Source organism: Pristis pectinata, chromosome 8, assembly GCF_009764475.1.
Source record: "Pristis pectinata isolate sPriPec2 chromosome 8, sPriPec2.1.pri, whole genome shotgun sequence".
Lineage (NCBI taxonomy): Eukaryota > Metazoa > Chordata > Chondrichthyes > Rhinopristiformes > Pristidae > Pristis > Pristis pectinata.
This window is the reverse complement of record NC_067412.1, coordinates 534,209-821,623: the sequence shown is the minus strand read 5'-3', so window position 1 is coordinate 821,623 and position 287,415 is coordinate 534,209. Positions and strand designations below refer to the sequence as shown.

Genomic DNA, 287,415 nt, shown 5'->3' with positions numbered 1-287,415 from the left:
CAGCCTCGAGGTTCTCAATCCCATCCCCAATCCTCCCCCTCCACTGTGAGTGGTTGTGGGCCAGTAATTCCCAGGAACCAGTGGGGATGTTGCGTTTCTTCAAGGAGAGAACATCCTGGAACCTTCTCCTCTGTTCTCCTGATGATCTCCTCCTGTGGCTGAGCTCAGGATAGACGGTCTGTTTTGGGGGTCTGGTGTTGAGTGTGTCAGTGAGGCCTGGTCTAGTTTCAAACATGTGGAAGAACTTGTCACAAGGGAAAGGTATTGGTGAAACTAATGGACCAAAGGCAGACAAGTCACCAGGTCCCGATGCCCTGCACCCGAGGGGTTTATAGGAAGCAGCTGCAGACACTGTGAAGCCATTGGTTGATGTTTTTCGAAACTGCCTAAGTCCTGGGAAGGTCCCAGCGGATCAGAAAACCACAAATGTGACTCCCTTGTTCAAGGAGGGAGGGAGACACACAGTGAGGAGCGATAGGTCTGTTATCTTAACATCTGGTGTTGGCAAGGTGCCTGAGTCTGTGATCATGGGAGAAATAGCTGGTCATTTGGAGAAGCTTCACATAACCAAACCAAGTCAACGTGGCTTCATGGAAAAGAAATCATGTTTGACTCATTTACCTGAGTTCTTTGCAGCCGAGACGGGGAGAGTTGACAGAGGGGACTGGTAGATGTGTACGTGGATTGCCAGGCCTGTGACAGGGTGCCACATAAAGGCTGGTGCACAAGGTGAGGGCTCACAGTACTGGGGGGAGTGTGTTGCACAGATGGGTCATCACGTGGAAGCCAGGGTCGGAAAAAACGGGTCTTTCTTGGGCTGGGAGGATGTAACGGGGGGAGTGCCCAGGGATGGGTCCCCAGCCCTCAGTTGTCCACCAGGTACATGAATGACCAGAGGGAGAGTGGTGTGAGGTACCCACGTTTGGATGGACATGTTGTGCTGAGGACCTTGTGATTCTGTGACGGTACAGTGAGTGGGTGGCAACTGGTGGGTGGGGTTTAGCGTGAGGGGTACTGGTGGGTGGGGTTTAGTGTGGGGGGGGTGAGGGGTACTGGTGGGTGGGGTTTAGCGTGAGGGGTACTGGTGGGTGGGGTTTAGTGTGGGGGGGTGAGGGGTACTGGTGGGTGGGGTTTAGTGTGGGGGGGTGAGGGGTACTGGTGGGTGGGGTTTAGTGTGGGGGGGGTGAGGGGTACTGGTGGGTGGGGTTTAGTGTGGGGGGGTGAGGGGTACTGGTGGGTGGGGTTTAGTGTGGGGGGTGAGGGGTACTGGTGGGTGGGGTTTAGTGTGGGGGGGGTGAGGGGTACTGGTGGGTGGGGTTTAGTGTGGGGGGGTGAGGGGTACTGGTGGGTGGGGTTTAGTGTGGGGGGGATGAGGGGTACTGGTGGGTGGGGTTTAGTGTGGGGGGGGTGAGGGGTACTGGTGGGTGGGGTTTAGTGTGGGGGGGTGAGGGGTACTGGTGGGTGGGGTTTAGTGTGAGGGGTACTGGTGGGTGGGGTTTAGTGTGGGGGGGATGAGGGGTACTGGTGGGTGGGGTTTAGTGTGGGGGGGGTGAGGGGTACTGGTGGGTGGGGTTTAGTGTGGGGGGTGAGGGGTACTGGTGGGTGGGGTTTAGTGTGGGGGGTGAGGGGTACTGGTGGGTGGGGTTTAGTGTGGGGGGGGTGAGGGGTACTGGTGGGTGGGGTTTAGTGTGGGGGGGGTGAGGGGTACTGGTGGGTGGGGTTTAGTGTGGGGGGATGAGGGGTACTGGTGGGTGGGGTTTAGTGTGGGGGGGGTGAGGGGTACTGGTGGGTGGGGTTTAGTGTGGGGGGGGTGAGGGGTACTGGTGGGTGGGATCGGGAGGTGAACTATTGTTTACATGGAGAGAGACCTGCAAGTACAGATATCCTGGGGCCCTGAACCATGGAATGTCAGCAGGCAGTGGTTGGTGGGGGTGCGGGAGGTGGGGTGGGTGGGGCGAGTGGGCAGCTTGGCCTTTATTGTGAGAGGGTTGGAGAACGAGGGAGGTGAGCAGGGTCTTGGTGTGGCCGCCCCTGGTTTGGTCCCGTTCACTGTGTCAGTCCTGCCCTGGTTTAACTTCCCAAAATGCAACACCTCGCACTTGTCTGAGTTAAATTCCATCCGCCGTTCCTTGGCCCACTTTAATAGTTATTCTAGATCCTGTTGTAATCTTAAACAACCTTCTTCACCGTCCACCACACCACCAATTTTGTTGTCATCCACAAACTAACTAACCACACCACCTACATTCTCATCCAAATCGTGAATACAGATGACAAACAACAGTGGACCCAGCATCGATCCCTGGTGCACCACTGGTCACAGGCCTCCAACTTGGAAAACAGCCCTCTGACTCCTTCCACCAAGGGCCAGCTCACCCTGGATCCCATGTGATCTAACGTGATCAAACCTTCCAGACCAGCCTACCACGTGGGACCTTACTGAAGGCCTTGCTAAAGTCCATGTAAACAACATCGACTGCCCTGCCCTTGTCAATCCTGTTGGTCACCTCTGCAAAAAAAAATTAAATTGGTGAGATATGATCTCCCACGCACAGATCCATGCTGGCTGTGCCTTTCCAAATTCAGGTAGACCCTGTCTCAGAATCCCCTCCTGTTCCAGGATGTAACGTTCTCAGGAGTGTGGCAGGAGGAATATTGAGATGTTTCCATGAGAGGGAGCATCACAAATGTGGGACATGGTAACGAGATTAGGGGCGATCGTTTCCGTGGAGACACCAGAGACTACAGACGCTGGAATCTGGAGCAACACACAGAGTGCTGGAGGAACTCAGCGGGTCAGGCAGCCTCTGTGTGTGGGTGGGGGGGGGGGGGGGGGGAGAGGGAGGTGGGGGTCGTTTAAAGCTGAAGTGTGTAGGGCAGTAGAATTGAACGTAGAACACTACAGCACAGTACAGGCCCTTCGGCCCACAATGTTGTGCCGACAGTTTATCCTCCTCTAAGATCTATCAAACCCTTCCCTCCCACATAGCTCCCCCTTCGTCTATCATTCATGTGTCTATCTAAGGGTCTCTTAAATGTCTCTAATGTATCTGCCTCCACAACCTCTGCTGGCAGTGCGTTCCAAACACCCACCACTCTGTGTAAAAAAAACTTACCTCTGACATCCCCCTTATACCTTCCTCCAATCACCTTAAAATTACGTCCCCTCGTGTTAGCCATTGTCACCCTGGGGGAAAATGTCTCTGTCCACTTGATCTATGCCTCTTATCATCTTGTACACCTCTATCAAGTCCCCTCTCATCCTCCTCCTCTCCAGAGAGAAAAGCCCTAGCTCGCTCAACCTATCCTCATAAGACATGCTCTCCAATCCAGGCACCATCCTAATAAATCTCATCTGCACCCTCTCTAAAGCTTCCACATCCTTCCTATAATGAGGCGACCAGAACTGAACACAATAGTCCAAGTGTGGTCTGACCAGAGTTTGATAGAGCTGCAACATTACCTTGTGGCTCTTGAACTCAATCCCCCGACTAATGAAGGCCAACACTCCATACACCTTCTTAACAACCCTATCGACCTGCTTGGCAACCTTGAGGGATCTATGGACGTGGACTCCAAGATCCCTCTGTTCCTCCACACCGCTAAGAGTCCTGCCATTAACCTTGTATTCTGCCTTTGAATTCGATCTTCCAAAGTGTATCACTTTGCACTTATCCGGGTTGAACTCCATCTGCCACTTCTCAGCCCAGCTCTGCATTCTATCAATATCCTGCTGTAATCCACAGCAACCTTCTACACTATCCACAACACCACCGACCTTTGTATCATCAGCAAACTTACTAACCCACCCTTCCACATCCTCATCCAAGTCATTTATAAAAATCACAAAGAGCAGGGGTCCCAGAACAGATCCTTGCGGAACACCACTGGTCACCGTCCTCCAGGCAGAATATGCACCATCTACCACCACCCTCTGTCTCCTATGGGGGAGCCTGGGGTGGGGGAGGGGGGGAGGTGCAGCTTGTGGTCTCAGTCACTGAGTGGACTCTGGATAGAGACATTTATCATTACATTGAGAACAAGAGGGTAACCAGAAAAGACTGGGGCCCATAGTGACCAAAGTGGCAATCCTTGTGTGTTGAATGAATAGGTCGTCTGTATTCACTGACGATAACGATAATGTGGTTGGAGATTTCAGTTGGAGCGGTGAAACTTGAGAGCTTGGTTAACATTAAAAAAGGAGGCTTCAGCTGTGGTGTAGGGCAGACAGGTGGGTAATTCCCCAGGGTCTGAGGAGATGCACCCAGCTCCCTGGGAGGAGATAGCTGGGGCCCTGGTGGAGAGACAACTCTATGCTGGTAAGGTGACAGGGCAGCAACGGTGCTTCACTTATTCACGGAGGTCAGCAGCAAGAAGCCGGGTAATCCCAGGCCAGGTGAGCAGGTGAGTCGAGTGTCAGTGGTGGGGAAATTGTTGCAAATCTGCAGCAGCAATGTTTGACCTGCAGTTGGAAAGGCAGAGAGTGATCAGGGATGGTCAGCTCGGATCGGTGGCTGGGAGGTCCCGTCTGACTAAATGGAGGTTTTTGAAGAGGTAACTAAGTATAGAGATGAGGGCAGTGTGGTTGATGTGGTTTACATGGACTTGAGTAAAGCCTTTGACAAAGTCCCTCAGTATCGCCCCTTTTAAAATTATGAAGATACAAAAGTTTATTTGCTAAAAACACTACAAATGACAGACAGTGTCAAAAACTACAGTGACTATTGCAAGAAAAAGAACAATGCAGATGGAGAACTACATCAGATAATGCTAACTAAACTACTGCAAGATGCACTACTTCAGATCAGGGTACCATTAACACCGCCCCCCCACTGTGCGGCCGCTCCCACTTGTCTGGGACGACCGTTGGGGGTTGAGCGGAGGGATCGGGGTGGTGTGAGGCTGTATGTGCTGGGTGGGCAAGGGTGGGGTCCTCCTGCCTGTCCGTGGGAGGGGGGTTCAACAGCTGCCCCTCAGGCTGGAAACTCAGGGACTGCGCGGGGGCAGTAGCCCCTGTCCTACCCACCAGGTGGCAGCGTGGAGCTGTGTGTGGGGAGTGCGGCTTGACAGAAGCTGCAGGAGGGTCACTGATGGCCACAGCTGCAGCCCAACCCTGCAGCAGTGCAGCCCACCCTCGCAGCAGCCCAACCCTGCAGCAGTGCAGCCCACCCTCGCAGCAGCCCAACCCTGCAGCGGTGCAGCCCACCCTCGCAGCAGCCCAACCCTGCAGCGGTGCAGCCCACCCTCACAGCAACCCAACCCTGCAGCAGCACAGCCCACCCTCGCAGAAACTCAACCCTGCAGCGATGCAGCCCACCCTTGCAGTAACCCAACCCTGCAGCAGCGTAGCCCACCCTCGCAGAAGTCCAACCCTGCAGCAGCACAACCCACCCTCGCAGCAGCTGACAAACCCCTCCCAGAGAAGTACAGCATGAAAAGGCCCTCCGGCCCACCGAGTCTGTGCTGACCAACAACCATCCATCCTCACCTATCCCATTCCACTCTCCCTACACTCCCACCAACTCCCCCCACATCCCACCCCTCACCCTCACACTGGGGACATCTACAGTGGCCAATTAACCCACCAACCCCGCGCGTTTTTGGGACGTGGGGGGAAACCGGAGCACCCGGGGGAAACCCACGGTCACGGAGAACGTGCAAACTCCACACAGACAGTATCAGAGGTCGGGATCGAACCCGGGTCTCTCGGGCTGCACCACCATCCCCCAACAGGTCAATGGAGTATCAGGGCAATGGCACCCAGGGGGGTCAGTGGGGGGGTTGGGGGTCAGTGAGAGGAATCAGTGGGGTCAGTAATGGGGGTCATTGTCAGTGGGGGGGGGGGTCAGTGAAGGGGAGGTCAGTGAGGGGTCAATGGGGGGGGTCAGTTGGGGGTGGTCAGTCCCCAGGGCGGATGTCTCCCTGTACATGTCACATGAGCCCTGGACCCTCAGCTCCGGGGCCAGAATCCTGCCCTGTTTTCCTCTTGATCAAAGCTACGTTTTAAAGGCCAGCGTTTACCCCCCGACCCTACCTGCTCCCGAGAAGGACGGGATGAGCCACCCCCTTGAACCGCCGCAGTCCGTGTGGGGAAGGGACTCCCACGGTGCTGTTGGGGAGGGAGCTCCAGGGTTTAGACCCAGTGACGGTGAAGGAATGGCGAAATATTTCCCAGTCAGGGTGGGGTGTGACTGGGAGGGGAACCTGCGGGTGGTGGTGTCCCCCTGCACCCACTGCCCTTCTCCTGGGTGGGAGAGATGGTGGGTTTGGGAGGTGCTGTTGGAGGAGCCTGGGTGAGTAACCGCGGAGCGTTGTGTAGACGGTGCACCCTGCAGCCACTGTGCGCTGGTGGTGGAGGGAGGGGGTGTTTAGGGGGGTGGATGGGGTGCCGATCGAGTGGCTGCTTTGTCCTGGACGGTGTCGAGCTCCTCGAGAGTTGTTGGAGCCACACTCACCCAGGACCGTGGGGAGTGCCCCGTCACACTCTGGACCGTGCACTGTAGATGGGGGCAAGGTCCTGGGTGTTGGGAGGTGAGTCCCTCACCGCAGGTTCCCCAGCCTCTGACCTGCTCCGGTAGCCACGGGCTTTGTGTGGTGATCCAGCGGGAAGGTGTTGGTGGCAGGAGGCTCAGCGATGGTATCGGATGTCAGGGGTGGATGGTCAGGCTCTCTCCTGTCAGAGATGGCCATTGCCTGGCATGGACGTTACTTGTCACTTCTCAGCCCATGCCCGATGTTGTCCAGGACTTGCTGCACGCAGACATGGGCTGCTTCACCTGCTGAGAGGTTGTGACAGGAACTGGTCATTGTGCATCAACAGTGGACATCGCCACTTCTGACAGAAGGAAGGTCACTGATGGAGCAGCTGGAGATGGCTGGACCCAGGAGATGGCCCTCAGGACCTCCCCCAGTGACCTCCCACTTGCTCTGTGTGAGGACGGACTCCAGCCACTGGTGTGTTTAGCCAGTGATACCCACTGACCCGTGTTACCAGGGCTCCTTGGTACCATGTCAATGTTCCCCTGACATCAGGGCAGTCAGTCTCAGCTCACTCTGGGATTCAGCCCTTTGGAAGTGGAATTGGTTTATTATTGTCACTTGTACCGAGGTACAGTGAAAAACTTGTCTTGTGTACCGATCATACTGATCAATTCATCACACGGCGCATTGAGGCAGTACAGGGTAAAGCAATAACAGAATGCAGAGTAAAGTGTCACAGCTACAGAGAAAGTGCAGTGCAGGCAGACAATAAGGTGCAAGGCCACAACGAGGTAGATTGTGCGGTCAAGAGTCCATCTTATCGTACTAGGGGACTGTTCAATAGTCTTATAACAGCGAGGTAGAAGCTGTCCTTGAGCCTGGTGGTACGTGCTTTCAGGCTTTTGTATCTTCTGCCCGATGGGAGAGGGGAGAAGAGGGAATGTCTGGCATGGGTGGGGTCTTTGATTATGTCGGCTGCTTTACCGAGGCAGCGGGAAGTATAGACAGAGTTCATGGAGGGGAAGCTGGTTTCCGTGACGCGCTGGGCTGTGTCCACAACTCTCTGCAGTTTCTTGCAGTCCCAGGCAAAGCAGGTGCCGTACCAAGCCGTGATGCATCCAGATAGGATGCTTTCTGTGGGGCATTGATAAAAATTGGTGAGGGTCAAAGGGGACATGCCGAATTTCTTTAGCATCCTGAGGAAGTAGAGGTGCTGGTGAGCTTTCTTGGCTGTGGTGTCTACGTGGTTGGACCAGGACAGGCTGTTGGTGATGGATAGCCCTTTGTCCATATTTGAACCTGTGCTGTGATGGGGTGTGGAGCTGAGTAGTTGCTGGTGAACAGGTTACAGAGCTGCTCGGTTACACCATGGATGGCAGCTTCCCACCGATGACCGAGGTTAGACCCTGGGATGGGGGTGACCAGTCTCGGCTGCTGACAGTGGTGTTGCCCCAGAGAATGGTGAGGGTCAGGGGTGGTGGGGTCACTCCCCAGTCACTGGACGATACACCAGCCGCTCGTCGCCCACACTGAGAGCCAGCGGTGCAATGGGGAGGGGTGGCTGGGATTGGGCAGCCCTGGAGCCAGCCAGTTGGCTGGGTCAGAACCCTGGTGTGACCCCCAGTCCACCGGCTGGGTACGTAGGGCAAGGGGTGGAGGATTGGAACCTGATTCCGTGGAACCTCTGTCCTCACAGGGACCCTGGCTCACTCACAGGATGCCTCTCCCACACCCCTCCCCAGGAACATGCTCCCCTCCTCCCCCACCCTCCCATCTGCTGCCTACCCCCACCCTGACCAATGGCTGCAGCCTCCAACCCACAGTCAATACCCCCCCACCGATATCCACCACCCCCCCAAACTCACCTCCCCAGCCCCCCCAGCCCCAGACTTTGGGAATGAAGCTTCCCAGATACCCTTGGTGAGGACCCCCACCCACAGAATGGTGATGGTTGAGCAGAGACTCCTTGTCCACAGGAAACTGCAGAGAGTTGTGGACACAGCTCAGCACGTCGCGGAAACCAGCCTCCCCTCCACGGACTCTGTCTACACTTCTCGCTGCCTCGGTAAAGCAGCCGACATAATCAAAGACCCCACCCACCCCGGACATTCTCTCTTCTCCCCCCTCCCATCAGGCAGAAGATACAAAAGCCTGAAAGCACGTACCACCAGGCTCAAGGACAGCTTCTATCCTGCTGTTATAAGACTATTGAATTGTTCCCTAGTACGATAAGCTGGACTCTTGACCTCACAACCTACTTCATTGTGACCTTGCACCTTACTGTCTGCCTGCACTGCACTTTCTTTGTAACTGTCACACTTTATTCTGCATTCTGTATTGTTTTACCCTGTACAACCTCAATGCACTGTGTAATGAATTGACCTGTACGAACGGTATGCAAGGCAAGTTTTTCACTGGACCTTGGTACCAGTGACAATAATGAACCAATAGCAATACCAATGCCCTGCAGAATGCAGAAGGTCCCTGCCCCTGGTCACAGCCGTACATCCCATCAGCATCTGATGGAAAATCGGCGTCAGGTTGGGGAGTGGGAGATCCGACAGAGCCCCCACCTTGTGGGGCTGAGCTGTGATGCCCTCAGGGTGGAAGAGCTGCCAACGATTCCCTGGGGGTTGTGCTATGCACTGGAGCTGGGCCTGATGCTGCCTGATTCCTGAGCCAGCAGTACACTGTCTCCATGTTCAAGAATTTAAAAACAACTCCCTGAAACCCTGCAGGGAACAGTGGAGCACAGTGCTTTTACCAGATATCACCAGAAATTGCCCTTGGATTTTTAATGAATAGCAAATTCTGTTAGTGCTCCAAAAAAGTAATTTTTTTGAAATAACTGATTTCATGTTGAGTGTTGGCAAGCTGCAGCTTTTAGTGAAGGAGGTGTCGGTGGCCTGGGACGGCACCAAGGACGGTCCACCCGTCTCCCTCTGCCCTGCCTCTGGGCTCAGGAGTTCTCAGCCGAGGGAGCTTGCGCTCCTCAACCATCGGCAGTCGACTCGGCTGAGACAGCAGGAACTGATGGGCGGAGTGGCCTCCTGTGTGCTGGGGGGCCAAACCAGTCCAGGGCCTTCTGACAAGGTCAGCATTGGCCATTTTATTCCCAGAACTCCGGTCTTCAGGCTCCGAAGCCGGGATTAATCAGTCCAAAGTGTCCTGATGCAGGAGGAGTTTTGTAGCTGCTTCCAGCGACTGACTCCGAGCTTGGTGTTGGCTCTGAGGATTCGGCCCACCATCGATCCCCCAGTTTCTCCTCCCTTCTCATCACTGCCACACGGATGGATTCTAGTTGTCACTGGAGCGTGAGGCCAGCCCAGTCCAGGGAGAACACAGCCGTGCCTCTCCTGCACTGTTCCTGTGCCCTCAGAGTGTCCCTCACACCGTGGCTATGTCTGGGCCCAGCATGGGGAGAAGGTGCTGGGGATCCTGCTGCCCTTCCTCAGCCTGCCCATCTGTGTGGACCTCCTGTTGCGCCACTGCCAGGGCACGGGGGACCCTCTGGGTACAAACTCACCCACAGCCAGGGCGGGAGCTGAAGGAGGCAGGTGGGTGTTCTTGTCCTCATCAGCTGGGGCACAGAATGTGGAGGTTGGCAGGTTATGTTGCACCTTGAGAGCCGTCCGCACTTGGAGCAGGGCATGCAGTTCTGGTCACCACACTACAGGAAGGAGGTGAGAGCGCTGGCGAGGGTGCAGAGGAGATTCCCCAGAGTGGTGCCAGGATTGGGGGTCTTCAGTTATGGGGAGAGGCCGGACAGGCTGGGACTATTTTCCCCGGAGCGAAGGAGGCTGAGGGGGAACCTGAGAGGAGTGATAACATTTTCAGAGGTATGGGTAAGGCGTCAAGGTTCACGGTGAGAGGGGGGAGGTTCACAGGGGACTGAGGGGTGAGTTCTTTACTCAGAGAGCGGTTGGTATCCCGACCTCGCTGCCCAAGGAGGTGGCAGAATCTGGTGGGGTCAGTAGGATTAACAGGCATTTAGACAGGCACTTGAATAGACAAGGTACAATGTGGGCAATGGTGTAGCTGGGCAGAGGGACGGCATGGACACAATGGGCTGAAGGGCATCTTTCTGTGTTGTACAACTGTGACTGCTCCAACCTGATTGGCTGAGCTCTGCTCAGCTGAGATGTGACCCACCAGACAACCGCCGGCCGGGTCAGCTCGGAGTCACGGGCACAGGACCCACACCCGCCCAACACCCCTCCACAACATCTGCCCAACATCACACCCGCCCCACACCCCAACATCACACCTGCACGACACCCCTCCATCACACCCGCCCAACATCCCTACACAACACCCGCCCAACGTCCCTCCATCAGGTTGAGGGGGAGTGGTTGGGGAGGAGGGCAGGGACTGGATTTGGAGGAGTTGGTGGGAGCAAAGACTGGGGGTGGGGAATGGACAGGGATGGGGTTGGGTTTGGGGGTGAGGGATGGGATTGGGGGGTGGAGGTTGGACATGGGCAGGGGATGGGGTTGGGGCGGGGGAAGGACGGGGGCGGGGGGATGGGGTTGGGGGCGGGGAATGGACGGGCGGGGGATGGATTTGGGAGCGGGGGTTGGGGAGGGGACTGGGGGTTCAGGAGATGGGTGGGTCAGAGAGTTGGGAGACCACATGGATGGGGAAGGGATTCAGGGGATCGGAGGGATTGGCAGACGGGAGAGTTGGGAGGGTGGTGCTGGAAGTCGGAGAGGCTCGGAATGCTGGGATCATCTGCTCCTGGGCTCCCTCGTGCATTACCCCTGAACACAGTGACTTCACCCACTGACCCACTGACCCACTGCCAGCCAAGGTGTGGCTGAGGTCCCGTCACTCCCTACCTCACCCCCCCTCCCCCCCGCCTCCCCGCCTCCCCCCCCAACCTGCCTCCCCCTCCCCCCCTCCTCGCCTCCCCCCCTCCCCCCCTGCCTCCCCCCCCTGCCTCCCCCCCCGCCTCTCCTCCCCCCCCTCCCCACCCTGCCTCCCCCCCCTCCCTGCCTCCTTGCTCTACCTAACCCAGAGCATGGCCACTTTCTGGGGTCCCTGCTCCCACTTTCTGCCCCTGAAGGTGTGTGCAGAGTGTCAGGGACACTCACCGTTGAGCTCAGACAAAGAATCACAGATGGCAAATAGGAAAAATGATCTTTCCCGGCGTCTCGCTCAGAGCTTCCAAGTAAATGGTGAAGGGTAAAGGGTGGCTTGTTCAGGAGGCTAAATATAAATCGCTGGGGAACAATGGGGCCTTTCAGCCTCAGCTGGTCACCCATCAGGCCAGTCAATATTCTGCACCAACTACCAGTGCGCACCCTGCTCTGACTGTCTGTCAGCAAAGGGCACCATTTATTTGACAGTAACCCTTTCTGCTTTACATTCAACCTTCAGAATTCTTTTAAAACAGTGCCACTGCAAGGAGAAAGCAGTATTCCACAGCTGTGGTGTGGGCAGCCTGGGTCGCGGAGTGGGCGTAGGAGCTGTTGATGTGGTGACCGCCTGTTCAGTGCATGGAATCGGACAGCGTGCCGGGACCGGAGAATCTCCCTCGTTACTCCTTTGTCCTCTCAATGCACAAACCCAGGCTCGAGTTGAATTGACACTCGCAGCTTCAGGCGGGCAGGGGACTGACGGGTGGTGACCAGGACACCAGGTGAAGGTGTGTTGCGGGGGTGGGGAGCATCCCCATGCTGAGAGTGGCTGTGGTTGGGGACACAGGGCACGAGTCGGGGGAGAGAGCGGGAACGTTCCAGAGGGAATGGGAGAAAGATCAGCAGGGCTGTGGGATCGAGCAGGAGGAGAGAGGTAAGGAAAGAGTCTGGCATCTGTAGAATGGGCCCAGTGGCCAGCGGTGGATGCTCTGTGGCCAGTGGCCAATGACCAGTGGTGGATGGTCTGTGGCCAATGATCAATGGCCAGTGGTGGATGGTCTGTGGCCAGTGGCTGCAGTGGCCAGTGTTGGATGGTCTGTGGCCAGTGTTGGATGGTCTGTAGCCAGTGGCTACAGTGGCCAGTGGTGGATGGTCTGTGGCCAGTGGCCGCAGTGGTCAGTTGTGGATTGTCTGTGGCCAGTGGTCAAGGGTCAGTGTTGGATGGTCTGACGTAACAGGTTAGGAAGGTGTATAAAAGGCAAGGCCAAATGTTATTGTCAGAACTCAGAGCAGCACTGAACCGGTTCTCCCTGGGTTGTCAGTCTGTGCCCAGTGGGTACGGCAGGGATTGGGCCCCAGTCTGTGCCCAGTGGGTACGGCAGGGATCGGGCCCCAGTCTGTGACCAGTGGGTACGGCAGGGATCGGGCCCCAGTCTGTGACCAGTGGGTACGGCAGGGATCGGGCCCCAGTCTGTGACCAGTGGGTACCACAGGGATCGGTAATGGGTCTCCAGTCTGTGGGCGGGGGGAGGGTGGGTGAGTGGGCAACAACGGGGCAGTGTTTGTCTCAGTGGGTCAGGCAGCATCTGTGGAGAGGACGAACACTTGTGTTTCGGGCTGGGACCCTGCAGCAGGACTGAGGGTTGAGAGATGGAGGGGCTGGTATGAAGCAGATGTTGAGGAGGTGGAGCAGATGTTGGGGAGGTGGGTGTAGGTGAGGAAGGGGTGTTGGCAGCATACTGTGGTGGTAGGGCAGAATGTGTGTTCCGGCCGGTTCCTCCCGGGGCCCCCCACCCACGGCATCAGTGTCATACACTGCCGCCTCAGGGAACCCCCCCCACCCCCATGTTCCTTCCCTTCCCCCCCACCCCTTTTTTCCTTCCCCTTCCCCCCCCCCCCCCCCCCCCCACTGCCTGTGTTGCTTCCCAGCACCCACACACCTAGCTCTCTTCTCCCTTGGTGCATCTTTCCAATCCCCTCCCACACCTGCCCATTGATGCCCCCATCTGGTCCCCTCCCATCCCATCCCGTCTCCCCCCCTCCCATCCCATCCCATCTCCCCCTCTCCCCTCACCTCTTCACACTGGATGTCTCCCCTCCACATGCTCAGACCTGGTGCAGGGTCCTGACCCACAGAGCCGACCACGCCTCCATCTCGACAGCCGCTGCCTGACTCCTGAGCTCCTGCAGCTCCTTGCTCTGGATCCCAGACTGTGTCCTGCAGCTGGAGACACTCAGGGACCCGTTACTGTCTCCAGACACACCGTGCAGGTTGAGGGACACTCTCCTATTTCCCACACTAAATGTCTGACGGAATCTCCGAGTGAGTTTGGGAATCTGCTGCCAATTAGTTCCGGTGTAGAGGATTTCAGGGTCCATCCCACGGGGAGAACTATCGAGATGGCCAACGCTGAGAGACCCTCATGGGGCGGACAGGATAATCTGACTGTGTCGATCCGGGCTGGTTTTAAGAAGTCTGTGTGTGTGAAGAATGGAGTTTTTGAAGCAGTTAATGTAATCATGTTGAGAGCCACCAGCGCCAGCAGAGCTGCTTGGCCTTTGTGCACGGCCCCACGAGGACCTCCCGTGGCTCCCCAACCACAGAGGAGAGTTTGCTCCCAGAACACGTGTGTCAGTGTCTCCGAGACAGAATTCACACGTCGGCTGTGTGCTGCCCAGTGATAATGCACGCGAACCAACAGGCAGGATAAACATGGGACGGGAACCAGACGGCGGTTTGCCTTCAGGAAGAGCCAGAGCTCAGATAGGTTTAGAGGAGATGTGAAGGTTAACAGGAGGGTGAGAATCACGCTGTGTGCCACAGTGTGTGGAGGAGACAGCGGTAGGAGTGGGTCTTCACGTCCTTCAAACCTGCCCCACCATTCACAGTGACAGTGGCCCCGACTGTGCCCATTCCCCACAACCCTCAGTTTCTCGATCTAAAAAATATTTATCCATCTCCACTTTAAGTACTTCCTATGATCCGGCCCCCACCACCTGCTGGGGGCAGAGAACTCCAGAGATTCACCACCCTCACAAAACAAGCAGTTTCTACACACCTCAGTTTTAACTGACTGGCCCCTATCTTGTAGTTATGTTTCACAGGAGAAAATTTGTGCAGTCTGCCTGTAGTTGGTGGGTGTGTTTGGGCGGTCTGCCTGTAGTTGGTGGGTGTGTTTGTGCAGTCTGCCTGCAGTTGGCGGGTGCATTTCGGTGGTCTGCCTGTAGTTGGTGGGTGTGTTTGGGCGGTCTGCCTGTAGTTGGTGGGTGTGTTTGGGTGGTCTGCCTGTAGTTGGTGGGTGTGTTTGGGTGGTCTGCCTGTAGTTGGTGGGTGTGTTTGGGCGGTCTGCCTGTAGTTGGTGGGTGTGTTTGTGCAGTCTGCCTGCAGTTGGCGGGTGCATTTCGGTGGTCTGCCTGTAGTTGGTGGGTGTGTTTGGGCGGTCTGCCTGTAGTTGGTGGGTGTGTTTGGGTGGTCTGCCTGTAGTTGGTGGGTGTGTTTGGGCGGTCTGCCTGTAGTTGGTGGGTGTGTTTGGGTGGTCTGCCTGTAGCTTCCAGTGCAAACTGTGGAAGGGTAGAAATTGGAAGTGTTTATCCGGAGTGCCTGCCGTTGACCATGGAACGTTGTGGATTGCTGCATTCCCAGTGTTTGCGGTTGTCCCTGGCCTGCGTTCCCACACCGACTGTAGTGGTTAGATCGTTGAAGTGTTGCCTGAATGTTTGGAGCACACCAACCCCCAATGACATGGACAGGAAACCACCGGCAGGCAGCTTGCACCCAACAGTCGGCCCAGATTCCTTGGACAGGCTGAGGATCAGCCGCCCTCCAACACTGACACAGCGTGGGCTCCCGTCCAGCTGCAGCTTCCTGTCTTGTCTCAAAGTGACCCGGGGAGGGTGGTGTGCTCCCCAGGGAGGGGGGTCTGTGATCCAGGGAGGGTGGTGTGCTCCCCGGGGAGAGTGGTGTGCTCCCCAGGGAGGGGGGTCTGTGATCCAGGGAGGGTGGTGTGCTCCCTGGGGAGAGTGGTGTGTGATCCGGGGAGGGGGGTGTCTGACCCAGGGAGGAGGGTGTGCTGTCTGACCCGGGGAGGGGGGTGTGTGACCCGGGGAGAGTGGTGTGTGATCCGGGGAGGGGGTGTGTGACCCGGGCAGAGTGGTGTGACCTGGGGAGGGGGGTGTGTGACCCGGGCAGAGTGGTGTGACCTGGGGAGGGGGGTGTGTGCTGCCCAGGCAGGTAACAGCACAGGGCGCTCAGGGGGAAACGTGGCACAGGTCTGCTGTCAGCTGGGAGGGGGAGGGAGAGGGAGAGAGGGAGAGGGGGAGGGGGGAGGGAGAATATATTTGTTCTCTGAGCTAAGGAGAAGCACGTAAGGAAGGTCCCAGCAGGAGGTCTGTGGCAGGTTGTCCTGTGGAATCTCCTCAACTCCCATCTGAGTGTGTTCAGGCTGAGGTCCCACCCACACCCACACCCACACCCACACCCACACCCCCACCTCTGCGCACACACACCCACCCTCACCCACACCCCCACCCCTGCACACACACCCACCCTCACCCACACCCCAACAACGTGCAGGGTCGGTGGGTTAATTGGTCCCCAGTGTGTGGGTGGTGAAGAGGGGTGGGGGGGAAGAATCTGAGGGGAGTTGGTGGGAATGTGGGGAGAATTAAATGGGATCGGTGTGAGTGGGTACTCAATGCTGGCACGGACTCGATGGGCTGAAGGGCCTGTTGGTGTAACTGACGTCTCCACAGTGAAAGCAGAGGTTACACGTTAACGACGAGTTGTTGTTCCCGTTGGTACAATTCCGAAAGCTGTGTCCTGGGTTTGTGTCCGTACAAATTCCTTCCTGTGACTGACTGCTTGTGGGCAGCTGGACTCCGGAATGTCTTTGATCTGTCACCGGACAGCAGCCGGCACTGGGAACGGGAACGTTCCTGCCGCAGGGGCTGTGGGAACGTTGGGACACGGGGAAGCTGCTGCTCTGTCCCTGCCTGAATATTCCTTCCTTCCTTCCCCAGCCTACTCCCGAGAACTCGGAGTCTGGGAATCCCTCCTATCTCAGTCCGCGTCCCATCCCTCCACCCTGCTCCAAGCACTGCAGGCCCAGGGGTGTGTGGGGGTGGGGGGAGCATGGGGGAAGGTGAGGAGAGGGGGATGGGGTGTAGGATTGGAGAGAGGGACGGGAGGGAGATAAGGGCCAGAGAAGGGAGGGGGTGACGGATGATGAGAGGAGAGGGGAGGGATCGGAGAGGGGAGGGTGCAGAGAGGGGAACACAAGAACATAAGAAACAGGAGCAGGAGGAGGTCATCTGGCCCGTCGAGCCTGCTCCGCCATTCAATAAAACCATGGCTGATCTGGCCGTGGACTCAGAGCCACCTACCTGCCTTTTCCCCATAGCCCTTAATTCCCCTACTGTGTAAAAATCTATCTAACTGTGTCTTAAATATATTTAATGAGGCAGCCTCTATTGGTATTGGTTTATTATTGTCACTTGTACCGAGGTATAGTGAAAAACTTGTCTTGCAAACCGATCGTACAGGTCAATTCATTACACAGTGCAGTTACATTGGGTTAGTACAGAGTGCATTGATGTAGTACAGGTAAAAACAATAACAGTACAGAGTAAAGTGTCACAGCTACAGAGAAAGTGCAGTGCAATAAGGTGCAAGGTCACAACAAGGTAGATCGTGAAGTCATAGTCCATCTCATTGTATAAGGGAACCATACAATAATCTTATCACAGTGGGGTAGAAGCTGTCCTTAAGTCTGGTGGTACGTGCCCTCAGGCTCCTGTATCTTCTACCCGATGGAAGAGGAGAGAAGAGAGAATGACCTGGGTGGGTGGGGTCTTTGATTATGCTGGCTGCTTTGCCAAGGCAGCGAGAGGTCAAGACAGTGTCCAAGGAGGGGAGGCTGGTGTCTGTGATGTGCTGCGCTGTGTCCACAACTCTCCGCAGTTTCTTGCAGTCCTGGGCAGAGCAGTTGATGTTCCAAGCTGTGATGCATCCGAATAGGATGCTTTCTATGGTGCATCAGTAAAAGCTGGTGAGTGCCTTCCCTGCGCAGAGAATTCCACAGATTCACTACTCTCTGGGAAAAGCAGTTTCTCCTCATCTCCATCCTAAATCTACTCCCCCAAATCTTGAGGCTATGTCCCCTAGTTCTAGTCTCACCTACCAGTGGAAGCAACCTTCCTGCCTCTATCTTATCTATCCCTTTCATAATTTTATATGTTTCTATAAGATCCCCTCTCATTCTTCTGAATTCCAGCGAGTATAGTCCCAGGCAACTCAATCTCTCCTCATAGGCTAACCCCCTCATCTCCAGAATCAACCTGGTGAACCTCCTCTGCACTGCCTCCAAAGCCAGTATATCCTTCCTCAATAAGGAGACCAGAACTGCACGCAGTACTCCAGGTGTGGCCTCACCAGTACCCTGTACAGTTGCAGCATAACCTCCCTGCTCTTAAATTCAATCCCTCCAGCAATGAAGACCAATGTTCCATTTGCCTTCTTGATAACTTGTTGCACCTGCAAACCAACCTTTTGCAATTCATGCACAAGCCCTCCCAAGTCCCTCTGCGCAACAGCATGTTGCAATCTTTCACCATTTAAATAATAATCTGATCTTCTATTCTTCCTTCCAAACTGGATGTCCTCGCATTTACCAACATTGTACTCCATCTGCCAGACCCTTGCCCACTCACTTCACCTATCTATATCTCTCTGCAGACTCTCTGCATCCTCTGCACAATTTGCTTTTCCACTCAATTTAGTGTCATCAGCTAACTTAGATACGCTGCACTCGGTCCCCTCTTCCAAATCATTAATGTATATCGTGAACAGTCGGGCCCAGCACCGATCCCTGCGGCGCCCGCTCACCACTGACTGCCAACCAGAGAAACACCCACTTATCCCAACTCTCTGCCTTCTGTTGGTTAACCAATCCTCTCTCCATGCTAATACATCACCCCCAACTCCACGCATCCTTATCTTATGGAACAGTCTTTTATGTGGCAACTTATCGAACACCTTCTGGAAATCCAAGTATACAACATCCACCTGTTCCCCTCTGTCCACTGCACTCATTATATCCCCAAAGAACTCCAGTAAATTTGTCAAACAGGACCTGCCCTTCCTGAGTCCATGCTGTGTCTGCCTGATGGAACCACTTCTATCCAGATGTCTCATGATTTCTTCTTTAATGATAGCTTCAAGCATTTTCCTGACTACAGATGTTAAGCTAACTGGCCTATAGTTACCCGCCTTTTGCCTACATCCTTTATTAAACAGTGGCGTGACATTCGCTGTCTTCCAATCTGCCGGGACCTGCCCAGAGTGCAGAGAATTTTGGTAAATTATCACAAACGTCTCTATATAACTTCTGCCATTTCTTTCAGTACCCTGGGATGCATCCCATCAGGACCAGGGGACTTGTCTACCTTTAGGCCCACTAGTTTGCTCATCACTACCTCTTTAGTGACAGCGATTGTATCGGGGTCCTCACCTCCCATCGCATCCATAACATCTCTCTTTGGCATGTTAAACGTTTTCTCCACCGTGAAGACCGACACAAAATAGTTGTTCAAGGCCTCAGTCATTTCCACATTACCCAATGTTAATTCCCCCTTCTCATCTTCCAAAGGACCTACGTTCACTTTAGCCGCCTGTTTCCACTTTATATAATTGTAAAAACTTTTACTATCTGTTTTTATATTTTGTGCTAGTTTACTTTCATAATCTATCCTCCCTTTCCTTATTGCTTGCTTAGTGGTTCTTTAACAAAGTTTTCCCAATCTTCCAGTTTCCCACTACTCTTGGTGACTTCGTACACATGAGCTTTTAGTTTGATGCCTTCATTTATTTCCTCAGTTATCCAAGGCTGGCTCTCCCCACCCTTACTGACCTTGCTCTTAACTGGAATATATGTCTGTTGAGCATCGTGAAAATTTTCTTTGAAAGTCTTCCCCGTTCCTCAACTGTCCCACCATACAGCCTGTGTCTCCAGTCTACACTAGCCAACTCCTCCCTCATCCCATTGTCGTCTCCCTTGTTTAGGCATATAATGTGCTGGTTTTAGGTAGAACTGTTGCACCCTGAATGAATATTCTCTGAGTGAAACCTCTTCCTGGTTTGAAGGGGCAGTTTGGGAATTATCAGAGAGGGAAGGGGGTGCCTGTGGGCTTCACCAGCAAGGCAGCGCTGAGGGGTGTGTGTGAGTGCCTCTCCTGGGCAGGCTGTGTTCCCAAGCAGTGCTGGTGTGAAACCAGTGCTGAGGTGGCTGCCCACCCAGGTGTGAGGGCACTGTTGTCGGGGTCCTTGCCTGGTTCACCAGGAGAGCAGAGGTTGAGCACTTGTGGTCACCCCCACCCCCAGCACTGGCTGCTGTCACGTACACTCCACCACTGGCACACATTGGAGACAACACTGCCCCTCCTGCTCACAGCACAAGACTGACACAGCTGACCCCACTGTCACTCCCACCAAACCCCATTCTCTTTCACTGCCATCATTCAAGGGGGCAGTGGGTTGACGTGTGTGGTGGGTTCCACTGGGGAGTGGTGGGGCCGAGGTCCCTGCTGACATTGCCGAGGGAGTGAGCAACAGAGGTGTCCTGGAAATATCACTGCTCAGTCCTCAGGTCCTCTGGTCTGTGTGCTGGTTGACATCACTCCCTATTTCTGGGGCAGACTTCCATCTTCCGCCTGACCTACAGGATGTGTGTGGTTAGGGACAAGTTGTAGTGAGTGAAGCAGCACTGCTTCTCCACGGGGCCACCCTCCGATAAAGGGAGAGCGGTGACCAGGGTGAGGCACCTGTTGTCAGAGGGACAGAGACCAGCCTCTGACCCTGGACACCACAAACACCAGCTCCAGCCCTTGGCCAAGTGGCCATGGAGGTCGATGTGGCTGTGGCTGAGATGGTGCACTGCTGATGGTTGGTGTGGTGAGCCTGAGACGTGTAACACATCTGTAACACTTAAAGGGAGGAGCTCTGTGTCGGTGGATGTTGGGGTTTGCAATGGGTTTGTGTGTGCTGCTCACCGTGGACTGTTCAATATGTCACAGGTGTGAAGGGAAAAGATTTAAAGGGGACCTGAGGGGCAACTTTTCACACAAGTGGTTGGGGGGTGTGTGGGACGAGCTGCCAGAGGAAGTGGTGGAGGTGGGTACAGTTACAATGTTTAAAGGACATTTAGACAAGCCCAGGGACAGGAAAGGTTGAGAGGGATATGGGCCAAATGTAAATGAAACTAGCTTGGGTCTACACATGGTCAGCACGGACAAGTTGGGCCGAAGGGCCTGTTTCCATGCTCTATAACTCTGTGACTCTAATGACCTGGACTGTGGTATCAGAGATAAAGTGTACAGGTTTGTTGTTGGTACCAAAGTGCGGAGTGGAACAATGGCCCAGCGTGTGATGGGTACGCAGGTCTTGAGGTGACGTGGATGGTCCATGAAGCTGTCAGGACAATGCCGAACCACAGTGAGAGAAGGCAGCAGAGGGAAGGGAGGAGGAGGAAGGTTGGGGGGGTGTGGGGGGAGAGCAGGGTGAGCACCCTCTGTGCAGGTGCCCATGGCAGTGCTGGAGGTGTGGAGGTCAAGGTCATACAGTCCTAGAGTCATAGACAAGGTGAGCAAACTACTGTGAGTGAATGAAGTCAGGTACAGTTGAGGAAGCTGACTTCTGTTGGACAGATGTTTGGTGACGGTGGTACTGAGGTTCTGTTGGACAGATGTTTGGTGACGGTGGTTCTGAGGTTCTGTTGGACAGATGTTTGGTGACGGTGGTACTGAAGGTCTGTTGGACAGATGTTTGGTGACTGTGGTCATGAGGTTCTGTTGGACAGATGTTTGGTGACTGTGGTCATGAGGTTCTGTTGGACAGATGTTTGGTGACAGTGGTACTGAAGGTCTGTTGGACAGATGTTTGGTGACTGTGGTCATGAGGTTCTGTTGGACAGATGTTTGGTTACTTTGGTGTTCTTGGATCCCTCTCACCGCCATCCAAGTGAGGTCTGGTGATGAGGCATTCTGCCAGATGGTTTGGACAATCTGCTGGAGGAACCATCCTGCTGGATGCACCGCGTCCTTCTCCCACAGGGCCTGCAGGACGTTCCGTGCTAACCACTGCCTGCCAGGCTTGTGGCCAAAGGTGCTGCCCTGAAGGACGGGTTGTGCGGCAAAGACCAACAGAACGGTGTGGCGGTGAGTCTAGGCCCGTCCTTCGCCATGCCAGGGACAGGGAGAACCTCAGCACGCAGTGACACTTGCTGCCTGCGTACTTTGGATCCGCGCACAGCCTGACACAGCCATACACACAGCTGGCTGTGGGGACAAGGGTGACGTTGGGTATGACTGAGTGAACCCCTCCCTGGTTAGGCTGCTGTGACCAACACTTCCATCCGTGGCGGCAGGAAACACTTGGCCATGGGGAAGGTTGCAGGCAGACCTGCAGCATGGCCGTGGTTAGCTGAGGTGGCCTCGGTCAAGGAGATCCAGTGGGTGGTGGGTGCACATACCCTGTCCAAATGTCCTGTCCCAGCATGTGGGACAGGAACGTCTGAAGACTAGGTGTGAGCTGCGTACAATTTCAACATTTGAAAGGTGTTTGGATGAGAAAGGCTGGAGGGATCCGGGTCTAATGAAGGCAGTTAGGATCATGTAGATAGACATTGCGGTCAGCATGGACCAAGTGGGCTGAAGGGCCAGTTTCTGTGGGTACAGTTCTGGGACTCTTAAGCTGCAGAAGGGATGGTTCAGGCACAAACAGGACCACCTCAGGGAAGGGGTACAGGTCTGCCGTCTCCCTGAGGCCTCGGGTACAACTGTCAAAGCAGCAGTGCAATGTTCACGGGAGTGGGAGCTGGTGCTGACAGGATCACAGCCCCTCTCTGTCAAAACAACTTCTCTGGAAAAGTTGTTGATAAGGACTAATTAAAATGAGCGATTTCACAGATGTACACCGTTCAATCAAATGTCAAAATCACCGTGAGTGTGATCGTATTACAGCAAGGGCACTTCATAACATAAACAGATAGAAGCATGGTTCAGGGAAACCTCCTGTGACCCCCTTCCCCCTCCTAGTGGGCAGGGGGAGGGGGTGTGGGGACTGCAGGAGGGGCCAGCTTTCTGGTCTGCCACTGCCCAGCATTGTAGTGAAGTACACGGGGCTAGGACTGGATTGTACCTGGGACAGAGTCTGGGACAAGGTCAGGGAGTCACAGGTAGACAGGGTGGTGAAGGTGGCCTTTGGCACACTGACCATCATCAGTCATGACAATGAGTACAGAAGCTGGGAGGTTGTGTTGCTGTTGTACAGGACATTGGTGAGGCTGCACTTGGAGTACTTTGTTCAGTCCTGGTCACCCTGTTATAGGAAAGATGCCATTACGCTGGAAAGAGTGCAGAGGAGATTTACGAGGATGTTGCCAGAACTTGAGGGACTGAGTTATAGGGAGAGGTTGGGACTTAATTCCAGAGCATAGGAGACTGAAGGGTGACCTTATAGAGGTGTATAAAATCAACAGGACTATGGGTAGGGTGAATCTGCAGTCTTTTCCCCAGGGAAAGGGAACCAAAAACTAGAGGGCACAGGTCTGAGGTGAGAGGGGAAAGGTTTAAAAGGGACTTTAGGTGCAACTTCTTCACCCAGAGGGTGGTGCGTACATGGAACGAGCTGCCAGAGCAAGTGGGTGAGGCAGATACAACATCTAAAAGACACTTGGACAGGAAAGGTTGAGAGGATCTGGGCCAAACGTGGGCAAATGGGACTGGCTTAGACGGGAACCTTGGTTGGCATGGATGAGTTGGGCCGAAGGGCCTGTTTCCGTGCTGTAGGACTCTGACTTTCTCAGTGTGGGGGGCAGGAGCAGTGCGGTGCTCCTGAGAGAGGGCGAGAGGGCCTGTTGACTTGAGTCCTGTCCCTGGCTGCGTCTCAGTGGTGGGGGAGCTCGGTGCCTGGTCGGGCCCATCTCTGACTCCCTCGCACTCTGGAATCCTTCAGAGAATTGGTTGGCAGTCGGGAATGCAGATTATGGATCTGCAGGTAAATGGGGAAGCTGGTAGGTGTGGAATGGGAAGTCGCCCCAAGTGCAGGGATGGGGTAGAGTGTGTGACCACGTGGACAACCTGTACACCAACACACAGTACCAGGAGCGGAGGAAACCGCAGACACTTTGGGTTGGACAAGGTGGTGGTGGCCATTACTGGGATGGGTCTGTCAGGCAGACACTTGGACATGGGAGGGAATGTGGAACCATTGAAAACCAGGAGCAGGAGTTGTCCACTCACGCCTGCCTCTCCGCCCGGTGTGGTCAGGGCTGACCCTTTAATGGCACATGGCCGTCCCCTCGCTCCCCAGATCCGTCACACCACTTGTGTCTGACCAGCCACCCATCTCCCCCAATGCATTCAGTGACCTGCTGGCTCAGTTTTCTGGGCAGCGTGTTTGGAGTGACGAGGGCCTCTCAGGATGGGTACCGGGGATAGTCTGACTGAGAGCTGCAGCTCGACCCGTGTCCTGCAGGTTCCAGCGTTGGCACTCTCCTGTCTCTCCAGTAGGAGTGGTGCCCCTGCTGACGCATCACTTTGTGTGGGAGGGAGGGAACGTCCTGGGGCAGGTCGAGGGGGTGTGACCCAACTGTGCCTCGGAGGTGGCACCTGCCAACGGTAATGGAATCTGGTTAACAGTCACCGTCTCCATCCCAGAGTCTCAATGTCTTTAGTCCTTGGAATGTAGGAATGTTTAAAATTATGAGAGGCATAGATAAGGTGGATGGTAACAGTCTTTTCCCCAGGGTAGGGGTGTCCAAAACTAGGGGCCGTAGGTTTGGGGTGAGAGGGGAAAGATTTAAAAGGGACCTGAGGGGCAACTTTTTCACGCAGAGCGTGGTGAGTGTATGGAACGAGCTGCCAGAGGCAGTGGGTGAGGCAGGTGCAACAGTGTCATTTAAGAAGCACTTGGATAGGTACATGGAGGGGCGGGGCTTGGAGGCTTAGGGGCCAAACTCAGGGAATTGGGACTAGCTGGGTGGGCACCGTGGTTGGCATGGACTGGTTGGGCCGAAGGGCCTGTATCTGTGCTGTATTGCTCTGTGACTCTAAAACTTAGCAGAAGTGGGTGAGGATATTGCCCCGACTATAACCTCACAAGATTCATACAGTCATTGATCACACAGCATGGAAACAGGCCCTTTGGGCATCGGTACTAACCCTCCAGCACCCACTTACACCAATCCGTCACGACCCTTTCATTCTGCCCGTGTTCCCATCCAGTTCTCCCGGTTCAGGAACCAGCCCCGTTGATGGAATCTTCTGCCTGCACCATGTGGGGAGAGTGAGAGGGGGAAGCACATCACCTCACACTCGTCTGGATTACATTCCATCTAACAACACTCCACCCAACTTTCTGTCTGATCCATATCCTGCTGTATCCTTAGAGAACCTTCCTCACCACCCACAGCACCAACAACTTTTGGGCCACGCACAAGCCCATCATCATACCTCTGACATTCACATCCATGTTGTTAACATACATCCCAAACCACAAGGGTGCCAGCATCAACCAGTGCGGTACACCTCTGGTCATAGACGTCCCTCCACCTCCAGCCTCCACGTGCTGTCACCTGCCCTGTATCCCACGTGACTAACCCCCGGACCAGCGACCACGCGGGACCTTGTCGGCCGCCTCACCAATCAGGAGAGTTTGCCAGGGCTCCGTGATTCAAGAACGGTTAAGGGAATGATGACCTTGGGGGTGAAGCTGCTGAGTTAACAGCCGAAGACTTGGACCACCGGAGGCAGTTTGAATCCCACCACGGCAGATGGGGAATTTAAATTCAATCGTGAAGTCAAGTTTCAGTGATGATGACAGTGAAACTGGTTCACGTCCCCACGGAGAAATCCGCCATCCTTACCTGGTCATGTGACTCCGGGCCCACCAATGACGTGGGCTCCTGAGCTGCCCCCGCAATGTCCCAGTGAGCCCCTCAGTACAGCGGCCCCTCAGCAATGGGGGGGGTCCACATCCGGTGGAGGGTTAAATGTCAGAGGGAAGGGGTTGGAAGCTCAGCGTGTTTGACCAGAGGTAGGCCCAGGAATGGCTGCTGTCCCTATGGGGGGAACGATTAGCCTCCCAGGGAATGCAGTGGAATGTACCGGATTGCACACGTCACATGCGTGTTCCTCCAAACTCAGATGAAGGGGTGATATGATGGGCGTTTCTTGGTTACCTGTACTGTTCCCAGGGTGGGGAATGGACACAGATCCCGGTGTTCACACAGGGATGGGATTTGGGAACTTTGCAAAAGGCAGTTGGTGCCGTGTTGACGGTTAGTTTGGAATTTGTGATGCCAGATCTTTACGGATGGGGTCACTCGGGGAGATGGGGCAGATCTGTTGGGGTTCGGAGTTCAGCTTGGCCAGAAAGCTCTCTTAGGACAAGCTTTGGCCTTGGCATGGGAGGGCAGCTGAGGTACCATAAGTTCCCATGCCAAGGGAACGTTTGCCAACGAAAGCACTGGAATATCTGAAAGCAGTAAGTTTAACAAATCAACACCCCTCCAGGTTGGGTAAAGTTTACAACATCAACCAGTGGCTTCCAGTGAGTTATTTTTGGTGTTTGATGTCCAAGCCCGGGTGCACTGTGTCTGACTTAGAGAGTTGCTGTGGCAAGGCGAGGAAAATAAAAGCATTTTAATTATTTTGGACTGAAAGATGACGCTCGAGTATGGAAAAGCTCTGGGGCACTCAGCTGTTTGCTCCCTGATGATAGGTTCTGTATTTTCCAAAACAGAAGCATCAAATCCATCTTCTCAGCCCAGACAAGACTTGAGATCGCTGCCATGTGTTTGGGAAAGCATCTACTAAATGTCATTAACTCTGTAACCCCCAGGATCTGGGCAGGGTGTGACCCATCCCTGACTGCCCCTGAGGAGGTAGGGGTGACCCGTCTCCTTGCATGGCTGTGGTCCGTGTGGGGAAGGTATTCCCCTTCCGGCTGGGAGGGAGTTCCAGGATTTAGACTCAGTGACAATGCAGGATGGTCAATAAATTTCTGGGGGGGGGGGGGTAACTACACCCATTACCTGCTGTGGGGGTAATTACACCTGTTACCCTGTGGGGGTAACAACTACACCCATTACCCCTGTGGGGTAACTACTGCTCCCATTACCCCTGTGCGAGTAACTATAGAACCATAGAACACTACAGCACAATACAGGCCCTTCGGCCCACCATGTTGTGCCAACCTTTGAACCTCGCCTAAGACTATCTAACCCCTTCCTCCCACATATCCCTCTATCTTAAATTCCTCCATATGCTTATCTAACAATCTCTTGAACTTGCCCAACGTATCAGCCTCCACCACCCCCCCAGGCAGCGCATTCCATGCACCAACCACTCTCTGGGTGAAAAACCTCCCTCTGACATCTCCCTTGAACTTCCCACCCATTACCTTAAAGCCATGTCCTCTTGCATTGAGCATTGGTGCCTTGGGAAAGAGGCACTGGCTATCCACTCTATCTATTCCTCTTAATATTTTGTACACCTCTATCATGTCTCCTCTCATCCTCCTTCTCTCCAAAGAGCAAAACCCTAGCTCCCTTAGCCTCTCCTCATAATCCATACTCTCTAATCCAGGCCGAATCTCCTCTGCACCCTTTCCAATGCCTCCACATCCTTCCTATAATGAAGCGACCAGAACTGGACACAGTACTCCAAGTGTAGTCTAACCAGAGTTTTGTAAAGCTGCATCATTACTTTGCGGCTCTTAAACTCGATCCCATGGTTTATGAAAGCTAACATCCCATAAGCTTTCTTAACTACCCTATCCACCTGTGAGGCGACTTTCAGTGATCTGTGGATATGAACCCCCAGATCCCTCTTCTCCTCTACACTGCCCAGAATCTTGCCATTTACCTTGTACTCTGCCTTGGAGTTAGTCCTTCCAAAGTGTAGCACCTCACACTTCTCCGGATTGAACTCCATCTGCCACTTCTCAGCCCATCAATATCCTATCAATGTCCCTCTGTAAGCTTCGACAGCCCTCCACACTATCCACAACACCACCGATCTTTGTGTCGTCTGCAAACTTGCTAACCCAGCCTTCCACCCCCTCATCCAAATCATTAATAAATATCACGAAAAGTAGAGGTCCCAGAACCGATCCCTGTGGGACACCACTAGTCACAGCCCTCCAATCTGAATGCACTCCCTCCACCACCACCTTCCGCTTTCTACAGGCAAGACAATTCTGAATCCACTGCACCCATTACTGCTCCCATTACCACTGTGGGGGTAACTACGCCCATTACCCCTGTGGGGGGTAACTACTACACCCAGTACTTCATGTGGGGGTAACTACTACACCCATTACTGCTTCCATTACTCCTGTGGGGGTGTAACTACTGTTCCCATTACCCCTGTGGGGGTAACTACACCCATTACCCCTGTGGGGGGCAACTACTACACCAAGTACTTCATGTGGGGGCAACTACTACACCCAGTACTTCATGTGGGGGTATCTATACCCATTACCCCTGTGGGGGCAACTATGTCTCACATTACCCCTGTGGGGGTAACTACTGCTCCCATTACATAATTTCATTGGTTTCTGCCCCTGTGGACCTCAGTACTAATGCTTTTTGCCCCTATTGAACAATTATTTTTGTCTTTTGCCCCTTTGTGGGTAACTGCTATGTTCATTGCCTCTGTAGGGGTAAACAGCCTTTCTGTTACTGATGTGGGACTAAATACTGTTGCAGCTTGCCCCGTGGCTGTCATGCTATTACCACTGCCCTCTGAGGGGTATTTGTCCTGAGTGGTCATAGCCATCTGGACAAGCAGCAAGGACTAAGGCAGGGGGCTGGAGGGGTGTCGGTGAGCTGGATCTGGCATTGTCCTGGGGAGAGGAGGCAGAGGGTGAGGGCTGTTCCTCTGGAGATCTGTAACCAGTGGTGTACCACGGGATCGGTGCTGGGGCCCCTGTGGTGTGTGGGAATACATTGGAGGAGAATGCAGGCACTCTGATTAGTAAGGGTGCAGACAACACCAACACTGGTGGAGCTGGAAGTAGTGAAGATAGTTGTCTGAGTCTGAGAAACACGATGATGCTGGAGGAACTCAGCAGGCCAGGCAGCCTCCATGGAGAAAAGTAGGTTGTCAACGTTTCGGGTCAGGACCCTTCTTCAGGACTGAAGATAGGAAAAGGGGAAGCCCAATATATAGGTGGACAAAAGAGGGGAGGTGGGGTGGGCACAGGGTGGTGATAGGTAGATGCAGGTAAGAGATAGTGATGGGCAGGTGTGGGGGAGGAGGGCAGAGCAGATCCACTGGGGGATGGGTCAAAGGTAAGGAGGGAAAAAAGTAGAAAAAAGAGAGATGGGCTGGGAGAGGGAAGAAACGAAGAGGCGTGGTGGGGTGAGGGCGGGGGGGGGGATTACTTAAAGTGGGAGAATTCAATGTTTGTGCCGTTAGGCTGCAAGGTTCCAAGATGGAAAATGAGGTGCTGTTCCTCCAGTTTGTGCTTGGAATTTTCCTGGCAGTGGAGGAGGCCGAGGACTGACATATCAGTGATAGTGTGGGGTGGGGTGGGGTGGGGGAGTTGAAGTGACCGGCAATGGGGAGATGCAGATCATGGTTATGGACAGAGCACAGCTGTTCTGCAAGACAGTCACCTAGTCTGCATTAGAACATAGAACCTAGAACATTACAGCACAGTACAGGCCCTTCGGCCCATGATGTTGTGCCGACATTTTATCCTGCTCTAAGATCGATCTAACCCTTCCCTCCCACATAGCCCTCCAATTCTCTATCATTCATGTGTCTATTTAAGAGTCTCTTAAATGTCCCTAATGTATCTGCCCCCACAACCTCTGCAGGCAGTGCGTTCCACACACCCACCACTCTCTGTGTAAAAACCTTACCCCTGACATCCCCCTTATACCTTCCTCCAATCACCTTAAAATTATGCCCCCTCATGTTTGGTCTCACCAGTGTAGAGGAGGTCACACTTGGAGTACTGAATGCAGTAGAGGATATTAAGGGAGGTGCAGGTGAATCTCTGTCTCACCTGAAAGGACTGTTTGGGTCCCTGGGTGGAGGTGGTGTAGGGGCAGGTGTTGCACCTATGGTGGGGGCAGTGGGAAGTTCCTGGGGTGGGAGCGGGATGGGTGAGGGGGGAGGAGTGAACTAGGGAGTCGCGGAGAGAGTGGTCCCTGTATAAGGCAGAAAGGGGTGGGGAGGGGGAGATACGTTTGGTGGCAGGGTCCCGTTGGAGATGGCGGAAGTGGCGGAGAATGGTGTGTTGGATACATAGGCTGGTGGGGTGGTCTGAGTATCTGTTGGTCCATGGATCAGATGGAAGTTGGGCGGAACGGTGGCAGATGGACATTAATCCTGACAATGTGAGGTGGTGCACTTTGGGAGGTCAAATCCTGGTCAGACACATACAATAAATGGCAGGGACATTGGGAGCGTTGATGTATAGAGAGACCTCGGGACAGGACCATAGCTCCCTGAAAGTGGTCACACAGGTGGTAATGAAGAAGGCATTTGGTGTGCTTAGGCTGAGGCCTCAAGTGTAAGGGATGGGACATCATGTCGCAGCTGTACAAAACATCCGTTGGACCGCACTTGGAGTATTGTGTGCAGTCCTGTTCACCTCACTGCAGGATGGATGTGGGAGCAATGGAGGGAGTGCAGAGGTGATTCACCAGGATGTTGCCTGGAATGGAGGGTGGGGGTTACTGTGAGGTTGGGCAGGCCGGGCTTGTCCTCACTGGAGTGCAGGAGGCTGAGGGGTGACCGTGTCCTCACTGGAGTGTAGGAGTGTTGTGGGAAAAGGTTCTTTGGGTTCTCAAAACTGGAGGACTCTGGACACAGTCTTTGGATTTTAAAAAAGGATTTATTTACAAAGACAAATGCGGGAACGAAATGAATGGGAACGGATGCGCACACATGCACGCACACACACGCACACGCACACACAGACACACATGCACACACACATACACACAGACACATACACACAGACACGCACACACACACAGAGACACACACACACACACGCACACACGCACACACACACAGAGACACGCACACACACACACACACAGACACACAGACACACACAGAGACACACAGAGACACACACACACACATGCACACACACAGACACACACACGCACACACGCACACACACGCACACACAGAGACACACACACACACACACATGCACACACACACACAGACACACACACGCACACACAGAGACACACACACACACACAGACACACACTCAGAGAGAGAGAGACACACACACGGCTGATTGCGAAACATGCGGGGAGTCTCAACAGGGGTGAAGTGTGCGTACACACACACACACATAGTGAACTAGTTACAAACCATCAGGGAAAACGCAATATGGTGCCTGAACCCCCGACTCTGGACAAGCATCAGCTCTACGCTACCAGGAATCTACTTAGGATTCTCCTAAACCCCTGTGGAAGCGCACACTCTTACCAGTGGTCCCTCAGCGTGGTTTCGACTTCGGCAGCAATCAAAAAGAGGAAGCGCCATGCACGTGTGGCATCATTTACAGTGCTGGGGAGCTGGGTGGAGCCATCTCAGGTAATTCAACAGGTTCAATAGGTCATGGCCAGGTTCAAGAGGTGTGCGCTGGAACCAATAGTCAAGAGTGTGTGCTAATGAGTGGGTGGAGCCAGACCTTGATTGACAGTGGGATTGGTATTGGTTTATTACTGTCACTTGTACCGAGGTCCAGTGAAAAACTTGTCTTGCAAACAGGTCGTACAGATCAATTCATTACACAGTGCAGTTACATTGGGTTAGTATAGAGTGCATTGAGGTAGTGCAGGTAAAAACAATAACAGTACAGAGTAAAGTGTTACAGCTACAGAGAAAGTGCAGTGCAATAAGGTGCAAGGTCACAACAAGGTAGATCGTGAAGTCAGAGTCCATCTCATTGTGTAAGGGAACCGTTCAATAGTCTTATCACAGTGGGGTAGAAGCTGTCCTTAAGTTTCGCTTTCGACCAGTACTCAATGGTGTCACATGAAAGCCATGACCTTTCACACTACAAGGAGGCTGAGGGGTAACCTTGTTCCTGGAGTGTAGGATACTGAGGGTTGACCTTGTTTGTGGAGTGCAGAATGCTGAGGGGTGACCTTACAGAGGTTATAAAATGATGAGGGATACAGATGGAACAGAGACTTTCCCCAGCGGAGGGGAGTGTAAAACTCGAGGGCACAGGTGTAAGGTGAGGGGGCAGAGATTTAAAGGGGACCTGAGGGGTAGGTCCTCCACGCAGAGGGTGGTGGGTGTGTGGAACGAGCTGCCATTGGAGGTGTTGGGTTCGGGTACGATGATGTTACAACAGAGGGTGTTGGGACAAGTGGATGGAATGGGACAGAGTGGGGGGATTGGATCACGGGCCTGGTGTGGTGTATGGGCCCAGTGTAGACAGGCAACTCTGTGACTCTCCCTCCCCCTGTGGACAAGCACAGCAGGGACCCCAAAAACACAACAAGCAATTGAATCTTGGAGCCAATGATTTGAGGGAACTCAAGGCAGTGTTGTAGGACTGGGAGACGCAAATGTTGGAGTATGGGAGGCTCTTCCTCCCATCGAGCCCATCCTATCTCTGAGCGGCCTATACATCACCGAGTGGATTAGTTCCTCTGGGCACTGACTGACACACAGATACACAGGGAGAGCCTCTGCCTCCCAGCCCCAGAGACCCGGGCTCGATCCTGACCCCCGGTGCTGTCTGTGTGGAGTTTGCACGTTCTCCCTGTGACCGCAGGATTCCCCTGGGTGCTCCGGTTTCCCCGCACATCCCGAAGGCTTGGTAGGTTAATTGCCTGCTTGTGTTACCCCTGGTGTGTGTGTGGGTGGTGAACAGCTGGGAAGGTATGTGGTGTTCACAGGGCCATTGAGAGGGGCCAATGGGATTATTGAGATTACTCTGTAAACTGGCACAGTCTGGATGGGTAGAGTGGCCTGCTGTGCGGTAGGACAGTACGATGGGAGTGACTGTGCCTTCGGGAAGGCTTGTTCCCGCTGCTCAGTGACAGACCCAGCAAGGAGCACCACCACCCCGAGCTTCCCCTCCACATCCCGCACCATCCGAGTTGGAAATGTATCACTCTCCTTGGTCATGGCTGGTGCCAAGCGCTCGGATCCACTGTCCAACGCCTTCCCCACGGACCGCTGCGGTTTAGGGAGGCTGCTCACGCCCATTCTCTCGGGGCAGTCAGGGATGGGCCTTGCCCCTGGACCTGAGGAGGTGGAGGAGGAGCAAGTTGTGCAGGGGTCTGGGGTGTGAACGTGAGGTTGGGGGCCGTGTGTTCAGCAGGTAGCTCAGCCCCTCTTGGGGGTGAGGGTCCAGCTGAGGAGATGCCTGCTGATGTTGGTTCTCCCTGACACTCATCAGGACAGACTGCACTGTGTGGAAGGTTTGCTTTGGTTCTGAGACAGTGAAGAATATATTTGATTTTCACTTTGTTACCTGGCTTGTGGCATTGGGAATGTGCAGAGAGTCGAACAAAGCAGTCAGGCCAGACTCAGGAGCGACAGCTCATTCTGCTGCTTTTGGTTTCCGTTGCCATTGGTAACTGCCGTAACCAGTGCTCATTTAGAGTCTGTCCTTGGCTTTTTTTGTCAGTAATGCTCTTTATTTCCTTGGGAAAAAAAACTTTTGTAAAAGGAAAGTCTTGAGAAGCCAGGAGCCGGTCGTTCAGCTGCTATTGCTGGAGGTGAAAGCTACTTAGGAGAACTCTGCAGGCAGTAAAGAGGCCTATTATCAGCCTGGCTCCTTCCTCTTCCCTCCCCCACAACCCTGCACCAGCCAGCTTATTAATTCACCTTCGACTATAGTGAAATCAGAAGTGCACCAGAAGAGCTTTCTCTTTTAAAAGAACGTACAATGTCCTCCTGCCCTTCCTCCAGCTTGTCATTTGTGAATTGTTGAAAGTTCACCAGCGTGACGCTCCCCATTCAAGTCAAATTAGCAAGATATTAGTTAATAGGCAGGAGCACTAATTCCAACAGAATCCCCCCCTGTGCCGAGCAGCCAATTAAAAGTTCAGACCATTGGCTCCAAAGAACGTTGCTTGAAAATAGCTTTGATTGGAGGGAAATTTCTGGATAATGACTTTTCGTGGTTTTTGTAGACCTTTAAGACTTGAACTGCATTTGTCAATGTCTGCATCTTGCTGGCAGTGTGCTAATCACAGGGAAGTTGATGGGCTTTGGATTTGTCTGACAGAGAGTGACGGTGGGGTAGGGCAGTGGGACTGATGCTGGGAGTTGGGCTGACAGCCTGGACAAACAGTGGCACCTGAGAAAGGCAGCTTCACAGCACCTTCTCTCAGTTGTATTATTTTTGGTATTGGTATTGGTTTATTACTGTCACTTGTACCGAGGTAAAGTGAAAAACTTGTCTTGCAAACCGATCGTACAGGTCAATTCATTACACAGTGCAGTTACATTGAGTTAGGACAGAGTGCATTGATGTAGTACAGGTAAAAACAGTAACAGTACAGAGTAAAGTGTCACAGCTACAGAGAAAGTGCAGTGCAATAAGCTGCAAGGTCACAATAAGGTAGATCGTGAGGTCAGAGTCCATCTCATCGTATAAGGGAACCGTTCAATAGTCTTATCACAATGGGATAAAAGCTGTCCTTGAGCCTGGTGGGACGTGCCCTCAGGGTCCTGTATCTTCTACCCGATGGAAGAGGAGAGAAGGGAGAATGACTCGGGTGGGTGGGGTCTTTGATTATGCCGGCTGCTTCACCAGGGCAGCGAGAGGTAAAGACAGAGTCCAAGGAGGGGAGGCTGGTGTCCATGATGCGCTGGGCTGTGTCCACAACTCTCTGCAGTTTGTTGCGGTCCTGGGCAGAGCAGTTGCCGTACGAAGCCGTGATGCATCCAGATAGGATGCTTTCTGTGGTGCATCGGTAAAAGTTGGTGAGAGTCAAAGGGGACATTTTGCCTTCCATCTGGGCATCGCTGGCACATCCAGCATTTATTGCCCATTAGTAACTGCCCCTGAGGAGGGGTGGATCCGTGGCAGTCCGTGTGGGGAGGACTCCCACAGTGCTGATGTGGAGGGAGTTCCAAGGGACAGGGCTGCCATAGGAAGGGAAGCTGCAAGTGGTGGCATTCACCTGTGTCTGCTGCCCCGCTGGTCGGTGTCTACACTGCGTTGTGGGGACAGGAGCTCTCACACAACCACAGAGAGTTGAAGCAATAAAACCGAGAATGTTGCAGTTACTCGGCAGGTCAGGCAGCGTCTGTGGAGAGGGGGCTGCAGTCAACGTTCCTGCTCCGTCATCTGCTTTATTTCAGAATTCCTGCACCTGCAGCATTTTGTTGGGGTTTGGTGATGGGGGTCGGCCCCGGGGTTAACAGTGAGGGACATAGAGGGGGTGTGTGTGCCACTGGCCGAGGTTGTGTACGGCAGCTGCAGACAGGGAACGTTGTCAGCCGCAGCCCGAGGGAGAGAACGAGGGAGACACACGGCCCCAGTCACTGCCGAGGAAGGAATTGTTCCTTACTCATCTGGAATTTTCTGGAACCTCCTTCCCCACATCACGTCCTACAATAACCTCTGCTCCTCCAGACCTGGTCACCCCTCTCCTCCATCCTCCACCCCCTCCCCCTCCCCCTCATGCCTCACCCCTCCCTCCTCAACCCCTCATCCCTCACCTCCTCCCTCCCTCCCCCTCATCCCTCACCCCTTCCCTCCTCAACCCCCTCAACCATCACCCCTCACCCCACTCCAGTCCCTCCTCAACTCTCCCTCCACTCCCACCCCTCCCTCCCTCCCTCCCTCCCTCCACCCCCACTCTGCACTCTCTCCCTCACCACCCTGTAACTGGCTGGTCAGCACGAGGAAGCCCTCACTGCCTTCAGGTGAGGAGATGGTCTGGGAAAGGCCTCGTGGACGTGCCGTGTGTGGGGTAGGGAGGTGCGAGCGGATGGCTGGAGACTTGCTTGGTGTGGGTGTGGGAGGGTGTGGCAGCTGCCTTGGTGGGAGTGTCAGTGTGATCACTGCCAGGTCTGGGGTCACCCCGCTGCCCGACCCAGGGACAGCTGACCTGACGGTGAGAGTTCACCGGCCGTGGACCCCGCAGGTGGGGGCGCTGGGTTGGTTCAGGCTGCAGTCGGGGTCAGCACGTGGAGAGCAGGAATCCGGGAGTGGAGGCTGGAGGGGTCTCGGAGAGATGTCAGAGTGGAGGTCGGGGGGCAGAGGTCACAATGGGTAAGGTGGAGAGTTGTCAGAGCAGAGCTCGGGGGGCAGAGGTCACGATGGGTAATGTGGAGAAGTTAGAACTGAGCTGCCCCTTCACTGGGACTGGATCAGGTGTGCAGGGAGCAAGCCTGCAGGCGGACGGAGATCGGCCCGCGTTTGGATGTCACGGGGGCCGATGGAATCAGATCAGTGCCAAACTCCATCTCCCTGGAGTCTGCAGCACAGGGCATGTCCGAGCTCCCTGCTGACTGTTCTGTTGGGTGTGGGAACAGGCTGAGCCTGTGGGAGGTGTGGGATAGCCACCAGTGGACCAGGAGCCTCCACTCGCTGCTTCTCTCCCTGGAAAGGTCCCACAGATGGAAGAGGACGAGGCTCGTGAGGGCGTGATCTTCCCGTGAATCCTAGGCTGTACCTTCCCGGGTGTAACATTGAGCCAAGCCTGTGGCATGGTTCATCCCAGGATGGGAGACGTTCTGCCCACCCGCACGGAACCCATACCAACAATGGCTTGTGAGCTTCCAAAGCCAGTTGGTTTCTGCGAGCTTGGTCGATGCCACGTCTGCTGGGTCCCGAGACGGGACAAAGCTTGGTCCAGGCCTGGATGGAGGTGGAACTGAATCGTCTGCAGCTCCTCCCAGGGATTCAGTGAAGGCAGCAGCAGTCAGGTCTGAGGAGCCGTCAACACCAGAGCCCACGGCGAGACCGGCCGTGACCGGCCGTGGGTGCCAGACCCCCAGTGCGGTGCTCAGTGTGCGGACCCTGACACATTATGTAGCACAGGAAGCAGCTGTGGTCTGACCCAGGGCTCCCAGTGACCCCTGGGTGAGACAGCAGTATCACCGTGACAACTGCCCCTGGATTGGCCCAGGGCTCAAACCTGCCCATCCCTCACTTTTTTTATTGACGTTTGGAAGTTCTCTTTGAACTCGATTGGTTATTGGCATCGAGCTCAGTTCCTGCAGGCTGGTCTCAGGGTGTGAATGTGCTGGTGAGGAGCAGACGTTCCCCACCAATCCGGTCAGCTGCTGGGGGGCAGGGACATCTCCCTCACGTCCATCCTTTGTTTCACAAGAAGGCAACTTCTCTCTCCATGAAGTGGTCCTTCCTGCTGCCTGCCTCGTGCTGCTCCCCCAGGCTTTCTTCTTCCACTCTCCTCCGCTGAGGTTCTTCATTCACCTCCCCCTCTCCCGCTCTCCCTGAGGGGGTATCCCCTCTGGTCAGTCCCTCCCCTCTCCCTGAGGGGGGTATCCCCTGTGTTCTGTCCTTCTCCCTGAGGGGGGTATCCCCTGTGGTCTGTCCCTCTCCTGCTCTCCCTGAGGGGGTATCCCCTGTGGTCTGTCCCTCTCCTCTCCCTGAGGGGGTATCCCCTCTGGTCTGTCTCTCCCCTCTCCCTGAGGGGGGTATCCCCTCTGGTCTGCCCCTCTCCCTGAGGGGGGTATCCCCTCTGGTCTGCCCCTCTCCCTGAGGGGGTATCCCCTGTGGTCTGTCCCTCTCCCTGAGGGGGTATCCCCTGTGGTCTGCCCCTCTCCCTGAGGGGGTATCCCCTGTGGTCTGTCCCTCTCCCTGAGGGGGTATCCCCTCTGGTCTGCCCCTCTCCCTGAGGGGGCATCCCCTGTGGTCTGTCCCTCTCCTCTCCCTGAGGGGGTATCCCCTCTGGTCTGTCCCTCTCCCTGAGGGGGGTATCCCCTCTGGTCTGTCCCTCTCCCTGAGGGGGTATCCCCTGTGGTCTGTCCCTCTCCTCTCCCTGAGGGGGTATCCCCTGTGGTCTGTCCCTCTCCTCTCCCTGAGGGGGTATCCCCTCTGGTCTGTCCCTCTCCCTGAGGGGGTATCCCCTGTGGTCTGTCCCTCTCCTCTCCCTGAGGGGGTATCCCCTGTGGTCTCTCCCTCTCCCGCTCTCCCTGTCTTCTGTCCCTGGTCTACCTCGTTCACCCACATTGTGATTGGTCTCCCAGCCCCTCTGGACCAGACTTCCCTCCACTGCCCTTCCTCCCCTCATCTGTGGGGTATCCCCTGAGGTGTGCCCCTGTGTGGCTCTTTACCCAGACTCTGGGCGCTGCGGATTTCTAAGATGAGTGTTCAGGGTGAGTGGAGTGACCACAGTGAGTGACGGTAGAGTGAGGCGAGTCACCTGGCTCTCCGAGTGAGGGGAAAGGGCCGTGGTGCTGGGGGAGACGGACGCCTGCACGTCTGGGCAGCAGCTGGGTGTCGCCAGCAGGTGCTCCCACTTTGGAAGCCTCATGTCTTCCTCGCAAGTAGTTACTTCGGGAAAAGATTACGGACTGTGGGCTCAGCCTGCGTCAAAATCCAAAACTGTTGGGCAGCTAAAAGCCACAAGAATTATCAAGTGTACCATCAAGGTATGGAGGTGGCAAATGGGGGTTAGCAGTTTGTATTTTTATTGGCTTGTTTGTTCGTCTGACCACACACGGGTCTCCTGTACCTGGTGAAGGGGTCACATGGATCTCCTGTACCTGGTGACGGGTACACATGGGTCTCCTGTACCTGGTGACGGGGTCACACGGATCTCCTGTACCTGGTGACAGGGTCACACGGGTCTCCTGTACCTGGTGACGGGGACACAGGGGTCTCCTGTACCTGGTGACGGGGTCACACAGGTCTCCTGTACCTGGTGACGGGGACACAGGGGTCTCCTGTACCTGGTGACGGGGTCACACGGGTCTCCTGTACCTGGTGACGGGTACACACGGGTCTCCTGTACCTGGTGACGGGGACACACGGGTCTCCTGTACCTGGTGACGGGGTCACATGGGTCTCCTGTACCTGGTGACGGGGACATAGGGGTCTCCTGTACCTGGTGACGGGGACACACGGGTCTCCATCAGCTGGTGACGCTGAGGGAGGGCTCCAGAAACTGCCCCCTCCTGCCTCACCCGGCTCTGCCCCAAGGGAGAGAGAATGGCTGCAGAAAGGGTGGTGGTGCAGAATTCGCTGCCTGTGCCTGTGTCTCTGGGGAAGGGGCTTTCTCTGTGTATAGAAGCTCAGTTCACTCAGTCGCTGTGGAATCGCCTTCAGCACCAGAGCGGCAGGAAATTGAGATTGATGGAGGTGCTGGGGAGAATTGTCCCACTTCACCGCGCCCCCGCGCCCTACTGTTGAAACACCCGGCTTGCTGCGAAAGAGCACACAGTGTTCTACTCTCATTAACTGGGCCTGATATTGCAAAGCCAAGAAAAAAGTTAGACTGGGTGGAAAATACAACTGAATTTTATTGTTCCTGTGCATTCTCATCTGGTCACTGCTTTCCTGTTAATATACAACAGCATTTCAGTGGGATGGAGCTCCTGGGACCACCCGGAGGTTCACCCTCACCCTCTGGGGCACTCACTACCCTGGTCACAGGTGGGCAGAGGAGCTCATTCGGCCCATTGTATCCATGCTGGTCCATGGAGTTGGTGTACACGAGGCTCCAAGATGTCTGGTTGGAACAGAGAACAAAGATGGACGAGTTAAAGCCAACTGAGGTTTTCACAGTGAACACAGAACAGTCCAGGACGGGAACAGCCCACCGTGTCTGTGCTGAACACAATGTCAAATTAAACGAAGTCCCTTCTGCATGTACGCAATCCACATCCCTCTGTCCCCGGCACACCCCTGTGCCTGTCTAACACCCTCGTAAACCCCTCTACCGTATCTGCCCCCACTCCCGGCAGCCCGTTCCAGGCACCCACCGCTCTCTGTATAAAAAAACCTGCCCTGCACATCCCCTTCGAACTTTCCCCTTTCACCCTCAATGCCTGTCCCCTGGAACTCGTACCCTGGGAGGAGGACTCTGGCTGTGTCCCTCCCCGCGCCCAACATCACTTCAGAGCTGATGAAGGAAGTCAGCCGATTGATGTGTTGGTCACCGAGAAGGGTTCAGTGTCCAGGGACAGTGTGAGCAGATGCCAGAACCACAGCAAGTGGTGGCTGGGGTGGTGCTCTGGGTGGGGTGGTGTGGGTGGGGTTGGTGATGTGGGTGTAGGGAACGTGGAGAAGGGACACGGATCAGTTTGCGTGATGCGGAGGGAGAGCTTTCCGGGGTAGAAGTGGTGCCACAGGCTGGTGTCCAATGTCAGACGTACGGGGTATGTGCTGTGGCTCGGACTGGGATCACACCAACAACCAGCAAGGATGTGTCTGACTGTGTACAGTCTGACTGTGAACAGCCTGTGGTGAAGCGTCAGGCGGACAGCTCCAATGTCTGTGTTGCTGCCCATCTCCCAGACAGCAGCTGGAGCTGTGGGGCGTGTGTGTGGCCCCCAGCTCCCGAGGAAGCCCCACCAGACTCAGTCTGTCCACCAGCCCCTCTGACGTACGTGAGGTCCTGGGCCCCAGTGCTCAGGGAGGGGCTGCAGGTGACATTCATGGTCAGCGGCCCTCAGCAGGAACCTGTCACTGCTGGGGACACCAGGCAACACAGGCAGGAGGTCAGCAGGTATCGACAGGCAGCATGGCAGGTGCCCCCTGACATTCCTGGGCTTCAGACCCCAGTCCTAGTGCCACAGCCCCGGCTCCTGCTGTCTTCTCCTGAGCCGTCTCCCCCCCCAACAGTATCCAAAACAGTCCAATTGTTTTCGAGTGGGGTGGCACGGGGGATCCTGCGCTCTCTGCCTGCTCCCTTGCCCTTTCCTGGTGGTCACCCAACTACTTTCTGCCTGCCCCTCAGTGTGGGTGACCACCCCACTAAAATTCCGATCCATGGTGCTGTTCACATCCTGCACGGTCCTGAGTCCAGCTCCAAACACGGCTCCCTCCTGCGGTCATTCTGGTGCTGGGTCAGTGAGGGTCAATGGGGCAGTGAGGATCAGTGGGGGTAATTGGGTCAGTGAGTGCCAGTGGGGCAGTTAGGTTCAGTGGGGGCAGTGAGGATCAATGGGGGTGTGGGTCAGTTAAGGTCAGTGGGGGCAGTGGGGGTCAGTGCGGGGCAGTGAGGGTCAGTGGGGCAATGGGGGTCAGTGAGGGTCATTGGAGGTCAGAGCAGTGAGGCAGTGAGGGCCAGTGGGGCAGTGGGGATTAGTGAGGGTCAGTGGGGCAGTGAGGATCAGTGGGGTCAGTGGGGTTCCGTGGGGCAGTGAGGGTCAGTAGGTCAGTGGGGCAGTGGGGTTGTCAGTGGGGCATTGAGGGTCAGTGGGGAATCAGTGAGGGTCAGTGGGGCAGGGAGGGTCAGTGGAGCAGTGAGTCTGACCCACCCAGGAACATTAGTGGTGACTAACACCCACCCAGGGACACCTCTGGTGATCCTGACCCACCCTGGGACACCTGTGGTGACTGACATCCACCCAGGGACACCTGTGGTGACCCTGACCCACCCAGGGACACCTGTGGTGATCCTGACCCACCCTGGGACACCTGTGGTGACTGACATCCACCCAGGGACACCTGTGGTAACCCTGACCCACCCAGGAACATTAGTGGTGACTCTGACCCACCCAGGGACACCTGTGGTGACCCTGACCCACCCAGGGACACCTGTGGTAACCCTGACCCACCCAGGGACACCTGTGGTGACTCTGACCCACCCAGGGACACCTGTGGTGACCCTGACCCACCCAGGGACACCTGTGGTGACCCTGACCCACCCAGGGACACCTGTGACTTGCCTGTCCAGTGGGGTGAGATTCCTTCCTGACTGCAGCAGCTCTTCAGGTGAAGGCGCCCCCACAGTGCTGTTGGGGAGGGAGGTCGTTGCACCCAGTGATGAAGGAATAGGATGGTGTGTGATTGGGAGGGGAACCTGCAGGTGGTGGTGCCCATGTACCTGCTGCCCTTGGCCTTGCTGGTGGGAGAGGTCAGGGGTTTGGGAGGTGCTGTTGGTGTAGCCTGGGTGAGTAACTGCGGTTCATTTTGTAGACGATGCACAGTGCAGTCTGTGTGCCGCTGATGGAGGGAGGGAGGGAGTGAGTGAGGGAGGGAGCGTTTGGAGGGTGCGTAGAATGCCGATAGAGTGGGGCTGCTTTGCCCTGGGTGGTTTGAGAGTCATTGGGGCTGCCCTCAGCCAGGAGACGGAGAGCGTTCCGTCACACCCCTGCCCGGTGGACAGGTGTCGGGGTGTCAGGAGGTGAGTCACTCACCACCACAACCTGTCATGTTTACCTGCTGTAACCACAGCTGGGACGTCTGGCATCAGAGCCTGTGCTGTATCTGTGATCTCAGCTGTGTCTTGGCATCACATGGAGTGACCGGAACTGGCCGGAGTGAAGGGGGAGATGCCGGGGGAAGCTGATGCGTCATCCACTCACCACTTCTGGCTGAATGTGGAGTCCTGCCCTGCACCAGTGAGGGTGAGTTGTGGCTGTACCTGACTGCAGGGCGCCGATCACCTTCCTGCCCTGAGTGTGGCTGCACCGTGCAGTGAGACACCTTCACCAGGCCCAACCTCAGCCCTAGGGGCTGGCGGTTCCCACCACAAGCTGGGCTCTCGCTGAAGCTGCTGGATTCCCTGGTGAAGGGAGGGATGTGGTGACCGGTTACCGTGGGGTGACCCAAGCTGAATTTGATAATATTCACACAAGTTAACTGTGCTGATTGTAGGTAGTAAAACACGGCCCAGATTTGGATTTGGTTCGGTGGGCTGAATGGCCTTCCTGTGCTGTGTCAGTCTTTGCAATCACAGCATGCAACTGGCCAGTGTCCCCAGCAATGACTGGGCTGTGTAACACCACATGACCAGTACAACTAGCCCCATGCACTCAGCTGCCTCCCCTATCCTCAACTCCTCTCCTCCCACCACCTCCCCCTTCCCGGTCTTTGATGTCACTGAAGAAAGCTGCGGAAACCCCCTTACTTCCGAGCAACATGTCGCCCTTTGGAGGTTCTGGTTTTGATCTTTGCGGAGCTCAGCTGTGTTGTTGTGGGTCCTGAGTGGTTAAGATGTGTGTAGTGGTGTGTGGGCAGTCAGTGTGTGTGGGGAGCTGTGACAGGATCAATGCCTGGACAGTTTGCGATATCAGTCACTGAGGCACTGCTTTCTGTGTCTGTAAGGCAAAGGTATTTGAAGTATTTGGAATGGAATTACTAACTGGAATAAGTGTTGTCAGTGCTTAATTGCCTTTCCCGCCAGGTGCCGCCTGCCAAGTAACTCTCTGATATCACTGTTTGGGGGAAGCTTTGCTTTACAATCAGGGCCTACTTTTTTGTTAACTCTTGATGACTGGATGAAAATGCTCGGGGAGAAATTGGAACAAGTGATGCTGCTGTATACAAATGTCTTTTGAAAGTTTGCTGGTACGACACTGCCCACACTGCCAGGAACTGTCGGTGGTCGGGAGACCTGGACCAGTGTCCAGTTGCGTCAATCTCCACCCAACCTCGGAGTGGGGGGGGGGGGGGTGTTCATTTAATTAGTGAAATAAAGCTGGAGTTTAAAGTATTACTGGTCCTGGGAAAGGATGCCGTGACACCCAAGGGTCTACTAATGTGGGTCAGGGAAGGAAATCTGCCTCCACAGCCACTGGATGTGATCCACACCCACAGTAATGTGTTAACCTGGTCAGGAGCAACCAGCTCCAGGCCAAAGGGGGATTGGCAAGAGCTGCTGGTCCGGCCAGCAGGATGAATCGTCGGCCCCACTGGTAACGACAAACCGTCACCCTGTGAAGGAATTCTTTGAACAAAGCCACACCCACTGTTCGTTAACCCATTGTTCTCCAAACACGAGTTCATTCTGTCCTTGACAGCGGCGTCTTGCACCTGTCTGCCCGACTGTGGTCACCACACTGACTCCCACCCCCACTGGTTCTGGACGTTGAGGGAATCGAGAGGGGAGGGGATAGGGCAGGACGTCCTCCACGGTCACATTGAGTGGCCAGCAGACTGGAGGGGCTGTGCAGTGAGACATCTTCACCAGGCCCAACCTCAGCCCCAGGGGCTGGTGGTTCCCTGGTGGGTGTGTTTGTATGTCTCGGGTAACAGACTTCCATGTGGAACTGAAAGCATTCTGTATGCCGAGAGATGCGGTTTGAGAGCTCATCGAATCGTAGAGTCATCCAGCCAAGAAGCAGACCCATCTGCCCACCCTCTGCATTCTAACCCATCTGCAATGATCCCATTGGCCAGCACGGTCTGTAGTCCTGTCTGGCTTTGCCATTCACCTGCTGGTCTACATGGTCCTGATGGGAACTCAGGGACAGCAGCTGAGCTCGGACTGACCCCGGCTCTGGGGTTAGGTATAACAACTCTCCCACTGCACCGAACCACCTGCAGCTTCAGCTGAGAGACTGCTGGGAACAGGAGACGTGAGTGCCAGTCCCCAGTCCTCAGTTCACACTGACCCTCACCCACCGAGTTACTGGGGACCCTGTGCAGAAACCCTCGGAGTATTCAGAACCTATTCTGCATTTCTGGGCTGTTAGTGGTCCTGGTGGGACCCACTCTGATTCTGAAGGTGGGCTTCAACCACTGTAGGTGGTGGCTACACTCGGACAGGCCACACCACCCCCATCCTCTGCACCAGAACCCTGCCCACGCCAAGTCTGATATAGGAAGAGATTACCATCCAGCTAGAGGGAGATTCAAGGAGGTCTTGGAATGTCTCTGTCAAGGAGGAAGGATTCTCACTATCTCGGCCCCTCGTAATTTTGTACACCTCTGTCAGATCCTCCCTCAGCCTCCGATGCTCCAAAGAAAACATTCCCAGTGTCTCCCGTCTCTCCCCATAGCTGGAGCACTGCAGGGGGAGCTTTGCCTGTTCTCTGTGGATGCTGCAGTTCAGCAGGTACAACGTTAACTGGCTAACGGTCAGGGGCTCAGTGTGTCACACAGATGGCAATGGCTTCACCTCCACTGGCTTCCCATCGCAAGATGCACGAATATTGGTGGAGCTTGGAATTGTGTCCGGTGGCTGTGGTTCTGGTGTTGAAAGGCTTCTCCGCTCTGGATCTGAGGACCTTATCTCTTCCGGAGACTTGCCGAATTCTCAGCAAAACCACACACCGAAACAAAAGCAAACACTGAGGGGGTTTCTCAGGAGACACTGTGGCCGTGGCTGAGCTTTGTGGGAGAGGGTGGTGAATGTGTGGTAGATCCCTGGGCTCCCGTCTGGGCTACTGAATCCCGGAGAGTTGTGGAGGTGGCAGGTACGTGTAGCTGTGTGCCGACCACAGAGATGCAGGGGCAGAGGGGGCACATTACCAGGAGAGGATCCTCTGCAGAGCAGGGCAGTGTTTGCTGTGGAAAGAGTTAATGTGGAAGGTGCTGCCTTCACTCGCAGAGTTAGCTGCATCTCGAGCAACCCTTCCCTGGACACCTTTCTCCAGACAGCAGCTTGGGGTCAGGCCAAAGCGAAGGAGCCGACTTCACGCAGAAGGTTTTGTGCTGGTGGTAAAATTTGAATCCATGATGTTGACAGCTGGCATGCTGCTTAGGCTTGGCTGTCAGAGGGAGCTCCGAATTAAAGCAACACGAAAAACAAACAAAAATAGACCAGGAAATATAAACCATGAGTAAGGGACGTAAAATAGCAACAATCTCGTTGGACCGGCAGCTCAAACAAGGCTTTGAGGCCACTTTTTCCAGAAATCCCTGGAACTCAAAATGACATTAATTAATGCTGACTTGATGGAAGGAAAAAAAAAGTGTGTTTGAAATGAATTTGGTTAATCTCCACAATGAGATGAATGACACCCTGCCCCAGCTGAGGGAACAAGAACCTTGTTGTAGTGAGAGAACTCTCCTCTCTGTCTAGAAGGCGTCCACACTCCACTCCACCAGAGCTCGGTGCGCAGGGATATGGTGGTGCCTTGGCCGTGTCTCCAGAATTAATTCTGCTGAATTGGGATTGTAGCCAGGAGAGTCACGGGGGGGGGGGGGGGACATTTCAGAGGTGGTGACCGTAACTCTTTGAGGGACACGAGAGAATGCAGGTGCTGAAATCTGGAGCAAAAAGTGATCTGCAGAAGGAGCTCAGTGGGTCGAGCAGCGTCTGTAGAGGCAGAGGGATTTTTATAAATATTAAAAATAAGCTTTATTCATAAAAATATACAGGCTGTCTCCGGTCAGGGTCAGAGTCCTGATGCAGGGTCTCAACCCAAAATGTTGACCATCCCTTTGCCTCCACAGATGCTGCCTGACCTGCTGAGTTCCTCCAGCAGTTTGATGGCTCTGTAAGTTCCAAGGCTGCGGTGGAGAAGGACAAGGAGAGAGTCCAGCAGTTAATGTGCTGAACTGGGATTTCAATTTGACGATTGAGGATCTGCTAAAGGTCCTGGCAGCTGTTCCTAGCAGGAGGTCTGCAGGTGACCAGTGGGAGGCATTCAGAATGAAATAGAGTTCAGGCCCAACCTGTTCCCATTAAAATGAAGGATAAACTCTAAGGGTCCAAGGAACCCACGATGTGAAGGGATATTGAGGGGTGGATATTAATGGCAGGTTAAGAAGCAGAAGACACAAGAGGCTCTACAGGAGTATAAAATGTGCAGGGGATATTTGGAAAAAGTCATTAGGAGGGAGAAGGGGAGGCACAAAATAGTACTGGTGGGCAAGATCAAGGAAAATCCCAAAGCATTGTATGTCCGTTGAGGGCAAGAGGTTAACCAGGGAGAGTAAGCCCATCGGGACTAAAGTGGCGATCTGTGCATGGAGGAGCAAGTCTGACATGAATGTTGCTCATCTGTAGTCACCAAGGAGAAGGAGATCATAGGTGGAGAATTCAGGGAGTGGTGCCGTGACATCCTAGAACAAATCACAGTCAAAAAAGGAGGAAGGGGATGTCTTAGCAGGTTGAGAGGAGGTTTAATCCCCAGGACCTGGTGAGATTTATCCCAGGCAGCTATGGGAGGTGAAGGAGGAGACTGCTGGGGCCCTGACAGAGACTTTAAACCTCCACTGGCCACAGGTGAGGTGCCAGACAACTGGAGGCAGCAAATGTGGGTCTTTTGTTCCAGAAGGGCAGCAGGGATTAGCCAAGTAATCATTGGCTGGTGGGTCTTATGACAGTGGCAGGGAAATGACTGGAGGGATTCAGAGGGACAGGATTAAACTACACTTTGAAGATGGAGATGAATCAAAGCTAGAATGGCACTGAAATGGCGAGATCCAGTTTGAACAATTGGAATGCGTTTTTCAAAGGGGTTACAAAGTGGTCTGATGTGGCCAATGTAGTTGACAAGGTCCCTGTGGGAGACTGATTCAAGATGGGATCCAAGCGAGTTGGTTTGGTGCAGAGTGTAATGGGATCGGAAGCCTGTGACCAGGTACCACAGGGGTCAGTGCTGGGACCTTTGCTTTTTGTCATGAGCATTACTGACCTGGATGTGAAAGTAGGTGATGTGCTTTGGGAGGAAGACTTCTCGGAGGAACACAATGAGTGGTGGGGCCTCAAGGATATGGGGAACAGAGGAACCGTGGGTGAACGTGTCCAAGGATCCCCGAAGGTGGCAGCACAGGCAGATAAGGTGGTTAAGGAGGCCTGTAGGATGCCGGCTCCCTCAGCTAGGTGTGGAGTAGAAGGTCATGTTACACCTGTGCAAAACATTGGCTTGGCCACAGCTGGAGTGGTGTGCTGCATCACAGGAGAGAAGTGGTTGCACAGGAGGGAGTGCCAAGGAGATTCACCAGGATGTTGGTAAGGGGTAGGAGATGTGGCCGAGGGGTTGGAACCTGGAACACACTGCCTGAGGGGGTGGTGGAGGCAGAGACTCTCTCAGCATTGAAGGAGTATGTAGACCAGATCCTGAGTCACTGAGGCAGAGAAAGTGCAGACCCGAGTGTGGGGAAATGGGACTGGTATTTTGTGGCTGGCAGGGAGCTGGTGAGCTGGTGGGCCTGGTTCTGTGCACTGTGGTTCCCAGTCACACAACCTGATGAAAGGTGCAGTGCTGGCGGGGGCAATGGGACCCTGGGGTCACAGGGAGATCAGCCCCATGAAAGATGAAGGTGATCAGACTTCAGGAATTACAATATTTGTTACATTTTCATCTGAAAGGTTGTCAAATTTCGTCAAATTTATGCGATAAATCTGCCATCTGCTGATAGGTTGAGCAACTAAAGAGCAAATTTATAAAATATTACTGTTGCCACGTTGTTCGCTTCTCATGGGTTTCACCCACATCGGAACCAGCTGCCCCTCACACACTGACTCCACCCTCCCTGCCAACCTTGGCACTCACTTCTTCTGTTTCCTCCTCCATGGGTGATCCTCAGGCGCTGAGTCAGGGAAACTAACTGCAGGAATGTGGGAGCTGCAATGTGTGGGAGCAGATGTCCGCAGGGGGACTGGGGGAGTGGTGGGGAACAGTGACATTCACCTGTAGATCCAAACGGAGTGAACTGTACAGACCCCCTCATGAAATATACACCCCTCCCTGAACTATACAGTCCCCACACTGAAATATACACCCCAGCCTGAAATATACAGCCCACACCCTGAAATATACAGTCCCCACACTGCAATATACACCCCAGCCTGAAATATACAGCCCACACCCTGAAATATACAGTCCCCACACTGAAATATACAGCCCACACCCTGAAATATACAGTCCCCACACTGCAATATACACCCCAGCCTGAAATATACAGCCCACACCCTGAAATATACAGTCCCCACAGAAAGATACTGCACCCCACACGGTGAAATACTACACCCCTACAGTGAAATACAACACCCCACAATGAAGTACTACACCCCAACAGTGATATACTGCTCCCCCAGAGTGAAATATGATACCCCACACAGTGAAACACTACACCCCCGGAGTGAAACACTGTACCCCCGCAATGAAATAATCCGCCCTTCACAGTGAAATACTAGATCACACTGTGAAATACCACACCCCACAGTGATACACTACACCCCACGCAGTGACATACCACACCCCACAGTGAGACACTACAACCCACGCAGTGACATACCACACCCCACACCCACCACCCGGGCATGTCATGCAGTCCGTTGGTTTCAGAGTTGCCGTATGGTCTGAAAGGTCCCGCTCGATTCACCCACTGCTCCCCACTCTCACCCCTTGTGAGGAAGTGGTCTTTGAAACTTGCACTGAAGCTGTGAGCTTTGAACCCCACCTCTCTCCCCATCTGGAGACTGGATAACGATGGGCAATGAGCTGATCTTCCTTCCCTCGGTCTGGGGCCGGGAGTCAGGGTCTCCTGCGATGGACAGACTGATTACTCTGAAGCTGGTTTAATCCCACACAGCTCTTACTATTTCTGAACTTGCGGCTGGGTTATTTTTCTTAGGACTGGCAGTTTTAGTTGGATATTATATGAACTCAGAGCCACAAGTAAATAGAGATTTAAAAATATTTTGTAAGGATTTCTACAACCCTCAAAAATGCCCAAAAATATTCCGAAAACAAATAATTTTATCCACATGTAACTTGATGTCAGAAGCGATAATATCATTTTTTTAACTAATTAGGCAGAATAATTTACTGAAAAATGGAGAGTGTTTCTGTACAAACAGTGTGCCACATGTCTAGACTGCGGCTTTATATCGTTTTTTTATCTCCGTCTTATCTGAATGCCAGTCTCCCTGTCTTCACCACTCACAAAGTGCATTCAGTTGCTGGTATTGCCTCTTTACTCTGACATCCATTCACAGGAGGTTTTGTCTCTTACAGTTTAATTCAGAGCCCAACCTTGTGGCAGGCACCCAGCAACAATGAATAATGCAGGCTTCATCTGCATCCTCCCTCCGATGGAAAACACGACTGGCAAGACCACAAGCAATTTCACCCAGACTCTAGACACTCCAGCGACAACTTTGGGAGCCGTGGGGGAGGGGAGGGGCAGCCTGGGGGCTGCTCCGTATTTCTCTCAGCCCTGAGCACGAGTTGCTCGCACCGCCCCACCCTGCTGCAGCTCCTGGGTTTCAGTATTTCAGCCTGTGTTTGGGGGGAGCCAGCACTTTGTGCAAGAGAGGGGCTCACAGACTTTGTAAATTCCACAACATCAAAAAAATTGGCTTTTATTTTTCTCTCTGCAAGCCAGACAAAATAAATTTAAACCAGATACTGGATATTTATCGCTGTGCTTCAGCCAGGAGACAGAACTAGTTATGTTCTGGATTGTTTCAGTTTTACCCAGGACATTCAATGTTACTACAAGTGGGCAGGGTTCTGGGATCAGGACCAAAGATGATGTCCTGACCACTACCTCGTCAGAAGCAAAATGCTGCAGATGCAGGGAACCAGCGATCGTGGTAGAAAGTGCCAGAAACACTCGGCAGGTCAGGCAGTGTCTGTGGAGACAGAAGCAGAGTCAAGGTCTCACCAGATCTGGAGCAGGTTCTCCCATTGTCCATAAGAATCTCAGCCAAGATCCAAGGCCACTTCCTGGTCGTACAAAGAGGAGTTTGTTGCCGTTTACGCCAAGGTTTACTTCAAGAGAAGGGGTGAATCTACTCACATGTGTCTGGAGGGAATACAAAGGAGTTTTCCAAATTACACTCTGACCAGAGTCCATCTGATGCGTCAGACGACAGGAATAGTTCACACCAAGGAGGGTGTCAGGATTGGAGCCAACTAGAATATTTGGTGGTTCACAAGGAGAGGGAAGTGGGGATGATGGGATTGTTCCCCTGGGGGTCAGCACGGAGGTGATGGACCAAATGGCCTCCTCCTGTGTGAGGTTAGGTTTCTGTCGATGTCCCGGAGTGAGTTACAGGCCAGGTGGTGTCTCTGAACTCTGGGAGCTTGGGTGCTGGGAGTACACGGGGTGGGCTGTGAGGACAGCTGAGCTCGGGGGTCAGTTGGTGTCACATGATGCCCGCAGTCATGGCCCAGTGTAACGGGAGCTGTTATGATGCATCTGACGTCAGGCACCTCCATCCTTCATTCAAAAATCCTTTTGTGAAAACAGCTATTTTAATCTTCTTGTTCGGACAGATTGAAGCCTTGCTCTGTGCTTTGGTGTCGTCCTGTGGCTGAGGTGATCTGTGTTCACCTGATCACTCTTTCCATGGTTCTAACCCCTGCCCAACACTCACTTCAACATTCGGCTCAGACCTTGGACAAAGCTGGTGTCATCTGACTCCCCCGCTCCACCCAGTTCCCAGACTGCGACACTGTTGGCAGGGAGAAGGCAGAAATGGCAGGCGCCAATCCTGTGTGACCAACATCCTTCATTTGGAGAACCTTCCTGATTTCTCCTTTCACGACTCCAGCACCCTGATTGTCATCTGCACCTTTCCACACTTTGCCAGACCTTTCCCTTCTGACTGCACAGAACAGTTTACCACACCTACTGATTTACTCCTGTTCCCAACATACGAGAGCTGTCGTTTTCTGGATTAAACTCTTCCAATTGATTCATGGCTGGTGTTGCTGCCAAGGCCGACATTATTCCCACCCCTGACGCCACCTGTCCTGATCTCTGACTTCCCAACTCTGCCTGATGGTCAATAACTTCTCCATCAGTGCAGAATTTAGTCTGCAGGTACCTTCAGCTCAGGATCCAAGCTGGACCTGGGAGGGACTTGATCTTCCATCTTCAATCACTTGCCTGCTCAAACACAGGACGGTGTCCGAGGTGCAGCTGTCGAGGTTGGGGCTCGGAGCACTGTTGGTCCCGTTTGAGTGTGACTTCGCTCCACCGGCTGCTGTCCAGCCCATTGATTGGCAAAGGTCATCGATGCAGGGGACGGACAGGGAGTGGGGAAGGTGGGAGGGGGTTGGGAGCAGCGGGTGGGCGGCTGTGGTATTGGCCAGGTGCAGTTTCATTTCATGGATGTTGTTTGTGGTTTTGGCATGGTGTAGGCTGGGCACTAAGCTCAGTGGATGACCTGAGGGAGAGCTCTGGCCCACTGAGTGGTCTCACCACCCTCCTGAAGGAGTGACAGCCGGATGTCCCCCTCTCCAGTTCTGCCTTGGTTTCCCTGATTTGTTCCTCTCTGTTCTCCGTTTGGGATGTCTGTGAACAATGTCTGGAGCTCACAACAGTGAGCAAGATGTAGTGCAGGATGTCGGTGAGAACCAAGTAGGAGAGGAGTTGACCGCAGAATGATTTGGTGTGATTGGTTTGATGAGGGAGTGTGAATGAACAGACGTTGGGACAGGTAGCGACAGACAGCTGTAACAGAAAGGGCTGTGACTGACAGATGGTCCATGGGAAAAGTGCTTGGCTGGGATCACCAGTCACACTGTAACCTGGCTATCAGTATCGATCAGGGAGCTGACAGACCATCACTGAGACCAACACTGTACACATTGTAGATCTAGGCCAAGGCCGTGAAGATTCACCTGCCTCGGACATGGGACATCACAGACAGTTCAGGGAAAACCGACAAGGATTTCTCCCAAACCAAGCTGTTGGCAGCACTTGTGTGGGGCAAGACATTCCCAAAGTGAGGGTGAATGTGCTGTTTCTTGTTGGCTCAGTGGGTGCAGGGAATGTCCAGTGGGTGCAGGGAATGTCCCGTGGTCACAGGGAATGTCCAGTGGGTGCAGAGAATGTCCCGTGGTCGCAGGGAATGTCCAGTGGGTGCATGGAATGTTCAGTGGTCATGGGGAATGTCCAGTAGGTGCAGGGAATGTCCCGTGGTCACAGGGAATGCCAGTGGTCTCAGGGAATGTCCAGTGGGTGCAGGGAATGTCTAGTGGTCACGGGGACCATCCAGTGGGTGCAGAGAATGTACTGTGGTTGCAGGGAATGTCCAGTGGTCGCAGGGAATGTCCAGTGGGTGCAGGGAATGTCCCGTGGGTGCAGGGAATGTCCCGTGGTCGCAGGGAATGTGCAGTGGGTGCAGGGAACGTCCCGTGGTCGCAGGGAATGTCCAGTGGTTGCAGGGAATGCCCAGTGGGTGCAGGGAATGTCCAGTGGTTGCAGGGAATGCCCAGTGGGTGCAGGGAATGTCCAGTGGTTGCAGGGAATGCCCAGTGGGTGCAGGGAATGTCCAGTGGTTGCAGGGAATGCCCAGTGGGTGCAGGGAATGTCCAGTGCTCACAGGGAATGCCCGTGGTCACCAGGAATGCCCGTGGTCTGTGTGTGTGCGTGTGTGTGTGTGTGTGCGCGCGTGCGTGGAGGGGAGCACCGTGACCGTTATTGTTGCCGGTCTCCTGGTGAGACCTCAGACCAGCCGCCTGCAGGAAGCCTCTCGGGGAGGAGGGAAATCCTGGAGCTGTCCCAGTCTTGAAGGGGAATGGAATAAATAGCTGAAAGCAGGAGCCATGATCCAGAGGGTGTGTGTAATTTACAAGTGTGGGGGCAGCGTTAGAGGAGAGACGTCAGGCCAGTCATGTCAGCCTCTGATTTACTGCCGAGTTTCCGAGGATGCTCATTCCCTTCGTGCCTCTATCTCCAGGAACACTCCTGGGGCAGATACCCAGACAGAATCCCCACAGCCCCAGCCTCACCCACAGCCCCAGCCTCACCCACAGACACACAGTGCAGAGCTCGATGCCAGGCTCAGATGGTAGTGTGAACGCTCCTGCCTGTTGCGTGAGGCAAGCTGCCCATTGTTAGTGTCAGCCGAAGGGCAACAGGGGGCAGGTTTCAGGGGGTTTCATCTCTTCCAAGGTTCCGTTACCCAGTCTAAGGACCCCTTTTGAGTTTTATTATGAAGGTTCAGTGATTCAAGCAGGAATACAAAAGTTTGTGAGTGTGGCGGGTCGCATTTCCTGGATCGATGCTGATAACACAAAGTTGCAGGCACCATGCGCAGTTTGCAGCCACGTTGCTACAGCACAGTCAGCTGCAGCTTTGCTGATTTCCCATCAGCATCGACAATGTGTCCGGCAGGCTGCAGAGCCGATGAGGAGCCTGCAGGTACCGCCGGCCTCTGTCCAATGCAGACCGTGTCAGACACAGTGGGCAGGGCCAGTCAGTGTGTCGGTGCCCAAGCTCCCCACAGGCTGACTGACCGACGAATGTGTTCCCCCTGCCCCCACCCCTGCCCCCAACCCACCTCCACCCCCAACCCCACTCCCACTCCCACCCCCGTCCCCACCCCTGCCCCCACCCCTGCCCCCAACCCACCTCCACCCCCAACCCCACTCCCACTCCCACCCCCGTCCCCACCCCTGCCCCCACCCCGAACACCAACTCCCTCCCCCACCCCCACTCCCATCCCCACCCTCACCCCCTCCCCCGCCCCACCCCAGTGTTGTGGTATTAGATCACTGCTGGGGCATTTGTGCAGAGCACTGGGGTATTAGTTCACTACTGGGGCATTTGTCCAGAGCACTGGGGTATTAATTCACTGCTGGGGCATTTGTCCAGAGCACTGGGGTATTAGTTCACTACTGGGGCATTTGTCCAGTGTGCTGGGGTATTAGTTCACTGCTGGGGCATTTGTGCAGAGCACTGGGGTATTAGTTCACTTCTGGGGTAATTGCAGGTGGAGTTTTCTGCTCTGCAGGGACAGGTCACCACACACTAGAGGATGGACTCGGATTGCCGCTGGATTTATCTCATTTGTAGTTAGGATGTTTCTAGTTCCCGGGAAGATCCGTCCTGAGTTCCTAGGGATTTGTTTGGCCTACACTGGCTTTGACCAGTGTGGTCTGGTGTCGAATTTGTTGGCAGGACGATGTCTGCCGTTGGAGTTGGGAGTCACAGAGTCACAGAACATTACAGCACGGATACAGGCCCTTCGGCCCAACCAGTCTATGCCAACCACGGCGCCCACCCAGCTAGTCCCAATTCCCTGCGTTCGGCCCATATCCCACCAAACCCCTCCCCTCCATGTACCTGTCCAAGTGCTTCTTAAATTACACTATTGTACCTGCCTCACCGGCTTCCTCTGGCAGCTCGTTCCATAAACTCACCACCCTCTGGGTGAAAAAGTTGCCCCTCAGGTTCCTCTTAAATCCTTCCCCTTCTACCCTGAACCAAGCCCCCTGGTTTCAGACTCCTGGCGAAGAACAGGGAGACACAGCATGTGCGCTCGGGCAGTCTGATTTGTTATAGACTGTACGTTTCCAGTACTTGTCCTGCCTTGTCCAGGGATTTGCTTGTCAGCAGTTGGAATTCCCTCCCTCAGAGTAGGGTATGTCCACTCTACACTTGGGCTTTTCCCAATTGGATGGTGATTAACATAATTCCCAGAGGGACGTGTCCGGGTGCAGAGGGGTGTGTCCAGGTGCAGAGGGATGTCCGGGAGCAGAGGGACGTGTCCGGGTGAAGAGGGACGTGTCCGGGTGAAGAGGGACGTGTCCGGGTGCAGAGGGACATGTCTGGGGCAGAGGGACGTGTCTGGGGCAGGGGGACGTGTCCAGGTGCAGAGGGACGTGTCCGGGTGCAGACGGACGTGTCTGGGGCAGGGGGACGTGTCCAGGAGCAGTGGGATGTGTCCGGGTGCAGAGGGACGTGTCTGGGTGCAGGGGGACGTGTCCGGGTGCAGGGGGACGTGTCTGGGGCAGAGGGACGTGTCCGGGTGCAGAGGGACGTGTCTGGGGCAGAGGGACGTGTCTGGGTGCAGAGGGACGTGTCTGGGTGCAGGGGGACGTGTCCGGGTGCAGAGGGACGTGTCTGGGGCAGAGGGACGTGTCTGGGTACAGAGGGACGTGTCCGGGTGCAGAGGGACGTGTCCAGGTGCAGAGGGGTGTGTCCAGGAGCAGTGGGATGTGTCCGGGTGCAGAGGGACGTGTCCGGGTGCAGAGGGACGTGTCCAGGGCAGAGGGACGTGTCTGGGTACAGAGGGATATGTCTGTGTGTATATTTATCCATTGTGGCATCATATTTGCACTCTGTGGGGTATTTACTCAGTCTGAGGGTATTTCCCCAGTGTGGGTTATTTACTGAGTGTGAGGTATTTATCCAATGTGGGTATTTGCCCAGCGTGGGGTATTTCCCCAGTGTGGTGTATTTATTCAGTGTGGATATATCCTGTGAGGGTATTTATGCAGTGTGGGGTATTTATCGTGTGTCGGGTATTTATTCCATGTTATGTATTTTCCCAGTGTCGTGTATTTCCCCAGTGTGGAGTATTCATCCATTGTGGGGTATTTACCCAGTGTAGGGTTTTACCCAGTGGTTATTTACCCAGTCTGGGGTATTTACCTAGTGTGGGGTATTTATCCAATGTGGGGTACTTCCACAATGTGGGATATTTACCTGGTGTGCTACTTACTCCATGTGTGTATTTCCTACTGTGGGGTATTTACCCAGTGTGTGGTATTTACCCAGTGTGTGGTATTTCCCTTCTGCGGGGTATTTACCCTGTGTCGGATATATACCCAGTTTGGGGGTATTTCCCAGTGTGGGATATTTATCCAGTATGGGGCATGTCACCAGTGGGGTATTTATGTGTGGAGTATTTCCCCAGTGCAGGTATTTACACAATGTTAGTTACCCAGTGTGGGGTGTTTAATGAGTTTTGGGTATTCTCCCAGAGATTGCATTTACCCAAAGTGGTATTTACCCAGTGTGGGGTTATTTTTCCAGTGTGGGGTATTTACCCCGTATGTGTATTCACATAGTGTGGTGTATTTTCCCAATGTGTGTATTTACCCAGTGGAGTCATTTACCCAGTTTGGGTATTTATCCAGTGTGGGGTATTTCCCCAGTGAGGATATTTACCCAGTGTGTGAGGTATTTACCCATTGTGGGGTATTTTCCCAGAGTGTATATTTCCCCAGTGTGCAGTACTTACTCAGTGGGGGTATTTTCCAGTATGGGGTTCTCTGTAATGTGGGGCATTTACCAGTAAGGGTACTTACCCCATGGGGGTATTTCCCCAGTGTGGATATTTACTCATTTGGGAGTATTTACTCAGTGTGAGGTATTTACCCTCTGTGCCATCATATTTGCACTGTATGGGGTATTTACTTAGCCTGAGAGTATTTCCCCAGTGTGGGTATTTACCAAGTGTGGGGTATTTACTGAGTGTGGGGTATTTACCCAGTGCTGGGCATTTCCCCAGTGTGGGTATTTACCGAGTGTGGGGTATTTACTGAGTGTGGGGTATTTACCCAGTGCTGGGCATTTCCCCAGTGTGGGTATTTCACCAATGTGGGGTATTTACCCAGTATGGGGTATTTACCCAGTGTGCATATTTCCCCAGTGGGGAATTTCCCCAGTGTGTTGTATTTCACCAGTGTGGGGTATTTATCCAGTGTGGTTATTTCCCCAGTGTGGGGTATTGATCCAGTGTGGGTACTTCCCCAGTGAGGGCATCTCCCCACTGTGTGTTATTTACCCAGTGTGGGTATTTCCCCTGTGTAGGATATTTACCCAGTGTGGGGCATTTACCCAGTATGTGGTATATCTCCAGTGTGAGATATTTAACCAGTGTGGGGTATTTACCCAGTGTGGGGTATTTCACCCATGTGGGGTTTTTACCCATTGTGGGGTATTTCCCCAGTGTGGGGTATTTATCCTGTGTGGGGTATTTCACCCGTGTGGGTATTTGCCCATTGTGGGGTGTTTATCCTGTGTGGGGTATTTCCCCAGTCTGGGTCCCTTCCCACTGTCCCCACTTTCCCAGTGCTCCCTCTGTCCCCTCCCACTGTTCTGCACGTTGATCTCAGCCCCCTGAGCTCCTCCGCCCTGGCACTGCCTTCAGCAGTCCACCTGCTCATCCAGAGGTTCCTCCCTCAGTCGGCCTGGCCTCCCCCGAACAGAACCTTGTTCAGTCTCTGCTGCCCCAGTTTTGCATCAATCCTGCCCGCAGCTCTCCATAATCCACAAGGCCGCGTACCCCCGGTTTATTCCTGCCGCCCTTTCCAACTGGGACCTCACTGCCCTGTGGCACCTTTACCTGATGTGACATTCTCTCGGGCCCTAGCACTCTCCTGTCTCTCCTCCCTGGGTACCCTGGCCCTGGCAGTCATCCACTCTACACTTAACACTCCACCTTTTGAACTTGAACCCCCTCCCTGAATTCTCCATTGGGAATGTTTCCTCTTCAGTGAGTGCAGACGACAAGTCTTTATTGAACATTGTCTGGCTCCACACACAGATCGCTCCTTGGGATGGGCCCCTTCTTGCCTTGGGACTTTCCTTACTCCAGTGTGCTGTATACAGCAGGGATTTGGTGCTGGTCACATAGGAGGCTGGTGGGCTGGTGACTGCCCTGGGGCCGGGGCCAGGTCCAGTCCGTTGTCTTTCTGCCCAACCATTCCCACTGACTCTGGCCCGCTGTGGGCAGCCTGCTGCTCCCCTTGGCACTGTGTGTTCCCAGTGTTAACACAGTGCCCCCCTCCTCGCCCATCCGGTGTGGGGTCACCCCAGCAGTCCTGGGCTCCCCAGACTCCTGGGGCTGGGCTGCCCCCGTGAGGTCTTGGTGGTACATGGGCATACACGGGTGTCTGACACAGGCGTCTCTGACAGCTGAGATGACTAGTTCCACCTGCTCACTCATCTCTCTCTGTCTGAATAACTTGCCAGGCCATCTTATCTTACTTTCCTCCTTGTTGAGGGATTAGCTTCTGTCCTTTAACGTGAAAGCAACGTTAACTTCTTGGAGTCACAGTAACCTTTTGGCACCATTTCTGCAGACTAATTGGAGAGATGTGGTTTGGATCGGTTCGAAGGGCACATGTCGTATTGGATATACTACTTGACTAGCAGGTGGCCACAGGAGGGAGTTGGATTGCAAACACTGTGCAGATTCTGATACCCTGGCCAATCTTCCTGTGGAGAAAGTTGTCACACAGAGGGAAAACCCAACCACAGAGTAGGAGAGTGCAGCTCTCTGCACAGAGGGCCGTCGGAACACAAGATGCTTTCTGTTAGGGACACTCCAGAGCATGGTGCTGGAGTTACCTGGGCTGAGAACTGGCAAGCAGTGTGATCTCCCAGTGTTGTACCTACACCAGAGGTGATCCGAGAGATGGGCTCAGCATCCTGACAGACCACCAGCAGTCGGATGCTGCAGAGATACCCAGGAACGGGGTGGATGTTACCGGGAACTGCAGACTGCAGTCACCGGGCTGTGGTAAAGATAATGAGGGATTAGGAACCATCTGCCTCAGTAACGAGGGTCTGGAGAGCAAGAGCTCTCCCCTTGACTGAGGACAAATCATTGGTCCCAGGGACGCAGGGCAGACATCCTGTGGAGAATGCCATTCATTGGGGAGGGCTGAGAATGTGGGACAGGAGAGGGACACAGAACAGCGCAGGAACAGGCCCTTCGGCCCATCATGTCTGTGCCAACCATGAAGCCGGTCTAAACTAATCCGGTCTGCCTGCACAGGGTCCCTGTCCGGTGCTGGTCTAAATGCCCCTTCAATGTTGTGTTGCACCTGCCTCCACCACCTCCCCTGGCAGCCCGTTCCAGGCACCCACCGCTCCCTGTGTGAAAAACATGCCCCACACATCTCCTTTAAACACTTCCCTCTCACCTTAAACCTCTGGCCTCTGGTGTTTGCAGGGGCAAGAGGCTGAGAGCACATTGAAATGGGTTCCCTAACACATGTACAGTGGGCACCGAGTGTCCAGCAGTTGTACCGACCCTGGAACGGACACAGTCTTCAGGTTACAGTAGACTTGAGCAAGACACAGGAGAAGGCAGGAGCTGGAATCTGGAGCAACAAATAACCTGCTGGAGAAACTCAGCGGGTCCAGCAGCGTCTGTGGAGGGAAAGGAATTGTTGACGTTTTGGATCAAAACCCTGCAGTAGATTTGATGGTTTCTGACCTTGGTCAGCCCGTACCCTCAGTCTGTACCCTCTACCTGTACCATCTGCCTGTACCATGTCTGTACCCTCAGTCTGTACTCTCTACCTGTACCATCTGCCTGTACCCTCAATCTGTACCCTCTGCCTATACCTTCAGTCTGTACCCTCAGAGTGTACCCTCTGCCTGTACTCTCAGTCTGTACCCTCAATCTGTACCATCTGCTTGTGCCCTCTGCCTGTACCTTCTGCTTGTACTCTCTGCCTGTACCCTCTGCTGACCATTTCCCACCTGAAGGTGGAGACTTGCCCTCTGTATGTGGAGTGATTAACTTGGCACAGACAACCAAGGCAGGGGCCCTGGCAGATGGTTGTCTGGGGTCCACAGTGGTTGACCTTGCATTTCCAATCGCACATTCTGTAGAAGGACTCTGCCAGAACAACAGACCTGCTCAAAGACACAGTAACAAATGTTGAGCAATAGTTTTATTGACCTCACTGCTGCTGTCTCCACACCAGTGGTTGCAATCGTCCCATCATGAGGCGTTCGCAGACTGTCGTACGTTGAGTTGTACCCTTCATCCTGTTAGTTTGCTTCGGGTTGTCACAGTTCTGGCTGAACTACAGTTAATGAGTGGGGTGTGAAGCAGAAGAGACAATGGACGGCTGCATCTGGATGAAGAGCATGTCTCCTGCTCCCTCTCCGGTTTGTTCTAATGGACGTCATTATACTGGTGACCGCGTATAATTGGTTTACACTGAGGTGCAGACAGCAGGTATCCGGTACATTGTTGTGGAACTCATGGGTAACCAGGAACCTGTTGATTATCAGACTCAAACTTTCACATTGAAGAAACAACCTGTAGACCCATATACTGCCTAAAATTTGGACAAATACATCAATCTGAGGGATCAAAAGATATCTCTGACCTTACTTGTAATGCTTTGACTGGTGGGTAATGACAAATGGTAATGCAGATGAAAAAAAGACAAATATATTCCTCATTGTTTTGGGCCACAGAGATTTTGGATTTCTCAAAAGTCTAGTTGCACCAAGGAAATTGGTGTTTTATCTTATATGGAACTACGGAATTGATAAATTGGTAAATTAGTTTATTATCGTCACATGTAATGAGGTACAGTAAAAAGCTTCTTGCATACCCTTCATACAGATCAATTCATCATATCAGTGCATTGAGGCAGTACAGGGTAAAACAATAACAGAATGCAGAATAAAGTGTCACAGTTACAGAGAAAGTGCAGTGCAGGCAGACAATAAGGTGCAAGGCCATAAAGAGGTAGATTGTGAGGTCAAGGGTCCATCTTATCGTACTAGGGAACTGTTCAATAGTCTTATAACGGCGGATAGAAGCTGTCCTTGAGCCTGGTGGTACGTGCTTTCAGGCTTTTGTATCTTCTGCCCGATGGGAGGGGGGAGAAGAGAGAATGTCCAGGGTGGGTGGGGTCTTTGATTATGTCGGCTGCTTTCCTGAGGCAGCGGGAAGTGTAGACAGAATCCGTGGAACGGAGACTGGTTTCCGTGACGCGCTGGGCTGTGTCCACAACTCTCTGCAGTTTCTTGCGGTCCCGGGCAGAGCAGTTGCCGTACCAAGCCGTGATGCATCCAGATAGGATGATTTCTGTGGTGCATCGGTAAAACGAGGAAATGTTTCTTTAGAATGTTAGAGGACCGAGGATGCTATTTGGCCGATCACGTCTATGCTGGCTCTCTACCAGAGCAATTCTCGAGTTTCACCCTCCAAAACTTTCCCCAAAGCCTCGTGAATTTACCCCCACTGTGTATTTCTCCAATTCCCCCTTAAAAGCAGGGTCCCAGATTCCAGCCAATCATGTTGGCCTTTGCTCTCCTCCTTTGTTACTTTATTCCTGTGACCTCAAGTCCTCAACCTCCATCAACATGAACACCCTCCCATTGTCCAGTCAGACCAGACCCCTCAACACTCTGGACACGTCCATCGAATCTCCCCCCAGCCTCTTTCCTTGTAACTGTGGTCCCTCACCCCAGGAGCACGGTGACACCCTCTAACACCTGCACACTTTTCCCACAGTGAGGTGACCAGAGCTGAACACAATCCTCCAGCTGAGGGCAGGCAAAGATTCACCATGACTTTGATGACACTTTGTGCCACTGTTGATAAAGCCCAGAACTGTATTCACCTCATTAACCACATCCCAATGTGCCCTGCCACTTTCAATGACTCACGCACCCGTTCCCCAGCTCCCTCTGCTCCGGCATCCTTTAGAACAGTGTCCTTTATTCTGTAAACTTCCCACCAATACACACCACCTCACACTTTCTACTGAGACACTGTCAAAACATTTCAAGCCCGAGCTCGTTCCCACACCGAACGTGCAGGAATTCAGTGTGGGCACCAGGAGGAAGGAGGGACCTGTTGCTGACGGTGTCACTTACTGAAGCATGGGGTAATGTCCAGAAGGGAACGTGAGAAGAGTTCCTCCGACAAGCACGGGGCCTCGGTCTCCCACCCCACACAATCCAAGCTGGCCCGGCATTGCCCTGGGGGAGACCAGCCTGTAGGCTTTATCAGGGGAGGGGGTACTTTGTGATTACTGATGGAGAGAGGCAGGAGTGCACAGGGTGTGATGGACAGCAGGTGTATACCGAACCAGAGCCAGAGCGGTTTGGGTTATTGACCAAAGACGCAAGAAACTGCTGGAGGCTGGAGCAATAGGGAACAGCATCTGTGGAGGCAGGGGGACAGTGACCTGTGTCCTGCTGCAGGGTCCTGACAGGAAACACCGACCATCCCTCTGCCTCCACAGATGCTGCCTGACCCGCTGAGTTCCTCCAGCAGTTTATTAACTATCTGCGTACTCCCAGGAGTGGAGAAGCAGCCCACCTCCTGGTGGAGCTGGCAGTCATACCGGTGAGCGTGCAGTCTGTGTCACTTGGGCCAGAGACAGGGATGGGGGAAGGTGACCTGCCTCTTGCAGACACCACACATTTACCTCTGGTCACACACAGGAGACGGCTGCCTCATGTGGAACAGATTCAGGTTCCAGTGCGGTATGGGGCAGTGGCTGTATTCTGGCTCTGGTGAAGGGGAACAGCCCTGCGTTACTGGGAGAAAGTGACTGAAACAAATCACATTGAACTGGAAAAAGATCTTCAGCTTACGAAGTAAAGCAAGTGTCCCATCTCGTGCACTGCAGGGGGTGTTGGACAGATGTGCTCTGTCTTTAAGGAGGCCTATGGGAAGATTATGGCTTTCAAGGTGAAGATCCGTGTGGAAACAGAAGCCATTCTCATTGTCCGTAACCTCCACCTGTGCCCTTGGCCTTGAAGGACACAGTTGGGAATGGAAGGGGTTGTGTGTAGAGACACGACATCATGTCCCCTGGAGGAGGAGTGACGGGGCAGTTTCCACTGCCTTCACAACAGGACAAGGAAAGACCAGGAGCTACTACCTGTTGTGTTCTTTGTTAATTAGTAGTTGTGACCTGTGCCCTCTGGTTAACAGAAGTTTAATCCAAGGTGGAGGAGTGTGGTATATTGAGCTGTTACAGAACTGACACAGAAACAGGCCAGTTTGGATTTGTTCATGTGTACTGGGGTAAGGTTAACAAAAGATGCGAGCACCAGTGGAATTCCAGATACAGCCTGAAGGTGGACACTCAGGGTTTGTACCATTGCCCTCAACTGAAACACTAGTACAAGTACACTAGTATAAAGTAACAAACAGTGTGCTGGAGGGACTCAGAGGCTCGAGCAGCATTTGGTGGGGGAGAGGAAATGTCTACATTTCAGGTCGAAACCCTGCATCAGGTCCTGTAGGTGTGGGGTATTTGGACTTCCAGAAGATATTTGACAAGGCATTTGGGAATTGGGAATTGGTTTATTATTGTCACATGTACCGAGATACAGTGAAAAACTTTTGTCTGCCTGCCATCCAGACAGATCTTTCCGTACATAGGTACATCGAGGCAGTACAAAAGGGAGAAAAAAACAGACTTCAGAATAAAGTGTTACAGTTACAGAGAAAGTGCAGTGCAGGCAGACAATAAGGTGCAAGGTCATAACGAGGTAGACTGTGAGGTCAAGAGTCCATCTTATTTTACTAGGGAACTGTTCAGTAGTCTTATAACAGCGGGATAGAAGCTGTCCTTGAGCTTGGTGGTACGTGCTTTCAGGCTTTTGTATCTCCTGCCCGATGGGAGGGGGAGAAGAGGGAATGTCCGGGGTGGGTGGGGCCTTTGATTGTGTCGGCTGCTTTACCGAGGCAGCGGGAAGTGAGGGCGATGGGGAACTGGCACAGAGGAGGGGATGAGACCTGGGGCAGATCAGCCATGTTGAATAGTGGGTCTATTCCTCATGGTCTAACCACAGGAGAAGAGAACTAATGATAACTGCGCCTCGATGGACAGCACGTCTGTGTCTCGGTCTCTGTATCGTTACAACAAAAGTTGTTACATTCACAAAGGGATGCAGCAAAACGTGGCGATGGGCCACAGTGTGGCTCACTGACAGCTTGTCCCCCTGGTGGGAAGAGCATCATCAGGTTTGTGAACGGTCAATGAACCATGAACATCTCCGTGTTATTCTTTTTTATTGCACTATTTGTTTATTTTTGTAACTTGTAGTGATTTTATGTGTTTGCACTGTACTGCTGCCACAAAACAAAACATTTCATGTCATCTCAGTCGCTGATAATAAACCTGATTCTGATTCTGAGTGGAGAAAGTGTGGCTTAACTGGATAGTCTGCAGGGTGCTGGGCACCGGGCTCCTGGTAACCTTGGACATGGAACAGGAGGTTAGTGGGAGGCACGGCCATGGATCAGCGAGGCAGATGGAACGTCAGTGTTTACTGCAAGGATAAAAATGCTGGAAACACTCCGCAGGTCAGGCAGTGTCTGTGGAGAGAGAAACAGAATGTTTCAGGTCTGGCTCTGACAAAGGGCACCAGACCTGCAACGTTAATGGTTTCTGTCCATGTAACGGTTTCCTCACATGTGGAGAGTTTCCAGCTTTGTCTGGTTTTACTACAAATGTGGGGAAGTCTTGCTGCAGCAGGGAATGGTTTTGGAATCTTTGTTTAAGGACCTTTGGATAGGTTAATTCCTGATTGAAGGGGACGTTTTCTGAGGAGGCTGGATCTGGGGGTGTTGGACTTTAGGAGATCCGTGGCTGTACTGGTGGTGCGGGGAGTGAGGAGCCTTTGGCTACAGAAGTCCATCAGTTAGTAAAGGGGCAGAGCAATGGAAGGTAGGACGTAACCCTGGAAAATGTGAGGTGGGAATCTTCAGCAGGAGGAGAAGGCTGGGGGTACACAAGGGGCGGTCGGACCCTGGGGAGTACTGAGGGGCTGAGGGGCTGAGGGACAATGATGTACAACCCCCAAGGAGCCCTGAGTACAGAGGTACTGGTGGATAGATGGTGAAGAAGCCCACCAGATACTTGCCTCCATTTCTTGGATACTTCTGCTGCGATGGCGATGTTGTTGAAGTAGAATCTCGGAGAGATACAGCACAGAAACAGGCCATTCAGCCCACTTAGTCCATGCTAACCAAAAACCACCCATTTTTTATATTCCCCCTACACTCCCCCCGGGTTCTACCCCTCACCCACACACTGGGGCTGGTTTACAGCGACCCACTGGATGTGGAAGGAAACCGGAGCACCCGGGGGAAACACGCGGTCACAGAGAGAACGTGCAAACTCCACACAGTCAGCGCCGGAGGTCGGGATTGGGCCCGGGTGTCTGGGGCTGGGAGGAAGCAGCACTGCCCACCGCACCGCGGTTCCCTGGTGACGCCCATTATGTGCCTTTGATGGGAATGTCATGAGGTTCCGCCAACGCTCTGGAGTCACAGAGTGACACAGCACCTAACCAGGCCCTTCGGCCCTCCGACCCACCTCCACTAATCCCACCCAGCACGGCCTGTACCTGCTGCACCTTGACCACTCAACTGCTGGTGTGGCCTCTGTCTCCACCCCCACCCCCCCACCCAGTCCATTCCAGATTCCAGCCCCTCTCTGGGGAAACAAATTCTTCTTCAGGTCCCCTCGAAACACTTAAACCGGTGCCCCACCTTCGACACGTTAAACCCGTGCCCCCCCCTTCAGACACATTAAACCTGTGCCCTCCCTTCGACACGTTAAACCCGTGCCCTCCCTGTGACATGTTAAACCCGTGCCCTCCATTCGACATGTTAAACCCATGCTCTCCCTTCGACACGTTAAACCCGTGCCCTCCCTGTGACATGTTAAACCCGTGCCCTCCATTCGACATGTTAAACCCATGCTCTTCCTTCGACACGTTAAACCTGTGCCCTCCCCTCAGACACGTTAAACCCGTGCTCTCCCTCCTATCACGTTAAACACGTGCTCTCCCTTCGACACGTTAAACCCGTGCCCTCCCTTCGACACGTTAAACACGTGCCCTCCCCTCAGACTCGTTAAACCCGTGCCCTCCCTTCAGACTCGTTAAACCCGTGCCCTCCCTTCAGACATGTTAAACCCGTGCCCTCCCTTCAGACACGTTAAACCCGTGCCCTCCCTTCAGACACGTTAAACCCGTGCTCTCCCTTCGACACGTTAAACCCGTGCCCTCCCCTCAGACTCGTTAAACCCGTGCCCTCCCCTCAGACACGTTAAACCCGTGCCCTCCCCTCAGACTCGTTAAACCTGTGCCCTCCCCTCAGACTCGTTAAACCCGTGCCCTCCCCTCAGACACGTTAAACCCGTGCCCTCCCCTCAGACACGTTAAACCCGTGCCCTCCCCTCAGACTCGTTAAACCCGTGCCCTCCCCTGACACGTTAAACCCGTGCCCTCCCCTCAGACTCGTTAAACCCGTGCCCTCCCCTCAGACTCGTTAAACCCGTGCCCTCCCCTCAGACTCGTTAAACCCGTGCCCTCCCCTCAGACACGTTAAACCCGTGCCCTCCCCTCAGACTCGTTAAACCCGTGCCCTCCCCTCAGACACGTTAAACCCGTGCCCTCCCTTCAGACACGTTAAACCCGTGCCCTCCCCTCAGACTCGTTAAACCCGTGCCCTCCCCTCAGACACGTTAAACCCGTGCCCTCCCTTCAGACACGTTAAACCCGTGCTCTCCCCTCAGACACGTTAAACCCGTGCCCTCCCCTCAGACTCGTTAAACCCGTGCCCTCCCCTCAGACACGTTAAACCCGTGCCCTCCCCTCAGACTCGTTAAACCCGTGCCCTCCCCTCAGACACGTTAAACCCGTGCCCTCCCCTCAGACTCGTTAAACCCGTGCCCTCCCCTCAGACACGTTAAACCCGTGCCCTCCCCTCAGACACGTTAAACCCGTGCCCTCCCCTCAGACTCGTTAAACCCGTGCCCTCCCCTCAGACACGTTAAACCCGTGCCCTCCCCTCAGACACGTTAAACCCGTGCCCTCCCTCAGACACGTTAAACCCGTGCCCTCCCCTCAGACACGTTAAACCCGTGCCCTCCCCTCAGACACGTTAAACCCGTGCCCTCCCCTCAGACTCGTTAAACCCGTGCCCTCCCCTCAGACGCGTTAAACCCGTGCCCTCCCCCCAGACGCGTTAAACCCGTGCCCTCCCCTCAGACGCGTTAAACCCGTGCCCTCCCCTCAGACTCGTTAAACCCGTGCCCTCCCCTCAGACTCGTTAAACCCGTGCCCTCCCCTCAGACACGTTAAACCCGTGCCCTCCCCTCAGACACGTTAAACCCGTGCCCTCCCCTCAGACTCGTTAAACCCGTGCCCTCCCTCAGACACGTTAAACCCGTGCCCTCCCCTCAGACTCGTTAAATCCGTGCCCTCCCCTCAGACTCGTTAAACCCGTGCCCTCCCTCAGACACGTTAAACCCGTGCCCTCCCCTCAGACACGTTAAACCCGTGCCCTCCCCTCAGACTCGTTAAACCCGTGCCCTCCCCTCAGACACGTTAAACCCGTGCCCTCCCCTCAGACACGTTAAACCCGTGCCCTCCCCTCAGACACGTTAAACCCGTGCCCTCCCTTCAGACACGTTAAACCCGTGCCCTCCCCTCAGACACGTTAAACCCGTGCCCTCCCCTCAGACTCGTTAAACCCGTGCCCTCCCCTCAGACTCGTTAAACCCGTGCCCTCCCCTCAGACTCGTTAAACCCGTGCCCTCCCCTCAGACACGTTAAACCCGTGCCCTCCCCTCAGACTCGTTAAACCCGTGCCCTCCCCTCAGACTCGTTAAACCCGTGCCCTCCCTCAGACACGTTAAACCCGTGCCCTCCCCTCAGACACGTTAAACCCGTGCCCTCCCCTCAGACACGTTAAACCCGTGCCCTCCCTTCAGACACGTTAAACCCGTGCCCTCCCCTCAGACACGTTAAACCCGTGCCCTCCCTCAGACACGTTAAACCCGTGCCCTCCCCTCAGACACGTTAAACCCGTGCCCTCCCCTCAGACACGTTAAACCCGTGCCCTCCCCTCAGACACGTTAAACCCGTGCCCTCCCCTCAGACTCGTTAAACCCGTGCCCTCCCTCAGACACGTTAAACCCGTGCCCTCCCCTCAGACTCGTTAAATCCGTGCCCTCCCCTCAGACACGTTAAACCCGTGCCCTCCCCTCAGACTCGTTAAACCCGTGCCCTCCCCTCAGACTCGTTAAACCCGTGCCCTCCCCTCAGACTCGTTAAACCCGTGCCCTCCCCTCAGACACGTTAAACCCGTGCCCTCCCCTCAGACACGTTAAACCCGTGCCCTCCCCTCAGACACGTTAAACCCGTGCCCTCCCCTCAGACTCGTTAAACCCGTGCCCTCCCCTCAGACTCGTTAAACCCGTGCCCTCCCCTCAGACACGTTAAACCCGTGCCCTCCCCTCAGACACCTCTGCGTTGAGCAGACGTTTCCTGCTGTACCCTGTCTATGCTCCTCACATTTCTGTCCACCTGCATCAGGTACCCCCTCAGCCCCTCCGCTGCAGAGAGAACAGCCCCAGCCTCTCCCGTCTCTCCTGATGACCAATCCGCTCCGTCCCAGGCCCCACCCTGGGGAACCTCCTCTGCCCCCTCTCCAGTGTGATCACATCCTTCCTGCAGTGAGGCCAGAACTGTGCCCAGAACTCCAGCTGTGACCTAACCGGTGCCTTATAAAGCTGTCAGCTTCCTGCTCACGTCCTACGCCCTGGCTGTAGGACGATGTGATAGTGCTGTAGAAGGTGGAGAGTTTCACCAGGAACCTTCCCCAACTGTGGCCCTCGTTCCACCGGACGTCCTCAGCTCCCATTGACTGCTCCGTCACAGTGGTGGAGACCAGCAGGGCACTGGCCTTCCGATCCGGAGTGGGCAGGATCCCGCACAGGCCCGCCCGCTGCTGATCTGTGTGGGATCACAGCCCTGGTCTCCCCCCGGTTCCGTGCACGGACACTGCCACTGCTCCAGGCTGCATACACTTAAACCAATGACATTCCCGAATAAGCTGTCAAATTAAGCAGACTCGTGACCCCAACGAATCCAGGTTCCAGCTGTCAGAGGCACGTTACCACCAATAGGATGAGGGCAGCCGGCGCAGGGGACACCACCACCTGCAGGTTCCCCTCGCAGTCACTCCCCACCTGCCCTGGGATACTGCGGTTCCTTCGTCCTCACTGGGTCTCAGTCCTGGAAATCCATCCCCAACAGTACCTTCCCCACATGGGCTGCAGTGGCTCCCACCCTCCTTCTCAGCGGCCGCTGGGGATGGGCAATTAATGCTGTTCTGGCCGGTGACCCCTGTCCTTGGAAAATGACCCACAAATCGGGCTCTGGTCGGAATGAGGGGCCGTTCTCCAGTCACATTCCGGGGGCAGGGAGGGAAACACCTGAATTGTCCTGACAGGACCGGTCTGGGGTCCATCCCGTGCCTGCAGAATCGGCATGGGGGCCCCGCTGCACTGCCACACCATTGCAGTGCGTGCAGGGACCAGAGGCTCCAGAGCGATGCATGTGTTGTCTGCAGGTCACAGTGAGGTCAGGGCTGATCTGGGATGGGGTGTGGGGGTGTGGGGGGTGTGGTGGGGACGGATGGGTGGATGGGAATGGACAGGGTGGAGGGGTGCTTGAACGGGGTGGGTGGGGACAGGGTGTATTGGGACGGGTGGGGACAGATGGGGCAGGTGAGGGTGGGGGACGGGGTGGGTGGGGACAGGGTAGGTGGGGGTGTCACATGCTGCCGCCATGACAACAAAGACCCGTGGGGTGGTCCCACCCAGCGTTTGTTCATTTGAGGGATCACTCCCCCTGGCACCCCCTCCGCTCACTCTCAACGGCTCAGTCCCTCCCTCAGGAGCAATCCCCTCAGTCCCACTGGGACCACTCACCAACCCCACCTGCCCACCCCTCCCTCACTGGCCCTCACCGCCCCTCCCTCACTGCCCCTCCCTCACCGGCCCTCCCTCACCGGCCCTCACTGGTCCCTCCCTCACTGCCCCTCCCTCACTGCCCCTCCCTCACTGGCCCTCACTGGAGAACACTCTGTCCAGGGAACAATGAACCTACAGGAACGTACCCGTGAACATGCCCGTGAACGTGTCTGTGAACGTGCCCGTGAACGTGCTTGTCCCGGGTAACGAATGGGTTTTGTTTTTACAGACGTCCAGAAGTTGAAAAGTGCAGAAAGATGATTCGATGCAGTCGCCACACCCCACAGGATGGTGGGGAATGGCATCAGAACACAGAGGGCTGATCAGATAGAACAATTCCTGAAAGTGGGGAGAGAGAGCGAACGAGTTCTGCCCTTCAGTGGAACAAACACACGTACCTATGTCGGACTTGTGAATTTAATTATGTTATGGGAGCCGGTTCGTGTGTAGAGGGTGTCTGAAACTTGGGTGTTTGTAACCCAGGGACTGACTGTATCAAAAAATACACCTCCTGTACCCCTCCCCTACACCTGTACACTGCCTGTACCCTTCCTGAACCCCTGCCCCACACCTCCTGTACACTCGCTGTACTCCTGTACCCCTCTCCCTACCTCTCCCACTGCTTCCCCCAACACCCTCCCCCCACACACACTCCACACATTCCCCCACACACTCCCTTACACACCGACTGTCAGTCTGTGGTGTCAGCCCACCCCGGCACAGTGGGCATCACAGAACAAGCTTTAGCTGTCCTGCTCTGTCCTGTCTTTACCAGTGGGAGCATTTCCTGCAAATGCACTTTGATAACATGTCACTGGGATTTGAAGAACCCTGCCTCTACGTTCGCCAGACACAGCTGTCACTTTTAAAATAACAGCCCAGGGACCTGCAAAAATAGAGCTGGTGACGGTAAACCCATGAATATTGTCATAATTTACTGGCAATCAGAAAATAGTTCTGACTTCTGGCAGAGAAATTACCTCTCTCCCAAATTTAGATTGTCCTTAAGCTCTGACCCGAACCTCAGTGTCCAACAATTCTTCCTGTAGCTCAGGCTGGTTGAAGAGTGGCCATGACATGCCGGGACCCCAGCCTCACCACTGTGCGAGCTGCCGTTTGCTTGTTAAGTCCTGGTTGTACGGAACCTGCTGAGGTTGGAGAGGGTGGATGCACCATGTTTTCAGGAGCAGGGGCAAAGTTGTAGCAAGGAACTTGCAGAATAGAAGTTAGAAACGCTGAATCCCGGATGAATGCGCAGCTGCAGCAGGTAGTGCTGTTGCCTCACAGCCCATTGAGCCGGGTTCGATCCCAAACTCCGGTGCTGTCTGTGTGGAGTTTGCACGTACTCCTGGGTGCTCCAGTTTCCTCCCACATCTCAAAGACTTGCGGGGAGATTATTTGGGTGTTGTAAACTGGCCCTCAGGGAGGTAAGGGAGTTGGAGAGGGTTTAAATTAATATGGCAGGGGGATGGGAATCCATGCAGAAAGACAGAGGGAAGCAAAGCAGAGACCAGAGCAAAAGTTAGAAAAGTCAAACACAAAGGACACAAAAGTTCCCATATTCTAAAAGGACAATGAGTGTGAGGGCACTTTATCTGAATGCCCGTAGTATTCGAAACAAGGTCAGTGAACTTGTGGCACAAATCAGTACAAAGGGGTGTGATTTAGTGGCCATTACAGAAATGTGGTTGCAGAGTGGAGATGAGTGGGAATTAAATATCCAAGGGTATCAGGTAATATGGAAGGATAGGCAGGAAGGTAAGGGAGGTGGAGTAGTGCTCTTAATTAAGGATGAGATCAGGGTGATAGTGAGAGACGATATAAGATCTAAGGAGCAGAATGTTGAGTCCATCTGGGTAGAGGTTAGAAACAGTAAAGGGAAAAAGATCACTGGTGGGAGTTGTCTCGAGGTCACTGACTAATAACATTACAGTGACACAGGCAATAAACCAAGAAATACTTGATGCTTGTAAGAATGGAACAGCCGTTGTCACGGGGGACCTTAACTTCCACATAGCTTGGGCGAATCAAGTTGGTCGAGGCAGTCTTGAGGAGGACTTCACAGAATGGATCCGTGATAGCTTTCTTGAACAGCGTGTTAGTGAACCTACAAGGGAAATGGTGTCTTAGTTCTGGTCCTGTGCAATGAGACAGGTAAAATTAACAAACCTGTAGTTGGGGATCCTCTTGGAAAGAGTGATCACAATATGATTGAATTTCTCATAAAAATGGAGGGTGAAATAGTTTGATCTAAAACCGGTGTATTGTGCCTAAACAAGAGAGAATTTATTCTGCATTCTGTATTGTTTTACCCTGAACTACCTCAATGCACTGTGTAATGAATTGATCTGCACGAACAGTATGCAAGACAAGTTTTTCACTGGACCTTGGTACATGTGACAATAATAAACCAATTTACCAACTTAATTTACCAATTTTCATCTGCCACCTCCTTATTTTCCACAGCTCATTCCCCAGACTCACCATGGGGCCTCTGCTCACTGTGTTAACCCTTTAACTACCCTGTTCGACAACCCTTGCCACACTTCTGCCTTTGTCAGCACTCTGTTCCTTCCTCAGTCACCTGGTCAGTGTGTGTGTGTGTGTGTGTGTGTGTGTGTGTGTGTGTGTGTGTGTGCGTGCGCGTGCGTGCGTGTGTGTGTGTGAGTGTGTGTGTATGACTGTGTTTGTGAGAGTGAGTGTGTGAGAGTCCGTGTGTGAGAGTGAGGGTGAGTGAGTGTGTGTGTGTGTGTGTGTGGTAGAGTGTGTGTGTGGTAGAGTGTGTGAGTGTGTGTGACAGAGTATGTGTGAGTGTGTGTGTCAGAGGGTTGGTGGGTCAGTGGGTCAGTCAATGGGTCAGTGGGTCGGTGGGTTAGCGGGTTGGTAGGTCAGTGGGTTGGTGGGTCAGTAAGTCAGTGGGTCAGTGGGTCGGTAGGTCAGTGGGTCGGTGGGTCAGTAAGTCCGTGGGTCAGTAGGGATTACAGCCCAGCATGTAACCCACTCTCAGACACCAGTTACTCCGTGCGTACCTCCCCGAGCCCCCGGTTGGACTCCTGCCTGTAACTCCCTCAACGTTTGGCCTCCGTACCCACTTACCACGGAGGGAGCGCAGTGTTGGTTTCCCCCCACTGTTCCCAATCCTGGGACTATGGCCTGCCCTCTGAGGAGAGTCAAGGTTCACCAGGCTGCGTTGACTGGGGTGCAGGAGAATGTGAGGGGATCTGATGAAGCTCAGATTGGGTGAGACAGACGGGGTGCAGGGAGGATGTTGCTCTCACCAGCACTGTAGAACCTGGAGTCATCATCTCAGACTTCAATGCAAGAGATGGAAGACTGAGATGAAGAGAATCACCTTGACTCAGAAGGAGGTGACCTGTCGAGTTCTCTGGCACACCAGGTGTGGAGGCCAAGGTACAGGTGGTGTTCCTACCTGACAGCTCCGGAGACCACGGTTCGACTCTGACCGCCAGAGCTGTCAGTGTGGAGTCTGCCGGTTCTTCCCCTGATCCCATGGGGTCCCTCTGAGGTTCCACACCCCTGAGCCATACTGCGAGGTGACCTGGCTGCAGTACATTGTCCCTGTGGAGGGGTGACAGGGCAGTCAAGGTGGAGATGGCTCTGTGACAGAGGATGACAGGGAACCTTTGGGGGTCAGGTGTTAGGGGAATGGACTGAGGACGTGGTATTGGTTATGGTCCCCAGTCCTGATGGAGGGTCTCGGTCCGAAACCTCAGCTGTTCATTTCCCTCCATGGATGCTGCCTGACCCGCTGAGTTCCTCCAGCACCGTGTGTGTTGTTGTTGGTTCATTGTTATTGTTGATGTACTGAGATTCAGAACTTGTAAAGGCTCAAGTTGGCCAAATGGCCGCCTTCTGTGTGCAAGAAAGCAGGAGAGTATGTCGTGTTCTGCGCACAGAAGGTTCAGAGGGTCAGTTGGTAAATCGGTTTATTATTGTCACATGTACCGAGGTACAGGGAAAAACTTTGTTTTGCATGTCATCCAAACAGATCATTTCATCACATCAGTGCATTGAGGTAGTACAAGGGAAAACAATAACAGAATGCAGAATAAAGTGTTACAGTTACAGAGAAAGTGCAGTGCAGGCAGACAATAAGGTGCAAGGTCATAACGAGGTAGGTGGTGAGGTCAAGACTCCATCTTTTCGTACTAGGGAACTGTTCAATAGACTTATAACAGTGGGATAGAAGCTGTCCTTGAACCTGATGGTACGTGCTTTCAGGGCTTTTGTATCTTCTGCCTGATGGGAGAGGGGGGAAGAGAGAATGTCCGGGGTGGGTGGGGTCTTTGATTATGTCGGCTGCTTTACCAAGGCAATGAGAAGTGTAGACAGAGTCCGTAGAGGGGAGGCTGGTACAGGGAGCGAGCAGGAGAATGGATCGAGACAGAGGGTCAGCTGTGATCACTGATCTGTGCAGCAGGTTTGGGCTGAATGTCCTCCTCCTGCTCCTGCTTCAATGTTCGGTGTTTTTCAGAATCAGAATCAGGTTTATTATCACTGACGTATGTTGTGAAATGTGTTGTTTTGTGGCAGCCGTACAGTGCAAGACATAAAGACATAAAAATGACTGTAAGTTACAGAAATAAATAGTGCAAAAGTGGAATAACGAGGTAGTGTTCATGGGTTCATGGACCGTTCAGAAATCTGATGGCGGAGGGGAAGAAGCTGCTCCTGAATCATTGAGTGTGGGTCTTCAGGCTCCTGTACCTCCTCCCTGATGGTTGTGCCTGTGATGGAGCTGGCTGAGTCTACAACCCTCTGCAGCCTCTTTTGATCCTGTGCATTGGAGTCTCCAGACCAGGCGGTGATGCAACCAGTCAGAATGCTCTCCACCATACATCTGTAGAAATTTGCAAGAGTCTGTTTTATCCTGTCTTTTTAGCCTGTGTTTTTACCCTCCATATTGGACGTGTCTGACATTAACCCACACTGACCTGACAATACACGTCCTGATTTCTAAGTGGCCCGTTACTGATGATGGATTCCAGCACTTTGCTAACAGGCAACGTTGGACGAGCTGGTTCATAGTTCCCTCTCATCCCTCACCCGTCTTCTGCAGAAGTACCGTTACGTTTGCTGCTTCCAGTCCACTGGGACCATTTCACATTCGAGACAGTTCATTCCAGCTTCTGGATTGGATTTCAATTTGTATTCAAGTAACTTGGTGCAATCAGCCCAGTTCCCAGGGGCAGGGACGAGTGGACTGCAGTTGCAGGGAGATGTGACACGGCAGAAGATGTTTTTACATACTTACATACAGAGCACATGTCAGGAGGAAGTCGCTTTGCTCCTTGATCCCACTGCATCAGGTAACAAGATTGTAGTCAATCCAATCGCAACTCTGCATGCTGACCCCCGGTAACTTTTCACCTTTTGCTTATCAAAACTCTCCCTAACTCTGTGCTAAAAATTCATCGCCCACTGGTAGATCAGACTTCACCTCAGCTCTGACTTGAATGGGTGGCCCCCTTGATTTAGACAACAATCCCAGTTCGAGATTCTCCACATCTACCTGCTGGACTCCTCAGGATCTCGAATGTCTCAAACAGGTCCTCTCTCACTCTTCCAAACTCCAGTGAACACCAGCCTGGCCTGTCCAACCTTCCTCCTAATCTGTCCTGCCCATCCCAGGTATAAATCAGTGTACCATCTCTGCCCTGCTGCCAATGCACTCATGGCATGGGGAGAGCGATAGTTGACTCTGTATTCCAGGTGTGCTCACCAAAGGCCCATGTGAAGCAGAGGTTCCCTGCTTTTGTATCCAATCCACTGAATGGTTAACAATAATATCTGTTAGCTTTCTGAATTACTTGCTGTACCTTGGTGCCAGCCTTTAGTGGTTCATGGACTGGGATACCCAGATCCCCCTGATGCTCAGCTCTCTCACACATAATGTATACCACTTTCATTTTTCCCTCCCTTTGGACAATTTCACATTTCCCACATTGTGCCAGACCTCTGCCCTCTCACTCAACCTATCCACAACCCTCTGTCACCTCCTTACATCCTCTTCACCACCCCCCCTCCTCTCCGTGTGTCCTCAGCAGTGTCAGTAACTGTACCCTCACTGCCCCAACTGTACAAAGTAGGGCCTCAGCACCGACCCGGTGGTGGGTCAGGCATTTCTACGGAGGGAAATGAATAGTCGATGTCAAATACCCATTGAAGTCTTGACCTGAAACATCAACTGTCCATCTCCCTCCACAGATGCTGACTGACCCATTGAGTTCCTCCAGCACTTTGTGTGAGCTCCAGATTCCAACATCTGCAGTCTCCTGTGTTTCCGGCCCTGTGGTACCCACTCCTTCCTGCTGACCAACCAGAAAAAGACCCATTCCCGCCGACTCCATTCCCTGTCCACCAGCCAACCTCCTGTCCGTCAGATTTCAGGTCCCCCTGGAAATCCAGGTACAGTTCACCCACCGGTTCCCTTCATCCACACCACTTGTCACTGCTCCAAACAACTCCGATAACTTGCTCAAAGCTGATTTCTCTTTCACAAAACCTTGTTGAGTTTGCCTTGAGTAGAGAGTCTGTCTAAGTGCCCTGTTACATGGCCTCCAGTCACAGCTTCTAACATCTCCCTGCCACAGGAGTTCAGTGCACTGGCCTGTGGCCGCCCTTCTGTCTCCCTCCCCATTTCAGTCAAGGACTCACAGTTACTATTTCCCAGTTGAATGGAACCATCCCTGAACAGAACATTTCCCAACCATTAAAACCAACCCATCCTGATGCAGGGGTTTTGACCTGAAACGTCGACAATTCCTTTCCCTCCACAGATGCTGCTCGACCCGCTGAGTCCCTCCAGCAGATTGTTTGTTGCATCAACAATCTCCCTCCCTGCATCTGTTCAGACCCCAGGATGAGGGCCATCAGGACCCGGGGACACCAGCCACAGCTTCAATGATCTATCGGTGTCACTGCCCCAGAGACTGGAATTTACCTCAGTGCCTCCGCCCCTCCCCAGCCCTGATTCACAGATAACTTTTGGGATGTTACTTCTCTGTTGTGAAGACTGACACAAAACGGCTGTTTAATCTGCCTGCCATCCCCTTGATCCCTGTGTTTGTCCCCACGCCTCACCCTCCACAGGACCAGTGCTCACATCACTAACTCCTTGTTGACCACCTGTAGAAGCCCCCACTGTCTGTGTTTACATTTCTAGCCACCTCTGTCTTTACTCTGATCGCTCACAGATCACAGAAGGATAGAGCGCAGGAACAGGCCCTTCAGCCCACGTGTCTCTGCTGACCATAATGCCAAGTTAAACAAGCCCCATCAGCCCGCACACGATCCGTGTCCCTCTGTTCCCTGCACGCTCGTGTACCTGTCTAAGAGAGATGCCATTGTCATGTCTGCTTCCACCACCCCCCACCCCACGGCAGCACATCCCAGCCACCCACCACACTCTGTGTCAGGAACTTAGCCCGCACATCTCCCTTCAGCTCCCCCTCTCACCTGAAGCTAGGTCTTGTACGATTTAACATTTCTACCCTGGAAAAAAGACCGTGACCATTCACCTTACCTACACCCCTCAGGATTTTATAACCCTGCAGAAGGTCACCCCTCAGCCTCCTTCGCTCTGGGGAAATCCTCCCTGGCCCATCCAGTGTCTCACAGTCCCCACACAGACACCTCCAGCCCATTCTCCTCACCCTCAGGCTGAAGAAACACATTCCTCCTGTTATCGCTGCCAGTCCAGTGAGGGTGGGGAGGGTGAGTGGGGGGGGTGAGGAGGTGAAGGGGGGTGGGGAGGGTGTGGGGTGGGTGAGTGGGGGGTGGGGAGGGTGAGTGGGGTGGGGGGGGTGGGGAGGGTGAGTGGGGTGGGGAGGGTGGGGAGGGTGGGTGGGGGGTGGGAGGGTGAGTGGGGGTGGGGAGGGTGAGTGGGGTGGAGAGGGTGGGGAGGGTGGGTGGGGGGTGGGAGGGTGAGTGGGGGTGGGGAGGGTGGGGAGGGTGGGTGGGGGGTGGGGAGGGTGAAGGGGGTGGGGAGGGTGAGTGGGGTGGAGAGGGTGGGGAGGGTGAGTGGGGGGTGGGAGGGTGAAGGGGGTGGGGAGGGTGATTGGGGGTGGGGAGGGTGGGGAGGGTGGGTGGGGGGTGGGAGGGTGAGTGGGGGTGGGGAGGGTGGGGAGGGTGGGTGGGGGGTGGGAGGGTGAGTGGGGGTGGGGAGGGTGGGGAGGGTGGGTGGGGGGTGGGAGGGTGAGTGGGGTGGAGAGGGTGGGGAGGGTGAGTGGGGTGGGGAGTTCATTCCTTTATGCCCTACCATTCATTGCACATGTCTGACCCTTATTTGCTTTGCATCACCCGACAGGTCAGGACTAACGCCCACACTCTGCCCGACTCTCCACCTGATCCCTATCCTGCCATCGTGTCCTCGGACACCTCTCTTCGCTACCCACAGCACCACCAGTTTCTGCACCATCCGCAAACTTACTCATCAAACCTTCCACGTTCACATCCAGGCCGCTACCGCACATCATGAACAACAGCACCGGTTCCTGTGGTACACCACTGGTCAGGGACCTCCAGTCAGCAAAGCATCCTTCCACCACAACTCTCTGCCTCCTATCACCAGGCCAGGTTTGGATCCAATTAGTCAGCTCACCTTGGATCTCTGTGTCTTCACCTTCTGGACCGGCCCACCATGAAGATCCTTGTCAGCGGCCTTAGTGAAGTCCATACAGACGAGGTCTGCTGTCCTGCCTTTGCCAATCTTCCGTGTTACCTCCTCAAAAACTCAGTCCAATGTATGAAGTCAGACTTCCCCATCACAAGGCCATGCTGACCGTCCCTGATCACTCCCTGCCCTTCAAATGTACCTGAATCCTGACCCTGCCCCTGATGGAAGGCTGATTGACCTGCAGTTACCTGGCTTACCCCTGCTGCCCTTGAATAAAGGACTGGCATGAGCTGTCCACTCATACCTCACCCATGGCTAACAAAGATGGAAAAATCCCCATCAGTGCCCCACTTAGCTGCTCCCTTCCCTTCCACAGCGTCCTGGATTCCAGTGTCATCCCAGTTGCAGATGTTGGGCTGACACCAGAAACCGCAGATGCTGGAATCTGGAACAAAAATCGAGCATCCTGAGGACTGAGTCAGGACCATCCCTCTCCCCCCACAGACGCTGCCTGACCCGCTGAGTTCCTCCAGCACTTTGTGGTTTGCTCAGGTTTCCCGCTTTCTATCTGTTTCCTATCCCAGGTAATGGTGGCTCAGCCACCTCATTGTCTACCTGCACCACGTTCTCTGAAACACTTTATTCTGCAATTCTGCTGTCACTTTTGCCTTTGTACCACCCCAATGTACTGATGTTTGGAATGATCTGTATGGATGGCATGCAGAACAAAGTTTTTCACTGTACCTCGGCACGTGACAATAATAAACCAAGTACCAATGCTTGCTAGAATCCAGGGACTTTACGTAGGTTGAACCATTACGTCCACTCTCTCTGCAGACACTTCCTCCATGACCCTGAAAGGTGGTATTCAGTGTGTGGAGGCTTGGCTTCAGGCTAGTGTAACCGACTGTAGCCCGTGAGCACTGATCCTCAGGCAGAGACACGACACCCATGGCTGAGGCAGGGTGTGCACGCACCATCTCACTTTCAGTGTGATGTAACTGGGGCAAGGTGGTGGGATCTTCCAGTGCCCAGAGGACACCAGGACTCTCACAACACGGGTGGGGACAGCGAGGTCTACCCCTGAATCTAAGTGTTTACACCATTCACACCTGGTGACACCATGGCATTCTGTAACCTTGTGACTCACTGACGTACCATTGGTAAATACACCAGGTGGACAATGTTCCATCGAATTCCTCAGAACATTTTTACCAAGATGACAAGTCACTCCCTCCTATTTATGGCCAGTTTCCATGCTCTGTGTGCGTGAACTCACTGTGTGTCACACCATGCATCAGTGAACGTTATTTGATGGGAACTTTGGCCAAAGTTGATAACTAACAGGCTCCACAGCTGAAGGCTGTGTAACCTGCCGGCTGAGCTCCCCTCTCTCCCCCCTCCACCCAGCGAGGCGTTAGTCTGCTGAGGTCCGGTTCCTTGGATAGGAGTGGCCAGTGATACAGCCCGCTCCTACCCAGTCCTGCTGCCCTGGCCGCACCCTGAGCAGTGAACTGAAGGCAGAACGGGAGTGTCAGAGCCCAGGGCTGGGATCACCGTAACCCAACACACAGGCCTCCTACCGCAGAGGCTGGGCTGATGCTGGCCCTGCCAATGTATTGCTGGTGGGTTTCACCCAAATGGTGGCACCTCCTCGAGACAGACGGTTCTAATCTGGTCTTCCCCGTCTGTGAGACTGGCCCAACACTGGATCAACTCCACCCTCACTGGAGAGGGAGGGAGGCTGTGAGGTTATGTTAGGGCCTGCTGCATCCGGAGGGCAGGAGACAGGGAGCACTGCCCGACAAAGCGGGGGGGTCTGGAGAGAGGGCAGAGTTATGGCTGTTCTCCACTCAGACTCCAACCCGGTCAATCTTCCTCTGCCTGCCCAGTTGTGTGAGGGTGACAAGGTCTCAGGCATGCTCACTGTGAACGGCGGATGGACTGTGAGTTCTTCAACTGCACCAACACACTGGTGCTGATGTTCCGTCCATGTCCTCTGCCAGCGTGGTGATCGAGGGAGTTAGCACAAAATGTTCTCCTTCTGATATGACCCGATCCCCCCCATGGGACCCACCCTCCCCAGCACAGGGCTAAAGGTCGGGGAACCACACCAGCCATTGTCCCGGCAGAACAGGAGCCCCCACTCAATGCTGTCACCGAGTCACTGAGGCCAGACACAGACGTCTGGTCGCAGGACACAGCCCTACAGAGACCTCTGGCTGATGTTTCTGTGTCGGAGCTGTGAGCCAACTCTCGGCCGTGTTTCGCAGGCGTCTCCGAGCAGTGCAGTCTGTTCCCTAGAATGAACGTTTAACGTTTCACTCTGGTGACTGAGCAGGAACTGTAATCACTTGACTGACTTTGTCGGGCTGTTGGCAAGGCTGTCTCTCGCTGGAATAATGTTGCTTGTGTAACAGTAACCTTGAGAAAACCTTTCTGTGCTGAGTGTTCCCGCAGCCTGCGGCCCACTCATGGCAGCCAGTATCCCGGCATCGGGAAGATAAGTCATTGTGTTGACCTTCCACCCAGAGGTCAGTACGGGCACCAGGCTGGCTACCTGAAACACAGCCACTCAGTTTACAGCTCGCCCACACAGGCAGAAGCAAACAAAGACCTCCTTCACACGGAATCGTGCACTGTTGGGCTGTTGTCTGCTGGTCTGGGGAAACAGTCGGGAGCACACTGCCTGCATCACAGACCTTCCAGGGACACATCATTTTAAAACGGCTGAGCTGGCTGCCTGGGTCAGCGCTCCGAACACAAGCAGGGTGTCAGCTTAAAGTGTGCACCACCCTCGAGCAGTCGGCAGCAGGGGCCAGAGAGCAAGGCTTCTCCTCAGCAGGGACCTGTGTGAATGGGCAGAAGCGGCTGTCCATTTAACTGACCACAGACCAGTGAGGGTGACGGTGACTCTGACCCCTGTCCGGTGTGGGTCACAGAAGGAATCCTGGTCACACTCACTGACCCCAGTCCGATGTGGGTCACACAGGGACCCTCTGGTCACACTCAGACACCTGACCAGTGTGGGTCACAGTGCGAACCCTGGTCACACAAACCCCTGTCTGGTGTGGGTCGTAGAGGGACCGCGGGTCACTCTGACCCCTGTCTGCTGTGGGTCACAGAGGGACCCCTGTTCACACTCACTGACCACTGTCCGGTGTGCATCACAGAGTGACCCCCCTGCTGAGGTGGATGGAGTGTGAGCCAGATTACCCAGAGCAGTGATCAAATCTTGCCTTTAGTTGGGGAGTGTGGGCAGGGAGAGCCTCCCCTGGACCAGGGGCTCAGAAGTGGCTGGGTGCTCACCCAGTGGGAAGGTCTCCCAATGGGTGTCCCACCCTCAGTGGGGGAAGGTCTCCCAATGGGTGTCCCTCCCACAGTGGAGGAAGGTCTCCCCATGGGAGTCCCAGCCTCAGTGGGGGATGGTCTCCCCATGGGTGTCCCACACTCAGTGGGGGAAGGTCTCCCAGTGGGAGTCCCCCTCAGTGGGTGCAAACCCTCCCAGTGGGGATTCTGAAGGACCTGACCCCGAGCCTTCCCTCCTGAGGACAGAACACCCTTGGGAGCAGGTGGGGGCCTTGATGATTGGAGCAGAGCCGGGTGGTGTGTGGCTGGAGTACTCGTGACGTTGGGGCAGACAAAGGCCATTGAGAAAGTGTGAATGACGTAAGGACTGGGAGCAGCTGGAGGCTGAACCTGTCTGATCTCATGGCTGATGTGAGAAGTCACGTGTGGGTGGGAGCGTTAGCTGGTGATTGGAGGGATAGGGGCAGCTGAAGACCTGTGGGGCCGAATGGCCTCAGAGGGCGGGCTGAAGGTCTGGGCTCCCTCAGGGACCCTCCAGTTGTGGCTTTGATGTCTGTGCCTCCCAGTGACGTGTGGTGTGACGAGCTGACCACCCACACTTCCCCTTGGGAGGCTCTGTCCATGCCTCACCATCTCCACCATCTCCACATCTGACCTACTGCCAGGCTATTCCACTGTGCAATGTATCACAATACTCCCAAAGAGTAAAGTATGATAAACGTTGGGAATCTGAAATAAAGCAGCGATATCTGAAGTGGTTTAAGGGAGTTCCTGGGTCAGTGTTCCTCTCTCCACGCGTGCCCTGGTCTCTGACCGTATGACGTCACACCCCAGGTGTGGGACAGGAGAAACTGCTTGTAATCTGAAGGCGTCTTCCTCCCCTTTGGCTTTTCCCTCCATGGGTAGCCCCAGCCTCTCAAAGGCCGAAAGAGGGAACATTTTTGACAAAGGAACAGCCTCACTCTTCGTCAATCGGAATGTCAGTCAGTGGGTTACCCTCTGACCAAACCCACGGGGGGCAGGAGCAGGCCACTCGCTCCTTCCAATCTGCTCCACCACTCCACACATCCATGGCTGATCTCATTCTACGTCCCACCTCACCTTTCGCCCTCTCGATCATCAGGAATCCATCTCCCTCTGCTGTATGAATGCTCCGAGATCCCAGGTGTTCCACCCAGTGAGGAAGACTCACGACTGGGAGAAAATAACTTCATCTCACCTCTGCCTTCGGTGGGTGACGCCTTCCTTTGGCCAAGGTAACCCTGATCCTAAAGTGTCCCACCAGAGGTCTCCTGCACCTGGCTGGAACTGGGAACCCTCCGTTCGAGATTCCCAGACCAAAGGGCCGAGGTCCAAGCCCGGCCAATAACTGTCAGGAGTTTACCAACACGGGAATGGCGATTGGTTCAGCCTTAAATAGACAGCAGTGCCTCCTCATAGTGTGACACCACACGGAAACAGGCCCTTCGGCCCAACTCGTCCGTGCTGACAAAGGTGCCTCCCTGAGACAGTCTCATTTGCCTGTGTTTGGCCTGTATCCATCTGAACCTTTCCCATCCGTGTACCTGTCCAAGTGCCTTTTAAACATTGTAATTATACCCGCCCCTTGCACTTCCTCTGGCAGCTCGTTCCATTACCCACCACCCTGTGTGTGAAAAACTTGCCTCTCAGGTTCCCTTTAACTCTTTCTCCTCTCACTTTTAACCTGTGCTCCCCCACCCTGGGGAGGAGACTGTGACCATTCAGTCTTTTCCCCTTATCTATCTACTACCTTACGTAGCTTTATCCATGTCCCTCAGGATTTTATAAACCTCCATAGGGTCACCCCTCAGCCTCCTTCGCTCCAGGGAAAACTGTTCCAGCCTGCAACTCAAGCCCTCCAGTCCCGGTAACATCCCCGTGAATCCTTCTTGCACCTTCTCCAGTTTACTAATGTCCTCCAGTGGTGGTGAACTCGCCATGGAACCACACTTCAAAAGTTGTTTCTCAAGTTGTTTTTTTTCTCACAAGATGTTTAACCCCCAGTGTCTGACTGTAATGTTTGAAATACATGCAGTTGTGCTTTGATTTACTATCCCTCTATCTTACAGCAAACATTTCCGAACGTCTTGTTTGGAAAGTTGCTGATAAAACCCTCAGCAAGTTGCCAGCCCTGAGGTCACCCATTGCTGCTGCTGTTTCAGATGGGGAGTGCGGACTGATGCCATCTCCCTCTGGCCCCCTCCTCTGAGCACAGTGCTGACACCAGCCCAGCTCCTGTGTCTTCTGCCCAGACCGAGGCCTGGTGAAGTCTGTCCCCAGACCATCCCATCTCCTGGGTATAAAGAGAGGAAAATCAGGCTCATTTTTCTGGTCGGCTACTTGCAGAGCGGAGCCATGTCCGCAGGGTGTGCGGTCGGGAGCTTTTGTACTGTCCACACCTTTCTCTTCATTACACTAATGAATGGAAAAGTAGCAATGGTGTCCCTGTGGCTCCCTGAGATATGTGCTGCTGGCAGAGGGATTGGTTCTGCCAGGTTTACACAACCTCTACAGGTCTGCCCATGGCCAGGGTCAGCCCGTGCACTCCCATAGGTAAGCTCTGCTTGCACTTTGAACTGAATTGGATCCAGCTGTCTGGGAAGCAAGCCACAATTGGATAGATCATTAATTTTTACAAGCAAAGGCTAAAGCTTCTGCATGAGAATTAACGTGGTGTTTTCAAGAAACAGAAAGCAGCGGTTGACCGGGACCACCACGTCGGAGAAAGCCATTGAAGTTTTAAGAGTTCAGGGGGAGAGGAATCTTGCTCCGCCTATTTTGGTTAATTTAGTTTTGAGGAAATTCTAGGAAGGGGCAATTGCTGATTTTATTCCTATTACTCGCACGCTGCCAGTGCCATTGGCAACCTCTGTCCCAGCTCCTGTTGTTTCTGCTTTGCGAGTGTGAGAGTCACCAACAGCCCGCGCCCAGGGGTCTGTGTCCCCTGAGCACGGCATCAGGCGCGATGTTGCAGAAGCACACAGAACAACTGTTCGGCAGACGGGGAGGAGGGTAGGTTTCTCCAAGGTTGAATCTGTGAGGGAGGGGATCATGGTAGAGTTCTCGGTTCGATACACTGTGAGTCCATGTCTCAGCTTGGTATTGGTATTGGTTCATTATTGTCACTTGTACCGAGGTACAGTGAAAAACTTGTCTTGCATATCGATCGTACAGGTCAATTCATTGCACAGTGCAGTTACATTGAGTTAGTACAGAGTGCATTGAGGTGGTACAGGTAAAAACAATAACAGTACAGAGTAAAGTGTCACAGCTACAGAGAAAGTGCAGTGCAATAAAGTGCAAGGTCACAACAAGGTAGATCATGAGGTCAGAGTCCATCTCATTGTATAAGGGAAGAGTTCAATAGTCTTATCACAGTGGGGTAGAAGCTGTACTTAAGTCTGGTGGTACGTGCCCTCAGGCACCTGTATCTTCTACCCGATGGAAGAGGAGAGAAGAGAGAATGTCCCGGGTGGGTGGGGTCTTTGATTATGCTGGCTGCTTCACCAAGACAACGAGAGGTAAAGACAGAGTCTAAGGAGGGGAGGCTGGTGTCCGTGATGCGCTGGGCTGTGTCTACAACTCTCTGCAGTTTCTTGCGGTCTTGGGCAGACAGTTGCCGTACCAAGCCGTGATACATCCAGATAGGATGCTTTCTATGGTGCATCGATAAAAATTGGTGAGAGTCAAAGGGGACAAACCAAATTTCTTTAGCCTCCTGAGGAAGTAAAGGCGTTGGTGAGCTTTCTTGGCCATGGCATCTACGTGATTTGACCAGGACAGGCTGTTGATGATGTTCACTCCCAGGAACTTGAAGCTCTCAACCCTCTTGACCTCAGCACCATTGATGTCGACAGGTGCATGTACGCTGCCCCCTTTCCTGAAGTCAATGACCAGCTCTGTTGTTTTGCTGACATTGAGGGAAAGGTTGTTGTCATGACACCATTCCACTAAGCTCTCTATCTCCTTCCTGTACTCTGACTCATTGCTGTTTGAGATACGACCTACAACGGTGGTATCATCTGCAAACTTGTAGATGGAGTTAGAGCAGAATCTGGCCACACAGTCATGAGTGTATCGGGAGTAGAGTAGAGGGCTGAGGAAGCTGAGGACACACACAACCTTGCACCTTGCACCTTACTGTGTACCTGCACTGCACTTTCTTTGCAGCTGTGACACTTTACTCTGCATTCTGTATTGTTTTACCTTCTTTGTGCTATATGTTTTTCACTGCACCTTGGTACAAGTGGCAATAATAAACCGATTCCAGCTCCAGCTCCACACCTACATCCACCGGGGCCAATAACTGGCCCTAATCACAAATGAATATGCAGTTTATGTTTTTGCTGTAGAATCCAGGCAGAGCAGGATTGATGAGATGTGGGACCTTCTGTGAACTGAATAAATCTGCAGTGAGAAGCTGGCGTCAGTGCGTGTGGCTGTGAAACCACCGGTCCGTCGGTCCGTCAGTGAGAAGATGGTGTTAATCGGGTGGCTGTGAAACCACTGGTCTGTTGGCACAGCCGAGCTGGATCACTGGCATCCATCGGGATTGGGGTTTGCTGTCCTGACCCAATCTGGCCTGTGTGTGACTCCAAACCTGTAGCAGGGTGATTGAACCTCTGGAAAGGCTCATTTTGGGTCGGGTTAGGGCTGGAGAAGTCACCAGAGACGACAGACGCTGGAATCTGGAGCAATAGACAATGTGCTGGAGGAACTCAGTGGGTCGAGCAGCATCTGTGGGGGGAAGACGTGTCCTGATGCAGGGTTTCAAGCCGAAATGTCGAAAATCCCTTCCCCCCACAGATCTGCTTGAGCCGCTGAGTTCCTCCAGCAGATTGTTTGTTGCTTCAGGATGAAGAATAAGGTCAGTCTCATCAGTGATCCTCTTACCGCTGGAAAAAAGAACCAGAATCATTGAACTAATGAAAAGCAGCATTTGTGTAGGAACCTGGGACAGAAGGGCTGGATTTGGAGCACTGTTTGTCGTGAGTCTTGGGTCTCCAGGCTGTCAAAGTGTGACCTTTCCTTTTGCAATGGAGACACTTCAGAATCAGAATCAGGTTTATCATCACTGACTACTATGTCATGCAATGTGTTGTTTTGTGGTACAGAGCAAAGACATAAAATTACTGTAAATTACAAAATAAGTAATAAATAGTGCAAATATAAAGGAATAACGAGGTAATGTTCATGGGTTCATGGACCGTTCAGAAATCTGATGGCGGAGGGGAAGAAGCTGTACCTGAATCATTGAGTGTGGGTCTTCGGGCTCCTGTACCTCCTCCCCAATGGTAGTAACGAGAAGAGGGCATGTCCCGGATGGTGAGGGTCCTTAGTGACAGATGCCGCCTTCTTGAGGCGCCGCCTCTTGAAGATGTCCTCAATGGTGGGGAGGGTTTTTAATTAATTTTTTAAAAATTTTATTTAATTGTGCCCGTGATGGAGCTGGCTGAGTCTACAACTCTCTGCAGCTTCTTGCGATCCTGTATATTGGAGCCTCCATACCAGGCTGTGATGCAACCAGTCAGAACGCTCTCCACCTACATCTGTAGAAATTTGCAAGATTCTTTGGTGACATACTGAATCTCCTCAAACTCCTAACGAAGTAGAGCCACTGGCCGGCCTTCATCGTGATTCTATCAATGTGTTGGGCCCAGGATGTTGACGCCCAGGAACTTGAAGCTGCTCGCCCTTTCCACAGCTGACTCCTCAATGAGGACTGATGTGTGTTCTCCCGACTTCTCCTTCCTCAAGTCCACAATCAGTTCCTTGGTCTTGCTGACGTTGAGTGTGAGGTTATTGTTGCGACACCACTCAACCAGCCGATCTACCTCCCTCCTGTACGCCTCCTCATTGCCATCTGAGATTTTGCCAACAACAGTGGTGTCATCGGCAAATTTATAAATGGTGTTTGAGCTGTGCCTAGCCACACAGACGTGAGGCTAGAGAGAGTAGAGCAGTGGGCTAAGGACACATCCTTGAGGTGCGCCTGTGTTGATTGTCAGCGAGGAGATGTTCCTACCAATCCACACTGATTGTGGTCTCCCGATGAGGAAGTTGCTCAAAGCTGAAAAGGTGGTGATGAATGACGGCCTTCACTGGGATAGCAGATGTGGGACCACCACATGTTGGACTCAGCCTCATGCTTCACCACGGTCTCTGACTGTGAGAAGAAGGTTGGGAATGCACTGGAGCCTCGTTAAGTTAAATCTGGCCTCTAGAGGTGAACATGAAGGGAGCCAGAAGGAACACAGTTTCAAGCAGGAACACATTTGTGTTCTTGGTACCTGTCGAGCTCACAGGAGTGGGAGATGGAAACTATCGCAGAGCTCTGTGAAGCATGAGAGGGTTGTTGGAACTGGTGACAGCTACGTAGATGAAGTGATCTTCCCTTGAGAGGAATGGAGTTTGGATGTGAGCCACATGATCTGGAAAAGTGCCTGAGGTGGATCCGGCACAGACTTCAGGTTGTGGAATCCCAGGGGAAGCAAACCGTCCCAACGTGGATTCAGCAGCGGGGAGACAGGACGCTGCATTTGTTGGTGTTGTTCATTTTAAGGAGGAAGCCAGCTGTAGTTATGTGTGATGTATGTGTTGAGCAGCTCCTGTGTTGGAAGTGGAGATTGGTATAGGCAAAAATACGCTCCTGGTGCAGTGTATTCCAGTGCACAGACCAGCTGTGCTCTGCGTATCAATGTATGTGGGCGTACGTGGGCTGGCTGGAGGGTCCGGTAGTGTGCAGTGACCAGACCACACTCCCTGTAGCAGGACCATCGACACTCTGTGTATGTGTAAAGTGATGGCCCTGTAAAGGGACCGTGATTCTGTGAAGACATTACAGGAGTGTGTGAATCTTTGGAACTCTCCCCACACACAGACCTGTGGATGCTCTGTGGTTGAGAGAGTTCAGAGCTAAGACAGGTAGAATTTTGGGGGATCAGGGATCAGGAAAGTGGTTGGAGACGCAAGGTCAGGTGGCAGAGCAGACCGGACAGGTTGAATGGCCTGTTCCTTCCTCTCGTTATATTCCTCTCTTCTGCTGGTGAACGTATTTCCAGCCACATCTGTGACCTCTGAAAACCACAAGTTCAAGCTCCAGTGACCCTGGTTAATTCTCCCAGAAACCTGCTCTGGTTGATGCCAAGTTAATGCATTGCACAGACCAATATCTGGGCCACAATCTTCCATTATAGTGTCCTGGTGAATTAGCAGAGCAGGTAGGATATTGGGGATGTAACTGTGTTGTGCGAGGATTTGCAGTGTTGCTGATTCTTGTTCAGGTAATGGACGTGCTCTCAGCTCCTGTCTGCTTCTGGCAAGGACCTTTTCTGTGAATGACTTGCTGAAGATTTACCGGAGAGGAGGGCTCTTCCCTCGACAAGTGGAAGGTCTTCCCGACCACCGTGCCTTGGCTATCCGAGACAGATGCTACAACAGCCCCAGGAGATGAAAGCAGCACCATTTAACCCTCCGAGCCCCTCAGGGTCAACACACAGAAATGTGCAGAGAATTCCCGTTACTTCTCCGTCAACCTGTGCTCATACCTGCCATTCATGTTTCGGTCTGCACCTAACGCTCCAACCTTTTCGGCACGTCTTTGATGGATTTTCCAAATTCCCTTGCTTCAACTTACCTATTCCATCCACAATGGTTGAGTCATTTTTCCATATTTTGCCATGGGGCCTGCGGTGCCCTTTGGCTGGGATGTACAGATTATCTGTGCTGAAAGATCCAAAAGTCAAGTGGCTGCAGGATTCCAGTTCTGTCTGACGTGGTTGGACAGATGATCTTCAGCTCCATCCAAGCTTCCCACAAGTGTGAGGTGTTGCATTTTGGAAGGACAAATCAAGGGAGGACATACACAGTAAATGGTAGGGCACTGAGGAGTGCGGAGGAACAAAGGGATCTGGGAGTTCAGATACATAATTCCCTGAAAGTAGCGTCACAGGTAGACAGGGTTGTAAAAAAGGCTTTTGGAATCCTGGCATTTATAAATCAAAGTATTGAGTGTAGGAGTTGGAATGTTTTGGTGAGGTTGTATAAGTCATTGGTGAGACCAAATTTAGAATATTGTGTGCAGTTCTGGTCGCCGAACTACAGGAAGGATGTCAGTAAGATTGAAAGAGTGCTGAGGAAATTTACAAGAATGTTGCCGGGTCTTCAAGAGTTGAGTTACAGGGAAAGACTGAGCATGTTAGAACTTTATTCCTTGGAGTGGAGAAGAATGAGGGGAGATTTGATAGAGGTTTACAAAATGATGAGGGGCATAGACAGAGTAAATGCAAGTAGGCTCTTTCCACCTAGATTAGGAGGGATAAGTACGAGAGGACATGGCTTAGGGTGAAAGGGGAAACGTTTAGGGGGAACATCAGAGGGAACTTCTTCACTCAAGGAGTGGTGGGAGTGTGGAACGGGCTGCCATCTGATGTGGTAAATGCAGGCTCGCTCTTAACTTTTAAGAGTAGATTGGATAGGTACATGGACGAGAGAGGTCTGGAGGGGTATGGGCTGGGGGCAGGTAAATGGGACTAGCAGAATAATGTTTCGGCACAGACTAGAAGGGCCGAATGGCCTGTTTTCTGTGCTGTAGTTTTCTATGGTTCTATGGTTCTAAAACAAGATGGTTTCTGGGCAATCAGTCAGTAAAGATCCTTGGATGTTCCCTTGGCCAATCTCTCTCCTGAAGTGGAACAGCTGTAAAGGTGCTGATTCACTTGACAGTTAAACCACCAAAGGGCAGAGGGCAGAGGGCAGAGTGTGAGTGTGGGCAGACCGTTTAACAGGGGCATCATCGCACTAAGGTCTAGATGTTCCTAATGCAATGTTTGTACATCTGCACTGCCTGAGTTTCACCACAGGATCGTGGAACCAGAGAAACATACAGCACAGAACTAGGTCTTCATTCACCTGACCCTGACGCTAACTATCTGACCCCAATTTGCCCCCATTCGGCCTGTACCCCTCTACACCTTTGCTGTCCAAGTCACAGGATTCCACCAGAGAGAAATCCTGGCTGATTATACCAACCCAAGAGGTGAAACCAATTCATCGTCCAACATCTGTCACATCTGGGGACCTTCTGATCAGGGGCTCCTCAACAGTACAAGACAAGCAACAGTACAAGTTCAACCCCTGGTGAAGCCTCACCCTGCCCCACCCTATTCTCAGCAGGCAGGCTTGGGCAGGTTTGGAGCCATACGTTGGGGTGCAGGTGCTAGTCTTTCAGTCTGCTCGGTTTCTCCACACTGACAGGTATCTGGCAACTTATAATGTGAAAGAATCCTCACAAAGTGAAACTAAAGCACCTAAAATTCATAAAAACTCCTGATGCTGCAAATGCGAAATGATAATGGTGGGAATACTCAGCGGGTCAGGCTGCATCCGTGGGAAGAGACAATGTTACATCCTTGGCCAGTTCTGATGTTACCTCTGACATTATCCATAGATGCTGCCTGACCTGCTGAGTAGTTCCAGGAGTCTGTTTTTATATTAAACAGAAGTATCTCAGTAGGAAGTATGGTTTCATGCCACTGGGTGGAGACACAGTGTTGTGCCATAATTCAAAAAAGGCTGCAAGGACAAGCTAGGGAACTCCAGGCTGGTGATCCTGACGTCACTGGTGGGAACGTTACTGCAGGGGATTCTGAGGGACTGGATCGACCTGCATTTGGAAAGGCAAGGACTGATTAGGGACAGTCAGTGCAGCGTTTAGCATGGGAAATTATGTCTCTCGAACTTGACTGAGGTTTTTGAAGAGGAGACCAAGGGGACTGATGAGGCCAGGGTGGTAGACATTTTCTACATGGAGCTTGGCAAGGCCTTTGACATGTCACGCATGGTATGCTGGTTAGGTCACTGGGATCCAGGGTGAGCTGGCCCATTGGATACAGAATTGGCTTGGTGGAAGGAGGCAGAGGGTGAGATGGAGGGTTGTTATTCAGACCGGAGGCCTGTGACCAGCAGTGTGTCACAGGGATCGGTGCTGGGTCCGCTGTTATTTGTCATCTATATTAACGGTTTGGATGACAATGTTGTTGGCACTGTTAGTAAGTTTGTGAACAACACCAACATTGGTGGTACAGGGGATGGTGAAGAGGGTATTCTGTTTACAAGGGGATTTAGACTAACTTGGGAAGTGGGCCAGTGAATGGCAGATGAAATTTAACTCAAACAAGTGCAAAGTGTTGCATTTTGGGAAGTCAAACCAGGGCAGGACTTTCATGGTGAACGGCAGGGCCCTGGGGAGTGTTGTAGAACAGAGGGACCTAGGAGTACAGGTACATGATTCCCCGAAAGTGGTGTTACAGGTAGACAGGGTGGTGAAGAAGGCATTTGGCACGCTGGCCTTCATGAGTCAGGGCACTGAGTATAGAAGTTGGGATGTTATGTAGCAGTCGTACGAGACATTGGTGAGGCCGCAGTTGGAGTATTGTGTTCAGTTTTGGTCGCCCTGCTATCAGAAATGTGCCATTAAGCTGGAAAGAGTGCAAGGAATATTTACAAGGATGTTGCCGGGACTCGAGGGCCTGAGTTACAGGGAGAGGATGGGCTGGCTAAGACTATTCCATGGAGTGTAGGAGATTGAGGGATGACCTTATAGAGGTCATGAGGGGCATCGATAGGGTGAATGCATGGTTTTTTGCCCAGGGAAAAGGAACCAAAAACTAGAGGGCACAGGTTTAAGGTGAAAGGGGAAAGATCAAAAAGGGACCTAAGGTGCAACTTCTTCACCCAGTGGGTGGTCCATACATGGAACGAGCTGCCAGAGGAAGTGGTTGAGGCAGGTACAATAACAACATTCAAAAGACATTTGGATAAGTCCATGGAAAGGAAAGGTTTGGAGGGATATGGACCAAATGCAGGCAAATGGGACTGGCTTAGAAGGGTATCTTGGTCAGCATGGACCAGATGGGCCGAAAGGCCAGTTTGCATGCTATATTACTCTATGACTCTAAAGTCAGCTCTGGAGCTGTACGTTCTCTGTGAAAGGGTGAACCTCAGCAGGAACAGCAAACAGTTAACTGTCCAGGTTCCATTGGAAAGAGGCCAAGAACTTGTGGGTGGAAAAAATGCAAAAGTATTTCTTTTTACAACACTGAAATCCCTCACCCAAAGAGAAATATGTACCACAAAAATGTTAAAGGGCATATTATAAACATCAGATAGGCAGGGGCGTGGAGGGTGCTGCACACACATTAACAGAGCTGGAGTGTGAAGCAGACAGGACAAGGAGCTGTGAGTGTGTCACAGACGGGTTAACGGTGTGGTGGGTGAGGTTACACGCAGTGTGTTAGCAAGCACATGGCCTTGTAACAGCCTCTTTTCCACCGCAATTTCACAGCACAGAATGAGCCTGTGCACCAATAACGCAGGTGATGCTAGAATCTCTGAGAATTAAACTCCAACGTTTGGGAGTGCTCTCAGCACTGTTGTGCCTTTTGCTAAGTGAAACACACTGACCCAGAGAGCCTGCACTGGGTCTGTGTACCTCTGAGTCAGTAATCTGGGAGGAAAGGGGTTTCAGGATGAGGACGTTGTGGGCTTCCCAGCTGCCCTCACTGATGAAGGGAGGCTGCCTGTACCTGGGCAGCTCGAGCCAGCAGGCAGGAGGGAGGAACACTGCCAAAGACCGCTTCTGTTCTGCAAAACCTACGCACCGTTAACTCGGCTGATGTGGGAGGTGAATCCAAGCCACGACCCGAAGGAAACGCCACAGCAATCCCAGTGAGCAGAGGTTTAAATGTTCTGACTGCACCTCACTTTCCTTTCATGTTCAATATGATTTAATTAAACCAAGACTCAGGTGGCTCTGCTTGGTCTGATGATGGTGTCAGGTTAAAATCATGGCACGCCATTACACCAGTGCCCTTGTCAAGGATCTCAAGTATCTGCAGGTCCCTGTGTGTTGCATTAGTCAATAACCAGAGATACAGTAGTAACCAGGGTTATCCCTTTTGAAGGCAGTGACTCCCAACTAAACTGCAGTGCCAGGTGCACTAACATGTCCCAATAAAATCTAAAGCATCTCGGGGTCCCAGAAATATTCTGCAATAACACCGACCTTGACACTAACATTATTAAAATGTCAGGATTTTATATGGGTTTCATAAAATAAAACAATCATTTTAAATTCTGTCAGAAGTGGATTTTAAGGTGAGCTGAATGTTATCAGTGCTGGTATGTGTGAGAACTGTTTCGGACCCGGCATAAATCGTCGATCAGTTGTTCTGCTGACAACTGGGTTGGTAAACGCGAGGAATGGCCATGTAACTACTTGGGAACAGCGTGGAGGGTTTGTGTCTACTTGCTGGATATCAGATAGTATCCGGAACTCGAGGAGGTTGCTAGTGGGCTGGGACTCCACGGATTAGACGGGCAGACTGGCTTAATTTAGCAGCCGGTGATGGGTTGGTCTCACATCCTTTCAATTTGCTGGGATTAGTCTGGGTGTGTGCTGTATGGTTCTATGGTCCTATGGTCAGGACAAGGAGGCTGAACTGTTTGAGGGCGCGATGAACATTGGTGATGCTGTACAGGACGCTTTGACAAGTATTGACACCTCGCAATCAGTGGGACATCGCACCTGCTGCGTGCACACAGAGGCTGCATCGAGGGTTGCAGTTGGTCATTTTAAGAAAGACTCCTTATCAAAGTGTTGCCCTCACAGAAGTAGATTTATAGCTGCGTTACTTTTAAGATCAAATGCATTCCAGTCAGGAATAGCATTGCTCCAGATGACAGGGGAGAGGGGTGGCACTGCGGTGGGTGCGGGGTTCACGGGGGTCACTGCGGCTGCAAAATTGTAACCTTGAGAAATAAAGGAAACTGCAAGGGTCTAGGACATGAGCTGGTGGCAGCAGATCAGTCAACAGAACCCGTCTGCCCCCTGGGACGGTGGGCTCGGCATCTGAGGGAAGATCCAGCAGACAGTGCCCGTTGTCCCTGAGTCCAGGAGAACGGGGGGGGGGGTGTGATCTCACTCAAACACATCGGTGTTTACAGGCTCAGCTGGGTACATGTGTTGATCCTTTCCCCCCCCTCCCTCTCCTCCCCTCCTCCTCCTCCCTCCCTCTCCTCGCCTCCTCCTCTTATCTCCCTCCTCCTCCTACCCCTCCTCCTCTTATCTCCCTCCTCCTCCTACCCCTCCTCCTCCTCTCTCCCTCTCCTCCCATCCTCCTACCCCTCCTCCTCCCCTCATCCTATCTCCCTCCTCCTCCTATCCCTCCTCCTACCCTCCTCCTCCTCCCCTCATCCTATCTCCCTCCTCCTCCTACCCCTCCTCCTACCCTCCTCCTCCTCCCCTCATCCTATCTCCCTCCTCCTCCTACCCCTCCTCCTACCCCTCCTCCTCCTCCCCTCATCCTATCCTCCTCCTACCCCTCCTCCTACCCCTCCTCCTCCTCCCCTCCTCCTCCTACCCTCCTCCTCCTCTCTCCCTCTCCTCCCATCCTCCTACCCCTCCTCCTACCCTCCTCCTCCTCCCCTCATCCTATCTCCCTCCTTCTCCCCTCCTCCTACCTCTCACCTCCCCTCCTCCTACCTCCCCTCCTACCTCCCTCCTACTCCCTCCTCCTACCTCCCCTCCTCCTACCCCCTCCTTACCTCCCCTCGTCCTACCTTCCCTCATTCCCCTCCTCCTACTTCCACTCCTCATTGCCCTCCTACCCCCTACCTCCCCTCCTCCTATCTCCCCTCCTCATTCCCCTACTTTTACCCCTCCTTCTACCTGCCCTCCTACCTCCCTTCCTCCTACTCCCCCTCCTCTGATTCCTTCCCTCCAACTCCCTCCTCCACCCCCTCCTCCTCCCCCCTCCTCCCTCCTCCTCCTCTCCTCCCTCCCCCTCTACCCCTTCCATTCTCTCCTTCCCCCTCCTCCCTCCTCCCTCCTCCTCCTTTCCTCCCTCCTTCACTCCGCTGCCTGGGCCAGGTTTGCTGGCCGTGAGTACCCTTGGTCTTTGAGTGAAAAGTGAGATGTGTCCCATGTTAGTCAGAAGACGGAGATGAAAGGGAAGAGTTTAATATCTTTTTATCGATGGGACATGTAGCCTCTCCAGCAGCTGTTGCTGTCGATGGATTAAATCCCAACCCGGGAAATGCGGAACCGTGAGCAGTTTAACTTCCCTTGTTCCAATGTGAGGAGAGGGGGATTAGGAAAGTATTAATTATCCCTTTATCTGAGATCCTTTGATGTTTGGGTTAAGACCTCGAGTTGGTCCCTGAGGACCACCATAAGCCCAGCAACTGAGCTAATGTTCCATCAGCAGCACATGGTGCTTCTCTCCTCTCACACCGCAGGGAATCTGTGGGCTGAGCAGCTCAGCAGGTTTGCTCTGCCAGAGCAGGGCCAACGGCCCGCACAGAACCACCAACTTTGGTCAGCCTTGTGTTAACAGAAGAGCCTCGAGGCTGCGACTGACAACAGAAGGAAGCCTCACCCTCACTGCGCACCAGTTAACCTCTCTGGGACAAGCAGGAGACCTTCCTCCCACCAGCCCACAGCTAGGGCAGCTGGTGGCTGGGTGCGCAGAGAATGAGGTGGGAGACACAGAGGGTATCACCCTGTCCATCTGACCATCCACTGCCCGTCTGCACCAACCCCATGAACCAGCACTTGCTCTGTAATTTTCCCTGCCTTGGTTAATGCTGTGAGTGTCTCTGCCTCCCCCCATCCCCAGGCAGCATGTTCCTGGGGGAATAATTGCCCTCAGATCCCCTGTAAACCTCTTACTGCTCACCTTCCACTGGCTTCAGACATCTCTGTTTTGGGGGCAAGTTTCTCACTAAGCACCCTCTCTATGCCCCTCACAACTCTCCACACTTTCATCGGGTCTCCCTCAGCCTCCTGCGCTCCAAGGAAGACATCCCAGCCTGTCCAGTCTCCCCTCGGATCTGGGATCAATACAGATACGCAGGATGGTTGGCACAGACAGGGTTGTCAGCAGGGCCTGTTCCTGTACAGTACAGCTCTGTCACGGTGAAACACTCCGTTCCAGGCACCGTCTGGGGGAACCCCCACTGCACCCCCTCCAGTGCACTCACCTCCTTCCCACAGTGTGGGGACCAGAGTCGCACACACTGCTCCAGCTGTGGTCTGACCAGTTGTTGGGGCGGATACAGGGCAAGGCACGGGGGAATCCCGTACATTACACAGGACGAGGGTGATCCCGGACATTACATAGGACAAGGTACAAGGGGATCCCGTACATTACACAGGACCAGGAGGATCCTGTACATTACACAGGACCAGGGGGATCCTGTACATTACACAGGACAATGTACAGGAGGGTTCCCAGGTCCTGTGTGAGTTACCCACCACTGGTGACCAGCAACAACTCCCTAGTGACAGACACCCCAAACCTGGTATCCATGGCAATGGAGTGAGAGTATCCACGGACGGAATGGTTTCCCAGCAACAGTCTGTGTGATACCAAGGGGAAGGCAGCGATTGGGAGGAGGAAGGGAGAGGACAGGTGAGGGTGTTGCTCAGAGGGGGGCAAGTGGGAGTGGGACGTCCCATTCTCCCCACTCTCCCACCTCCCCCCAGATTCCACCCCTCACCCACACACCAGGGTCGATTTACTGCGGCTAATTCACCCACCGACCCCGCACGTCGTTGGGATGTGGGAGGGTATTGGAGCCCCTGGGGGAGACCCACAAACCCACGGGGTGAGGAACGGTGTGGCACCTCTGTGGGAAGTGAGAACCACATCCTGTCCAAGGCAACAGCTGAATGTGGATCAACTACAGATATGGGCAGAGAAATGGCAGATGCAGTTTTAATTGGTAAATTAGTTTATTATTGTCACTTGTACCGAGGTACGGTGAAAAACTTGTCTGCATACCAATCGTACAGGTCAATTCATCACATCAGCGCATTGAGGTAGTAAGATAAGATAAGATAAGATAAGATAAGATAAGATAAGATAAGATATCTTTATTAGTCACATGTATCTCGAAACACACAGTGAAATGCATCTTTCTGTGTAGAGTGTTTTGGGGGGCAGCCCGCAAGTGTCGCCACGCTTCTGGCACCAACATAGCATGCCCACAACTTCCTAACCTGTACATCTTTGGAACGTGGGAGGAAACCGGAGCACCCGGAGAAAACCCATGCAGACACGGGGAGAACGTACAAACTCCTTACAGACAGTGGCCGGAATTGAACCTGGGTCGCTGGCGCTGTAATAGTGTTACACTAACCACCACACGACTGTGTAGTGCAAGGGAAAACAATAACAGAATGCAGAATAAAATGTCACAGTTACAGAGAAAGTGCAGTGCAGGCAGACAATAAGGTGCAAGGTCATAACGAGGTAGACTGTGAGGTCAAGAGTCCATCTTATTGTACCAGGGAACTGTTCAATAGTCTTATAACAGCGGGATAGAAGCTGTCCTTGAGCCTGGTGGTATGTGCTTTCAGGCTTTTGTGTCTTCTGCCCGATGAGAGGGGGGAGAAGAGAGAATGTCTGGGCTGGGAGGGGTCTTTGCTTAAGCTGGCTGCTTCACTGAGGCAGTGAGAAGTATAGACAGAGTCCATGGAGGGGAGGCTGGTTTCCATGATGCGCTGAGCTGTGTCCACAATTCTGAACTGAACTGGTCCGCGTACCTGTGCAGGCTCTGTGTTGCACTGAACTGGTCCGCGTACCTGTGCAGGCTCTGCACACAGAATGAGGAACAGCATGGTGCCTGGCGGGTCACTCAGGGAGAGTTGGTTTGCGGCAGAACAAGAAAGCTATTCAAACCGCTGCCTGTTAAATCGGCAGCAAAAACATTTAACTTGTGAAAATTATAATCAAATTATGAGCACAGTGGCCGTCATTGAGAAGCTCATGAGGCCAGTGTTGTGGCAGGAGGTCGCTGCAGAAAGCTCCGTGTGTCAGCAGAATGAAAACAATGTGGGTTTGAGCAGAGGCCCTGATAACGAAGCCTGTGACAAGCTCAACCATCAGGGTGGAGAGCTGCGCCTCGGGTGAGGGGTCTCTCACTGGGAATGGGAGTGGTACTGGGGGGGCTTGCCTCTGGGGGACGGACACACGTGCACTCCAGAGCCAGTGCCCGGAGTTCAGCCAACTGTTGCCTCCCAATTTCTGTCAGATCCTGGCAGGAAGGTGAGGATAGACGTCAGTGTCACCGGTCAGTGTGTCTCCGGTGTCACCAGGTGTGACATCCAGGACCAGGTGTGGTGTCCAGGGACAGGTGTGATACGTGGGACAGGTGTGGTATCCAGGACCATAGAACATAGAACATTACAGCACAGCACAGGCCCTTCGGCCCACGGTGTTGTGCCGACATTTTATCCTGATCTAAGATCTATCTAACCCTTCCCTCCCACATAGCCCCCCATTTCTCTATCATTCATGTGTCTATCTAAGAGTCTCTTAAATGTCCCTGATGTATCTGCCTCCACAACCTCTGCCGGCAGTGCGTTCCACACACCCACCACTTTCTGTGTAAAAGACTTACCCCTGACATCCCCCTTATACCTTCCTCCAGTGACCTTAAGATTATGTCCCCCTGTGTTAGTCATTGTCGCCCTGGGAAAAAGTCTCTGACTGTCCACTCGATCTATGCCTCTTATCATCTTGTACACCTCTATCAAGTAAGATAAGATAAGATAAGATAAGACAGGATAAGATCTCTTTATTAGTCACATGTACATCGAAACACACAGTGAAATGCATCTTTTGCGTAGAGTGTTCTGGGGTCAGCCCGCAAGTGTCACCACACTTCCAGTGCCAACATCGCATGCCCGTAACTTCGTAACCTGTATGTCTTTGGAAAGTGGGAGGAAACCGGAACACCCGGAGGAAACCCACCAAGATATGGGGAGAACGTACAACCTCCTTACAGACAGTGGCCAGAATTGAACCCGGGTCGCTGGCATTATAGAGCGTTACGCTAACCACTACACTACCATGTGACCTCTCATCCTCCTTCGCTCCAAAGAGAAAAGCCCCAGTTCACTCAACCTATCCTCATGAGACATGCTCTCCAATCCAGGCAGCATCCTGGTAAATCTCCTCTGCACCCTCTCTAAAGCTTCCACATCCTTCCTATAATGAGGTGACCAGAACTGAACACAATACTCCAAGTGTGGTCTAACCAGAGTTCTATAGAGCTGCAACATTATCTCACGGCTCTTGAACTCAATCCACTGACTAATGAAGGCCAACACTCCAGGACTTGGTGTGATATCCAGGGCCAGGTGTGATATCCAGGACTGGCTGTAATACATTGTGATACACAGGCCAGGATGCCAGACACAGGACACAGGGTGTTACACATGGAGGTGGTCATGTTGCACAGGACAGACTGTGGTAACAGGACGGAGGGGGTTGTGCGTGTCCGGTGGTCTGGGTGGTGTTTGTACGTGGGCAGCACTCTTTGCTGGACCATGAGAGTCTTTAAACAGATACAGCAGGTTCTGACGTTGCAGGATGTTGGCTGAAGCTCAACAGTAGAGACCTTGTTCTCACTTAGGGGGTTTGCTCTCTGTTCCTGAGGATGTCTCATACACAAACCCTACGCCCTGAGAATGTGTCACGGCAGCCCTGCCACAGCCCTGTGTCTCTCTGACTTAGGAACCTCGTGCTGACGGGTGTAGGGTGAAGATTAGTTCTGTCCAGGACTCACTTGTTCACAGACCGTCCTCAAGGGTTTGTCCCTTCGGCAGGAGATGATCCCATGGGTGCACTAGGGATCATGTGTGGCTGTGTGTGACACAGGACCCATGACATATGGGGATCACTTGAGGGCTGTGTGTAACACAGGACCTGTGATCTACGGGAATCACGTGTGGGCTGTGTGTAACACAAATACCTGTGATCTACAGGGGTCACGTGTGGGTTGTGTGTAACACAGGACCTGTGATCTACAAGCTGTCCCTGAAGCAGGAACACATGTGTGGGGTGCATGGAAGCTCGGTGCAGCCACCATAAGGCTCTGTGGGGAAGGGTTTAGTGGGAGAGAGAGGACAATGACCATGTGTAATAGACACTTGGACAGGTTCATGGGTGGGAAGGTTTAGAGGGATACGGGCCAAACGTGGGCAGATGGGACTGGCTCAGGTGGGCAGCTTGGTCGGCACGGACCGGTTGGGCTGAAGGGCCTGTTTCTGTGCTGTGTGACTCTGTGAGCCTCTGGGCTGAGTACTGATCCGGACAAATCCCACTGCTCACGTTCATCAGTCAGCGACGGGCGGAAAGGGAGGCCAGTGATGAAAGCCAGGAGCAGAATGAGATTGTTGGACTCGGAGGCTGGCTCGCAGCCATGCTGCCTGTAGCCCTGGCACTGGGGAGCTGGGCAGGGCCTTCACACGGATACCTCTATGTGGACAGGGTCCAGCAGCTGCTTGGCAGGGCCGTCAAAGTCTTCACTCCCTGGAAACTGCACCGTGTCAACATGAACAAATGCAAACACAGGGCTGATGCAGGTCAGAGCAGTCCCTGTTGGCACTGTATCCATACGTCTATCTGCCCTGCACGTCAACCCTTTACTCCTTCAATATTTGGCAAATTTGCTCTCAGTTGAAGACAAAAAAAATGGCAAGTTTTCTGTCTGGATAAAAGTTGCTCAGAGAGGAGAACAGACTGACTCGAACCCAAGCCTTCAGGAGAATTACAGCCAGAATAAATGATGCACTAGGTTACAGGCCGGGATCTAACTGAGGGGCTCGGCTCTGCATTGTGGAATGACAGATTGCCAGGAGTGAGTTGCAGAGCCTGATGTCATGAATTGGCTTGGGGTGGAGTCTGGATTTATGAATTAACTCAGCCTTGAGTATGAGTTACTGGCCGTAATCTCAACATAATCCCAGTTATGTTGAGATTTCCCAGGGCTGGGGAATCAAGAACTAGAGGTCATAGGTTTAAGGTGAGAGGTGAAAACTTTAAAAGGGACATGAGGGGCAACTTTTTCACACAGAGGGTGGTGAGTGTATGGAACGAGCTGCCAGAGGGAGTGGGTGAGGCAGGTACAGTGACAACATTTAAAAGGCACTTGGACAGGTACATGGATAGGAAAGGTTCAGAGGGATATGGGCCAAACACAGACAAATGGGACTGGCTTAGATAGGCATCTTGGTCAGCATGGACCAGTTGGGCTGAAGGGCCTTTTTCTGTGATGTGTGTCTGTGACTATCCATAAATCTCAGCTGTGAAAGTACTCGACCTCTGACACCTCGGGGAAAATTCCATTTTAAGTGCTTATTTGTATAATTTAGATTTTCTTAACCACTTGGTTCTCATTTGCAGTGGTAAAACAAGTAGTGTACAACAGCCCCCCCGGTAACCTGGTAACCAGAGAGAGCAGGTTAACTAATGTCAGCCAACTCAGACCAGCTGTGACCTGCAGTAGAGGTGTAGGCTTTGCTGAACTGAATTCAGCACCCAGTGAGCAGTGTACAGGCAGGCAGGTCCCATTCCCCACACCTGGGTACAGGTGTTCAGGCAGTGTACAGGCAGGTAGGTCCCATTCCCCACACCTGGGTACAGGTGTTCAGGCAGTGTACAGGCAGGTAGGTCCCATTCCCCACACCTGGGTACAGGTGTACAGGCAATGTACAGGCAGGTAGGTCCCATTCCCCACACCTGGGTACAGGTGTACAGGCAATGTACAGGCAGGTAGGTCCCATTCCCCACACCTGGGTACAGGTGGACACAGTGTGCGCTTGTGGGGAAGGGGTGTCAGTAAGGTCCCGGCAATGGTGCAGTTTTATATTAAAAGAAACTAATTGGATTAACTATATAAACTGATTAGTTGAGGCTGACACAGCCAGCAGATTCTGCATTACAGCAGCAGTGTTTGTGTGTGCTGAGCACATCTGTAGTAACATCAGCTCAGAGACTGATGAGCTGGGGCCTGAGGTTTGGTGAGTGTGAGGCTTCGGGGAGGGAATGGGGAATTGGACACTTTTTACCTGGAGGCAGTCATGTGGCCGGGATGGAGAGCTGAAGATCTGGTCAGCTGGGAATGAGCCTCAGAGGTTGAACACCGCCACTTGTGTAATGGGTCGAGAAACCCCACAGCCGCTGTGGATGAGAGCAGAGTGGATGAACAGGCTGTTGAACAGGCTATGAACAGACCATAGCCCCACGGTGTTCGAACTGGGAGAGTGAGAAGGAATGCAGTGAGGGGGAGGGTGTGGTTGGGGATGGAGCCTGTTGGTGCTGGGACTGAGTAGGTGTGCAGCTGGCAGTGGGAGGGGAGGGATCCGGGTATTGTCTGTGGGGGAACCGGCGGCAGCCAGAGGAGAGCACGGCAGGTTCTACAGAAGGATATGTGGAGAAGGTCCAGATTGAAAAGTAAGAGTGACAGGTTACTGGGCTGGTGGGAGTTGGTGTCGGTACAAAAGACGAGAGTGTCGACTGTGTGATTCATTGTTCACAGCGGAAGAACTGGGCTTCAAATCATGGGGCACTGGCACCATTATTGAGGAAAGAGGGAGCTGTTCCACTAGGGAAGGCTTCACTTGAAGTGGAGTGGGTCCAGTGTGCTGGCGAATCGAATGACTGGGGCTGTAGGTAAGTGATTGAATTATAAGAGGGGGATGGAGTGGGATCCAGTAGGGAAGAGAAAGGGCACAGAGGTAGAAAGTGAATGGGTGATGATAAACAGAGTTTGCTCGGGAGGAACAGAGCACATGGGGATACAGAGAGACCTGCAACTAGAGGCAGAACAGGGTCATTGGTAGAAAGAGAAAGCTGAAGATTTTTTTGTTGATTGTGTACGGCATTTGTAACAAGATAGACATGTTGATGGCACAAATCGAACCAAACAGATTTGATTTTAAAGCCACAACTGAGGTGTGGTTACAAAGATCCCAAGGTTGGGAGATACGGTGTCCAGGGGCAAACTGGGAAGTGGGACGACCCTGATGATAAAGTCTGGGACTAGGGCGGCAGAGGAGGCAGGGGCTTCCCAGGACCAGAACCAGTCCTGTTCATGTGGAACCTGAAGATAGCAAGGGCCAGAAAACATTGGTGGGAGCGGTCTGTCCTCCCCAAACTGGTGCGTGTCACAGGGACAATACACTCCAGCTAATCCAGACCAGACCAGCTGAGAGCAGTAACCGTGTGGCAGGGGAATTCATAGGTTCTGCAAGAGATGGTTTTCCACATTGGAATGTTGGGGCAGTGAGGAAACAGGATCGACCTGGGCTCAGGCAATGAACAGGGTTTATCAGTAATCAGGTCCTGAGGGAGGACCTGTCGTGGTCTAATAGAAGTAAAGTCTGAACGTGATTTAGTTCAGGGGTTTAAACCTAAACGAACTGCAAAGGCGTGAGGTGTGACTTGCCGTGGTAGGGTGGGGAAGGACAGAGTTTACAGCAATAATTGTCTCCTTAACCTGCAAAAACCGAACGGGAAAGTTGCCCCGTTGTGGGAATGGTAGAAGTTAAACCCTGGAGTAGATGAATGTCAAAGACTAATGGTGTTATGAGAGATTGGGAAAGGGGAAGCAGAGGTCACAAGACAGAGTTATACAGCACGGAAACAGGCCCTCTGGCCCAACCGGTCCATGCTGACCAAGTTGCCCATCGAAACCTGTCCTGTTTGCCCACATTTGGCCCATATCCCTCTAAACCTTTCCTATCCATGTACCTGTCCAAGTGTTGCTAATGTACCTGCCTCACCAACTTCCTCTGGCAGCTCGTTCCATGTACTGACCACCCTCTGTGTGAAAAAGTTGCTCCTCAGGTTCCTGTTAAACCTTTCCCCTCTAACCTTAAACCTGTGCCCTCCCGTTCTTGATTCCCCAACCCTGGAGAAAAGACTGTGTGTATTCACCCTATCGGTGCCCCTCATGATTTTATACACCTCTATAAGATCACGCCTCAGTCTCCTAATCTCCAATGAATAAAGTCCCAACCTGCTCAACCTCCATCCATAACTCAGTCCCTCGAGTCCCAGCAACATCCTTGGAAATCTCCTCTGCACTCTTTCCAGCTTAACGGTATCCTTTCTGTAGCAGGGTGACCAAAACTGAACACAATACTCCAAGTGCGGCCTCACCAATGTCCTGTACAACTCAGCACCATGACCTCCCAACTTCTATACTCAATGCCCTGACCGATGAAGGCCAGCGTGCCAAACTCCTTCTTCACCACCCTGTCTACCTGCGACACCACTTTCAGGGAATCTGAGATCAGTTGCAGGGAAAGAGCCAAAGTCTCTAACGAAGGAAGTGGGAGCAGGCAGACAGGACTGGGCGAAGTGGCGAGGGCTGATGATAGAAAAACCTCATGTACTGTCGGTCCACTCCCCCAAATGGACCTGTTGCATTACTTCAAGGTGTCCTCTGTGCTGATCTCCGGACATCTGACCTGTTCCCTCCAACCCCAGGTCCTACATCAGCTCTCCATTCTGAAGTCCCCGTCTGAAACCAGTTCCCTCTGCACCGCGCCTCCACCTCAGGCTGATATTGGCTGGGCTCCATCTCTTACAGTTCCTGAAGTCCTTCAGTCTGTGTGTTGGGAGGGTGGGCGTGTAGGCTGGTGATTGCTGGCAACCCCTGGGCCTCTGGGACAAACCTGGTGGAGAGCAGGCACGGGGAGTATGTGCGAGAGGTCTGGGTGTGAGGAGCACCAATGTCCTCGAGATATGTCGGAAACCTTCCTGGCTCAGGCCTGAGTCCCCAACGTCCGGCGGGGGGTCAGTGAGGGAAGGAGAGGGCTGACAGCTCCGGGCAGTGTTGTGACGCCAGGCCAGAGTGGAATAAATGGGCTCAGCTCTCTGTCTGGATCTGTCCGCCTGGCATTTCCGTCGCTTGGCAACACAAATACTAACAAACGGATTCAGCTGTGCCTGCCTGTCTCACTCCTGGAGCTGGTCCAGTACAGCCAGCTACTGAGGGTGTTCCAGTACAGGCAGCTACTGAAGGTGTTCCAGTACAGGCAGTCATGAAGGTGTTCTGGCCCTAAACGTGCACAACAAACCTTGCTGTCAAATAAAGATTGGTGCTGGAAAACAAGAACATCACAGAATGAAGCTCCCTCCGCACCGTCCCATCACACAGTCCCGGGGTCACACACACACACACACACACACACACACACACACACACACACACACACACACACACACACACACACACACACACACACACACACACACACAGAGTGAAGCTCTCCCTACACTGTCCCATCACACACAAGGTCAGAACCTTTAATTTATTCTCGTATAGAATAATGGATTTCTGCAGGTGGTTAACAGACTGAATACACACTGAAGTGCTTAAATGTTTTGTAAATGACTCATCTCTGGGTACTAAATAACTTTGAAACCAATTATAGAGTCATAGTGTTATACAGCATCGAAACAGGCCCTCTGGCCCAACTGGTCCATGCTGACCAAGATTCCCATCTAAACTAATCCCATTTGCCCATGTTTGGCCCATATCCTTCTAAACCTTTCCTATCCATGTACCTGTCCAAGTTCCTTTTAAATGATGTTAATGTACCTGCCCAACCCACTTCCTCTGGCAACTCATTCATGCATGGACCACCCTCTGGGTGAAAAAGTTGACCCTCAGGTTCCTGTTAAATCTTTCCCCCTCTCACCTTAAACCTGTGCCTTCTCGTTCTTGATTCCCCAACATTGGGAAAAGACTGTGCGCATTCACCCAATCTATGCCCCTCATGAGTTTATACACCTATGTAAGATCACCCCTCATTCTCCTACTCTCCAGTGAATGAAGTTCCAACCTGTTCATCCGCTCTTCATAACTCAGTCCCTCAAGTCCTGGCAACATCCCTGAAAATCTCATCTGCTCTCTTTCCAGCTCAACAACATATTTCCAAAGCAGGGTGACCAATATTCCAACTGTAACTTAACATCCCAACTCCTGTACTCAGTGCCCTGACTGATGAAGGCCAGCGTGTCAAACACCTTCTTCACCGCCCTGTCTACCTGTGACTCCACTCTCAGGGAACCATGTACTTGTACTCCAAGGTGCCTCTGTTCTACAGCACTCCCCAGGGCCCTGCCGTTCACCGTGGAAGTCCAACCCTCATTTGACTTCCTAAAATGCAACACCTCGCAGTCCATTTGCCATTCCTCAGCCCACTTACCCAGCTGATCAAGATCCCCCTGTAAACCCTGAGAACCATCGTCACTGTCAATGACACCACCTGCAAACTTACTTTTCCAAATGTCTTTGAAATGTTGTTTCTGTACCCACTTCAACCACTTCCTCTGGCAGCTCGTTCCATATACGGACCACCCTCCGGGTGAAGAAGTTGCCCCTCTGGCCCCTTTTAAATCTTTCACCTCTCACCTTAAACCTACGTCCTCTAGATTTTCATCACTGCAATTCGCCTACCACCGAAACAGATCCACAGCGGATGCCATCCCCCTGGCCCTACACTCATCTCTGGAGCATTTGGGCAGTAAGGACACTTCCATTAGACTATTGTTTATTGACTACATCTCTGCCTTCAATACTATAATTCCAAGCAAGCTCATCACCAAACTCCGAGACCTGGGACTCAGCACCTCCCTCTGTAACTGGATCCTTGACTTCCTGACCAACAGGCCGCAATCAGTGAGGATAGGCAGCAATACCACCAGCACGATTATTCACAACACTGGTGCCCCACAAGGCGACATCCTCAGCCCCCTACTGTACTCCCTTAACACTCATGACTGTGTGGCCAGATTCTGCTCTAACTCCATCTACAAGTTTGCAGATGATACCACCGTTGTAGGCCGTATCTCAAATAACAATGAGTCAGAGTACAGGAAGGAGATAGAGAGCTTAGTGACATGGTGTCATGACAACAACCTTTCCCTCAATGTCAACAAAACAAAAGAGCTGGTCATTGACTTCAGGAAAGGGGGTGGTGTACATGCACCTGTCTACATCAATGGTGCTGAGGTCGAGAGGATTGAGAGCTTCAAGTTCCCCAGAGTGTCCTGATCCAACTATGTAGACATCACAGCCAAGAAAGCTCACTAGCGCCTCTACTTCCTCAGGAGGCTAAAGAAATTTCATGTCCCTGTTGACCCTCACCAATTTTATAGATGCACTATAGAAAGCATCCTATCTGGACGCATCACAACTTAGTATGGCAACTGCTCTGCTTGAGACAGCAAGGCTCTGCTAGAGATTTGTGGACACAGCTCAGCACATCATGGAAACCAGCCTCCCCTCCATGGACTCTTGTCTATGTTCTCGCTGTCTCAGTAAAGTAGCCAGCATAATCAAAGACCCCACCCAGCCCGGATATTCTCTCTTCCCCCCCTCCCATCAGGCAGAACATACAAAAGCCTGAAAGCACGTACCACCAGGCTCAAGGACAGCTTCTATCCTGCTGTTATAAGACTATTGAACGGTCCCCTAGTTCGATAAGATGGACTCTTGATCTCACAATTGCTATGACCTTGCATCTTATTGCTTGCCTTCACTGCACTTTCTCTGTAGCTGTGACGCTTTACTCTGCATTCTGTATTGTTTTACCCTGTACTACCTCAATGCACTGTGTAATGAATTGACCTGTACGATCGGGATGCAAGACAAGTTTTTCACTGTAGCTCGGTACAAGTGACAATAATAAACTAATTCCAATTCCAATTTCCCTTCCCTGGGGAAAAGACTGAGTGCATTCACCCTATCCATGCCTCTCATGATTTTATACACCTCTATAAGGTCACGCTCAATCTCCTACATTCCAAGGAATAAAGTCCCTGCCTGCCCAGCCTCTCCCTATAACTCAGGCCCTCAAATCCTGGCAACATAAACCTTCTCTGCACTCTTTCCAGTTTAATGACATCTTTCCTATAACAGGGTGACCAAAACTGCTCACAGTGCTCCAAGTGTGGCTTCACCAAGGCCTTGTATATCTGCAACATAACGGCCCAACTCCTGTACTCGATGCCCTGACCGATGAAGGCCAGTGTGCTAAACGCCTTCTTCCCCACCCTGTCTACCTGTCACTCCACTGTCAACGAATTTGAGTAGTTGAGTGGTTTTGGGATTTATATCTGAATAACAGGTTCCTGGGAGTGAATTAAGGCTGTAATGTAATTGAGAAATTTGTGTAATTTAATCAAGTATTACAAATGGAAGTAAGCTGGAGGCCTTTGCCGTCCAGAGGTTCACGTGTGCCCATGTCAGAGAAGGTTGCAGCCTGTCTGTGCTTGGCTGATGGATGTGATTTGTCCTGTCTGTGTATTTGGTGTTCCAGTTTACAACCTGGTGTTCCTTGGTTGGTAACTGGAAGGGTTTCTTTCTGTGCTGTTGTTATTCATGTATTGCATTGTTGCATTTAATGAGGACCTCCTGCTGTTCCTGTTGAGGATGGTTAATGGGCATCATTGCAGGAGGAACAGAGGGTTGTCTGCTGTGCAGGGAGCTCAGAGGGTTTTGCACTGTCAGGGCTGAGCTCACACCAGTGACCTGTTCTTCTTGTGACCTCAGTGTTGGTAGTGAGAGAAAGCAGCACGCAGTTCCTCAGTGCTGTGGCCAGGCATGTACGGAGCACAGGCATCCTGACAGGGACAGCCCTTGTCTGCCCCTGGTTTGCCAGAACCTTTACAGGCCAGTTGATGTCAATAGATGCACTGCTGTGGGACTGGAGGCCAGTAAAGGCCCGACTGGGTCAGGGCAGCAGACTGCCTCCTTTGAAGGACACTGGTGAACCTGGGGTTTTTTTTTACAACATTTGCTGTTACTGAGGCTCACGTTTTCTTCCTCATCTGCCGTTGCGGGAACAGAATCTGAACCAGGTTTATTATCACTGACTTATATATTGTGAAATGTGTTGTTTTGCAGCAGCAGTACAGTGCAAAGGCATAAAATTACTGTAAATTACAATATAAATAAATAGTACAAAAGAAAGGAATAACGAGGTAGTGTTCATGGGTTCATGGACTGTTCAGAAATCTGATGGCGGAGGGGAAGAAGCTGTTCCTGAAACACTGAGGCTGGGTCTTCAGGCTCCTGTACCTCCTCCCTGACGGTAGTAACGAGAAGAGGGCATGTCCCGGGTGGTGAGGGTCCTCAGTGACGGATGCCGCCTTCTTAAGGCACCACCTCTTGAAGATGTCCTCGATGGTGGGAGGGTTGTGCCCATGATGGAGCTGGCTGAGTCTACAACCCCCTGCAGCCTCTTGCGATCCTGCGCATTGGAGCCTCTGAACCAGGTGGTGATGCAACCAGTCAGAATGCTCTCCACTGTACACCTGTAGAAATTTGTAAGAGCCTTTGGTGACATACCAAATCTCCCCAAACTCAGATCAAAGTAGAGCCACTGGCGTGCCTTCTTCGTGATTGCATCAATGTGTTTGGCCCAGGACAGATCCTCTGAGATGTTGACACCCAGGAACTTGAAGCTGCTCACCCTTTCCACTGTTGACCCCTCGATGAGGACTGGTGTGTGTTCTCCCAACTTCCCGACTGTTGGCTCTGGGTCATTCGTCCCATCACTGAGTTCTGGCCCCTGTATCTCACCACTGGTCTACCACATTAGGAGAGGTGTGGAGATGCTTAGAGAAGGTATGAACCTGGGGAAGGGTTGTTAAGGATTGGTGTGGGCTGCAGTGGAATTAATGAGATATTCTAGAGCACGAGGCCCATCAGTCAAAGACCCACGCAGAAGGCACACCATGCCTTTGGAACATTAGTGAGCAGCTAGTGTGGACTTGTGTCGTCTCATGGTGACCTGGTTAATGACTTCCTGCGGAGAAGCTCTGGGACAATACTGGGAAAGCAAATGATGTGGTAAAATGTTTGTGTGGCCAGCTGAAGAGGTGACTTTCCTCAGTTATCCCTACGTATCTGTGGTACGGCACGCCAGCCCCTGTGCTCTCAGTGTGGCCAGTGTGTTGGGGCTTTTGACAAGACATCTGGAGTCTGGGGCAGTGAAGACAAGTACTGAGGCAGGACATGTAGCTGGAGGAGAGCCAGAGAGCAGGGGGAACTGAGGACGGGGAGCAGTGAGGCAGGGTCCCTTTGGAGAGAGGAGGAAAACCTCTTCAGAGTGGGCACACCTACTTCGCAGGGAGACACTGGAGACTGCAGATGCTGGAATCCAGTCACCCAACCAAGAGGGTGAGACACAAAGGGTGTTGACAAGAATTAATTGGAGGGGTGCAGGGGAAGGATATTTTCACCCAGGAGGCACAGGGGCCTGGAGCTGTCGGAGGAGTCTGAGACTTCAACACGTTAAGCTGGTCCCTGGGGGGGTGTGACTGCAGGATGCGACTGGGAGCTGGGAAGGGGGATAGTCTGACCTGCTGTTCGTGGCTTATGCAGGCTGAATGGCCTTTTGCTCTGCTGTAGCATTCTGCCGGCAGGACTGGCCATCAGTCGGGGCCAGAGCCAGCTCCGTGGGTCTGGGACAACATTGGGAAGGGCCTGCTCGAGGCTGCAGACAGCTCTGGTCGTTTGGGACTGCTTAAACCACAATCCAAAAGTTACCAACCAGCAAGGATGTTGTGTTAATTGTACTCATGTGTCGGGGTGAACACCAGCTGGTTAGGCTGGGTCGGGGGTCGTGGGCGGGCGGGGGTTCGGGGGGGGTTCGGGTGAGGGTGAAGGTGTGTCCTGGGGCCCAGTTGAAGGCGGTGGTGGGACAGGCAGCCACTCAGCTCCCCTGCTCTGCTGAGCCACTTTTAGCTGTGGAAGAAAACCTGATCCTGTCACTGAAGCTGAGCAAAGGCACAGCGGCCTGGCAGCAGGCTCAGGTTCCGGAAGGCAAGCCCTGCCAGCGTGGGGATCCTGCCTGTGGAATGCTGGGAGGCGCCTTTGGCTGGGCTATTTTTGAGGGCCCCAGTGTTACACTGTGGAGGGACGGGACTGTGTGTGAGTGTGTGCTGTGGGAACTGTCAGCGTGAGTGTGTGTGAGTGTGTGTGTGTGTGTGTGTGTGTGTGCATATGTGTGTTCGTGTATGCATGTGTGCGTGTGTGAGTATGTTCTTGCATGTGTGCATGCCTGTGTTTGTGCATGTGTGCGCGCGTGTGAGTGCATGTGTGTGTGTGTGCGTGTGTACGTGTGTGTGTGCGTTCATGTGTGTGTGTGTGCGTGCGTGTGTCTGTGTGTGTGTGTGCGCGTGTGTCTGTGTGTGTGCATGTGCGTGCGCGTGCGTGTGTGTGCATGTGTGTGTTTGTGTGTGTGTGTGTGTGTGTCCGCGTGTGTGCATGCGTGTGTGTATGCACATGTATGTGTGCACGTGTGTGTGTGTGTGTGTGTGTTGCATCAAGGGTCTGGGGCACTTGTTCAACACCAGGGATTAGAGATGATAGGAGAAGTGTGCAGGAGTGATGTACGTCAACACACACTCAGCTGTGACCTCAGTGGTCATTTCCTGGAGGATAACTCACTCCCTCACTCCCTCACTCCCCACAACCTCTCCCCCCTACAATCAGCTGCTTCACAGGGAGAGGATGATGTGTGCTCCGCAGGATGTGGGTGAGGACAGGGAGAATCTCAGGGGCTGTGCTGAGAGGGGTTTCTGTACTCCGATAACACTGCTAAAACCCTGATGTGTGTGTGCTGCTGCTTGGAGTTCAGTGCTGGTGAGATGGGATGGTGGGATCTGTACAGTCTACATCAGGTCATCGGTAGGCTGGCACATTCGGAGGTTTGTGACCCAGGTCTGGTTAATGCCTCTGGTCTACAGACAAACACAGGCAGGTGCGTCCGAGCAGAAAGGATGGAACGTGTCTGTTGACGACAGTCACTTCCTTGCAAAACTTCCCTGAGCTGGTAGCCGGAGCCACCTCTGTACACTGTGGCCAAGATTCCTGCAGAGTTAACTGCACGGAAGGAAAACTCCTTTAGAGAAAAATGTGTAAGGCGCTAAGCTGTCTCATCAGCTGAGGAATGCAGGGCAGAGGGTGGGTGGAAATGTTTGCCCATTCAGCGTCACCTCCTCACTTCCCTCCCACGTGGCTAGAGGGAGCTCTCGACCTTCCCATTGACTCAGTCCGTGCCTGTGATAGGGAGCCCAGCACACAGAGCAGAATCACAATCCTGGTCCGTCCCCCACCCCACACTCTGTCAGGGACTGCCTGAGGGCTTCTACACAGCAGTGGTACTTATTTTATTTATTTGTGGGCATTGATCACCTGTCTCCAACTGCCCCCTGAGAGAGTGGGGGTGAACCACTGCAGTCCGTGCAGAGAGGGACTCCCATGGAGCGGGTAGGGAGGGAGTTCCAGGGTTTGGATCGAGTGACAGGGAAGGAATAGTGACAGGTTTCCCTGTCCGTGCTGAGACTTTGGGCTCTGCCCTTCGTTTGTGGTCAAGTGGTCAAGAAGACATTGAACTGAGAAGCTCGGAGTCTGTGCCCAGAATCTTGGGCCAAGTCAGGGGTTAACAATTCCCACCAGGCCACACGCAGTTCGGCACAGCTGCCGACACAGCTGTCCAGCTGCTACAGGTGGGTGGCGGTTCTTAAAGGGACAGTCCCTGTGCCTGCCAGCCCCAGCGGTGCCCACGTGTGGGAGAGAAAGTCAGGTCCCTTTACGTAGACATCAGAGTGAGCCAGTAGCTTGATGAACTGCCACCTGTCACAACACCGCCAGCTGTGGACTCAAGTACTGGTTTACGTTGGGCTTGGACAATGAGAGCCAGGAAGAGAGACAAGGTTGAATGTGCCACAACATCAGGGCGACGAACATTCAGCTGATGAAGCCGTCAGCATTCTGACAATGCTGGTGTCAGCTCCGGTCTTGGGACAACCTCCCTGGTTGACGAGATGCCCAGAAGATACCCGGGGCCACAACACTCACCACCACAGCGCACTGAATGGCCCAGTAAGGCCCAGGGGACCAACCCCCCACACACCATCACAGCACCAGACCCCCCACGCCCCCGGGTCACCTCCCCACCGGTCACCTCCCCCCCGTCACCTCACCCCCACCACTGGTCCCCCACCCCCTGGTCACCTCCCCCCTCACCCACACACCATCCCAGCACCAGACCCAAGGATGGTTACACCCTGCCCGTCCCCCCGGTCACCTCCCCCCCAGGTCACCTCATCCCCACTATTAGTCCCCTCCCCCGTTCCCTGCCCCACTGGCCACCTCCCCCACCCCACCCCACACACCATCCCAGCACCAGTCCCAAGGGTGGTTACACCCTGCATCTCCCTCCCGTCACCTCCACCCCACCAGTTCCCCACTCCCCTCCTGGTCCCCTCGCCCCCCTAGTCACCCGGTCACCAACCCCCTGGTCCCCTACCCCATGGTCACCACCCCCCTGGTCCCCTACCCCCCAGTCACCCAGTCACCTCCCCCCCCCCCAGGTCACCTCCCTATCACTCACCATCCCACCGGTCCCCTCCCCCCCACCCCAGGTCACCAACCCCTGGTCCCCTCCCCCCCACCCCCAGGCTGACACTGCTCAGACTTTCCCCCTTCCAGCAGAACTACCCTCTGCAAGAACAATGTCCCCTCCGCCAGGAGTCCTGCAGAAAACCCTCCCCTGGAGGAACTCAGCGGGTTGGGCAGTGTCTGTGGAGGCAGAGGAGTGGTCGACGTTTCAGGTCGAGACCCTGCATCAGGAGTGAGGGTGTAGATGGGTAGGGGTGAGGGAGGGGCTGGCAGGTGATGGGTGGAGGTGGGTGAGGAGGGGGATGATGGGCAGGTGGAGCCAGCTGAGGAGAGGGGAGGGGGGAGATGGGTGAGGATGTGGGAGGGTGGGTTAGTAGGTCTGCAGATGACCCGGAGGTTGATGGTGTTGTGGATAGTGTAGAAGGTTGCTGTAGGCTACAACAGGACATTGATAGGATGCAGAGCTGGGCTGTGAAGTGGCAGATGGAGTTCAACCCAGATAAGTGTGAAGTGATACACTTCGGGAGATCGAATTCGAAAGCAGAATACAAGGTTAATGGCAGGACTCTTAGCAGTGTGGAGGAATAGAGGGATCTTGGGGTCCACGTCCATAGATCCCTCAAGTTGCCGCACAGGTCAATAGGGTTGTTAAGATAGTGTGTGGTGTGTTGTCCTTCATTAGTTGGGATATTGAGTTCAAGAGCCGTGAGGTGATGTTGCAGCTCTACAGAACTCTGGTTAGACCACACTTGGAGTATTGTGTTCAGTTCTGGTCGCCTCATTATAGGAAGGATGTGGAAGCTTTCGAGAGGGTGCAGAGGAGGTTTACCAGGATGTTGCCTTGATTGGAGAGCACGTCTTATCAGGGTAGGGTTTTTCTCTTTGGAGCGAAGGAGGATGAGAGGTGATTTGACAGAGGTGTACAAGATGATAAGGGGCATAGATCGAGTGGACAGTCAGAGACTTTTTCCCAGGGCGACAATGACTAACACGAGGGAACATAATTTTAAGGTGATTGGAGGAAGGTATAAGGGGGATGTCAGGGGTAAGTTTTTTACACAGAGAGTGGTGGGTGCGTGGAACGTACTGTTGGCAGAGGTTGTGGAGGCAGATACATTACAGACATTTAAGAGACTCTTAGATAGACACATGAATGATAGAGAAATAGTTGGTGGGGGGGGTGCTATGTGGGACGGAATGGATAGATGGATCTTAGAGCAGGATAAAATGTCAGCACAACATTGTGGTCCAAAGGGCCTGTACTGTGCTGTAATGCTCTATGTTCTATGATTGGCTCATTGGCTAGTTAACAGCAGCCAATAAAGAGAAGTTGGGGTTAAGCGGAGCACCCATTGTGTGAGTGGACAGTGTTAGGGTGGGGAGTCTGAGGCTTTGGCTCAAGAGGCAGAGGCAGAGGCAGAGGCAGAGGCAGAGGCAGAGGCAGAGGCAGAGGCAGAGGCAGAGGCAGAGGCAGAGGTGAGGGTGTTGGCGATGGAGTGAGGGGGGAGAATTGAGAAGAAGTGAGTATCCTTGCTTGTGAGTTTCACACAGGAATTTTAGAGGTAAGTCAGCTAATTGTTAGTTAATAGGTGACTGGCTAATTAGTTAATTATCAGCAGCTAGTAAAAAGAAGTTAGGGTCAAGTGGAGTGGCCATTTTGGAGCAGAGGGGTTGCTGTCTGGTCAAGGTGTTGCTGGTTGTCTGAGAGTGGGCTTGGTGAGTACCAGGCTTAAGTGAGGAGGGTGAGCATCACTAAGGGAAGGTGAGGGAAGGTTCTTAGTCCTTTTTTCTGTCTCTTTATTTTCTCTCAAAGCTTTTTAGTTATGCCAGGTGAGCTCAGACCTGTGTCATGCTCCTCCTGTGCAATGTGGGAACTCAGGGAGGCTGCCAGTGTCCCTGATGACCACGTGTGCAGGAAGTGTGTCCAGCTGCAGCTCCTGACAGACTGCATGTCGGCACTGGAGCTGCACATGGATTCACTTTGGAGTGTCTGCAATGCTGAGAATGCTGTGGATAGCACGTTTAGTGAGTTGGTCACACTGCAGATTAAAGGCCTAGGGAACGATGGGGAACAGGTGACCAACAGGTAGAGCTGTAGTAGGAAGGTAACGCAGGAGTCCCCTGCGGTCATCTCCCTCCAAAACAGATAAACCAGTTTGGATACTGTTGGGGAGATGGGTCATCGGGGAAGGCAGCAGTAGCCAGGATCATGGCACCGTGAGTGGCTCTGCTGCATAGGAGGGCAGGAGAAAGAGTGGCAGAGCTCTAGTGGTTGGGGATTCCATGGTAAAGGGAATAAACAGGAGCTTCTGTGGCCACAAACAGGACTCCTGGTTGTGTGTTGCCTCACGGGTGCAAGGGTCAGGGATGTCTCGGAGCGGCTGCAGGGCATTCTGGAAGGGGAGGGTGAACAGCCAGTTGTCATGGTGCATGTAGGTACCAACGATATAGGAAAAAAGTGGGATGAGGTCCTACAAACTGAATTTAGAGAGCTAGGAGTTAGAGTAAAAAGTAGAACTTCAAAGGTAATAATCTGAGGATTACTACCTGTGCCACGTGCCAGTCAGAGCAGGAATAGCAGCATATTCAGGGTGAACATGTGGATTGAGCAGTGGTGTAGGAGGGAGGGTTTCAGATTCCTGGGGCATTGGAACCGGTTCCGGGGGAGGTGGGACCAGTACAAACTGGACAGTCTACACCTGGGCAGGACTGGGATCAATGTCCCAGGGGGACTGTTTGCTCGTGCTGTTGGGGAGGGTTTAAACTAATATGGCAGGGGGATGGGAATCCATGCAGAAAGACAGAGGGAAGCAAAGCAGAGACCAGAGCAAAAGTTTGAAAAGACAAAAGTAAGAGTGGAGAACAGAAAAGTCAAACACAAAGGACACAAAGGTTCCCATATTCTAAAAAGACAATGAATGTAAGACACTTTATCTGAATGCCCGTAGTATTTGAAACAATGTCAGTGAATTTGTGGCACAAATCAGTACAAAGGGGTGTGATTTAGTGGCCATTACAGAAACGTGGTTGCAGAGTGGAGATGAGTGGGAATTAAATATCCAAGGGTATCAGGTAATACGGAAGGATAGGCAGGAAGGTAAGGGAGGTGGAGTAGTGCTCTTAATTAAGGATGAGATCAGGGTGATAGTGAGAGACGATATAAAATCTAAGGAGCAGAATGTTGAGTCCATCTGGGTAGAGGTTAGAAACAGTAAAGGGAAAAAGATCACTGGTGGGAGTTGTCTCGAGGTCACTGACTAATAACATTACAGTGACACAGGCTATAAACCAAGAAATACTCGATGCCTGTAAGAATGGAACAGCCGTTGTCACGGGGGACCTTAACTTCCACATAGCTTGGGCGAATCAAGTTGGTCGAGGCAGTCTTGAGGAGGACTTCACAGAATGGATCCGTGATAGCTTTCTTGAACAGCGTGTTAGTGAACCTACGAGGGAAATGGTGTCTTAGATCTGGTCCTGTGCAATGAGACAGGCAAAATTAACAAACCTGTAGTTGGGGATCCTCTTGGAAAGAGTGATTGATGTATGATTGAATTTATTATACAAATGGAGGGTGCAATAGTTTGATCTAAAACCAGTGTATAATTCCTAAACAAGGGACACTACAACGGGATGGGGGATGAGTTGGCTAGTGTAGACTACGAACACCGGCTATATGGTGGAACAGTGGAAGACTTTCAAAGAAATTTTTCACGATGCTCAGCAGAAGTATATTCCAGTTAAAAGCAAGGACAGTAAGGGTGGGGAGAGCCAGCCTTGGATAACTGAGGAAATAAAAGAAGGCATCAAGCTAAAAGCTCATGTGTACGAAGTTGCCAGGAGTAGCGGGAAACTGGAAGATTGGGAAAACTTTAAAAGGCAACAAAGAACCACCAAGCAAGCAATAAGGAAAGGGAAGATGGATTTTGTGCTAGTTTACTTTCATAATCTAAAAACAGTAAAAGTTTCTATAATTATATAAAGCAGAAAAAAGGCTGAAGTGAACGTAGGTCCTTTGGAAGATGAGAAGGGGGAATTAACATTGGGTAATGTGGAAATGGCCGAGGCCTTGAACAACTATTTTGTGTCGCTCTTCACGGTGGAGGACACGTCTAACATGCCAAAGAGAGATGTTATGGATGCGATGGGAGGCGAGGACCTCAATACAATCGCTGTCACTAAAGAGGTAGTGATGAGAAAACTAGTGGGCCTAAAGGTAGACAAGTCCCCTGGTCCTGATGGGATGCATCCCAGGGTACTGAAAGAAATGGCGGAAGTTATATAGAGACGTTTGTGATAATTTACCAAAATTCTCTGCACTCTGGGCAGGTCCCGGCAGATTGGAAGACAGCGAATGTCACGCCACTGTTTAATAAAGGATGTAGGCAAAAGGCGGGTAACTATAGGCCAGTTAGCTTAACATCTGTAGTTGGGAAAATGCTTGAAGCTATCAGTAAGGAAGAAATAGTGAGACATCTGGATAGAAGTGGTTCCATCAGGCAGACACAGCATGGACTCAGGAAGGGCAGGTCCTGTTTGACAAACTTACTGGAGTTCTCTGAGGATATAATGAATGCAGTGGATAGAGGGGAACAGGTGGATGTTGTATACTTGGATTTCCAGAAGGTGTTCGATAAGGATCCATAACACAAGAATGCATGGAACTGGGGGTAAGGTATTAGCATGGACAGAGGATTGGTTAACCAACAGAAGGCTGAGAATTTGCATAAATGGGTGTTTCTCTGGTTGGCAATCAGTGGTGAGCGGGGTGCCGCAGGGGTCGGTGCTGGGCCCCCGACTGTTCACAATATACATTAATGATTTGGAAGAGGGGACCGAGTGCAGCGTATCTAAGTTTGCTGATGACACTAAATTGAGCGGAAAAGCAAATTGTGCAGAGGATGCGGAGAGTCTGCAGAGAGATATAGATGGGTTAAGTGAGTGGGCAAGTGTCTGGCAGATGGAGTACAATGTTGGTAAATGTGAGGTCATCCACTTTGGAAGGAAAAATAGAAGATCAGATTATTATTTAAGTGGTGAAAGACTGCAGCATGCTTTTGTGTGGAGGGACTTGGAAGTGCTCGTGCATGAATCGCAAAAGGTTGGTTTGCAGCTGCAACAGGTGATCAATAAAGCAAATGGAATGTTGGCCTCTATTGCTGGATGGATTGAATTTAAGAGCAGGGAGGTTATGCTGCAACTGTACAGGGTACTGGTGAGGCCGCACCTGGAGTACTGCGTGCAGTTCTGGTCTCCTTATTGAGGAAAGATATACTGGCTTTGGAGGCCGTGCAGAGGAGGTTCACCAGGTTGATTCTGGAGATGAGGGGCTTAGCCTATGAGGAGAGATTGAGTCACCTTGGACTATACTCGCTGGAATTCAGAAGAATGAGAGGGGATCTTATAGAAACATAAAATTATGAAAGGGATGGATAAGATAGAGGCAAGAAAGTTGCTTCCACTGGTAGAAGAGACTGGAACTAGGGGACATGGCCTCAAGATTCAGGGAAATAGATTTAGGACAGAGATGAGGAGAAACTGCTTTTACCAGAGTAGTGAATCTGTGGAGTTCTCTGCCCAGGGAAGCAGTAGAGGCTACCTCATTAAATATGTTTAAGACACATTTAGAGTTTTGCATAGTAGGGGAATTAAAGGTTATGGGTAAAAGGCAGGTAGGTGGATCTGAGTCCACGGCCAGATCAGCCATGATCTTATTGAATGGCAGAGCAGGCTCGACGGGCCAGATGGCCGCCTCCTGCTCCTGTTTCTTAGGTTCTTGTGAGAATGTACATTGTCCTCCACCCTTCCTGGTCAATGTCCAGTTCTGTTGTTTTGCTGACATTAAGGGAAAGGTTGTTGTCATGACACCATGTCACTAAGCTCTCTATCTCCTTCCTGTACTCTGACTCATCGTTATTTGAGATACGGCCTACAACGGTGGTATCATCTGCAAACTTGTAGATGGAGTTAGAGCAGAATCTGGCCACACAGTCATGAGTGTATAGGGAGCAGAGTAGGGGGCTGAGGACGCAGCCTTGTGGGGCACCAGTGTTGAGAATAATCGTGCCGGAGGTATTGCTGCTTATCCTCACTGATTGCAGTCTGTTGGTCAGGAAGTCAAGGATCTAGTTGCAGAGGGAGGTGTTGAGTTCCAGGTCTCGGAGTTTGGTGATGTTTACCTCATTGGATTGGTTGTAGACTACCCAGGTGGAAAGTGTTGACCCTGTTTCTCTCACCACAGATGCTGCCCGACTTGCAGAGTTTTTAGAGCTTTGTTTTTTATTTCAGGTTTCCAGCATCTGCAGTGTTTTCCATGGTTCCTGGGCCTTCAGAACCCAATTCTGTCCCTGTGCGCTGCACCCCCGTGCTGCCCCCCTGCATCCCCCTCGGCATCGCTTGAACCTTCCCACCAGTTCATTCTCCCTTGGGTTGCCTTTCCCCGCAGACACATCGCACATAGCTCCCACCTTTATTTCTTGTGTGCTTTTGCAAAAAAACTGAGTGAAAACTGGTCTCCTTGAAAGAATGTCTGTGGTTCTATTTTTAATTTCCTCCTTTCCATTGGCTGCTCCAACACTCAGACACGTGGTGAAATGTTGTGCATGGGTGCAGTTGGAAGCCCTGTGCAGCCAGCTCCATCCTGAGCACAGCTGGGAGCTGCATGTGGTCTGTTGGCGAGGTGGCACCCCTGGTATAGGCTCAGTCAGCCCTGGCCTCCCACCCTGAGTTCCTGGCACATCTTCAGCTCAACATTCCTTAGCTCGTCTGCTCTCTCAGCCACTCTTTCATCTGCTGCATGGTTCTTGTTATGGTTGATGAACTGGAGGCACCGACAATTAGAGGATCTTCTGTGAGGCTGTTCCCTTCGCTGAGGAGAGAGTGCTTCCTGTGCAGGCACCCGGCCCTCCTGCGTCAACAGTCGCTCAGACACACTGCACTTCTCGATTGTGTGCTTGCACTATCCCATGTCCTTCCCCCCCCCCCCCCCACTCACCCACTGTCCTCACCCCCTTACACCCTCCCTGTTCCCCTCCGATAACACCCCCCTGTCGTCACCCACTCCCACTCCCCCTCCGCCTCTGGTGCCATCGTCCTGGACAGCTGATCTGTCAGCATCTCATCACTCCAGACTATCACAGACATTCCTTCTGCTTCCACCAGGCCCCTCCGCTCTCCCCCCCCCCCCCCCAACACCGACCCTCCGCTGCTCCCCCCCCCAACACCGACCCTCCGCTGCTCCCCCCCCCAACACCGACCCTCTGCTCCCCCCCCAACACCGACCCTCCGCTCCCCCTCCACTCCCCCCCACCCCATACTGGGCCCCTTCTGCCCCATTCACCCCGGCCCCTCCAATCCCCATCCCCGCCCCCTCTGCCCTCTGGCCCCTCTGCTCTGCTCCCCAACCACAATTTTTTTTCCTTCACCCCCCCCCCCCAACTCTGGCTCCCTCCACTCCCTCCAACCCTGACCCCCTCCACATCCCCCCCCCCCATACCGGCTTCCTCCGCCACCCCAACCTGGCCCGGGGATTTTTTTCCCCCCCATCAACCACAACCCCCCCCCACCCTTTCCCCCATGGCTCCCCCATCCCAATTTTCACCCCCCTCCAACCCCAAACACGATGAACTGGACATGTTGCTCTCCTGTGGTCATTGACGATGCCCGATCTCTGGTCGCCTCTCCGCAGGCATTGTCTGATTTGCTGGGCACTTCCGGAATGTTCTGTTCTGCTTTCAGATATGAACGACCCTACATACGAGGCCAATCAGCCCCTCTAGTCTGGCCTCAGCTCCACATTCCCACCTACTGTAGGTTTCTGGATATTAAGGATTGTATCCTCAGCAGTATATAAAGACAGATTCCACCGTCCTTAGAGGGGAAGAGTTCCAAAGGCCCCCCACAGAGGAAACATCGAACACAGACCAATACAGCACAGGAACAGGCCCTTCAGCCCACCATGTCTGTGCCAACCATGATGCCAATCTAACTCACCCCATCTGCCTGCACGTGGTCCGTATCCCCCCACTCCTGCCTGTTCCTGTCCCTGCCTAAATGCCTCTGAAATGTTGCTGTTGTACCTGCCTCCACCCCCACCCCTGGCAGCCTGTTCCAGGCACCCACTGCTCCCTGTGTTTTTAAAAAAAAAACTTGCCCCACAATCCCTTTAAACTTTCCCTGTATCACCTTAAGTCTAAGCTTTCCAGTCAGTCACACAGCATAGAAACAGACCCTTTGGCTCAACTGGTCCATGCCGACCAAGATGCCAATCAAAGCCAGTCCCATTTGCCCATGCTTGGCCCATATCCCTCTAAACCTTTCCCATATGTGGACCTGTCCAAGTGCCTTTTAAACGTTGTTAATGTACCTGCCTCACCCACTTCCTCTGGCAGCTCGTTCCACATACGGACCACCCTCTGGGTGGAAAAACTTGCCACTCGGGTCCCTATTAAATCTTTCCCCTCTCACCCTAAGCTGATGCCCTCTCTTTCTAGGATGCCTGATAAAGGATCTCAGCCTGATACGCCAACTGTCCATCTCCCTCCGCAGATGCTGCCTGACCTGCTGAGTTCCTCCAGCACTTTGTGTGTTAACATAGAAACATAGAAAACCTACAGCACATACAGGCTCTTTGGCCCACAAGGTTGTGCCGGGCATGTTCCTACCTTAGAAATTACTAGGCTTACCCACAGCCCTCTTTTTCTCAGCTCTAGAAGAACCTTCATTCTTTTATATACAGTTCCCTCACAATAAACGTTAACAATTGTGAGTTTTCCTCATTACTTGCTCCATGTGTCAGACCTCTGCCCTCTCACTCAACCTATCCACGACCCTCTGTCACCTCCTTGTGTCCCCTTCACCACCCCCCCACTTCTCCATGTGTCCTCAGCAGTATCAGTAACTGCACCCTCACTGCCCCCGTCCCAGTCGAGGTAAACTGTACAAAGTTGTGGCCCCAGCACCGACCTGTGGTACCCACTTCTTCCTGCTGACCAAGCAGAAAAAGACCCATTCCCGCTGACTCTGTTCCCTGTTCACCAGCCAACCTCCTGTCCACATGGATATGTTACCTCCTACACCATCAGCTTTCAGGTCCCTCTGGAAATCCAAGTACAGTTCACCCCCCGGTTCCCTTCATCCACACCACTTGTCACTGCTCCAAACAACTCCGATAACTTGCTCAAAGCTGATTTCTCTTTCACAAAACCTAGTTGACTTTGCCTTGAGTACAGAGAGTCTGTCTAAGTGCCCTGTTACATGGCCTCCAGTCACAGCTTCTAACATCTCCCTGTGGCTTTGGATTCATTGGGCCATTCACTGGACGACAGGGTTCACTGGACGACAGGGTATATCCTCTTAGCTGCAGCTAAACAAATTAGATCTAAACTCTTTGGAGTTTAGGAGAATGAGGGGTGATCTTATTGAAACATACAAGGTCCTGAGGGAGTTCGGCAGGGTAGATTTTGGGATGTTTTCATTTGTGGGAGAGTCTCGAACGAGGGGACGTGATTACAAGACTAGGCGGTTGTCATTTAAAACCGAGGTGCATAGGAACAACTCCTTTCAGAGGGTGGGGAATCTTGGGAACTCTCTGCCCCAGAGGGTTGTGGAGCCCAGATCACAGGGGGTCTTTAAAGAGGAGGTAGATAACTGTTTGAATGATGAGGGGATTGAGGGCAAGGGGGACTGGCACAGAACATGAAGTCTGGAACAGATCAGCCATGATCACATTGAATGGTGGGGCAGGATTGAGGGGCCAAATGGCCTCCTCCTACTCCTGATTTCCTGCTCTAATGTTTTATGAGGAGAAATATCTTTGGTCAGAGGGTGGTGAGTGGTTGCAGTTGTCCACCTCGGAGGGCTGTCGAAGTGGAGTCATTGAGTTCCGTCCAACCAGGGATGGACAGGGTTCTGGGGTCGTGCAGGGGTATGGTGTTGAGGTGGAAGGTTAGGCTCGAAGGGCTGAATGGTCTACTCCTGTTCCTTTATTGTTTCCTCATTTGAATAAAGGTGTTACATTTGCTATTTTCCAATCTAATGGAACCTTCCCTGAATCTAGGAAACTTTGGAAAAGATGAAAGCCCACACACCAACCACCTCGCTCTCTTCACTACAGACCCCAGGCTGAAGTCTGTCTAGAACTGGGGACTTGGTAGCCACATTTCCAACTGCTTGCCCAGTCCCACTGCCCTGGCGACTGCAATTCCCTCCCTCCACTCCATCCCAATGTGTAGCTTTCTCTGGTATGTCACTAGTATCCAGTGGAGGGAAAACCGGTGTGAAATACCGTCTCCCTGTTTTCCAGAAACACTTTCGTCAGCTTCAACAATCATTTTGTTACTCTCTTCTTTTTAAAATCCCCACAGAAACTGCCACTATCACCTTCACATCTCTGGTTAGTTTTACCCCGTCCTCTCATTTTCCTGGATTAATCATTTATTTACTTATTCTCTGCTGGACACATTCCCCTCTCCTTTACAGTGAACGTAAAATTCAGTCATATTATGATCACTGCTACCCAGGGGAGCATTCACTCTGAAGTCATTCATTAATACTGTCTCACTGCACAATAACAAATTGAATATAGATTTCAGTATCTCCAGCTTTTTCCTTTTTAATTCAGGAGGTGAGGAGAAGCACCACAAATAGTGACCAGTTCTGAAAGATTATTGGCTTCTTTTCTGGTTTATATATTCAAAGAAGTGAAGGAAGTGAATGTGTTCAGGGGAAGGCTTGCAGAGTAGCTTTGTGTTGACCAGAGTGACGATAGAAATTACGAACCATCAGCCCCTTGTTTCTAAATTACGTGTGGTATAAATTAAAGCAACGTAAAGCTCCCTCTACACTGTCCCATCACACACTCCTGGGGCAATGTAAAGCTCCCTCTACACTGTCCCATCACACAGTCCCGGGGCAATGTAAAGCTCCCTCTACACTGTCCCATCACACACTCCCGGGGCAATGTAAAGCTCCCTCTGCACTGTCCCATCACACACCCCCAGGGTCAGAGGGGGATGTGAATGACTCTATTTCTCATACTGGTTCTGCTGAAAAAAATTCTATTAATTTTAAATCTTGCTGAATGTGTGTTGTACAATTTTCATCTGATGTGGTCTGAATGGTTTATGGTTCGTAACCACGGGTGAATTACCCTTTGAAAGCCAAAGGTTCAGAAATGGTGCCTCACTCAAACTGTGTGGTTTCTGTCTCGCACTGTTTGTCCTGTGATGGAGACCCTTGTGCATCACTGAGGAATTAGAATCGTATCCCACCCCTTAAACCATCCACCATCACTGAGATACATCTCCCTGCTTGCTCTATCACACGTGGGACCTGCACAAGTGGCGGGGTCCTCTGGAAGTCCTGTTAAAGGTGACTTCCCTTGAAGATCAGAGTCAACAGGCACCTGTCTTCATACTCTGGGCCTGGAGCAGCTGCTGGTTCTGTTACCCAGTCCTACGCACTGCGACAGCATGTCCTCACCTCCAGTTACTTGGCAAACCCATTGCTGACGGATGACGTGGTCTCAGACACGCCTATCAGGAGGTTTATTGGACAATGCATCACTGAGAGCAAAGAGAAGTGGAATGTGACAGTTTAAGGCAAGGAACAAAAAGTAGAATAAAAGACCACATGGTCACACATGGGAGGGACTGTGGAGGTCGAGACACAGAGTCATCGAGTTATACAGAATGGAAGCAGGCCCTTCAGCCCAACTCATCCATACAGACCAATATTCCTATCTAAGCTCATCCCATTTGCCCATGTTTGGCCCATATCCCTCTAAATCTTCCCTATCCCTGTACCTGTCCAAATGTTCCTTAAATGTTGTTAATGTACCTGCCTCAACCACTTCCTCTGGCAGCTCGTTCCACAGACCCACCACCCTCTGGGTGAAAAAGTTGCCCCTCAGGCCCCTTTTAAATCTTCCCCTTCACCTTAAACTTATACCCTCTAGATTTTGACTCCCCTCCCCTGAGGAAAAAAACTGTGACCACCCACCCTATCTACCACCCCTCATGGTTTTATAAGTTTCCCTAAGGTCACCCCTCAGCCGCTCGGAATGGTTAAGTTACTGGATCCGTAACTGTTACTGTTTACTGTGTAAGTTACTGTTTATCACTTTTATTAGGGTTTTTGGGTGTAAGGGTTAGTTTTTGTTAGGGTTTTTAGTGTAAGGTTTAGATTTTTTAGATTTTTTAGTAAGTTTTTTAAGTAGTCGAGTGGGGGCTGGACTGCGCAGGCGCGGCGCGGGCAGCTTAAAAAGCAAACAGCCTAGAGAGCGGGCAGCGTGGGAGCGGGCAGCGGAGTGAGTAGCAGCAGAGTGTTCTGGGCTTTGGCTCAAGGGGCTTCGGCGTGAAGGGGCAAGGAGGGTAAGTAGCTGGTAAGTAGGTAAAGGCAAGGGTTAGCTTTTGGTCATTATAGATTTGTAGGTGGGACTAACTAGGGAAAAAAAAAGTAGTCAGATGGAGGACATGGTGGTGTGCTGCAGCTGTTTGATGTGGGAACTGGTGGACCTTGCTGCGGTCCAAGATGGCCACATCTGCAGTAAGTGCTTGAGGCTGGACGAACTTCGGCTCAGAGTTGATGAGCTGGAGTCGCAGCTACAAACACTGCGCAGCATCAGGGAGGGAGAGAGTTTTGTAGACACGGTGCATCAGGTGACAGTCTCCCCCCTTAGGGTAGGTACATCTGAGGTTCAGGAGGCAGATAGAATGGTGACGGTCAGGGGAGGGAAGAGGAAGAAGAAGTCAGGCAGGCAGACAGGACAGAGAGCCCCGGAGGCTGTTCCCCTCAGTAACAAGTTTTCTGCCTTGGAAGCTGTTGAGGGGGATGACCTGCAGGGGCCTAGCTGCAGTTACCTGGTCTCTGGCACTGGGACTGGTACTGCTGCTCAGAAGGGAAGGGTGGGAAAGAGACATGCGGTAGTGATAGGGGACTCGATAGTCAGGGAAACAGACAGGAGGTTCTGTGGCAGTGAGCATGAATCCCGGATGGTATGTTGCCTCCCAGGTGCCAGGGTCCGGGATGTCACTGATCGGGTCCACAGAATTCTTGAGTGGGAGGGAGAGCAGCCAGAAGTTGTGGTCCATATTGGCACCAATGACATAGGTAGGAAGGGGGATGAGGTCCTGAAGAGTGAGTTCAGGGAGCTAGGCAGAAAATTGAGGAACAGGACCTCAAGGGTAGCAATCTCGGGATTGCTGCCAGTGCCACGTGATAGTGAAGGTAGGAATAGGAGGAGGTGGCAGATAAATGTGTGGCTGAGAAGTTGGTGCAGGAGGGAGGGTTTTAGATTTCTGGATCATTGGGATCTCTTCTCGGGAAGGTGGGACCTGTACAGAGAGGACGGGTTACACCCGAACCAGAAGGGGGCCAATATCCTTGCGGCGAGATTTGCTAGGGTGGTACAGGAGGGTTTAAACTAGTTTGTGAGCAGGAAGGGAACCGGAGGAGTAGGTCAGAGGAAGAATGGAATGGGGAAAAGTTAGATCAAACAGGTAGAGAGGCTTTGGGGAAGGAGAAGCAGAATACAGGCTGTAAAAGTAGTAAGGTAGATGGACTGAAGTGTGTTTACTTAAATGCAAGAAGTGTCAGGAATAAGGGGGATGAACTGAGGGCTTGGATAAGTATGGGGGACTATGATATCGTGGCTATTACTGAGACGTGGCTGACATCAGGAGAGGAGTGGATATTGAATATTCCTGGTTTTCGGTGTTTTAAGAGGGATAGGGAAGGGGGGAGAAGAGGAGGAGGGGTGGCGATACTGGTCAGGGACACTGTTACGGCTGTGGAAAAGATGGATGTTGTAGAAGGATCATCTCTAGAGTCCGTATGGGTGGAGTTAAGGAACAAGAAAGGAGCAGTTACTCTACTAGGAGTATTCTATAGGCCCCCCGGTAGCAGTAGAGATATAGAGGAGCAGATTGGCAGGCAGTGTTTGGAGAGAAGCAGAAATAACAGGGTTGTTATAATGGGAGACTTCAACTTCCCAAATATAGACTGGAACCTGCTTAGTGCCAAAGGTTTAGATGGGACAGAATTTGTTAAGTGTGTCCAGGAGGGATTCCTGACGCAGTATGTTGACAGGCCAACTAGAGGGAATGCCATGTTAGATCTAGTTTTAGGAAATGAACCGGGACAAGTGAAGGATCTATTGGTGGGTGAGCATTTGGGGGACAGTGACCATTGCTCCATTACCTTTAAAATTGTCATGGACAGGGACAGGTGCAGAGAGGACAAGAGGTTTTTCAATTGGGGAAGGGCTAACTACGAGGCTATAAGGAGAGAACTTGGGAGTGTAAATTGGGATGTCCTTTTTGAAGGAAAATGTACCATGGGGATGTGGTCGATATTCAGGGATCTTATGCAGGATGTTAGGGATAAATATGTCCCGGTGAGGCAGAGAAGGAATGGCAGGGTGAAGGAACCGTGGGTGACGAGAGAGGTGGAACGACTAGTTAGGGAGAAGAAGGTAACATACGTGAGGTATAAGCAGCAAGGTTCAGACAGGGCCCGTGAGGAATATAGAGTAGCGAGGAAGGAACTTAAGAAAGGGCTGAGGAGAGCTAGAAGGGGACATGAAAAGGCTTTGGCTAGTAGGGTTAAGGAAAATCCCAAGGCCTTTTTCAAGTACGTGAAGGGTAGGAGGATGGCTAGGGTGAAGGTAGGTCCGATTAAGGACAAAGGTGGGAGAATTTGCCTGGAGGCGGCAGAAGTGGGAGAAGTTCTGAATGAGTACTTCTCTTCGGTATTCACCAGGGAGAGGGGTCTTGATGATGCGGAAGGGAGTGCTGGTAGGGGTAATGTTCTCGAGGTTGTTGATATCAAGAGAGAGGATGTGTTGAAGTTGTTAAATAATATTAAGACAGATAAATCTCCGGGGCCTGACGGGATTTTCCCCAGGCTGCTTTGAGAGGCGAGGGAGGAGATTGCTGAACCGCTGGTAAGGATCTTTGAGTCCTCGTTGTCTACGGGGGTGGTGCCGGAGGATTGGAGGGTTGCGAATGTGGTCCCCTTGTTCAAAAAAGGTAATAGGGATAGGCCAGGGAATTATAGACCGGTGAGTCTCACGTCTGTGGTGGGTAAGCTGTTAGAAAGGATTCTAAGGGATAGGATTTATGAACACCTTGAGAATCATGGACTGATTAGGGACAGCCAGCATGGCTTTGTGAAGGGAAGATCTTGTCTCACAAGCCTGATAGAGTTCTTTGAGGAGGTGACCAGGAAGATTGATGAGGGCAGTGTGGTGGATGTGGTTTACATGGATTTTAGTAAGGCATTTGATAAGGTTCCTCATGGTAGGCTTCTTCAGAAGGTCAGAGGCCGAGGGATCCAAGGAAGCTTGGCTGTGTGGATTAGGAATTGGCTTGCATGTAGAAAGCAGAGGGTTGTGGTGGAAGGAGTGCCTCGGATTGGAGGGCAGTGACTAGTGGTGTCCCGCAGGGATCGGTTCTGGGACCTCTACTTTTTGTGATATTTATAGATGACTTTAGATGAGGGAGTGGAGGGCTGGGTTAGTAAGTTTGCGGACGACACTAAGATAGGCGGTGTTGTGGATAGTGTGGAGGGCCATCGGAGCTTACAGAGGGATATTGATAGGATGCAGAGCTGGGCTGACAAGTGGCAGATGGAGTTCAATCCGGAGAAGTGTGAGGTGGTACACTTTGGAAGGACAAACTCCAGGGCAGAGTACTGGGTGAATGGCAAGGTACTTGGCAGTGTGGAGGAGCAGAGGGATCTGGGGGTTCATATTCACAGTTCATTGAAAGTTGCCTCACAGGTGGAAAGAGCAGTTAAGAAGGCCAATGGGATGTTGGCTTTCATAAGTCGCGGGATTGAGTTTAAGAGCCTCGAGGTTATGATGCAGCTTTACAAAACTCTAGTTAGGCCACACTTAGAGTACTGTGTTCAGTTCTGGTCGCCTCATTATAGGAAGGATGTGGAGGCGTTGGAGAGGGTGCAGAGGAGATTTACCAGGATGCTGCCTGGATTGGAGGGTATTGAATATGAGGAGAGGCTTAAGGTGCTAGGACTTTATTCACTGGAAAGGAGGAGGATGAGAGGAGACATGATAGAGGTATATAAAATATTGAGAGGAATAGATAGAGTAGACAGTCAGCGCCTCCTTCCCAGGGCACCAATGCTCAAGATGAGAGGTCATGGCTTTAAGGTTATGGGTGGGAGGTTCAGGGGAGATGTCAGAGGGAGGTTTTTCACCCAAAGAGTGGTTGGTGCATGGAATGCACTGCCTGGGGTGGTGGTGGAGGCAGATACATTGAACAGGTTCAAGAGCTTGTTGGATAGGCATATGGAGGAACGTGAGATAGAGGGATATGCGGGAGGAAGGGGTTAGGTAGTGTGAGGGTGGTCTGATGGACGGCATGACATGGTGGGCCGAAGGGCCTGTTTTGTGCTGTATGGTTCTATGGTTCTATGGTAACATAACTTGTCCAGGAATCCTGAAGTTAATTCATTGGAGAATTGCAAAGTCGGGTAAGGGAGGGGTGGATTGGTGTAGGTAGTCTGAGAAATTAAACAATGACAAACATTTAAAGAAATATTTTGTCATTCTCAAAGAATGTACATTCCGTTGAGAAATAAAAATTCCACAGGAAGAGTGATCCATCTGTGACTAACTCGAGAGGTTAGGGATCAGATGAGATTAAACAAGGCCGATAATGTTACCAAACAGTAATAAGCTGGAAGACTGGGGGAGTTTCAGGAAGTAACAGGAGATGAGAAGGAGGGAGACAGCTGGATATGGAAGTGAATTAGCGAGAAATATAACGAAGCAAAAAGGGAGGGAAGCAGTGGAGGCACTGAACAAGAATCTGATATCTGAAAACACCACAAATACAATGGAACTGAGGGTCTAAGGGCAGCAGGTACCAGAGAATAAAGGAGCCCAGAAGCCCAACCAATCCCCTGGACTCGACAACCTTGAACCCGGAGGCACAGAGCGGTGACCTTCCCAAATTCCCAAGATTCTGGAAACACTCCCAGCAGGGTGGGAGGTTGCAAACATAACACAGCTCTTTAGGAAAGGAAGGAGCAAGAACATTGCAAAGTAAGGACCAGTTTCCAGCACGTCCTTCGTGGAATCTGACTGGAGACGGGAACAGATGTGCCGAAAGTGATGACATCATCACAACATGGCTTCATGAAGGGAGATTACAGTTGATGAACTAAGTTTTCTGAGGGAGTGTCTCGTGGGGCAGGGCTCTGGGTAACAATGAGCGGGTTCAGGTATTGGTATTGGTTTATTATTGTCACTTGTACCGAGGTAAAGTGAAAAGCTTGTCTTACAAACCGACCGTACAGGTCAATTTATTACACGGCAGTTACATTGAGTCAGTACAGTGCATTGATGTAGTGCAGGTAAAAACAGTAACAGTACAGGGTAAAGTGTCACAGCTACAGAGAAAGTACAGTGCAATAAGGTGCAAGGTCACAACAAGGTAGATCGTGAGGTTAGAGTCCATCTCATTGTATAAGGGAACCGTTCAATAGTCTTATCACAGTGGGGTAGAAGCTGTCCTTAAGTCTGGTGGTACGTGCCCTCAGGCACCTGTATCTTCTACCTGATGGAAGAGGAGAGAGAATGTCCTGGGTGGGTGGGGTCTTTGATTATGTAGGGAAGGACAAAGAGTTTAATGTTAATATACAAAGTCAACTCAAGCAAAAGTGTTCAAAGTTAAATTACAGCATCATATCTGGATGAATCCAGAATCACAAAATAGGTGAATGACAAATGGTTTTGAACTAATAATGATTGCAGAGAGCTGGGGAATGATGGGAGGGTTGGGGACTGAATTTTGCAGCCGACGATGTTTAGAATGGAGTGACAGATGGAGGGGGGTTGGGGAGGAGGTTGGGGGAGGGGGGTTGCGGAGGATGCTGGGGGGGAGGTGGGGGGATGTTGGGTGAGGGAGTGGGGGGAGCAGGTGGGGGTGAGCTGGCGTGGCCATGATTACACAGAATGAGGTGAGAGTGACAGAGAGGTGTGATCTGACCCTGACAAGATCAGTGGATGAATTGGTTTACAGCCCAGCTGATCCCAGCTTTGGAGAGAGAATTAGTCAAGAAATAAGAAGCCACTGCAGCAAAGGTCACGGAATGACCCAGGGAAATGTCACCGTCATCTGGACTGATTGGCAAGGAGGAGCTCAGGCAACAGGGCAGCAGGATGGATGTGGGCCAGTTTCCTGCCAGGATCGGTGACAGATCAGGCTACGTTATACACCTTGTCCGGTGACGCTGGACTAACTGGGATCACACTGCACGAGAAAGTGATGACAGTGCGATGGGGCTTTGATTAGTTCCAGAGGCTCATAAATCAGTCAGAAACCAGACTCCCAAATAAAGCCTGTTATTCTGTGGTATGAGGGATGAGTCTGGCGCACAAGATTGGGAAATTACATTGAAGGGTTTGCTGATAAGTAAATGGCAAGGAGAATGTTCAGTTTTCAGTGAATGTATATTCCAGAGAGAAATACCAGCATAGGAAATGTGGTCTATTCCTGGCTAATTACATGGGTTAAGAGGAGAGCACAGAGAGACAGTCAGGCAGCATCTGTAGAGAGAAAAACCAAACAACTCAAGAACTGAGCTTGTGCAGTGCAGCACAGTGTGGCAGGGTGCTTTGTGAGAGCACAGTGCGATACAGATAGTACATAACACCGTTATAGTCCGTTGTACAGTACTGTGTAATGCAGAGGCATGTGTGAAGTGCTGTTAAATGTAGTGTTGTGAGCATTGGATAACGTAACATCATGCATTAACACAAATGAAGTAAACTCCAGATCTCTCCGCACCGTCCCATCACACAGTCCCGGGGTCAGACACAGAGTGAAACTCCCTCCGCACCGTCCTATCACACACTCCCGGGGTCAGACACAGAATGAAGCTCCCTCCACACCGTCCCATCACACACTCCTGGGGTCAGACACAGGGTGAAGCCCGCTCCACACTGCCCCATCACACACTCCCGGCGTCAGACACAGGGTGAAGCCCGCTCCACACTGCCCCATCAGTGCTTCTGAGCCACAGTGCCAGATTAGTGCATCTTCTGCCCCAGTGTGTTCCGCACTCTCCTGCCTTGTGGTCTTTGATCTGGTGATGAGATTGGACCGTCCATGTCCATGCCGACGATGCCACTTAAGGTGATCGCTCAGACCCCAAGCAGCCTCTGTGATGAGTTGGCCTTTCTGTGCATTGCAGGCAGCCCCTGATGCTCTTGTTTGCTCTGGTCCCAGTGCCATTAGCTGTGATGTGTCTCATTCCTTTGATCCCTAGTATGGTTTAATTAACACTTAGACTCTCAATTGTTATTCTCAGACTATTAATTTGGTCATAAATTTTTGCAGCAGATTTCAGTGTGGCTTTCCAAAGCAGTAAATTGTTCCACTCATGGCAGCCTGTCAGTGTTCTCTTCCTGAAATGATTAGCTTCTGCAGGCTGGCAGGCGAAAGTGTGACTAATGCGCGGGGCTCCGGGACTTTCAGCCTGTGCACTATAATTAGGTGTGTTTTCTCAATCTGCTCATTAACTGTGGAGGAAGTGAAATACCACGGGGGCAGGTTGTAATTTAAAGCAAGTAATTAGATTTTGGAATGTTGGATTAGCAAAATACAACTGTCTTTAACCTGGAGCGTAGGTTCTGTGGTGTACGGTGGTCCCAGGCCTGACACAGTGGGGCGATTGCTGCCACGGCTGGTGGGCACCCAGACACCCTCTGAGGCTGAGCCACTTACCCCCCCCGCTTCCCAGGCTTCTGGGTTTTAGCTGGCTGCTCCTCGGGACCACCTGCTCCGGGGTTGCTGGCGGTGGTGGGGGTAGGCATCCCTCCCCACTGATGGGGGACGTTGGGGTATTGGGGGGCAGTTCTCAGTCTGCAGCCCCCCCCCCCGAGAGACAGGCAGCAGGGACTGTGAGCTCGTACGTGGGAAAGTCCGACGTGTATAGTCGCAGAGCGTGTGAAGTCTGTCCCACTCATGGGAGCCCAGGAGGAGTAACCCTGGGATCTTTCTGCCCTCCTGGGATCTTGCTGCCCCTCCTTTGTCCACACCTCACCGGGACACTCCTACAGCCCAGAACGTTGCCATGGGTCCACACCTCCCTGGAACACTCCCATAGCCCAGAACGTTGCTATGGGTCCATACATCACAGGAAGTCTATTGATTTAGTCAGACAAAGCCACGCTGGCTTTTTCTAACCAATCACATTTGGTTTGAGGCTCTGTGCATCTGGACTGGTCTTTCTGTCTATGGACTGGAGTCCTGTGCATGGGCCCAACTCTGGTTTGGGACATCCTTTGCATGGGACTACCTGTTTAAGGACGAGATTGCCGTTTTCCAGAGGCTGGTTCCATTAAATCCTGTTTCTACTCACTACAACCTTTGGGGTTTGGTGAGTGGGCACTTTTTAATGGTTTAATGGTTGATCTGTTTTAAAAATTTTGTTCTATCTTGGTGTTAGTATTTTATGAGACACATGGGCTCCAAGGCCAGCTGGCGAATTGGATCCAAAATTGGTTTGGTGGCAGAGTGAGGTGGTGGAGGCTGCTTCTCTCATGGAAGGTTTGGGACCAGTGGTGCACTGCTGGGATCGGTGCTGAGACCTTTGCTGTTTGTGATATCTGTCAAACAGTGTGGATGTGAATGTAGGAGGTACAGTTAGTGAGTCTGTGGATGAGACAGAAGTTGGTGGTGTTGTGGATAGCGAAAGGGTGTCCGAGGATACAGCAGGGTGTAGGTCCGATGGAGGGCCGGGTGACGCATTGTCAGATGGAAGTTAATCCTGACAAGTGCAAGGTGATGCATTGGGAAGTCAGATAGTACAGTAAATGGTGGGGTGCAGAGGAATGTTGATGAACAGGGACGTTGGGGTTTAAGTCTACAACTCCCTGAAGGTGGCAACACAGGTGGATGGGGTGGTGAAGAAGGCACAGGCCATGCTTGCCTTCATCGATCAGGGTTTGGAGTACAGTCACAACATTGTACAGTACAGAAACAGGCCCTTCAGCCCAACATCTATGATGACCCACCTACACTAACCCCACCTGCCTGCACTAGCCCATATTCCTCTTCCTTTCCCAATACAAGCACCTGTCTAAATGTTGTAACTGTACCCACCTCTACCACCTTCTCTGGCAGCTCATTTCACACACACACACACCACCCTCTGTGTGGAGACTTGCCCCTCAGGTCCCCTTTAACCCTCTCCCCTCTCACCTTAAACCTATGCCCTCTGGTTTTAGACTCCCCGACCATGGGAAACAGACTCTGATTATCCAGCTGCAACATGATGTCCCAACTCTTCCCCAGTGCCTCAGCTGATGTGGGTGGGTGTGCTGAACACCGTCCTCACTGCCCGAGCCACCTGTGTCGGGAGCTAGGAACCTACACCCCCGAGATCCCTCTGTACGTCAACACTCCTGAGGTCCCTGCCATGTACTGTGCACGTCCTGTTGGTACTGATGCCCGGAATGCGTTCACTCACACACAGTTTAACGCTGAGAAATGTGAAATGCTACGTTGGGTTGGATGTGAGAATATAAACAAGTGGGCAGAGTTCTGAAAGGGATGTGAGGACAGGTGGGGCCAGAGCTTGATCTTCACTGTAAGCTTGAGAAGGTGGTTGGAAAAGTACACGGTATCTGGGCTCTCTACACAGAGGGCAGAGGACATGAAGAACACTGGTTTGGTCACAGATGGACCAATGTGTACGCTTTAAAATGGGAAGCTTTGGGAAGGGTGCAGGAGGGATTTACCAACCTGATTCCAGGGATGAGCGACTTCAGTCCCATGGATGGATTGGAGAAGCTGGGGCTGTTCTCCTTGGGATGGGGGAGGTTGTGAGGGGATCTGATGGAGGGATTTAACACTATGAAGGGTCCAGGGAGAGTGGATAGAGAGAAGCAGTCCCCATTGGTGGAGGGGGTCGGGGGAATCCAACTGAAGGGAATTGGCTAAAGGAGTGTTGCTGAGTGTTTAAATCCCTCAGTCCTCTGCCATCCAGGAAATGACCAAAAAGATGTCTGCAAAAGCACAAGGACGTGGGGCTTCCTCTGGCCTCCCATCACGTGAAAGGTTCTCCAGAGCTGACTGACCTGCTGTTAGTTCTGGCCCCCTGGTTCTCCGTCCTACAGTGCAGCGGGAGTGTCCCTTGCTCTGGGTCGGGGTCTGACCTGCTCAGTATGGGGGAGGGACACTGAAGCAGGGAGTCCCGTGGGGGAAACCCACCACTGTGTCAACGCCAGGTCTTTCACTGTGGGGGGGCGGGGGGTCCACGGCTGTGTCTGTGTTTGTCACTGAGCAGTCTGCAACCCCACCCCGCTCAGGGACTGTCAGGGGTGGGGGTGTCTGTCTGGGGGTGGTGTCTGTCTGGAGAGGGTGACGTTCTCTGTGTTGACCCTCGGGTGAACCTGTGGAGCTCAGGGCCCAGGCATTGATTGAGGGTGTTCATCACCGCTGAAGTGAACATCACAGTGTCTGGCAGATCACAGGACAGTTATCTGAAACTGTGGGAGAAAGACCTGCATGAAGTCAGTGTGTGTATCCATCTGTCCAACCCTGTGGCCTGGTCCCACTCAGCTCAGCCACAGGTGGACAAAGTGCTGGTCACTCCTTCAAGGGAGACAAGTGTCCTCGACCTGTTCCGGGAATGGATCTGTAACCCAACACTTTGACCAGTCTGTGGGGGGAGGCAGTAGCTGAGCCGAAATGTCTGCTCTAAATGACAGAATCTCTTTCCCAGGGCAGAAATGTCAAACTCCAGAGGACCTGCATTTCAGGTGAGAGGGGGAAGGTTTAATGGAGATGTGTGGGGCAAGTTTTTTACATAGAGAGTGGTGGGTGCCCGGAACGGGCTGCCGGGGGTGGGGGTGGAGGCAGATACAACAGAGGCTGTTAGACAGACACATGAATTTGCAGGGAATGGAGGGATGTGGATGATGTACAGGCAGATGAGGTGAGTTTAATTCAGCATCATGGTCGGCATAGACACTGCGGGCCAAAGGGCCTGCCCCTGTGCTATTCTATGTTCTGTTTAAATGTTGGCACTTCTGGTGGGAGATGGTTCCAGTCTCGGTTCCCCCCCCTCCCTCTCCGATGGAATGAGCATCACCCCAAGGGCTCTGCTGGGAGACAGTGGGCCCCGCCCCCCTCACAGAGCTGAGAGCGGCCTGATGCAGGTGCAGGCTCTGACATTTGTGGGGAGATGCAGGAGGCCACCACTGATCTTTCCTTGCTCCACCAGCTAATTTATGCTGTAAACATTTATTTTGCATGTATATATTTAGTTTTTTTTTATTTGAACTTATTCTGGGGATCCTTTATCTCATCGAGTGGATTTACTTCTGGTTTCTTGGCTAAATATTTAGGAGATGTTGAATCTTGCTGTCTAACCTCACAGACCCTGACATGATGTTTTCTTCCAAATACATTTCAAAGCATTGGTGTGTTTTTTGTTATCCCGCGCAGACAGCAGACATAAACACGGTAATTCCATGCGTGCCGAGTTACAGGACCTCCCCCCACCCTCTCCCCATGTTCGGGTGTTCGGATCCACTAACCCGCAGGTGTGAGCGGAGCTGACCTCCCAGCATCCTGTTCCGTGACGAGAGCCCGGGGAGGAGGAACGGGAGGCTGTGAGCCCCCCACAAAGTTAGTCCTCAAGTACACTCAACCAGAAATGGTTGTTAGATGTCAAGGAAGTGTGGGTAGGGGTACTGAGGCAAAGTCCCAGGCACAGCCTCAGTGAGTGGGGGTGGCAGGGAGCCTGGCTGAATGATCTCCTCCTGCTTCTGCTTGGAATGGAGTTGGAGTGGGTGCCCTGATGCCCCCACCCAAGGGTGCAGCCAGTGGCATGGCATTCACCCTGGACCTGTGGGCATGGTGCTCACCCCAGGGTCACCATGTTGCAGACTGTGGGAGGGGCGGCCCCAGCTAATGAAGGCCAGTGTCCCGTACACCTTATCTACCCCTGCAGCTCTCTTCAGGGCGCTTGGAGTCACACACTGACATTGCTCAGTACTCCCTCGGCCCTGTTATTCATTGTCACAGTCACGGGGTTGTACAGCAGAGAAGAGGCTATTTGGCCCACTATGTCCAGACTGACCCCTGGGCACCCATCCATATTAATCCCACCTCCCAGCCCTTGGCCTGTGGCCTTCTATACTTGTTCGTCCAGACACCCCCTAAACGCTGCCAGCGACTCAGCCTGCACCGCTCCCTCAGGCATTGTGTTCCAGGTACTCACCACTCTGGGTGAAACGGACCCCTTCAGATCCCCTCTGAATCTCTGCCCCCTAACCCTAAACCTATGTTTTCTCTACCTCTGATGTAGGGAAAGTTTCCTGCAGTCTCCCCTGTCTACACCCCTCACAATGTTACCTACCTCAGTCCTGCCCCCTCTCCTCAACCCCCTCCGCTGCAGGGAGAACAGACCCGGTCTCTCCTCATAACTGAACCGTTCCATCCCAGGCAGTGTCCCGGTGAATCTCCCCTGCCCTCTCTCCATTGCCACTGCTCTGTCCGACCCACCAACTGATCCAGAGAGACACAAATCTCCTCCGCACAAAATCACATAAAGTCAAGGTCACAGTCGAGTTTATTGTCACACACACAAGTCCGTGTGTGCACGGGTGCAAGGAAAAACTTACCTGCAGCAGCATCACAGGCACAGAGCATCAGAGAAGCAGCACTCACAAGAAAAACCTAAATTAAACATAAATTATGCATAATTTTTACAAGAAAGAACAAAATTAGAACAAAAAAAGTCCATTGTCGTGCAAAGTGATCAAAGTGGTCCCAGTGTTGCTGAGCTGAGGCAGGGATCGGTGTTGGGCCGGCTGGTTCAAGAACTGACCGGTTGAAGGGAAGTCACTGTTCCTGAACCGGGTGCTGTGGGGGTGGGGATTTCAGGAGGGTCTGTGTGCACACTTCATGCAAACACAGGTTTCCAGCCCAAGTAAACCCCCCCTCCCCCCTCCCCCCTTCATCCCAACCCACCCCCTCCCTACCCCATCCCCATCCCCACCACCATCCCATTCCCAGGCAGTGCCATCCGATTGGTTCCTGACCAAGGAATTCACAACCTCATACCTGAGGCAGAGGGAGGTGTATCTGTGACTGTGTGGAGGTTACACCTCCCTGTGCCTCGGATATGAGGATGTGTGCAGAGGTTGCTGAGGACGTGTATTGGTTTATTATTGTCACTTGTACTGAGGTACAGTGAAAAGCCTGTCTTGCAAACCAATCGTACAGGTCAATTCATTACACAGTGCAGTTACATAGAGTCAGTACAGAGTGCATTGATGTAGTACAGGTTAAAAACAATAACAGTACAGAGTAAAGTGTCACAGCTACAGAGAAAGTGCAGTGCAATAAGGTGTAAGGTCACAAAAAGGAAGATCGTGAGATCATAGTCCATCTCATTGTATAAGGGAACCGTTTAATTGTCTTATTACAGTGGGGTAGAAGCTGCCCTCAGGCTCCTGTGTCTTCTACCCGATGGAAGAGGAGAGAAGAGAGAATGTCCCGGGTGGGTGGGGTCTTTGATTATGCTGGCTGCTTCACCAAGACAACGAGAGGTAAAGACAGAGTCCAAGGAGGGGAGGCTGGTGTCCGTGATGCGCTGGTCTGTGTCCACAACTCTCTGCAGTTTCTTGTGGTCCTGGGCAGAGCAGTTGCCATACCAAGCAGTGATACATCCAGATAGGATGCTTTCTATGGTGCATCAGTAAAAGTTGGTGAGAGTCAAAGGGGACAAACTGAATTTCTTTAACTTCCTGAGGAAGTAAAGGCGCTGGTGAGCTTTCTCGGCCGTGGCATCTACGTGATTTGACCAGGACAGGCTGTTGGTGATGTTCACTCCCAGGAACTTGAAGCTCTTAACCCTCTTGACCTCAGCACCATTGATATAGACAGGTGCATGTACACCGCTCCCTTTCCTGAAGTCAATGACCAGCTCTTTAGTTTTGTTGACATTGAGGGAAAGGTTGTTGTCATGACACCATGTCACTGAGCTCACTATCTCCTTCCTGTACTCCGACTCATTGTTATTTGAGATACGGCCTACAACGGTGGTATCATCTGCAAACTTGTAGATGGAGTTAGAGCAGAATCTGGCCACGCAGTCGTGAGTGTATAGGGAGTAGAGTAGAGGGCTGAGGATGCAGCCTTGTGGGGCACCAGTGTTGAGAATAATCGTGCCGGAGGTATTGCTGCCTATCCTCACTGATTGTGGTCTGTTTGTCAGAAAGTCAAGGATCCAGTTACAGAGGGAGGTGTTGAGTCCTAGGTCTCGGAGTTTGGTGATAAGCTTTCTTGGCATTATTGTATTGAAGACAGAGCTGTAGTCAATAAACAATAGTCTAACGTAGGTGTCTTTACTGTCCAGATGCTCCAGAGATGAGTGTAGGGCCAGGGAGATGGGATGCGTTGTAGACCTGTTTCGGCGATAGGTGAATTGCAGTGGGTCGAGGTTGTCTGGGAGGCTGGAGTTGATGCGTGCCATGATCAACCTCTCAAAGCACTTCATGATGGTGGATGTCAGAGCCACTGGTCAGTAGTCATTGAGGCATGTTACCTTGTTTCTCTTCAGGTGTGCGGAGGGTGGTGAGGAGGTGTGCGGAGGGTGGGAATGGTGTTTCCCAGCCCTACCTTCCCTTCCTCAGCTGAGTGAGCCCCAACGCCTCTGGCACCTGGGGAGATCCAGCTGCCGACAGCTGTCGGTGGGCAGTCCCTGGTGCAACGGGCTGTGGACCCTGCCTCCTGGACAGAACACCCTGGCTCCCCTTCCTTCCCCCCGGACCTGGTCAGGTTTGTGGGTGCCCAGGTGCGGAGCTGTCCCTGGGCTCTGGCCCACTGGTGCCTTTGCCAGGCGTGTATCAGTCCCTGCCCCAGTGCTTGTTCTGGGTCACCAGGATGTTCTGACTCTTCTCAGCGAGGCTGGGCTTGCCAACTGCAGGTGGTGTTCTGGTTGGAGAGGGAGTGTCCCGGGTCACGCTCCCGTGGGTGAGCTGTGCCTGGCTCTGTGCTGTCAGCCACTCTCACTCTGGAGAAACGGTGCCCAGAGCCTCAGGGAGCTGGGCTTGTGGTGAAGCTGCGATCGCACTGCTCCATCCATCTGGAACCAGGGCAGACGCCCCTTCCCACGGCAGATGGCTGGAGGAGGGACCATGTCTCAGAGCCCGGTTCCCTGGACAAGGCCCTGCCCAGCACTGCCCTGAGTCTCTCTACCACAGTGCCCGGTGAGTGGAGCCAGGTTGCCTGTCCTGTCAGCTCCAGGACAGGGCTGACTGCAGGGGAAGGCACCACCCCATTACTGACCAGGGGAGATGGCAGAGGTAAGAGTTTAACGCAGCTGCCAGTCAGACCAAAGGCTCTCGGGGGGCCTTAAACCAACTTGGCTGGGGGTGGGAAACTGGATCGGAATCAGGTTCATTATCACTGGCGTACATGATGTGAAACGTGTTGTTTTGCGGCAGCTGTACAGTGCAAGGCATCAAATTACAATAAATTACAATATGAATAAATAGTGCCACAAAAAAGGAATAAGGAGGTAGTAATTCATGGGTTCATGGACAGTTTGGAGGTTTGATGGGGTGGGGGGGGAAGCTGCTCCTGAGGAGCAGTGGCAGTGTGGCAGGTGAGGAGGTTGACCTGAATGCAGAGGAGGAATTGAGTTGAGTGCAGAGCAAACAGAGACAGGATGGGGGAGGGGATGGGGGGTAGGGGTGGGGAGGATGGGGGAGGGGATGGGGGGTAGGGGTGGGGAGGATGGGGGAGGGGATGGGGGGTAGGGGTGGGGAGGATGGGGGTGGGCCAGCTGGTGGAGTGGACTGCATTGACCTTACTGTGAGGAGCCTTGTGGGTGAGAGGCAAGCCGCACCCACACTCACACTGTGGAGTCACAGAGTGTGGTCGAGGGAAGGGCAGGACTGGCAGCTCATCGTTTGGGGGTAGAGAAGTTTTGGGGGACCACGGGGTGGGATAGAGCAGGGGAGCCACATGGCCGATTAGGGAGAATGCAGCAGCTCGCAGAGGGGATATCCCGGAAAGAGCATCCAATGGGATGTTCCAGGTACAATTCAGGAATGAGATGGGGGATCACTTTGCAAGGATTCTGTTATAGGTTTTCCGTTAGTTTGGGTGGCAGTGGGTAGTGTCACTGCCTCACGGCTCCAAAGACCAGGGTTCAATCCTGACCTCCGATGCTGTCAGTGTGGAGTTTGCACGTTCTCCCTGTGACCGTGTGGGTTTCCCCCGGGTGCTCCGGTTCCCTCTCACCTCCCAAAGACGTGCGGGGTCGGTGGGTTAATTGGCCGCTGTGAGTTGTTCCCCAGTGTGTGGGTGAGGGGTCGAATCTGGGGGGAGGTGGTGGGAATGTGGGGAGAATAAGGGATTAATGTAGGATTGATGTGAATGGGTGGTTGATGGTTAGCACAGACTCGGTGGGCCAAAGGGCCTGTTCCCATCCTGCACCTGCCGAGATTTCTCCACCTACACTACTTAGACGGGTGGATATGTAAGTGAATAGCAGAAAGGGGTCAGAACAACAGTCGTGGGGGATTTTAGCTTTCCCAACATTGACTGGGATTGTCTCTGTCCAAGGGCAGAGTTTGCTCAGTGTATCCAGGATAGTGTTTTTGAGACAAAATACAGAGTTCCAACAGAGGAGGGAGTTTACTTCACCTGGGGGAAGGCTGAAAATAGATTGGGAGCAGATACCTGTGGGTTAAACAACATCTGGCAAGTGGGAGTCTTTTAGAAGAGAGATTGTGAGACTTTGTGTGTTCCAGTCAGGTGAAGGGCAAAGGTGGCGAGGTTAGGGAACCTTGAATGACAAAGGTTGGTATCGGTTTATTATTGTCACTTGTACCGAGGTACAGTGTAAAACTTGTCTTGCATACCGATCGTACTGGTCAATTCATTACACAAGTGCAGTTACTTTGGGTGAGTACAGAGTGCATTGATGTAGTACAGGTAAAAACAATAACGGTACAGTAAAGTGTCACAGCTACAGAGAAAGTGCAGTGCAATAAGGTGCAAGGTCACAACAAGGTAGATCGTGAGGTCAGAGTCCATCTTATTGTATAAGGGAACCGTTCAATAATCTTATCACAGTGGGGTAGAAGCTGTCCTTAAGTCTGGTGGTCCGTGCCCTCAGGCTCCTGTATCTTCTACCTGATGGAGAGGAGAGAAGAGAGAATGTCCCAGGTGGGTGGGGTCTTTGATTATGCTGGCTGCTTCACCAAGACAATGAGAGGTAAAGATAGAGGCCAAGGAGGGGAGGCTGGTGTCCGTGATGAGGGTTTGATAGGGAAAGGAAGGAAGCATATGGCGGGTGCAGGCAACTGGAATCCAGTGAGTGTCTTGAAGAATATCGAGGACGTAGGAAAGGATTTCAGAAAGGGATTAGGAGGACAAAGGGGGCTCTTAAATAACCTTGGCAGGTTAGATTAAGGAGAATCCCAAGAGATTGTATAAATATATAGGGAACAAGAGGGAAGACAGGGAAAGTATGGGTCCCCTGAGGGACCAAATGTGTGGAGCCAGGGGATGTGAGCAAGATTGAAATGAATCTTTCTCATCTGTGTCCACCAAGGAGAAGGATCTGGAGGATGGTGGGTTCAGAGAGGGGAGCAGATAATCTGCAGTGGGTCAGTATTAAGAAGGGAGAGCGGTTTTAGATATCTTGGATCACTTAGAACTGGTAAATCCCCAGGGCAGCGAACTATAGGAAGCAAGGGAGGAGATAGCTGGGGCTTTGGCAGAGTTTGTGTATCTTCATTAGCCATGGGTGAGATAGCAGAAGACTGGAGGAGAGGTAATGTTGAGCCTTTATTTAAGGAAGTTGCAGGAGCACCTGTCTCACGACTGCACACTGTGCCCAGGCTCATTACATGATTTACCTTCCCTGGTGCTCAAATTACTCCTCTTTCTGCAAGCCAAAACTCCCACAGCAAGCATTCTGAAAGACATTTGGCTGCAAGCAATTATCAGGAAGGGAGTGTGATCAGCGATTATCCAGCATAGCCGTCGTCATTATACCACAACACGTCATTAGCATTGCTAATGAGAAAACAGAGGAGATTATCTAATTTCAGAATACATGCCTTCTAAACAGCATAAAGCCAAATGGGACCTGGTTCTTCCCTCCGACTGCTGGAGAACACAAGAACCTGCATTGCATGTACTCAGTCTCCACAGCCTCCAGGGCCGAGTGCTCCAAAGGTTCTCTCCCTTCTGGCTGAAGAAATGTCTTCCCAGTTCCTCCTGCATCCTCCCCGGGCCCCATCACCCTGTCTCTTTCCCCTCCCCCCCCACTCCATCTACCCACCACCCACACACCCCTCCCACCAGGTCCTCTTTCCCCCCCCCCCCCCCCACCCCACTGTTCCTGGTTTGGTTCCAGGCTCCACCTTCCTCTCCTCTCAGATCCCATCATCTCCAGCCCTCTGTCACTACCACCTCTGCTATTCCCACTCCCCCCCCCCACCTGCCCATCACCCTCCTCACTGGATCCACCTATCACCTGCCAGCTCTTGAACCATCCCTTCCCCCCTACTTCTTTATGCCGGCCATCTCCCCCTTATCCTTCAGTCCTGATGAAGGGTCTTGACCCAAAACATCGACTGTCCATCTCCCTCCACAGATGCTGCCTGACCTGCTGATTTCCTCCACAGATTTTGGGTGTTGCTCCAGATACCAGCATCGGCAGAATCTGCTGTCTCCAAATGTCTTCCCACATTCGTCCTGAACAGCTGACCTCATGGTTTGAGACTGTGACCCCTGGTGTTGGACACTCTGCCAGGGAATCATCAACTCCACATCTCCCCATCAAACCCTGGGAGAACTCTTCTGTTGCCATGACGTCTCCTCCCGTTCTTCTAGACTCTCCAGGGTTTGGGCCCAGTCTGCCTAATCTCCCCTCGTACAGAAAACCCACTGTTCAGGGAATCATTCTGGTGGAGCTTGGCTGTACTGCCAGTATTCCCTTCCACAGGGAGCCAAGCTGCACAAGTCCACCAGACATGGTATCACCGGGGCCCTGCACAAGTGCAGCAAGACAGCTCGCTGTATGCACAGGTGGCCCTGTGTACTTTCTGAATTACTCACAGTGAAGATCAGCAACACTCAGAATTTCCCGGCACACTTGTTCACTCTAAACCTGGCCCTGGAATATTTAGTTATCCGATGGGATCTGGTGACGGGGGAACTGGAGTTCATTCCCAGGTGGGCCATGATCTCACTCAGGGCTGAATGGCTTCCTCCTGCTCCTTCGTGCCTGAAGGAGACTGACCTCCCTCGTTCGTGGAGGGGTCTGCAGTGTGGGGGGGGGGGTGGGGGGGCAGGGCTGAGTGTGGGCCTGGGATGTGCTGAGACGGAGGTGCAGCCACGGGGCTTGGTGTTCCAGTCTGTTTGCTACCACTCATAGTTGGTCAGAGTTATCGCCTGGCAACACTGGTTGAAGTACAACAGAGGAGCTGAGGTGTGGAGCTAGTGCTGGAATGTGGAGTGCAAGTTGTACTGAGCTGTGGAGGGAGAGCAACTCAGCTACATGACACCTCCGCTTCTCCTCACTGACCCTGTCAGGCAGCACACCGGAGGTAGCGAGCTGTGGAAGAGTTTGTTCACCATAACACGAGTTATTGTAACTTAATTGTGTGAAGGTACGTGTGTCTGTGTGCACACCTGTCTGTGACCTTATGCACACTTGCATAGCTAACAGTGTGAGTCTGTGACTGTGTAACTGCAGTTGTGTGTTGTGTGTCAGTACTTTGGTATCGGTGTGTGAATTTCTGTGTATCTGTGAGTGTGATTGTGTGTGAGTGGGTGTGAATGTGTGTGCACGCATGTGTGCGATTGTGGGACAACACACAAATGCTGCAGGAACTCAGCGGTCGAGACCTTTCATCTGGACTGCTACCCGGAAGGGTCTTGGCCCGAAACGTTGACTGTCCCATCTCCCTCCACAGATGCTGCCTGACCCACTGAGTTCCTCCAGCAGATTGTTTGTTGCTCCAACTTCCAGCTTCTGCAGTCTCCTGTGTCTCTAATTATTTGTGGGGCTTGGTTGTAACAGAAAGCAAACACCAAACAGAAGCTGGATTTGCTAAACGTGCAGAGCGAGAGTTGTGCAGATGGTGAGACGGCAGGTTCGCCTGCTGGAGATCTGTGACTGCAGACAGCTCCCACTGACAGATTACTGCAGATATCACAGACTCTCCCTCACTGCCTGAGGTTAACCCTTGAACTGCCACTCTTGCATCACAGTACTTACTGAAAATAATTCCTTGTGGAGTTGGGATGGTGTGAAGGGGAGGGCTTTCACACTGAGCCACCACTTGCCACAGGGGGCATTTCACACACTTGTCAACATATGGCAACAATTCACTGTGCACACACACAGATACACACACACAAACATACAGACACACATACACATACACACACACACAGATGCACACAAACACAGATACACACATACAGGTGCACACCTACAGATGCACACACACAGATGCATAACACACACGCACACACAGATGTGCACACAGACATACACACACAGACACACATGCACAGACGTAAACATATACAGAGACATGAGATTCTGCAAATGCTGGAATCTGGAGCAACACACACAAAATGCTGGAGGAACTCAGCAGATCAGGCAGCATCTATGGAGGGAAATAAACAGTCAACGTTTTGGGTTGAGACCAGTCCTGATGAAGGGTGGATGGGCACGCTTATGTGTGGACACAGTCAGATGTTCACATACCTGTGCAGACAAATTGACAAATGCACCATCTACAAGCGAAGGATGCGTACACACATGTACAAGCCGTACACACATGTACAAGCCATACACACATAAACACAACCTGATGGACACACGTGTGGAGAGGTGCCAGCTGTAGGTGTTGCAGGGGTGAGAGACACCCCACAGGTACCTCCCCCTCCCCATGCTCAGCCTGTGGTCCTCAGGGACGGTTGATTCGCCTGTCACCCTGCTGCAGTTGAACAAGCTGTGGCTCTTCATGGGGTGGTCCCGGGGTCTGTCTGACATTCAGGGTTCCCACTTGGGGAAGGGAAAGGGGACTGAGGTTCCTGCTGGGACCTGCGGGGGGGGGGGGGGGGGGGGGGGGCGGGGAGGAGAGCCAGAGTAGTGGGTGGGTGAGTGCAGGAGTCGGCAGCTGAGAGAGTGAGAGGCCGAGGTTGGGTGCTGTGATTAATGCCCAGGGGCCGGGTCTGTGTGTTCTGGGGTTGCAACTGGTAAATTGGTTTATTATCACATGTACCGAGGTACAGTGAAACACTCGTTCTGCATGCCATCCATACAGGTCATTTCATCACAACAGTGCACTGAGGTAGTACAGGGGAAAACAATAACAGAATGCAGAGTAAAGTGTCACAGTTACAGAGGAAGTGCAGTGCAGGCAGACAACAAGGTGCAAGGTCATAACGAGGTAGATTGTGAGGTTGAGTCCATCCTATCGAACTGTGTTGTGGGGTTGGTGTGTTGTTGGGGCTGTGCATCACTGACTGCTCTCACCACACTGACCTGCCCGGGGACTGACCCAAGATGCTGTCTGCAAGCACCAGGTACTCTCGTGGGCGCAGCCTGAGTGCGACAGGCTGCGTCTGAGCGCTGTACACAGCGGGCAGCGTCTGAGCGCTGTACACAGCGGGCAGCGTCTGAGCGCTGTACACAGCGGGCAGCGTCTGAGCGCTGTACACAGCGGGCTGCGTCTGAGCGCTGTACACAGCGGGCAGCGTCTGAGCGCTGTACACAGCGGGCTGCGTCTGAGCGCTGTACACAGCGGGCAGCGTCTGAGCGCTGTACACAGCGGGCTGCGTCTGAGCGCTGTACACAGCGGGCTGCGTCTGAGCGCTGTACACAGCGGGCAGCGTCTGAGCGCTGTACACAGCGGGCTGCGTCTGAGCGCTGTACACAGCGGGCTGCGTCTGAGCGCTGTACACAGCGGGCAGCGTCTGAGCGCTGTACACAGCGGGCAGCGTCTGAGCGCTGTACACAGCGGGCTGCGTCTGAGCGCTGTACACAGCGGGCTGCGTCTGAGCGCTGTACACAGCGGGCAGCGTCTGAGCGCTGTACACAGCGGGCTGCGTCTGAGCGCTGTACACAGCGGGCAGCGTCTGAGCGCTGTACACAGCGGGCTGCGTTTGAGCGCTGTGTGTGGCTTGTTGCCGGATGTGATCCCATTACCTGAATCTTAAGTTGAAAGGTGATGTTCCCTCATCCCTCACCTCCCTCTTCCTCCCCTCCATGCCCCTACCCTCCCTGCTCCCTCCCCTCTCTCTCCCCTCCCCTTGCCTCCATCCTCCCCTACCCTCCCTGCTACCTCCCCATCTCTCCCCTGCCCGCTCTCCTCACGACCCACCTGCCTTCCATTGTCAGATCCTCCCTGTGGCCTCACACTGCCCAACATCCAGGCTACCTGAAGGGGCCTGTGTTATGCTGCAGGGAGGGTCCGGTATTACGCAGCACTGTGTCTTGTGTAGTGTGGTGACCAGGCCTTTCCTTTGTGTTTTTCAGAGTCTGGGCTCTGCGGACAAGAAGGAATCGCTGCAGAAAAGGTAAGGTGGCCAGCTCGCTGACTGAGGGGGTCGGGAGTCACTGCGCTCCCCTCTGGGGTCTATGTGTCAAGGTGATGGTTCAGACACCACCAGCTCCCAGCAGGAGCAGCCGGTTCCAGCCAGCAGCAGCAGTCAACAAATCATGGCAGGAAATGGTGTTGGCCCGCTGTGGCCAGATGTGTGGGTGGGCGGATTATTCACAGTTACACGGTGGGGGTGGGGATGGGGGTGAGATCAGGAGCTGACCTGCCACTGTTACACCAGTGGTCCCTCCCCCTCTCTCCCCCTCCCCTCTCTCCCCCTCCCCTCCTCTCCCCTCCCTCCTCTCCCCCTCCCCTCTCTCCCCAGCCCTCCTCTCCCCACCCCCCACTCTCCATCTCCCCCTCCTCTCCCCAACCCTCACATCCCCTCCCCACCCTTCCCCACCCTCCCCCTCTCTCACCATCTCCCCCCTCCCCCTCCCCCCTCCCTGTCTACACTCCCCTCCCCCTCCCCACCCCTCCTCTCCCCACCCCTCTCCACCCCTCCTACTCTCTCCCCCTCCCCTCCCCACCCCACCCCCTCCTCTGCCCACCCGAGACACATACTGCACCGCTGGCAGTAACGCAGTCTCTCGGTGCACAGTTCAGCAGGTTCTGTCAGCCCCGTGGGAGAGTTCCTGAGGATGGGCAGGGATTTCCTCCTGGGAGCTGGACCGGTGACAGATGATCAGGCTGGGTGCACAGTGACTGTTTAATGCGCTCTGATACTGAGTACGCACCACGGGTCCTGATGCAGGGTCTTGACCCAAAACGTCGACAGTTCTTCTCCCCCCACAGATGCTGCTCGAGCCGCTGAGTTCCTGCTGCAGGGTGTGTGACACACAGGTAACATGGGTGGCCTGGAGCAGGGGGAGTGTTCCTCTTCCCACTGCAGGCACAGACACTATCCTGGTCTGCCTGCTTCCTGCCTGATTGCTAAATGTTTCACCGTCAAACGTGAACCATCACCCATCTCCACTGGCAACACAATTCCAAGAATACTGAATAAATGAGGGTGTCTGGATTTGACATTCTTTGCTGAATATTTTGGTTCCATTCAGATAAATGTGTTCAGAGTCATCCAGCTTCCCTCCTGCATTCCCCGCTGATTAGAGAAGCCACATCATTACAATTCCATCTGAAGCTTCTGACCATATGCAACCATGCTCCTGTGTCACAGTTAGGAGCTTCGGGATTGAGTGGAAGATTTATTTTGGACATTAAGCAGTTGTCAATGTCCTGGGACAGAATGATTACGTCGGGGGGAGCTGGGGGTTAATGATTACGTCGGGGGGAGCCGGGGGAGAATGATTACGTCGGGGGGAGCTGGGGGAGAATGATTACGTCGGGGGGAGCTGGGGGAGAATGATTACGTCGGGGGAGCTGGGGGTTAATGATTACGTCGGGGGGAGCTGGGGGTTAATGATTACGTCGGGGGAGCTGGGGGTTAATGATTACGTCGGGGGGAGCTGGGGGTTAATGATTACGTCGGGGGAGCTGGGGGAGAATGATTACGTCGGGGAGCTGGGGGTTAATGATTACGTCGCGGGGAGCTGGGGGTTAATGATTACGTCGGGGGGAGCTGGGGGTTAATGATTACGTCGGGGGGAGCTGGGGGTTACTGATTACGTCGGGGGGAGCTGGGGGTTACTGATTACGTCGGGGGGAGCTGGGGGTTAATGATTACGTCGGGGGGGCTGGGGTTAATGATTACGTCGGGGGGAGCTGGGGGAGAATGATTACGTCGGGGGGAGCTGGGGGTTAATGATTACGTCGGGGGGGCTGGGGTTAATGATTACGTCGGGGGGAGCTGGGGGTTAATGATTACGTCGGGGGGAGCTGGGGGAGAATGATTACGTCGGGGGGAGCTGGGGGTTAATGATTACGTCGGGGGAGCTGGGGGTTAATGATTACGTCGGGGGGAGCTGGGGGTTAATGATTACGTCGGGGAGCTGGGGGAGAATGATTACGTCGGGGGGAGCTGGGGGTTAATGATTACGTCGGGGGTTAATGATTACGTCGGGGGAGCTGCGGGTTAATGATTACGTCGGGGGGAGCTGGGGGTTAATGATTACGTCGGGGAGCTGGGGGAGAATGATTACGTCGGGGGGAGCTGGGGGTTAATGATTACGTCGGGGGTTAATGATTACGTCGGGGGAGCTGGGGGAGAATGATTACGTCGGGGGAGCTGGGGGTTAATGATTACGTCGCGGGGAGCTGGGGGTTAATGATTACGTCGGGGGGAGCTGGGGGTTAATGATTACGTCGGGGGGAGCTGGGGGTTACTGATTACGTCGGGGGGAGCTGGGGGTTACTGATTACGTCGGGGGGAGCTGGGGGTTAATGATTACGTCGGGGGGGCTGGGGGTTAATGATTACGTCGGGGGGAGCTGGGGGAGAATGATTACGTCGGGGGGAGCTGGGGGTTAATGATTACGTCGGGGGGGGCTGGGGGTTAATGATTACGTCGGGGGGAGCTGGGGGAGAATGATTACGTCGGGGGGAGCTGGGGGTTAATGATTACGTCGGGGGAGCTGGGGGTTAATGATTACGTCGGGGGAGCTGGGGGTTAATGATTACGTCGGGGGAGCTGGGGGTTAATGATTACGTTGGGGGGAGCTGGGGGAGAATGATTACGTCGGGGGGAGCTGGGGGTTAATGATTACGTCGGGGTTAATGATTACGTCGGGGGAGCTGGGGGTTAATGATTACGTCGGGGGGAGCTGGGGGTTAATGATTACGTCGGGGAGCTGGGGGAGAATGATTACGTCGGGGGGAGCTGGGGGTTAATGATTACGTCGGGGGTTAATGATTACGTCGGGGGAGCTGCGGGTTAATGATTACGTCGGGGGGAGCTGGGGGTTAATGATTACGTCGGGGAGCTGGGGGAGAATGATTACGTCGGGGGGAGCTGGGGGTTAATGATTACGTCGGGGGTTAATGATTACTTCGGGGGTTAATGATTACGTCGGGGGAGCTGGGGGTTAATGATTACGTCGGGGGGAGCTGGGGGAGAATGATTACGTCAGGGGGAGCTGGGGGTTAATGATTACGTCGGGGGGAGCTGGGGGTTAATGATTACGTTGGGAGAGCTGGGGGAGAATGATTACGTCGGGAGAGCTGGGGGAGAATGATTACGTCGGGGGAGCTGGGGGTTAATGATTACGTCGGGGGAGCTGGGGGTTAATGATTACGTCGGGGGGAGCTGGGGGTTAATGATTACGTCGGGGGAGCTGGGGGAGAATGATCACGTCGGGGGGAGCTGGGGAGAATGATTACGTTGGGGGGGCTGGGGGTTAATGATTACGTCGGGGGGAGCTGGGGGAGAATGATTACGTCGGGGGGAGCTGGGGGTTAGTGATTACGTTGGGGGAGCTGGGGGAGAATGATTACGTCGGGGGAGCTGGGGGTTAATGATTATGTCGGGGGGAGCTGGGGGTTAATGATTACGTCGGGGGAGCTGGGGGTTAATGATTACGTCGGGGGGAGCTGGGGGTTAATGATTACGTCGGGGGAGCTGGGGGAGAATGATCACGTCGGGGGGAGCTGGGGAGAATGATTACGTTGGGGGGGCTGGGGGTTAATGATTACGTCGGGGGAGCTGGGGGAGAATGATTACGTCGGGGGGAGCTGGGGGAGAATGATCATGTCGGGGGGAGCTGGGGAGAATGATTACGTCGGGGGAGCTGGGGGAGAATGATTACGTCGGGGGGAGCTGGGGGTTAATGATTACGTCGGGGGGAGCTGGGGGTTAATGATTACGTTGGGAGAGCTGGAGGAGAATGATTACGTCGGGGAGCTGGGGATTAATGATTACGTCGGGGGAGCTGGGGGAGAATGATTACGTCGGGGAGCTGGGGGTTAATGATTACGTCGGGGGAGCTGGGGGAGAATGATTACGTTGGGGGGAGCTGGGGGTTAATGATTACGTCGGGGGGAGCTGGGGAGAATGATTACGTCGGGGGAGCTGGGGGTTAATGATTACGTCGGGGGTTAATGATTACGTCGGGGGAGCTGGGGGTTAATGATTACGTCGGGGGGAGCTGGGGGTTAATGATTACGTCGGGGGAGCTGGGGGTTAATGATTACGTCGGGGGGAGCTGGGGGTTAATGATTACGTCGGGGGAGCTGGGGGAGAATGATCACGTCGGGGGGAGCTGGGGAGAATGATTACGTTGGGGGGGCTGGCGGTTAATGATTACGTCGGGGGGAGCTGGGGGAGAATGATTACGTCGGGGGGAGCTGGGGGAGAATGATTACGTCGGGGGGAGCTGGGGGTTAATGATTACGTCGGGGGGAGCTGGGGGTTAATGATTACGTTGGGAGAGCTGGGGGAGAATGATTACGTCGGGGAGCTGGGGATTAATGATTACGTCGGGGGAGCTGGGGGAGAATGATTACGTCGGGGGAGCTGGGGGTTAATGATTACGTCGGGGGGAGCTGGGGGTTAATGATTACGTCGGGGGAGCTAGGGGAGAATGATCATGTCGGGGGGAGCTGGGGAGAATGATTACGTCGGGGGAGCTGGGGGAGAATGATTACGTCGGGGGGAGCTGGGGGTTAATGATTACGTCGGGGGGAGCTGGGGGTTAATGATTACGTTGGGAGAGCTGGGGGAGAATGATTACGTCAGGGAGCTGGGGATTAATGATTACGTCGGGGGAGCTGGGGGAGAATGATTACGTCGGGGGAGCTGGGGGTTAATGATTACGTCGGGGGGAGCTGGGGGTTAACGATTACGTCGGGGGAGCTGGGGGAGAATGATCATGTCGGGGGGAGCTGGGGAGAATGATTACGTCGGGGGAGCCGGGGGAGAATGATTACGTCGGGGGAAGCTGGGGGTTAATGATTACGTCGGGGGGAGCTGGGGGTTAATGATTACGTTGGGAGAGCTGGGGGAGAATGATTACGTCGGGGGAGCTGGGGGTTAATGATTACGTCGGGGGAGCTGGGGGAGAATGATTACGTTGGGGGGAGCTGGGGGTTAATGATTACGTCGGGGGGAGCTGGGGAGAATGATTACGTCGGGGGAGCTGGGGGTTAATGATTACGTCGGGGGTTAATGATTACGTCGGGGGAGCTGGGGGTTAATGATTACGTCGGGGGGAGCTGGGGGTTAATGATTACATCGGGGAGCTGGGGGATAATGATTACGTCGGGGGAGCTGGGGGTTAATGATTACGTCGGGGGTTAATGATTACGTCGGGGAGCTGGGGGTTAATGATTACGTCAGGAGAGCTGGGGGAGAATGATTACGTCGGGGGAGCTGGGGGTTAATGATTACGTCGGGGGTTAATGATTACGTCGGGGAGCTGGGGGTTAATGATTACGTCGGGGGGAGCTGGGGGAGAATGATTACGTCAGGGGGAGCTGGGGGTTAATGATTACGTCGGGGGGAGCTGGGGGTTAATGATTACGTCGGGAGAGCTGGGGGAGAATGATTACGTCGGGAGAGCTGGGGGAGAATGATTACGTCGGGGGAGCTGGGGGAGAATGATTACGTCGGGGGAGCTGGGGGAGAATGATTACGTCGGGGGAGCTGGGGGTTAATGATTACGTTTGGGGAGCTGGGGGTTAATGATTACGTCGGGGGGAGCTGGGGAGAATGATTACGTCGGGGGGAGCTGGGGGTTAATGATTACGTCGGGGGGAGCTGGGGAGAATGATTACGTCGGGGGGAGCTGGGGGTTAATGATTACGTCGGGGGGAGCTGGGGGTCAATGATTACGTCGGGAGGAGCCGGGGGTCAATGATTACGTCGGGGGAGCCGGGGGAGAATGATTACGTCGGGGGAGCCGGGGGAGAATGATTACGTCGGGGGAGCTGGGGGTTAATGATTACGTCGGGGGAGCTGGGGGAGAATGATTACGTCGGGGGAGCTGGGGAGAATGATTACGTCGGGGGGAGCTGGGGGTTAATGATTACTTTGGGGGGAGCCGGGGGTTAATGATTACGTCGGGGGGAGCTGGGGGTTAATGATTACGTCGGGGGGAGCTGGGGGTCAATGATTACGTCGGGAGGAGCCGGGGGTCAATGATTACGTCGGGGGAGCCGGGGGAGAATGATTACGTCGGGGGAGCCGGGGGAGAATGATTACGTCGGGGGGAGCTGGGGCTTAATGATTACGTCGGGGGGAGCCGGGGGTTAATGATTACGTCGGGGGAGCTGGGGGTTAATGATTACGTCGGGGGAGCTGGGGGAGAATGATTACGTCGGGGGAGCTGGGGGTTAATGATTACGTCGGGGGGAGCTGGGGGTTAATGATTACGTCGGGGGAGCTGGGGGAGAATGATTACGTCGGGGGAGCTGGGGGTTAATGATTACGTCGCGGGGAGCTGGGGGAGAATGATTACGTCGGGGGGAGCTGGGGGAGAATGATTACGTCGGGGGGAGCTGGGGGTTAATGATTACGTCGGGGGAGCTGGGGGAGAATGATTACGTCGGGGGAGCTGGGGGTTAATGATTACGTCGGGGAGCTGGGGGAGAATGATTACGTCAGGGGGAGCTGGGGGAGAATGATTACGTCGGGGGAGCTGGGGGAGAATGATTACGCCGCGGGGAGCTGGGAGAGCAAGCAGGAATCACCATGAGGCTCCGAGTCCAAGGTCTCTTCCCCCTCCGGCACTGGGATAAACACACCAGTACAGAGGACATAGAACACAGAACAGTCTGGCACAGGCCTTTCGGCCCACTATGTCTGTGCTGACCATGATCCCAGTTTAAACTCATCCCATCTCCCTGCACATGGTCCTTATTGGTCCGTTCCCTGCCTGTTCATAGTCCTGTCTAAATGCCTGTAATATGTTCCTATCGTATCTGCCTCCACCACCACCCCTGGCAGCACATTCCAGGCACCCACCACTTTCTATGTAAAAAAACCTGCCCCGCACATCTATTTGTACTTTCCCCTTTCCACCTTAACTCTCTGCCCTCTGGTATTTGCAGTTTTCCACCCTGGGAAAAAACTCTGACTGCCTACCCTATCTATGCCCCTCACAATTTTATAAACCTCTATCAGGTCTCCCCTCAGCCTCTGACACTGCAGGGAAAACAGTCCAAGTTTGTCCAACCTCTCCTTGTAGCTTATACTCTCTAATCCAGGCAACATCCTAGTGAACCTCTTCTGCACCCTCTCCAAAGCCTGCACACCCTTCCTGTAGTGTGGTGACCAGAACTGCACACAGTGCTCCAAGTGTGGCCTGACCAAAGTCTTATACAGCTGTGACATGACTTCCCAACTTTATACTCAATGCCCCAATGAATAAAGGCAAGTATGCCTGACACCTTCGTTACCACCCTATTGACAGCTTACACTCAGTGAGCTACGTGAGGTTCTTACACTTACTGTACACTTTCCTCTTGCGTTTGACCTCCTAAAGTGCAACACCTCCCACATGTCCGGATTCATTTGCAACTGGTCCCTATCCTGGTGAATCTTTTGACAACCTTCCTCACTATCCACAACTCTGCCAGTTTTTGTTTCATCTGCAAACTTACAAATCAACCCACCTACTTTTCTGCCCACATCATTGAAATAAGTCACAAACAACAGAAGTGCCAGCATTGATCTCTGTGTAACGCTCGAGGTCACAGACCTCCAGTCTGAGCAACACCCCTCCACCACTACCCTCCATCTTCTACGGCCAAGCCAATTCTGAATCCAATCTACCAAGTTTCTGTGGATCCCATGTGCCTTAACCTTCTGAACCAGCCTCCCATAAGGCACCTTGTTGAATGCTTTCCTGAAGTCCATGTAGACATCCAGTGCCCTACCTTCATCAATCATCTTCGCCACTTCCTCATAAACTCACTCTGTACAAAGCTGTTTTTCCAGATGTGAGTAGATCCTATCCTGAAGAATATTCTCCAATAATTTCCCTACCATGGATGGGAGACTCAACGGCCTATCCTTTCCTGGTCTGTCTCTGTTGCCCTTTTTAACAAAGGAACAACACCGGCTGTTCTCCAGTCCGCTGGGACCTCACCTGTGACTAAGGAGGATACACAGATCTCTGTCAGGGCCCCAGCAATCTCATCTCTCGCCTCGCTCAGTAACCTGGGATAGATCCCATCGGGCCCTGGGGTTCGGGTTAGTGTCAGGGAAATCCACCTTAATAACCTTCAAAAGACCCAACACCTCATCCTCCTTGATAGCAATGTGCCCAGAACATCAGCACCCCCCTCCCTGATCTCGCTATCCCCCACGTCCTTCCCCTCGGTGAATAACGTTGTGAAGTGCTCATTAAACAACTCGCACACATCCTCCGCAGCTGACCTGTGACCTGAAGGGACACTGGGAGCATAAACCTGGAGGAGACTCGAGGCAGAGCTTCAGAGGAGGGATGGGTGAGGCTGGGGGATGGGGCAAGGACCTGGGCAGCTTTGAACACCACGTTCCCCTGAAGTTCCCTTGCAGGCCAAAACTTCTGCAGACACCATCTGCTGGGCAGAACATCCCTCAGCTGGGAGTGCAGGCTGGCTGGGACACTGAGGGGGGCCTTCTCCCTGAGGACTGTGGACCTTTGCAGCCGAGGCAAGGGTATTAGACAGAGGGAGCTGAGGGTCAGGGGCCTGGATGTGGGGCCAAGATTGTGTCGAATGGTGGAGCATGTCAAGGGGCTGTGTGGTTTCTGCTTCTCATCGGAGCTGGCAAGTTCGCTGCAATGGGGTGACCCAGAGTAGATCCAGCAACTCACAGAGGCATTTCTGTACTGTTCTCAGCCTCTGAGATATCTATGGGCAAGTTAAGGACAGGACAGGGATGGAGAAGTGTCTGCCCCCCCCCCCCCCCATATGTATCTCTATATAAAGATGCCACCCACTCGGGGTACCCCACTGTGATAAGACTATTGAGACTTTGACCTCATGATCTACCTTGTTGTGACCTTGCACCTTATTGCACTGCACTTTCTCTGTAGCTGTGACACTTTACTCTGTACTGTTATTGTTTTTACCTGTACTACCTCAATTCACTTTGTACTAATCCAATGTAGCTGCACTGTGTAATGAATTGACCTGTACGATCGGTTTGCAAGACAAGTTTTTCACAGTTTTTCACTGTACCTCAGTACAAGTGACAATAATAAACCAATTCCAATACCAATACCAATCCTTCTCTCTCTCTGATGTAGACTCTGAGTGTAATGAAGTTATTGGTGCCTTTCACCTGTTAAAGCAGCATTTGCTCCTTCCTCAGCTTCACTGCAGGAAGTAGAAGCAGGAGATGCTATTTGGCCCTTTGAGCCTGCCCTACCAATCAGGGCTGGTCTTGAACCTCAGCGCTGTTCTCCTGTGCTATCTCCATGTCTCTTGATTCCCATAATATCCAGAAATCCATCTGGGTAGAGAATCCCAAAGTTTCATCGTCGTCTGAGTGAAGCAACATCTCCTCCTCTCCATCCTTGATGTGTGGCCCTAGGACCTCAGCTGGGAGAACCATTCTCCAGGTGTCCAGCCTAATGTGCCCTGTAAGCATTTTGTAACGAGATCGCCGCTCATCCTTCGAGAGGATACAGGCCCAGTCTGCTCAGCCTCTCCTCAGGCAGCTAACCCAGGGTGATGAATTGTCACTGCACTCTCTCCATGACAAGTACATCCTTTGCCTACCTCTTACAAAACAGAGGGAGGCCATTCGGACCATCAGCTCCATACTAGCTCCAGGTAGAGTAATTCCCTCAGCTCCATTCCCTTGGGGCCCGGCAACTTTCACAAACCCTTGAACTCCTATTTCACCTTTCGCCACTGGCCTATGCCAGGGGTACTTTACAGTGGCTGATTAACATAGCAGGAAATCTTTGTAATGTGGAAGGAAACAGAAACTTCTCAGGGAAATCCACCCGGTCATGTGGAGGAACAGAGGGATCTTGGGGTCCACATCCATAGATCCCTCAAGGTTGCCGTGCAGGTCGATAGGGTTGTTAAGAAGGCATATGGAGTGTTGGCCTTCATTAGTCAGAGTATTGAGTTCAAGAGCCGCGAGGTGATGTTGCAGCTCTATAGAACTCTGGTCAGACACACTTGGAGTATTGTGTTCAGTTCTGGTCGCCTCGTCATAGGAAGGATGTGGAAGCTTTAGGGAGGGTGCAGAGGAGATTTACCAGGATGCTGCCTGGATTGGAGATCATGTCTGAGGATAGGTTGAGCGAGCTAGGGCTTTTCTCTTTGGACAGGAGGAGGATGAAAGGTGACTTGATAGAGGTGTACAAGATAATAAGAGGCATAGATCGAGTGGACAGTCAGAGACTTTTTCCCAGGGCGACAATGGCTAACATGAGGGGACATAATTTTAATGTAATTGGAGGAAGGTATAAGGGGGATGTCAGGGGTAAGTTTTTTACACAGAGAGTGGTGGGTGCGTGGAACACACTGCCTGCAGAGGTTGTGGGGACAGATACATTAGGGACATTTAAGAGACTCTTAGATACATGAATGATAGAAAAATAGGGGGCTACATGGGAGGGAAGGGTTAGATAGATCTTAGAGCAGGATAAAATGTCAGCACAACATTGTGGGCTGAAGGGCCTGTACTGTTCTGTAGTGTTCTATGTTCTATGTTCTATGGGGAAACCATGTAAACTCCACTTAGGGACCAGGTGAGGTCACGGTCAAACCTGTGTTGCTGGAGCTGAGAAAGGCACCCACCTTTCTCGGATTTGGAGATGAAACAGCATGCTTTGATGGCCGTTCCCTCTTGCTTAGCACTGATACCCAGCAAATGGTCCCGATAATAGAATCCTGAAGGCAGAGATGTGCCTTGTTATCCTTAAAATACAAGCCAAATTTTTAAAAAGTTTGAAAAGATACAAAAGTTGAGTATATTCCAGAGAGCACACAGCAGCCCAAAGACAATTCCAGAGAACTGGGCCAACGTATGAGGCCTATAATTAATTAAAATACTCGCATGAATTCTCAGAAATCTAAGACATGCATCACATTGCCTCTCTGGACAGAAGTGATAAGTAGATCTCCAGATATTGTTGCCTCAGAGCACGGATCAGATTTCGACAATAGTTCCTGGAGTTTCCACAGATCTCCCAGTTAGCCTGTGGCAGACAATAGAAAAAACCCCATGGGCACTGAGAGCACACAGCTCCAGCACTGCCCACTGAAGCCTGCTAAACTCTGATACAGAATCGCCAGCTACGTTCAGTGACAATCTTACTGCTTGAATCTGTAAACTGAATTTACACTGCAGGGTAGTTAGTAATCCGGCCAAGTACTGAGCAAAGCAAAGAAGCAGGCACATACTCTGAGACACCTTTTGAGATCCAAGTATTCTGACATTTGACCCTTTCATTTCTAATCTCAATTAAACTCACTTTGCATTTAGAAATGTTTCCATCAAGGTCAATGATTTCAGGTTTCTACTGAAGGGGAAAGTTCCCACTGATGAGCCCACTGCACTACAATAATCAGGGGTAATCAGATGTGGTAGAACAGGCCATGGACAAGTGCAGAGCAAGATATCACGGTGTCCTTCCATCTGTGTGCTCAATGGGAACTGTTGTCTCGTACACTGTAACGTCTGAGTGCAGGAACCTGGGACAAGTCCACTACTGCTGGGACAACTCGGTCCAATGTCTTCAGTCACTGTCACACTGCACAGGCAGTGAGAATAAGACTTTAAATCCTTGTGACCAATGTGGGAACAGCAGCCTGTTCCATGGATGAGGCAGGAGTTTGTGTTCAATGACGAGTTCCCAGTATGAGTGACTCCCAGCTGCAAGCTCACCTGTGCATTTCAGACAGTGCAGGTGTGCCAGCAAGGGACCCTGAAGTTGCTGGGGACACCTGGTGGCAGGAGAGGTTTAGAGGGCTATGGGCCAAACATGGGCAGATGGGACCAGCTCACTGGGCCACACAATCAGCATGGACGAGTTGGGCCGAAGGGCCTGTTTCTGTGCTGTATGACTCTGTGACTCTATGACTAAGTAACCATCAGCGCAATGTGTCCCAGTGCTTCCTGATGCCATGGTCCAGACGAAGAACACTCTGTACCAAGGCTCGGTCCTGCAGACATATCCTAACCTAGTGCATGTGAAAAAGGAACTGCACCAACTGCAAGCTCCAGGCTGAACTGGTGCCTCCTGCTAGCACACACGGGCGGTGCCCAGACAGGGGGCAGGTGCTGGGTGCTGGAGGGGGTTGGTGGCAGCTCTCCTATTGGTATTGGTTTATTATTGTCACTTGTACTGAGGTCCAGTGAAAAACTTGTCTTACAAACCGATCGTACAGGTCAATTCATTACACAGTGCAGTTACACTGAGTTAGTACAGAGTGCATTGATGTAGTACAGGTAAAAACAATAACAGTACAGAGTAAAGTGTCACAGCTACAGAGAAAGTGCAGTGCAATAAGGTGCAAGGTCACAACAAGGTAGATCGTGAGGTCATGAGGTCATAGGTCATAGTCCATCTCATTGTATAAGGGAACTGTTCAATAGTCTTATCACAGTGGGGTAGAAGCTGTCCTTAAGTCTGGTGGTATGTGCCCTCAGGCTCCTGTATCTTCTACCTGATGGAAGAGGAGAGAAGAGAGAATGACCCGGGTGGGTGGGGTCTTTGATTATGCTGGCTGCTACACCAGGACAACGAGAGGTAAAGACAGTGTCCAAGGAGGGGAGGCTGGTGTCCGTGATGCACTGGGCTGTGTCCACAACTCTCTGCAGCTTCTTGCGATCTTGGGCAGAGCAGTTATGCCCCTTATGGTTTTATACACCTCTATGAGATCTCCTATGCCCTAAGGAGTGAAGTCCCAGCCTGTCCAACCTCTCCCTATAACTCAGTCCCTCAAGTCCAGGCAAACATCCTGGTAATCTTTTCTACACTCTTTCCAGTTTAATAACCTTTCCTATAGCAGGTGACCAAAACTGAACAAAATACCCCAAGTGTGGCCTCACCAGTCTCTTGTACAACCAGAACATAACATCCTAACTTCTATACTCAGTGCCTTGACCACTGAAGGCCAGCGTGCCAAATGCCTTCTTCACCACCCTGACGACCTGTGACTCCATTTTCAGGGAACCATGAGCTTGTACTCCTAGGTCCCCAGAGCCCTGCCATTCACTGTAAAAGCCCTAGCCTGGTTTGTCTTCCCAAAACGCAACACCTCACATTTATCTGAATTAAACTCCATTTGCCAATCCTCGACCCACTTACCCAGCTGACCAAGATCCCTCTGTAATTTTAGATAACTTTCTTCACTGTCCACTATACCACCTATTTCAGTGTCATCTGCAAGCTTACAAACAATGCCTCGTACATCCTTATCCAAATTGTTGATATAGATGACAAAGAACAATGGGCCCAGCACCGACCCCGGGGAACACCACTAGTCCCAGGCCTTCAGTCCGAGAAACAACCTTCCACCATCTCCCTCTGCTTCCCACCATCAAGTCAATTGTGATCCCGCTACGGTTATGACTATATTTCATCAGCTGCCTCTGATCCATGCCTGTTTTCATGAATTGTTGGGGAAACCATGGCCTTGTGTTCTACTCTGCTGAGGTGCTCCCTCAGGATCGAGGGTGACTCACTTCCACTCCGGTTCCGTAGGCTTTGAGGCACAGAACCGGAGTGGAAGCGAGTCACCCTCAATAAGACCAAAGTGGGATCACAGACTCCTCCACAGATGGGGCAGAAGGTGGCCATTGGAGCTGTGGGTGGGCAGTTGGTGAGATGGTCCATCCCTTCCACCACTGACACCAAGCCTCTCTGTGCTTCTGACGCACAGCCCCGAGCTTCTCAATCCCATCCCCAATGGTCTTTGTCCACAGTGAGCAGTCATGAGCCATAGATTCCCAGGAGTCAGTGGGCATGCTGCTTTTCTTTGAGGAGGCTCGAAGCACATCCTTGAACCTTTCCCTCTGTCCCACTGCTAATCTCTTCCTGTGGCAGAGTTCGGGATAGAGGGTCTGATATCAGACATGCCCCGTGAGTGAGGTGGCCTGTCCCATCTGTAACTGGGGCCTCAGCAATGGGATGTTGGCCAGGGACAGGACATTGGTGATGGTTGGCTTATCCTTCCAGTGAAGTTGGAGCATATTTCAGAGAAAGCACTTGGGGTAACTCTCAGTGCCTTGAGGTGCCTGCTGTATGTTGTCCATGTCTCAGAAACATGTCAGAGCGGGGTCCCTGCTGTCTGGCAGACCAAGGGCTGCTCTGAGGTCTTGGTCGTCAAACACTCTTTTCCTCAAACTGAAGGAGGTGGTGGATCTCATCACCAACGTCTGCCTTCACTGGGAGCATGTGAAAGCACGATAGTGTAGCAGTTAGCTTAACGCTATTACAGCGCCAGAGACCCAGGTTCAATTCTAGCCGCTGTCTGTAAGGAGTTTGTACGTTCTCCCCGTGTCTGTGTGGGTTTCCTCCGGGTGCTCCGGTTTCCTCCCACATTCCAAAGATGTACAGGTTAGGAAGTTGTGGGCATGCTATGTTGGCGCCGGAAGCGTGGCGACACTTGCTGGCTGCCCCCAGAGCACTCTGCGCCAAAAATGCATTTCACTGTGTGTTTCGATGTACTTGTGACTAATAAGATATCTTGAACCTTGATCTTGATCTTGAGGTGGTTCCCGAGATGTGGGAAGTGTGCTGTTGTGAACATTCATTATTGGAGAGCTGTGTTGGACAGTGGATGGTGGGAAGGAGGAGGAGGACAGGGTTGTTGCAATGGAACCTGCCATGAGAGAGGGACTGGGTGTTGGTGGAGATGGCAGTGAGGCATTGGTCATGGAGGGAATGTTCCTCTGGAACACCGACAGCAGGTGGGAGATGAGAAAATGGGGTGAAGTCCCAATGGTGCTGGAAATGATGGAGCAGGATCTGTTGAAAGTGGAGCTGGGGAGGTGGGCGGTGAGGTCAAAGGAGGTGTGCCCTCACACTGGTGGGGGAGAGAGGGTGCACGAGTGGTAAAGGTGTGGTTGAGGGTCCCGTCACATCTGGTGGATGGAAGCCATGGGTGACAGGGACAAAGGAAGACATGGGGGCAGCACGGGTGGGGGGGGGTGGGGAAGGGGGGGTCTAGTCAACAGAACATATGATGGGGCCAGAGAGACTGGAGGAATGGGGGCGGGGGGAGTCTTTGGAGGCAGTCGATGAGGAACTGTGGTCAGGGTTGTGAACGGAATCCTGTCACCACACACAGGACTGGACCTTTCTCTCCTCCCACAGGAGACGGGGAGGGGAGAGGTTAGAGGTCATATGTTATTATTTTATATTTGGTTTTAATGATTTGAAATCACTTCTTGGGTCTGGCTGTGCTTTTTAACATTTTACACGTAAAGAAAAAATAATACAGTATATTTGTCATTTTTCCACATTTTAATATGAAGGATGTTCTCACTCACTAGCCCCACCCACTCAGACAGCTCAGCCAATCCCTGAGTATGGGGCAGATCCTTGTCGACTCTCACAGCTGTCACATGAGTGCAGTCAGCGGGCTGCATTGAGAAGTCCCTACACCAGGCTTGGGTTGGGTTGGGTTGGGTTGGGTTGCAATAGAAGTTGTGCTGGAAGCTGGGGTTCCAGTCCATGGGCAGTCACACGGAGCAGAGAGACTGGCTCTGGGCCAGACAGCTCACAACTCTTATGGCCACAGAGGTTGAGTGATTGATTGGCTGATGGGTTGGTTGAGTGATTGGTTAAGTGATTGATTGGCTGATGGGTTGGTTGAGTGATTGGTTAAGTGATTGATTGGCTGATGGGTTGGTTGAGTGATTGGTTGATTGAGTAATTGGTTGATTCTGGGAGAGACCAGCTCCCAGTCAGAGCCTGAAATAAGACCATGTTTCTGGGAGAGGTAATGTCTCAGGGAGTGTGGGTGAAGTTGCCTCTGATGGAGGTCACTCTGTTTTGGAGAGGAGAAGGTCTGGGTAAGAGAGGATGTATTGGAGCACTGATTTATCCTGTTTCCTGGGGAGGAGTTGGTCAGTTGTTCAGGGCTGTGTGAGGAGATCCAGGAAGAGAGGTGGATGTTTCCGGAGGAGGTTTGGATGTGGGTGAATGGACTGGGAATGAGATGGAAGTGATCTGTAGAATGGGAAAGATCTATTATTTATTCTGATGGGTGGTGAATCAGGGAGTTGGAGGGGTCTTGGTCACTGATTGTTACCCCATGGAAGTCAGGCATAGCCAGTAGCTGTTCTTGTTGCCTGGATGGGTTGAGGAGGTCTGGTCAACAGCAGACTAGTCACTAGGTTTGCAGTGGACCGAAGGGGATGCACGGCTCTAGAACATTGGGCTGCTGCTGGTCATTGGGTTCTCCACCTGGAATGTATGACTGTAAAGGTGCCCTGGTGCCCAAACTCTGCCACCTTCCCCTGACTGAAAGCCAGACTTGTGGCAGGTGTAGTGTAGCTGTGTGGGTGAAGGGACTGACTGCTGAGTGAGCATTGAGCAGGACTGGGTAAAGCTGAGTGCCCACATACTGAGGCACTGCTGGTTACTGGGCACCCAGAGAGCCAGCTTCCTATCGCCATATTTCCCAGCAGCTGACTGAGTCCCATCACTCTGTATGAAGGTGTGGAGCAGTGGTGAAGCCTCTGGAGGATTGTGGCAGAGAATTGTGCAGCGTGGAAACAGTCCCTTTGGCCCATCGCGTTCTGCTGTCCACTGTACTTGTCTACACTGATCCCATTTACCCACCTTTGGTTGGTAGCCTTCTCTGCCATAGCAACTTGTACTTGTCTAGATGCTGCTGCTTAAATGTCGAGAGGCTCTGCCTCCACCACTCGGGCAGTATGTTCCAGACTCCAACCCCTCTCTGGGGGAAAATTCCCCTCTGACCTCCTCCATCTCACTTTACACCTACCCCTCTTGCTTTAGATGCTCCCATTTGCTGTCTATTCCCTTGATGATTTTATGCACCTCGCTCAGGCCAGTGGCTACTCCAGGGAGAAAACATCCATCCTATTCTGTCTCTCCTAAGAACTGAAACGTTCCATTCTAGGCAATGTCTGGTGAATCTCTGCTGCACCCCCTCCAGTACAATCACAGCAACCAGAACTGCACGCAATACTCTGGGTGTGGCCTGACCAAAGTGTTATACAGTTGACGTGACATCCCTGCTCTTGTATTTTCTGCCACTGCTGTTGAAGGCAAGCATCCCATGAACCACCTTCATTATCCACTGGTGTTGCCATTTTCCGAGATCTAGGGATTGTATCACCAGTTCCCTCTGTTCCTCCACACAGCCCAGCCCCCTAATGTTTACTATGTGTGTCCTACCCACATTTAACCTTCCAAAATGCATCACCACGTGCTTGTCAGGACTAAATTCTGTCAGCCATTGCTCTGCCCAACCTTCCATCTGATCTGTATCCTACTGCAGTCTAAGACAGTCCTTGCCAACTACAACACCACAAATTTTCTGCAAGTTTACTCATTGTTCCCCCTGCATCCACATCAGTCAGAACTGTGACTCTGGTCGGTGAGGAATGTGACACCATCGAGCACTCTGAGTGCTCCAAGTATAGAGTTGGGCTCCAGTAACCTCAGTGAGGACTGTGGCAGAACCACAAGTACGTTTTCCAGGGACCAGTTCCAGTGGGCTATTTATTTTTAAAGTAATATCATGCTTGACAATTCTTGGACATAGTTGAATAGGTGAGTAATGGTGGTGACAGGACAGGGGAACGTGGTGACCCCATGTCCTCGGCAGGGACCTGAACAGGTTATAGAACACTACAGCACAGTGCAGGCCCTTCGGCCCACAGTGTTGTGCTGACAATTTATCCTGCTCTAATATCTATCCAACCCTTCCCTCCCACATAGGCAATCTCAGAGAGAAATCTATCTCAGAGTCTTTTAAATGTCCCCTACGTATCTGGCCCCCACAACCTCTGGTGGCAGTGTCCATGCACCCACCACTCTGTGTGTGTGTGTGTGTGGTGTGGTGTGTGTGGTGTGTGTGTGTAAGAAAAAAAAACAACAACAACAACTTACCCATGACATCCCCCTTATATCTTCCTCCAATCACCTTAAAATTATGCCCCCCTGTGTTAGCCATTGTCGCTCCGGGACAAAGTCTCTGGCTGTCCACTCGATCTATGCCTCTTATCATCTTGTACACCTCTATTGTCACCTCTCATCCTCCTTCTCTCCAAAGAGAAAAGCCCCAGCTCACTCAACCTATCCTCCTAAGACATGCTCTCCAATCCAGGCAGCATCCTGGTAAATCTCCTCTGCACCCTCTCTAAAGCTTCCACATCCTTCCTATAATGAGGTGACCAGAACTGAACACAATCCTCCAAGTGTGGTCTGACCAGAGTTCAACAGAGCTCAACATAACCCCGCAGCTCTAAAACTCAACACTGTGACTAATGAAGGTCAACACTCCATATGCCTTCTTACAACCCTATCGACCTATGCAGCAACCTTGAGGGATCTAGGGACATGGACCCCAAGATCCCTCTGTTCCTCCACACTGCTAAGAGTCCTGCCATTAACCTTGTATTCTGCCTTCAAATTCGATCTTCCAAAGTGTATCACTTCACACTTTTCTGGGTTGAATGCCATCTGCCACTTCTCAGCCTAGGTCTCCATCCTATCAATGTCCGGTTGTAACCTACAGCAATCTTCTACACTATCCACAACACCACCAACCTTTGTATCATCAACAAACTTACTAACCCACTCTTCTACATCCTCATCCAAGTCATTTATAAAAATCACAAAGAGCAGGGGTCCCAGAACAGATCCCTGCAGAACACCACTGGTCACTGACCTCCAGGCAGAATACGCTCCATCTACCACCACCCTCTGTCTTCTATGGGTGAGCCAATTCTGAATCCACACAGACAAGTTTCCCTGAATCCCATATCTCCTGACTTTCTGAACGAGCCTGCCGTGAGGAACCTTATTAAACACCTTACTAAAATCCATGTACACCACATCCACTGCTCTACCTTCATCGATGTGCCTTGTCACATCCTCAAAGAATTCAATCAGGCTCGTGAGGCATGACCTGCCCCTCACAAAGCCATGCTGACTGTCCCTAATCAGCCTATGCTTCTCCAAATGCCCATAAATCCTATCTCTAAGATTGAGTCAGTCAGGGAGACTATCCATGCTGACCTTCTAAGCGGGTCAGTCAGGGTCTGGCCAGTCAGCTGGAGTGTCCCATAATAACCTTGGATATATCCTGTCTGGCCCCGGTGACCTATCTATCCTAATGTTTTTCAATAGCTCCAGCACATCCTATTTCCTCACGTCGACATGCCCTAGTATATCGGCCCGTTGTATGCCATCCTCACAAACATCAAGCTCTCTCTCCCTCCCTCCCTCCCTCTCTCCCACTCGTGAATACTGAAGCAAAGTGTTCATTATTGGTATTGGTTTCCTATTGTCAGTTGTACCGAGGTACAGTGAAAAGCTTGTCTTACAAACTGATCGTACAGGTCAATTCATTGCACAGTGCAGTTACATTGGGTTAGTACAGAGCGCATTGATGTAGTACAGGGTAAAAACAGTAAGGGTACAGAGTAAAGTGTCACAGCTACAGAGAAAGTGCAGTGCAATAAGGTGCAAGGTCACAACAAGGTAGATCGTGAGGTCAGAGTCCATCTCATCGTATAAGGGAACCGTTCAATAGTCTTATCACAGTGGGGTAGAAGCTGCCCTTAAGTCTGGTGGTACGTGCTCTCAGGCTCCTGTATCTTCTACCTGATGGAAGAGGAGAGAAGAGAGAATGTCCCGGGTGGGTGGGGTCTTTGATTATGCTGGCTGCTTCACCAAGGCAGCGAGAGGTAAAGACAGTGTCCAAGGAGGGGAGGCTGGTTTCCGTGATGCTCTGGGCTGTGTCCACAACTCTCTGCAGTTTCTTGTGGTCCTGGGCAGAGCAGTTGCCGTCCCAAGCCGTGATACATCCAGATAGGATGCTTTCTATGGTGCATCTGTAAAAGTTGGTGAGAGTCAAAGGGGACAAACCAAATTTCTTTAGTCTCCTGAGGAAGTAGAAGCGCTGGTGAGCTTTCTTGGCCGTGGCATCTACGTGATTTGACCAGGACAGGCTGTTGGTGATGTTCACTCCCAGGAACTTGAAGCTGTCAACCCTCTTGACCTCAGCACCATTGATGTAGACAGGTGCATGTACACCGCCCCCTTTCATTAATTACCTCCCCTACCTCTTCTGACACCAGGCATATGTTTCCTCTTTTACCCCTGATCTCTCTCTGTAGTTACAGAGAGAGCCGTCATGTCCATTGACAAATCCAGCTCACGGTCAGCAAGAGAATGCACAAATCACTGCAGCTTGTCTCCCTCCAGTTAGTCCCCCTGCCCTCTGACATCTGTTGGGACTCAGCACTGTCTGTCCCTATGCCTGCTTTCAGGTTGTCCATTCCCTGGGCAAGGTGAGGGCAGCTTGTCGATGGAGGAAGCAGATCGCGAATTGCTTCAGTAATGACCAGTGTTGCCTTGTGCAGAGTAATGTCTGCTAGTTGGTATCAAGGTAACTCTGACTTGTTTCAGACACAGTGGTGGTGTACAGGATTAGTGTCAGTGGGCACTCGATGGTCAGCATGGACGTGGTGGGCCGAAGGGCCTGTTTCTGTGCTGAGTGACTCAGACAGTGTGACGTGCGGCTGCTCTCAGGTGTGTGGATGTAGTCAGCACTGACTCGGTCTCGGCTGCGCCCAGTCACTGTGAGCTCTGTGGACGTGTTGGTACATGCAGCTGTGTTAGACTTACAATGGAAGTCTGTAACACAAACACTTATAAACACGCAGCCAAATAAACAGTCCGCTGATCCTCGCAGCAACCACACTGCTGTGTAAAGTGCAAACTGTTTACGTTGTCCCAGTGATTTCATTCATGAAGATCAAAGGAATACAGGTTGAGACTGGGTCAGGGAAATGCCCCAGATTCCTGGGAGAGCAATTGGTTTGGCACAGGTCCCAGCTGGGAATGTGGGGAGACCCATTCCATATCTCCAGGCACTGCATGAGTGACCAGGTCATACGTTGTCAGTGGGCAGAGTGACCAGGTTATACATGGTCAGTGGGCAGAGTGACCAGGTCATACGTGGTCAGTGGGCAGGGTGAGCAGATCCTCCGTGGACAGTGGGCACTGTGACTGGATCAGTCAGGTGGGTGAGTCAGGTAGGGATCGGGAGCGGGAACGTCCCAGGGCGGGGAGGGGAATGTCCCCCAGGGTGGGGGAGGGCAGGTCCCCAGGGTGGGGGAGGTAGGGGCGGTGGTGGGGCACGTTCCCAGGTAGGGGGCGGGGAGGGGAACGTTCCCAGGTAGGGGGTGGGACACGTTCCCAGGGCGGAGGTGGGGAGTGGATCGTCCCCAGGGCGGGGGTGGGGAGCGGAACGTCCCCAGGGAGGTGGTGGGGAGCGGAATGTCTGCAGGTAGGGGGCGGGGAGGGGAGCGTCCCCAGGGCAGGGGCAGGGAGTGGAAAGTTTCCAGGGCGGGGGCGGGGGTGGGCAGCGTCCCCAGTGTGAGGGCCGGGGTGGGCAGCGTCCCCAGGGTGAGGGCGGGAGTGGGGAGCATCCCCAGGTAGGGGGCGAGAGCGGGAACTCTCCCAGGAACAGGCTGGGATCAGCAGTGTGGTGAAAAGTTACAAGGGGACATAGGAACTTCACCCAAAGGTGCTTCCTGCCAGTTGTGGGTTGCACCTTAGCTTTGACACTGGGCACTCAGGGAGCCCCCACATGATGTCCCACCGTGGGACAGGAGCACTTGCACTGAAGTTGCTTGTGTTTCTTTTAAAGAGCGCCCCCCCCCCCCCCCCCGTTGAGATTCGTGTGAGTGTCCATCCTCCAGCGACCCTCTCCCTGGGGGGGTTGTGCCTGGCACTGAGAGCCCACCATTGTCCCCTGCCACACCATGTCTGCACCCGTTCCAAAGACCTGCTGTTGAAACAGTGGTTTAATTTCTGTTGTGTCCTGCTTCAGGGTGTTTGTCATTCCCACACTGAACAAAGTCACTGTAAACCGCCCGTCTGCTCCCAATACACAGCCTCTTCAACTTATTAATAAGCAGCCCAGTAGGTTGTTACCGCTGAGACTTGGTGCTGCACACTTACAGCACATCTCACCCGAACTTCACTGTGGAAACTCTGATCTTTAACTGTGGTCATTAAACTGTCAGAGCAGGGGTTTTGGCAGTGAATAGATTTATGACATGCTTGTGTGAAATGTGAAGCTGGGAGAAGGTATTGGAGCCACCTCAGCTCCTCGAGGTCTGCTGCCATGCCAGAGTGACAGCTCCACGCCTGGTGGCTGTGCTGTCACACCCCCCCCCCACCCGAACCCTCCTCTTGCGCCACCCCACCGTGAACCCTCCCCCTCACAGTGAACCTCCCCCCCACCATGAACCTCTCCCCCCCACCCTGAAACTTCCCCCCTTCCGTAAACCCTCCCCCCGAAACCTTCCTCTCACCCCTGAAACCTCTCCCTGAGGCCCTCCAACAGCCAAGACTTTCCTCTGTGCCTATACATTGTCTGATAACACTCTGTGAACTCCCAAAGGAGGTCTTGCTCCTTGAAGTGCTAGTTCAATGCAGATTGTTATTGTTGACATGTGTAGGCCACAGACTTCCACCAACATGCCTCAGGGAGGCCGAACAAAATCTTTGGCAGTTGGGGTCCCACGAGAGCCTGAGGTTTTGTGACGGTCCACATGTGGCGAGTGAGGCAGAGGCTGAGGCGACAGTGTCCCAGCTCTCACTGAGCTGATAGTTCCGCCAGATGTGAAGAAAGTTGTCCAAGGTTACAGCAGGATCCGATGAACAGGGAGGTGGGCAAAGGATTGGCTGGTGGAATTTAGCTTGGTCAAGTGCAAAAGTGATGTATTTTGGGAAGTTAACCAGGACAGGACTTATACATTGAACGGCAGGGCCCTGGGAGTGTTTGTAGAACAGAAAGATCTCAGAGTACAGGTACAGAGTTCCCTGAGGGTGGAGACAGGTAGATAGGGTGGTGAAGAAGGTGTGTGGCACACTGGCCTGCATCGGTTGAGACAGTGAGTACAGGAGTTGGGATGTTATGTTACAGCTGAACAGTGAGACCATACCGGACTCCTGTGTGCTGTTTTGATCACCGTACTGTCGGAAGAGTCGGAGGACAGTCCATGGAGGTTCGTCAGGCTAATTCCTGGATGAGAGGGTTGTCCCACCAGGAGAGACTAAATAGTTTGGCTCTGTGTTCCTTAGAGTTTAGCAGAATGAGGGGGACCTTATCCAGACAGATTAGGTCCTGAGGCTGCTGCACAGGGTAGATATTGGGATGTTTTCACTCATGGAAGAATCTTGAATGAGGGGACATAGTTCATAGAAAAGGGGCAGGCCATTTAAAATGGAGGTAACCTTCTCCCAGAGGGTGGTGAACCCCAGAGGCGGTGGAGACCGGATCACTGGGCGTCTTTGAAAAGGAGGTAGATAAATTTTTGAAAGATCAGGGAACTGGCGCAGAAAAGGCCGGCGTAGATCAGACAAGATCGAAGTGAGCCGAGTGGCCTCCTCCTGCTCCTGGTTTCCTGCTTTCCTTCTCGTGGGGTTTAGTTGTTGGACACTGGACTGGAGTCTGTGCATCTCCCAAAATATTGCCAGGTTAGAGACGGATGTGGACGTTTCACACTGCGTGTGTCCGGTCAGTGTTTCGGTGAAGCTGATGGACTCCCTCGCCTCCTGTTGGGGATGTGTGGGCGGCTGGGACTTTGATGTTGGGTGGATCTTGCTGCTCCCGCCTGGATTCACATGTGACTGATTCTGTGCTGTGGGACAGATGAGGAACCATTTGGTGTGGTGTATGTAGACTTGCAGGGAGCCTTCCACGTAAATTACGAGGAGTCTCATTGCTCTCTGCCGGGGTCCTCCTCACCCCTTCCTCCCCGTGGCTGAGGAGTTGTTCTGGTCCAGGATGACGGCAGACAGCAGCAGCCACTGTCTCAACCTCACTCACATCTTTGGGCTCCCATGGACAGAAGGGAGGGACACCCTCCTCACATATGGCCGTCTAGAGCTTGTCTCTGTCCTGTGGTCCACCCGATGGAACGAAAGCTGTGATCGTAACTGGCGGCCCGCAGCAGACCTGGTCTCAGTGAAGGCTGGTGTTGAGTCAGTGACTGTCAGCCCCAGGACCTCCCTCAGTCCTGCACCTCCTCCCACCAAACTGTGCACAGGTCACCCCCACTCCAGAACCAAGCTTCTTCTGGCCTTTCAGCCAGCTGCAGAGGCAGATGTTGGTTGTGTCTGCCCATGATCGGAGGGCACGCTCCAAGTTATCACCCACTGGTTCAGGCGGGAGAGTGGGCCTCACACCCTGGGAAAGTAACATCAGGGGTCCTGAGCACAGAATTGGATGAGGGGACCCGAGGGAGTGGGTGCAGGTCACTGTGGGGAGGGTGGCTGTGGTGGGCATTAGAGGAGAAGCTGGACAAGCAGCGAGAGAGGAAGGAAGAGGACATTCACCCTCCTTGTACACCTCTTGGTCAGGAGCCTTGGTCAGCGTGGACCAGCCATGGATTGGCTCAGCTCCTTCTCTCATCATACTCATGGGGTCGGAAACAGGTCCTTTGGCCCATCGAGTCCGCACTGACTATCAGGGTAACTCACTCCAGTCCTGTGGCTTCTGAGGTGACTGATGAGGCCAACGTGGGAACCGCAGATCCTGCAACAAGGAGGTGACTGGGTGGGGGGTGGGAGGTCAGTGAGTGAGGAGCTCACTCCTTTCAGCTTTGACGTTGGGCTCCTGTGTTCCGGAGGGGTGGGCGAGGTTCTTGCTGAGCGGACGTGGCCCAGACATTTCTTTGCGGAGGCTCTGAGCATGTCCTGGTCCTTTGTCGCTGTCTGCCTGGAGATCTCCTGCGTGACAGAGCTCAGGGCAGAGGGTCTAGTGTGGGACATGTGAACGAGGATGAACTGACTGAGTGTAACTAGGTGATCTTGTGGATAATCCTGGTCTCACGGGAAGCACGGGGGCGCAGACCTTCAGCTGAACCACATTTTTTATAAATGACTTGGATGAGAATGTGGAAGGGTGGGTTAGTAAGTTTGCTGATGATACAAAGGTTGGTGGTGTTGTGGATAGTGTAGAAGATTGCTGTAGATTACAACAGGACATTGATAGGATGCAGAGCTGGGCTGAGAAGTGGCAGATGGAGTTCAACCCGGATAAGTGTAAAGTGATACACTTCGGAAGATCGAATTTGAAGGCAGAATACAAGGTTAATGGCAGGACTCTTAGCAGTGTGGAGGAACAGAGAAATCTTGGGATCCACGTCCATAGATCCCTCAAGGCTACCACGCAGGTCGATAGGGTTGTTAAGAAGGCGTATGGAGTGTTGGCCATTTGTCACGATATTGAGTTCGAGAGCCGCGAGGTGATGTTGCAGCTCTATAGAACTCTGGTTAGACCACACTTGGAGTATTGTGTTCAGTTCTGGTCACCTCATTGTAGGAAGGATGTGGAAGCTTTAGAGAGGGTGCAGAGGAGATTTACCAAGATGCTACCTGGATTGGACAGCATGTCTTATGAGGATAGGTTGAGCGAGCTCGGGCTTTTCTCTTTGGACAGGAGGAGGATGAGAGGTGACTTGATAGAGGTGTACAAGATGATAAGAGGCATAGATTGAGTGGACAGTCAGAGACTTTTTCCCAGGGCGACAATGGCTAACACAAGGGGGCATAATTTTAAGATGATTGGAGGAAGGTATAAGGGGGATGTCAGGGGTAAGTTTTTTTACACAGAGAGTGGTGGGTGCGTGGAACGCACTGCCGGCAGAGGTTGTGGGGGCAGATACATTAGGGACATTTAAGAGACTTAGATAGACACATGAATGACAGAAAAATGGAGGGCTATGTGGGAGGGAAGAGTTAGATAGATCTTAGAGCAGGACAAAATGTCAGCACAACATTGTGGGCTGAAGGGCCTGTGCTGTTCTGTTATGTTCTATGTTCTTAAAGTCCTGGTCTTCAATTCCCTTTCCTCAGCTGGCAGGGTCACTGCCGGGAGCTGGTCCCTCAGTTACTGGAAGTGGTCCACATACCGAGGGTCTCGAATGCAACCTTTACCCACCAACTGCCCTTCCAATGCCCACCAACTACCCCCTCCAACACCCACCCACCAACTGCCCTTCCAACACCCAACACCCACCCACCAACTACCCCCTCCATCCCCAACACCCGCCTCCCCCGGTATCAGTGGGTGTTCTGTCCTCCTCAACAACTCAGTGGGATGTGGTGAAGGTGGGTCAGTGGGACCACGAGGTGAAGTTGGTCTGCACCAACCCCTGGTGGATCTGTTGCTGCCTTTGGAATCCAGTCAGCCTGGGTGTGGCGCAGTGAGATCCAGTGTTCCCTGCCCCCACCCATTCCCGGCTCCTGGTGTTCCCTGCCCCCACCCATTCCCGGCTCCTGGTGTTCCCTGCCCCCACCCATTCCCGGCTCCTGGTGTTCCCTGCCCCCACCCATTCCTGGCTCCTGGTGTTTCCTGCCCCCACCATTCCTGGCTCCCGACTCCCTACTGCCCATCCTGTTTCCTAGTGCTCCCACCCATTCCCGGCTCCTGGTGTTCCCTGCCCCCACCCAATCCCAGCTCCTGGTGTTCCCTGCCCCCACCCATTCCCGGCTCCTGGTGTTCCCTGCCCCCACCCATTCCCGGCTCCTGGTGTTTCCTGCTCCCACCCATTCCTGGCTCCTGGTGTTTCCTGCCCCCACCCATTCCTGGCTCCCGACTCCCTACTGCCCATCCTGTTTCCTAGTGCTCCCACCCATTCCCGGCTCCTGGTGTTCCCTGCCCCCACCCAATCCCGGCTCCTTGTGTTCCCTGCCCCCACCCATTCCCGGCTCCGGGTGTTCCCTGCCCCCACCCATTCCTGGCTCCCGACTCCCTACTGCCCATCCTGTTTCCTAGTGCTCCCACCCATTCCCGGCTCCTGGTGTTCCCTGCCCCCACCCAATCCCGGCTCCTGGTGTTCCCTGCCCCCACCCATTCCCGGCTCCTGGTGTTTCCTGCCCCCACCCATTCCTGGCTCCCGACTCCCTACTGCCCATCCTGTTTCCTAGTGCTCCCACCCATTCCCGGCTCCTGGTGTTCCCTGCCCCCACCCAATCCCGGCTCCTGGTGTTCCCTGCCCCCACCCATTCCTGGCTCCCGACTCCCTACTGCCCATCCTGTTTCCTAGTGCTCCCACCCATTCCCAGTGCTCCCTGCTCCCACCCATTCCCAGTGTTCCCTGCTCCCACCCAGTCCTGGCTTGCAGTGCTCCGCCCTCCTGCCCATCCTGTTTCCCGGCGCTCCCACCCATTCCCGATGCCCCGGTTGGTGAAGTGAGGGGGGTCTGTGGGAAGAGCACTGCCCAGATGCAGTGAGACAGACACTCTCGACTCCTGCCTGCGTTACACCAAGCGCAGACACCGACCCACTAAATGATTGCATATGATGTTGTTTTGAGGGAAAAATGGCATTGATACAATATAAAAAGATTATAACAATTTTGCACTATTATAAAAAACCACAAATAAAATTGGCGTCACAGATACACTTGCCTGCCGACATTTGGCTGTGTGGATGCCTATTTTCACTGGACCAAGTCTATATTTTTAAAAACTGGATCAGATTCAGAGATACAAGCTCCCCAAGGCACCGCATTCACCTACTGTCCCCGAACCCTGCCTCTGCTGAGCTTTGGCAAGTGCTGACGTGAGGAAGTAATGGTGATATCAGTCAAACAGGCAGCCAAACCACATCAGACAGACACTATGATTATTAAACCATCTTGTCTATCGGGATGTCACCAAGCCAAGGGAAGGCACTTTGCTCTCATTAAAGTGGATTTTTTTTTAGCCACATCAGTAGTCAGTGCAAGTGTCAGTGTGTCAGTCAGGGCCCAGCTCACTGAGCTACAACAGAAACACTTCAAGTCTTTATTGCACAGATGGTAAATCATCCCACACCAGTGGCCCAGAGTGGTGGGAGTGCTGAGGGAGCAGAGCTGGTCGTTTACCAAAGCTGCCTGGGACACCCGGAGTGGGGAGCAGTATGGGCTGTGGTCCGGGGGTGGGGAGCAGGTGCGACTGATGTCTGTAGGAGGGGAGCAGATGGGGCTGTGATCTGGGGGTGGGGAGCAGGTGGGGCTGTGTCCGGGGGTGGGGAGTAGGTGGGGCTGATATCCGGGGGGGGGGGGGGGTGGGGAGCGGGTGGAGCTGATGTCCGGGGGTGGGGAGCAGGTGGGGCTGTGTCCGGGGGTGATGCTGGGGGGGGGGGGGGGTGGTGTCTGGGGTCTGTGATTGCCGGGGTGTGTGGAAAAAGAAGCTACCCCTCAGGTTCTCGTGAAATCTCCTCCCTGCGTCCTCCAGTTCTTGATTCCCCAACCCTGGGGAAAAGGCTGAAAGATTCACTCTCCCGATGCCCCTCAGGACTTTATACACCTCGCTAGGGTCATCACTCAGTCTCCAACACTCCAAGGAGTGTAGGAGAGGGAAGCCTCAGGCCAGGATTCCTGCCCTCCACTGTCAGGGCAATTCATCCTCCCCGGAAGTGGGAGGTTCCAGAAACGGGTAAGTGTCAAGAAGTGTGTGGGAATGTTCTGGCAAATGTAGGTCGCTGCGTTGCAGCTCAGTGGTGGGAATGTTCCGGATTGATCGGGGTTAATGTTCGGGGAGCATTTGACGGCTCTGGGCCTGTACTCGCTGGAGTTTAGAAGGATGAAGGGGGATCTCATTGAAACCGACTGAATATTGAAAGCCCTGGATAGAGTGGACGTGGAGAGGACGGTTCCATCAGTGGGAGAGTCTAGGACCAGAGGGCACAGCCTCAGAATAAAGGGACGTCCCTTCAAAACAGATGGGGAGGAATTTCTTTAGCCAGAGGGTGGTGAATCTGTGGAATTCATTGCCACAGACGGCTGTGGAGGCCAAGTCATTGGGTGTATTTAAAGCAGAGGTTGATAGGTTCTTGATTAGTGAGGGTGTCAAAGGTTACAGGGAGAAGGCAGGAGAATGGGGTTGAGAGGGAAAAATAAATCAGCCGTGATCGAACGGCAGAGCAGACTCGATGGGCCAAATGGCCTAATTCTGCTCCTATGTCTCATGGTCTTGTGGAAATGGTAATCAGGGGAATGTGAATGGGTGTTTGGAGCAGATTGTGTTGAGGGAGGGGAGGGTGTGAGGGGCAGTTTGATCCCTGGGATCAGCAGAGTCTGGAACGTCTGATGTCTGCATCTGGGAGTCACGCAGAGCCACGTCGTGTGGGGAGTGGTCACCATCATCAGCGAGCTTCACCGAGACCTCCCCACTCGATCTCCACATCTCCCCCTCTCCACACCTCCCCGTCCACACACTCTGTCCACCACCCCCTCTCCATAACCCCCTCCGCACCCTCCCTCCAACCCCCCTCCGCACCCTCCCTCCAACCCCCCTCCGCACCCTCCCTCCAATCCCCCTCCACACCCTCCTCCACCCCTCCAAACCCCCTCCACCTTCTCTCCACTCCCACCTCTCCAAACCCCCCTCTCCAACCCCCCCACCCCTCCAACCTCCCTCCTCTCCAACATCCCCTCCAACCCCCCCACCCCTCCAACCCCCCTCCTCTCCAACATCCCCTCCACCTCTCCAACCCCTCCAACCCCCCCCACCCCGCCAACCCCTCCCCACCTCTCCACCCCCCCACCTCTCCAACCCCCCCACACCTCCATATCCCCACCCACCCCTCCACCTCCCCTACCCCAAACCCCCTCCACCTCCCCAACCCACTCCCCTCCACCTCCCCTTCCCCCCGCACCCTCCACCTCCCCTTCCCTCGCCCCCTCCACCTCCCCTACCCCTCGCCCCCTCCACCTCCCCTTTCCCCTGCCCCCTCCCCACCAGTGCAGCCCCGTCCTCGGGTGTTGGAAGGTTGGAATCTGCTGCATAAACCCTCCTCCCGACAGAGTCCCGGCCCAGGGCCAGACCTGGTACCCATTACCAGTGGATTCCAGGATGTGCCCGACGACTCCCACTGACTGCTGGGAATCTCTGCTGTAGCAGGAGTGTTGGGAAGGATTGAGAAGCTGGAGGGTGTGTTGGGACCTCATGAAGACCCTGGGTAAGCAGCAGGGGGACGCACCCCCTCACAAACTGCCCCCTTGCTCCATCGGTCACCTCAGATCCCACCGAATCGGAGGGAAGCAAGTTATCCTCCATCCCATAGATACGGAGGAAGGGAAACCCAGCTGGGCTTTCCGACCGGAATGGGACAGGTACAAGGAGCAGGAGCTGAGGCTGATGGGATTGCTGTGAATAAGCCGCTCTGCACCCAGTGATTGAAGGAAAGTGAAAAGTTGGAAAAGGAAGTTTGGTGATTTGGAATTCTGGATGTTGGCAGAACAACTCTTCAAAACTTATCCTCAGGAGAACGGCAGGTCCACCTCAACACCTCATCCACGTTCATTCCAGCTGACGATGGCAGCTCAGCCAATGCCTGGAGTCAGCTGGTGCTGATGTTACTTGGCTCATGGTCGGGATCCTCCGAAGGAGCCCAGTAAGTGAAGTGGAACAGACTGACAGGAACCGAGACTGTTCAGCAAAGTCCATTAGGGAAGAAGTCCATCGTGATTGGTTCTTAGCTGCCCTCTGAACTGTCCCAGTAAACCTCTCAGCTCAAGGCAGCTGAGATGGGTAATAAACACTGCTGACTCGGCAATGTCCACATCAGGAGCATGACTTAAAAACATCAAACCCTCAATGAATCCTTCAACACCAGAGATCAGGGGGTGAACAGAGTCACCAGTACTGACCCAGGGCATGAAGCAGTGCGTTACTGTATGGGCGTCCGGGGCAGGAATGATCCCACTGCAGAACGTAACGTTGCATGGTCGCTGCTTGCTGCTGTGTCTCCGGAATGGGTTAACTCTCCCGGGCAAGCGCAAGTTGTTCTACTCCTTGTGCAGAATCAGAGTCAACTGTCAGATTCCACAGCTGGTGGTCACTGTGGACAGACTGAAGCCTGTCCGACCAGTTCCAAGTGGAACAACTCAATCTTCCGCACAGGTGAACAGCTCCCCCTCTCAGGAATAGTCAGATGGTGATGTGTCTGTGTGATGCTGCCTGTTGGTGGTGAGTGGTGGCCACAGGTTGTCTGGGTGCCCTAAGCACCCTTGCCAGAAGAACTGCTTAGAGTTGGATTGAGTGCCAGAGGTTAGGGGGCAGTTTTTGCCTCACTGTGTGGTTGGCTTCCCCAGGGTGGGCACCAGTTTTAATTTGCCCCTTCTTGTCACTGAGGTGTCTGGGGTGTGCAGAGCTTCATCCTACCACACAGTTTGGATTCTATTTTCAACACCAGTTCTTGATGTTTGTTAGTGAGACACTTCAGTAAATTGCATGCAGATGGCGACACAGCTTTAGATGTCTGCTGCACTGCAGGCCCCGCTGGAGTTCTTCAACGTTCTGGAATTTGTTTCCCTGACTGGGGCCTGAGCATGCAGAGCTACAGAGGGGGTCTTGGTGGTGCCTACATGGCAAGGTGGCGAGGCTGAGGTGCCACATTCTTCATTCATTACTGTGCACGCTTGTGCTGTCAGGTGATGTCGTAAAGCTGCCCCAATGTGAGGCAACATTGGAAAGGAATCCCTACAGGAGTCATGTCCTCAAATCAAAAATGTACCAGCTATCTGCCTCTAAGCACACGTCTCCCTATGGAGTACAAAATCACTCCTCAGTGATGGGGACAATTCTGGGGAACATTTCACCCTCAGTGACAGTTCTGGGGGATCTTCACTCTGTGTCTGACCCCAGGAGTGTGTGATGGGACGGTGCGGAGGGAGCCTCACCCTGTGTCTGACCCAGGGAGTGTGTGATGGGACGGTGTGGGGCAGAGCTTTGTACTTAAAATGGGAAAATCGGAAGTACTCTATCTGAGGCAGATGAATTACTGGCACAAAGAAAAGTAAAAGTGTCAGAACGGAAACGTGAATGTGGGGGACTAGACGTGTGGATGGAATGTTTAACGTTTGAGAGGGACAGAGAGGAAGGGGGATGGATTGGCATTGATGAGTGAGTGGATGTCAATACAGCGAGGAGATCAGTGCAGCGGTGAGAAACAACCTTGGCTTGACAGCTCATGATATCAAATTAGAATCAATTTGGGTCAAACTAGGAAATAGCAGAGGCAGAAAACATTGGCAGGAATCATTTCCAGGCTGGCTGTTATTGTTGTAGACTGAAAGCTGTGTGTGACGGGATATGCAGTCACATTGGGCACTGAAATTCATCTGTCCACTGGATTAGGTCGTGGTTCTCAGATGGAAGATGGATTGAATGTGGAGTTAGAAGTAAATTTGTTGATGAACTGGCTGGTGAAAAGGCAATTGTGGATCTCACTCTGTGCAGTGAGAAAGGGTTGGTTTATAAACTGTTGTGGGGCCCTTGTGGAAGACTGATAATAATACAGTAGAATTTCACACCGAGTTTGAAAGTGATTTGGTTCAATTGAAAACTCAGGATTCAGAATGAAACATTGGGTACTGCATGGAATGGTACTGGGGCCCAGTCTGTGACCAGTGGGTACTGCAGGGATCAGGCCCCAGTCTGTGACCAGTGGGTACCACAGGGATCGGGCCCCAGTCTGTGACCAGCGGGTACTGCAGGGATCGGTACTGGGCCCCAGTCTATGACCAGTGGGTACCACAGGGATTGGTACTGGGGCCCCAGTCTGTGACCAGTGGGTACCACAGGGATCGGGCCCCAGTCTGTGACCAGTGGGTACCGCAGGGATCAGGCCCCAGTCTATGACCAGTGGGTACCGCAGGGATTGGTAATGGGGCCCAGTCTGTGACCAGTGGGTACCACAGGGATCAGGCCCCAGTCTGTGACCAGTGGGTACTGCAAGGATCAGGCCCCAGTCTGTGACCAGTGGGTACCGCAGGGATTGGTTCTGGGTAGGAAGATGAAAAGAGGCTTCGGGGGGTATGTGCAGGGTGGGTGAGTCTGTGAGGACGTGGCACATGGTAGATAAAGTGGAAAAGGTGAGGTTATCACCTTTGGTGCACAAAACTGAGAGGCAGAGAGACATATGGCACGGAAAACGTCCCTTTGGCCCAACTGGTCCATGCCGACCAAGATTCCCACCTGAGCTCATCCCATTTGCCCGTGTTTGGCCCCTATCCCTCTGAACCTTTCCCATCCGTGTACCTGTCTAAGTTCCTTTTAAATGTTGTTGATGTACCTGCCTCACCCACTTCCTCTGGCAGCTCGTTCCACATACTCACCACCCTCTGGCTGAAAAAGTTGCCCCTCAGGCTCCTGTTAAATCTTTCCCCTCTCACCTTAAACCTGTGTCCTCTCGTTCTTGATTCCCCAGCCCTGGGGAAAAGACTGTGCGCATTCACCCGGTCTATGCCCCTCATGATTTTATACACCTCTTTACGGTCGCCCCTCAGTCTCCTACACTCCAATGGAAAAAAGTCCCAACCTGCTCAACCTCTCTCCATAACTCAGTCCCTTGAGTCCCAGCAAATTCCTCGTAAATCTCCTCTGCACTCTTTCCAGATTAATGATATCCTTCCTTTAGCAGGGCGACCAAAATTAAACACAATATTTCCACATATGTCTTGTACAACTGCAACATATCCCAATTTCTATACTCGGTGCCCTGACTGATGAAGGCCAGCGTGCCAAACGCCTTCTTCACCACTTTGTCTACCTGTGACTCCAATTTCAGGGAACTGTGTACCTGTCCTCCTAGGACCCTCTGTTCTACAACACTCCCCAGGGCCCTACCATTGAAGTCCTACCCTCATTTGCCTTCCGCAAATGCAACACCTCACACTCATCCAAATTAAACTCCATTTGCCATTCCTTGGCCCATTTACCCAGCTGATCAAGATCCCTCTGTAAACCCTGAGAACTTTCTTCACTCGTCATCTGCAGACTTACTTACAGTGCCTTTATGAAAGGTAAATTATGTTTGACAAATTTACTCAAATTCTTTGAGGATATAACAGGGAAAGTTGATAGAGGGGAACCTGAAGATGTTGTTTATTTAGATTTCCAAAAGGCATTTGACAAGATGCCACATAGGAAGGTGCATAAGTTAAAAGCCTTTGATATTGGAGGAAGTGTGTTAGAATGGATTGAAAACTAGCCGTCTTGTAGAAAACAGAGAGTTGGACTTTTCAGACTAGAAAGAGGTAATTAGTGGAGTACCCCAGGGATCAGTTCCTGGCCCACAGTCGTTCACTATTTACATTAATAACCTGGAGGAAGGAACAGTGTGTAAGGTTTCCATATTTGCTGCTGGTGATACGAAAGTAGATGGAAGGGCATGTTGTGGTAAGGACAGTGTGACTCTGCAACGGGATTGAGATCGACTGAGAGAGGGGGCAGAAGGCTGGCACATGGAGTTTGATGTGGGGAAGTGTGAGGGCATGCACTGCGGTAAGGGGAATCAGAAGGCAGACTATTATCTAAATGGAGAGAGACTACAGGTGAGTGAGGTTCAGAGGGATCGAGGTCTTCCAGTGCGTGAATCACAAAACATCAGCAGGCAGGTTCAACAAGTAGTTATGGCAAACAGCACATGTAGAACAGGCCCTTCAGCCTACAATGTCTGCCTGCACATGATCCATATTCCTCCGTTCCCTGCACATCCATGTGTCTATCTACAGCCCCTTAAACACCTCTATCATATCCGCTTCCTCCACTCCCCACCCCGCCGCCACCCCCTGCTCCCCCACCCCCCCCCCCCACAACATTCCCCACCCTGCCCCCCCCAGCATCCCGTTCGAGGCACCCATCACTCTCTGGGTAAAAATCAGGCTTGTTTGCCTTTATTGCAAAGAGGTTGGAATGTTACAAAAGTAGGGAGGTTTTGCTGTAATTTTAACACAACAAGATTTAAAACTGAGGCATATAGAAATTCCTCTCAGAGGGGAGTGAATTTCCAGAATTCTCTGCCCCTGAGGATGGAGAGGCCGGAGCATTAGATATATGTAAGGTGGAGGTGGATCAATATTTGACAGGTGGAGGAACTGAGGGGTGTGGTGAACTGGCACAGAAAGGGAGGAGGCCGGCGGTGATCATACTGAATGGTGGGGCATTTGAGGGGCTGAGTGGCCTACTCCTATTTTCCTGTGTCCTCTCCCTCTTGGCCTTCCAAGGTCACCCAGGCCCCACTGCCGTAACGTCCCAGACCAGGGAGATAACGCAGGCAGTGCCCAGGGTGCACGCCGCTGGGCTCACTGGGTCTTTCAAGCAGAGCTGATGGAGTCAGGGCTCCCAAACCTTGGAGCAGGGGTAGGAATTCCGATCAGCCACGACCTGAGAGAATGTTGGAACAATCCAAAGGCCGAATATCCTGGAGACACGAGACGCTGCAGCTGCTGGAATATGAAGGGTCTCGACCTGAACCGTCGACTGCCCATTTCCCTCCGCAGATGCTGCCTGACCCACTGAGTTCCTCCAGCACTTTGTATTTTAGGCTAAATATCCTCCTTGTTTCATAGATAGAACAGGAACAGGCCCTTCAGCCCACGATGTTGTGCTGAACTAATTAAACTAGTAATTAAAAGCCTAACTAAACTAGTCTCTTCTGCCCACACGTCCACATCCCTCCATTCTCTGCACATTCACGTCTAAGAGCCCCTTAAAAGTTATCATTTCTACCTCCACCACCACCCCAGGCAGCACATTCCAGGCACCCACCACTCTCTGTAAAAAAAAACTGCCCTGCACATCTCCTTTGAACTTATCCCCCCCTCACCTTAAATGCATGCTCTCTAGTATTAGATATTTCGACCCTGGGAGAAAGATACCAGCTGTCTGCTCTACCTATGCCTCTCATAATCTTATAAACTTCTATCAGGTCTCCCCTCAGCCTCCACTGCTCCAGAGAAAACAACCCAAGTTTGTCCAACCTCTCCTTATAGCTAATACTCACTAAGCCAGACAACATCCTGGTGAACCTCTTCTGCAGCCTCTCCAAAGCCTCCACATCCTTCCTATAATGGGGTGACCAGAACTGAATGCAATACTCCAGATGTGGTCTAACCAGTTTTATAAAGCTGCAACATAACTTTCTGACCCTTGAACCAGTGGCTTGACTAATGAGGACAAGCGTGCCATACGCCTTCTTTACTGATGCCGAAATGTGCACGTGTGACTGGGCTGGGCTGAGTTTGTCCGCACTGAATCCTGCAGGAGTGAGTGTGGGGTTGTGGAGGAGGAGAGGTGGGGTTCAGGATGACACCCTTCACCTGTTCCAGTCTCGACTGGCCACGGGAACTCTCCACCCGTCACCATCAGGAGCTGAAGGGACAGGGTAGAAACTGGATTGGAATTGTTTGATGCTTTGACTAATGGAATCCTGCACAGTTTGGGGGTGAGCTGACTTCACTTGGGGGTAACTGAAGGCCCTTGGCTTGTCTCCAGTCCTGAAACTGTAGCTGTGCCTCCATGATTCGGTCGCAGCTAGGGGAATAATCCCTTCAGTTGTTTCTATTTGTGCTCAGTGACTTCAGGACACTTGCTCAGACTCTGGTCTCTGCTTTCAGTCAGTGATATTGTGTTGTGTGAGCGAGAGACAGAACAATACTGAGTCATTATGTAAAAAAGCTGAGGGACAATCCTTCACTGGAGGAATTTAGGTCACGTGATGACTGCTTTTTTGACTAATCTCATCACCATGGGAGCAAGCTTTGAAAAGAAATCAAATATACAGCAAGTGCTGGTGATGTGCAATAGGAATGTGTCTCCCAGCAGTGCGCACAGCTCCTGCACAGGAGCTCACTCCCACCAACTGCTCCCGTTGTTACTGAGCTGTGAAGTAGCTGGTATAATCAGAGGAAATTCTAAAACGGATCCAGGATCAGTGGTGAAAAGGAGCGTGGAGAGAGGGAGGGCAGTGCCCTGGCCCAGAGTGCAGGTTACAGGTGAGTGCCTGTCATTGGGACTGTGTCAGGTGTGGAGAGACGCCAGTGCAGGGACTGCCTCTGCTGCTGACGGGGGGTTGCTGTGCTGTGTTAGTCACACATACTGCGCTGGAGCCAGGCTTTTGCTGCAGGTTTGGAGATTAGTCACCAGCTCCAGTATCTGGGGGTCCTTAGAACGTTAGACGTTGGACTGTAGATGAGCAGAGGTAACAGCGAGCAGAGGGAAGGGAGACATGGACCTTGACCAAGGAAGGAGAGGATGGTAGGGGTGGGGACAGGACCCCTGGGAACTGGTTCACAGCCATGGATTTGAAGACTTCTGATTTGAAATGGTGTCATTTCTAAAAGCGAGACTTGTATTGACAATATCTGTTCCTGTTTGCACACCGCAGGCACAACCAGTGGTGGACAGGTGTTCCTGGCTGGGCAACCATAGATCAGTGAAGCTGACCACTGGTCAGTGTGTCTCCTCCAGCCTGGACAATCAGTGGACAGAGCATGTGGTGCAGTGTTGGTTTGACCAGAAGCCTCCTGGTAGTTGACCCCTCTCCACCGAGAACTGGGCTTGGGAGATGTGAGTTCATTCAGACCTCTAAACCTCCACAACAGCCCAGGTCACTCACTAGAGCCAGTCAAACAATGCAGGACAGAAGGCAGCCGAATTATAGGTAGCAGTGGGAGAGTAATCTGCCTCGGATGTTGACTGTGGGATGGATATGGCCAGCGTGCTGGGAGCGTGGTCCCTGAGTTAATTAACAACCTCTCTTCCAGATGGGAGCCTGGCTTACAGCAAATGGCTGCAGCACTCTGAAAAAATTCTCAATAAGTTGATCAAACACTTTTCCCATATTTTCTTCAATCTTTTCTCTCCCAAGAGGTGGCCCCTGCTCCCCCGTTCCCTCCCCCGCTCCCCCGCTCCCTCCCCCACTCGCTCCCCCGCTCCCCCACTCCCTCACTCCCTCCCCCCCTCCCCCGCTCCCTCACTCCCTCCCCCGCTCCCTCACTCCCTTACTCCCCTGCTCGCTCGCTCCCTCACTCCGGGGTGCCCCCTCTTGGCCTTTAAGCCCAGAATACCACTTTGCGGGAGGTCACGTCTGACTGGCCACCGGTGGTGGACCTTCCACTGAATGTAACCACAGTGTTGGGATGTTCAGTCAGGCTGAGACAAGGCTCATTGTCCAGGCGTGGCAGAGACACTACCAGCCTGGCCCATGCTTCAACCCATCCCAGCACTCAAGTGGCTTCCTCCCGGCATTTAACGGGAGAGGGGGGAGTGTCACCCTAGCGATAATCTCGCAAAAGTTCTCCTGGTTCAGGAACCAGGCCTTTTGATGGAATCTTCCAGCTATGCTTGCACGGTGTGGGAGAGTGAGAGAGGGGAGCCGCGCTCCACAGGCTGGTCACCCTGACGTCTGTGGTGGGACGTCACTGGGGTCTCTAGGGACAGAGTGACGCAACGTTATAAAAATCCCCGCCATTTGGCGGGAGAAGGGATTTGTGAAGCGAAAGGTGAAAACTGCAAACACTGGAACCCTGGAATGTAACCAGAAATGGTGGGGCAACATCTGTGGGGAGAGAAACAGGGTTAATGGTTCAAGTCAAAAGCCTTTCACTGGAGCAGCGGAAAGTTCTGGGCCTGGACCATTAACTCTGCTTCTCTCCCCACAGACGCTCCCTGACCTGCTGAGTGTTCCCAGTGATCTGTTTCTGTTGTAGAGGGTGATTCACACCTCCTGCAGCTGAAGGAACCTTTCAAAGAGCTGACGAGAATCACAGAGTGTTTACAGTGGGGAGGAGGCCATTCGGTCTCTCAAGTCCATTCAGCTATCCTACTCCTGACGCTGTCCTCCAGATCCATTCATAGAACCGTACAGCACAGAAACAGGCCCTTCGGCCCACCATGTCCATGCTGACTGAGGTGTCTGTTCTACTTGCCTGCATTATGCCCATACCCCTCTATTTGCCTTTTAAACCTTGTAATTGTATCTGCCTCCACCGCCACCTCTGGCAGCTCGTTCCACACACCCACCACCCTCTGTGTGGAAAACTTACCCCTCAGCTCCCCTTTAAATCTTTCCCCTCTCACCTTAAACCTGTGCCTTCTGGTTTTAGACTCCCCCACCCTGGGGAAGGTCTCTGTCTATATAACCCATCTGTGCCCCTCATCATTTTATAAATCTCTGTAATGTCACCCCTCCTTCTCCCATGTCCCAGTGAGAACAAACACAGCCTGTCCGACCTCTCCTTGTAATGTCCTGGTGAATCTCTACTGCCTCCACATCCTTCCCGTAGTGCGGTGACCAGAACTGTGCACGATACTCCAAGTCCGCTCTAACTGATGTCTTGTACAGCTGCAACGTGACGTCCCAACTCTTCTACTCAATGCCTCAGCCTATGAAGACCAGCACACCAAATGCCTTCTTCACGACACTGTCTACTTGTATCTCCATTTTCAGGGAGCTATGACCTGGCACCCCAAGGTCCTTCTGTATATCAATGCTTCTAAGGTTTCTGCCATTTACTGTTTATGTCCACAAGCATTAGACAACCAAAATGCATTACCTCACACTTGCCTGGAGTAATTGGTTTATTATTGTCACATGTACCAAGATACAGTGAAAAGCTTTGTCCTCTGTGTTATCCAGACAGATCATTCCAAACATAAATACACGGTGGTCGTACAAAAGGAAAAGCAATGACAGAGTGCCGAATATAGTGTCAAATTCCGTCTGCCACCACTCAACTGTCCAACTGGTTCATGTCTCCCTGTATCCTTGGACAACATCCTCACTACCTACAAATCCAACAGCCTTTGTGTCACCAGCAAACTTACACCAGACCACAGACACTTTCTTCCAGGTCATTGATATCTGACAAGCAACAGCAGTCCCAGCAACGATCCCTGTGGTACATCACTTGTCATAGACTTCCAGACAGAAAGTCACCCCTCCAACACGACCCTCTTCCCCCTATCACTGGGGGACCTCATAGCGACATTTAAAATATTGATAGGAAAGGACAGAGTAGATGTGGCTAGGCTGTTTTCCTTGGTGGGCGAGTCCAGGACCAGAGGGCACAATCTTAGAATTAGAGGGTACAGTTTCAAAACAGAGATGAGGAGAAATTTCTTTAGCCAGAGGGTGGTGAATTTGTGGAACTCCTTGCCACGTACAGCAGTGGAGGCCAGATCAGTGGGGGTGTTCAAGGAGGAGATAGATATCTAAATAGTCAGGATATCAAAGGATATGGGGATAAGGCCGGAAATTGGGATTAGAATAGGTTTTTTTTCCCCATTCCCCATTTCTCATTTCTTTTTCCCTTTTCCTTGGAGCAGACTCGATGGGCTGAATGGCCTGCTTCTGCTCCCTTGTCTTGTGATCTTGTGATCACGCAGCCAACTTTGGAACCCATGTGCCCTCACTTTCTGGATCAGATTACCTTGTGGGATCCTGTCAAAGGCTTGTCAAGTTATGGTCACTGTTCCCAAAGGTTCCTCCACAGACACATCCACCACTGCCCATACTCATTCCCTAAGGACGAGTACAGCTCCCTCCCTACTAGGACTTTCTACATCTGGCTCTGATAATCCTGCTTGGATTTCCCTCATCAAAGTTTATCTGTCTCTTCATCACAAAATTATATCCTGTTGGTTAAACGTGATTTGCCTTTAAACAATCTACGCTGGCCTTTGAGTTACAGAGTCAGAAAGCTGACAGCATGGAGACAGGCCCTTTGGCCCAACTTGTCCATGTCGAACTAAGTGCCTTCTTGAGCTTGTACCATTTGCCTTTAAGTAACTTGCTTTCTTTCATCAATCCACACGTCATATGACTACTAATTCTGTCCCTGATTGTTGCTTCCAGAACTTTCCCCAACACCAAGGTAAAAGTGCTGCTTCGTAGTAACCAGGTTTATCCAACATCTCTGTGAACAAGGAAGTGGCATTTACAATTCCCTAGTCCTCAGGCACCAGCCCCAGATCTCCAGATGTCTGGGTGATCAACACCAGGGTCTCTGCAATTCCTCTCTCACTTCTTCCAGCAACCTGGGACACATCCCACCTGGGCCAGGGGACTTATCGCAGATGGCTGGTAAATGGACACACACAATTATAGCAACACTCTTCCAGCTACAGGAGAGAGTTGCTACTGAGTGAATGCAAACCACAAGAGTGGGGGAAGGTGCTCCCAGGGAATGCGCCCAGATGGTGCTCCCAGACAGTGAAGCACAGTATTCTTTGTGCAAGGTTGGAGAATGAGATGCAGACCCTGAGGGGTTGTCATAGTGACACTGAGGGTGTCACGGTGACCCTCCACCAGGCAGGTCGAGGACGGGGTTGCTGGGGAGCTGTGTGCAGGAACAGGAGTCTCTGTGTCTGCACCATTGGCCAGTGTCCCTGCCCTGCCCACCTGCTCCTGTGGGCGGGGGCTGTTGGGTCTGTAGCTTGGGGACCTCCCACTTCAAAGGGAACTGGTGAACTTTGGGATGTGGTGATGATCTGGAGCAGCCTGGGATGGTCCTGAGGCAAGAGGGACGATGACCCTGCCCCCAGGTCAGGCAGTCCAGGCCCACACAGGAGGGACAGGATATCGGAGATGTCCACCGGGACACCACATAGTCTGAATGTTGGCTTCAGGAGAAGTAGTGAAAGCTGGCTGTGCAGTCAGGTACCGGGAGCTGTTGGTGTAACTTGGGCTGTTTTATGCCGGATTAAGGTGTTGGAGCAAATACAGGTCTCTCCGTGAGGTGAGGAGTTGGGATTCCTGATGGAACAACCACACCGAACCGACATATGTGGGCTGTGAGTGGGTTTGGAGGAGAGATCTGTGTGTGTGTGTGGGGAAATCCTCTGATGATCTGCCCCTGGGGATGGGAGGTCCCTGATGATCTCCCAATCAGTGACAGAGCTGGGTAAGTCACATCCTTTTGTCTGGCAGACACTGAAGGTTCTGAGTTAATCGGTAACTTCTTCTCCCTCATCAGGCTGGAGAGCAGCAAGGTGAGATTGGCTCTGCGGTTTAGGCACAAGGACAGGGACAACACTGCAGTGAGTGAGGAGCCCCTTCCCCACTTCCGTCCCCGCCCTCGCTCGCTCAGCTTGGACTGGTAAGTGTGATCCAGCAGGAGCTCTCCTGCTGGGATCCTTCACCTTGGACGGCTCTGCTGTAGTCAGTTCTCCTTCAGACTAATCTCCAACTCCACGGTGAGACCTCCTGCTCTAACTCTCTCCTCCCTGCACATCCTGAGTCTCCCCTGAACACAACTGCTTCTCTGTCCCAGCACCTGACACTTTTCCCAATGAACCCCATCTTTCTGTGTTCTTGTATCAGCCCAGAGTTTCCATCTTTTCTTGGCAGTCACTGATGTGACCATCGATGATGGCATTGCCAACTGCTGGGGTGGAGCAGAGTGTGGTCATCTGCTGATGCCGTGGTCACCATGGTGTTGGGGCAGTGTGACACCACGGTGTTGTGTGGTGTGACACCACGGTGTTGAGGAGTACTGGAATCGGGTGTTGGTGCTGACAGGCGCTAGTGATTGTAGGAGCAATGTGGTGAGCTCTGGGCATTGGGAACTGATGGGACTGTACACACCCAGAGAGAAAACAATCACTGTGTGACTGTAGCGAACCAGAGTTCAGTGTGACCACCATGTAGCTATAGGTGTTGATGCTAAACTAACAACACCTTTAAACTGAAAAGAGAGTTGAATTCCTGTAGCACCTCCTACTTTCCTGCAATGCCCTTCTCTGCCCATGAAGATTCTCTAATGTGCAGTCGCTGTTGGATTATGGGAAGGATTGGAGCCAATTTTCACACAGCAAGATCCCAGCATCAATAAGATGATGCTGTTTTTGGAGTTTGGGGTGAGCTCTGCGAGGGGATGGTTGTACCCCAGTCTCAGGGTACATGGTATACTCCCTCAGCACCAGCTTGCTCCTGTACCCGTGTCTCGGGATGGGCCATCAAACGACAACAGTATGGGGGGGGGGGGACTGACCCACAGGATGCAGGAGAGATTAAGCTGCTTAATGTAAGAAGAAATTGCCAATCATACAGCGTCTGATCAAACGTCATGAGAGAGAAATGTTCCCTCTCCACAGATACTGCCTGATTTGCTGAATATTTCAGAACTTCCCACTTTAATATCAGTCAATAGTTAAATGCAACTTTGTGTGAGTTTTATTACCACCAATGCCGAGCTAGGCAGAGAAATGATAACATAAGCAGATGGAGACTCTTTATCTGAACACATGCCGCATTTATAACAAGATTAGTGAATCCATAGCACAAATAGAAATTAATGAGGATGTTTGAATGGCCCTTATACAGATGCAGTTGCAAAGGTTGAGAATTAATTACTCCAGAATACTTAACATTTAGAAGAGGTAAGCAAAATGCAAAAAGAGGCAGGCAGCCTTGATATAGTCATAGTCAGACAGCATGGAAACAGGCCCTTCGATCCAACTCGTCCGTACTGACTGTGTTGCCCAGTGAGCTGGTCCCATCTGCCCGCATTTGGCCCATAGCCCTCTAAACCTCTCCTATCCATGGACTTATCTCGATGGCTTTTAAACATTGCTAATGTGCCCGCCCCTGTTACCAAGGGATGGAAGGGACAATGATGAAGAAGAACTTTAGCTCAAAAGATCGCGTGGAGTTAGGTTAGGGGGAGAACTGAGTGAATTGTCAATGGGACTGTCAAACAGTGACAACGATGCAGGGCTTGGTATAAATTAGGGAGCTAGAGGTGGACATAGGAGAGAGAAAACAGTGATCACCGGGACTTTACTCCACAGGTAGACTGGGCAAAGCAAATTCGTAGGAATCGTGAGGAGAGCAAATTCATGGATCGTACGAGAGGTGGTTTTCTGGGGCAGTAAGTTGAGGAACTAATGAGGGAACAGGTTAGTTTAGATCTGATGCTGTGTAATGAGGATTAATTGGTGACTGGGGCCTTCAGATATCAGGAATTGCACGACAGAGATTTATATACAAAATTTCAAAACTCAGTGGGTTCCAGAAAGGTACTGGCAGATTGGAAACCACAAATGTGATTTGGAGATTCACAATACTGCAACTCTGGAACCTGGAGCTTGGTAACTAACTGCTGGAGAAGCTCAGTGGGTCGAGCAGCATCTGTGGAGGCAGAGGGATGGTCAACGTTTTGTTTCGACACCCTGCATCAGGACTCAAACTGTGGAGGGGAGGTGGCCAGTACAAAGAGGAGAGGGAGGGGTGAGGAGGGGAGGCTGGCAGGTGACAGGAACCAGGTGAGGATGTGACCGTAGATAACTGGTGTTCAGTGACTAACACATAGTGATGGATGTTGATGGTAAACTAGGGACACCTTTAAATGTGAAGAAGGGAAGGAAGGAAAGAAATGGATAAGTATAGTCCTGTTAGTTTGTTGTTGGCAAGGTGCCTGAATCCGTGATCGAAGAAGAAATAATGTAACTGGTCATTTAGAGAAACTTCATGTAATCAAACCAAGTCAACGTGGCTTAAGGAAGGTAAGTCTGGTTTGACTCATTTGCTGGAATTCTTCAAGGATGTGCCAGGGAGGGTCGACGGTGGAGAGCCTGTCGAGGTGGTGCACTTGGGTCTTCAGAAAGAAATGGACAATTTGCCACAGAAAGGCTCATGCACGAGATGACGGCTCACGGGACTGTAGAAAGTGTGTCAGCAACAAGACTGGACAGCACAGAGAAGGCAGAGAGTCAGAGTAAACGGTTCAGCACAGTTAGTGGATTGGTTCAAACGTAAATGGTGCATCACAGACCCTGACTGACACATCCTCCATTTGAGGGAAATGTTGTGAACTCTTGGTAGATCAGTGGAGGTGGACTCCTTGTCAGAGGAGATGAGACCCCTTGTGCGGGGGTCCCACATACCTGCTCTGTCTGGGTCAACCTGAGGCTGGCCAAGGAAGCCTGGTCAGCAGTGACAGCGAGAGTGACCGGGCAGCGAGTCACTGGGCAGCGAGAGTGACTGGGCAATGAGACTGAGTGGTCAGTGAGAGTCACCGGTCAGTGAGAGCGCTGGACAGTGGGAATCACCAGTCAGCGAGGGTCATCGGACAGTGAGAGTCACAGGTCAGCGAGGGTCTCCAGGCAGCGAGAGTCACCGGTCAGCAAGAGTGCTGGACAGTGAGAGTCACTGGGCAGTGAGAGCACTGGACGATTTCACCTGCTCTCCTACAGGGGCCACGTGCTGGCCAGGAACCAAGTGGTGCCGTCTGTGTTGTGCTCTCCCTGCTATTGCTGCCGAGATCCAGAAGAAGCCTCCTGATTTCTCCTGGGGAAAGAGGAAACACAGATTCAGGCAGCGACCCCAGAGTGGGGATGTGGTTCTTCCATTCCTACCGCCCACCCCTCCAGGTCCTACACCGTTCCTACACTGTTCCTTTACCGTTCCTTCACCGCCCCTACACCAGGACTACATGTTCCCCTCCAGGTCCTACACAGTTCCTACACGTTCCCCTCCAAGTCGTACACTGTTCTGACCTGGAAGTATATTGCCAGCCCTCACCACTGCTGGGTCCAAATCCTGGTCGGCACCGAGGGCAGCTAGTTATTGCCCTCCCTCAACTCCCATGACTGGTTCAATCCTGACCTTGGGTGCTGTCTGTGTGGAGTCTGCACGGACCCCCTGTGACTTTCCACATCCAAGAGACAAGATGGTAGGTTAGTTAGTTACTGTAGATTGACTCTGATGTGTAGGTGAATGGTGGAATCTCTGGAGAGTTGATGGGATGTGGGGAGAAGAGACTGCAGGGTAATGTGATTGCTCTGTGGGCTGGCACAGGTTTGATGGGCTGAGTGTCCTCTACATTGTAAGGAACTATAGAATTGGGAAAGCAGCACTGTGGGAGTACCTTCACGGGAAAAAGGCACTCACCTACTGATGGGCAATAACTGCTGGTCTTGTCAGAAGTACCCAGGTGTCAAAAATGTACATTGTTAAAAAATTGGAATGGGATGGGAAGGGAGGGGATGCAAGGACACGCAAAACACTGAGCCTGCCTCTGTCCATCACTGCCACAGGGGGTTTGGTGGTGCCGGTTGGATGGTCAAGCTTTGCCCTGTACTCATTCAGAGCTCCGTGGAGACCACCTTCAGTATGTGAGGCAGAGACTGGCCCCAGGAGGTGGTTCTGAATTGACCATCAGTCCCAGAGGGAGCAGAGGTGTGGCCTAGAGCTGGGATGTAGGTCAGCTCCTCGTTCACTGTGTACAGGTGAGCAGGCCGCCCAGTGAACAGTGACACAACCAATCAAATGTTAGTGCTTTCCGACCACAGCCACAGCTACAGCGATCAGCATTAAAGCACAGAGCAACGTGGTTACAGATGGTGGCTCTGAGCTGGGCCACAGAACTCGTGTGGGGCGATTCGCTGCTCTTTTCTTTTTTTATGAAGTCAGTAAAATTTCACAGCTGTGTGGCAGCCCACATGTGAATTGCACATACAGGCAGACACTGTTAATTGAACACTTTAAACAACAGATTAGAAAACCTCAGCCAAAGAATAAATAAAAGTGGACTTCAAACATTATTTCACAGTGGGCAGTCTTTCCCCACAATGATATTTCAGTAACACAGTGGGTCAAAGCAAGAAACTGTTCTGTGGTTTCCACCAAGAATGGAGAGGCCATGTCCTGTCCAATAGAGGCACCAAGTTACAGAGTCATCGGGAGGGAATCTGGCCCTTTGGCCCATCATGTCCATGCTGACCACCCAGTACACATCTACTCCAACCCCACTTACCAGCACTTGGTCCATACCTTCTCTGCCGTGGTGATTCAAGAGCTCATCCAGTTACTCCTGAAATGTTTGAAGACTACCTGTCTCCATCACCCCCTCAGGTAGGGTGTTCCAGTGTCCAACCACCTCCAGGTAAAACATTTCTTCCTCAGATTCCCTCCGACCCTCTACATCTGCTGGCCTTCGACGCGTAAGGGAAGCTGAAATCACCAACAACTATAACCCTCCACCTCTGTGTTTTGTCTACAGAACAGTCTCTTTATTTCACGGCAGGCAGTCGTTCTCCTGTAAGTACCTCCTTCCTCTGCCAGTTCCCCTTGCCTGTGCACTTTTCACTCTGGTTAAAGGATTTGTCTCCTATCAGATCCAATCTCTCTCTGCTCACTGTCTGCACCTTGTGTTGCTCCCTGCTCCTCTTGTCTCTCTCCTCTGCTCTTCCCCCGGCCACTCATTCTTCTAAACTGCAGAGACTGAGGCAGGAGCCGCCCATCTCCCCGGGTGGAGAGAGGGGCACCCTCTCATTCCACCAACCAGAAAGGCCACGCATGTCTGAAGTCACTGACTGGTGAAGGAGAAGTCGTGCTTGACGAATCTACTGGAACCAGTTGAGGACGTAACCTGTGGAATGGACAAGGGAGACCAGTGCATGTGGGGTATTCGGACTTCCAGAAAGCTTTTGATAAAGTCCCACATAAGAGATTAGTGTGTAAAATTAAAGCAGAAGGGATTGGGGCAAGGTGCTGACATGGAGAGAGGGTTGGTTAGCTGACAAGAAGCAAAGAGAAGGAATCAACAGGCATTATCCCAGGGGCTCAGTGACCATGGGTACCACAGGGGTCAGTGCTGGGACCCCAACTATTCACTGGATGTATCAATGCTTTGGATAAGGGAATTAAATGTAATGTCTCCAAGTCTGTGGATGATGCAAAGCTGTACGGGGCAGTGAGGTGTGAGGAGGGTAAAGAGAAGCCCCAGGTTGATGTGGACAGGTTGAGGGAGTGGTGGATATGTGGCAGGCACAGAATACTGTAGCCCAATGTGACCTCATTCACCCTGGCAACCACAGGAAGGCAGATTGTTATCTGGATGACAGATTGGGAAAGGGAAAGGTGTATTGAGATCTGGGTGTTCCTGTACACCAGTTGTTGAAGGTAAGCAGACTGTTCCAAAGGGAAATTACCCACTGGCCTTCATAGCAAGAGGGTTTGCGATAGGAGCAGGCTATCATGCTGCCTCGGAGCCTGTACCTTGAGCTTTGGGCTCCTGAGGAAGGACATTCTCGCTATGGAGGGAGTTCAGTGAAGATTCACTGACTGGTTCCTGGGATGTCAGAACTGACATATGAAGGGAGGTTGGCTTCGTTAGGACTATGTTCACCAGAGGTTAGAAGAACGAGAGGGATCTTGAACATTACAAAATGCTAACAGAACTGTACAAATTTGATGAGGGAAGGACATTTCTGAGGCTGGGGAGTCAGTGCCAGGGGTCACACCCTAAGGGTAGGGGGTAAACTGTTTCATACTGAGAAGAGGAGAGATTTCTTCTCCCAGAGAGGGGTGAACCTGTGAAATTCTTCAGCACAGAAAGCGGTCGAAGCCAAATCATTAAACATTTTCAGGAAGTTGTTGGATGTTGTTCTGAGGGCTAGAAGAGTCAAGGTGGGGACTTGGATCATCTGCTGTGACCGTGTTGAACAGTGGAACAGGCTGAATGACCACATGTGCCAAAAACACCAGTTGGAAAAACATGGAGTTTATTTATTTACCGTTCTTCGCATAAACTCTGTCAGGGTGAACTTCATTCCCTACCTCAAGTTTCTGGGCAGTGGTTTGTGAGTTCTGTAGGGACGAATAGCAGTTACTGTAAGCTGGGGGTCACCTGTATGTAAAATTAGAAGTGACATCGATAGGGTAGATTGTCACAACCTTTTTCCCATGGGAGGGGGTGACAAAAACAAGAGGATCTGAGGGGTAAGTTTTTTATACAGAGAGTGGGTGATATCCGGAACTCGCTGCTGGAGGAGGTGGTGGGATCAGAGACAGTCACCACGGTTTAGAGGCATTTAGACAGACACTCGAATAGACAAGGCAGTCCTAACGTGGGAAAATCGGATTGGTTTAGATGGGCAGGAGGGTTGGCATGGACATGGTGGGCCGAAGGGCCTTTTTCTGTGCTGTACCACGCTGTGGATCTATGATTAGGGACGCGGGACAAAACGTGAGTGGTGACCTCTCGTCAGGGAGCTCTGCGTGAATGGTGGCATGGGCTTGAGAGGAAGGAGACGTCTGGTGTTCTTATGAAGCACCTGAGCCACCAGAACATTGGAAGGTAAACCCAGTGGTTTACGTAAGATGGGCAAAAATTGGATGATGCTGTGAGTTATTTTACAGAGAAAAGGTTTGGTTACACAATGGTTCAGAAGTGAATGGGGACAGGCCATTAACTGACCCATCGAACAGACCCGCTGTAGTCAAGTCTATTAAAGTGAGCTTTAAATTCCAGAGCACCGTCTCTGACCTGAATGACTATCCCTTGTTAACATTCCCTTGGTGATTTATTGGCCGGTTCACCTCTGTTTTAACCACTGCAGGACAAATGGTGTTCAGAATTACTGAACAATACTTTGGAAAATGACGGGTTTACATTACTGAGTTTAAAGAGGACGTGATGTGAAAATCTACAGTAAGATTTCTCCTCTGATGTGACTGCACCCCCAGCAACAAGGGCCCACCGAGAACAGGCAGCAATCTGCATCCCACCAGCGCCTCCGCACCTCCCTCCTGTGGTAGCCAGGACAGGCTTGAGTGCCAGCAGCTTGTCACTGTGAGCAAACGTTTCAGGAGGTTTGTTGATGTTATTCATACAGCAAAAGATCTGATGGAAGTACTGGTGTTGCTATAGCAACATCCCCAAATGCTTCCTCTCTCCAGCCTGTCACACTGCGGCACGGCTGAGCCTGCAGCTTTTAATTGAGTTCTGAGTTGTAGATTTTTCACTCTATCCCCTGAACAAAGCATTTTGTCTGAGGGGTGAGCTTCGTTAATTGTCCCAGAACATGAGGGGTTAAAACTCAGTCCAGTGCAGGGCCGTTTGCAGGGGGCAAGTCTAACACCGCAGTGATGTGGAATTTGTAATTGTGTGCCTGAATACTCTGAATATTGATCTACTCAGGTACATCGACCAACTGCACTTCTCAACTGAACCAGTCAGATGAAACTGTCAGCTTCTGCAATAAAGAGAGAAACACTCAGCCAGTCAGGCAGCATCTGTGGAGAGAGAAGCAGTCAACGGTTCAGGTCTGAGACCTTTGGTCAGACTCTGTCTTTCTCCACAGATGCTGCCTGACCTGCTGACTGTTTCCAGCATCTCTGTTTTGTTTCATTTTCATTGGCAACTTGGCAGTAGGTTGGAACCAGTGTGAAAGAGGGGAACTACAGTGCGATATCAGCCCAGGACAAGGCTCTTCATCCTTCTTCTCATGGGAAGCTGGTGGGAGTGGGGGGAGGGGGGCAGTGATGGGATCTGTAGGAACTTCTGCATGGACCTGCCTGGAGCCAGAGTGAGAAGGTGTGTGGAGGAAGGCCGGGGCTTAAACTGGACAAGGACTTCTCTTAATGTGGTCAAGTGTAGAAGGATATCATGAAATCTTATATCTTATGAACGAAAACTCAACCAAGTTAACAGATCTGTGCGTGAGTACAAGAGTTGGGACGTCATGTTACAACTGTGTCAGATGTTGGTGAGACCACACCTGGAGTACGGGGTGCAGTTCTGGTCGCCCAGCCACAGGAAGGGTGTGATTAAGGGGGAAAGGGTGCAGAAACAACTCCCAAGGATGTTATCAGGACTGGAGGGCTTGAGATACAAGGACAGACTGGATAGGCTGGGACTGTTTTCATGAGGAGCGTCAGTAGGGTGAATGCACTCAGTCTTTTTCCCAGGAAGAGGGAACCAAAAACTAGAGGGCACAGGTTTAAGGTGAGAAGGGAAAGATTTGAAAAGGGACCTGAGAGGCACCTTCTTCACCCAGAGGGTGGGGGGGGTGGGGGGTAGAGGAATGAGCTGCCAGAGGAAGTGAGTGAGGCAGGTACAATAACAACATTTAAAATACATTTGGACAGGTACATGATAGGAAAGGTCCTGGGACACGACCTGCTCAGCCCCTGACCCTGGGACCCTGGGACACGACCTGCTCAGTCCCTGACCCTGGGACACGACCTGCTCAGCCCCTGACCCTGGGACCCTGGGACATGACCTGCTCAGTCCCTGACCCTGGGACACGACCTGCTCAGCCCCTGACCCTGGGACACGACCTGCTCAGTCCCTGACCCTGGGACACGACCTGCTCAGCCCCTGACCCTGGGACATGACCTGCTCAGCTCCTGACCCTGGGACCCCGGGACACGACCTGCTCAAACCTCTGACCCTGGGACACAACCTGCTCAGCCCCCTGACCCTGGGACACGACCTGCTCAGTCCCTGTCCTGAGGAACTCCCAGTCCCAGGCATCATCCTGATGGACATTCTCTAAACTGCTTCCAAGTTAAATCTGTTCTTTAATGAGGAACCCATACTGGCCACAGTTCTCCAGCTGTGGTCTCACCCAATCCTCCAGTTGTGGCAACACATCCCTCAACCTGCCCTCCATACCCTTTGCAACAAAGGCCAACACTCACCTTTGCAATTACTTGCTGTATCCACGTGCTACTTTTCTGTCTACCCAGATCCCTCTGAATGTTTAATAGATCCACACTATTTAAATGTTACCATGTTTTTCTATACTTCCCACTGCAGGTTTATTTTATATACTTTCATATTTCCAGAAATTATAGTCCATTAACATGTTGCCCACACACAACCTGTCTACATCTGTGTCCTCAGAAGAACTTTCTTTGTGTTATCAGTGAACTTAAATGCATGGCCCTGAGTGCCACACCCAAGGTAGATAATGAGGCCAGCCACCCAAGGCGTGACTGGCAGCACTGATAATCATTTGATTCACGAACAGAGAGCAGGGAATGGCAGAAGGGCATTGTTCTCAGACAGGAGACGGAACAGTGTGCTGTTCCCAGGCATCAGTGCTGAGACGTTGCTATTTTGATGAACGTTTCGATATGCAGGTCAAATCCAACATTTCATGTTGGCAATAACAGTGCGGCAGTGAAGAGGAATCCAGTGTAAGAGGGCACAGGTAGGCTGGCATAAGGGCTCCCTGTGCATGGATCTTTGGAAGGGGCAGGACACACTGGGAGAGCAGTGAGTGAAGCTCACAGATCCTGGGATTCAGAGGTAGAGTGCAGGGGTGGCGAGATGGTGTTGGACCTGCACACACCCTTGGTGGGTCACAGCTGGAGGGTTGCACTCAGTTCCAGTCTCCCATTGGAGAACAGTTACAGAGGAGGATTACAGAATGGTTCCAGGGGTGAGGGATGTTCATCTCCAGGGGGCCAGGAGAAGCTGAGCTGCTCCTACTTGGAGCAGAGAAGGTTGAGAGAAGATTTGGTGGAGTGGACCAAATCCTGACTGGCACAGATAGAGCCGTTCCCATGAGCACATGACGTTGGAGGTGACAGGTTTGGGAGGTGCTGTCGGAGTAGCCCGGGTGAGTAACTGCAGTGCGTTGAGTAGATGGTGCACACTGCAGCCACTGTGTGCCGGTAGTGGAGGGATGGAGTGTTGGGGGGGGGGGGGGGGCAGTGATTGAGCCAGCATGGGAGGGCTGCTGATCGAGCACCTTTGGCTTTTGGTGTTGCTCTCATCCAGACACGTGGGAGGTGGTCCATCACCTTCCCGACTTGTGCCTTGTGGAAGGTTTTGGGGAGTCAGGAGGTGAATCATTCTCCTCAGATACCCTGCCCCTGTGGTCACAGTGTTTATGTGTCTGGTCCAGTTGTGTTTCTGGTGACTCCCAGCATGTTGGTGGTGAGGAACCCGGTGGGGAGGAGCTTGGTGGTGTTACTTCTGAAACTGGCAGTGTGGGAAGCCGTGAGAAGCTCCAGACGGAGAAAATAACAGTGACTGGTTAGGTGGGCACGGAGTGAGGTGGGCACAGTGTCAGGTGGGCACAGTGTGAAATGGAAATAAATCCAGAGCATTTGGCAGTAACATGTTTAGGGAAGACAACAAGGCAGGAGAAGGGTATACACAGCAAATGGGTGAATACTAAGGAACAGAGATCAAAGTGCCCAGGATTCCCTGAAGGGAAGCTGATGAAGAAAGCTTCTGGGAACCTTGCCTTTGCTCACTGGGATTTAGGACTCGAGAACAGGAAGCTGCAGCTCGACTGCATGAAACATGAGTTTGGTCCCAGTGGGAGCACTGGTACACATCAGGTCACCACACAAAGGGTGTGGTAGAACTGGGCGATTTGTCAGTCTGTGACCGATGCTGGGGGATTAGAGTTATGGGGCGGGATTGTCCAGGCTGGGATTGTTGCCTTCGGAACAAAGGAGACTGAAAGAGAATGTATTTGAGCCGCAAAGGATTAAGGGAGGCACAGGAGATGTTTACAGGAAGGGCCTTTCCCTTTGCAGGGAGGTCAGTAACCAGGATACCACAGATTTAAGGTAATTGGGAGGTGTAGAGAAAGTTTCTCACCTGGAGGCTGGGGTCAGGAACTCACTGATGGAAACAAAGCCCCACAACACTTGGAGGGAGCTGATGGGCACTGGAAGAGCCGAGACCTGCAGGGCTATGAAAAGGGATCAGCCAAAACTGGAGATGATCATTGCTTGGCACTAGTTGGCATGGATGTTACTTGTCAGTGCTCAGCCCATGCCTGATGTTGTCCAGGACTTGCTGCATGCAGACATGGGCTGCTTCACCTGCTGAGAGGTTGTGACAGGAACTGGTCATTGTGCATCAACAGTGGACATCGCCACTTCTGACAGAAGGAAGGTCACTGATGGAGCAGCTGGAGATGGCTGGACCCAGGAGATGGCCCTCAGGACCTCCCCCAGTGATGACTGACCTCTCTGTCTTCTTCTGTGCAAGGTCTGACACCAGCCACTGGAGTGTTTCTCCTCAATACCCACTGACCAGTTCCTTGAAGCCACACTTGGTCAAATGCTGCCTTCATGTGGAGGGCAGTCACTATTGTGTTGGAGGCCTGGAGCGGGGAGGTCCGCACTGGGGGTAGAGTGGAGGGCTCCAGGCTGGGAATGGAGCAGGGTCACTCTTCACCACCATGGGATCAATGCCGTTTGTCGTGTAGACCTTGTGTCTATGGGCGGTGCTGGGCATGGATCACAGAGTGCAGCTGGTTCTGATGACGGAGTGGATGAGTAAAGGCCATGGTGAACAGGAAGACCTGAGGTATAATTAACATGCTGCATGTTAATTAGTGGCCCAGCTGTGAGACCCAGATGTTGGACTGGTTCTCACCACAGAGGAATGATGCAGGCTGGTGCTGTTGTGTGTTTGTGGGGACACGAATATCAGGGGAGGGGTTCCGTACCTGGCTAACTGCTGTACACGGACCCTCAGTGTCCCATTGCGCCCCCGGGTTCTGAGGAAGGGCAGCAGGTGAAAGCCCCTGACTGTGGCAAGGGAGCTGTCAGGGTGCAAACACCCCCACAGTGATCACCCCTTCTACAGTGAAAACCTCCCATGTACACCCCACCCCCACAGTGATCACCCCTCCCCCACAGTGAACACCCTCCTATGTACACCCCATCCCCACAGTGATCACCCCTCCCACACAGTGAACACCCCCCCATGTACACCACGCACTCCCAGACCCACCCCGTGTACACCCCACATTCCCAGACCCCCATGTACACCGCACACTCCCAGACCCACCCTGTGTACACCCCACATTCCCAGACCCCCGTGTATACTCCACATTCCCAGAACCCCCCTGTATACACCCCACATTCCCAGACACCCCTGTGTACACCCACATTCCCAGACCCCCATGTACACCCCACAACCCCAGACACCCCTGTGTCCACCCCACATTCCCAGACACCCCTGTGTACACCCACATTCCCAGACCCCCGTGTCCACCCCACATTCCCAGACCCCCGTGTCCACCCCACATTCCCAGACACCCCTGTGTACACCCACATTCCCAGAACCCCGTGTACACCCTGCCCCCTCAGCCCCCCTGTGTACTTCACAGCTCTGTGCTACCGACAATGCAATGGTCTCTTGGATGGTCCCAGTGCTGGCCCAAACCCCTGCCCCGCTTGGCCGTTGTGCACCAGGAGGCAGCCCTGAACACGTTCTACCTCCATCGCCTGCATGGTGGGAGGTTGCTGACGGGAGAAAGCCACGTTGGGAAATGGTCACTCTGCTGGGCAAGTTGGAGCATGACATGACAGTCAGTGTTGTCGATGGTGATGACATTCGGTTACAGGCTGATGGGCAGAGCCATGACAGGATGTGTGCGGATGCACTTTGAGAGGATTACTGAGGTGTACGTAGGGGTCACGGTGCAGTGTACAGAGGGGTCGCTGTGCGGTGTATGTAGGGGTCACCGTGCAGTGTACAGAGGGGTCACGATCCAGTGTATGGAGGGGTCATGGTGTGGTGTACAGGGTCACAGTGTGGTATACGGAGGGGTCACGGTGTGGTATATGGAGGGGTCACGGTCCCGTGTACAGGGTCATGGTGTGGCATATGGAGGGGTCATGATCCTGTGTACAGGATCACGGTGCAGTATACGGAGGGGTCATGGTGCGGTGTACAGGGTCACGGTGTGGTATACAGAGGGGTCACGATCCTGTGTACAGGGTCACGGTGTGGCATATAGAGGGGCCACGGTCCCGTATACAGGGTCACGGTGTGGTATACGGAGGGGTCACGATCCTGTGTACAGGGTCATGGTGTGGCATATGGAGGGGTCACGATCCCGTGTACAGGGTCACGGTGCGGTGTACACACAGATCGGCTGAGGGTTCATGCACGGCTGGGGCCGTGTGCTGAGTCGTTTTGGAAGTGAAGAGCAGTGCGGGGAAGGTCCCCGTCCCTGACTCAGTGAAGCTGAGACATGTCTGCCACATGGAGTGACGGTGTGGAGTAACCGAGCTCTGCAGTAACCATCTCTTCTCTCTCCAGGACCTCCTCACCCAGGATGAATCAGCAGGTCAGGGACCTTCAGCTGGCTCACGGGAGGAGGCTGGTCTCTCCGTCCTCCCCAAACGCAGCAAAGAGGCTGTACAGAAACCTGTCGGGAAAGTTCAAGGTTAATTACACCTCCTTCGACGAGACAAGTTTATTGGGAAGAAATGAGAAGAACAAGCAGCGCAAGTCCTGTCTAGTAAGGAACTGACCAGCTTCTCTGTGGTAAAGACTGCTCCGGTTCTCGCTGGACCTGTGCATGCCCTGAGCTGCACCAATGCAGCTCAGTCTCTGTAACTGCACTCTCAGTGCGACAGAGCGACTCCAACACTGCAACATTCTCGGCCACCACACTCCAACAGTAGCACTGCAATTGCACCACTGCAGCTGCAACAATGCAATTCATTATCTGCAGCTGCAACACTGTAATTGCAACAATTCAGCTCATTCCCTGCAGCCATGCTCCAGTGACAAAGGGTCAATTCTCTTTCGTCCTGCGCGGTGCAGCCGAGGATGAGTAAGTCCTGTGCAGCGGGATTTGTGCTGCTTGTTCCTCACTGCTGACAGTGATTCCATCTCCCACAGGAAGCACAGAATGCTTTGACCTGTTCAGTTCTTGACCCCGGGGTCCAGAGGGGAGCGCAGATACTGCCGCTGTGGGAGGAAAGGTATTGACTGCAGGATAACTTGCGCAGCAGAGTGGACACATTTACCGAGCACAAACACACCAATCACAGACCACCAGACTCAGTGTCACAGGCCCACAACACCAACACTTTCACACATTCTGTCACTGTGAACATTCCAACAATGCCGAGTTGAGTGTAATCCCAAATCCTTTTAAAGATATCCCAGGATAAAGGGCATTAAACACTTCTCTTCTCAAAAGAAGATTAGATGGTCAGTCATTCACAGGGGCAGAGCTAACCTGACCCCAGACAAGCAGTGTAAACAGCCCCAGGCCACTGTCCAATCATCTGGGTTCCTTGTCCCATTAACCGACAGCATGTTGTCTGAACAGATCCCATCCCAGACTGTGGCAACAGTTTACAAACGGAGCTGTGCTTTGTACAGAAGTCACACTGTCCCTGTCCCAGAAGTGTGTGATGGGACGGTGTGGAGGGGGCTTCACTCTGTGTCTGACCCCGGGAGTGTGTGATGGGACGGTGTGGAGGGGGCTTCACTCTGTGTCTGACCCCGGGAGTGTGTGATGGGACGGTGTGGAGGGGGCTTCACTCTGTGTCTGACCCCGGGAGTGTGTGATGGGACGGTGTGGAGGGAACTTCACCCTGTGTCTGACCCTGGGAGCATCTGAGGGGATGGTGTAGAGGGAGCTTCACTTTGTGTCTTACCTCGGGAGTATGTGATGGGACGGTGCGGAGGGAGCTTCACCCTGTGTCTGACCCCGGGAGTGTGTAATGGGACGGTGTAGTTGACAATATATCTACTCTTGCTTTCTGATATTAAGTTGATCCATTATTTGACACCAATACTTTAACTCAACTAATGTAAATCACTGGAAAGGTGAACAAATTCTGATTTGAGGCGCTGGTCACGTGTTAATGCTAAGCCTCTGTGTGACCTGTTGGAGCAGATTCGGACAGTGTGCTGACCGTTTTCCTGTTAATACCGTTACCATTGGCGTGAGGGCAAAGATCCCAAGGCACAGCCTAATCCAACAGCTAAAGCAGCCTTACCATGTCCCCGGGATGAAGTGCCCCCAGGTTACCTGACCATACAACAATACAGCACAGGAACAGGCCCTTCAGCCCACCATGTCTGTGCTGACCATGGCGAGAATCCAAACTAATCCCATCTCACTGCACATGATCCATTATCTCTCCATTCCCTGCCTGTTCACGTGTCTGTATAAAAGCCTCTTCAATGCCTCTATCGTATCTGCTTCCACCCCTTCACCAGGCAGCCCGTTCCCGGCACCCACCACTCTCTGGGTAAAAAAAAATTGCCCTGCACATCTCCTTTGAACTTTCCCCCTCTCACCTTAAATACATGTTCTCTAATATTTGACATTTCTACCCTGGGAAAAAGATACTCGCTGTCCATCTCTGCCTCTCATAATTTTATTATCGGGTCTCCCCTCAGCCTCCAACGCTCCAGAGAAAACAACCCAAGTTTGTCCAACCTCTCCTTGTAGCTAATACTCTCTAATCCAGGCAACATCCTGGTGAACCTCTCCTGCACCCTCTCTAAAGCCTCCACATTCTTCCTATAGTGTGGTGACCAGAACTGCACACAATACCTCAAATGTGGCCTAACCAAAGTTTTATACAGTTGTAACGTGACTGCCCAACTTTTATGCTCAATGCTCTGACTGATGAAGGCAAGTGTGCCATACACCTCCTACTTGTGTTGCCACTTTCAGGGAGCTATGGACCTACACCCCAAGATCCATCTGTACATCAATGCCCCTTAGGGTCCTGCCATTTACTGTCTACTTTCTCCTTACATTTGACTTCCCAAAGTGCAACACCTCACACTTCTCCGGACTAAATTCCATCTGCAATTTCTCTGCTCACATTTTCAGTTGATCTATATCCTGTTGTATCCCTTGACGACCTTCCACACGATCCACAGCTCCACCAGTTTTCATGATGAATGGCCCAGGGCTGGGAATGGCCCAGGACTGGAATGGTTCAGGAGGATTAGACGCTAGATTCGAAATTGGCTGTGTGGGAGAAGACAGAGAGTGGTAGTGGACGATTGTTTCTCAGACTGGAGGCCTGTGACTAGTGGTGTGCCTCAGGGATCTGTGCTGGGGCCATTGTTGTTTGTTGTCTATATCAATGATCTAGATGATAATGTGGTCAATTGGATCAGCAAGTTTGCTGATGATACTAAGATTGGAGGCGTTGTGGACAGTGAGGAAGGCTTTCAAAGCTTGCAGAGGGATCTGAATCAACTGGAAAAATGGGCCAGAAAATGGCAGATGGAATTTAATGCAGACAAGTGTGAGGTGTTGCATTTTGGAAGGACAAATCAAGGTAGGACATACACAGTAAATGGTCGGGCACTGAGGAGTGCGGAGGAACAAAGGGATCTGGGAGTTCAGATACATAATTCCCTGAAAGTGGCGTCACAGGTAGACAGGGTTGTAAAGAAGGCTTTTGGCATCCTGGCATTTGTAAATCAAAGTATTGAGTATAGGAGTTGGAATGTTATGGTGAGGTTGTATAAGACATTGGTGAGGCCAAATTGGAGTATTGTGTGCAGTTCTGGTCACCTAACTATAGGAAGGATATCAGTAAGATTGAAAGAGTACAGAGGAGGTTTACTAGAATGTTGCCGGGTCTTCAGGAGTTGAGTTACAGGGAAGATTGAACAGGTTAGGACTTTATTCCTTGGAGCACAGAAGAATGAGGGGAGATTTGATAGAGGTTCACAAAATTATGAGGGGTATAGACAGAGTAAATGCAAGTAGGCTCTTTCCACCTAGATTGAGAGAGATAAATACGAGAGGAAGGGTGAAGGGGGAAAGGTTTAGGGGGAACATTAGGGGGAACTTCTTCACTCAAAGAGTGGTGGGAATGCAGAACGAGCTGCCATCTGATGTAGTGAATGCGGGCTCACTCTTAAGTTTTAAGAATCCCGATGGAGATGGGAGAGGTTCTGGAAGATGGGAGGGTTGCGGATGTTGTTCCCTTATTCAAGAAAGGGAGTAGGGATAGCCCAGGAAATTATAGACCAATGAGTCTTACCTCAGTGGTTGGTAAGCTGATGAAGAAGATCCTTAGAGGCAGGATTTGTGAACATTTGGAGAGGTATAATATGATTAGGAATAGTCAGCATGGCTTTGTCAAGGGCAGGTCCTGCCTTACGAGCCTGATTGAATTTTTTGAGGATGTGACTAAACACATTGATGAAGGGAGAGTAGTAGATGTAGTGTATATGGATTTCAGCAAGGTGTTTGATAAGGTACCCCATGCAAGGCTTATTGAGAAAGTAAGAAGGCAGAGGATCCAAGGGGACATTGCAGTGTGGATCTAGAACTGGCTGGCCCACAGAAGGTGAAGAGTGGTTGTTGAAGGGTCGTATTCTGCATGGAGGTCAGTGACCAGAGGTGTACCTCAGGGATCTGTACTGGGACCCTTGCTCTTTGTGATTTTTATAAACGACCTGGATGAGGAAGTGGAGGGGTGGGTTAGTAAGTTTGCGGATGACACGAAGGTTGGGGGTGTTGTGGATAGTATGGAGGGCTGTCAGAGGTTACAGAGGGACATAGATAGGATGCAGAGTTGGGCTGAGAAGTGGCAGATGCAGTTCAACCCAGATAAGTGTGAAGTGATTCATTTTGGTAGGTCAAATATGATGGCAGAATATAGCCTTAATGGTACGACTCTTAGCAGTGTGGAGGATCAGAGGGATCTTGGGGTCCTAGTCCATAGGACGCTCAAAACGGCTGTGCAGGTTGACTCTGTGGTTAAGAAGGCATATGGTGTATTGTCCTTCATCAATCGTGGAATTGAATTTAGGAGCCGAGAGGTATTGTTGCAGCTATATAGGTCCCTGGTCAGACCCCACTTGGAGTACTTTGCTCAGTTCTGGTCACCTCACTACAGGAAGGATGTGGAAGCCATAGAAAGGGTGCAGAGGAGATTTACAAGGATGCTGCCTGGAATGCGGAGCATGCCTTATGAAAGCAGGTTGAGGGAACTTGGCCTTTTCTCCTTGGAGTGACGGAGGATGAGGGGGGACCTGATCGAGGTGTATAAGATGATGAGAGGTATTAATTGGGTAGATTGTCAGTGGCTTTTCCCCAGGGCTGAAATGGTGGCCACAAGAGGACATAGGTTTAAGGTGTTGGGGAGTAGATATAGAGGAAATGTCGGGTAAGTTTTTTACTCAGAGAGTGGTGAGTGCATGGAATGGGCTGCCGGCAACGGTGGTGGAGGCAGATACGATAGGGTCTTTTAAGAGACTTTTGGATAGGTACATGGAGCTGAGAAAAATAGAGGGCTATGTGTAAACCTAGTAATTTCTAGGGTAGGGACATGTTCGGCACAGCTTTGTGGGCTGAAGGGCCTGAATTGTGCCGTAGCTTTTCTATGTTTCTAATAAATCAGATAGATACATAGACGGGAGAGGTCTGGAGGGATGTGGACTGGGTGCAGCGAAATAATGTTTTGGCACAGACTAGACAAGCCGAATGGCCTGTTTTCTGTGCTGTAGTGTTCTATGGTTCTGTGGAATGGTCGAGGGATGAGAAGCACATTGAATGGCCCAGGAATGGAATGGCCCAGGTTTGGAATGGCCCAGGGTTGAGAAGCACGTTGAATGGCCCAGGACTGGAATGACCCAGGTTTGGAATGGCCCAGGGTTGAGAAGCACATTGAATAGCCCAGGACTGGAATGGCCCAAGGCTGGAATGGCCCAGGGTTGAGCAGCACATTGAATGGCCCTGTTGACCCAGTGTTGTGTCCAGAGTGAGGGGATTCCAGAGCAGGGACTGTGTTTCTGAGGGGTGTGGGTGGAGATAACGGGCAGCTGTTGCAGTGAACTGTGACCTGTGAGTGTAACCTCATTGTAAGTTGATGTGGTGAGTCCAAAAGGTTCAACTTGCTGCAGCTTCCAGCCATTGCTCTGTTTCCTGAGCCCATGTTCATGACACCAAGAGGGAAATGTGTGCTTCGTTTTCCAGAATTTCCAGAGCAATGAGGCAGTGTTTGAGGCAGTGGAACAGCAGGACCTTGATGCTGTGCAGATGCTTCTCAAGCTGTACACGACAGAGGAGCTGGACCTGAACACTCCCAACAGTGAGGGTCTGATGCCTCTGGACATTGCCATCATGACCAACAACGTACCCATGGCAAAGCTGCTTCTCCAGGCTGGAGCAAAGGAGAGCCCACACTGTGAGTACCACTGTCTGATCGACTGCATCCTGCATCACCAGATACAACTGGAGTCCACCTGGGGCATGGGGAAAGCAACTATCTCCACGTAATAAACATCAGGGATCCTATACTGAATCAGTAACTGTCCTGGATGTGGCTCAGGGTAGCAGCAGGTGATATTGTTCCTGGTCAGGGTGGTTGGGGTGGGAGTCAGCCTCCGTACCTCAGGGTGAGGGAGAGGGGAGAGGGTGGGGAATGTGAACCAGAATATTCCTCGTCACAGAGCTGGAGTGAAATTTGTCACCTTATTTGTCTGCCTGTTTGAAGGTGTCACCGTTTGTAACTGAATCAGGTTTATTATCACTGACATACGTTGTGAACTGTGTTGTTTTACGGCAACAGTACAGCGCAAGGCATAAAAGTTACTATAAGTTACCAAAAAGTAAATAGTGCAAAAGAGGAATAATGAGGTAGTGTTCACGGGTTCATGGATCATTCAGAAATCTGATGGCAGAGGAGAAGAAGCTGTTCCTGAATCGTTGAGTGTGGGTCTCAGGCTCCTGTACCTCCTCCCCAATGGTAGTAATGAGAAGAGGGCATGTCCTGGGTGGTGAAGGTCCTTAGTGACGGATGCCGCCTTCTTGAGGCACCACCTTTTGAAGATGTCCTCGATGATGGGGAGGGTTGTGCCTGTGATGGAGCTGGCTGAGTCTACAACCCTCTGCAGCCTCTTTTGATCCTGTACATTGGAGCCTCCATACCAGGCAGTGATGCAACTAGCCCACTGTACATCTAGAGAAATTTGCAAGAGTCTTTGGTGACATACCGAATCTCCTCAAACTCCTAACGAAGTAGAGCCGCTGGCGTGTCTTCATCGTGATTGCATCAATGTGTTTGGCCCAGGACAGATCCTCTGAGAAGTTGACGCCCAGGAACTTGAAGCTGCTCACCCTTTCCACTGCTGACCCCTCAATGAGGATTGGTGTGTGTTCTCCCGACTTTCCCTTCCTCAAGTCCACAATCAATTCCTTGGTCTTGCTGACGTTGAGTGTGAGGTTGTTGTTACGACACCACTCAACCAGCCGATCTACCTCCCTCCTGTACACCTCATCATCGCCATCTGAGATTCTGCAAACAACAGTGGTGTCATCAGCAAATTTATGAATGGTGTTTGAGCTGTGCCTAGCCACACAGTCATGACTGTAGAGAGAGTAGAGCAGTGGGCTAAGCACACATCCTTGAGGTGCGCCTGTATTGATTGTCAGCGAGGAGGAGATGTTATTACTGATCAGCACTGACTGTGGTCTCCCGATGAGGAAGTTGAGGATCCAGTTGCAGAGGGAGATACAGAGGCCCAGGTTTTGAAGCTTGTAAATTAGTACTGAGGGGATGATGGTGTTGAACGCTGAGCTGTAATCGATAATCAACAGCCTGGCATATGTTTTGCGGTTGTCTAGGTACTCCAAAGCTGAGTGAGGAGCCAGTGAGATTGCATCCACTGTAGATCTGTTGTGGTGGTAGGCAAATTGCAGGGGGTCCTGGTCCTTGCTCAGGAAGGAGTTAATTCCAGCCATGACCAAATTCTCAAAGCATTTCATCACAGTAGATGGGAGTGCCATCGGGCAATAGCCATTGAGGTAGCTCACCCTGCTCTTTTTGGGCACTGGTATGATTGATACCCTTTTAAAGCAGGTAGGAACCTCCGACTGTATCAGTGAGAGGTTGAAGACGTCCACTTTGTCAGCACAGATTTTCAGCACCCTGCCAAGTACAGTGTTGGGGCCTGATGCCTTGCGAGGGTTCACCCCCTTGAAGGATGTTCTGATGTCAGCTTCTGAGACAGAGATCACAAGGTCACCAGATGCTGTGGAGATTCGCACAGGTGTAGTGTTATTCTCCCTTTCAAAGAGTGTATAATTGGTGTTGAGCTCATCAGGGAGTGAAGTATCACTGCCACTTATGCTGTTAGGTTTTGCCTTATAGGAAGTAATGGCATGCAAACCCTGCCACAGCTGTCGTGCATCCGATTGTGTCTCTAACTTCACATGGAATTGCCTTTTCGTTGACACGATGGCCTTCCGTAGGTCGTACCTGGACTTGTTGTAGGGTTCTGGATCGCTGGTCTTGAATGCCACAGATCTAGCCCTCTGCAGTCTGCGAATCTCCTGGTTCATCCAGGGCTTCTGGTTTGGGAAATATTCCTGATGGCACACACTCATCCACGCAGGTCTTGATGAAGTCAGTGATGGTCGTGGCATATTCATTCAGACCTGAAGACGAATCCCTGAATGTGGTCCAGTCCACCGAATCAGAGCAGTCTTGTAAACATTCCTCCACCTCCCTTGACCAGACCTTTGCCGTCCTCACCACTGGTGCTGTGGTCCTCAGTCTCTGCCTGTATGTCGGGAATAGAAGTACAGCCAGGTGATCGGATGTTCAGGCGCGGGATGGCACGGTCAGCGTTATTGATGGTGGTGTAACAATGATCAAGTGTGTTGGCTCCTCTGGTTCTACAGGTGACATGTTGGTGATAGTTTGTCAGAGACTTCTTCCAGCTGGCCTGGTTGAAGTCCCCCGTGATGATCGGGAAGGCATCAGGGTGCGCTGTATCATGACTGTTGATCATGGTGCTCAGCTCCCCCAGTGCCAACCTGACGACTGCTGGGGTGGAATGTTTATCACTACCAGGACAACGTCGGAGAACTCCCTCGGCAGGTAGAATGGACGACACTTGACTGCCAGATGTCCAGGTCATGGGACTGTGTGTGTATGAATGTGTGTGTAAATTACTGGGTGTGTTTATACCACTGAGTGTGTGCATCTGTTGCATGAGGACAGAGTGCACTGGCAAACACCACAATCAGGACAACACTGGAGAAGGCAGCAAAGGCCTGATGCTCAGAGACCCTGGAAAGGGGTGCTCAGGGGCTGAACCCACCACCTATGGGTAGATCTTCAGTCTCAGCTAAACAGTCCAACCTTGCAGGTAAAGCAGACGGTAAGGTAGAACTTCATTCTGTGCCGAACATGTACTGCCCCTGTCCTGGGAGTGTGTGACGGGACGGTGCGGAGGGAGCTTCACTCTGTGTCTGACCCCGGGAGTGTGTGATGGGACGGTGTAGAGGGAACTTCACTCTGTGTCTGACCCCAGGAGTATGTGATGGGACGGTGTAGAGGGAGCTTCACTCTGTGTCTGACCCTGGGAGTGTGTGATGGGACGGTGTGGAGGGAGCTTCACTCTGTGTCTGACCTCGGGAGTGTGTGATGGAACAGTGTGGAGGGAGCCTCACCCTGTGTCTGACCCGTGCTCTCCCTGCCCCGGTGGTGTTTATGCAGACGTGCGGAATGCTGCACTGCGTGGGCTGGGATTGTACATCCCAATGGAGCCTCGATGATGTCCTGTCCCAGCTGGTGAACCTTTCTTGCCAACGGCTGGGTGAGCTGCCTGCATGGTCCTGTTATGACCAGGATGCCCCAGTTCTGGAGTGATGTTGTGAGTTGGTTTTCTGTGGCTTGTCTGGCGTTGGCAAGTCCTCTGTAACCAACAGCGAGCTCTCTGTGCAGTTGTCAGTCTGGAGAGTCGGGCTGTACACTTGGCCACACTTGTGCGAGAGTCCGAGCAGCGTGTGAGTGAACTAACCACACAAGTAGTGAACGAGGCACCAAGCACAGACTGCGCGGAGAAGGAGAAGCAGCTCAAGGCCTGGGAGTGGCATAACCGACTCTTCAAACGGATGCAAACTGGCTTCGAACATGCACGTGAGTCTCAGCCACATAACGGCAGCCGTTCCTTCTGCTTCCTCTGTGAAATCGCTGGCTGTCCTCTGTTCTAGACCGGACACGACCCTGTGCTCACTCACCATTGCCTCCATGAGTCCTGGTAGGTCTGTCTGACTAGGATCCAACTTCAACAAGCCAGCTCAGGCTTCTTATTGCCAACACACAGCAGTGATCAGAGTCATACAGCACGGAAACAGGCCCTTCGGCCTAACTCATCCACGCCAACCAAGATTCCCATCCAAACGAGTCCCATTTGTCCATGTTTGACCCATGTGACTCTGAACCTCTGAAAAGAGCTGAATAGTTGAAAGATAAACGATGGAGAGTAGAGGGAGAAACGACCATGGTGGAACTGCGAGAGGCAGCACCCTGTGGTGTCTGCGAACCCAAAACAGCAGTGAGTGTTGGGAGTACCCCAAAGATCAGGCAGCATCACATAGAGACAAAAGCTGGGGTAAGGTTACAGGTGGTTGACCCCCCACTCCCAGCGCTCCATGGGGATCGCTCCCCCACCATTCTCCGCTTCTCTCTCCACCCAGCTTCCTTGCAGCTCGTTCCCAACTAACTGCAGGGGATACAACACCTGACCTTTCACCTCTTCCCTTCCCACCATCCGGAGACCCCAACAGTCCTTCCAGGTGAAGCCGTGATTTACTTGCACCTCTTGCAATCTCCTCTTCTGCATTTGGTCTCCACAGTGTGGTCTCCTCTACACTGGAGAAACCAAACACTGGGTGGGTGACTGCTTTACAGAACACCTCTGTTTAGTTTGCAAGGCTGATGCCGAGCTTCCAGACACCTGCCTCTTTCACTCACCCCCGTTCGCACTCTGCCCTGTCCTGTCTCAGATCTCCTGATGTTTCTGTGAAGCCCAAAATAAGCTCAGGTACAGCACAACATCTTCCATCTGGAACACAGTGTTGAATTCTATAATTTCAGATAACTGGCTGCTTCTGATGACAAGTCAGCTGCAGACAAGGCTAGCTCAGGTTTCCTCCCTCTCTCCACAAATGCTGCCCGACCTGCCCAGCATTTCCAACACTCTGCTTCTACTTGGTGTGACCAAACTCAGCCCAGCTCAGTGGTATTCCCTGATCCACCCTCCTCTCTGTAGTGGGCCATGGGATATCTGTCCACCTTCCACAGAACCAGTTCAACTTTAATTTCTAAACTCTGTCCTTGTGTTGAATCCACAGGGGCCCCTGATGCACCAGTTCAGGTCCGGTTGTCCATTGCCAGCAGCACCTCATTACAGGTGACTTTCCAGGAACCTCTGAGCGTCAATTCTGCGGTGGTCACGAAATACAGAGGTGAGCTGGGTGGAGGGCTGGTGCGGCCTCGTGAGGCTCAGCCACTGATCGTTCAAGCCCAGGGATGAGAACAAACACCGTCCTGTACCCAATCACAGCTTGTGATCTGCTCCACACAGGCCTTTACTCAGGGGAGTTTACTGCATCCACTGACCAACCCATGCACCCGGCCCCAAGAGTCAAGGATGATTGGGTAAAATTCTGGCCAATCAAACATCTCCATCTGATAAAACAGGAAATGCTGGAAACACTCAGCAGGTCGGGCAGCATCTGTGGAGAGAGAAAGAGAGTATTCAGATACAAGGTCAGAGAACTGAAACATTAACTCTGTTTCTCTCTCCACAGATGCTGCCCGACCTGCTGAGTGTTCCCAGATTTCAGTTTTATTTCAGATTTTCAGCATCTGCAGTACTTAAGTTTTGTAAATATTTTTGTCATGTTTAGTCTCCAGTTAACATGAAGTGTTGGAGCTGAGGGCATTGAACTTGTCATCGTGCCAACTCAGCAATGACAGCACTTCCCTGCTTTCCTGAATTATTTAATCAGGAGCAGGTCCCGCATGGGTCAGTCACAGAGTGAAGCTCCCTCTGCACCGTCCCATCACACACTCCTGGGATCAGACACAAGGGGAAACTCCCTCCGCACTTCATCACACACTCCTGGGATCAGACACAGGGAGAAACTCCCTCCGCACCGTGCTGTCACACACTCCTAGGGTCAGACACAGAGTGAAGCTCCCTCCACACCGTCCCATCACACACTCCTGGGGTCAGACACAGAGTGAAACTCCAAAAAAAAAAGCATGGTAGTGTAGCGGTTAGCATAACAGTATTACACTGCCAGTGACCCAGGTTCAATTCTGCCCGCTGTCTGTAAGAAGTTTGTACGTTCTCCTCATGTCTGCTTGGGTTTCCTCCGGGTGCTCCGGTTTCCTCCCACATTCCAAAGACGTACGGATTAGGAAGTTGTGGCCATGCTATCTTGGTGCCGGAAGCGTGGCGACACTTGTGGGCTGGCACCCAGAACACTGTATGCAAAAAATGCATTTCATTGTGAGTTTCAATGTACATGTGACTAATAAAGATATCTTATCCTATCGATCACACACTCCCGGGGTCAGACACAGAGTGAAGCTCCAAACAAAACCACGGTAGTGTAGTGGTTAGCATAATAGTATTACAGTGCCAGCGACCCAGGTTCAATTCTGCCCGCTGTCTGTAAGGAGTTTGTACGTTCTCCCCGTGTCTGCGCATGTTTCCTCCGGGTGCTCTGGTTTCCTCCCACATTCCAAAGACATACAGGTTAGGAAATTGTGGCCATGCTATGTTGGTGCCAGAAGCATGGCGATGCTTGCGGGCTGCACCCAGAACACTACGCAAAAGATACATTTCACTGTGTGTTTCGATGTACATGTGACTTGTAAAGATATCTTATCCTATCCATCACACACTCCCGGGGTCAGATACAGGGTGAGGCTCCCCCCGCACCGTCCCGTCACACACCCGGGGTCAGACACAGAGTGAAACTCCCTCTACACCGTCCCGTCACACACTCCCGGGGTCAGACACAGGGTGAAGCTCCCCCCGCACCGTCCCGTCACACATTCCCGGGATCAGACACAGGGTGAAGCTCCCCCCGCACCGTCCCGTCACACACTCCCGGGGTCAGACACACAGGGTGAGGCTCCCCCCGCACCGTCCCGTCACACACTCCTGGGGTCAGACACACAGGGTGAGGCTCCCCCCGCACCGTCCCGTCACACACTCCCGGGGTCAGACACACAGGGTGAGGCTCCCCCTGTACCGTCCCGTCACACACTCCCGGGGTCAGACACACAGGGTGAGGCTCCCCCCGCACCGTCCCGTCACACACTCCCGGGGTCAGACACACAGGGTGAGGCTCCCCCCGCACCGTCCCGTCACACACTCCCGGGGTCAGACACAGGGTGAGGCTCCCCCCGCACCGTCCCGTCACACACTCCCGGGGTCAGACACAGGGTGAGGCTCCCCCCGCACCGTCCCGTCACACACTCCTGGGGTAGGGACAGCATGGAGGAGATGCAAGAAATTGTAGAAGGAAGGAACCAATGTTTGAGTAATATCGTTTGCAGCTTCAGCTTCCTCTCCATCCGCTCAGTCAGTGAAATACATTTCGAAAACTGGTCACAACTTTTCTGCAGCAAACGTGATGTCCACTGATGTTCCAGTTCCCAAAGCCTTCAGTCAGTTGAAGTGCGGGAGGGTGCTGTTCCTGTGTGCCCAGCAGTGGCCATTGCACAGGCTCTTCCCATTCCAGGAGAGGCCCGACTGACAGCTGGAGCTGGTGCCAACGTCAGCATCTGTGCAGTGCTGCAGAGGATGGACCTGACAGCTGGACCGAGGTTCCCTAAGTCCACTGACCTGCATCAGCTGAAACCGTGAGCAGGGAGTTACAGCCCCCGCTTGTCCTGGTGTAGATTAATGTGTCAGTTTGTGATGGAGTTCTCTGCAATGCCAGGGTTGCACCGGTCCACAGCCACCCTCTCGGAGCGGAGCTCTCTGCACATACACTTTTACCTTCTCTCCACTGAATCCCACTGAACCCTGTTGCAACATTCTAGTGCTTTCAGTGGGATTCTGTGCCGGTCTCCAGCCGCTCCAGAAGAACAAGCTACCGGACTGTCGGGAGTATCTTTATAGAGCCGTAGAGCACTACAGCACAGAAACAAGCCCTTCGGCCCATCTAGTCCATGCCGACCTGATCTTCTGCCTAGTCCCATCTACCTGCACCCGGACTGTATCCCTCCAAACCCCTCCCATCCACGCACCTATCCGAACTTCTCTTAAATGTTACAATTGAACACACATCCACCACTTCCACTGGCAGCTCGTTCCACACTCGCACCACCCTCTGAGTGAAGAAGTTTCCCCTCAGATTCCCCTTAAATATTTCACCTTTCACCCCAAACCTATGACCCCTAGTTCTAGTCTCACCCAACCTGAGGGGAAAAAGCCTGCACGCATTCACCCTATCTATACCCCTCATCATTTTGTATACATCTGTAAGATCTCCCCTCATTCTCCTGAGCTCCAGGGAATTAAGTCCTAATCTATTCAACCTTTCCCTATAACTCAGGTCCTCAAGTCCCAGCAACATCCGCGTAAATTTTCATTGCACTCTTTCAAGCTTTGAGTTGTGAATTTTCCAAACTCCCCCAGTTCCCTTCCCCAGGGAAAAGTGTTTTTAAGGCTGGAGTTTTAAAGCTGAGTTGTGGTTTTTCTGAGTTCATCCTTTCCCTCTGTCACTTTGCAGTTGAGTGGAGCACGTCTGATAACTTCAGCCCCATAACGGGAGAGACCACTCTGGATGGGATAAAGACTCTGAGCTGTACAATCCCAGGGCTGGTCACAGTAAGTAGCACAGACTGCTTGGGCACCAGGCTTGGAGAATCACAAGTTAAAGCCATGTGGGACATGTGGGACAGGACAGTTCATGGTGTGTGGAGTATCACTGTTCCCAGTTCTGGCTTCAGCCTGTGATAATGGGTCTCAACCTGTGTACGTCCTCTACCAGGTGATGCAACCTCTGGACACAGCTGGGTCCCAGAGAACGCACAAAGCAAGCTCCATGAAAACTGATAGAAATAAAAAACTGCAGACTCCGAGAACCTGGAACAAAAGCAGGAAACGTTAGAAATACCCAGCAGGTCAAGCAGCATCTGTGGAGAGAGAAACAGTTAAAGTTTCACGTCTGAGAGCCTTCCTCAGAACTATGAAAGGGAGAAGGATGGGTTAGTTTTCAGTAGGAGAGGAGGTGAGGGAGGGATGTGTAGAGAGAGGTACTACCTCTGGTAGGGTGAGACTGCGTGGCTGAATGGATCACATTCCCTTAGTTTCCTGAATATGTTTGTGGCTGTGGCCAAGGAGTGACAGACTGACCATTGCCTTTACTCAGATCTCTACTGTCGTATTGAGGTAAAGGTTGCACTGACACATTCCTCAATGTCAGTAGTTCATAAAGTGACAGGTCCCAGGCGTGGTTGTGGCTGTTGTATGACTGGGGGCCAGTCCCACCACCAGAGAAGATGGTGTGGTCTTGGGGTCCATGACCCCAATCTCCTTGGAGGAAATGAACCAACAAATGGATGGGGAGGGAGGTGATGGATTGGGTGGGGGGGGGGTGTAGGGGGGAAGGAAAGACAAGGATGTCTGAGGCACCAAGGCTGATGGTCTCCATGGTGGAGGTCTGAGGTGGAAGGTTCCTCACACGGGTTGGATGAAGGTTGCACAGCCCTGTGAAAGGTCAGGGGTTAACTGAATGTGGCACCTCACTGACCAACCAGACACTGATCACGTACACTGACTGACTGGACACTGACCGACCGGTGACACTGAGTCCGGATACTGATTGACCAGAGACACTGACCGACCGGGGACACTGACTGACTGGACACTGACTGACCAAGGACACTGACCAACCGGACATTGACTGACTGGAGACACTGACCGACTGGGGACACTGACTGACCGGAGACACTGAGCCCGGATACTGATTGACCAGAGACACTGACCGACCGGGGACACTGACTGACTGGACACTGACTGACCAAGGACACTGACCGACCAGACATTGACTGACTGGAGACACTGACCGACTGGGGACACTGACTGACCGGAGACACTGAGCCCGGACACTGACCGACCAGAGACACTGACCGGGGACACTGACCGACCAGGGACACTGACCGACTGGACACTGAGCAGAGACACTGACTGACTGACGAGTCACTGACCGGAGACACTGACCGACCGGACACTGACTGGGGACACTGACTGACCAGAGACACTGAGCCCGGACACTGACCTGAGACAGGCACTGACCAACAGATTGTACACGGTGTGGGTGGTGGAGTAGGGTCCGGGTGTCCCAGGGAGGGTTGGACCAGGACTGGGGAGGGAGAGTGTTGCCAGACGTGGGGATAGAGGGGAGTGGTGGGTGCAGTGGGATTGTTCCACTGGGAGTGGTGTAGACTGAGCTAAGTGTGCCCGATGGCATTGTGTGCTGTGACATTCTGTGAACCACTGACAGCTGATGCCTCGGTTTCCCCACAGGGCCGGTTGTATTATGTCCGAGTGTCTGCGTACAACATGAAGGGCTGGGGTCCCCCACAGAACTCCTCGCCACCATGTGCTGCCCCTTCCAGTAAGTACCCACAAACACTTGCAGATACTTTAACCCTTTGCTGAGCTGCAGATCGAGCGAATGGATCCCATGGTGAATGGTCGGCAGCTACAGCCTCCCTCCTCTGCACATGAGGTTGTCATCTGCAACTTACTGATTGGACCACCTGCATTCTCATCCAAATCATCGATACACATGATGAACAACAGAGGTCCCAGCACTGGTCCCTGTAGAACACAACTGGTCACTGACCTCCAGCCAGAGAAACACCCCTCCACTGACCTCCACCACTGGTCCCTGAGGAAAACCACTGGTCACTGACCCCCAGCCAGAGTAACACCCCTCTACTGACCTCCACCACTGGTCCCTGAGGAACACCACTGGTCACTGACCCCCAGCCAGAGCAACGCCCCTCCAGCACCACCCTCTGTCTTCTGTGGCCAAGCCAATTTTGAATCCAATCTACCAGCTCTCCATGGATCCCATTGCCTTCGTCTTCTGGCTCAGCCTATCATGAAGCAGCTTGTCGAAAGGTTTACTGAAGTCCACATAGACAATACCCACTGCCCCACCTCATCAATCATCTTTGCCACATACTCAAGAATCTCAGTCGTGTGTAAGACATGACCTGCCCAGCACTAAGCTATGCTCCCCAATAAGTCCATGCTTTTCCAGATCTGAGTAGATCCTATCCCTAAGAATCTTCTGCAATAATTTTCCCAGCACGGATGTAAGGTTCACTGGCCGGTAATTTCCTGGTTTGTCTCTATGGTCCTCCTTTAACACTCGCTATTCCCCAGTCCTCTGGGACCTCGCCTGTGGCTCAGGAGGATGCAAAGATCTCTGTCAAGGCCCCAACAATCTCCTCTCTTGCCTCTCTCAATAACCTGGGGACTTATCCACCTTAATGTTCTTCAATATGCCCAACATCGTCTCCTCCTTGATCTCAACATGCCCCAGAATATCAGCACACCCCTCCCTGATCTCACTGTCCTCTATGTCCTTCTCCTTGGTGAACACCGATGTGAAGAACTCATTTAGTACCTCGCCCACTTCCTCTGGCTCCAGGCATGAATTCCCTCCTTTGTCCTTGAGCGGTCCTACCCTCTCCCCAGTTACTCTCTTGTTTTTAATGAATGTATGAAATGACTTGGGATTCTCCTTAATCCTACTCACCCAGGACATTCTGTGGCCCCCACTTTCGCCCTCCTGCTTCCTTTCTATTCCTTGACAACCCTCTTCAATTTCAGCTTCCTAAACCTTGTATATGCTTCCTTTTCCTTTTTGACTAAATTTTCCACATCTCACATCATCCAGGGCTATGGATCCTTGCCACCTGTCTCTCTTCCTCACTGGACATAGAACATAGAACATTACAGCACAGTACAGGCCCTTTGGCCCAAGATGTTGTGCCGAACTTTTAACCAATTCCAAGATCTATCTAACCATTTTCTCCCACATACTCCTCCATTTTTCTATTATCCATGTGCCTATCTAAGGGTCTCTTAAATGTCCCTAATGTATCTGCCTCCACCACCACTCCAGGCAGTGCGTTCCACGCACCCACCACTCTCTGTGTAAAAAAAACTTACCTCTGACATCCCCCTTATACCTTCCTCCAATCACCTTAAAATTATGCCCCCTCGTGTTAGCCATTTCCACCCTGGCAAAAAAAATCTCTGACTGTCCTCTTGACCTACACCTTGTATCATCTTGTACACCTCTATCAAGTCACCTTTCATCCTCCTCCTCTCCAAAGAGAAAAGCCCTAGCTCACTCAACCTATCCTCATAAGTCATGCTCTCCAATCCAGGTAGCATCCTGGTAAATCTCCTCTGCACCCTCTCTAAAGCTTCCATGTCCTTCCTATGGTGAGGCGACCAGAACTGAACACAATATTCTAAGTGTGGTTTAACCAGGGTTTTATAGAGCTGCAACACTACTTTGTGGCTCTTGAACTCAGTCCCCCGACTAATGAAGGCCAACACACCATATGCCTTCTTAACAACCCTATCAACTTGCGTGGCAACTTTGAGGGATCTATGGACTTGGACCCCAAGATCCCTCTGTTCCTCCACACTGCTAAGAATCCTCCCATTAACCCTGTATTCTGTCTTCAAATTCAACTTTCCAAAGTGAATCACTTCACATTTTTCTGGGTTGAACTCCACCTGCCACTTCTCAGCCCAGCTCTGCATCCTATCAATGTCCTGTTGTAACCCTTGACAACCTTCTACACTATCCACAACACCACCAACCTTCACATCATCTGCAATCTTACTAACCCACCCTTCCACATCCTCATCCAAGTCATTTATAAAAATCATAAAGAGCAGAGGTCCCGGAACAGATCCCTGTGGAACACCACTGGTCACCGACCTCCAGGCAGAATATGCTCCATCTACCACCACCCTCTGTCTTCTATGGGCGAGCCAATTCTGAATTCACACAGTCAAGTCTCCCTGGATCCCATGCCTCCTGACTTTCTGAATAAGCTTTCCATGAGGAACCTTATCAAACACCTTACTAAAATCCATGTACACCACATCCACTGCTCAACCCTCATCAATGTGCTTTGTCACATCCTCAAAGAATTCAGTCAGGCTCGTGAGGCGTGACCTGCCCCTCACGAAGCTATGCTGACTGTCCCTAATCAGCCTATGCTTCTCCAAATGCCCATAAATCCTGTCTCTAAGAATCTTCTCCAGTAATTTACTTACCACTGAAGTAAGACTCACTGGCCTGTAATTCCCAGGGTTATCCCTACTCCCTTTCTTGAACAAAGGAATAACATTTGCCACCCTCTAATCCTCTGATGGTATTCCTGTGGCCAGTGAGGTCACAAAGATGATCACCAGGGCTCAGAAATCTCTTCCCTCGCTTCCCATAGTATCCTGGGATTTTTTTCCCGTCTGGATCCGGTGACTTATCTCTCCTAATGTTTTTCACAAGTTCCAGCACCTCCTCCTTCATAACATCGACATGTTCTAGCTTATCAGCCTGTTTTACACTGTCCCTTACAAATGTTAAGGTCTCTCTCACTGGTGAATACTGAAGCAAAATGTTCATTAAGGACCTCCCCTACCTCTTCCGACTCCAGGCACATGTTTTCTCTTTTATCCCTGATCGGTCCTACCCTCACTCTGGTCATCCTCCTATTCTTCACATACATGTAGAACGCCTTGGGGTTTTCCTTAATACTACTCGCCAAGGGCTTCTCAAGCCCCTTTTTAGCTCTCCTAAGTCCATTCTTAAACTCCATACCGGCTTCCTTGTAATTTTCTAGTGCCTTGTCTGATCCTTGCTTCCTGAACCTTAAGTAAGCTTCTTTCTTCCTCTTCACTACATATTCCACAGCTCTTGTCAACCACGGTTCCTTCGCTCTACCATCCTTTTCCTGCCTCAATGGGACAAACCTATCCAGAACCCCCTGCAAGTGATCTCTAAACAGCCTCATGATCTCAGTGAGACAGTCACCAGCGTTCCAAAAATCCAGATTATCCTGCCAAGTCTTGCATATGTCCTGTGTGTAACACGTGTGTCCTGTGCTGTTGATATCCATGACCAGGGTGGTAACGAACTGTGTCATGTATGTAACACATGTGTCCTGTGTTGTTGATATCCGTGACCAGGGTGGTAACAAACTGTGTGTCCTGTGTGTAACACGTGTGTCCTGTGCTGTTGATATCCGTGACCAGGGTGGTAACGAACTGTGTGTCCTGTGTGTAACACGTGTGTCCTGTGCTGTTGATATCCGTGACCAGGGTGGTAACAAACTGTGTGTCCTGTGTGTAACACGTGTGTCCTGTGCTGTTGATATCCGTGACCAGGGTGGTAACGAACTGTGTGTCCTGTGTGTAACACGTGTGTCCTGTGCTGTTGATATCCGTGACCAGGGTGGTAACGAACTGTGGGTCTGGTTCCTTCACTACAGACTGGGGAGACTCCGTTAACAAGGAATCGAAACATCAGCAGAGGCTGGAGGCCTTGGAGCGGCTGCTGAATCAGGTGAAGAGCCACCACCAGCAGTGCCCGTGTCATGGTGAGTTCTGCAAAGCCCTTCCGCTGCCACTAGGGAGGTGCTTCTGGCGGGCCAGCAGGGTGGTGTGAGAAGTTATGGCCCCTGTACCAACATCCAGGGACTGAGAAACAGGCATAGCAGTGACTGGAAACCTGAAGTAAAGGTGCTGGAAAGACCCAACAGTTCAGGCAGCAGCCGTGGAGGGTGAAACCACGCGAATGTTCAGGGTTGATCATCTTTCATTAAAACTGGTCAGTGCTGCACATACGGGAAATGTTCGTAAAGTGAAAGTGTTCACACTACTGGTCCTCTGAAAGGAGTCAACGGGAAGTATTACCTCTCTCTCTCTCTCTCTCTCTCTCTCTCTCTCTCTCTACAAGCACCGCCTGACCTGTGTATATTTATAACAATTGCCAGATTTATTTTAGATTTGCAGCATCTAATAGTTTTATTTTTTGGTTGTAAAATGTTTGTTAAGCTGAAAGCAAAGTGCTGAGTGCTGTTGCAGAGATTCTTTGACTGTCCTTCATCACGGGTCTGCCGCTTGGGAGGAACTCCCGGTGACGGCAAATTCCACAACACTGATCCCCAGCAAAGCTCACACAGTGTCCTGGCGGCACACATGTCCGGAGCTCACTGTTCCTTGGGATAAAACGTGCCTGCTTTGCTTTTCCAGAAAATGCAAAGGTCCACCTCCCGGGACGGAAGCACTCAATGTCCAAGAGCCTCAAACACCTGTTTCAGCCCACGAGCAAATTTGTCAAAAGCCTCAAAAGGTGAGTTACATAAGGAGCAGGAGCAGGAGTGGGCCTTCGAGCCCAGGGTGGGGGAGTCACTCAAATAAAACATCAGGAGCAGGAGAGACGGCCCTTCGAGACTGCCCCACCATTCGTCAAGGTTGTGACTGATCTCTGACCTCAGTGCCGTTTTCCTGTCCCATCCCCACACCTCCAGTTCCCTCAATATCCAGAAATCTCCTGTTCTCAGTTTGGAATGAACAGTGAGTGAGTCAGGGTTCAGAGTTCTCTTGGCTCTCCACAGATTCACTCCACGTTCACTCCCAATGGCCAATTCCTTACTCTGAGACCATGACTCCTGGTTCTAGGTTCCACACCCAGGAGAAACATCCTCCCTCCAGACACCCTGTCGAAACCTGTAACCATTTGGTAAGTTTCAATGAAGTCACCTCTCATTCTTCTAGACCCACAAAAGTAGTCCAGTGGGCCTTCTATGAACTCCCTCGGTAGTAAATGTATCGTTTGTTCAGGTGAGAAGCCCAAAATATGACCCATACGTTGGGTGTGGTGTCAGCTGGTTAGAGTAAAATATTAGAGTCATAGAGTCATACAGCTCAGAAACAGCCCCTTCATCCCAACTGGTCCACGCCAACCAAGATTCCCATCCAAGCCAGTCCCACCTGACACGTTTGGCGCAAATCCCTCTAAACCTTTCCTATCCATGTACCTGGCCAAGTGTCTTTTGAATGTTGTTAAAGTGCCTGCCTCAACCACTTCCTCTGACAGCTCGTTCCAAGTACCCACCACCCTCTGTGTGGAATAGTTGGCCCCTCAGGTTCCTATGAAACCTCTCCCCTCTCACCTTAAACCTGTGCCCTCTAGTTCTTGATTCCCCAACCTGGGAAAAAGACAGTGCGCATCCATTGTTACTCTAATTAATATTCAAGTACTCTTGCAATAAAGGCCACATTACAGTTAACTTCTAAATACAGCTCTGACAGGTTAACTTTCAGTGTTTTTCCTAATCATTGATTCATGAGATGTGGGTGTCACAGGCTGAGCCAGCATTTAATCGCCCATCCCTAGTTGCCCTTGAGAAGGTGGTGGTGAGCTGCCTTCTCGAACCGCTGCAGTCCTTGAGGTTGGGTCTGCCCGCAATGCTTTAACTGGTGTACTGGGATCTGTAGGTCCCTCTGAACATCAACATTTCCCAGTTTCTCGCATCTAAAAAGTACTCAGCACTCCTGCTTTATCCACCAGGATGGGTAACCTTGCACCCCCCCAGCCTGCTCCTCTGCCATGGTTTGCCCTCTCACTCAGTCTGACTACATCCTCCTGAAGCCCCCTTCACAGCCTTGTCACTATTCACATTCCCACTTACCCGTGTCATAAACAAACTTGGAAACGTTGCATTTAGTTCCCTCAGCCTTATTGATGCAGATCAAAAAATCAGTCTGCTGGAGGAACTCAGCCGGTCGAGCAGCATCTGTGGGGGGAAAAGAATTGTCGACATTTCAGGTCGAGACCCTGCATCAGGACTTACATCAGTAATTCCTTTCCCCCCACAGATGCTGTTCAACCTGTTGAGTCCCTCCAGCAGATTGTTTGTTGCTCCAGATTCTAGCGTCTGCAGGCTCTTGTGTCTCCATTGATATAGATTGTGGATAGTTGGGACCCAGGCACCAATGTGATGTCCCACAACCTGACAAGGACTTTGTTTTCAATCTGTTAACCAAATCCCAATCCCTGACTCCATGCATTCTAATGTTCACCAACCTGCTGTGTGGGACCTTATCTAAAGCCTTTTGAAATTCAAATTTACCACCCCCATGGGTTCCCCCTCAGTGACACATGTCCTCAGATAGCTCCAATGGATTAGACAAACATGGTTTCCCTTTCATAAATCCATGGTAATTTTACTCGGTCATGTTATTCTTTACTTTCCTTTATTATAGACCCCAGCATTTCCCAACTACTGATATCAAGCTGGCAGCTTAGGGTTCCCTGTTTCCCTTCTCCTTCATTTCTTAAACAACAGAGCCACATCTGTTACCCTCTGATCCACAGGAATATTCCCAGAACTTATACAACCCTAGAGCTTGGTAACCAGAACATCCACTGACTCTAAATCCTCTTCATTCCAACCTCTGCAATGTAGATCATCAGGTCTTTGGCATTCATTGGCTTTCAACTCACCAACTTCTCTAGGACATTTTCTTTACCAATGCTTTATATAATGTGATCCTAACAACTAATTAATAAATTTAATTATCAGAAAAATTGCTTTAGACTCCCATTTTTCTTCCCTGAGTCTCACAGTAGAATAATTCTCACTGACTACAGACTGAGGTCACTGCTCCCAAGCAGGTCTGGGGTTAAAGCCAAGCTGGGGGTGCCAGAGGAATTCTGGGAGGGATCTTCACTCCTGGACTGTCAGCTGCTGGGTGGCATTTAACTTGTACACAATGGGATTGGTGTAGGTGGGCAAAGAGGTTAGCATGGATGTGGAGGGCAGAAGGGCCTGTTTCTGAGCTGTACCACTCTGTGACTATGACTCCACGAGATTTGCATTGTGCTGTTTGCTTCACAAACACTGGCGGTGTTGTCCTGGCTTTCAGAGGCTTGTACCTGGCCGCCATACTGTTCAAAGATGATGATGTTGTTGTCACACATGAGGAGCAGGTTCCTGTGGTCGACGTGGATGACTCGTACTCCAGCTCTCTGATGCAAGACTTCCTTTGGTTCATGAAGGTAATGGAGGAGGGAGCTGGCCATTTATTCCTGGCCTCGGTCTTGTGGCAGCATCTGGGTGGGAATGTTCTCTGGGAGACACAGAGATATGGCATCCGGCCACAGCCTCTCTGGGCTGACTTAACAAATACTTGCTGGGTTTGTGGCCGGGAACATGGATGTAAATAGGCGGTGCCTCCAGTTCTTGACACATGATTGGTTCAGCTGGAGCAGTGAGGAGCTTTGAATGCTCCACTTTTGGAAACATGTCAGACCTTTGGAAAGAAAAGTATGAAGGTGGTTGAGTTCTGGGGAGGAACAGAGGAAGGAAAGATGAAAGAGAGGTCCAGCAGTGGGGATTGGCAGAGGAGCTGGAAGTGGACAGAGGAAATATCAGGTCACCTGGAGCAGGGATCCTGGAACATCAGGCCAGCTGAACTCAGCACCTATCCTGGATTATCCGAGCAGGGAGGAAGTGTTGGGAACTGTGACCACACTACTGTAAGCTTCAAGGTAGTTACAGAAAGGGATCGTGTTGGTGCTTGTGTTCAGGACTTGAATTGAGGTGATATGACGTATACAGGAAATGGTAGGGCACCAAGTAAAGTTGATGAACAGAGAGACCTTGGGGTCCAAGTCCATAGTTCCCAAAAGGGATAACACAGACATATAAGGTGTTTGATGAAGAAGGCTGCTTGTCTTCAAGGTCAGGGCAGAGAATATAAAAGCTGGGGCATTATGTTGCAGCTTTACAAAGCACTGGGTAGACTGCACAGAGTACGGTGTGCACTTCTGGTCACCACACTACAGGAAGGATGTGACTGCACTGGGGAGGGTGCAGAGGGGCTTCACCAGGATGTTGCCTGGATTGGGGGACTTAAGTTATGGGGAGAGGTTGGATAGGCTGGGCTTGTTCTCCTTGGAGCGAAGGAGGCTGAGGGGTGAGCTGGTAGAGGTGTATAAATTTATAAGAGGCAGAGATAGGGTAGATAGTCAGAATATTTTTCCCATGGCAGTGGTGTCAAAAGCAAGAAGGCACAGGTTTAAGGTGAGAGGGAGGGGTTTTAAAGGGGATCTGAGGGGTAAGTTTTTCACACTGAGAGTAGTTGATGTTTGGAACTCGCTGCCAGAGGAAGTGGTGGAATCCGGTGCAGTCACCACATTTAAGAAGCATTTAGATGGACACCGGAATAGGCACGGGATAGAAGGAGATGGTCCTAATGTGGGGAAATGGGATCGGCGAAGGTGGGCAGAAAGGTCGGCATGGACGTGATGGGTGAAGTCCTGTTTCTGTGCCGTGGGTCTCTGGACCCGTGGAGCAGGGATCTCACGTCTGAGCAGAGCCAGAGAAAGGATGCAGGATCCAACGTCCCTTTGAAGGGGAACGGCTACAGGAAAAGGAAAGGGACCAGGACCCTGGGATCCGCACCATCCATTGGCTCGAGTCTGGAACTGTGGCACAGTCAGATCCTGCAGTGTGTTTCTATATCACGTAGGACAAGGTGACGGGGAGCAGGGAGCAACGCTCCGTGATGTGTTCATTTTAATTAAAATTAGCTCTTTAAAAAGTCACCAATAATCAGCTGCCACCTGTAGCACGAGGAACATGTGGGATACAGGCCACCGTGATTACAGTTCACATGGGATGGATGTCTGGGAGCGTGGTGGGGTGTTGGTGGGGAGTTGGTGGGGACAGCTACAGCAGTGCCTCATCTGAAGTGTGTCTGATATTCAACACCAAGGTGTATCACCGCACACACTGGGCTGTGTAGGGTGCAGGAGTGAGCTCAGACCACTGGGGAACAGATTGACCAGAAGTGGAGTGGTTGGGCCAGTGGTACAGTGAAGGTCTCTGCTTGCTCTCTGACACAGGTCTCGTACATGTGGGAAGTCAGCCGCTGGCTCGGTCAGTGCATGAGTCCCTCCTCCTCATCCTGCTCACCTGTACTCCAAGCTCGTCAGAAGATGCTTGTAGCTGTTGCTCAACTGCAGGTGAGCCGAAAGTTTCCTCCACACTCCGTGAATCAGTCGTTGAGTTCATTGCAACAGAATCCATCCCATATCACTGCAAGACAATAGGGTGGACAGCAGTCCCCATGGGTGCTTCCTGACAGTTCCTGACTCCTCCTGGTGTCGAACTCTTCATGGAAGCCAGCACCAATGCACCTGCTCCCTGCTGTTCCCTGTAATTACACTGGGAACACTGTCTGTTCCACCTGTGCTGGGTTAGATCTGGTGTGGAGCCTCATCCATTTCAGTGAAGAAGAGTGGCTGGGAGGGAGAGTGGTAAGTTTCAGGTAACCTAAACTTCTGGACTGAACTTAGTTAAATTGAATATATGTAATTGTTTTCGAATGTTTTAGAACATAGACAGCACAGGAACAGGCCCTTCAGCCCACCATGTCTGTGCCGACCGTGATGCTGATCCAATCTGCCTGCACATGGTCCATATCCCCCATCCCCTGCCTGTCCCTGTGTCTGTCTAAATGCCTCTAAGTTGTTGCTGTTGTATCTGCCTCCACCTCCACCCCTGGCATCATGTTCCAGGCACCCACCACCCTCTCTGTAAAAAAAAACCCTGCCTCGCACATCATCTTTAAACTTTCCCTTTGCAACTTTCAATATAGGCACTATAGAATTTGGATTTCCACCCTGGGGAAAAGACTCTGACCGTCTACCCTATCTATGCCTCTCATCATTTTATAAACCTATCAGGTCTCCCTCCAGCCTCCGACGCCCCAGAGGAAAAACAATCCAAGTTTGCCCAACCTCTCCTTATAGCTAATGCACTTCAATCAAGGCAATGTAGGTAAAGCTCTTCTGCACCCTCTTCACACCCTCCACATCCTTCCTGTAACGGCAACCAGAACAGCACATAATGTGCCCTAACCAAAGCTTTATCCAGCTGCAACATGACTTCCCATCTTATACTCAGTGCCCCGACCAATGAAAGGCAAGCATGCCGTACACCTTCTTTACCACCCTATCGAATTGTGTTGCCACTTTCAGGGGCACTGCATGGTCCTCCGTACTTCAACGCTATTAAAGGTCCTGCCATTCACTGAACACTTTCCTCTTATATTTGTCCTTCCAAAATGCAACACCGTACACATGTCCAGATTAATCTCCAGTTGCCATTTCTCCACCCACATTTCTAACTGATCCATATTCTGCCCAATCCTTTGACAACCTTCTGCACTGTCCACAACTCGACCTATTTTTATGTCATCTGCAACTTATTAATCAGATCATCTACACTCTCATCCAAATCATCAATATATGCCATGAACAACAGAGGTTCCAGCACTGAACTTCTATGGCCAAGCCAATTTTGGATCTAATTTATCAACTCACCATGGATCCCATGTGACTTAATCTTCTGGATCAGCCCACCATGAGGGATCTTGTCAAATACCTTACTAAAGTCCATGTAGACAACATCCACTGCCCTACCCTCATCAATCACCTTCATCACTTCCTCAAAAATCTCAATCAAATGTGTGAGACAGCACCTTCCCTGCACAAAGCCACACTGACTGTCCCTAATAATTCCATGATTTCCAAATGTGAGTAAACTCTGCCCCAAAGGATCTTCTCCAATAATTTACCCACCACTGATGTAAGGCTCACTGACCTATAATTTCCTGATATGCTCTACTGCCTTTCTTAAAAAGGACCCTGGTCAGACCCCACTTGGAGTACTGTGCTCAGTTCTGGTCACCTCACTTACAGGAAGGATGTGGAAGCCATAGAAAGGATGCAGAAGAGATTTACAAGGATGTTGCCTGGAATGCGGAGCATGCCTTATGAAAGCAGGTTGAGTGAACTCGGCCTTTTCTCCTTGGAGCGATGGAGGATGAGGGGGGACCTGATAGAGGTGTATAAGATGATAAGAGGCATTGATCATGTGGATAGTCAGAGGCTTTTTCCCAGGGCTGAAATGGTTGCCACAAGAGGACACAGGTTTAAGGTGCTGGGGAGTAGACATAGAGGAGATGTCAGGAGTAAGTTTTTTACTCAGAGAGTGGTGAGTGTGTGGAATGGGCTGCCGGCAACAGTGGTGGAGGCGGATATGATAGAGTCATTTAAGGGACTTTTAGATAGGTACATGGAGCTTAGAAAAATAGAGGGCTGTGGGTAAGCCTCGTAATTTCTAAGGTAGGGGCATGTTCAGCACAACTTTGTGGGCCGAAGGGCCTGTATTGTGCTGTAGGTTTTCTCTGTTTTCCATGTTTCTATGTTAAACAAAGGAACAACATTGGCTGTTCTCCAGTCCTCTGGCACCTCACCTGTGGCTAAAGAAGAGACAAAGATCTTTGTCAAGACCCCAGCAATCTCCTCTCTTGTTTCCCCCCAGTATCCTGGGATAGATCCCATCAGGCCCTGGGGACTTATCCACATTAATGTTTTTCATGACACCCAACGCCACCTCTTTCTTACTATAGACATACCCCTCCCTAATCTCTCCATCAGTTGCATTGGTGAGTACCAATGCAAACTTTTATAAAGAGTTTTAACTTTATTAATAAATTGCTTAAAATTAATAATATGATTAATTGTAATAGTTTTTTTAAGTGTTTCAGGACGTGAGCGACATCGATACTCTTCCAAGTGTTTGACAGTTTTAATGACTGGCTGAGTGGTGGTGTGACTTGGTCAGTTGTCCTTCTGCAGATGAGGCATGTTCTGACATCAGATGGCAGATGTGTTGTGTTGAGCCTCATTGACCTGGTTGGAGCTGGTTTTGTTGTGGAAGTGTGCACTCGAAGATCTGGTCAGGGGAGGTGTAGATAGGAAGTTTCCAGCCAGTGTCTTACTTTGCACTTTGCTGCATTAAATTCCACGTGCCGAGTGTCCACTCATCCTCCCGCTCTTCTGATACCATAGTCCTCATGACAGACAACTACGCTTCTAAAGCAACACACAAAACACTGGAGGAAATCAGCAGGTCAGGCGGCATCTGTGGAGGGAAATGGATAGTCGATATCTTGAGTCGAGACCCTTTATCTGGATGCACTTCCAAGTTTTGTGTCTGCAGTCTCCATCTCTGTGGTCAACCCTTTGATGTCTGATAACGGACTAGGTCACCCTTCCCGACTGCAGTGACTACGTAACTGAGGTGCTGCTCTTTGAGGTCAACCTTTGGCTGTTATCAGCTGTCTCCTTGCCTCCCTTCTCCTCCAGCTGAACTTCACGTTATCTCCTCCTAGCCAGAGGTCGCAAACAATCTGGGGACGTTCCAGACCACCTGCTCATGACTAGGCGGGAGCTCAGCTCAAACTGTGTTAATTTATCTATTCATCAGTCTCACATGTGTCTCAGTTCATGCACTGGACCACAGATAGAACATAGAACAGTACAGCACAGGAACAGGCCCTTCGGCCCACAATGTTGTGCTGAACCAATTACATTAGGAATAAAATGCCCAACTAAACAAATCCCTTCTGCCTACACAATGTCCATATCCTACCATTTCCCCCACATCCATGTGCCACCACCAGCCCAGGCAGCACATTCCAGGCACCCACCACTCTCAGTGTAAAAAAAAAGCTTGTCCCACACTTCTCCTTTGAACTTACCCCCCTCACGTTAAATGCATGCCCTCTGGTATTAGACATTTCAACCCTGGGGAAAAGATACAGGCTGTCTACTCATCTATGCCTCTCATAATTTAATTATGAAAGGCAACCTCGATCAGATCTCCCCTCAGCCTCCACAGCTCCAGAGAGAACAACTCAAGTTTGTCCAACCTATCCTCATAGCATATGCCCTCTAATCCAGGCAGCATCTTGGTAAATCTCTTCTGCACCCTTTCCAAAGCCTCGACATCCTTCCTATAATAGAGTGACCAGAACTGAATGCAATACTCCAGATGCAGCCTAACTAAAGTTTTATAAAGCTGCAGCGTAGCTTCCTGACTCCTGAACTCAGTGCCTTGACTAATGAAGAAAAACATGTCATATGCCTTCTTTAATGCCCTATCAACCCGTGTTGCAGTGTAGTAGCAGAACACGTGAGAAAATGCCTGGGGTGACTCGACATGTCTTGCTACGTACAACCAATTTTGCTACCTCACCCTCACTCTGATTGGACCTTTGGAGGAGGTAACGGAGTGTGACGAAGGTCCTGTCTTCCAGCCCAGTGAGCATTCCTCCCTCAGGGACCCCTCGTGTCTGTGTGGCTTTTGTGGGAGTTTGTGATAGTGGGTGCAGAAAGGGTGGGTTTTGTATGGCAGTGTGTCAGTATGTATGTGTGTCTGCTGTAGGAGTCACCTTGAAATATCTAATGGACCAAAGGCATACAAGTCACCAGGTCCTGCACCCGAGAGGTTTATAGGAAGTGGCTGCAGACACGGTGAAGCCATTGGTTGATGTTTTTCGAAACTGCCCAAGTTCTGGGAAGATCCCAGCGGATCGGAAAACCACAAATGTGACTCCCTTGTTCAAGAAGGGAGGGAGACACACAGTGAGGAGCGATAGGCCTGTTATCTTGACATCTGATGTTGGCAAGGTGTCTGAGTCTGTGATCATGGGAGAAATAGCTGGTCATTTGGAGAAGCTTCATGTAACCAAACCAAGTCAACGTGGCTTCATGGAAAGGAAATCATGTTTGACAAAGAAAGATATGTCTTCACAATCCTTACAGGGCATGATTCATCCTTATAGTGGAGGGATTACTGACTATGAGGTGATCTTTTTGAAACATTATGTCCTGAGGAGACTCCACAGGGTGGATGCTGAAGGGGGAATCAGGAACTGGGTATAGATTTAGTATATGGCGTCACCTACTTCACATGGAGATGAGAAGGACTTTCTTCTCCAACATGGTGGTGAATCTTTGGAATTCCCTCTGCCTGAGAGACATTGAATATATTCCAGGCTAGCTGAGATGAGGTTTTGGACTTCGAAAGTCAAGGGCTCGTGGGAACAGGCAGGAAAATGGAGCTGAGCCAAACTGAGTTCAACCTGGTTTGGATAAAGACTAAATTGATGATTTTTGACGATATAATTAACGCAGTGGACAGAGGCGAACAGGTGGATGTTGTGTACTTGGATTTCCAGAAGGTGTCTGATAAGGTGCCGTATAAAAGACTTATCCATAAGATAAGGATGCATGGAGTTGGGGGAAGGTATTAGCATGGATAGAGGATTGGTTAACCAATAGAAGGAAGAGAGTTGGGATAAATGGGTGTTTCTCTGGTTGGCAGTCAGTGGTGAGCGGGGTGCTGCAGGGATTGGTGCTGGGCCCACAAGTGTTCACAATTATACATTAATGATTTGGGAGAGGGGATTGAGTGTAGTGTATCTAAGTTTGAGTGGAAAAGCAAATTGTGCAGAGGATGCAGAGAGTCTGCAGAAAGATATAGATAGGTTAAGTGGGTGGGCAAGGGTCTAGCAGATGGAGTACAATGTTGGTAAATGTGAGGTCATCCACTTTGGAAGGAAAAATAGAAGATCAGATTATTATTTAGATGGTGAAAGGCTGCAGCACGCTGTTGTGCAGAGGGACTTGGGAGTGCTTATATCCGAATTGCAAAAGGTTGGTTTGCAGGTGCAACAGGTGATCAATAAAGCAAATGGAACATTGGCCTTCATTGCTGGAGGGATTGAATTTAAGAGCAGGGAGGTTATGCTGCAACTGTACAGGGTACTGGTGAGGCCACACCCGGAGTATTGTGTGCAATCTGGTCTCCTTACTTGAGGAAGGATATACTGGCTTTGGAGGCGGTGCAGAGGAGGTTCACCAGGTTGATTCTGGAGATGAGGGGGTTAGCCGATGACAAGAGATTGAGTCACCTGGGATTATACTTGCTGGAATTCAGAAGAATGAGAGGGGATCTTATAGAAACATATAAAATTATGAAAGGGATAGATAAGATAGAGGCAGGAAGGTTGTTTCCACTGGTAGGTGAGACCAGAACTAGGGCACATAGCCTCAAGATTCGGGGGAATAGATTTGGGACGGAGGTGAGGAGAAACTGCTTTTCCCAGAGACTAGTGAATCTGTGGAATTCTCTGCCCAGGAAAGTAGTAGAGGCCACCTCACTAAATATACTTGAGACACAGTTAGATAGATTTTTGCACAGTAGGGGAATTAAGGGTTCTTCTGGGGAAAAGGCAGGTAGGTGAATCTGAGTCCACGGCCAGATCAGCCATGATCTTATTGAATAGCGGAGCAGGTTCGACGGGCCAGATGGCCTCCTCCTGCTCCTATTTCTTATGTCCCTTGTGTTCTTGTGATTTGTGTTGTGAGTGTACTGGGTCTGATGTTTCAGGATATCTCCTCATTCCAGATTACCCAGCGCAGGAATCCATTCACCATTTTGAGATCTCAGGGCATCACTTAACCTTCTCAACCCAAGCATGATAACTTTGTGAAATGTAGAGTCATACTTTAAACTTTACACGGTGGTGTTCCTCTGATCTCCCGGCTTTACTTTGCAGGGGTTGCTTGGAACCCAGGACCTTGGCCAGCTGTACTTTGAACCCATCAAGGACAAGCAGGGGAATGTTCTGATTGTGACCTTGAGGGAACTGAGCTCCCACCAGAGCCTGGAGAACGTCAGGTGGATTCCCCTGGCCAAGATTCAGACCCAGCGCAAGTCACTCTCCGCAGATGAGCCCACGGCGCTGGACATACTGCTGTCAACTCTGCACGTAGGATAATGGTTGTGACCAAGCATCTGAGAGGCAGCACATGAAATATTGCATGTCGTTGTTCCGACTTTATTGCTCAGGCCACAGCTGAAGTACCTCTCCCAGTTCTGTTTACCACACTATAGAAAGGACGTGGATGTGGAGGAGATTCACCAAGATGTGGCCTGGATGGACAGTTATGAGGAGAGAATGGACAGGCTGGGTTTGTTTTCCTTGGAATAGAGGAGCTTGTGGGGACCCTGACAGAAGCAAGCTGTTTCTCGAGCAGTGGCCTCTAAAACTACAGTCCAGAGGGTTAGGGTGAGGAGTAGGAGGTTTGGAGAGGATCTGAGAAAGAATTGTTTCGCTCAGTGTCTGTTTGGAATCTGGAGTGCTCTGCCTGAAGGGGTGGTGGAGGCAGAGACTCACAGCGTTTGATGAGTATCTGCCTGAGCACTTACATTAAGCTCTGGAGCTCTTGGTGAAACCAGCAGGTGTACAAATGGGCTGCTGGGGGAACTCAGCGGGTCAGACAGCATCTGTCGGGGGAAATGGACAGTTGAGACCCTTCATCTGGACAGAAAGAGAGGAGTTAGCTAGTGTAAAGAGGTGAGGGAGAGGGCTGAGGCAGCAGCTGGAAATGTCAACTGTCCAAAAGTGGAAGGAATTTGTTTGCTGACAGGTCAACTGATGGTTTGCAGCCTACCTGAGCAACCCTGGTTGAGTATTCAGAGGGTTGACTTGCTGCTCACAGAGGCAGTGTAGATAGCAATGTGCTGTAGCCTTGGGGAGTAGGGTGAACATTGTATGTGCAGGGTGGGGATACGGTGGGACGGAGAGTGTCCGGGTGATCTGCCCCCTTACTCTGCTCCATCTTCCTGCAGGAGAAGCTGGCGTACCACAGGCAGAGCCACGAGTTTCTGGCCCCTGGACTTTACCTCGGCTACTTGAAGCTCAGCAGTTCTGTCGACCAGATTCGGGTCCTTGTGTCCCAGAAGCTTCCCAATATCCTGTGTCATGTCAAGATCAGGAACAACCACAATGTTTCCAGGTAACGCCAGGAAGCAGCAGAACAATGAGACTGGTCGAGAGACAGCGCTGGGTTTTGGAACATGCCGGTTGGTTCTTCGGTGTACCTTGTGAATCATACCTGGTGGAGGTGGCGGGGCAACGGAGACATCTGTAGAGTTAGTGGCTCACATCTGGGCAGCAGCTGGGATGTTGTAGTGGTGTCAGGGGTCCTGGAGATGGACCGACTGGTGTCTGGGGTCCCGGAGTCTCTAAGGTCTCCTTACATACAAAGTCCTAGTCCGTCCCTTCCAGCTGTCCAACCTTGCATCCACCTCTTCCGCACAGGAATCGATGAACCTTCCCTGCACGGTCTCCACTGAAAGGACAGCCCTCCTTACACACAGAGACCAAAACCGCATGCATTACTGCAGCAGTAGTCTCAGCTGCTTTTTTGCAGCAAGTTTTCCCAGCTGTTATATTCCGCCCCTTTGCTGCGGACTAACGTTCTGCGGTTCTGACAGGGAGGCTGGGCCTCTGAACACCAGAAGCCATTAGTTCAATGATATTCTGTTTTTCTATTCTTCTACACTTTTCCTACATTATCCTTCTTCTGACAAAACATTCCCCTCGTATTTAGCCCCTCGGTATCTATCCCACCCATCCCTGCATTGTCAGAGAATCCACCCAGTCCCTTCCACTGTAGATCCCAGCACTGGCCCGTGTGACACCCAACAGCAACTTCTGGCGTGGCACCGTATCTCATTGGTTGGTGGGCAGACTCAGGGGGACGAACAGCCGATTCCTCTTCCTACATCTTCCGCTCTCCTATCTGTAGGCTGAGCCTATTGTGATGTGACCACAAGTCTTCCCTGCATTTTGTCATTCCGACAGCCCAAGCATGGTGTACTCCTGAGGGACACTCAGTGTTAACACATGATCTTATGTTTCTTGTCACCTCGCATTCACTTGTTGGAGTGGGATCTCTCCTGGCCAGCTTTGGGACTTCCTGTGCGCCATGGCTCTGGCACAGGTACATTGGGACTGACTGACCATCACGGACCACAGCCCTTTACACAATGCGACAGGTTTTACACAGTATGGGAGCTTATGGACTGAGCACTGGTAAATGGGTTGGCATGGACAGGGTGGGCTGAAGGGCCTGACTCCATGAGTTAATGGTCACAATGCAGAGACCATCACCAGGACCTGGTGACACAGTCTGCCTCACCTTGGTCTCGGCCCTGCTGCTTTGGGAGAGACCACCGATTCTCTGTTGGGGTGTTTAGATATGTTCTCCTCGTTACAGCATTTGCCTTTATTTTCCTGGAATCTCCACTAACACACAACTTCACAGTCCCACTGGTGTCCGCTCCTTAGTTGTCCAACCTCACATCCAGATCTGTGGGAAAACCTGCAACCTGACCCAGTGAATCATTGTGTTGTTACTTTGGGGATGGCTAAAGATTCTGTTGTTATTTCTGGGAAGGAGGACTTTCACTATGGAGGCTGGATGGTCGGGACAGGGGCTACGAAAAGGCAGAAGTGGGAGGATTTGTGGGGCCGGGCAGAGTCCAGAGTGAGTGCAGGAACAAGGGGGTGGAACAAATAAGTTGCTGAGCAACCTTCCTTCCAGCTCTCGTCTGTTGGCCCTTGCCCTCAGTTTGACACATTTAACCCTGCGTTAACCTCATGTACTTCCAACAATTGCTTCAATACCTCCTCTCTCTCTGCCCCCAGGGACGAGTGGGAGTGGCTCCAGAAACTGACAGGGTTAGATGAGCCCACCCCCTCAGATCCATGTGAGGAGACTCCACAGAGACTGTTCCAGCAGGAGCTCAGGGCAGCCATCCCTGAGCTGGTGAAGCACATTGCCCTTCCCCTGCAGCAGGTATACAGCAGCACACCAACCGTGCGTTATGTTCACTTCCTCGTGTCTCTGTCTTCAGCTGGGGGCCTGAGTTCCTGTCCACCTGTCACATTGCCAGCCGGATCGTCCCTGGAGTGAAAGTCCCCTCATTTCCAGGGACCCTCCGGCACCCATATTACTACAAGCTCCCGTTTGTGTCCTGTGATTGGTGCAGGGGGATCTCTGATGCACCAGAGGATTGTGGTCAGAGGTCCACTCCAATCCGTGATGGAACTGATTGTGAACACGATGTACTCCACATAAGGTCCGCTTTGGGCTGATGTTCCCAATCAGGTTTCTCAGGAAGTACCCGTGACCCATTGTCTATCTGATCTGCAAAATGTTTGGAAACCTTCATACGGTCTGCCCTTTACCCCCTGACCCTCCATTTACCTCCTAACCCATCATTTGCCCTCTGAGCTGTTTGCCCTTGCCCCCTGGCACATTTGACCCCTGACCTGTTTGCTCATTTGCCCTGACCCATTGCCCCCTCACCTGTTTGCCACCGACCTATTGGCCCCTGACCCTGTTGGCCCCTGACCTGTTTGCTCCCTGTCTCCTTGCCCCTAACCCATTTGCTCCCTGACCCATTGCCCTCTGACCCATTTTCTCCCTGGCCCCTTGCCCCTGACCCAGTCGGCTCCTGGCCAGTTTTCCCAGTAGCACCGTGGTTTCAGGGATCAGGGATCAGGGATCTCACTGTCATGTCTCCACTCCCTTCAGGTGAAGGAGTTCCGGCTCTACAGTCAGGAGGTGTTGGAGTTTGCCAGTGATTTATCCTTCCTTCTGCTGCTACCTCCCTCCGAGGACGTGTGCACAGCACCCGGGCAGAACACCCTCAGCCCTCACTCAGGGCTGCTCACTCTGCCCCTGCAGAGCTTTGAACTGGGTGAGTGGAAGTCGTGTATAATTTATGTTCTGTGTATTGTCTGTACCTGTGATGTTGCTATGAGCAAGGTTTTCATTGTACCTCACCCTACTTGTGCATGTGACAATAAACACGACTTGATTTGACCTGAACAGTTTCGTCAGCGGATCGATGTCTTCCAGCGAGAGCCTGTGTGCCTACAGACCGGCGACCAGGAATACCAACTGCTCCAGGAACTCAGTGAGCTGAGCAGCATCTGTGGAGGCAGAGGGATGGTTGACCCTGAGGCAAGGTCTTGACACAAAGCATCCACCGTCCCTCTGCTGCTCAACCTGCTGAGATCCTCCGGCAGATTTTTGCTCCAGATTCCGGCATCTGCAGCCACTTGTGTCTCCAGGCCAGGGAGGGGGCCTGGTGTAGTGTGAGTGTGTGAGAGATTGTGAGTGTTGTGTGTGTGTGTGTGTATGTGTGTGTGTGTATGTGTGTGAATGAGAGTGCAGGTATCGGAGTGTGAGCGTGAATTCTGTGTGTGTCTGTGTCTGTGCATGTGCGTGTAAGTGAGCAAAGAGGCAGTTCTTCGGTGAAATACTGAAAGGCAAAATATTTAAGGGGAATCTGAGGGGGGAACTTCTTCACTCAGAGGGTGGTGCGAGTGTGGAACGAGCTGCCAGCGGAAGTGGTGGCTGTGGGTTCAACTTGAAATTTAAGAGAGGTTTGGATAGGTACATGGATGTGAGGGGTTTGGAGGGATATGGTCTGGGTGCAGGTAGATGGGACTAGGCAGAAAACCAGGCTGGCATGGACTAGATGGGCCGAAGGGCCTGTCTGTGCTGTAGTACTCTACAGCTCTATGACCTGTAACAACCCTGCAGCAATGGGGTGACCCATACAGGGGCAAAAGTTGCCAGACCCTGGTTGCCATGCTGACATGCTCCCTGTAAGAGACAACACGTCCTCTGTAACTTCCCCTCCCCATTATCAACAAACCTGCCCACCCTTACCTGTTGTGTGCAGAGTGAGAAGGATCCGATGCAAGCCATGGCCAGAGAAATGGCAGATGGAGCTTAATCTCGGCAACTCTGAGGTGTTGCACTTTGGGAGGTCAAATACAAGATTAAAGTATAAGGTAAATGGCAGGACCCTTTGGAGCAGTGATGTACCCAACGATCTCGGGGTGCAGGTCTCTCGCTCCCTGAAAGTGGCCACACAAGTAGATAGGGTGGTAAAGAAGGTGTACGGTGTGTTTGTCTTCATCAGTCAGAGCACTGAGTACAAGAGTCAGGAAGTCATTTTGCAGCTGCATAAAACTTGTGGATGTTTTTGTCCTCTCGTTGCCTGTGCTGTGGTCCTTGCCTGACCCTATAGCCCAGGCTGATACTGAGGGTGCAGAAGAGGTTCACCAGGATGCTGCCTGGGTTAGAGAGGTTTGATAAACTTGGGTTGTTTTCTCTGGAGTGTCAGAGGCTGAGGGGAGTTTATAAAATTATGAGAGGTGTAGATGGAGTAGATAGTCAGTCTTTCTCCAAGGTAGAAATGTCAAATATTAGAAGGCGTGCATTTAAGGTGGGAGGGGGAAGTTTAAGGGAGATGTGTAGGGCAAGTTTACACAGAGAGTGGTGGGTGCCTGGAACAGGCTGCCGGGGATGGTGATAGAATCAGATACGACAGAGACACTTAAGAGGCATTTAGATAGGCACGTGAATGTGAAGTGAATTGAGGGATGGATCATGTACAGGCAAATAGGTTCAGTCTGATTTGGCATCATGGACAGCACAGACAGGTGGGCTGAAGGGCCTTTCCCTGTGCTGTACTGTTCTGTGTTGCGTGTTGATATAGGAGTAGTGTGTGCACATTGGGAAAGGTGACCATGCTATCCACAGGCACACACACCCTGAGCTTCCGTCTGGGAGAGTGAGGCTGGATTTATCCCAGCATCAAGCCTGCAATCTCCACACTTCCCAGGGCAGGGGTGTGAGGGCTGTGCAGTGTCTTGGCTGGAGTCTGGCTCTGTTGGCTGTGGTGAGGAGCCAGAGGGAGCCACCCTGTCACTCTGCTGTCTGCTGACTCCACCAGTGGGAGCTGACAATGTGGTACTGCTCAGTGACTCCCAGCACCCTTTAATGATTTAATCTGACAAATCTTTTAATGTCTGCAGCAATCCCTGTGATTCCTTCAGCAAACTGCTTCCAACACCCACATGTGACACTCCTTCTCATTTATGACTCTCTGCTCCAGCTTAAAGGCTTCTACGGACTCCAGAGGCTGCTACAGATGTGTGTCTTGCTTTTCCATCAGGGAACTGAGACTGCTTCTCTCAGCCCATGTTAACTGTGAGAAATAGTTTAATAACCTCAGGCGCCAAGGCAACACTAAAGTTATCAGACAGTAATGAGTGTCAGCTTGGCTGAGTCATAAACATTGTGGCTTCTGAGTCTCAGTTCTGTGGGATCCAGTCCCACTCAGGAGCTTGCTCAGCCCCATGAGAGAGCCTTGTTCCTCGAAGCACCGAGGGAGAGAGCGCTCCTGACTTGTTGCCGGTGCTGTGGTCCTTGCCTGACCCTATGGCCCAGGCTGATATTGGAAGCTGTTGTTTGGCTGAGACATTGACTGACCAGGCTATTACTGCCTGAGGTGAGCACCTGCTTGCAGGGAACGTACACAGTTTTTCCTCCAATACTTTCTCAGGAATGCAGAAGAGCTTTGAATTCCTTTTGTTTGGAACAATTTGATCTGCTCTGAGCTTTGGCCAGTGCCTTGCCTCATGGCTCATCTTGTCCATGGAAGTCCTCCTCAGGTACATCACCACAGGGCTGAAACTCTCAGCCCTTCTCCTACCTCACAGATCAGAAGCTGCAGCAGGAAAAGGGAAAAATTTGAGCAGTGTCTCATCTCTGGCCAGAGACCACAACAGAAAAGTATGTGTGGATTTCCGGTGGGATACATTTATGTTCAGTGACAACACTAATGGAATTATTTGCTTTTGCCAAAGCCTGATTACAGTTCACTTCCTTGAAATAGTTCAGTGAATAGTTACTGTAATCGATATGTGATGCATCCTGGGCAAAGCACATCTGTACACGTGTTTGGTACCCTGCTACGAGGTTTGACACCACCCTACAACAGTTCGACACTGATCTCTCTCCAGAACCATCCGTCCTCTGCTCATTCCCCGGGCCCCTCCGTTATTCCACCGAGATGCTGAGCCAGTTCCTTTCTGAAGACCTTGTTTCCACCTCTCCGCATGCAGTGAGTTCCAGATCCCTGCCCTCTGTGCCAAAAGGTTTTCTTCATTTCCCGCCAGTGGCTTTTGCTCTTCTCTGTCATTCTGTGTTGAGGTTCTTGAATCACCTGCTAATGGGAACAACTTCCTTCTATTTCCCCTCTCTAAATACCTCCATCTACTCTCCTCCCAACCCTCCCTGCCCCAAGGAGACCAGCCCCAGCTTCTCTGCATGCCCCCCCACCCCACCCCCGGAGCTGGACTCCCTCGTCCCTGGAACCCTCTGGTAAATTGCTCCGCTCCCTCCCTGGATCACCACGTCCTTCCATGGTGTGGAGACCGGAACTGGGTGCGACCCACCCCCCACACCAGCTGTGGCTCACCCAGGCTGTGTGCAGGTCCAACACCACCTCCCCAGCCCTGCACTCTGTGCCTCTGAATCCCAGGATCCGTGAGCTTCACTCATTGCTCTCACAGTGTGTCCTGCACCTTCCAAAGATCCATGCACAGGGAGTCCTGCTCCCTCTGTTCCCACACACCCTCCACAACTCGGATGTTTAGCCCCTGGCGTCTCTCCTCATTCTGGAAAATTCTTCACTCACCCTCCTCTGTGTTAAGCTCCGTCTGACACGTGCCTGCCCACTCACCCAGACCACCCCTGTCTCCTTGTAGACTATTTCTAAACTCTTTACTGTTGACCTCACTTCTACGGTTGATGTTGCTTGCACATTTTGAGATTGTGACCCAGGCATCATGCCCAAGGAACTGACAGGTTTAAAGACGAAATGTCGGGCACCTCAGCCAGGGGAAGCTCATTCCTGCATCTGTCCCGTCAAGGCCCTGAAGAATTTTGAAATGAAAAGGGAAACCTCACCAGGTTGTGGAGCTTCAGTGAGGGGGAACCATAGAACATAGAACAGTATAGTACAGGCCCTTCAGCCCACCACGTTGTGAATGTAGAACATAGAACATCACAGCACAGCACAGTACAGGCCCTTCGGCCCACCATGTTGTGAATGAACATCTCAGGTTAAAGAACTGGGGAAATCAAAAACCTGCAGATGGTAGGAATGTACAAAATGCTGCAAACTGTCAGTAGGCCAGGCAGCATCTGTGGAGAGACGGTCTTTGATCTAAAGGCACAGTGGTGCAGCTGGGAGAGCTAACCTGAGTTCGATCTCGACCTCTGGAACTGTCTGTGTGGAGTTTACCCCTTCTCCCTGTGACTGCGTGGGTTTCCCCCAGGTGCTCCAGTTTCCCCCCACCTCCCAAAGATGTTCAGGATGGTGGGCTACTTGTCTGCTGAACTTCGCCCCCAGTGTGGGTGAGGGGTAGAAGCTGGGGGGAGTTGATGGGAATGTGGCGAGAACAAAATGGGATTAGCATAAATAGGCACTTGATGGTCAGTATGGACTCAGTGGCTGGAGGGCCTGCCTTTGTGCTGTATGATTCCATGAGACATTAACTGTTTCTCTCTCCACAGATGCTGCCCGATATGCTGTGTACCCCCACCTCCACCACGTGCTGCTTCAAGTTGAAAAGTTGGTTTTAAGTTACAGTGAGGGGGGAGGAGTGAGGACGAGGGAGGAGTGAGGGTATGAGTGAGGGTGGGGGAGTAGTGAGGGGGGAGGAGTGAGGACGAGGGAGGAGTGAGGGTATGAGTGAGGGTGGGGGAGTAGTGAGGGGGGAGGAGTGAGGACGAGGGAGGAGTGAGGGTATGAGTGAGGGTGGGGGAACAATGAGGGGGGAGGAGTGAGGACGAGGGAGGAGTGAGGGTATGAGTGAGGGTGGGGGAGTAGTGAGGGGGGAGGAGTGAGGACGAGGGAGGAGTGAGGGTATGAGTGAGGGTGGGGGAGTAGTGAGGGGGAGGAGTGAGGACGAGGGAGGAGTGAGGGTATGAGTGAGGGTGGGGGAGTAGTGAGGGGCACGGAGGGAATACGCCTGGCAGGGTGAGGCCGAGTTTGTACAAGTGGTCGCACGGTTTACCCTGCTGCCTGGGTTGTGGTTCAATGGGGGCATTTAGAGGGGGTGAAGGTGTTAAAAATGTGGACACACGAAGTTCTGTGGATAGTAGAATCTGGAGGAACTCAACGGGTCGGGCAGCATCTGTGGAGGGAAATAAACAGTCGACGTTTTGGGCTGAGACCCTTCATCAGGAGTGGAAAGAAAGAGGGCAAAAGCCGGGATAAGAAGGTGGGGGGAGGGGGAAGGAGAGGGAGGGGAGCTGGCAGGTGCTAAAGATCTGAACTGCAGGTCAGAGCTGTTACTGAAACTGAAACCAAGAGGAAAATGCTGGAAGTTTCCAATGGACCAGTCGGGGTCTGCCGAGAGAGGAGCAAATATCGGTTTCAGTGAGGCCACTTTCATTCTTCTAAACTCATGAGAGTATCAGCCCCGTCTCTTCATGTCTCTGCAGGAGTCGCTCTGGTCAAACTTTGCTGTGCTCCCTCTCTCAGAAGTATTTCCTTTCCTCGTAAGGACACCAGACTTGGACACAATGTTCCAGATGCAGTTTTACCAGGGCTCGATGTGACTGGAGGAAGATGTCTCTACTCTTGAACTTCAATCTTCCTTCCATAATTGTTCTTCCTTCGAAAGCCAACACACCACTCCCCTTCCTATCACTTCCTGTACCTGGACATAACTTTGTGGTGTAGATACGAGAACACCAGAGTCTCTCTGAACACCCACACCCGACAAACTCTCAACGTTTAAAGAATACTCGACTTTTTTGTTTCTTTGACATTTTTCTCCACATTATATTCCTTCACTTAGCCTGTCCATATCCCCCTGAACCCTCCCTGTGTCCCCGTACCCTCCCTGTGTCCCCGTACCCTCCCTGTGTCCCCCGAACCCTCCCTGCATTTCCCGAACCCTCCCTGTGTCCTTCTCACAATCCACACTGCCACCTTTTTACCATCAGGAAACTTAGATATATTACACCTGGTTCCCTCATCCAGTTCATTGATATAGACTGTGATGAATAGGTTCCCAGAACCATCCATGCAGCACCCCCGTAGTCACAGGTTCCAGGATATAATCTGTCCTTCCTACCCTCTGCCATCTGATGTTTAACAATGCCATGTGCTGTACTTTGGTGTCATAACTTCTGTGGCATCTAATAAAAGGCCTTCTAAAAGTGCAAATACACCACCTCTGTGGTTCTCTCTGGTCTTCTGCTAGCTACAGTCTCAGAAACAACAGAATGCTCAACCACAGATTGTTTCCCTCCATAAATCCAATAATGTCATTAATCTCTAAATTGCCCTATTACTGCTTCCTCAGCAGTGAATTCTGGTGATGTCACTCTGAGGGGTCTATAGTTCCCTGATTTTGCTCTCCCCTATTTTGGAAGCAGTGGGGTTATGTTTGCTACACTCCTACTTTATGGGCCTGCTGTACAGTTTCTGTGACTTTGGAAGATGAACCTGTGCATCTACGATCCTCACACTCTCCTCTTGGCTGCCAGCTCATCAGGTCTGGGGAAGCTGTTGGATTTCATTCCCAATAATTTAAATACTATTCTTTAAGAAGTCTAACTTTTTTCAGATGTTCATTCGCCCTACTGTTCTTCATTAGTTCAGGGATGTTCTTGTATAATCCGTGAGGACAGAACCAAAATATTTGTTCTCTGTCTCTGTCATTTCCTTATTCACTGATATAATTTCTTGTGCCTCAGTCTGTAAAAGACCCACATTAACTTTTGCTCATCTTTTCCTTTGTACAGATCTAGAGAAGCTTTTATGGTCTATGTGTTTTCAACTTTCTTGGTTGTTTTCTTTGGAATCAAAGAGGCTGTGCTGGTTAACATTCTGGGAGTTTAATAAAGTAAATAGGAGAACTAATTTCCCTGAGCAAAGGATTCAAGGACAAAGGGGCGTGGATACCAGTAATCAGTGGCTGGGTTAGAGGGGTGGTGGAACATCTCATGTCTACGCTGGCAGGAAGGCAGAACCTTCCTCACATTTAACAGTAGAGGGTGTGGACTTAAAGAGCTATGATCTGCTGGAAGGTTCTTTCTCAACAAGTCAGCATAGACACTGATGGGCCAAATGGTCTCCCTTTGTGTTGTATTCTTGTGGTTCTGTTAACGACTGGTGTTGATGAACTCCAAAGCCTTTACAAAATGATTTAATGCTGTGTTGTCATGAGTTCAACTGTGTAGTGCCTTTTTTGGGGTGTTATGCAGAAGAACATTGAAACACAAGTAGTTTAGAACTGTACATTTAATTTACTTTGGGCTTTTCTTATCAGTTTTGGAATTTATCTTGAGAAAATAACACCTTTGTCCACTTTTGCTGAGATCGTGTGTTCTGTCCGTCGAGTCTTTGAGAGGCTGACTGGTTATGGATCTCAATTTGGCTTTGAGATTGAAGTTTACGCTGTTGGTTTGACCAGACTTTTATTGTTGCCAAACTTAGTGTTGATAAAGCTGTTTGGGCCACAACCAAATGAGGTCTGGTCCACGTGTGACTGTGTGTCCACTTTCTCCCTCAGTTCATTTCTTCACTTACGACAAGCCATTCATCAGCCAATACTGCCAAGTGTCAGCACTGCTGGAATTGGACCTGCTCCTCTCCCAACAGGCACTGCGTGAGGCTTTCTCTGATTCTGAGGTGGTAGCAGCTAAACAGAGGAATCAGCAAGTCCAGGACTTTATTCAGGTGAGCAGATGTTCTGTGGTCCAGCTGTTGTTGCTGCAGTCCAACCGATCACCTGCAGGCAGTGCAAAGTGTGTCTGGGGTCATTAACCAAGGATAAGGGTCTTGCCTGGTGTTGTATCAGCATGTACACTGGTTCAAGGAGACAGGCCAAAGGGGAAAGGATGTGGGGTGGTGATGTTAATTAAGGAAGGTGCCACAGCAGTGCTAAGTCGTCATATAAAGGCCGTGGATAGTGATGTAGGATCGGTTTGGGTTGAGATCATGAACAGCAGGGGAAGGACGGCATGGGTGGGGGTGGTCTGCAGGTTACCAAAGTGTGACCTCTCGATGGGGCAGAGTTTCCAGGGCATGTTTGAAGGGAATGCAAATATCATGGGAGATTTTAATCTACATGTTGATTGAACGAACTAAACTGACAAGGGTATCGGAGAAGAAGAGTTTGTGGAGTGCATCAGAGGTTGTGTTTTCGAGCAGTACATTGTGCAGCTTACCCAGGAATGGGCTACTTTAGATTGATCTCATGTAATGAGGAAGGATTAATTAGAGGTCTTGTGGTTAAAGATCCCTGGGGGTAGTGAGCACAATACGATAGAACTCCAAATGCAGTTTGTGGATGAACACCCAGAGGTCCATAACCAGTGAATTCGTTTTAAATAGGGACAATCCTAAAGTTGCAAAGGAGGAGTTGTCTAAGGTGGACTGGGGAAACGAGCTGAGAGACAGGTCAGCAGAGGAACAGTGGCAGATGTTCAAACAGCTGGTCTATAATGCTCAGTTCGAGTTTATCCCAATCAGAGAGGGGTTCCATGAGAAAGAGGCACAATCTGTGGTTAACAAAGGAGGATACTGTTAAATTGTGAAGTAGGGTAGACAAAGTGGCAAGGGCTGGTGGGAGACCAGAGGATGGGAGTTTTCAGGATCCAGCAGCAGGAGAGTAAAATATTCATAAGAAGGGAGAAAGTAAATGTTGAGAGGAAGGTTGCATGTATTAAACATTTCCATGGAAACATAAATAGGAAGAGGGTGGCTAAGGTAAATGTGGGACGTCTGAAAACGAGGCTGGTGAATTAAGAACAGCAAACAAAGAAATGGCAGATGTATCGAATGAATTTACTGCACCCGTCTTCACCATGGAAGACATCGGCTAATAGCCCCAAGATATCAGATGGGCTAATTACAAATAACATGGTAGAACTTACAGAAATCCCAATTTCAAGGGATAAAGTATTGGTGAAACTCAGGGGGCTAAAGGTGAACAAGTCACCAGGACCCAATGGACTGCACGCTAGGGGATTAAAGGAAGTGACTGCAGAGATGGTGGACCCTGTGGTTCAAATCTTTCCGAACTTGCTAAACTCTGGGAGGGAGCCGGAAGATTGGAAAACCACCAGTGTGAGCCTTTGTTGAGGAAGCAGGAAGGCAGAAGGTGGGGAACTACTGGCAGTTAGTTTACCATCTAATTTTGGCAAAATGCTACAGTCGATGATCAATCAGTCAGGAAAGCTGAATATAATTAAACCTAATTTACATGTTTTTAGGAAAAATCAATCACGTTTGACAAATTTGCTTGAATTCTGAGGATGTAACAGGGAGGGTTGACGGGGGGATCTGTTGATGTAGTGTATTTAGATTTGCAAAAGGCATTTGACATGAGGCTAATGCATAAATTAAAAGTCCAGGGTATCAAAGGAAGTGTGTTGGAATGGATTGAAACTGGCTGTCGAGTAGAAAACAGAGAGTTGGAATAGACGGGCCCTACTCTCTCTGGAATGAGATAACAGGTGGGGTATCCCAGGGATCAGTTCCTGGCCCACAGTTGTTCACTATTTACATGAATGAGCCGGAGAAGGAACAGTGTGTAAGGTGTCCACATTTGCTGATGATACGAAAATAGATGGAAGGGCGTGTTGTGGATAGAGAGACTGAGGGAATGGGTGAAAACCTGGTACATGGAGTTTGATGTGGGGAAGTGTGAGGGCATGCACTGCGGTAAGGGGAATCAGAAGGCAGATTATTATCTAAATGGAGAGAGACTACAGGTGAGTGAGGTTCAGAGGGATCGAGGTGTTCCAGTGCGTGAATCACAAAACATCAGCAGGCAGGTTCAACAAGTAAAGGCAAACAGTATGTTGGTCTTTATTGCAAAGGGGTTGGGGTTTACAAATAGGGAGGTTGTGTTCCAGTTGTACAGGGTGTTGGTGAGGACTCACCTGAAGTATTGTGCACAGTTCTTGTCCCCTTACCTAAAAAAGGTATCGTAACATTGGGGGCTGTCCATGGGAGACTGACCAGGGTAATTCCTGGGATGAGAGGGTTGTCCCACCAAGACAGACTGAATAGTTTGGGTCTATATTCCTTGGGGTTCAGCAGAATGAGGGGTGACCATATTCAAACATATAAGATCCTAAGGTAGATATTGTGATGTTTTCACCAGTGGGAGAGTCTCCAACAAGGGGACATAACTACAAGGGGCTGGTCATTCAACACCGAGGTGATGGAAATGTCTTCTGTCGGCGGGTGAACCTCTGGAGTTCTCTGCCCCCACAGGTGGTGGAGGCAGGATCATTGGAAGTATTTAAGGTGGAGGTGGATAAATATTTGACAGATGAAGGAATCGAGGGGTGTGGGGAACGAGCACAGAAGGGGAGTTGAGGCCGGCGTAGATCAGCCACGGTCACATTGAATGGTGGGGCAAGTTTGAGGGGCAGAGTGGCCTTCTCCTGCTGCTGTTCCTCCTATGTTCCTGAGAGAATGAGTGATGAGGACTTACAAGGACAGTATTATGGAACAACCTCCAACAGAAGCAACATCAAGCCAACCCAGAGCTTCAGCAGACCCCACTGAATATACCAGCCTGCTGCTCCTAACTTGATTCACATTCAGTGGGGACTTTGTTCATAGTCTGTAACATTCTGAGATGACAGAACCTTTTAAATCTGTGCTTACCTTTAAAAACACTTTGTTTATTATTGTTCTGAAGGCAGTGGATTCCATGGGAAAAAAAATTCCAGGATTCTGATGCTCCTTTGAAGCAAAGATTTCGAAAGGCAGGGCAGAACCTCCTGACAGCCTTGGATCTGACCGATGATCCATGGTCTGAACCAACCCCTGACATACCAGGTAAACTGCTGGAGTCACTGGTGCTGGCTGGAGAGATATGTGACAGGAGCAAAGCCAGATCATACGACGGGCTGAAAGCTGCCTCTGTCTCCTGCCTGGGAGAGTTCATCATAGATGGAGCTATGATTGTCTCAGTCACCACAACCTGTCCGTCATTCCGCTTGTGTTGGCAGCGGACAGTGAATCCCACGGCATTTCTATTCCAGGGAATAAAACCAGCACATAGTGGTAGGTACATGCCAGCAGGAAGACCAATTACATTGACCATAGTAAAGGGCTACCACTTTACATCTCAGCATCTGTCCCTGAGCAAGGATCAGTTCAGGCAAGCACTGGAAACCTGGAGTTCCATTCCAGCACCACAGCCCCCAACTGGCTTCCCACTCAGTCAAGTGTGAATCGAAACCGAGTATGTTCTGATACTGGAAAGTCATGGTGTGGTGATGTACAGACTGGGTTATGGGAAGCTCTCTGTTCGGGAAACGACACATTATCTGATGGTTGGTCTCTGCTGTTTCCCTCAGAAAATGGAGGAGATTTGGCGGGAGGTGCGCTGGATAATGGACGTTCTGCAGTATGCCAGGTACAAACAGCCTCCGGGGGGCATTCCACTGAGCTGGCTGCTCGACTTCACCAGAGACAGAAAGAAGGCAGACCTGCAAACCACTTCCACCAGTCCTGATTACCTGCCATCACCCAGCCCCTCTCCAGAGACCAAGCACAGACATCTCACCCTTCGAACGGGTAAGGAACAACAGGGACGGGACGCTGGGCATCAGTCAGACTTTGAATTCATCTTCCAATTAACCTTCAACACTGCATCTTCAGTTGTTCTGTTTACTTCAGTGTAATTTGCCCCAATCAGCCCTGTGCCTGTGACGTGAGGGAATAGTGCGGCCCAGTAGCACAACGGGTAGAGCCACGGCCTCACAGCTCCAGAGACCCGGGTTCAATCCCAACCTCTGGCGCTGTCTGTGTGGAGCTTGCAAGTTCTCCCTGTGACTGTGGGTTTCCCCTGGGTGCTCCGGTTTCCTCCCACATCCCAAAGATGTGCGGGTCAGTGGATTAATCTGCCGCTGTGAGTTGTCTCCCAGTGTGTGGGTGAGGGGTGGAATGTGGGGAGAATAAAATGGGTTAGGGTAGGGTTGGTGTACATGGGTGATGGATGGTCAGTGTGGACTGGTGGGCTGAAGGGCCTGTTTCTGTGCTGTATCTCTCTGTGACTCACATTCTCCCCTGAAACCTTTGTGATCGGATCAGACTGATATGACTGCTCATACCATTGCACAGATTCCAGCTTCCCAGATCTTTGCCCCGTCTATGGTTTCAGGAAGTCTCCTGGACTCTCCTCCCCTGATGGAGAGTTCTGTGGGTTGTACCTGTGCCACGCCAGACCTTTGACCAAAATGACCAAAATTTCTACAGTTCAGGAAATCAGAGTCCATTCTTATCACAGTGATTAATAGACAGAACCTTCTCCGGTCTCTAAATGTTCTTGTGTAATTCTCATGCTGTGGTAGAGAGTGCGACATCCACATGGGTCCCACTCCAGACCTCTCATTCCACAGTGGCAGTGTTGAAGGAATCCCTTCTGTCCTTCCCAGGTTCCCCTACTGCAGCAGATGAAGAAGGTTCCTCAGAGGTATTTCTAGCCACATCCAGTGATCATGATTCCAGAGAGAGCCCCAGAGAGCTGGACCTCATCCCCTCCTCCTCTGGTAACAGCAGCAGAAGACTCAGCCTCAACCTGCAGGATGGTGCTCCGGATGTCCTCAGGGCACATGGGCCCCAGTCACAGCTACTGAGCAGTGGCCACCAGGACGCCAGACATCTGCCGCTCTACGACAGTGACTTTGTTCTCCCAAGCCGGCAGCTTGAGCTTTTGCACGTTACTGAGAAAAGACAGGCCTACTGTGTCCGAACGAGCAGCCTTGACATCCCATCTCAACCCTTCCATATTCAGAGGAGATGTTGGTCTCGACCTGAGTCGCTGCATGAATATCCAACAGAACAAAAGACAAATGGCTCAAGTACGAGCAGACATTGGCTCAGCAAGGCCCACAGTCCGGATGCCACCCTACACTCTGGAAGTACTTCCGAACCACAGGATCCCACAGAATGGATTAACCACCTGCAGAACTCTCCAGAGAAGGTGACACAACCCAAGGGGGCCCAACAGCTCAACACTGTCAGTTTAAGTGTTTACCCCCAGTACCAAACAGGATTGTCCAAGGAGATAAGTGTCAAGGTATGTGTGTATGTCTGTGGATAATCTGTTGCTAAACTAGGCAGGTTCCAGTAATTGTAGGCACGTCCCAATGACCTGCTGCTGCAAGTAGCCCCATCACAGACACTGGACTTCATCTCCTTTGGTTTACAAAACATGCACCCAAAAGGGACCCCTGCTTCTTCACCTCCTCCACTGTGGGCCTTACCCCATGCACGGGGACCTTGCCCCTCTGCCCACTATGTAGGGAGATAGCAGACAGTTGCAAGAAAAATAAAGTTGTTGATAGTAGGTGATTTTAACTTTCCACATATTGACTGGGACTCCCATACTGTAAAACGATTGGATGGGATAGAATTTGTCAAATGTGTTCAGGAAAGTTTCCTCAAACAATATGTGGAGGTCCCAACTAGAGAGAGAGTGATACTGGATCTCCTTGTAGGGAACGAGACAGGGCAGGTGTCAGAAGTGTGTGTAGGGGAACACTTTGGATCTAGTCATCATAATTCCATTGGTTTCAAGACAATCATGGAGAAGGGTACGACTGGTCCTCGGGTTGAGATTCTAAATTGGAGTAAGGCCAATTTTGATGGCATCAGAAGGGATCTGGCAGGCATAGACTGTGATAGGCTGATTTCTGGCAAAGAGATGGTTGGTAAGAGGGAAGCCTTTAGAAGTGAAATATTGAAAGTACGGAATCTGTATGTTCCTGATAGAATAAAAGGCAAGGCTAACAGATTTAGGGAACCTTGGTTATTGAGAGATACTGAGAAAAAGGAGGTGCATATCAGGTACAGGCAGTTAGGATCAAATGAGGTGCTTGACGAATATAAGAAATGCAAGAGAGCACTTAAGAGAGAAATGAGGTGGGCAAAAAGAGGACATAATATTGCTCTGGCAGACAGGGTGAAAGAGAATCCCAAGGGTTCCTATAGCTATATATTAAGAGCAAGGGACAAAATTGGTCTTCTTGAAGATCAGTGTGGCCATCTAAGCATGGAGCCAAAAGTGATGGAGGAGATCTTAAATGAATTTTTGCATCCATATTTACTCTGGAGACAGACACAGAGACTATAGAACTGAGGCAAAAGAGTAGTGAGGTCATGGACTGTATCTGGATTATGGAAGAGGTGGTGCTGGCTGTCTTGAGGCGATTGAAGGTGGATAAATCCCCAGGGCCTGACAATGTGTCCCCTTGGACCTTGTGGGAGGCTAGTGCAGAAATTGCAGGGGCCCTGGCAGAGATATTTAAAATGTTCTTAGCCACGGGTGAGGTGCCGGAGGACTGGAGGATAGCTAATGTTGTTCCGTTGTCCAAGAAAGGCTCTAAGGATAAGCCGGAAAATTATAGGCCAATGAGCCTGATGTCAGTTGTGGGTAAATTATTGGAAGGTATTCTGAGGGACAGGATATATAAGTAATTGGATAGACAGGGCCTAATGAGGGAGAGTCAACATGGCTTTCTGGGTGGTAAATCATGTTTAACCAATCTTATAGAGTTTTTCGAGGAGGCTACCAAGAAGGTCGATGAGGGAAAGGTGGTGGACGTTGTATACAAGGGCTTTAGCAAGGCCTTTGACAAAGTCCCGTATAGGAGGCTGCTCCTGCAGGTTAAGTCACTTGGCATTCAAGATGAAGTAATCAATTGGATTCAACATTGGCTTAGCAGGAGAAGACAGAGAGTGGTAGTAGATGGTTGTCTCTCTGACTGGAGGCCTGTGACTAGTGGTGTGCCACAGGGATCGGTGCTGGGTCCATTGTTGTTTATCATCTATATTAATGATTTAGATGATAATGTGGTAAATTGGATCAGCAAATTTACAGATGACACCAAGATTGGGGGCGTAGTGGACAGCGAGGAAGGCTATCAAAGCTTGCAGCGTGATCTTGCCCAGCTAGGAAAATGGGCTGAAAAATGGCAGATGGAATTTAATGCAGACAAGTGTGAGGTGATGCGCTTTGGGAGGACAAACCAGGGTAAGACTTACACAGTGAATGGTAGGGCTCTGAGGTGTGCGGTAGAACAAAGGGACCTGGGAATACAGATCCATAGTTCCTTGAAAATGGCGTCACAGGTAGATAGGGTCATAAAGAGAGCTTTTGGCACATTGGCCTTCATAAATCAGGGCATTGAGTACAGGAGTTGGGATGTTGTGTTGAAGTTGTACAAGATGTTGGTGAGGCCGAATTTAGAGTATTGTGTGCAGTTCTGGTCACCTACCTACAGGAAAGATATCAATCAGCTTGAAAGAGTGCAGAGAAAATTTACACGGATGTTGCTGGGACTTGAGGACCTGAGTTACAGGGAAAGGTTGAATAGGTTAGGACTTTATTACCTGGAGCGCAGGAAAATGAGGGGTGATCTTATAGAGGTATTATGAGGGGTATAGATAGGGTGAATGCATGCAGACTTTTTTCCCTCAGGTTGGGTGAGACGGAACTAGAGGACATAGGTTTAGGGTGAAAGGTGAAATATTTAAGGGGAATCTGAGGGGAACTTTTTCACTCAGAGGGTGGTGCGAGTGTGGAACGAGCTGCCAGCGGAAGTGGTGGATGCAGGTTCAATTGTAACATTTAAGAGAGGTTTGGATAGGTACACGGATGGGAGAGGTTTGGAGGGATGTGATCTGGGTTCAGGTAAATGGGACTAGGCAGAAGGTCAGGCTGGCATGCACTAGAAGGGCCTGTTTCTGTGCTGCAGTACTCTATGCCTATGTCCTGGGTCCTTCCATTAAACTTCCATTAAACTAGCTTGGCAATGGAATGGGGATCTCAAGGGAATTCAGGAAAGAGAGAAACAATGTGGGAGTAGAAATTTAGAAAAGTACTAAGTGAAATAGGTGGCAAAACATAAAGTGAGGTCAAAGTTCTGAATGTTAAAATAATAAAATTAAAGGGGATTATCTGAATGCTCCCAACATTCACAACAGGTTAACGAATCAATGACAATTAATGGGAGAAGTTAGCAATAAGAGAGAGTGATCACTTTGCTGGGATATACTGCAGAATTCCCAATCATCACTGGGAATTAGAGGAACAGATATGTGAGCAAATTGCAGAAAGGTGTAACAGCAATAGGGTTATAGATGTGGGGATCTTAACTCTCCCAATGTTAGAACATAAGAGAGAAGAGAAACAAAGGACTGCAGATGATGGAATCTAGATGAAAAACACGATGATGCTGGAGGAACTCAGCAGGCCAGGCAGCATCTGTGGAGAAAAGCAGGCGGTCAACGTTTTGGGTCAGGATCCTTCTTCAGGGCTGAAGATAGGAAAAGGGGAAGCCCAATATATACTGTAACAGGGAAAAGCAGAGCAGTGATAGGTGGACAAAAGAGGGGAGGTGGGGTGGGCACAAGGTGGTGATAGGTGGATGCAGGTAAGAGATAGTGATAGGCAGGTGTGGGGGAGGAGGGGAGACAGATCCGCGTTTTGGGTTGTTTTGGCGAACTTCGAACTTCAGAGCAGCTAAGTTTTTTTTCTCTCTAATCGGGAATAGTGGGCAAGACTGCACAGCCACGTGACACAAGCAGGTAGCGCGCGAGCAGTTTAAAAAGAAGACCACCATATCCAGCGGGCAGCGTTCGGAGCGGGCAGCGGAGTGAGAGGTAGCAGAGTGATTGGGCTTTGGCTCAACGGGCTTAGATGGTAACGGGGCAAGGCGAAGTAGGTGATTTGAGGAAAGGGAGCAGTATGAGTGCAGTTTTCTGTGCTCGGTGTCAGATGTGGCAGGTCCTGGAGTTTCCCAGCCTCCAGGACGACCACATCTGCACCCAGTGTGTCGAGCTGCAGCTCCTGAGGGACTGCGTTAGGAAACTGGAGATGCAGCTTGATGACCTTCGTCTGGTCAGGGAGAATAAAGAGGTGATAGAAAGGAGTTATAGGCAGGTGGTCACACCAGGGCAACGGGAGACAGGCAAGTGGGTCACAGTCAGGAGGGGGAAGGGGAAGAGTCAGGTACTAGAGAGTACCCCTGTGGCTGTACCCCTTGACAATAAGTTCTCCTGCTTGAGTACTGTTGGGGAAGACAGTCTACCTGGGGGAAGCAACAGTGCCAGTGCCTCTGGCACAGAGTCCAGCCCTGTGGCTCAGAAGGGTAGGGAAGGAGAGAGGAGGGCAGTGGTGATAGGGGACTCTATCATTAGGGGGGCAGACAGGCAATTCCGTGGATGCAGGAAGGAAACTTGGATGGTAGTTTGCCTCCCAGGTGCCAGGGTCCAGGATGTTTCAGATCGCATCCAAGATATCCTGCAGAGGGAAGGAGAACAGCCAGAGGTCGTGGTACATATTGGTACCAATGACATAGGTAGGGAAAGGGGATGAGGTCCTGAAAAAAGACTATAGGGAGTTAGGAAGGAAGTTGAGAAGCAGGACCTCAAAGGTAGTAATTTCAGGATTACTGCCTGTGCCACGCGACAGTCAGTATGGGACTAGAATGAGGTGGAGGTTAAATGCGTGGCTGAGGGATTGGAGTAAGGAGCAGGGATTTAGATTTCTGGGTCATTGGGGCCTCTTTTGGGGCAGGTATGACCTGTATAAAAAGGACGGGTTGCACTTGAATCCCAGCGGGACCAATATCCTGGCGGGGAGGTTTGCTAAGGCTGCTGGGGAGAGTTTAAATTAGAATTGTTGGATTGTTTGGGGGTGGGATCCAAACTGGAGAGACTGGGGAAGAGGTGTTTGGTTCTCAAATAGAGAAATCTTGTAGTTGGTATGAGAGGGAGGACAGGCAGGTGACAGAGAAGGGACGTGCTCAGGCAGATGGTTTGAGATGTGTCTATTTTAACGCAAGGAGTATTGTGAACAAGGTGGATGAACTTAGAGCTTGGATAAATACTTGGAGCTACGATGTGGTGGCCATTACAGAGACCTGGACGGCTCAGGGACAGGAATGGTTACTTCAAGTGCCGGGTTTTAGATGTTTCGGAAAGGACAGGGAGGGAGGCAAAAGAGGTGGGGGAGCGGCACTGTTGACCAGAGATAGTGTCACAGCTGCAGAAAAGGTGAACGTCATGGAGACACTGTCTACGGAGTCTCTGTGGGTGGAGGTTAGTAACAGGAAGGGGTCAATAACTTTATAGGCTGCCCAGTAGTAACAGGGATATTGAGGAGCAGATAGGGAAACAGATCCCAGAAAGGTGTGATAATAACAGAGTTGCTGTGATGGGAGATTTTAATTTCCCAAATATCGATTGACATCTCCATACAGCAAGGGGTTTAGATGGGGTGGAGTTTGTTAAGTGTGTTCAGGAAGGATTCTTGACACAAATAAGTTTTTTCTTTTTTTTTAATAGGGTTTTTATTATAAGGGTTAGTTTTTATAAGGTTCTTTTTTAAGTTGTTTTATAAGTTTTTAATCAGGAATAGTGAGGGCTGGACTGCGCAGGCACGTGATGTCAGCAGGTAAGGCGCGGGCAATTTAAAAAGCAAACCGCCATATCCAGTGGGCAGCGTCGGAGCGGGCAGCTGAGTGAGTGGGAGCAGAGTGGTCGGGCTTTGGTTTAAGGGGCTTAGGCGTAAAGGGGCAAGGCGGGTGAGTAGCTGGTAGGTAGGTAAAGGTAAGGTTTACCTGTTATCTGCTATAAAATTTTTAAGTAGAAAAACTAGGGGAGAAAAGAATTGGTTCAGATGGAGGACATGGTGGTGTGCTGCAGCTGCTTGATGTGGGAGCTCGTGGACCTTGCTGTGGTCCACACTGGCCACATCTGCAGTAAGTGCTTGAGGCTGGAGGAACTTCGGCTCACAGTCGATGAGCTGGAGTTGCAGCTTCAAACACTGCGCAGCATCAGGGAGGGGGAGAGTTATGTAGATACTGTACATCAGGAGACGGTCACACCCCCTTAGAGCAGGAACTTCTGGAGTCCAGGAAGTAGACTGAAGGGTGGCTGTCAGGGGAGGGGAAAGGAAAAAGAAAACAAACAGGCAGATAGAGCAGAGGACCCCGGAGGCTGTTCCCCTCAGTAACAGGTTCTCCGCTTTGGAGGCTGTTGAGGGAGATGACCTGCCGGGGCCTAGCGGCAGTAGCCAGGTATCCGGCACTGGGACCGGTCCTGCTGCTCAGAAGGGAAGGGAGGAGAAGAGGAAGGCGGTAGTGATAGGGGACTCGATAGTCAGGGAAACAGATAGGAGGTTCTGTGACAGTGAGCATGAATCCCGGATGGTATGTTGCCTCCCAGGTGCCAGGGTCCAGGATGTCACTGATCAGGTCCACAGGATTCTAGAGCGGGAGGGAGAACAGCCAGAAGTTGTGGTTCATGTTGGTACCAACGACATAGGTGGGAAGAGGGATGAGGTCCTGAAAAGTGAGTTTAGAGAGCTAGGCAGAAGGCTGAAGAACAGGACCTCGAGGGTAGCGATCTCGGGATTGCTGCCAGTGCCACGCGATAGTGAAGGTAGGAATAGGAGGAGATGGCAAATAAATGCGTGGCTGAGAAGGTAGTGTAGGAGGGAGGGTTTTAGATTTTTGGATCATTGGGATCTCTTCTGGGGAAGGTGGGACCTGTACAGAGAGGATGGGTTACACCTGAACCTGAGGGGGGCCAATATCCTTGCGGCCAGGTTTGCTAGGGTGGTTCAGGAGGGTTTAAACTAGTTTGCGAGGGGGAAAGGAACCAGAGGAGTAGGTCAGAGGAAGAAGGGGATGGGGAAGAGTCAGATCTGACAGGTAGGGAGGCTTTGAGGAAGGAGAAGCAGAGTACAGGCTATAAAAGTAGGAAGGTGGATGGGCTAAAGTGCATTTACCTAAACGCAAGAAGCATCAGCAATAAGGATGATGAACTGAGAGCTTGGATTAGTACATGGGACTATGATATTGTGGCTATTACAGAGACATGGCTGACATCGGGGCAGGAATGGATATTGAATATTCCTGGTTTTCAGTGTTTTAAAAGGGATAGTGAGAGGGGGAGAAGAGGTGGGGGCAGAAGAGGAGGAGGGCTGGCGATACTAGTCAAGGATACTGTTACAGCTGCAGAAAGGGTAGATAATGGAGAAGGATCCTCTCTGGAGTCAATATGGGTGGAAGTTAGGAACAAGAATGGGGCAGTTACCCTCTGGGAGTATTCTGTAGGCCCCCCGGTAGCAGTAGGGATACTGAGGAGCAGATTGGGAGGCAGTTTTCCAAAAGATGCGAAAATAACAGGGTTATTATAATGGGAGACTTCAACTTTCCAAATATTGATTGGCACCTACTTAGTGCCCAGTGTTTAGAAGGGGTGCAGTTTGTTAAGTGTGTCCAGGACGGATTCCTGACACAGTATGTTGACAGGCCGACTAGAGGGAATGCCATATTAGACCTAGTTTTAGGTAATGAACCGGGACATGTGACAGATCTATCAGTGGGTGAGCATTTGGGAGACAGCGACCATTGTTCCACAACCTTTAGAATTGTCATGGACAGGGATAGGAGCAAAGAGGATGGGAAGATATTTAATTGGGGAAATGCGAAATATGAGGCTATAAGGCGAGAACTTGAGAGTGTAAATTGGGATGACATTTTTGAAGGGAAATGTACTATGGAGATGTGGTCGATGTTCAGGGATCTTTTGCAGGATGTTAGGGATAAATTTGTCCCGGTGAGGCAGAGAAGGAATGGTAGGGTGAAGGAACCGTGGGTGACGAGAGAGGTGGAACAACTAGTTAGGAAGAAGAAGGCAGCATACATAAGGTGTAAGCAGCAAGGATCCGACAGGGCTCGTGAGGAATATAGAGTAGCAAGGAAGGAACTTAAGAAAGGGCTGAGGAAAGTGAGGAGGGGACATTAAAAGGCTTTGGCGAGTAGGGTTAAGGAGAATCCCAAGGCTTTTTTCTCGTACCTGAAGAGCAGAAGGATGGCTAGAGTAAAGGTAGGTCCGATTAAACACAAAGGTGGGAGGATGTGCCTGGAAGCTGTGGAAGTGGGTGAGGTTCTCAATGAATACTTCTCTTCAGTATTCACCAAGGAGAGGGGTCATGATGATGCTGAGAAGAGTGTAGGTGAGGGTAATGTTCTACAGTATGTAGATATCAAGAGAGAGGATACGTTGGAGCTGTTAGAAAATATTAGGACAGATAAGTCCCCGGGGCCTGACGGAATATTCCCCAGGCTGCTTTGGGAGGCGAGGGAGGAGATTGCTGAACCATTGGTTAGGATCTTTGAGTCCTCGTTGTCCACGGGGATGGTACCGGAGGATTGGAGGGTGGCGAATGTTGTCCCCTTATTCAAAAAAGGTAGTAGGGATAGTCCAGGGAATTACAGACCAGTGAGCCTTACGTCTGTGGTGGGTAAGCTGTTAGAAAGGATTCTAAGAGATAGGATCTATGATCATTTAGAGAATCATGGACTGATTAAGGACAGCCAGCATGGCCTTGTGAAGGGAAGGTCTTGCCTCACAAGCCTGATAGGGTTATTTGAGGAGGTGACCAGGAAGATTGATGAGGGTAGTGCAGTGGATGTGGTCTACATGGAGTTTAGTAAGGCGTTTGACAAGGTTCCGCATGGTAGGCTTCTTCAGAAGGTCAGAGGCCAAGGGATCCAAGGAGGCTTGGCCGTGTGGATTCAGAATTGTCTTGTCTGTAGAAAGCAGAGGGTTGTGGTGGAGGGAGTGCATTCAGATTGGAGGGCTGTGACTAGTGGTGTCCCACAGGGATCGGTTCTGGGACCTCTACTTTTTGTGATATTTATTAACGACTTAGATGAGGGGGTGGAAGGCTGGGTTAGCAAGTTTGCAGATGACACAAAGATTGGTGGTGTTGTGGATAGTGTGGAGGGCTGTCGAAGCTTACAGAGGGATATTGATAGGATGCAGAGCTGGGCTGAGAAGTGTCAGATGGAGTTCAATCCAGAGAAGCGTGAGGTGCTACACTTTGGAAGGACAAACTCCAAGGTGGAGTAGAAGGTAAATGGCAGGATTCTGTGCAGTGTGGAGGAGCAGAGGGATCTGGGGGTTCATATCTACAGATCACTGAAAGTCGCCTCACAGGTGGATAGGGTAGTTAAGAAAGTTTATGGGATGTTAGCTTTCATAAGTTGTGGGATCGAGTTTAAGAGCCGCGAAGTGATGATGTAGCTTTACAAAACTCTGGTTAGACCACACTTAGAGTACTGTGTCCAGTTCTGGTCGCCTCATTATAGGAAGGATGTGGAAGTGTTGGAAAGGGTGCAGAGGAGATTTACCAGGACGCTGCCTGGATTAGAGAGTATGGATTATGAGGAGAGACTAAAGGAGCTAGGGCTGTTCTCATTGGAGAGGAGGAGGATGAGGGGAGACATGATAGAGGTGTACAAGATATTGAGAGGAATAGATAGAGTGGACAGCCAGCGCTTCTTTTCCAGGGCACCAATGCTCAAAACAAGAGGGCATGGCTTTAAGGTAATGGGTGGGAAGTTCAAGGGAGATGTCAGAGGAAGGTTTTTCACCCAGAGAGTGGTTGGTGCATGGAATGTGCTGCCTGGGGTGGTGGTGGAGGCAGATACATTGGAAAAGTTCAAGAGATTGTTAGATAAGCATATGGAGGAATTTAAGATAGAGGGATATGTGGGAGGAAGGGGTTAGATAGTCTTAGGTGTGGTTTGAAGGGTGGCACAACATGGTGGGCCGAAAGGCCTGTATTGTGCTGTATTGTTCCATGGTTCTATGGTTCAAATATGTAAATAAGCCTACAAGAGGAGAGGCTGTGCTTGATTTGGTATTGGGAAATGAACCTGGTCAGGTGTCAGAACTCTCAGTGGGAGAGCATTTTGGAGACAGAATTATGATCACTATCTCCTTTACAATAGCATTGGAGAGAGATAGGAACAGACAGACTCGAAAGGCGTTTAGTTGGAGTAAAGGGAATTATGAGGCTCTCAGGCAGGAAATTGGAAGCTTAAATTGGGAACACGTTCTCAGGGAAAAGTACAGAAGGAATGTGGCAAATATTCAGGGGATATTTGTGTGGAGTTCTGCATAGGCATGTTCCAATGAGACAGGGAAGTTACGATAAGATACTGGAACCGTGGTGTACAAAGGCTGTAATAAATCTAGTCAAAAGGAAGAGAAAAGCTTACAAAAGGTTCAGAGATCTGGAAGAATATAAAGCTAACAGGAAGGAACTTAAAAAGGAAGTTAGGAGAACCAGAAGGGGACATGAGAAAGCCTTGGCGGGCAGGATTAAGGAAAACCCCAAGGCATTCTACAATTATGTTGAGCAAGAGGACAAGACGTGAAAGAATAGGACCTATCGAGTGCAACGGTGGGAAAGTGTGTATGGATCTGGAAGAAATAGCAGAGGTACTTAATGAATACTTTACATCAGTATTCACTACGGAAAAAGATCTTGGTGATTGTAGTGAGGACTTGCAGCAGACTGAAAAGCTTGAGCATGTAGATATTAGGAAAGAGGAGGTGCTGGAACTTTTGGAAAGCATCAAGTTGGATAAGTTGCCGGGACCGGATGAGATGTACCCCAGGCTGCTGTGGGAGGTGAGGGAGGAGATTGTGGAGCCTCTGATGATGATCTTTGCATCATCAATGGAGATGGGAGAGGTTCTGGAGGATTGGAGGATTGCGGATGTTGTTCCCTTATTCAAGAAAGGGAGTAGAGATAGCCCAGGAAATTATAGAACCATAGAACACTACAGCACAGAAAACAGGCCATTTGGCCCTTCTAGTCTGTGCCGAAACATTATTCCGCTAGTCCCATTTACCTGCACCCAGTCCATAACCATCCAGACCTCTCCCGTCCATGTATCTATCCATTAAAACTTAAGAGTAAGCCCGGATTTGCTACATCAGATGGCAGACCATTCCACACTCCCACCACTCTTTGAGTGAAGAAGTTCCCCCTAATGTTCCCCCTAAACCTTTCCCCTTTCACCCTAAAGCCGTGTCCTCTCATACTTATCTCTCTTAATCTAGGTGGAAAGAGCCTACTTGCATTAACTCTGTCTATACCCCTCATAATTTTGTAAACCTCTATCAAATCTTCCCTCATTCTTCTACGGTCCAAGGAATAAAGTCTTAACCTGTTCAATCTTTCCCTGTAACTTAACTCCTGAAGACCCAGCAACATTCTAGTAAATCTCCTCTGCACTCTTTCAATCTTACTGATATCCTTCCTATAGCTAGGTGACCAGAACTGCACACAATACTCCAAATTTGGCCTCACCAATGTCTTATACAACCTCACCATAACATCCCAACTCCTATACTTTGATTTATAAATGTCAGGATGCCAAAAGCCTTTTTTACAACCCTGTCTACTTGTGACGCCACTTTCAGGGAATTATGTATCTGAACTCCCAGATCCCTCTGTTCCTCCGCACTCCTCAGTGCCCTACCATTTACTGTCTATGTCCTACCTTGAATTTTTCTTCCAAAATGCAACACCTTACACTTGTCTGCATTAAATCCCAGAACATGATCTACCACGCACAAAGCCATGCTGACTATCCTTAATCAGCCCTTGGCTGTCCAAATACTTGTATATCCGATCTATTAGAACACCTTCCAATAATTTACCTACTACTGATGTCAGGCTCACTGGCCTGTAATTACCTGGTTTACTTTTAGAGCCTTTTTTAAACAACGGAACAATATGAGCTACCTTCCAGTCCCGGCACTGCATCCGTGGCTAAGGACATTTTTAATATATCTTCCAGGGCCCCTGCAATTTCTACACTAGTCTCTCTCAATGTCCGAGGAAATATCTTGTCAGGCCCGGGGGATTTATCTACCCTTATTCACTGTAAGGCAGCAAGCACCTTCTCCTCTTTAATCTCTATATGTTCCATGACACTACTGCTTGTTTCCCTTCCTTCCAGTGAGTCTTACTTCAGTGGTTGGTAAGCTGATGGAGAAATTCCTGAGAGGCAAGATTTATGAACATTTGGAGAGGTATAATATGATTAGGAATAGTCAGCATGACTTTGTCAAGGGCAGGTCCTGCCTTACGAGCCTGATTGAATTTTATGAGGATGTGACTAAACACATTGATGAAGGGAGAGTAGTAGATGTAGTGTATGTGGATTTCAGCAAGGCATTTGATAAGGTACCTCATGCAAGTCTTATTGAGAAAGTAAGGAGGCATGGGATCCAAGGGGACATTGCTTTGTGGATCCAGAACTGGCTGGCCCGCAGAAGGCAAAGAGTAGTTGTTGAAGGGTGTATTCTGCATGGAGGTCGGTGACCAATGGTGTACCTCAGGGATCTGTTCTGGGACTCTTACTCTTTGTGATTTTTATAAATGACCTGGATGAGGAAGTGGAGGGGTGGGTAATAAGTTTGTGGATGACACAAAGGTTGAAGGTGTTGTGGATAGTATAGAGAGCTGTCAGAGGCTACAGCGGGACATAGGATGCAAAGCTGGGCTGAGAAGTGGCAGATGGAGTTCAACCCAGATAAGTGTGAAGTGATTCATTTTGGTAGGTCAAATATGATGGCAGAGTCTTGTATTAATGGTAGGACTCTTGGCAGTGTGGAGGATCAGAGGGATCTTGGGGTCCGAGTCCATAGGATGCTCAAAGCAGCTGCACCTGTTGACTCTGTGGTTAAGAAGGCATATGGTGTATTGTCCTTCATCAATCATGGAATTGAATTTAGGAGCTGAGAGGTAATGTTGCAGCTATATAGGACCCTGGTCAGACCCCACTTGGAGTACTGTGCTCATTTCTGGTCACCTCACTACAGGAAAAATGTGGAAGCCATAGAAAGGGTGCAGAGGAGATTTACAAGGATGCTGCCTGGATTGGGGAGCATGCATTATTAAAGCAGGTTGAGGGAACTCGACCTTTTCTCCTTGGTGTGACAGAGGATGAGGGGGGACCTAATAGAGGTATATAAGGTGATGAGAAGTATTGATCGGGTGGGTAGTCAGAGGCTTTTCCCCAGGGCTGAAATGGTGGCCACAAGAGGACATAGGTTTAAGGTGCTGGGGAGTAGATATAGAGGAGATGTTGGGTAAGTTTTTTACTCAGAGGGTGGTGAATGTGTGGAATGGGCTGCCGGCAACGGTGGTGGAGGCGGACACGATAGGGTCTTTTAAGAGACTGTTGGATAGGTACATGGAGCTGAGAAAAATAGAGGGCTATGGGTAAGCCTAGTAATTTCTAAGGTAGGGACATGTTCGGCACAACTTTGTGGGCCGAAGGGCCTGAATTGTGCTGTTGGTTTTCTATGTTTCACTGGGAGATGGGTCAAAGGTAAGGAGAGAAAAAAAGGTGGGTAGAAGAAAGAGAGACAGGCTAGGAAAGGGAAGGAAAGAAGAGGCATGTTTGGTGGGGGGTGTGGGGAAGTGGGGTGGGGATTACAAAGTGGGAGAATTCAATGTTCGTGCTGTTAGGCTGCACGGTTCCAAGAAGGAAAATGAAGTGCTCTTCCTCTATTTTGCACTTGGAATTCTCCTGGCAGTGGAGGGGGCCGAGGACTGACGTATCTGTGGTGAACGGGGAGGGGCAGTTGAAATGACCGGCAACATGGAGATGCAGATCTTATGCAGAACATAAACAGAAGAAGGAGGTGGTCATCTGGCCCGTCGCACCTGCTCTGCCATTCAGTAAGATCATGGCTGATCTGGCCGTGGACTCAGATCCACCTACCTGCCTTTTCCCCATAACCCTTAATTCCCCTACTGTGTAAAAAATCTACTTAACTGTGTCTTAAACATATTTAATGAGTTAGCCTCTACTGCTTCCCTGGGCAGAGAATTCCACAGATTCACTACTCTCTGGGAAAAGCAGTTTCTCCTCATCTCCGTCCCAAATCTATTCCCCCGAATCTTGAGGCTATGTGCCCTAGTTCTGGTCTCACCTACCAGTGGAAACAACCTTCCTGCCTCTATCTTATCTATCCCTTTCATAATTTTATATGTTTCTATAAGATCCCCTCTCATTCTTCTGAATTCCAGCAAGTATAATCCCAGGTGACTCAATCTCTTGTCATCGGCTAACCCCCTCATCTCCAGAATCAACCTGGTGAACCTCCTCTGCACTGCCTCCAAAGCCAGTATATCCTTCCTCAAGTAAGGAGACCAGACTGCACACAATACTCCGGGTGTGGCCTCACCAGTACCCTGTACAGTTGCAGCATAACCTCCCTGCTCTTAAATTCAATCCCTCCAGCAATGAAGGCCAACGTTCCATTTGCTTTATTGATTACCTGTTGCACCTGCAAACCAACCTTTTGAGATTCATGCACAAGCACTTCCAAGTCGCTCTGCACAACAGCATGCTGCAATCTTTCACCATTTAAATAATAATCTGATATCCTCTATTTTTCCTTCCAAAGTGGATGACCTCGCATTTACCAACATTGTACTCCATCTGCTAGACCCTTGCCCACTCACTTAACCTATCTACCTCTCTCTGCAGACTCTCCGCATCCTCTGCACAATTTGCTTTTCCACTCAATTTGGTGTCATCAGCAAACTTAGATACGCTACACTCTGTTCCCTCTTCCAAATCATTAATGTATATCATGAACAGTCGCAGGCCCAGCATCGACCCCTGCGGCGCCCCGCTCACCACTGACTGCCAACCAGAGAAACACCCATTTATCCCAACTCTCTGCCTTCTATTGGTTAACCAATCCTCTATCCATGCTAATACCTTCCCCCAACTCCATGCATCCTTATCTTATGGATAAATCTTTTGTGCCTCACCTTATTGAAAGTTATGTTGGCCTGGATTGCCTCAGCGCAAGTAGAATTTGTTAAGTGCATCCAAGAAAACGTTTTGAGACAATATGTGGATAGTCCTGCTTGAGATGGGGCAGTACTCAACCTTAGTTTAGGAAATAAAACTGGCCAGGTAGTGGAAGTGTCAGTGGGGGAGCACTTTGGAAACAGAGACCATAATTCTGTAACTTTCAAGGTAGTTTTTAGAAAGGGAAAAATTGGACCTCACATTAAGGTCCTGAACTGGGGGAGACTGATTTCAATAGTGTAAGGGAGGGCTTGGCAGAAGTAACAAACTGCTGGAGGAACTCAGTTGGTCAGGCAGCTTCCATGGACCCAGAGAGAAGGTCAATGTTTCAGGTTGAGACCCTGCATCAGTTTGTTAGAACCATAGAACGCTACAGCACAGAAAACAAGCCATTTGGCCCTTCTAGTTTGTGCTGAAACGTTATTCCGCTAGTCCCATTGACCTGCACCCAGTCCATAACCCTCCAGACCTCTCCCATCCATGTATCTATCTAATTTATTCTTAAAACTTAAGAGTGAGCCCGCATTTACTACATCAGCTGGCAGCTCGTTCCACACACCCACCATTCTCTGAGTGAAGAAGTTCCCCCTAATGTTCCCCCTAAATCTTTCCCCTTTCAACCTAAAGCCATCTCCTCTCGTACTTATCTCCCCTAATCTAGGTGGAAGGAGCCTACTTGCATTTACTCTGTCTATGCCTCTCATCATTTTGTAAACCTCTATCAAATCTCCCCTCATTCTTCTACGCTCCAAGGAATAAAGTCCTAACCTGTTCAATCTTTCCCTGTAACTCAACTCTTGAAGAGCTGGCAACATTCTAGTAAATCTCCTCTGCACTCTTTCAATCTTACTGACATCCTTCCTATAGTTAGGTGACCAGAACTGCACATAATACTCCAATTTGGCCTCACCAATGTCTTATACAACCTCACCATAACATCCCAACTCCTGTACTCAATACTTTGATTTAAGAATGCCAGGATGCCAAAAGCCTTTTTTACAACCCTGTCTACCTGTGATCCCACTTTCAGGATATTTTGTATCTGAACTCCCAGATCCCTCTGTTCCTCCGCACTCCTCAGTACCCTACCATTTACTGCGTATGTCCTACCTTGATTTGTCCTTCCAAAATGCAACACCTCACACTTGTCTGCATTAAATTCCATCTGCCATTTTCTGGCCCATTTTTCCAGACCCAGTTGGTTCAGATCCCTCTGCAAGTTTTGAAAGTCTTCCTCACTGTCCACTACGCCTCCAATCTTAGTGTCACCAGCAAACTTGCTGATCAAATTTACCACATTATCATCTAGATCATTGATATAGACAACAAACAACAATGGCCCCGGCACAGATCCCTGAGGCACACCACTAGTCACAGGCCTCCAGTCTGAGAAACAATCATCCACTACCACTTGCTGTCTTCTCCCACACAGCAATTTCGAATCCAGTTTACAACCTCTCCATGGATACCTAGTGTCTGAACCTTCTGAACTAAGCTCCCATGAGGGACCTTGTCAAAGGCCTTGATAAAGTCCATGTGGACAATATCCACAGCCTTTCCTTCATCTACTTTCTTGGTAAACTCCTCAAAAACTCTACAAGATTCGTTAAACACGATCTACCACGCACAAAGCCATGCTGACTATCCTTGAGCAGCCCTTGGCTTTCCAAATACCTGTATACCCAATCTCTCAGAACACCTTCCAATAATTTACCTGCTACTGATGTCAGGCTCACCGGCCTGTAATTACCTGGTTTACTTTTAGAGCCTTTTTTAAACAACTGAACAATATGAGCTACCCTCTAGTCCTCCGGCACGGCACCAGTGGCTAAGGACATTTTAAATATATCTGCTAGGTCCCCTGCAATTTCTACACTAGTCTCTCTCAAGGTCTGAGGAAATACCAGGTCAGGCCCAGGGGATTTATCTACCCTTATTTGCTGTAAAGCAGCAAGCACCTCCTCCTCTTTAATCTCTATATGTTCCATGACACTAGTGCTTGTTTCCCTTCCTTCCATATCCACTATGCCAGTTTCCTGAGTAAATACTGATGCAAAAAAACTGTTTAAGATCTCCCCCATCTCCTGAGGCTCCACACATAGACGACCACTCTGATCTTCTAGGGGACCAATTTTGTCCCTTACTATCCTTTTACTCTTAATATACTTGTAGAAACCCTTCGGGTTTACCTTCATATTATCTGCCAGAGCAACCTCATGTCTTCTTTTTGCTTTCCTGATTTCCTTCTTTAGTATTTTCTTACATTTTCTATACTCTTCAAGTACCTCATTTGTTCCTAGTTGCCTATACCTGTTATACATCTCTCTCTTTTTCTTAACCAGATTGCTGATATCCCTTGAAAACCAAGGTTCCCTATGCCTGTAAACTTTGCCTTTAATCCTGGAAGGAACATACAAATTCTGCACTCTCAAAATTTCGCCTTTGAAGGCCTTCCACTTACTGAACACATCCTTGCCAGAAAACAACTTATCCCAATCCACTCTTCCTAGGTCCTTTCTCATTTCCACAAAATTGGCCTTTCTCCAATTTAGAAGCTCATCTCGAGGACCAGACCTGTCCTTATCCGTAATTAACTTGAAAGTAATGACATTATGGTCACTGGACCCAAAATGTTCACCTACACATACTGCTGTCACCTGACCTATCTGGTTCCCTAATAGGAGATCAAGTATTGCATTCTCTCTCGTTGGTGCCTCTATACTACTGATTTAGAAAACTTTCTTGAACACATTTGACAAACTCCAAACTTGACAAACTTGTTGCTGCAGATTCCATCACCTGCAATCTTCTTGTGTGTCCACCTGGTGAAGGTAGATTGGGAGCAGATATTTGTGGGTAAAATGACATCTGACAAGTGGGAGTCTTTTAACAGAGAGATTGTGAGAGATCAGGGGCAGCTGGTTCCAGTCAGGGTGAAAAGCAAATTAGGAAACTTTGGATGACAAAGCGGGCAGCTTAAAAAGCAAACAGCCTAGAGAGCGGGCAGCGTCGGAGTGGGCAGCGGAGTGAGTAGCAGCAGAGTGTTCTGGGCTTTGGCTCAAGGGGCTTCGGCGTGAAGGGGCAAGGAGGGTAAGTAGCTGGTAAGTAGGTAAAGGCAAGGGTTAGCTTTTGGTCATTATAGATTTGTAGGTGGGACTAACTAGGGAAAAAAAAAGGTAGTCAGATGGAGGACATGGTGGTGTGCTGCAGCTGTTTGATGTGGGAACTGGTGGACCTTGCTGCGGTCCAAGATGGCCACATCTGCAGTAAGTGCTTGAGGCTGGACGAACTTCGGCTCAGAGTTGATGAGCTGGAGTCGCAGCTACAAACACTGCGCAGCATAAGGGAGGGAGAGAGTTATGTAGACACGGTCCATCAGGTGACAGTCACCCCCCTTAGGGTAGGTACATCTGAGGTTCAGGAGGCAGATAGAACGGTGACGGTCAGGGGAGGGAAGAGGAAGAAGAAGTCAGGCAGGCAGACAGGACAGAGAGCCCCGGAGGCTGTTCCCCTCAGTAACAAGTTTTCTGCCTTGGAAGCTGTTGAGGGGGATGACCTGCAGGGGCCTAGCTCTAGTTACCTTGTCTCTGGCACTGGGACTGGTACTGCTGCTCAGAAGGGAAGGGTGGGAAAGAGACATGCGGTAGTGATAGGGGACTCAATAGTCAGGGAAACAGACAGGAGGTTCTGTGGCAGTGAGCATGAATCCCGGATGGTATGTTGCCTCCCAGGTGCCAGGGTCCGGGATGTCACTGATCGGGTCCACGGAATTCTTGAGTGGGAGGGAGAGCAGCCAGAAGTTGTGGTCCATATTGGCACCAATGACATAGGTAGGAAGGGGGATGAGGTCCTGAAGAGTGAGTTCAGGGAGCTAGGCAGAAAATTGAGGAACAGGACCTCAAAGGTAGCAATCTCGGGATTGCTGCCAGTGCCACGTGATAGTGAAGGTAGGAATAGGAGGAGGTGGCAGATAAATGTGTGGCTGAGAAGTTGGTGCAGGAGGGAGGGTTTTAGATTTCTGGATCATTGGGATCTCTTCTCGGGAAGGTGGGACCTGTACAGAGAGGACGGGTTACACCTGAACCAGAAGGGGGCCAATATCCTTGCGGCGAGATTTGCTAGGGTGGTACAGGAGGGTTTAAACTAGTTTGTGAGGGGGAAGGGAACCGGAGGAGTAGGTCAGAGGAAGAAGGGAATGGGGAAAAGTTAGATCAAACAGGTAGAGAGGCTTTGGGGAAGGAGAAGCAGAATACAGGCTGTAAAAGTAGTAAGGTAGATGGACTGAAGTGTGTTTACTTAAATACAAGAAGTGTCAGGAATAAGGGGGATGAACTGAGGGCTTGGATAAGTATGGGGGACTATGATATCGTGGCTATTACTGAGACGTGGCTGACGTCAGGAGAGGAGTGGATATTGAATATTCCTGGTTTTCGGTGTTTTAAGAGGGATAGGGAAGGGGGGAGAAGAGGTGGAGGGGTGGCGATACTGGTCAGGGACACTGTTACGGCTGTGGAAAAGATGGAAGTTGTAGAAGGATCATCTCTAGAGTCCGTATGGGTGGAGTTAAGGAACAAGAAAGGAGCAGTTACTCTACTAGGAGTATTCTATAGGCCCCCCGGTAGCAGTAGAGATATAGAGGAGCTGATTGGCAGGCAGTGTTTGGAGAGGAGCAGAAATAACAGGGTTATTATAATGGGAGACTTCAACTTCCCAAATATAGACAGGAACCTGCTTAGTGCCAAAGGTTTAGATGGGACAGAATTTGTTAAGTGTGTCCAGGAGGGATTCCTGACGCAGTATGTTGCAGGCCGACAAGAGGGAATGCCATGTTAGATCTAGTTTTAGGAAATGAACCGGGACAAGTGAAGGATCTATTGGTGGGTGAGCATTTGGGGGACAGTGACCATTGCTCCATTACCTTTAAAATTGTCATGGACAGGGACAGGTGCAGAGAGGACAAGAGGTTTTTCAATTGGGGAAGGGCTAACTACGAGGCTATAAGGAGAGAACTTGGGAGTGTAAATTGGGATGTCCTTTTTGAAGGAAAATGTACCATGGGGATGTGGTCGATATTCAGGGATCTTATGCAGGATGTTAGGGATAAATATGTCCCGGTGAGGCAGAGAAGGAATGGCAGGGTGAAGGAACCGTGGGTGACGAGAGAGGTGGAACGACTAGTTAGGGAGAAGAAGGTAACATACGTGAGGTATAAGCAGCAAGGTTCAGACAGGGCCCGTGAGGAATATAGGGTAGCGAGGAAGGAACTTAAGAAAGGGCTGAGGAGAGCTAGAAGGGGACATGAAAAGGCATTGGCTAGTAGGGTTAAGGAAAATCCCAAGGCCTTTTTCAAGTACGTGAAGGGTAGGAGGATGGCTAGGGTGAAGGTAGGTCCGATTAAGGACAAAGATGGGAGAATTTGCCTGGAGGCGGCAGAAGTGGGAGAAGTTCTGAATGAGTACTTCTCTTCGGTATTCACCAGGGAGAGGGGTCTTGATGATGCGGAAGGGAGTGCTGGTAGGGGTAATGTTCTCGAGGTTGTTGATATCAAGAGAGAGGATGTGTTGAAGTTGTTAAATAATATTAAGACAGATAAATCTCCGGGGCCTGACTGGATTTTCCCCAGGCTGCTTCGAGAGGCTAGGGAGGAGATTGCTGAACCGCTGGTAAGGATCGTTGAGTCCTCGTTGTCTACGGGGGTGGTGCCGGAGGATTGGAGGGTTGCGAATGTGGTCCCCTTGTTCAAAAAAGGTAATAGGGATAGGCCAGGGAATTATAGACCGGTGAGTCTCACGTCTGTGGTGGGTAAGCTGTTAGAAAGGATTCTAAGGGGTAGGATTTATGAACACCTTGAGAATCATGGACTGATTCGGGACAGCCAGCATGGCTTTGTGAAGGGAAGATCTTGCCTCACAAGCCTGATAGAGTTCTTTGAGGAGGTGACCAGGAAGATTGATGAGGGCAGTGCAGTGGATGTGGTTTGCATGGATTTTAGTAAGGCACTTGATAAGGTTCCTCATGGTAGGCTTCTTCAGAAGGTCAGAGGCCAAGGGATCCAAGGAAGCTTGGCTGTGTGGATTAGGAATTGGCTTGCATGTAGAAAGCAGAGGCTTGTGGTGGAAGGAGTGCCCTTGGATTGGAAGGCAGTGACTAGTGGTGTCCCGCAGGGATCGGTTCTGGGACCTCTACTTCTTGTGATATTTATAGATGACTTGGATGAGGGGGTGGAGGGCTGGGTTAGTAAGTTTGCGGACGACACTAAGATAGGCGGTGTTGTGGATAGTGTGGAGGGCTGTCGGAGCTTACAGGGGGATATTGATACGATGCAGAGCTGGGCTGACAAGTGGCAGATGGAATTCAATCCGGAGAAGTGTGAGGTGGTACACTTTGGAAGGACAAACTCCAGGGCAGAGTACAGGGTAAACGGCAAGGTACTTGGCAGTGTGGAGGAGCAGAGGGATCTGGGGGTTCGTATTCACAGTTCATTGAAAGTTGCCTCACAGGTGGAAAGAGCAGTTAAGAAGGCCAATGGGATGTTGGCTTTCATAAGTCGCGGGATTGAGTTTAAGAGCCGCGAGGTTATGATGCAGCTTTACAAAACTCCAGTTAGGCCACACTTAGAGTACTATGTTCAGTTCTGGTCGCCTCATTATAGGAAGGATGTGGAGGCGTTGGAGAGGGTGCAGAGGAGATTTACCAGGATGCTGCCTGGATTGGAGAGTATTGAATATGAGGAGAGGCTTAAGGTGCTTGGGCTTTATTCACTGGAAAGGAGGAGGATGAGAGGAGACATGATAGAGGTATATAAAATATTGAGAGGAATAGATAGAGTAGACAGTCAGCGCCTCCTTCCCAGGGCACCAATGCTCAAGACGAGAGGTCATGGCTTTAAGGTTATGGGTGGGAGGTTCAGGGGAGATGTCAGAGGGAGGTTTTTCACCCAAAGAGTGGTTGGTGCATGGAATGCACTGCCTGGGGTGGTGGTGGAGGCAGATACATTGAACAGGTTCAAGAGCTTGTTGGATAGGCATATGTAGGAACGTGAGATGGAGGGATATGCGGGAGGAAGGGGTTAGGTAGTGTGAGGGTGGTCTGATGGACGGCACGACACGGTGGGCCGAAGGGCCTGTTTTGTGCTGTATGGTTCTATGGTTCTATGGATATTGAAGATTTGATCAAGAATAAAGGAAACATATAACAGGTGTAGGCAGTCGGGATCGAGTTAGTCCCCTGAGAAATATGGAGTATGTCGGAGAGGGAGAGCAAAAAGATGCCATGAAGTATCGTTGGCAAGTAAATTAAGGAGAATCCCAAGACTATTATCAGGAGCAAGAGGGCGGACAGGAAAGTGTGTGTCCCATTAGGGACCAAGTGCGTGAATCCAGTGAATGTGAGTGAGATTCTACATAATACTCCTAATCTGTATTCACCAAGGAGAAGGATGTGGAAGGCACTATGGAGAGGAGACAGGGTTGGCTGAAGGGCCTGGTTCTGTGCTCTATGACTGTCTATGGCACAAATGGAGGGAAAGGGTATGATCTCAGTGCCATTGCAGGGTATTCAACACTGAGGAAAGAAGGGCAGCAATAGAAGGGTGGGGCTGTAGTGGTGTTTATAAGTGGGGAGATCAGTGCAGTGGTCAGTGCTGTGGTCAGAGTCGAGTTTATTGTCATCTGCCAAGTTCATGTGTGCACAGGTGCAATGAAAAACTTACTTGCAGCAGCATCACAGGTACAGAGCATCAGGTAAGCAGCATTCACAAGAAAAACCTAAACTAAATGTAAATTGTACACAATTTTTCCAGGAAAGGCAATTAGAACAAAAAAAAGAACAAGGTCCATTTTAGTGCAAAGTGATCAGAGTGGTCATAATGTTGCTAAAATATACTGATTAGGGTTGTGCCGGTCGGTTCAAGAACTGAATGGTTGAAAGGAAGTAGCTGTTCCTGAACCTGGTGGTGTGGGACTTCAGGCTTCTGTACCTCCTGCCCGATGGCAGCTGCGAGAAGACGGCATGGTGGGGATCTTTGATGATGGATGTTGCCTTCTTGAAGCAGCCCCTCCTGTAGATACTCCCGATGGTGGGAGGGATGTGTCCATGATGTATTGGGCAGCTTCTGCAGCTTTTTACATTCCTGCATATTCGAATTGCCATCCCAGACTGTGATAAGTAGGGAGATAAGTGGGTCAGTGCAGTGGTCAGTGCTGTATAACTCTATGACTCTTGACAGATCAGGATATCAAATTAGAATCGATCTGGGTCAAGCTTGGAAATAGCAAAGGGCAGAAAACATCAGGATGAGTTGTATATAGGCCACCAAATGATGCTTGTAAAATTGGGCCAGGCGTAAATCAGGAAAAATGGGGTGCATGTAATAGGAATAATACAGTAATCATGGGAGAGTAATACAGTAATCATTGGGTCGTTAAGAAGGCTTATGATGTGTTGGCCTTCATTAGTCAGGGTATTGAGTTCAAGAGCCATGAGGTTATGTTGCAGCTCTATAGAACTCTGGTTCGACCACACTTGGAGTATTATGTTAAGTTCTGGTCGCCTCGTTGTAGGAAGGATATGGAAGCTTTAGAGAGGGTGCAGAGGAGGTTTACCAGGATGCTGCCTGGATTGGAGAGCATGTCTTATGAGGATAGGTTGAGTGAGCTGGGGCTTTTCTCTTTGGAGAGAAGGAGGATGAGAGGTGACTTGATAGAGGTGCACAAGATGATAAGAGGCATAGATCAAGTGGACAGTCAGAGACTTTCTCCCAGGGCGACAATGGCTAACACGAGGGAACATAATTTTAAGGTGATTGGAGAAAGGTATAAGGGGGATGTCAGAGGTAAGTTTTTTTTACACAGAGAGTGGTGGGTGCGTGGAACGCACTGCCGGCAGAGGCTGTGGGGACAGATACATCAGGGATGTTTAAGAGACTTAGATAGAAACATGAATGATAGAAAAATGGAGGGCTATGTGGGAGGGAAGGGTTAGATAGATCTTAGAGCGAGATAAAATGTCGGCACAACATTGTGGGCCAAAGGGCCCGTACTGTGCTGTTATGTTCTATGAGTTTACATACAAACTTGACAAATCAAATTTGCTGGAATAAGGTGCAAGCTGAATTGCTGTAAGGTGTCCAAGATGTTTTGTAGCTCAGTATAGTGAGGAGTCAACTAGGAGAAAGGCTGTTGTAGAGCCATAGAGAGGTACAGCACAGAAGCAGGCCCTTCGGCCCATCAAGTCTGTGCTCATTGTTCTAGAGAGCGAACAGCTCTTCCACACCTCCCATTTGGACACCTTTGCTACACAGGGCCTGCACTGGTTCCAATTTTTTCCAACCCTGCATAGATTTGTACAGCATGGAAAGAGGCCATTCGGCTCACCATATCTATTCTGACCAGTGGGCACCCATCTGTATTCATTCCGTCTTCCAGTACTCGGCACGTAGCCTTCTCAGCAATTCAAGTGCTTGTCCAGACACCCCCTCAATGCTGCCACTGACTCTGCTTCCACCGCTCCCTCAGGCAGTGCGTTCCTGGTACTCACCCCTCTCAGGGTGAAGAAGATCCCCCTCAGATCCCCCCATGAATCTCTGCCCCCTAACCCTAAATATCCTCTAGTTTTATCGACCACTGATCTGGGGAAAAGTTTCCTGCAGTGTCCCCTTTCTGTGCCCCAAATAATTTTACAAACCTCTTAACCCCCTCCGCTGCAGGGAGAACAGACCCAGTCCCTCTGGTCTCTCCTAATAACTGAACCGCTCCATCCCAGGCAATGTCCTGGTAAACCTCCTCTGCACCCTCTCCAGTGCTGTCACATCCTTCCTGTAGTGTGGTGACCACAAATGCACCCAGTACTCTACGTGAGATCTCACCAATGTTTTATAAAGTTGGAGCATAACCTCATTGTTCTTGTGTTCAATGCCCTATCTAATGAAGGCCAGTATCCCATGTGTCTTCTTAACCACGTTATCTATCAGTGCTGGGACCTTCAAGGATCTTTGGATTTGTATATGAAGGTCCCTTTGTTCCCCAATACTCCCAGGGACCCTGCCATTCATGGTGTATGTTCTCACCTCATTAGTATCCCAAATACTAATTCTTCAATTAGTATTCAACTTCCCAAATACTGAGTGGCACCTGCTTAGTACCAAAGGTTTAGACGGGGCAGAGTTTGTTAAGTGTGTCCAGGACGGACTCCTGTCACAGTATGCTGACAGGCCGACTAGAGGGAATGCCATATTAGATCTAGTATTAGGTAATGAACCGGGTCAGGTGACAGATCTCTCAGTGGGTGAGCATTTGGGGGACAGTGATCACTGATTCCTAACCTTTAGCATCGTCATGGACAAGGATAGGAGTAAAGAGGACAGGAAAATATTTAATTGGGGAAGGGCAAATTATGAGGCTATAAGGCTAGAACTTGCGAGTGTAAATTGGGATGACATTTTTGAAGAGAAATGTACTATGGAGATGTGGTCGATGTTTAGGGATCTCTTGCAGGATGTTAGGGATAAATTTGTCCCGGTGAGGCAGAGAAGGAATGGCAGGGTGAAGGAACCGTGGGTGACAAGAGAGGTGGAACATCTAGCTAGGAGGAAGAAGGCAGCATAGATAAGGTGTAGGCAACAAGGATCAGAGAGGGCTCTTGAGGAATATAGGGTAGCAAGGAAGGAACTTAAGAATGGGCTGAGGAGAGCTGGAAGAGGACATGAAAAGGCCTTGGTAAATAGGGTTAAGGAAAACCTCAAGGCATTTTTCACTTATGTGAAGAGCAGAAGGATGACGTGAGTAAAGGTAGGACTAATTAGGGATAAAGGTGGGAAGATGTGCCTGGAAGCTGTGGAAGTGGGTGAGGTCCTCAAATGAATACTTCTCTTCAGTATTCACCAAGGAGAGGGGTCTTGATGACGCTGAGGACAGCGTTGGTAAGGTTAATGTTCTAGAGCATGTTGATATCAAGAGAGAGGATGTGTTGCAGCTGTTAGAAAATATTAGAACATAGAACAATTACAGCACAATACAGGCCCTTCAGCCCACAAAGCTGTGCCAAACATGTTCCTACCCTAGAAATTACTAGGCTTACCCATAGCCCTCTATTTTACTCAGCTCCATGTACCAATCTAACAGTCTCTTGACAGACCCTACCGTATCCGCCTCCTCCACCATTTCCGGCAGCCCATTCCACGCACTCACCACTCTCTGAGTAAAAAAACTTACCCCTGACATCTCCTCTATATCTACTCCCCAGCACCTTAAACCTATGTCCTCTTGTGGCCACCAGATAAGTCCCCGGGGCCTGACGGAATATTCCCCAGGATGCTCCCTGAGGTGAGGGAGGAGATTGCTGAGCTTTTGGCTAGGATCTTTGAGTCCTCGTTGTCCACGGGAATGGTACCGGAGGATTGGAGGGTGGCAAATGTTGTCCCCTTATTCAAAAAAGGTAGTAGGGGTAGTCCAGGGAATTATAGACCAGTGAGCCTTATGTCTGTGGTGGGCAAGCTGTTGGAAAGGATTCTTAGAGATAGGATCTATGGTCATTTAGAGAATCATGGTCTGACCAGAGACAGTCAGCATGGCTTTGTGAAGGGCAGATCATGTCTCACAAGCCTTATAGTGTTCTTTGAGGAGATGACCAGACAGATTGATGAGGGTAGTGCAGTGGATGTAGTCTACATGATTTTAGTAAGGCATTTGACAAGGTTCTGCATGGTAGGCTTCTTCAGAAGATCAGAGGCCAAGGGATCCAGGGAAGCTTGGCCGTGTGGATTCAGAATTGGCTTGCCTGTAGAAAGCAGAGGGTTGTGGTGGAGAGAGTGCATTCGGATTGGAGGGCTGTGACTAGTGGTGTCCCGCAGGGATCGGTTCTGGGACCTCTACTTTTTGTGATATTTATTAACAACTTATATGAGGGGGTGGAAGGCTGGGTTAGCAAGTTTGCAGATGACACAAAGATCAGTAGGGTTGTGGATAGTGTGGAGGGCTGTCGAAGCTTACAGAGGGATATTGATAGGATGCAGAGCTGGGCTGAGAAGTGGCAGATAGTGTTCAATCCGGAGAAGCGTGAGGTGGTACACTTTGGAAGGACAGACTCCAAGGCAGAGCACAAAGTTAATGGCAGGATTCTGGGTAGTGTGAAGGAGCAGAGGAATCTGGGAGTCCATATCCACAGATCCCTGAAAGTTGCCTCACAGGTGGATAGGGTAGTTAAGAAAGCTTATGGGATGTTAGCTTTCATAAATCGAGGGATTGAGTTTAAGAGCCGCGAGGTGATGATGCAGCTCTACAAAACTCTGGTTAGACCACACTTAGAGTACTGTGTCCAGTTCTGGTCACCTCATTATAGGAAGGATGTGGAGGCATTGGAGAGGGTGCAGAGGAGATTTACCAGGATGCTGCCTGGTTTAGAGAGTATGCATTATGAGGAGAGACTAAGGGAGCTAGGGCTTTACTCTTTACAAAGGAGGAGGATGAGGGGAGACATGATAGAGGTATACAAAATATTAAGAGGAATAGATAGAGTAGACAGCCAGTGCCTCTTTCCCAAGGCACCAATGCTCAATACAAGAGGGCATGGCTTTAACGTAATGAGTGGGAAGTTCAAGGGATATATCAGAGGAAGGTTTTTTACCCAGAGAGTGGTTGGGGCATGGAATGCGCTGCCTGGGGGGTTGGTGGAGGCAGGTACATTGGTCAAATTCAAGACATTACTAGATAATCATATGGAGGAATTTAAAATAGAGGGATATGTGGGAGGAAGGGGTTAGATAGTATTAGGTGAGGTTTAAAAGTCGGCTCAACATTGTGGGCTGAAGGGTGTGTATTGTGCTGTACTGTTCTACGTTCTAAGTGAAACTGACTGTGATGCGGAGTTTTCTCAGCGACGTTCACAGAAAATGAAGACAGTATGAAGTGAAAATGGGGGGCTATGTGGGAGGGAAGGGTTCGATAGATCTTAGAGCAGGATAAAATGTCGGCACAACATTGTGGGCCGAAGGGCCTGTACTGTGCTGTAGTGTTCTGTGTTCTATGTTCTAAAATGCATCAGCTGGCATCCCTCTGGATTGAACTCCATCTATTTCTCAGCCCATTTCACCCTGTGACCTTGGACTACCCTCCACACTATCTCCAACTCCACCGATCTTCGTGTTATCTATGAACTCACTGATCATACCTCCCACATCCACATCCAAATCATCCACGTACGTGACAAACAGCAAGAGTCCCAGCACCAATCCTTGTGGAACACCACAAGTCACAGACCTCCAATCCTGCCATCCCCCTCTGTTTCCTATCACCAAGCCAATTCTGGATCCAGTTTACCAACCTGCTCTGGACCCCATGGACCCTAACTTTTTGGACCAATCTCCTGTGTGGGGCCTTGTTGAAGGCCTTACTGAAGCCCATGTAAACTATGACTGCAGTGCCCTCCTCAATACACTTTGTTACCTCTTCAAAAAATCAGTCAGCTTGGTCAAAGAGATATGTGCTTGAAAAGCCATGTTGGCTGTCACTGATCAGTCCCTGCCTTTCCAAGTGATCATTAATCCTGTCCCTCAGAATTGTCTCCAATAACCTCCCTACCATAGGCTCACAGGTCCATAATTACCAGGCTTTTCCCTGCTGCCCGTCGTCCAGTCATCTGTTACCTCCTTGTGGTCAGCAAAGATGTGAAGTTCTCAGCCAGAGCACCAGCAATCTCTTCCCTGGCCTCCCATCGCAGCCTGGGGTAAATCCCATCCAGCCCTGGGGATTTCTCCACCTTTAACTCTGCTAAGGTAGTGAGTCCCTCCTCTTTATCTATGGAGGCTTGCACTAGAATTTCACCTTCCCCTTTGAACATAGAACACTACAGCACAGTACAGGCCCTTTGGCCCACAATGTTGTGCCAACATTTTATCTGAACCCTTGCTGAACCCTCTTGTTACAAAGTCCATTTCCTTTGTGAATACTGATGAAAAGTGTTCATTCAGGACCTCGTCCGTACCTGCTGGCTCCATGCACAGATTGCCCTGTTGAACCTAAAGGGCCCCACTCTCTCCCTGATTATTCTTTTACCCTTAATATACAGAGTAAAGTACTCTTAGATCAGAATGAAAGGAACTATGCAGGTGCGAGAGGAGAGTTGGCTGTGGGTGGCAGAGAGGGCACATCAGAAGGTGTGTCAGTCGAGTGGCAATCGTTGGCAGTTAAAGAAATAATGCACCAGGTGTGAAAGAAATATCGTATTTAAGAGGTTGTTAGACAGACACATGACATGTAGAGCATGGACGGAGATGGATTATGCACAGGCAGAAGAACTTCAGTTTAATTTGGCATCATGTTCAGCACAGATGTTGTGGGCCAAAAGGACCTGTTTCTGCCCTGTTTTATGTAAATATATGTCTTTAAGGCACAGCAACTGAACAGAAAACAATGATTGATCCGTGACAAAAGAAATGAAAGATTGTGTTGAATCCAAGGAAAAGGTTTTTAAGTTGGCCAGAAAGAGCAGTAAGGCTGAGGTTGGGAGTAGGTTAGAACTCAGTCAAAGAGGACCAAGAAACTAAGGAAGAAATCCAGGATGGAAATGAGATTAGACTGAGCAGAAAGATAAAAGTGGACTGTAAGAGATGTCGTAGACGCGTAAAGAATCTGGGGCTCTCACAGAGACAGGCAGGTTATAATGGGGAACAAGGAAATGACAAAGGAATTCAGCAAGTACTTTGCTTCCATCTTCATGGCAGACACACAAAACCTGCAACAACATCAGAGAATCTCGTGAGAATGAGCAACTGAAGGAAATGAGGATTAGTCCAAGAATAGCAGGACAGACATGTTTGAGCTTGAGAGAGTGATGAATCCCAAGGACCCAGTGATCTACACCTCAGACCTTTGAAGGAGGTGACGTTAGAGATGAAAGTCAAAATACTGCAGATGCTGGAAGTCTGAAGCCAAATCAGACAATACTGGAAACACTCAGCAGGTCAGGCAGCATGTGTGGGAAGAGAAACATTCAATGTTTCGGGTCTGCAACACTTCATCAGAACTCTCCACAGATGCTGCCTGACCTGCTGAGTGTTTCCAGCATTTTCTGTTTTGTCTTCAGGGGAAGTGGATACTATGTTTGTCATCTTTCTGGGTTCTAGAGATCCTGGAATCAGTCCTGTGGATCAGACGAGAACACGTGACCTCACTGTTTAAGAGAAGACGTAACTACCAACTGTCAGCCTGATGTCAGTAGTGGGGAAATGGTGGAGTCTGTAATGAAGGATGTAATGACAGAACAACTTGAAAAGAATGACAGGATTGTGCAGAGTCAGCACAGATCTGTGAGAGGGAAATTGGGTTTGACTGATCTGCTGGAGTTCGAGATGTGAACAGTGCAGGGAAACCTGGATGAGGTGTGTCTGGGTTTTCAAGAGGCTGGAAAGAATGCAGAGAAGATTTATGACGATGTTGCCAGGACTCAAGAGACCAAATCATAGGGAGAGGTTGGACAGGCTGGGACTTTATTCAGTGGAATGTAGGAGAATGAGGGGCGACTGTATAGAGGTGTATAAAATCATGAGGGGCACTGATAGGGTGAATGCGCACAGTCGTTTTCCCAGGGTTGGGGAATTAAGAACTAGAGGGCACAGGTTTAAGGTGAGAGGGGAAAGATTTAATGGGAACCTGAGGGACAACTTTTTCGCGCAGAGCGTGGTCCATGTATGGAATGAACTGCCAGAGGAGGTGGTTGAGGCAGGGACAATAACAACATCCGGGTGCATGGATAGGAAAGGTTTAGAGGAATATGGGTCAAACACTTGGGTCCGGGCTTGTCCGTGGACAACACTGAGAAGTGGTTACGGGATGTGAAAATGGGACTAGCTTAAATTGACACCTTGGTCGGTATGGATGAGTTGGGCCAAGGGGATGTTTCCATGCTGTATCACTCTATGTCTCGTGGTCTGGCTGTTGTTGTGCACCATTCAATGATCCCAGTATTGGGGCATGAGATGGTTGCCTGGGTTTTAGAACATAGAACAGTATAGCACAAGAACAGGCCTTTGGCCCACCATGTTGTGGCAAACTAATTAAACTAATAATTAAATACTAAACTAATCCCTTCTAACTACATATTGTCCATACCCCTCCATTCTCTGCACATCCGTATGCCTGTCTAAGAACCGCTTGCACCCCTCTGTCGTATCTGCCTCCAACCCCACCCCTGGCAGCCCATTTCATTCCGGTTTGTGTTGTGGTCCTGAAGCTTCTGAGTTCATGGACACTTGCTCAGTTCCACTTTGCAGCAAGCCCTCAGAGCTCAGGCCTTGTCCCTAACCACCTTGTTTCTGCTCTTCCAGCTGTGTGTCAGTAGCAGCACATCTGCACGGGAGATTGTGAGGTTGGTGATAAGGGAGACGAATGAGGCAGTGAAGAGGATGAGTGGAAGGCCAGAAGCCCTGCTTTACAGAGAAGACCAGCTGGAACACTTTGGCCTGGTCTTGTCCATGGACAACACGGAGAAGTGGTTGCAGGATGACTTTGTGCCCCTCTCACTGCAGAATCCCTGGACCAAGGGCCAGTTATGTGTTCGCATGAGGGAGTGTTCCCCACTGCTAGCTCAGCAGGGGAAAGGAATAACCGTGTGAGATGTGGAGAACTCCATCTGTGTCTGTTGGCCCCAACCCTTTCCCTCACCAGCTGTCCTGTCCAACCAAAGCACCGGTCAGCATGGGGCACACATACTTAGCCATGCAAAGGGTGGGTTTCCAACGTACTTCCTGATCTTACCAAAGAACGACAGTCTGTGCTAAAGTAAAATGGTGAAGAAGGAGGAGCACAGATTTGTTTTCTGGGCCAGGACGTGGATTTTCGGACTGTCCGGAGATTCTGTGGTGAAGATAGAAGCACGAAGAGTTTTATTGTCCTGCAGTGTTGATCTGTATACCCTCAAACTTTATTCAATCACCTTGGACCATTTGGGAATGTGGGGGCTACCACTGGAGCCTCTGAGCTCTCTCTGCATTCAACTTCCTGTTAACACGGACCTTTCGATACCGGGCCAAAGCAGCTTTTGTCTGTTTCCAAACCTGTGGCTGATCACAGTTGAACGCATGATAATCTGTTCCAATAGACCGTTGAATATACAGTGTGGCATTATTCTGTGCTATTTATGTTTTATATGAAGGCAGCAATTTCTTTGGAATGTGCAACACATAGCAAGTGTTTTTGTAAGAGATGGGAAGTGGTGAGGCCGTTACACAATGCTGGCAGCTCACAGTCTCTACGTCAGCTTTGACTGGTGTCACAAGCAATCCACACATCTCCACCTGCAGGTTCCTCTCTCTTCATGGACCAGGGGAACCAGTGAAGTGGTTTCGAGGGGGAGCAGATGTTGCTTTCACTGAATAGATGAAGGAAACAGTAGAGGAGGCTGTCTCATCTCCAGCCAGCTGACGATGGTGAACTCTGGCTCGCTATTAGTGTGTCACTGGGCTTCTGTGAAGCACCTGAGATGTGTTCCATGATACGGGCACCAGATGTTTGCCAGTTGTTGACCCATGAATGAGTGAGCAGCAGGATTTGGTGAATCATTGGTGTGTGAGATCAGGAATGGGAGCAGCCTGAGAGAGGGTTTTCTTGTTCACTGGAAGAACAGAAAGCCCCTCCGTGTCTCCATCGCTCCTGTTCCCACACATATCAGCAATACAATTCCAGAAGGTTCCGGCAGATGTTGTTACGGCATGGTTTCCAGCTTTGGTTCACCATTGTACCTCAGCTTGGACCAGCAATGTTCTGTTCAATTCAGGAATGTTTTGTTGAAAACCACTTTTAATACTTTGTTCCTGTCTCCCTGAAATGTTATAATAATGTTGTGCTATTACAGATTGAATGTCTGTGGTTACTTCTCCTGTGGCTTTTAACATATCCCCATGGGAGTCAGTCGAAAGAGAGTTGGAAGAGGAATCCAGAGCAAAGTCTGGGGTTAACACAGTTCCTCTCTTCTCGTTCAGCAGGTGGGGACACCACAGGCTGAACAAAGGAGGAGAAGAGTTTCTCGCGATCACTTGTGTCAGTGCCCTGAACTCTGAGAGGTTTCCTCCTCCCCCACCGACCCAGCACCGCACAGTCAGAAGAGGAGTGATGCTCCATGATGTCAGTCATTCACCTCTGTGGTCGGCATTTGCCCGGATCTGAGTTGACCTCAGCACCCGAGGCTGGAGCAGGGCAGGGGAAAGTCCACCAGTTCCGACTCCTGACCCACCCGGTGACTCCCATTGCATTGTTTCTCTCAGTCTCCCAGCCTGCCAAGACACGCTGCCTGCACTCACACGTGGAAGTGACATGGGGATAGCACGTGCTCAGGAGCCCGTCAGTCTCCATGGCCGGCAGTGTGTTTACCAGCACCCAGCAATGCTTCGCCACATCACCTTTACACTCACTGTCTGCGCTTGACATTGCAGAGAGAGGCAGCAGCAGCCCACAGACCCCAGCTCTGGCACCACACCCCAGAACAGGGAGAAAACAATTCCCCCTCTCAACAACTCTCCGCGGTTTACCAGTCCTTGGCCACTTCTTTGTTTTGTTTGTTACTTTCAGTGTTTGTGTCACAGCCTCAGTGGGATTTTGGCTCTTCCAGTCATTCCAGCTTCCCCACAGCAGCTTGGTGAAGGCAGGACCAAACGCAGGTCCCGACACCAGGACCAAACACGGGTCCCGACACCAGGACCAAACACGGGTCCCGACACCAGGACCAAACACCAGGACCAAACACAGGACCCAAGACCAGGACCAAACATAGGACCCGACACCTGGACCCAACACCTTCTGTGTTCACTGCAGTGTGTGAGCATCACCTGCTTTCCTGGAAAATTATCAGAATTGGTTCTGGGGCAGTGGTGCCTCTCTCTGTCTCTCTGTCTCTCTGTCTCTCTGTCTCTCTGTCTCTCTGTCTCTCTGTCTCTCTGTCTGTCTCTCTGTCTCTCTGTCTCTCTGTCTCTCTGTCTCTCTGTCTCTCTGTCTCTCTGTCTCTCTGTCTGTCTGTCTCTCTCTCTCTCTGTCTCTCTCTCTCTCTGTCTGTCTCTCTGTCTCTGTCTGTCTCTCTGTCTCTGTCTGTCTCTCTTTCTGGTCTTTATCCAGCCCACAGCTGTAGTTATTTTATCTCTTACATCATTGCTGATACACATCCACACTAATTTGCTGTTTCTCAGTTCAGTCACACTATCAGTGGAGAACAAGCCAGCCCCTCTGAGTCAGTCACCCAGGAGCTCCGCGCCCCCTACTCTCCCCCTGGTGTCTGTGTGACCTCAGTCAGAGCAACATCCCAACGCTGCGCCCTCCCCAGCATGGTGTGTTAGCAGAGACTCCCTTAGCCAGTGATCTGTGTCTGATGGGAAATCAGTGAAAGAGGGCTTGAACAAGTGCCAGGCGTAATCTGGTTAGGAGAGAGAGAGAGCCGACAGTATAAAAACATGGAGGGATGGATCCATGATTAGTGTGGATTGGACTGTGAGGAGCTGCAGGTCATTGTTTAACAGTC

The 287,415-nt window shown here is 51.4% G+C and overlaps 1 protein-coding gene across 1 annotated transcript; it reads left to right on the top strand.

Moving 5' to 3' along the window:
* The first annotated feature begins 145,286 nt into the window (after window positions 1–145,286).
* LOC127573195 (ankyrin repeat and fibronectin type-III domain-containing protein 1-like) lies at window positions 145,287–286,677 on the top strand. Its single transcript, XM_052021192.1, has 21 exons — window positions 145,287–145,405; window positions 148,291–148,331; window positions 204,018–204,219; window positions 209,677–209,887; window positions 213,434–213,628; window positions 214,846–214,959; window positions 218,251–218,348; window positions 220,050–220,140; window positions 224,054–224,161; window positions 224,817–224,916; window positions 227,496–227,628; window positions 229,480–229,599; window positions 236,052–236,264; window positions 237,128–237,294; window positions 238,992–239,142; window positions 239,884–240,049; window positions 247,746–247,912; window positions 251,557–251,776; window positions 252,637–253,280; window positions 284,237–284,520; window positions 286,476–286,677. The coding sequence occupies exons 3-21, from the start codon at window positions 204,034–204,036 to the stop codon at window positions 286,675–286,677; spliced, it is 3,570 nt and encodes a 1,189-aa protein (XP_051877152.1). The 5' UTR covers window positions 145,287–145,405; window positions 148,291–148,331; window positions 204,018–204,033.
* Window positions 286,678–287,415: the final 738 nt, after the last annotated feature.

Bases quoted from the DNA above. Each gene is read 5' to 3' on its own strand.
- LOC127573195 (XM_052021192.1), top strand. From the start codon at position 204,034: ATGAATCAGCAGGTCAGGGACCTTCAGCTGGCTCACGGGAGGAGGCTG. The intron at 251,777-252,636 runs GTAAGGAACAAC...TGTCCTTCCCAG, and splicing joins ACATCTCACCCTTCGAACGG to GTTCCCCTACTGCAGCAGAT. The intron at 253,281-284,236 runs GTATGTGTGTAT...CTGCTCTTCCAG, and splicing joins CCAAGGAGATAAGTGTCAAG to CTGTGTGTCAGTAGCAGCAC.